This window comes from Oncorhynchus mykiss, chromosome 18 (genome assembly GCF_057628025.1).
Source record: "Oncorhynchus mykiss isolate SJ-2025 chromosome 18, ASM5762802v1, whole genome shotgun sequence".
NCBI lineage: Eukaryota > Metazoa > Chordata > Actinopteri > Salmoniformes > Salmonidae > Oncorhynchus > Oncorhynchus mykiss.
Genome location: NC_143039.1, coordinates 27,190,988 through 27,475,883, shown reverse-complemented (window position 1 = coordinate 27,475,883; position 284,896 = coordinate 27,190,988). Strand labels below are relative to the sequence as shown.

The following is a 284,896-nucleotide window of genomic DNA, read 5'->3' as shown; positions in this document are numbered from 1 at the left end:
TTTCTCTGCTTTAGTTTATTGTGAATTAATAATCTTCTGAAGGCAGAAAACATCTCTAATCTTAAAGGTGTTCATAATGCAAGTAAATCATATAGCATCGAAATTATGTAAGGTGCCCACTGACTTGCACAAAATTCTCCATTCGTTTTCACCTCGTCACTGTTAATAATATTGGCCAAAGAGATCCCCCCGCTCACCTCAACGAATTATTCTCGTACAAATCGTCTAGGGTTTGTCGACATACATATTTAATGTTCATATCACAGATATTTATTTACTTTTGTATATTCCTTTATTCGTTTGTTTAGTACTTATTATCCGATTTAAGCGCAAAAACACCACGTGCAAATGTTGCGCCTGACCTAACCTAAATAATGTAATTGCGCTAGCTTAAGCTAATGCATTGGCCTACATTATTAGACCACAATCCTTAGCAGAATTGATGGCAATACATCAGAAATAAATGCAAAGATTTGGATCCTTGCTAATATTTGGCAATATTACATGAATGTGCTTGCTCGCTCATAAATTTCCATTTCTCCTCCATCCCCTCTCCCTCTCTCTTTCCCACGGGAGGTGCCAGACGGCCAGTAATTTGGTTGTCTTGGCTCGTCTGGAGTAACACCTGCCCCCTCTCTGGGGAGAGCGCCTTTCAGCCAGGAGCTAGCGAGGAGCAGCACAAAATACATGCACAGGAGAGAAAAAAAAATCACATATAGGCTATGCTCTCTTTGCTTGCTTGACCACTACCTACATCGTGTGTGTGTAAACAGTTTCAAAACAGCGGGATATAGGCTCACACCGACGTCATTTAATAATACTGTATATGCCTATCATTCGAATTTGGGGGGGGGGGGGGGGTGAAAGATATAGAGGCCTGTCAATCAAGATAATTTCGGAAGTGTAATAGGCTAGGCTACCATCGTGCTTTTCCTCCAGGATGACAGCTGCTGTTTAAATATTGAAATCATTTTTTTTTTATCAAGGCCACTGCACTGTCCATTTCATTCATATTACTCCAATCATTATGCAAGGGATTTTCCCCCCTGAGCAACTGGCCGACTAATTTCAACATTGTGTGACTATTTTTGGAAAGGAGATTCCCAAGTAATTATTCTCAGTTTTAGTCTCAATAAAATGTCAATTAAAACAGAAAAGTCTCAATACCATGTATTTCTTTCCCTTTTTTAATCAAAAAACACCACCGGAAAATATAAAAAATGCGTTCCTTAAAAACCAGCTGTCACAATAACTCTACTACAAAATATCTGCATAAAGCAACAAGTACACAACCCTGAAGAGACAAAAAATCTTTGGATAGAAGATATGTTTTTCTTCGCTATAAAATTACTTATTATGTTTTTTGAGATACAAAGCAGAGACAGATATATAAATAAACACCTCTAGCTTTTAAGGAAATAAAAACATTTAATAGAAATCAGAATATTTTGAAATGATTTTTTGGTCACAGCAAAAGAGGTTTGCCTCTGAATTGTAAAGTGATATCAACACAAACGATGTCATTCAATTAGATTTTTGCTTTTTATATCCGGTTAGTCGAATTCAAATTGTGTGGATGTTTTTCTTTAGTAGGCTAATTCGTTTTCGGTGTATTGTTCAGTTTTGATTAACTTCCTTCCCCTTTACACTTAAGGGAACTAAACGAAGTTTGACGTTTTATGAGTTTACTTAACCCAACATGATTAAGTGCTTATCGTTGCCTGATAGACAATAGACATGACATGAATAAAAGTATATTACACTTAACGTACTAATTCAATAAAATAAAAACCGTATAATACAAAAACAGAAAGTGCCATTTGAAGAGCAACAACATCATTTTCGAAGTTCATCATCACAGCCTAAAATATACATGTATACAATGATACAAACAATGGACATGTATATAAAATACGTTTGTCTATTATAAACATAAATAAATAAGAGAACCTTCAATATTAACACATTTAAATAAATAATTCCATAAACTTAAATAACAATGATGAAGGTCACAATTGTACGCGTCATAAGTGGCACTAATGCATTAATGCATTTGAACTTGTTCTCCTTTATGGAAACATCAACTATGCTATGTCTATAAAGCAGCTATATCATTCCGTTTACATCCATCCTTTCGTTCATCTGGGTTACCCAGCCTCACCAAAACGCAATATCAAACAGGCATTTTCTTCAAAATCATGGATAAGTAGGCTGTAGGCTGCAGACTCCTCCCCCCCCCCCCCCCCCCCCCCTTCCTCCCCTCTCTTTTTTTGTACTTTCTGGCAACTTTCATGTATCCCCGATTTCATAAGTGACATGTCACCCATATTTCTTTCTGGTCCCTCCATTCTCCTTGTCCAATTCTCCCATTTGAAAATGTAACTCACTAATTTCAACTAGACATCCAGAACGTGATTGAGATAGGAGATATAGCATATTGCAAGTCTGAGGATCTCGATCTTGGAGAGTTTCTTGTCAGGGGGAAGGGTTGGCAGCAACTTTCTCAGTTCAGCGAAGGCCACATTGAACGCTTCCACGCGGATCCTCTCGCGCGTGGCGTGGGCCGAGCGGTACTTGGCCGTCGCACGTCTCCTCCGTCTCTTCTCCTCCCTGCTGAGGGTCGGTTGGGCCAGCGACCTCGTCTTCCCCTCCCCCTCCATCGGTTCGTCGGACAGGCACCCGACCTTGAGGTCGTTGAGCACCGACTCTGCGTCGGATTGTCCCCATCCGAGGTCGGAATCAGCTTGGTCTGGACTCAGCATCATTTTCAGTCTTTTCATATGTTTTTCAGTTCGTATCCAAAAAGAGCTGGAGAGAGAGATATTATTGATTAATTTAGTATAATGTTGTGAACGCAATAATACTTTTTCCTTCAATATTATGATTGGGAGTCGTTTTTGCATAGATGTCTTGTTATGACCTGTCACAGGGGGTAGATGATAGGCAGACCATAATCATAAAATAGATCATTTGAGATCAAGAGTTAGAAATGTGATAGTCTTAATGGAAATTGCAAAAGCAACAGACAGTGATGGGAATACTGTAAATTGTAATAGGTTTTTGTACTTCTATTTTAACCAATGCATAATTTATTATACAATGATTTTTGTTATAGAGCATTAAATATTAAATATAGGCCATTTTCTTTTCACTTATGTGTCAGTTCTTATGATTTGTTTTGCAGCAAACATAGCATTTTTCAGAATATTAAAGCAAATTGTGGTAAATATTGAGAGAAACCGTGCTATTCAAATGAACATATTCCATATTCAAAGTCGTCCATCTGTCACAGGGAGATGAACACATCTGCTTGGCTCGAGCAGTATGACTTGACAGGATGGAACAACATTGAAAGAAGGATACAATTGTTGACATCTGCTGGACATTGGATTGGGCCACACAAAATGTTGTTGTATCAACAATGCAATGGATAAATACGAGCTGTGTACTTTGTTGTAAATATGTAATACAGGCCTAATAAAGAAACGGTCAGTACCTCATATAAAAATAAAATAAAAATTCTTAGGCCTACTCGTTAATTGGACACTTACCTTGACAAACAGTTGAGAGACACAACTGTCTGATGATTCTTGATAGCTGTTGGAGTAAACTCCAACTCCAAATTAACTCTGTGCTTCCCTTTGTTTTTTTTCACAAACCATCTTATTTAGTCCAATTCATTACAGGAATTATAGCCTACTGTTGACAGCCTTATGCAATTAATTGCTTTTTACTTTTTGAGATTTTGAACAGTCGAATCAAACATAAAATGTTGTTTATCTCAGAACCATCTAATTTCAAGTTGTGGTATATCACTTCGTTGGGAAGATGATGGTATAGTTGATAGTATAGTTAACGATTATGTGGTAAATATTTCTGAAGATAAAAATCTTGTGCCTTGTGAACACCCAGCTGGAAACAATAGATTGTTGTGTCGATAAGATCTCGCTGAAAGTGCAGATATTGGTCCGTTCTTCTTGATGGAGATGACCGTGATAAGAAAGGCCCTTGTGCACCGTGTGCCAACAGTCAGTGCATTGAAAAGCCGAAAGATAATCCCTTCCTTTCCACTTCTGTGTTTTCCGAACGTTCTCGGGTCCAGCACGCGGCTTATATGAGAGATAAGATCCAAACGATCCCAACTAATAAAGGCTTACTTGAGAAACGGAGGGATGGAATATATTTGAGGAATGGTATTGTCTAACACCGCCCACTCCATCTCACCTCCCTCTCTCTACTCACGCCCCTCAGCCCTCCAGTAGTCCCTCTGGGGATAGTGGGCAAAGAGGAACCAGAGATGAGTACGATAATGGATAATAAGGACTTTAAACATTTAGATTTTTTTTCTCCAGATTAATTCAAATTCTGAACTATACAATACAAAATAAAAATCTGCCTATTTTTTATTAAATGAATATATAAGCAAATCAACGAAAAAAAAACGATTTTATTGAAACAACCAGTAAGGTTGGTTCACATTATAAAAGGTGATTTATTAGGCCAGTTATTTCACTTCGAGACTCAAACTACTTATTAGGCTATTAGGCCTTAAATAATTATAATACATTGAGGTTGAAACATGCTAAGAAAACGTGACGTTCAGAGCAAGAGGTTCTTCATTAGAAGTCTAACATGAATTCATAAAATCAATTTGTTGCTATTTGGTCCATATTTCCAACTCGGTTTTTATTTCGACAACTCAAGTCCGATTTCTGACCATTAGACTGTTATACTATGAAAGACAGGGCCACCTCTATTCCAATCATAGACATAGAACCCAGATTGTAACACCGCCCCTCTGGTGTCGGCAGATGGAACGGTCTACAGTTTCCCTTCAACATCAGACGGAGGCATATAGACGAACTAGATCTACAGCTTATCCTGCTCTTTTTCTTTTCTTTTTTGGTTTTGGTTAAATGTATTTTGACATGATTATTATAGAAAAGAAAACTATCAATAGTCAAACACAGTTGTCAAACAATCAATGTTATAAGACGATGACTGCCTGCCAGAATAAAACCCACTGATGACCACCTACAAAATCAACACAAGTGAAGTCCTACTATAGAAGGGATCAATACATTGTCACAGTGAAGATGACCTCACATCATCTCTTGTGTCAACAGGATCAGAAGGATGGAAGAGCTGATACAACAGATAACAGTTATCAGTGAGTGGACATCGTACAGGATGGAGGGGCTAATACAACAGATAACAGTTATCAGTGAGTGGACATCGTACAGGATGGAGGGGCTAATACAACAGATAACAGTTATCAGTGAGTGGACATCGTACAGGATGGAGGGGCTGATACAACAGATAACAGTTATCAGTGAGTGGACATCGTACAGGATGGAGGGGCTGATACAACAGATAACAGTTATCAGTGAGTGGACATCGTACAGGATGGAGGGGCTGATACAACAGATAACAGTTATCAGTGAGTGGACATCGTACAGGATGGAGGGGCTGATACAACAGATAACAGTTATCAGTGAGTGGACATCGTACAGGATGGAGGGGCTGATACAACAGATAACAGTTATCAGTGAGTGGACATCATACAGGATGGAGGGGCTGATACAACAGATAACAGTTATCAGGGAGTGGACATCGTACAGAACAGTCATGCCTAGAGCTGCAGGGCCAGGGAGGGTCCCAGTTATTGGTTTAAGGGGGCCTGTGGGCATTACCAGGCAGTGCCAGTCTGACCAGACTCTCTCTGTGTTGCTGGTTGAAGATCCTGTCTCACACTCCTCCTCATCTTCTCTTTTCTTCTCTTCTCCTCCTCCCCTCTCCTCCTCTCCTCCTCTATCCTCCTCTCCCCTCCTCTGCTCCTCTCATCTCCTACTCTCCTCCCCTCTCCTCTCCTCTCCTCTCCTCTCCTCTCCTCTCCTCTCCTCTCCTCTGCTCCTCTCATCTCCTCCTCCCCTCTCCTACTCTCCTCCTCTCCTCTCCTCTGCTCCTCTCATCTCCTCCTCTCCTCCAGTGGTACCACCAGGACTGAGTCAGGAGGCCAGGGGTCCTGAAGAGAGCCGGTGACCAGAGAGTGTTGTGACTGACTGCGCCTAACGAGGTGATTAAAAGGATGAGGGGACCACGGCTGACTCGCTGTGGCCCGGAGCCACACACACACACACACACACACACACACACACGCACGCAATCATGCACGCACGCACGCACACACACACACACACGCACGCACGCACGCACGCACGCACACACACACACACACACACACACACACACACACACGCACGCACGCACGCACGCACGCACACACACACACACACACACACACACACACACACACACACACACACACACAGGCATTGGCTACAGTGCCAGGAGGAACAGATCTATGTTAACAGGGCCGGTATAGTGTGTGTGTCTGCACATTTGTGTGTGTGACTGTGTGTGTGTGTGTGTGTGTGTGTGTGTGTGTGTGTGTGTGTGTGTGTGTGTGTGTGTGTGCGTGTGTGTGTGTGTGTGTGTGGAGGGGATGATAGACAGGAGATGTGACACAGAGAGAGTGGCAGCGGGGTGTATGTATGGCGAGGGGTCGTGGGGCTATAGGAGACATGTCAGGGGGCAGAGGACAGAGGCAGTCTGACAGCGGCAGTGCAGTGAGCCGCTGTAATTGCTCCAAAGACCAGCGTGGCGGTCTGTGGTCCCCGGACCCCTTGGACCCCCTAGGCCCCTGTCCAAGTCACAGATACAGGCTGCCCCAAGGATGTGGCAATTAATGCACAGAGAATGTACTGACTTAGGAAGATGACTGGTTTATCCTCAAAATAATCTTCAGTGATGTATTCTTCATCTACTAGAACATTACAGAAAGAAAGGTAATATACTGTAATGTAGAAAGGTAATATACTGTAATGTAGAAAGGTAATATACTGTCATGTAGAAAGGTGATGTCTGTTGTACACAATACTGTACATTACCATCGGAACGTCCTGTGACGATAGAAATTTACCCTCTTGAATAAGCCCCATTCTCAGCCCTCTCTCAATCTCTTCTGACACCCATTCTCCTGTCCAAACCTGTCGGAGGACACACAAACCTCTTACAGTATTGCTTTGAAGCAGTAGTTTTACGCACACACACACACACACACACACACACACACACACACACACGCGCGCACAGACCCTTCCCGGCGATGTTCCTGGGCCCAGTGAGACGGAGCAAGCGGTGAAATGGGAGGGATTAGTCACTTTGTCAGGAGGTTTATGGGGTTGTGTTGTCTCAGGAGATGTGGTGCCACAGGGGGTTGTTTGGGAGGACACTCTCTGCAGATAGAGACAGAGGACATTGTGACCAACCCTCAGCTCAGTCCAGTCTGTCTGGGCCAGTTGGCCATCAGTCAGTGTGTCACTCAACTTCAAGACCTGTCTAGACAGAAGCTGTTTTGTGTTTAGATTGATGTCAACTTTCTGTTATTTTGTTGATTGTCACATGTCAAAGGTCAAATCTTATGTTTTTTTTTCTTCAGTAGTCCACTGTTGATACAGTCCCAGTCAAGTTATCAAGATATTGGACTTTCAAGAATCAAAGTGTCGCCGGCCACAAGGCCACGGTGATGCAGAATGCAAAACAATACCAAAATATCATTTTTGCGTGGATTTTCCCTTTAATGCAAGTCGCCAAAACTATCCTCTAATCACAAAATATTTGTGTTGCTCCCAACAAGGACCTCCAAGGTGGATTGAAAAGAAAAGACGCCATCATTTCCAGGGGAATAACTCAACGGCACTACGTTTGCATCTACCCACACAAACACCAAAGCACACATGTCAGATGGGAACGGAGGGAACCGTTGGCACAGTGATCCCATTAAGGAGCTGTCCTTGTGTTGCTGTGTGTCATGCTCTTGGTGCTGTGTAGCGTAGCTGTGTAGCGTCGGCAGGGTGGACTCTGGCTGTGGGGAAGTCTGTTGGGGGGGGGGGGGGGGGGACGGACTGTGTTGAACAGGAGGTGTGGGAGCCGGAGCCAGGGCTCCCATGTGAGAATGTGGCCATCGCCATGGCAGACCTCTGCACCATCTGGTGTTCCCAGCAGGACGCCGGCGCGCCGTACAGAGGCATGGAGACACATATGGACACAAAGGTCTTCTCATGGATACACACACACATATACACACATATACACACATATACACACATATACACACATATACACACATATACACACATATACACACATACAGTGTCTTCAGAAAGTATTCACACCCCTTTACATTTTCCACATTTTGTTGTGTTACAGCCTGAATTTAAAATAGGATGAGATTTTGTGCCACTGATCTACACACAATACCCCATAATATCAAAGTGGTATTTTTGTGGAACATTTTTGAAATTAATAAAACATTTAAAGCTGAAATGTTTTGAGTCAATAAGCATTCAACTCCTTTGTTATGGCAAGCTTATTTATGTTCAGGAGTTAATCATTTGCTTTACAAATCGCATAATTTATTTTTATTTATTTTATTTTACCTTTATTTAACCAGGTAGGCAAGTTGAGAACAAGTTCTCATTTACAATTGCGACCTGGCCAAGATAAAGCAAAGCAGTTCGACAGATACAGCAACACAGAGTTACACATGGAGTAAAACAAACATACAGTCAATAATAAAGTATAAACAAGTCTATATACAATGTGAGCAAATGAGGTGAGAAGGGAGGTAAAGGCAAAAAAAGGCCTTGGTGGCAAGGTAAATACAATATAGCAAGTAAAACACTGGAATGGTAGTTTTGCAATGGAAGAATGTGCAAAGTAGAAATAAAAATAATGGGGTGCAAAGGACCAAAATAAATAAATAAATTAAATACAGTTGGGAAAGAGGTAGTTGATAGGGCTAAATTATATGTGGGCTATGTACAGGTGCAGTAATCTGTGAGCTGCTCTGACAGTTGGTGCTTAAAGCTAGTGAGGGAGATAAGTGTTTCCAGTTTCAGAGATTTTTGTAGTTCGTTCCAGTCATTGGCAGCAGAGAACTGGAAAGAGAGGCGGCCAAAGAAAGAATTGGTTTTGGGGGTGACTAGAGAGATATACCTGCTGGAGCGTGTGCTACAGGTGGGAGATGCTATGGTGACCAGCGAGCTGAGATAAGGGGGGACTTTACCTAGCAGGGTCTTGTAGATGACATGGAGCCAGTGGGTTTGGCGACGAGTATGAAGCGAGGGCCAGCCAACGAGAGCGTACAGGTCGCAATGGTGGGTAGTGTATGGGGCTTTGGTGACAAAACGGATTGCACTGTGATAGACTGCATCCAGTTTGTTGAGTAGGGTATTGGAGGCTATTTTGTAAATTACATCGCCAAAGTCGAGGATTGGTAGGATGGTCAGTTTTACAAGGGTATGTTTGGCAGCATGAGTGAAGGATGCTTTGTTGCGAAATAGGAAGCCAATTCTAGATTTAACTTTGGATTGGAGATGTTTGATATGGGTCTGGAAGGAGAGTTTACAGTCTAACCAGACACCTAAGTATTTGTAGTTGTCCACGTATTCTAAGTCAGAGCCGTCCAGAGTAGTGATGTTGGACAGGCGGGTAGGTGCAGGTAGTGATCGGTTGAAGAGCATGCATTTAGTTTTACTTGTATTTAAGAGCAGTTGGAGGCCACGGAAGGAGAGTTGTATGGCATTGAAGCTTGCCTGGAGGGTTGTTAACACAGTGTCCAAAGAAGGGCCGGAAGTATACAGAATGGTGTCGTCTGCGTAGAGGTGGATCAGAGACTCACCAGCAGCAAGAGCGACCTCATTGATGTATACAGAGAAGAGAGTCGGTCCAAGAATTGAACCCTGTGGCACCCCCATAGAGACTGCCAGAGGTCCGGACAACAGACCCTCAGATTTGACACACTGAACTCTATCAGAGAAGTAGTTGGTGAACCAGGCGAGGCAATCATTTGAGAAACCAAGGCTGTTGAGTCTGCCGATGAGGATGTGGTGATTGACAGAGTCGAAAGCCTTGGCCAGATCAATGAATACGGCTGCACAGTAATGTTTCTTATCGATGGCGGTTAAGATATCGTTTAGGACCTTGAGCGTGGCTGAGGTGCACCCATGACCAGCTCTGAAACCAGATTGCATAGCAGAGAAGGTATGGTGAGATTCAAAATGGTCGGTAATCTGTTTGTTGACTTGGCTTTCGAAGACCTTAGAAAGGCATGGTAGGATAGATATAGGTCTGTAGCAGTTTGGGTCAAGAGTGTCCCCCCCTTTGAAGAGGGGGATGACCGCAGCTGCTTTCCAATCTTTGGGAATCTCAGACGACACGAAAGAGAGGTTGAACAGGCTAGTAATAGGGGTGGCAACAATTTCGGCAGATAATTTTAGAAAGAAAGGGTCCAGATTGTCTAGCCCGGCTGATTTGTAGGGGTCCAGATTTTGCAGCTCTTTCAGAACATCAGCTGAATGGATTTGGGAGAAGGAGAAATGGGGAAGGCTTGGGCGAGTTGCTGTTGGGGGTGCAGTGCTGTTGACAGGGGTAGGAGTAGCCAGGTGGAAAGCATGGCCAGCAGTAGAAAAATGCTTATTGAAATTTTCAATTATGGTGGATTTATCAGTGGTGACAGTGTTTCCTATCTTCAGTGCAGTGGGCAGCTGGGAGGAGGTGTTCTTATTCTCCATGGACTTTACAGTGTCCCAGAACTTTTTTGAGTTAGTGTTGCAAGAAGCAAATTTCTGCTTGAAAAAGCTAGCCTTGGCTTTTCTAACTGCCTGTGTATAATGGTTTCTAGCTTCCCTGAACAGCTGCATATCACGGGGGCTGTTCGATGCTAATGCAGAACGCCATAGGACGTTTTTGTGTTGATTAAGGGCAGTCAGGTCTGGGGAGAACCAAGGGCTATATCTGTTCCTGGTTCTAAATTTCTTGAATGGGGCATGTTTATTTAAGATGGTTAGGAAGGCATTTTTAAAAAATATCCAGGCATCCTCTACTGACGGGATGAGGTCAATATCCTTCCAGGATACCCTGGCCAGGTCGATTAGAAAGGCCTGCTCGCTGAAGTGTTTCAGGGAGCGTTTTACAGTGATGAGAGGAGGTCGTTTGACCGCTGACCCATTACGGATGCAGGCAATGAGGCAGTGATCGCTGAGATCTTGGTTGAAGACAGCAGAGGTGTATTTAGAGGGGAAGTTGGTTAGGATGATATCTATGAGGGTGCCCGTGTTTAAGGCTTTGGGGAGGTACCTGGTAGGTTCATTGATAATTTGTGTGAGATTGAGGGCATCAAGTTTAGATTGTAGGATGGCTGGGGTGTTAAGCATGTTCCAGTTTAGGTCGCCTAGCAGCACGAGCTCTGAAGATAGATGGGGGGCAATCAGTTCACATATGGTGTCCAGAGCACAGCTGGGGGCAGAGGGTGGTCTATAGCAGGCGGCAACGGTGAGAGACTTGTTTTTAGAAAGGTGGATTTTTAAAAGTAGAAGTTCAAATTGTTTGGGTACAGACCTGGATAGTAGGACAGAACTCTGCAGGCTATCTTTGCAGTAAATTGCAACACCGCCCCCTTTGGCAGTTCTATCTTGTCTGAAAATGTTGTAGTTTGGAATTAAAATGTCTGAATTTTTGGTGGTCTTCCTAAGCCAGGATTCAGACACAGCTAGAACATCCGGGTTGGCAGAGTGTGCTAAAGCAGTGAATAGAACAAACTTAGGGAGGAGGCTTCTAATGTTAACATGCATGAAACCAAGGCTATTACGGTTACAGAAGTCGTCAAAAGAGAGCGCCTGGGGAATAGGAGTGGAGCTAGGCACTGCAGGGCCTGGATTCACCTCTACATCGCCAGAGGAACATAGGAGGAGTAGAATAAGGGTGCGACTAAAAGCAATAAGAATTGGTCGTCTGGAACAGAGAGTAAAAGGAGGTTTCTGGGGGCGATAAAATAGCATCAAGGTATAATGTACAGACAAAGGTAAGGTAGGATGTGAATACAGTGGAGGTAAACCTAGGTATTGAGTGATGAAGAGAGAGATATTGTCTCTAGAAACATCATTGAAACCAGGAGATGTCATTGCATGTGTGGGTGGTGGAACTAATAGGTTGGATAAGGTATAGTGAGCAGGACTAGAGGCTCTACAGTGAAATAAGCCAATAAACACTAACCAGAACAGCAATGGACAAGACATATTGACATTAAGGAGAGGCATGCTTAGTCGAGTGATCAAAAGGGTCCAGTGAGTGGAGAGGTTGGTTTAGGGTCACGGCGATTTAGACAGCTAGCCAAGCCAACCGGTAGCAAGCTAGCATAGGATGGAGTCTGTTGTTAGCCACCTCTTGCGTTCGGTCAGTAGATTAGTGGGGTTCCGTGTGGTAGAGGGGATTAATCCAAATCACACAACAACAAAAATAAGAACAATAGATATAGTTATAGAGGCCCGAGAAGAAAACATAATAATTCAAATAAATAAATTGTCCGATTGTCTATTCAGATAGCAGCCGGAAAGACAGCTAACGGTTAGCGGGCCGCAGATGGGCGTTCCGGTAACGTCGCGACAGAGGAGCCAGCCGGATCTCCTTCAGGTAGATAACGTCGGCAGTCCGGTTGTGAAGGCCCGGTGGGGCTCCGCGTAGGCAGTGAAACGGGTCCGGATAGGTGACTGCAGCCCAGGAGTGAATGATGGAACTCAGGCGTGATTGACGGAGCTGGCTAGCACCGGAACAATCGATGTTTGCTCCGGAATCGACGAAAGCCGACTGTCACACGGATAGCAGCTAGCTAGCTGTGAGATCCGGGTATGAATGTCCAGAGAGCAGTTGAAATCCAGGGACATGGAGAGAAAAATTGGTCCGGTATGTTCCGTTCCGAGCCGCGCAGCGCCGTACAAAACTGGCGATAGATTTTCGATAGATTTTCGAACTAAAGGACAGCCGATGACCACAAACCGTGGTTAGCTTCTGATTAGCTTCTGGGCTAGCTCCTGGCTAGCTTCTGGCTAGTTTCTGGCCAGCCTCCTGGAGTTTCTGGCTAGCTTCCTGAAGGATTGCAGATCTGAGGTAAATAATACTTTTTTATAAATATAAATTGGTGAGGCTGGTTGCAGGAGAGTGTTTAGAAGATGAGTTGATGGAAAATAATAAGTTGCATGGACTTATTCCATGTTCAATGATAGTGTTTAACATGATTTTTGAATGACTACCTCACCTCTTTATCCCACACATACAATTATCTGTAAGGTCCCTCAATCGAGTAGTGAACTTCTAGCACATATTCAACCTCAAAGACCAGGGAGGTTTTTTCAATGCCTTGCAAAGAAGAGCACTGATTGGTAGATGTGTAAAAAAAAAAAGCAGACACTGAATAGCTCTTTGAGCATGGTGAAGTTATTAATTAGGCTATGGATGGTGTATCAATACACCCAGTCACTGCAAAGATACAGGCGTCCTTACTAACTCAGTTGCCGAAGAGGAAGGAAACTGCTCAGGGATTTCACCATCAGGCCAATGGGGATTTTAAAATAGTTACAGAGTTAGATGGTTGTGACATGGGAGAACTGAGGATGGATCAACAACATTGTAGTTACTCCACAATACTAATCTAAATGACAGAGTGAAAAGAAGGAAACCTGTACAGAATAAAAAATATTCCAAGGCATGCATCCTTTACAACAAGGCACCTAAGTAATACTGCAAAAATAATTGGTAAAGCAATTCACTTCTTGCAAAAACTCTTCATATTTTCAAGCATGGTGGTGGCTGCATCATGTTACGGGTATGCTTGTCATTGGCAGGGACTAGGTCGTTTAAAAAAATGAAAATAAACGGAATACAGCTGTAAGCACAGGCTAAATCCTAGAGGAAATCCTTTTTCAGTCTGTTTTCCAACAGACACTGGGAGACGAAATAACCTTTCAGCAGGACAATAACCTAAAACACAAGGCCAAATATACACTGGAGTTGCTTATCAGGATTATATTGAATGTTCATGAGTGGTTTAGTTACAGTTTAGACTTAAATCGTATTGAAAATCTATGGCAAGACCTAAAAATGGCTGTCTAGCAATGACCAACAATCAAATTGTCATAGTTTGATTTTTTTTATCATGAGCTAATACTGTACATCCAGGTGTACAAAGCTCTTAGATACTTACCCAGAAAGACACCCAGCTGTAATAGCCGCCAAAGGTGCTTCTACAAGGTGTTGACTCAGGGGTGTGAATACTTTGGTAAATGAGATATTTCTGTATTTCATTATCTATACAAGATTTCTTAAAACATTTTTTCACTTTGTCATTATGGCGTATTGTGTGTAGATGGGTGAGAAAAATATAGATTGAATCCATTTTGAATTCAGGCTGTAACACAACAAAATGTAAAATACTTCAAGGGGTATGAATACTTTCTGAAGGCCCTGTATACACAGATACGTACACAGGGGAAATATGGAGATTGAAGTTTCTCAGAAAGCCGTAGCCCGTGTTAACATCTTCTTCTCCTCTCTTCCTCTTATCTAGTCTCCTCATTCTCCATTTTGCCCTCTCTCTCTCTCTCTCTCTCTCTCTCTCTCTCTCTCGATCTCGCTCTTTAACTCTTTCTCTGGTTCTCTTTGTATAATTCCTCTCTCCTTTTTCCACCTCACTCCTCTACATCTGCAGTAGACACTTATGTACTCCCTCCATCTCCGTCCATCCTTTCCTCCCATCTTCCCAACTTTCACTTCTCCAATGTGCCGTCTTCTTTTCCATTCCATCCTTCCATCTCCATCCCTCGTTCTTGGCCTGTCATCTCTTGTGGTTGTGGCACACAGCACCCAGGCCTTCCCATGTGCTCCTCTCTAAACCTTCCCCTTCCAAGTCCCTCCTGTGCTCCTCTCTAAACCTTCCCCTTCCAAGTCCCTCCTGTGCTCCTCTCTAAACCTTCCCCTTCCAAGTCCCTCCTGTGCTCCTCTCTAAACCTTCCCCTTCTAAGTCCCTCCTGTGCTCCTCTCTAAACATTCCCCTTCTAAGTCCCTCCTGTGCTCCTCTCTAAACCTTCCCCTTCCAAGTCCCTCCTGTGCTTTTCTCTAAACCTTCCCCTTCCAAGTCCCTCCTGTGCTCCTTTCTAAACCTTCCCCTTCCAAGTCCCTCTTGTGCTACTCTCTAAACCGTCCCCTTCCAAGTCCCTCCTCTGCTCCTCTCTAAACCTTCCCCCTCCAAGCCCCTCCAAGCTCATCCAAGCCCCTCCAGCTGGCTGATGAGTTCATTAGGCTCTGAGTCCTGCCAAGGTGCACAGTGCTTTTGGCACAACCAGGAATATTGCAGGGCCCCAAGTGACCCCTGGGCATCCATGATGGTCATTGGAGACCAGACAGAATGTACCACATGGTGATATTCGGGGTGTGTAGATGAAGTTCATTTTTGGAAGAAGACCATGATTCTCTACATTAGCAATCAGTTTTCTCTGTTTTTGCTAAAACTTCTTGAGTGTCACAGTCAAAGATGTGTCCAGATCTGAGCGTTCCTTGAACTGGTCCACATAAATGATCTGGGAAACAGATTTCTAATAATCCCCACAGGTCACAGTGACATCTGGCCCAACACTTGAGTGCCAGCTCAATTAATTCAAAAATACAAAACAAAAAGTGCCTTGGGCAAAATCCGGGGGCATACAGGCCGCTGTGTGTGTGTGTGTGTTGAATGGCGAGCCCAATAATAAGCGACACTGAGCTAATCAACCGCCAAGCGGGAATGACCATAAATATAACAACGTAGTGTGAAAACCATTAGCCATTACAGTGTCATGATTACAATGGCCTCACTCCCTCTATCCTGCTCTCTCTCTCCCTCTCTCCCCCTCTCCCTCTCCTCTTTCTCTTTCCTTTCTCTCTTCCTTTCTCTTGCACTCTGCCTCTCCTTCCCTCTCCTCTCTCTCTTTCTCCTCTCTCTCCTTTTCCAGTTCTCACCTTTCTTCGTTCCTCCTCTCAAAGCCAGGTCAGTCAGGGTCGGAGCCCTTTGTGGCTGAGCTCAGGTGCAGACCCAGCTGGGCTGGAAGATGGGGGGGGGGTGGGGGTGGTGGAGTGCAGAGGCAGAGCGAGGTGGAGGACAGAACATAGCAGAGGAGAGGGCTGTGGTGGTCGTTGCAGTGGTGTGTACGCCTGAGCATGGAGCCAGGGACAAATGCCTGGGTGCACTGTCCCATACACTAACCCAGAGAACAGAGAGAAGCACAGAGAGAGGAAAATAAATAGATGTGTGCATTAAAGAGAGAGAGAGCAGCTTTGTCCCTCACCCCTCTTCACATAACCCCCCACCCACCCACCCACCTCTCCTCCCCATATCCTCCCTTCTCTCCTGGGTACACCCTTGGGAGAGGCCTGGCCGGGCTCGGCCTGGACGCCATCTGCTGCATAATGTAACGGGATTGAACTCCAAATCCTTCATTTCCACTCGCTGCCTGTCATCTGTGTGTGTGTGTGTGTGTGTGTGTGTGTGTGTGTGGGTGGGTGTGCGACCTGTGTGTGTGTGTGTGTGTGCGTGTTCATATGGCTGCACATGCACACATTATCTGTGTGTGAAAGTGTGATGTGTCTGAGTGTATCTTGAAAGCTAATTTTATAGCTGTTACTCCCTTAGCACAACCAGCCATGATGTCATGATGTCAAAGGCAGCATTTTTTCACACGTGTGAGTTTTTGTTAAGAGACATTGAACTACACTATTTAATTATATTATACGTTGAATAACGTCAAATGACAAACCTCTGTGAGTATATGACAACCATAGTAGATCTTACAAACCCCTTACAGTATTGCTTTGAAGCAGTAGTCTTACACACACACACACACACACACACACACACACACACACACACACACACACACACACACACACACACACACACACACACAGATGACAGGCAGCAAGTGGAAATGAAGGATTTGGAGTTCAATCCCGTTACACACACACACATACACACACACACATACACATACACACATACACACATACACACACACGCATACACACATACATACACACATACAGACACACACACACACACACACACATATGTTTAAGTACCCCACCCAGCTCGTAAGCCTGAGGTGTGGAGAGTTGTTCCTCTATGTCCCTAAGGACCACTGTGATTGGGAGCCATCTGTTTTCCTCTAATAATCTTTCTCTCCATTCATCCTTTCTTTCTCTCCTTCCTCTTTCTGTCCACTCCTTTTCCACTTTACGTCTTCTGTGGTGTGTGTTTGTGTGTCGTCAAGTCCCGCACAAACATATACACAAACCGTGTTATTGAAACTCATTGCAAATAACAAGAGAACCAAACATTCTTAGTTGAAATACAGAAACATGGTAAAATGTCACAGCCTGAATCTTGAACACAGACTAGGAAGAGATATGCAAGTTCTTGTCTGCTTGACTAAAGTAGAAGTGACATATCCCCTCTCTCAGGCCCAATCCCCACAGGCCCTGTGACTGAGAATCTGTGTGTGTGTGTGTGTGTGTGTGTGTATGTGTGTGTGTGTGTGTGTGTGTGTGTGTGTGTGTGTGTGTGTGTGTGTGTGTGTGTGTGTGTATGAAGGAGCCAGAGTGAGTCTCTCTCCAATAACATGTTTCACAGGCATGCTGTTGGTTATTTTCTCCAGTTCATGTTATCCATGCCATGTTTGTCTCCTGGTTATTTTCTCCATTGTCAACAATGGAAATCAAGTCACTCCCAGTGACTAAATGAACCAAATTCTACTCAACTAACAGCACTTCTTTCAGCTACCACTATCTCCTATTTATATTTATAGGGAGACATTGCACATCAGTCACCAACATCTACAATTATTTATCTTTTAAATTTGAAAGGTTTGGCATCAAATGGCGTTGAATCGATCGTTATAGTTGCCATGGCTACGAGGGTTATGGGGGGGAGAGAGAGGGAATGTGCAAGGAGCCCACACAAACACTCCAAGACACACACACACACACACACACATAAATGTGCACACACACACACACACACACACACACACACTGAGGCAGGGACAATGTGGGCAGTCAAAGTCATCGCTGACTGAGGGGGTTCTTGAATGAGAACAGGCAGGGTGCTGTCCAAGGTCCTGGTTCTGAAGAACAGGGAACATTGCTGTATGGTAAAGAACAGAATGAGTGATCACGTAATGAGAATGTGCGTGTGTCAGTGTAACACATAACATATTGAGAACAATGACTACTGACCATTCCTTCTATTCCACATCACCAGCGTAAATGTGCCAAAAAGGACATAAAGCCTTTATGTATTGAATATCCGCGGGCTGTGGACAGCGTCAATACAACATGATATGAAAACAGTCACACAATAAAGACAATCATGAGGTTAGCATCAGATTTATACCATGATACAGAGATCAGCTATTGAGCAGAGAAGCAGGACATTAGATCATGATTATGGCTGGTCTGGCTCAGCCGGGAGGATGCTGTCTGCATCTCGTTCTCCTGCAATGAAGAGGATCAATAAACCAGAGGGGTGTATCAGATGGGCCGTGCTGAGCTGGGAAGACCGTGCATATGTCAGGCACTGGCTATACTGGCGATGGCCGTAGGAGACTTGTGTGCGTACACCACTGCTTGGGGGTGTACACACACACACACACACACACACACACACACACACACACACACACACACCCCAACACACACACAAAGCCGAATATATAACTAATGTGCATCCCACCTATTCATAACTCCACACCATCTGGATGTGCAGACAAAATAATAACGTAGTATATCACAAACATCTCGTTCCGTCCCCATCGCCTCCTGCCTCTCTCCCCCTTCCATCAACTAACTTCACGAGCTTGTCTCTTCTCCAGCGACACGTCAGTCCCAAGTCGGCACCACTATATTGCACTCATTTGGGACAGGATATTTACAAGCTGTTCAGGATACAATATCAGCACACTTTGTTCAGATCTGCTTTCTTCATTTGCCCCAAAAGGAAAGATGCAATCTACTGTATCCTACTGTGCCACCAAAAAAATCTTCCTGCGCCGCGATCCAATTTCTATTACATCTAATCCTATTGCCATGCTGGTGAATGGTGGGTTGTAGCTGCTGTGTGTTGATGTTCAGAAACAGCAACCGCTATATGATGTAGGGGGTAACTATGGAGCACTGTGTGTTTATTTTTGAAAAACTAAATAATAATTCTGGTGATTCTGGATGAGAGACCCATACACACATTCACAAGTGAGCACACACACACGCACACACAGACACACACACGCACGCACACACGCACACACGCACGCACACACACACACACACACGCACACACAGACACACACACGCACACACAGACACACACACACGCACACACACATGCACACACACGCACATAGACACACACAGTTACATTACACTAATTTAATGCCCCATTCCCTCTTATTAATCTTGAGTTCTGTCCACATTTCCACTTTTAACATTAGGGGGCCGCCACATGCTGCACCCCAAACAAAAGGGTTCAGTTTATTCTTCATTGGGGGTTCACACATGGACATTACCCCTAAAGGAAGGCCTCACTGCCAGCTGCCACCCATAATTAACTGGCCTTGCCTTGCCTATCAGTGATTATGTCTGACCTGGCTAATAAGGCGAGGGTGGGCCCCGTACGTGTGGCATGAGCCAGTGGTTTCTGTTGGATCCACTTGTCACATCCACTGTTATCTGTGCTGAGACGAGGCAATTCCATGTGCTACTGGTGACTATCGGGACCCTCTCAAATGAATCTTGATAAGTTCATGATTGATCTAGAATATGATTTATCTAGAATGTAATTGATCTATACTGATGAGTATGTGTATGATGTGATTGTTTATGATGGATAAGAATCACAAGAAATGATAATTTGATGAATGGATATGAACTGTTTACCAGTGCTTGGCTTGGACTGAAACAGGTGCCAATACTGCTTTTGAGTGAAGGTACTGTTTATATTTAGGTGCAGGAGCTCCACAATACTTTTGAGCTAATATTCTATAAGAGGAACAGGAGCTCAAGCAGTAGTTTCAGGTGCCGGTGCTAATCTCCGGTGAGCTCCTGTCCAAGTCAAACACTGCTGTTAACAGTAAATGATCATACTCTAGAAACGTGCCAGTCCCCAACTCCGTAATCTATGAGCAAATATAATTTCACTGCCATGTAAGTCAACATTGTAAATCTGAATGAATTAATAATAAGTCAATCAAAGTGGTGAAATGAATGGCTGTCATGAAAGATTAATGCTTGACATTCTCCAGGTTGTATTTATTTTGCTCCTTTGCACCCCATTATTTTTATTTCTACTTTGCACATTCTTCCATTGCAAAACTACCATTCCAGTGTTTTACTTGCTATATTGTATTTACCTTGCCACCAAGGCCTTTTTTTGCCTTTACCTCCCTTCTCACCTCATTTGCTCACATTGTATATAGACTTGTTTATACTTTATTATTGACTGTATGTTTGTTTTACTCCATGTGTAACTCTGTGTTGTTGTATCTGTCGAACTGCTTTGCTTTATCTTGGCCAGGTCGCAATTGTAAATGAGAACTTGTTCTCAACTTGCCTACCTGGTTAAATAAAGGTAAAATAAATAAATAAATAAAGGTTGCTGTGCCTGTGCTGTAGCTGAATGACTCCAGGTTCAAGTCGAACCAGACAGAGATTACATGGTTTATGCCATTGAGTAAGTTGTTCCATTTCATAGTTTGCATTGAGCATGGCAGTGTGTGGGTCTTTTTAAACCAGGGCATATTCAGTGGGTGTGACCACTCTATTTCTGTTTTCTCTCTCTCTCTCTCTCTCTCTCTCTCTCTCTCTCTCTCTCTCTCTCTCTCTACCCCTCTTTCCCTCTCTCTCTCTCTCTCTCTCTTTCTCTCTCTCTCTCTCTACCTTTCTCTCTCTCTCTCTCTCTCTCTCTCTCTCTCTCTCTCTCTCTGTCTGTCTACTTCGTCTTGTTCTAGAGGCGAGAGATCAGTTCGCAGCAGTGGGGAGCTGGTGTTTGGCCTGGGGGGGCCTCGGACACAGATTCTGTCATTGTTCCACAGCTGCCACTCTGCCCACCTCCCCCTTCCTCATCCCTCCCTGTCCTTCCTCCATCCCATCCACCCCTTGGCCCTTCTCCATCGCTACGGTCCATCCTTACCCAAGGGCGTCACTCTCCTCCGCCTCTCTAATGAAGAGTGACACGTGTCCAGAGGACTGATTCTAACTCTGAAACAAGGCCCTGCCCCTGCCTCCCCCATTTTGGCCCATTGACTACGGTGGTGGGGCTCGGTGGTGGTGGCCCCTGCCACAGTGATGAGAGGATATACCCAAGAGGCATCAGCGGTTACAAAACGGGGCTAGCAAAGGGCGATTGCAATTCTATGAATTATGAAGAGCTAATTGTTTTTATTCATGAGCTGTGTGATTGATATTAGGGGAAAATGAAAGTCTCTAATTGTCCCCTGATGTGAGGAATGTCCTATAGAACTGGACGGTCTGCCGTTGGGCGAGGTTTCAAATAGACAATTCCCATAGGGCGTCTTTGTGATGGTCCGCTGACGACACATCACTCAAAATAATTCACATTGCATTGTTGTTCTCTGACGGTCTGTGACTTTTTGGTTCGGAGTTGTCTGCCATGCAACCATTGTTGTTACATCCCGAATTCAGAATCAATACGGATATGCAGCTACAGTCTACGGATGGAAAATGAATGTGACTTTAAAAAAAATATCCTGTGTATTTTCCACATTTTTCAGAGCGCATGAGATCACCTGACAAGCAGACTTGCTCCACTCTACCCCTCCTCCTCCCCCCTGTTAGGCACCACGTGACCCATAATTAAAACCCAGGAGGGGGAACACCTTAACTGACTCAGGTAAGCGTAAATGAAAAGGTGGGAGGAAAAAGCTGTAATGCGATGAGTGCCAGTAGCAGCAAAGCAGCACATACCTGATGCCATTAAATGCATTTCCCCTGTGTGTCAGCCCCATCCATTTGTCAGCTGCTAACACTGCACGCTTTATTAAAAAAACTCATCCGCTTCAATTAACTGGCCCTGCAAAGCAGTTGAACTCCGCTTTAATCCTGTCAAGATGTTTAAACAGGCAGAGTGTTACATACAGTACATACATCAGTTACATACATCATTTCAAAGCCCTGTCAGATTTCTTTCTCTCTTAGGTGGAGCAGTGGCACTGTATTGGCCCATGTGAGTTTGCAGGTTTTACCTCGTAGACATGTGCTGCGAGCCTCAGTTCTAGCTCCACTGACGTGACACAAGCTTCACAAGACCCAGTGTGTTTCTGCAGCTTCCTGTGGAGCCTCAACCCCCTCCCACCTCGCCCCTTCTGAGGGGAGGTGGCTGTTGGCACGGTGCTGTCGCCAGGGGAACCTGGGTGGGTGGCGCCGACAGGGTAGGGAGAGAGGTGTAAATTGGGTGAGTGCTGGATGCAAAGCCGTTAGTGGAAGCTGGGGAAGTTTCTCTCGCGGCTTTGTGCCACACACTTACACCCCTGGAGGGGATAGGATGATGAGATGGAGAGAGAAAGAGAGAGCGAGCGAGAGAGAGAGGTGTGGCGGGGGAGGGTCATGGGGTCATGCGATCATGATAGTGATTGTGATTGTGGGTAAACAGGTATTCCCCCCATCAGCTCCCATTTATCAATTTGACGTTAATGAAATATGAAAATGTAATCAGGGAAACAGAATTTGAAAGGCAAGCAGGTGTGACTCTGCCTTTGATCGTAAGCGCTCCCCGCCGTAATTACGCCCGGAACCGTTCTCCACCATCAGGGGGCCAGTTCCAGATTATGTATTTTTAATCAGAGTTGTTAGCATCCTTGATGGATGCCCATTTACTCAACTCTAACCTTGGATGACGTCTGTCATGTTCACTAGCTGTGCATTAACATGGCTGTCCTGGACATTACTGCGAGGTGAGCCTCCTTCGACAAACCCCCACTAGAGCCACATTTATATGAATATATGCTCCTCTGGCCCCCATGCCTTACCTACAAACTACCCTGATCTACTGTACTGTAGGCTACTGCAGATTCAGCCAATTACCAATGTGGCCTTTGAGGCAAGATACTAAACCCTGGCCATTGTATAAGGGTTGTTTCATGTATGATGAAACCCACATGTATTACGACCTTTCATATGTTCAACCCTCTGCCTAATGATTACATGATACACACTGCGGCTGCATACTCTCAGTAGAACACACAACATGCCACCTAAACATATATCCACACAGTTCATTTAGAGACAAAACGATGTGTGTTTGTCTTTCCAGTGAGTGTGGGCCTAACTGGACCGTGTGCTAACCTTACACAGCTGCATAGCCCCCTTGAGGGCGACTGTTGAGAAAACACTGACTGCACACTGAGCCTTTAGTTTCCGTACAACAGTGTTCTGGCATACGCAGGCCTAGCGCTACTGCTCAATCTCTGACTCCGTCAGATAGAGTTACCATCAGCTGTATACTGTAGCCGACACTGTCAGGTTGATGTCATTGCATTCCATCGAGTTCTGCTGCTAAGATTTGTTTGTGAAAATCCTAATTTATTCATACCTCAGCTGAAATATACTCTAGTCCACGCGACATGCAGGTTTCATATGCTGGCGGTTTGAAGAACACATGGAATGGAAAACCAGAGCTCCAGTGTCTCTAAATATCCCTGTCAATCAAAACCCGTTTCCTCTGAGTGCGTTTTCTATCTGTCAAGGGTCATAGAGAGTGAGGATGAGGCCTCCTTTCCATCCATCTCTCCACCGCTCCCTCCCTCCCCCCCGGATCCTCGGAGGTGTATCTCCACCTTGTGCATTTCGTCTGGGCATGACCTGTTGCTAGGTAACCCTGGGTCACAGCTGCACACTAAAGCGGACCCTTTTTTATTTATCAGTGAGTTATGTGGGAGACAGGCTGTAATTTATTAGTTTGATATCGCAAGGCAGAGCAGAGTTTGGGATTATAAAGGAGAGGGCCTATTGCTCATCAGAAAGCTCATTCTGAGTCCATGCTGGGTCCCACTTGACAGCATTCCACTCAGACCATCATAAAATTGTAGATTCACAAGCTTTTTTACCAAGTAAATGATCCAAGTATTAACGGATACAAAACACATGGCAATTGCCTTTTTATAGATTTGGTCATAGAGCAAATGTTGTCTGACCTTCTGACCTTGAAAAGGTAGCTAACTAGTTTCGGTGTAAACTTGTTTCAATGTTTCTATAATTTCATATTTGCTTTGTGAGAGGAATGTTGCCAATATGTATTGGTAATGAGGCAGTTATTGTGGAAACAAGTGGCCCTTTTCAGTTTCATACATTTTCTACAATTACATTGACAAGAAGCAAAAAATGAACTGTGTTATATTTCCATGATTTAATCTTGACGTTCCAACACTTTGGTGCTGCATTAATTCCTGCTGCATCTGTTGTAGTTGAATGTGCCAAGCAGGCAGGCATGGGCTCCCTTTCCCTGTGTTTACCTCGGTTGGCCTAATGAAAGCACACGGTCGCATCCTGGTCTCACCAATGACGCGCTTTGTTAAATTCTCCCTCTAATGTGCGTGTGATGAATATTTCTCAGATGGTTCCTCTTGGCCATATCTGATCAAAACAAACGCACCTGCACTTTTTGCAACTGCAAGTCCCCTGAGACCAGTAAAAATTGACTCCCTGGCTTCCTCCACGAGGCAATTATGTGCCATCTGTTCCCTTCTTGGTGGTTCCAGCTCGTTTTGTTTCTGCGATTGTTCCCCTAATATCATACCCCTGAAAGTGTTAAAAGAGGGGGGGGGGGTACACAAAATGAGGAGTGGCATCGGAGGAATTAATCAAATCTAGTGACAGAACCAGATCCGCACCTTTGAAAGACGATAGTCCCACTGGAGAGAACAGACTATTACCATATTCATGAACTGATATCCAGAGATGCAAAATAATAAGATATAATGTGGAATATGACTTTTTTTTGTCCATCTCTGGTACTCAACGAATAATGTTATTTTCTTAATTATTTAGCTACGCTTCAGTCGCCCTGTATGCGGGGGAAACCTGACATGACTAGAATTAAATAGATCACATTTGGTAATAACCCCTATGTGGCGTTGTCGTGTATGTTTGTAATATAAGGCATGATGCATCACATGATTTTTTGTTACAGTAACTATTGGTCCCATTACTCTCTGTCACACAAACAGAAGCGAGAGGCATGTAGATTTAATTGCACCCTGGTTGGAGGCGGGCGGGCAGCTGGGCTGTGGAGTTTAACAGTCGTATCAATAACATGCGAGGTCTGATACGACTGTGGGCCAATATCATTTCCCATTGATGCGATAGTAATAATCAGTCAGACGGGCCCAGACGGGCCCTGACGGTGCCAGGCAGGGAGCCTCCAGGACTCGGTGTGACACTCAAAAACACGGACGTCTGAGGACCCATCTGTGTCTAGGGAAAAGTTTCACCACGTGTGTGTCGCTCCGTGAAGGAGTGTCGGACAGAGAATGCTGGATCTGAGAGAGGAAATAGCTGTTAGCATCTGAGGCTAAAGAGGAAGCAGAGGAATGAATGGTCTTATCAGTGGTTTGGCGTGGAGGGCGCTCATCTAGCAGAGGACACAAAGATCAACTGGTACTGTAGCAGATGGACAGAGATAGTTAGTTACAGTACATAGTGTTAAGATGTGATGGTAGGCCTACCTATTTAATCTGAGTTTATAATATAACATGGGTGTCATATCTTCCTGACAGCCTTTATGTCAGAGAGCATAAGAAAACTTATCATATCCAAGTTGATAGGTAATATGTTTACTCCCAGACGCATCGGTGCAAAAACTACACCTCAGTGTTTCACAGTTCAAACAAGTGCTGGTTCCTTCTTCATGATGAGTCATATTCTTGGGTCCCCCAGGAGGGAGCCTAGCAACAGAACAAACACAAGACAGGATTAAACGCTGATCATAATAAAGAGGACGAGAAGGATAGATACTGTGATGCATGACTGGGAGACCTACCTCAGCACCAGGCCAGCTAGAACAGCAGCGGACCATGGGCCCAAACCAGTAGACCCAGTGTTAGGAACAGTAGTTAGCCACCACAGCCGGCCCAGTGTTAGAGTAGTTAGCCACCACAGTAGACCCAGTGTTAGGAACAGTAGTTAGCCACCACAGCCGGCCCAGTGTTAGAGTAGTTAGCCTCCACAGCAGGCCCAGTGTTAGAGTAGTTAGCCACCACAGCAGGCCAAGTGTTAGAGTAGTTAGCCACCACAGCAGGCTCAGTGTTAGGAACCGTAGGTAGCCACCACAGCCGGCCCAGTGTTAGAGTAGTTAGCCACCACAGCAGGCCCAGTGTTAGAGTAGTTCTCCACCACAGCCGGCCCAGGGTTAGGACCAGTAGTTAGCCACCACAGCAGGCCCAGTGTTAGGAACAGTAAGTAGCCACCACAGCAGGCCCAGTGTTAGGAACAGTAGGTAGCCACCACAGCAGGCCCAGTGTTAGAGTAGGTAGCCACCACAGCAGGCCCAGTGTTAGAGTAGTTAGCCACCACAGCAGGCCCAGTGTTAGAGTAGTTAGCCACCACAGCAGGCCCAGTGTTAGAGTAGTTAGCCACCACAGCAGGCCCAGTGTTAGAGTAGTTAGCCACCACTGCAGGCACAGTGTTACAGTAGTTAGCCACCACAGCAGGCCCAGTGTTAGGAACAGTAAGTAGCCACCACAGCAGGCCCAGTGTTAGAGTAGGTAGCCACCACAGCAGGCCCAGTGTTAGAGTAGTTAGCCACCACAGCAGGCCCAGTGTTAGAGTAGTTAGCCACCACAGCCGGCCCAGTGTTAGGAACCATAGGTAGCCACCACAGCAGGCCCAGTGTTAGGAACAGTAGTTAGCCACCACAGCAAGCCCAGTGTTAGGAACTGTAGGTAGCCACCACAGCAGGCCCAGTGTTAGAGTAGTTAGCCACCACAGCAGGCCAAGTGTTAGAGTAGTTAGCCACCACAGCAGGCTCAGTGTTAGGAACCGTAGGTAGCCACCACAGCCGGCCCAGTGTTAGAGTAGTTAGCCACCACAGCAGGCCCAGTGTTAGAGTAGTTCTCCACCACAGCCGGCCCAGGGTTAGGACCAGTAGTTAGCCACCACAGCAGGCCCAGTGTTAGGAACAGTAAGTAGCCACCACAGCAGGCCCAGTGTTAGGAACAGTAGGTAGCCACCACAGCAGGCCCAGTGTTAGAGTAGGTAGCCACCACAGCAGGCCCAGTGTTAGAGTAGTTAGCCACCACAGCAGGCCCAGTGTTAGAGTAGTTAGCCACCACAGCAGGCCCAGTGTTAGAGTAGTTAGCCACCACAGCAGGCCCAGTGTTAGAGTAGTTAGCCACCACTGCAGGCACAGTGTTACAGTAGTTAGCCACCACAGCAGGCCCAGTGTTAGGAACAGTAAGTAGCCACCACAGCAGACCCAGTGTTAGAGTAGGTAGCCACCACAGCAGGCCCAGTGTTAGAGTAGTTAGCCACCACAGCAGGCCCAGTGTTAGAGTAGTTAGCCACCACAGCAGGCCCAGTGTTAGGAACCGTAGGTAGCCACCACAGCAGGCCCAGTGTTAGGAACAGTAGTTAGCCACCACAGCAAGCCCAGTGTTAGGAACTGTAGGTAGCCACCACAGCAGGCCCAGTGTTAGAGTAGTTAGCCACCACAGCAGGCCAAGTGTTAGAGTAGTTAGCCACCACAGCAGGCTCAGTGTTAGGAACCGTAGGTAGCCACCACAGCCGGCCCAGTGTTAGAGTAGTTAGCCACCACAGCAGGCCCAGTGTTAGAGTAGTTCTCCACCACAGCAAGCCCAGGGTTAGGACCAGTAGTTAGCCACCACAGCAGGCCCAGTGTTAGGAACAGTAAGTAGCCACCACAGCAGGCCCAGTGTTAGGAACAGTAGGTAGCCACCACAGCAGGCCCAGTGTTAGAGTAGGTAGCCACCACAGCAGGCCCAGTGTTAGAGTAGTTAGCCACCACAGCAGGCCCAGTGTTAGAGTAGTTAGCCACCACAGCAGGCCCAGTGTTAGAGTAGTTAGCCACCACAGCAGGCCCAGTGTTAGAGTAGTTAGCCACCACTGCAGGCACAGTGTTACAGTAGTTAGCCACCACAGCAGGCCCAGTGTTAGGAACAGTAAGTAGCCACCACAGCAGGCCCAGTGTTAGAGTAGGTAGCCACCACAGCAGGCCCAGTGTTAGAGTAGTTAGCCACCACAGCAGGCCCAGTGTTAGAGTAGTTAGCCACCACAGCAGGCCCAGTGTTAGGAACCGTAGGTAGCCACCACAGCAGGCCCAGTGTTAGGAACAGTAGTTAGCCACCACAGCAAGCCCAGTGTTAGGAACTGTAGGTAGCCACCACAGCAGGCCCAGTGTTAGAGTAGTTAGCCACCACAGCAGGCCCAGTGTTAGAGTAGTTAGCCACCACAGCAGGCCCAGTGTTATAGTAGTTAGCCACCACAGCCGGCCCAGTGTTAGAGTAGTTAGCCACCACAGCAGGCCCAGTGTTAGAGTAGTTCTCCACCACAGCCGGCCCAGGGTTAGGACCAGTAGTTAGCCACCACAGCAGGCCCAGTGTTAGGAACAGTAGTTAGCCACCACAGCAAGCCCAGTGTTAGGAACTGTAGGTAGCCACCACAGCAGGCCCAGTGTTAGAGTAGTTAGCCACCACAGCAGGCCAAGTGTTAGAGTAGTTAGCCACCACAGCAGGCTCAGTGTTAGGAACCGTAGGTAGCCACCACAGCCGGCCCAGTGTTAGAGTAGTTAGCCACCACAGCAGGCCCAGTGTTAGAGTAGTTCTCCACCACAGCCGGCCCAGGGTTAGGACCAGTAGTTAGCCACCACAGCAGGCCCAGTGTTAGGAACAGTAAGTAGCCACCACAGCAGGCCCAGTGTTAGGAACAGTAGGTAGCCACCACAGCAGGCCCAGTGTTAGAGTAGGTAGCCACCACAGCAGGCCCAGTGTTAGAGTAGTTAGCCACCACAGCAGGCCCAGTGTTAGAGTAGTTAGCCACCACAGCAGGCCCAGTGTTAGAGTAGTTAGCCACCACAGCAGGCCCAGTGTTAGAGTAGTTAGCCACCACTGCAGGCACAGTGTTACAGTAGTTAGCCACCACAGCAGGCCCAGTGTTAGGAACAGTAAGTAGCCACCACAGCAGGCCCAGTGTTAGAGTAGGTAGCCACCACAGCAGGCCCAGTGTTAGAGTAGTTAGCCACCACAGCAGGCCCAGTGTTAGAGTAGTTAGCCACCACAGCAGGCCCAGTGTTAGGAACCGTAGGTAGCCACCACAGCAGGCCCAGTGTTAGGAACAGTAGTTAGCCACCACAGCAAGCCCAGTGTTAGGAACTGTAGGTAGCCACCACAGCAGGCCCAGTGTTAGAGTAGTTAGCCACCACAGCAGGCCCAGTGTTAGAGTAGTTAGCCACCACAGCAGGCCCAGTGTTATAGTAGTTAGCCACCACAGCTGGCCCAGTGTTAGAGTAGTTAGCCACCACAGCCGGCCCAGGGTTAGGACCAGTAGTTAGCCACCACAACCGACCCAGTGTTAGAGTAGTTAGCCACCACAGCAGGCCCAGTGTTAGAGTAGTTAGCCACCACAGCCGGCCCAGTGTTAGGAACAGTAGTCAGCCACCACAGCAGGCTCAGTGTTAGAGTAGTTAGCCACCACAGCAGGCCCAGTGTTAGGAACCATAGGTAGCCACCACAGCAGGCCCAGTGTTAGAGTAGTTAGCCACCACAGCAGGCACAGTGTTAGGAACAGTAGTTAGCCACCACAGCAGGCCCAGTGTTAGGAACCATAGGTAGCCACCACAGCAGGCCCAGTGTTAGAGTTGTTAGCCACCACAGCAGGCCTAGTGTTAGGAACCATAGGTAGCCACCACAGCAGGCCCAGTGTTAGAGTAGTTAGACACCACAGCAGGTCCAGTGTTAGGAACAGTAGTTAGCCACCACAGCAGGCCCAGTGTTAGGAACAGTAGTTAGCCACCATAACAGGCCCAGTGTTAGAGTAGTTAGCCACCACAGCAGGCCCAGTGTTAGGACCAGTAGTTAGCCACCACAGCCGGCCCAGTGTTAGAGTAGTTAGCCACCACAGCCGGCCCAGTGTTAGAGTAGTTAGCCACCACAGCAGTCCCAGTGTTAGAGTAGTTAGCCACCACAGCTGACCCAGTGTTAGGACCAGTAGTTAGCCACCACAGCAGTCCCAGTGTTAGGAACAGCAGTTAGCCACCACAGCAGGCCCAGTGTTAGGAACAGCAGTTAGCCACCACAGCAGGCCCAGTGTTAGGACCAGCAGTTAGCCACCACAGCAGGCCCAGTGTTAGGAACAGCAGTTAGCCACCACAGCAGGCCCAGTGTTAGGACCAGCAGTTAGCCACCACAGCAGACCCAGTGTTAGGAACAGCAGTTAGCCACCACAGCAGACCCAGTGTTAGGACCAGTGTTAGCCACCACAGCAGGCCCAGTGTTAGGAACAGAAGTTAGCCACCACAGCAGACCCAGTGTTAGGACCAGTGTTAGCCACCACAGCCGACCCAGTGTTAGGACCAGTGTTAGCCACCACAGCCGACCCAATGTTAGGACCAGTGTTAGCCACCACAGCCGACCCAGTTTTAGGACCAGTGTTAGCCACCACAGCCGACCCAATGTTAGGACCAGTGTTAGCCACCACAGCAGGCCCAGAGACTGGCTGGATTCATGCAGCACCCTGAAACACCTCCACTGAACCACATACACTGAACAAAAATATAAATGTAACATGCAACAATTTCCAAGAGGGAAATCTGTGGATCGACGCTGTTGTACACGTTAATCCAGAGCATCCCCAAGCATGCTCAATGGGTGACATGTCTGGTGAGTATGCAGGCCATGGAAGAACTGGGACATTTTCAGCTTCCAGGAATTGTGTACAGATTCTTACAACATGCGGCCATGCCTTGTTATGCTGAAACATGAGGTGATGGCGGTGGATGAATGGCCTGGCAATGGGCCACCGAATTTCGTCACGATATCTCTGTTTATTCAAATTGCCGTCAATAAAATGCAATTGTGTTCGTTGTCCGTAGCCTATACCTGCCCATACCCTAACCCCACCACCACTACTCTGTTTACAACGTTGACATCAGCAAACCGCTCGCCCATACGACACCATACACGCTGTCTGCCATCTGCCCGGTTGAAACCAGTATTCATCCGTAAAGAGCACAATTATCCAGCGAGCCAGTGGCCATCGAAGGTGAGCATGTGCCCACTGAAGTCAGTTAAGACATCGAACTGCAGTCAGGTCAAGACCCTGATGAGGATGACGAGTACGCAGATGAGCTGACAGTTTGTGCAGAAATTCTTCAGATGTGCAAACCCACAGTTTCATCAGCTGTCCGGGTGGCTGGTCTCAGACGATCCCGCAGGTGAAGAAACGAGATGTGGAGGTCCTGGGCTGGCGTGGTTACATGTGGTCTGTGGTTGTGAGGCCGGTTGGACGTACTGCCAAATTCTCTAAAATGACATTGGGGGCGGCTTATGGAAGAGAAATCAACATTCAATTCTCTGGCAACAACTCTGGTGGACATTCTTGCAGTCAGCATGCCAATTTCACGCTCCCTCAATACTTGAGACATCTGTGGCATTGTGTTGTGTTAGAGAACTGCACATTTTAGAATGGTCTTGAATTGTCCCCAGCACAAGGTGCACCTGTGTAGTGATCATGCTGTTTAAACAGCTTCTTGATATGCCACACCTGTCAGGGGGATGGATTATCTTGGCAAAGGAGAAATATTCACTAACAGGGTTGTAAACACATTTTTTCACAACATTTGAGAGAAATATGCTTTTTTGTGTGTATGAACATTCCTGGGACGTTTTATTTCAGCTCATAAAACACGGGACCAACACTTTGCATGTTCCGTTTATATTTTTTTTCAGTGTAAGATTGAAAGAACAATGATGTTAAAAAGTTTAGTGAACATCTACATTTATACACTTTGTTGTGGTACAGTAATAACATTCCACCATCCTGCAGGTGGACTGCTGTTTATGTAGCACTCAGGATGTTGACAGTGACGCACTCCCAGAATACCGACGGTGACAGTCAGTCGGATGCAGAAAGGTGCTATGAGGGTCTTGCTCTGCCTGTTGACGGCACTCATGCAGACCGTTAGTAAGTGGCCTCCACTAGAAAACAAGAGTGAACAAGTAAAATAAATGATTCCTCTATACTATTGTAGGCCTACTCCATACCAGAAGTAACTACCAACTCATAGAGATGAAACTACAATTTCATAATTTTTTTCCCCTTCTTTTTTTAACAATCACTACCAATCTCACTGCTGTTGTGATGGCTATGCAGATGGACAGAGCAACGCCATATGCCACAGCTGGCTGCAGTCTACCGGTGTCCGTTGGGTTTTTGATCACTGAAACCAATTGGTGAAGATGAAGAGGGCTGTCCCAAGAAACTCTGCAATGCACGGGAGAACAAATGGTTCATTTGATATTCTTCTTTTCAGGTGGTTTCTCACATTCACCTTTGCATGTATGCACGGGCTGTATTGGTGTACCGAACACGGCTAATTTTGGTTGTTTGACAAAGTTAGTGGCACAATTACCCTAGCTAGCTACAGCAGCTATCATGAAAACACACTCTCATTCCTTAGCAGCGGAGTTAGCAAACATTTTTCTCAAAACATTCCAATTCGGAGCGCAATAGAAGGAAGGAGTCCCCTTGCTTCTGTCAGTTTTTGAATTAGCTTGATTGTTTTAAAATCAATATAAACAATGTAGCTAAGTTGTTCAAGTCAAGGGGAGTTATGCAAATTGCTCAATTACACCCACAGTGCGAAAGCAAACCAACCCAAACAGATCTATATGGGCTCACAGATATCATCAATATCAGAACAGCAGTAGCAAGTCATTCAAATTATCCTGCCTTTGCTATCTGCCGACATCTAGTGGTTAGAACGTGCAAGGGAAATTGTGTTCCACCTGTGCTCTCTAAATCTATTTGACTAAGATTGTGCAGCGCCTCCAACATAACGCATCATCATGATGCAACCTATTTACCTTTTGACAAGTTATGACCTTGCAAGGACATGGGATGATTGACTGTGGCAATCTGCTTTATAGCGAAACCCACAGTACAGAGATTTTAAATGGGATGGGGCTATCTTACATCTTGTCATGTGATCTGTATTAGGCTAGGGAACTTGAATTTGACAAAGATACGGGTTTGAAATGGGTTTGATATGGGTTTGACAGAGAGTTTGTGTGCATGAGAGAAATTGACAGTGTAAGGGAATGTAGAACTATTTTGAAGAGTGAAGAATGGGGTGAAAGAAAGAAAGAAAGAAAGAAAGAAAGACAGACAGAAAGAAAGAAAGAAAGAAAGAAAGAAAGAAAGAAAGAAAGAAAGAAAGAAAGAAAGAAAGAAAGAAAGAAAGAAAGAAAGAAAGAGGAATAGCGGGAAAGGGGCTGAAGGGGGTGTGACGGAGAGGTGTGGACGGGACAGAGGAAGGATGTGACACTGTAGGACGCTGCACAGAGAGCAGTGGAGGAAAAGGAGTGCACCTGGCCCAGGTAAGATCCTTTCTGCTCTATTTAATGAAGGCTAATCGAACTAATAACAAAATACAGGAAGTACTATAACTTTGCATGAATAGGTTTGCTCAAGTACTGTGCCCGATACGTCAATGAACTCTTGACAGATTTCTTTGTGCTATAAATTGAAATTGATTTTACTGTAAGTTAACTGTAATGTTTTGGTATTGTAATGTCGACCTTTTCCTTGATGAGCATTTTAAGTAAACCTATAAGGATCTTTTGGGGGATCTTTTAAAGAGGTATTTCTGACATACAGCATTTTGTCAGTTATCATACTTATACAGTAGTGGATGTTGATCACTTGATACTGGTGAAGGTGTCCTCAATAGGAATGTTATCGTTACATTTTTCCACTCAACACCTCAGCTAGTGCCATGCAGGTCCCTGGGTAACTTAGCAACCAGGGTCCCTCATTCAACATTTAACTGGGTAATGTGAGAGGGGACCGGTAGCTGCACTCTAACAAAGTGACTGTTATTTTTTTCACACGGACACAAAGGCCTATTTTCCCACATTCCATCAAACAAGTACGCGTCTGTACACCTGTCAGTTCTTCTTTGGACTCGTTATATTCAGCAAAATGTGAATTGGGAGGGAAGTTTCTCTTTTCAAATGTGTTTATTCTGTTTTTACACGGGTTATCTGTTTTTACACAGGTTATCTGTTTTTACACGGGTTATCTGTTTTTACACGGGTTATCTGTTTTTACACAGGTTATCTGTTTTAACACGGGTTATCTGTTTTTACACAGGTTATCTGTTTTTACACAGGTTATCTGTTTTAACACGGGTTATCTGTTTTTACACAGGTTATCTGTTTTTACACAGGTTATCTGTTTTTACACGGGTTATCTGTTTTTACACGGGTTATCTGTTTTTACACAGGTTATCTGTTTTTACACAGGTTATCTGTTTTAACACGGGTTATCTGTTTTTACACGGGTTATCTGTTTTTACACAGGTTATCTGTTTTTACACAGGTTATCTGTTTTTACACAGGTTATCTGTTTTTACACAGGTTATCTGTTTTTACACGGGTTATCTGTTTTTACACAGGTTATCTGTTTTTACACAGGTTATCTGTTTTTACACTGGTTATCTGTTTTTACACAGGTTATCTGTTTTTACACAGGTTATCTGTTTTTACACAGGTTATCTGTTTTTACACAGGTTATCTGTTTTTACACAGGTTATCTGTTTTTACACGGGTTATCTGTTTTTACACGGGTTATCTGTTTTTACACAGGTTATCTGTTTTTACACGGGTTATCTGTTTTTACACAGGTTATCTGTTTTTACACGGGTTATCTGTTTTTACACAGGTTATCTGTTTTTACACAGGTTATCTGTTTTTACAAAGGTTATCTGTTTTTACACAGGTTGTCTTTTTTTACACGGGTTATCTGTGTTTACAAAGGTTATCTGTTTTTACACAGGTTATCTTTTTTTACACAGGTTATCTGTTTTTACACGGGTTATCTGTTTTTACACAGGTTATCTGTTTTTACACCGGTTATCTGTTTTTACACAGGTTGTCTTTTTTTACACGGGTTATCTGTGTTTACAAAGGTTATCTGTTTTTACACAGGTTATCTTTTTTTACACAGGTTATCTATACTAGATAAATACAAAAGAGAATGAAGATGCATCATGGGATTCTCTATTCAATACACGAGAAACTGTGTTTTTACCCATTCACACTCTGAGGTCACATGTTTCCAGGGGGACCTTATTGTGCAGGGCACTGAGGTAAACTGATACCCCACTCTTTCATCCTAGAAAAAAGCCCTGTTGTTTTGCTTCTGGGACTGAAGGTTTTCTCTAACTAGGGCTTCATACTTAGCCTACAGTGCTGTGAAAAAGTATTTGCCCACTTTCTGATTTTCTCTATTTTTGCATATTTTCTATAATGAATGTTATCAGATCTTCAACCAAAACCTAATATTAGATTAAGGGAACCTGAGTTTACAAATAGCACAAAAAAATGATAGTTATTTTATTTATTTAATTAACAAAGTTATGTAACACCAAATACCAGTGTGAAAAAGTGGGACCCATGTTGTCCAAAAAGTATACTTTTGAATCATCTGTCCATAGAACATTCTTCCAAGCGTCTTGATGATCATCCAGGTGCTTCCAGGCGCTTTTTTTGGCAAACTTCAGTCAACGTTTTGGACTACTGGCGAAAACCAAAAGTCAAGCATGGCGGTGGTAGTGTGATGGTTTGGGGATGCTTTGCTGCCTCAGGACCTGGATGACTTGGCTTAATAGAAGGAACCATGGAATCTGCTCTGTATCAGAGAATTCTACAGGAGAATGTCAGGCCATCCGTCTGTGAGCTGAAACTGAAGTGCAGCTGGGTCGTGCAGCAAGACAAAAATAGAGAAAATCAGAAAGGGGGCAAATACTTTTTCACGGCACTGTATATCCACACACGCCATGCAGATTTTCAAAACGAGTTTCCTCGGACAGTGATATATAATGTACATAACATCATTCTGGTAGCCTACGTCACACATTAGGCATCTGACATGATCTGCTGTCCCTTATAGGCACTTGATGTTTGTACTGAAAGACAGAGCTCAGTTTCAGTGCCTTGAGCAGATAAGCAGTGCTGTCCACATGTGGCGACAATAGTGGTCTGTGTTCCGATTGAAAACAACCATTTTGAGTCATTTAGTAATAAGTGAAACTAAGAGACAATGCTGGTCGCAAGGTGACCGGTGAAGCGTTGAGAGTTACAGCGGCCGAGAAGAAGACCGTGTCAATTGAAAAAAATAACATACAGAGGGATCTTAGGATCTTAGGATATGTTGTATTCAGAGGTATCTGCTGGCACTGCTGCAGAACATAGTGTCTAACCTAAAGGTCTAAGAACATGGTGATGACATGGGAGTACACACTAGAATACTGAGAAACGGAGTACAGTTACAATGCCTTGTCTCAATTATCATAGGACCACCGGAATGTAACTGAAATAATGAAACCTAAGCACTTTCTAAGCCTGTCTTTCTTCTGCAGGTGAGTCCTAGACATTTGTTTTCTGTTCATTGTCAGAGCAGAAACATACAGCTCTTTTTTGAGTCTGTTGTTCTTTGATTACCAAAGTGTCTGTCACTGTTTGAGTAAAGATGTGGTACAAATCACAGGAGGTTGGTGGCACCTTCATTGGGGAGAATGGGCTCGTGGTAATGGCTGGAGCAGAATTGGTGGAATGGTAGAACGGTTTCAATGTGTTTGAAACCATTCCATTTGCTCCGTTCCAGACTTTATTATGAGCCTCAGTATCCTCCACGGGTACAAATGTAGTCTTTCCTTGTCACTCAAATGTGAGGGAGTCACCCTTTTTCTTGCTGATCATTTTACAGAAATTCAACTATTTCACGCTCTTTCCCCAGGATTCAACAGCAAGCTGAAGATTAAAACATACCAGACCAACAAAAAGATTCTCCAACTTTTCCTCCATGATGATAATGAGTTCTCACTCCGAGAGAAAAGCCTCCTTCCCTGGTCTCTCAGTCCTGATGTCACCCACCGCCCTGTCACCCACCTCCCCCATACAGCGAGACCTAAACTCCCCCAGGGGGTCCATCTTCGCACCCCTATCCCTTACCGATCCACCCAGCTGGGTGATGCTGGCCCTCTGCAATGTAGAGCAGGGCGAGAAAGAGCTGCAGAGCCTTAGAAAACGACAGACGAGTGAGGTGGAGGAAATGAACCGAGAGCTTGACAACGCCATCATTGAGGCTCAGAGACAAGAGCGCCGACTGCTGGAAAAAGTTGAGCAGGACCACCGAGAAGCCCAGCGGCACCTGGAGCAGGTGAAGAGGGAGAACGCTGCGGCAGTGCGGGTTGGACAGTCCCTGGTGGACCGGCAGCTCCGCAAACTGGGCCAACTGAAGGAGCAGGTCCAGAGATGGGGTGGAAGCAGTGGGGGACCCAATAAGAACCAGCTTCAGAGGGGTGTGGCAGAAGTTACACAGCCTTGGGAAATCTCCCTCTCCTTAAAGAGGGTCACTTTTCAGCCCGGTACGCAGCTGAAGGACGTTAGGTTAGGGGAGGTACAAGTCCAGGATCAAAATCTGAACTACCCTATTGGTGTCTGCGGTGAAACAGGGAAGAAATGTGCTCTTCACTCAGGGGAGATGAAGTTTGGAGACCGTGGATCATTTGAAGTTCGGAAGGACCTTTCATCCACATCAAATAGTGGGAGCATGCGTGTAGTCAGGAAGCTCCGCCTGTCCACCACAGACAAGGATGAGCCAAAGTCACCAGTCTCAAAGCCACCGCTCAGTCCCCGGCATCGAGGAGCATCTGAGTCATCCATGGATGAGGAGCTAGACACACATGGCCAGGACCTTTTCCTGGCTATCCCTCCAATCTCCAGCCAAGGGGAGTCGGAGGTAGACGAACCAGAATGTGGACAAACTGGAATCAAGAAAAGCTCCATCCTCAAGTGTCAGAGAAAGCAAAGGACCCTGGTTCTCATCCCCAGCGAGGAACCCTCCTGCCCTCCAGAAGGCGTCAGATCTGAACATAGTGACCAACCACAGACCTCTCCCAAGACCAGCCGTGGAGAACCCCATCCCAGGTACAGCCTCCTGGACCTATCTTCAAGATGCGCACGCTCACGTCAAAGCCTGTCACCCAGCAAATCCCCCCGTGGAACATCCACTAATGGGGGGAGTCCCCCATCCCCGGCTGGCAGTGAGGACTGCTACAACTACATCACCATCCCCTCTCCTAGTAACAATGTCTCCCTGAACCAGGAACACCGACGCGCCATGTCGATGGCGGACCTCTCCAGGAAGACCCGTCCTTTGATCAATGGGGGAAAGGGTGCTCACCTGGGATTTAAGAGAGACAACCACTCCTGTCTATCATCTGCCTCCTCAACCCTGGAGCAAGGGAATGGATCTGAGTCTGGCGGCAGAAGCCCCACAAGCTCGGATGAAAGAGAATCAAGATACCAGGGAAGGAGTGTAGGTTCTAACTGTGTGAGTCGATCTCTGTCCATGTCGGCTATTGACAACGAAAGCCACCCTACAGCCAAGGAGAAACAATCAGACAATAGAAGGAGAGACAAACCAGAGCCAATCCTGAGAGACCTGGAGGAGGAAGCAGGTTCAAGTGCCTTTGAGTCAGCAAATCTGATCAAGCAGTTTGGAAAGCAGGGCTCAGGGCGCTCCGACTTCAACCTGCCCAGCGGGCTCCACGCCACTGTCAAAGGGCAGCTTTTTGTGGTGGACTGTGGAAACGCCCGAATTCAGGTGACCGACCTTCAGAAGTATGTTGTGCAGCAGGTGTCCCCTACTGGAACTGAGAGATCTGCCCGCATCTGCAACTACTTTGATGTGGCTGTGAACAACAAGGGCCTCATTGCGCTGACCTGTGCTGCAGAGCGTGCCGTGTTGGTGTTCAGCCGTCATGGACGCCTCCTCCAGACCTTCGGGGGTAACATGATAGGATCCACCCATGAAGAGCTAGATGCACCAAGGGGAGTGACCGTCACCCGTCTGGATGAGTTCCTGGTGGCCGACATCAAGCGTGGAACTCTAACTGCCCTGATGCTGGACCCCAAGACAGGCGCCAGGCTGGAGCGCACCATAATCACAGGATTCCACAGGCCCTACCTGGTGGCTGCCTGCCTGACCTCTGGGCTGATGGCTGTGTCTGAGCGGGGCAATGAGACTGGCTGTGCGCCTTGCATCCGAGTGCTGGAACCTGGCTGGAACACCATCCGTGTCCTGGGGTTGTGCTCCGGCATGGGGCCTGTCCTGGCCTGCCCCTGGGGCCTCAGCATCGATAGTGATGGGGATGTCTTGGTGGCAGACTGGGGCAGGTTGCACCGCGTCCTGCTGTACCCTGCCAAGGGCCTAGGCTGGCCCCTTGTTACCCAGGGTCTGAGCAGCCCCCGAGGCCTGGCCCTGCTGCCAGAGGGCCAGTTAGTGGTGTCAGACAGCATGAACCACTGTATTAAGATCTACCAATACAAGTGAGACACTGGCGGGGTGAAGCTGTCAAGATGAGGGTGGAAAGATGAAGATGGTGAAGAAGTAGGCATTCTCTAGTCAACACCGATGCAGATTTCAGTAAATAACAACTACTTTGGCATAATCCTAGAGGATCCTGTTGAGAAGTTCATGTTCTTCTAGAAAAAAAGTGAATCATAAGTCACAATGTAGGGTACAAATTGCAAAAGAAGACAGACTGTATAGAGTTGTGGAGAACAGTAGAGAAGATTACATCTTTATTACCGCAGAGGACAATTTCATTTGCAGCAAACGTTTTAGCTTGTTTTTAATTTGCCCATTGTCTTAAATGTGATAATCATAGTTTGATAATGAACCAAATGAAAATGGTGAAGAATAGCTGTATATAGCAAAAATATATTTAGCAGAAGCATAGTTGTATTTTAATAGCTACTACAGTGTAGAGCAGCAGTGAATTATTTACACCATATAACACAAAATTAAGGGTCCGTGCTGTCCGGAACCCTTGGGACATCCCTACCCCATAAATGTTTAAGGTAACGATTAAGGTCAGGGTTAGGTAAGGGTTATGGTTAAGGTTAAGGTTAGGTCTAGGGTAAGGGTAGAGGTTAAGGATAAGCTTAGGGTTAGGGTTTAGAGTAGGGATGTCCCAAGAATCCCGGATAGCACTGATCCAAAACTAAGGGTGGAACTTTGTATCTGTTATTAGACTTCTAGGTATTTCAATGAAAATTCAAGAGACATTTTAAATGGCTTGCTGTTGTTATGAGTAGTTGATTACTCACAAAATAAACTAACTGTTCGCAAAATTGGCCATTTTATATAATGTGTAACAACAGGGTATGTGATGTTGCTGTAATTTCACCTCTGCCCTTACAAAAAAAGATTGCCGTTTTGAAACTGCAGTAAAGTGCAGTAACTGCCGTCGGTTGTGATATTTTGGACGCAGTAATTGCAAGATTACTGCAGTAAAAAGAAAATTGTATTTTGGACACAGTATTTGCAGCATACTGGGGTTATACTGCACTCTAACGACATTTATACTACAGTGTACTGCAGTTACTGTACACTGCAGTCTGACTGCACATTTGTTTCATAAGGTTGAAGTCTGAAAGCTTTTGAAATGCTGTCTATCCCCAGTAGTTATGTTGTGAAACACAGTAATGTGTAATAGCCTACGCTATGGTAATGACTTGGAATTGAATACATTTATCATGAGACTGCCACCTCAAATATACTGTGGATTTAATCACATTTTATGTGTATTGATTGTCAATTACATTGTAAATATTTAATTAAACTTTGGATTGGGTTTAAATCTTTATTGCAATGCACTCGTTCTTTATTTTGACTTGTTTCTTAGAAATCCAGTGTCTAAAGTTTCAAATGATAGAACAAAGATAAGCAAGGGTCCTTCTCTCACAGACTGTTGTTTATCTCCCTGTCTGACTCTGATCTCTGCTCCTACTGTGTGAACTCACTTGTCCAAAGTCCTGGCTAAAAAGTGTGCCACTTGGAACCGAGAAATGATATTTCATCTGACCCAATGATGTTGGCCAAACCAGATTAATGTGTAACATCCCAACAGGTTCAATATTTTACTTTTATCATAATATAATTTGCCATATAAACATACAGTTGGATTTATACTCATTTTTTATGTGCTCATATTGATTGCATTGTATTAGATGCATATATAAAACAGTTTCCGCTAAATAATTGTTTTGCAACAGCAAGAAGTCCTACACTCCCCCTGCTCTTTCAGTAAACAGAGCACAGAACTACCCACACTCCTACACACAGAACTACCCACACTCCTACACACAGAACTACCCACACTCCTACACACAGAACTACCCACACTCCTACACACAGAACTACCCACACTCCTACACACACAACTACCCACACTCCTACACACAGAACTACCCACACTCCTACACACAGAACTACCCACACACAAAAGACACATAGGGAAATCCACCCCCTCACAGGCAGATCCAGTGTAAACGGTCTGGTCAACTCCTGCTCAGGCACCTTTCTCAGCTCAGCTCTCTTCGGTACCTGAACCCAGAGGAGGACCGCTCAACGTGATGCTTCTCTCCCAAACACTCTGCCTGTGCTTGGCACTAGCACTCAGCTATGCTGCTTGAGTACTGCTGATCAACTGCTAAGCCTTTACATGTTAGTCATTTAGCAGACACTCTTTTCCAGAGCCACTTACAGGAGCAATTAGGGTTAAGTGCTTTGCTCAACAGCACAAGATGCAGGACATTGACCGGTCTGCCACCCCTAGGATAGTAGCCAGAGAGGCCCCACTACCCATCTCCGGCATCGAGGCAGGCATGTGTGGCCCTGATGGCATCAAAATGTTTGTGGGCTCTGAGTACTACCACTACGACACCCCCAGGCTCCTGGCTTTCAGCAAGTTCCGCCCAGACCCTAAAAAAAAAATCACCCCAGACATGATAGGCTGTGTGGAATAGGAGGCCGTTTTTGTTAGATACCTTTTCGAAGAATGTCAATTGTGATGATCTGTACTCAATGGACAACACGTTGTTTTAATAGAAAATTTGCCAAATTTGCTGTCAAAACATATGAAACATTAACATTAACATTAACATTTAACATACATGTTCAAGTAACTGTCCAGTGAGTCAATAAAATGATTGACTCATCCTATACTATTTTCTGTGGCCAAAGCATACATTTGAGAAAAAACACTTCAGAAATGCCACCTTCAATTTTTATCTCAAACAGACCGTTTCAAAAATGCTTGCTGTTTCCTCATAGAGGACGATATCATCAGCGTTCTACTCACATTAATATTTGTAATGATCGGTATATGTCAAAACCATTCTGTTGTGTTGGGGTAACTAACACAGAAAATGTGCATATAAACATACTTAATTTCAAAAAATGTGGAAGGAAAAGTATTTATCTCATATTGGAATTTATTGAAGGTCATATTTCATATAAATCTGGAAACAGGCAGTTACTTTAACTTGACACCACAACTCACAAGTCACCCAAACAATGTTTTTTTAAGGTTCAAATAATATTTTATCACATTATTGTTTAACATTTTTGTATGACAGAGATGAGTTAAATTAAAAAAGATGCAAAGAAACTGAAATAGTATGATTATATTGCATTCATTCATGAGATAATTAAGATACAGGAAAAATCAAGTAATACATTCAGATGAGTAACTCTACAGTATGACCAGCAAAGATAAGTCTTACAAGTACATGTGATCATGAACTGGATAATTAGGTGTCGTGTCTTTGGCTATGCCGGATTAAGTGACATGACATGCTATTCTATAAAATAATTTCTCCGTAATTAATATTACCTGATTGAGCTAATGATGTAAATGTAATTAACTAGAGAGTCAGGCACCACAAAATAATATTTATAGAGCTGTTATTATTAAAGAAAGAAAGAAATAAGAAAAGTACTATAGAGTTTATAACTAAATATGAAATCTATACAAAACCTCAAGGTAAAGAAGGAAATAAGAAAAGTACTATAGAGTTTATAACTAAATAGGAAATCTTATACAAAACCTCAAGGTAAAGAAGGAAATAAGAAAAGTACTATAGAGTTTATAACTAAATAGGAAATCTTATACAAAACCTCAAGGTAAAGAAGGAAAAAATATGAAGGTAGAAAAATAGTGATTTTATAAGCATTACCATTAATTATGAAAATAAATATGTTGCAGTTCATAGGGATGGTAAATTACTGTAGATAATGGATCCCATACTATGCAACATATATACAATTATTGATGAGACTGATTCAAGATTAACCCAGGTTATTGTTAGATAAAACACAGTGGACTCCCGAAGGAGAGATTTCATTAGTACAGAAAACATATGCTATGTTTAGCAGTGTTTTGGCTTTATCTAATCATTTGATGGTTTGTCTTTAAATAGTAGAAAGATGACAAGGGTATATGGCATCTGTTGTGAACCAGGATCATTGAGAGTATCGGGTTAATTAAGTTCAACTATATAATTATCTTATAGATTACTAAATAGAAATGTTGAGTTCTATAAAATTCATTAGTGCAAACAGGGAGACAGTGAGACAGTCAGTCAATATTTGGAAACAGAAACCATATCTGGTACTGACAGTATTAGATGCGGCATCAGGAAGCAGATGCGGATGCGAAAAAGGCCGGTTTTAAACCATTGAAGCAGCAGTTGTTAAAAGAGGAAGTTAAACATAGACATAACTATATTGAAGGATTGTCAGTCTAAGAGCACCAGTGAAAGAGTGGGGGCTCGTCCGGGATCCATGTGCAAATTTATTAGGTCAGTTAGACACCGACACAGGAGTAGGGGGATGGGACTTTACATGGAAGCATATAATGCAAAGAGAGGCTAACCTAGAAAAGACTAGGCAAAGAAAAAGGACAGCCGCAGTGCGAAGAGTGGACACCTCAGGTGGGTTGTCCTGGTTGTGGACCATCATTGTGGTCCCCATCTGGTGGTCGACCCGGATAGGGTTTCTGCGTATGAAGTCCGCTCCATGGCTGGACAGCAGTTGTCCAGTTGGTGGTCGCTGTTGCAGTCCCCCCCTCTGGTGTTTGACCCGGGTAGGGTGTCTGCAAATGAAGATGTCCGCTCCATGGCTTGGCAGCGGATGTCCAGATTGGGATCGCCGTTCTGGACCAGTCGTCTGGTTGTCCAGACTGGAAGATCTGGGCAGTAACTTAGGCAGATGTTAACAACGCACACACACTCATGAAATATATCATTACATTTCCTCCCAACTGAGCGGCGTTGTGGTTGTATGGGGAAGTTGTTTATGGCTCTATCACCGAAGAAAATGAAACAAAATGAATGAAAGCATAAACAAAACAAAATATAGTTATGCCCCCTTAATCATCTAATTGGACTGTATTCTATCTACGTCCAAGGTCTTGGCAAAATGACCCTATCATGGCATTGTCTAATGTCATATCTAGGGCTTTCCTAATTTGCGGGGTGTTGCTTAGGGTACTATCCTAAGTTGATAACTATATGATAAGTCTACAGCTGTAAGGCACTAGTTTTGGACAGTCAACAGGGATGACCTATTCGACTTCTGAGAAGAAAACTGGTGATTGCTGTAGCTGTAGAGTTAAAGGCCTCAAAATAAATGTTCATCTTTACTAAGGCTGGTATTTTGCTCGGACCCTTAAGTGATCCTAGCATAAATCCTAATTGGATGTTCCGTTGTGCATGTGAGTTCATGCTTACGCAAGCGCACATGTCAAGGGAAGGAGACCAAGTATCCTGGCAGATTACAACTTGTTCAGAATGAGTCTGACGTACTCAGGTAATTTTCAGGTCAATGCCTGGGGGTCAGTCAGAATTGGTGTCGAGTAAGTCTGTAGTGGTTTTACAACCAGTCACTGTCTTCCACTATTGTAGTGGCAGTAGGTATGAAGAAGGATACTTCACAGCTATGTTATCCACGGAGGAGCTAACCTCATGATGGAAGTACTCTAAGTATTAGACCAGTCGTACGTGGTGTGATCGTGGTTCATGACTTCTAATAACTTTTCTCCTGAACGGAGGGTTCTATTTATTAGTGGCGTGTGTTAACCATTGGAAGAGTGCAATGGAGATTCCCTTCCCCATGTTGCACTCCGAGTGACTCCTATGTCGTTACTATCAACAGCAGTTTAACTTGTGAGGTTACTAATCCTCTTACTGAGTGTTGCTGGACTGACTGTAGTATTGGTACTGGTACTCAAGGGGTCCAGTTGTCCTACCGATTTATTCTGAAATGTTATCCGACAGGAATACATGATTAGAGCATTTTACTAGTTGTCTTGTAGTGACTACTACACATCAAATCAAATCAAATGTATTTATATAGCCCTTCGTACATCAGCTGATATCTCAAAGTGCTGTACAGAAACCCAGCCTAAAACCCCAGACAGCAAGCAATGCAGGTGTAGAAGCACGGCAAGGAATGATTATTGTTGCCATTTGTTTTGGAGGTGGACAAGTCCACTGGACTTCCTTTACGACCAGTGTGGTACACCTCAGTACTATCTGAGATGTGTTCTAAGATAATCCCTGTCTAGGGGCCTGTCTGCTCCTCACTGTTCTCAAAGGGGAGTTTACAACTAGATTTGATTTATGCTCTGGTTGCCTCGTAAGGTGTTGTCCGTAGTTTCGACCCCCCTCCACAGGCCTCGATAAGGCTCATCATGGGTCTGGGCTACTATTCCCCCCCGTTGTATCTCGGGATCCCCCCACCAGCGGGTGGTGTTGGTATCTGAGGCTCAAACGAAAAGTTCGGACCCCATGTACGAGTTGTCAGTGGCCGCGTTATTATGAGAGTGGCTGTAACCTTTCAACAAAATCTCCTGGTGTTTGTGCTTCAACACCCTCAGTGGCTGTCGAGGTCTGTCAGTCACTACCGCGTCTGCGTGTGGCAACCTCTTCAGTACCTGCAAACTGAGATGAGGATGTCGGTCTGTGATATCGCAAAGTGTTTAACCAGTGGGAGTCATCGGGTCAGTTGCTGGACTGACGCCATTAGTGTCATTGTAAGGGTTGACAGTCCCCCACAAAGCGGAAGGTGTGTCATTGGATAATTCATCTCAACTACCGTATTGCAGGACTGCAAGGAGGAGGGAAGTTGCTCATTCACAGAGACAACTGGCTCGAAATCATGAAAATAATTTTCAATCAGATTGGCTGATGGAATGTGTCGAGATATCATAATATCTCCTTGGATCGGATTCTGCACCAAGTGTTTTCTAAACGTCTTTTTCCTAAGGGGTGCTTTCGACAGATACCCCTCGTGAATGACTGCGATGCAGCTAGCGTTAGGGGGAGACAGTGTGGTCGGTGGAGAAGGCACTGTAGATTGTGACCATACCTGGTTGGTTTTCCAATCCATCAATGGGAGTAACCGATCCATCAAGTCTGCTCCAAGTAGCAGGTGCACAGTTTCGAGGCTGGTAACATACAGAGGGTGAACGAGCGATACGTCCTTGAAGTGTAGTTTCAGCATGACTCTCAATGTAAGAGGCGAGGTAGTCTGAGTGACCCCTCGAAGTGTAGTGTCGCATCGTTCCACTTTTAACCAACGTTTAGTTGGCTTCAAAGCCGTTTTTAGATCATCAAACAATATTTGAGAGATGAGTGATATTGTCGCACCCGAATCAATTAGCGCATGACAAGTTAAGCAGTTCGCCAGGACTGTTTCCAGGTATGGTCGTTTCGATTCGTGTTTAGTGGACATATTCCCTACAAAGTGGAGTGGTCGTTCGCAACGACGTGATGTGTCAATTCTGTTCAAGGTGGAAGCAAATCGACTTTTCAGATTTTGATTGGGCTTGGCAACAATAATCATTCCTTGCCGTGCTTCTACACCTGCATTGCTTGCTGTCTGGGGTTTTAGGCTGGGTTTCTGTACAGCACTTTGAGATATCAGCTGACGAAGCGTTTCACCTTTTTCTTCGCAACCTTTGTATCAGAGTCTATAGACAAAGCCCGTGGGCATGTTTCTTGATCAAGCGGGCCCTGTATAGGGTCTCGAGTGAGAGCGGGAGAAATTTGAATTTTAACGTCCTGGTGTCCGGTAATTCCTCGTCTAGTCCTTGTGACTTATCTTTTACCCTTTTCTCAAAAGTTTCTCGCTTTAGTTCTTCACGTAGTGGAACTTCTGGAGAATATTGGTCTACGTTTTGATCATCCTTCAACCCTTTGTTACCCTTGTGTTGGGTGCAGGAACGTAGTGAACAGGTCGATTGTAGCGGTAGTCGTTTTGATGGCGACGTACTTCACAGTTATTTCGACCGCAGAGGTCATTGGAATCATGGTTTCGTGGTAACGCTCCAATACCTGATAATGCACCCTCTGACTGGAGTGAGTGCTCCTGGTCAAACTTCAAAACCGAGTGGTCCGGGCTCTTAGCATTGCGAGCTTTTGATGCCTCAAAAGCTGTGCTTGCAAGCTCTCTGAGTTGTAAGATAGGCAAGCCAACGTGGGCGGCAGGGCCCAAGTAGGTAATGATGGTAGGATACATGTTCGACAGGAACATTTGTTTAAATGGTAACAGGTCTTCTTCCATGCCTGTTTCAGTGAGTAGGCCAAAGTAAGCTGAACGAAGCATATGATAGTAAGCTTGTGGGTTTTCATTCAGAGCTTGTTTGACCGTGTTAGCCAGTGAGCTATCATGTTTGCGAGTTGCAGAACCACTGAACTCTAATTTCAGAGCTGTGGCAAGTTTAGCATAGTCATTTAGCACGTGTTGCTGTTGTAGGCGAATTAACCTTGTCACGTGTCTATTCGACATTCGCTTCAACAGGTAAACCCTGTCAGAACCCGTAGCGTTTGGGTAGCCATCCAACGCATCCTCTATGTCAGCTGGGAACGTCCCAGTATCGTTTGGCTGACCTGGAACGGGGTCAAAGGTGGGGAAATTCTAGACGAGTTTGTCAAGGTAATTCGCGTCAAGCAGGCGGAGAGGGTTGGCTTCATCCTGTGGGGAAAGTGGGGCCGAAAGGCCAAGAGGAGAAGCCAAGCTTTGGCTTTGTTGGCCAAGAGGCAACATATTACTCAGTGCCAAATGGCCAAGAGGAGAAGACTGAGGGACACATGATGGAGGCAATGTCTGAAACCTATCGTCTTCACTCCTTTGAGTACCGGGCTCCGGTTGCTTGGATGGATAGTCACGATGTAAAGCGTGACCATTCTGGACTTCCTCCAGATGGTACCTAGGGGTGGTATTCTGCTGCATTGCAGAGTCCACTTGAGTGCTTAGAGCACTGATTTTGGACACGTGAGTGTCGCACTTGCTCCTTTTGGTCTCAAACTTATCTGTCATGGTTTGCAGATAGAGGTCTTGAGTACGGAGCGAGAGATTCAGTGATGAGATTTCTTCCTCTTGCTTGGAAATCTTGATTTCCATCTTCATCACCCGAGTTCTCTCATCATTCATTTGGTCAGTGACTTCAATGAGTTATGCTGATTTGTCATCCAACTTAGTCATTGTGTTGATACAATTGATTGTCTTTGGTCTGCAGAATTTTGAGTAGAACCGTGTTACTCTGAGTAACGTTCAACAAAACTGCCTGCATGTTATCAAATTGCGCGCTCCTGTTTGTAGATAACTCAACAGATTTATCTAGTTTGGAGTGGACTGCATCGTATTTAGTTTTGGCTAAATCGAGTTGTTCCTGGAGACCACGATTTTGTTGAAGAGTTAGTGCTCGTTCATTGTCATAAGTATTTGCAATTACTTTTAATTGTTCCGATTTCAAACGCAGTTCCTCGACTAGCAGAATGTTTTCATTTCCTGCTTTTGTCAATAGTTGCTCAGTTCTCTCCACCTGTCCCCTGACGCAAGAGCACAAAAAAAGAGCTTTGAGGACACCTCACCCTGGGTGAACTTGATGGAAGATTTGGGTTTAGATGATGCATAGACACAGACACCAGAAGCACTACAACTAGCAACTAGCACTGAAGTGCAACTCGCACTTCAGTGCGAGGAAACGAGGATACGCCGCTTTAAAAATATAATTCAGAGCATGGGTTGACTTGGTCCTGAAGAAAGAGTATATAAGAAGCATGCTTTCAATGGAAAGGCATGATAGTGCTACTTGACTTATCACTGACAGACAGCTCGTGATACTTCAACTATCATCAACCTAAAAGGTAAATATCTGACTGTCATACTCTAGAACAATTGTATCTCTTGACTTCTGATTTCTGGATGAGACATACTGAGACTGCTACCCAGTACACTCCTTGTGCTGAATACATCCAGTTCCTAACAGGAGTGGATAAATAGCAACAGTGGTGTTACAAAGGGTCTTGATCTCAAACCGTTCTCTTCACTAATCAGTAAATCATAGTACAAACTTCTAGTAGGAGAAACAGATACTGAGTGATTGGATAAGCCTCTAGAACAATTGTGAGTGGAAGAACATACTCTTTGGGGACCAACCAGGTCAACCTACGCTAAGGTAATTAACCGCTTGTTGTAATACATATATAAGGCATTAATAGTAGTAAGTGTTTTGATGATGTTTGATGTTATAGATTAAGAACCAAAAATAAACTGTATTAACGTGTACAACTGTGTGAACTGCAAACATTGAATAAAAGGTAGAAACTAGACCCAAAACCCTAGGGGAGAGAACACCTCTGACACTCCCAATCTAGGGAAACAAGTCTAGGTTCTACACTAAAGACAATATAATGGTTTGGACAGAATACATTTTTTATTGTAATAGTAATACTCTATATTAATACTCAAGCAGTATTAGTCGACGGACATAGACTGTAAATCGTAACCAAGTTACAGCTTGCGTGAGTCCAGATATAAGAGCATACATACCAAGGGAAAGTGAAAGTAAAGATTGATATTATCTAGGATCCCGAAACAAGCCTAACGGCATCACACAAGGCTAATCTCCGAATAAAAGGGCAGGATACATAACCAGGTCAGTCTGGACCGGACCTGTGAGTCACCTGTTAGCAGGGTGACATAAGAACTTGAGTGAGACGACTTGTATCACTCTTGACGGGGGTACCTTAACGGTCCTATAGCAAAATCCCCTACCGCGACACCCCTCATGTTAGCCATGTCTGGCACGTGCTTCAGCTGTGCACTGTGGCATTGGAACGATGCCACATTTTTATGGCGATACATTAGTGCAAAAGTGAGGAGTACCGTCACAAAGCCTGTGTTTGATGGTTGATTTTGGAGAGCGTTCGCAATTTTGGCAGGTTTTTTTCGCTAATGACATAATTAGGGTTGGTATCGCTGCTGAGGTCAGAGATCAATCCTTTTATGGGTGGAGGTTCACTAATTAGCGGAGGAGTCACCACCTCCTTTGATAGCTTGCACATTATTAGAAAAATTTAGAGGAAATATTTTCCTATTTTGTTCAAAGTTTGGGTTTGGAATTCATTGGAAGCTGCAAAGACAAGTTTAATCTATTTATAGATGTTGATGAACTATCAGTACTGTACCAGTAATGTGGAAGTTGGACGTGAATGTATTTGCAAAAGCAAATTTAATTAATTAATCAATGCCAATGATTAATCCTACCTGGGTAGGCTATCTGGGTATTAAACTTTAATTACCCTGAGAAGTTGCTTCATCTAGGTTAATATGAGAAGTTTAAAAGTGTCTCATTTGATTGGAAGAACATTAAGGTATGTTCAACAATTTTATTTATTGAATTGAATGAGACGATAATCCGTACAATCTCCATTGATTGGATATCATAAGTGTAAACAGTAGATCAAATGTTGGGAACATTCAACACTGTGGTACACTTCTCCCTAAGGCCGAAGCCACATGGGATTCCAGCTGGGGCGGGACTTCTGTCAGTACTGGATTACTGAATGGTTTTGCAAAAACCAAATGTTCCTGATTGATCAATTTAATGATAAATCAGACCTGTATAGGCTAATTGGAAATTAAAATTGAATTAACCTGAGAAGTTGCTTCATCTAGGTTAGTTTGGAAAAAGTTTACAATGTTTTATTTAGAAAACTCATCAATTTGGACATTATTTCAAATATCTATTTCAGAATGTAAATTGCCAGATTTACACTTATTAGTTCAATTGGATAAGACGTTGATATCCATCTGGATATCATAAGTAATGACTTGAGTGTGACCTGAATAATTCTTCATGAAAGAATATACTAGGGCACATCAGCGGTCAATGATTTCACACACTGAAATCAAACTGAACTACCCAGGGCGGGACTTCCGTTCCGCAAGGCGGAGGAATTTCAATGTAGCACAAGAAAACAAAATGGCTATTTCCCTTGTTAGCTTTAGCATGCAAGCTAAATCCTCCCTTGTGCCTGAAAATGCAGCACACAGGATTCCCTTGGCAAGGGAAAGGTTTTACTTATAACGTATTGTGTTCAAACCCTTTTCTGCGTTTTTTGACAATGTTTTAACCGGAACACGCGGCAACAACTAAATGCGCCTTGGTCTACTCACGAGAGAGACAGAGATATATATCGCTGGTCAAGCTTACATCTCCTGAATTTCAATCGGCTGGTTCTTTGTCCTTGCTCGACAAATTAATAATGACAGAGCCTACCCGCGTCTGAAACGCACCAGGCAGAAATAGCCCTGCGTTTGGCCAAACACTCTTTTTCTCAGATTTCTATAATTAGCTTTATCAACCCTCAGAAATGTATTCGCTTACGTTATCCACTGACTACGTCAGAGAACAACACAGAGGCGGGGAATCCTCAGCACACACACACCCAATAATGCTTGTCTCTAATCACTCCAAAAATGTGTACGATAAACTTGGTATATTATGTAATCTGCTTTTCTATTTTATACAGGCTGAATCAAAATGAAAGCATCATTCTATTTTAGATTCCTATCAGGGGGCTCCAATAATGTCGTGCCTTTGGCTATGCCGGATTGAGTAACATGACATGCTATTCTATAAAATAATTTCTCCGTAATTACTATTACCTGATTGAGCTAATCATGTAAATGTAATTAACTAGAGAGTCGGGCACCACAAAATAATATTTATAGAGCTGTTATCTTCCGAATAAACTCTTAAAGACATAGTAATATTTTACATCAATAGCAGTCAATATTAATCGTTACCTTAATTCAGTCTCATCTGAAAGTTGTAAATTCTTGGTTATCTGCACGAACCCTGGCTAACAAGTTGAATCAGCAATACAAAATTGGGTTTAATTATTTATTTACTAAATACCTAACTAATCACACATAATTATACATACACATAATTAAATCATAACTTGATTACAAATTACATCATAAAGGAAAACGTCCCTAGCGGGCGGAACAGATATGACAGCTTGTTACACAAAGAAAAGGGCTGGGTTAGAGTGAAAGAGCGGGAAGAGTGAGGAACAAAGGGGCGAAGCTGTGCTATCGTAAATACAGTATCTTATGCATTCTAAATGACCGCCCATTTGGAAAAGGAAAATGCAATAAATATTTACTCTGAGTTTCGGTAGGTTGGTGGTAGATGGAAGGCCGTGTTGCCCAACCGAGTCCTTTGTCCTTTGAAGAATATCTCTGCTGGTAAATTGAATATGTTGTATAACGTCGTTGTGTGGTAGACGGGATAGTCTGTCTGTTCCTTCCTAACCCTCGTTTGCAGCGGCTGTTGCTAACTCAACGGCTAGGAGGTATCACTTCTGTAGTGAATAAGAGTTCAAAGTCCATACCAATCGCAACCAAAGCTCATGCTGATGTTGGCTTCGTTCTGTAGTTATTATCTGGACCATTCTGACATCGGACCGTCGTCCTCGGAACAGGAGGTTACATTGTCGTCAAGGATTTATATAGGAAGGGAGAGAAGGGCGTGTTTGAAAAGATTTATAGACCATGTCCCTTCACAGGGGCGGGCCACTGATTGAGCAGAGCCCTAACCTTATGAAAACCCAAATCTCACATTTTAGAAGCTAAAATCACATTTCATCCCATCACAAATAATTTAATATTCAAACATTTAAATTGAACAACAATTCCATGTGAATCCGATAACTCTGATGTGTAGACTTTCCACTGTAGAGTTTATGCCATCTTATCATTGATGAGGATGTCTCAGATGACAACCGAACTGACATCATATTCATTAAGTACCACTGCATATGTTCAGTTGGTCGGAATACCAGAATATAGTTCATTTCCCCCCACCTTCTGATGTTCGCAGAATCTCTATGTTAACCAAGGGTTTTGCAAATGTAACATCAGTAGGGTAGAGAGAGGAAAAAGGGGGGAAGAGGTATTTATGACTGTCATAAATCTATCTGCACCCCAGAGAGGATGGGATTTTCTTCAGCAGGGCCATCCTTGGTCTCTAAAGCCAGCCGTAGTTGCTGCCAGAAGACCGCGGTGTGCTCCCCAACTCTGGGCCAGCTCAGGTATGTGCGTTTCTTCACTAGCTTCCTCATCCGGTGGTAGGGTGACAGCTGGTGGGTAGGGATCTCCTCCAGGAACACCAGAATCAGGACGTCCTTCTGCTCATCAAAGAGCCGGAAGCTGGCCACCTGGATCTCCCGGGAGCACCACTCACTCTCCAGGTAGCGGTGGCTGATGACACAGATGGTCTTGCGGCTTCCGTAGATGCCGTCCATAATGTTGTCTATGATTGGTTTGCCTGGCTGGAAGTCCCGGTGGTGGAGACACAGCTTCCAACCCTGTTCTCCCTCCAGCTCTGGCAGAAGCTCCCTCAGGACCCAGGGCTCATCGTGGGCGTTGTAGGAAATGAAGGCATCGTACTGACAGCCATGAGGCTTGTGCTTATTCCTTTGCTTGGTGTCATAGAGGAAAGCCAGGAAGAGGTAATAGCCGTAAATTACCTCCCATTTCAGGAAGTGGTAGGCAAAGGATGCTATCAGGGTGAGGAGGACCAGACAAGTGGTAGAGATGTAGTAGTAAAGTCCTAAGTCCACTGTACAGAACTGAAGCTCAACATCCAACAACTTAGTGTCCTTTAGATCGACAGGATAGTTGCAGGTAAATTCTCCTGCACCAACAACTTGTGTTTGGTTGTTGCTCTCCATCCACTGGACAAACCAAGCATCGCTGCAGCCACAGGTGAAAGGATTATCTTGCATGTCCAGGTATGTCAAGGCAGGGAGAGATTGCAACACTGTCTCATTGACTGCTGTTATGTCATTCTTTCTCACCTGCAAGAAAGTGACTCTACTGAGGTTTGCTCCTTTTAGGAAATCTAAGGACTGAAGTCGGGCTTTGGGCAGATAAAGTCTGTTGAGACTTGGGGTTGGGTGAAACAGCTTTGGAGTGAGGGCTGTGAACTCATTCTTACTCATATCAAGGAACCACAACTGGGGTGTGTGAATGAATGTGTCTGGGTGCAGGTCCTTAATGTTAAGACTCCCTGCCTGGAATGACAATAAAGATGTCAGACCTTCAAGAAAGTTGATTGGTAGATGACACAGTCCCTTGTGACGCTGACTAAATATCAAAAGGTTCTCCAGAGATGTCAGATGAGAGAGGGGTGGAGGGTCTAATTTATCATCATTTACATATGTGATGTAATTACAGGATATATCAAGAGTTCTTAAGTGTGGAAGTCCCATGAGCACAGTATTTCTTATGTCTATTTGAGTGATCTTATTTGACTGGAGTCTAAGTTCTGTAAGATTCACCAATCCCTCAAAGGCTCCATCTTCAAGACTAGCAATCTGATTGTCAAATAAAAGCAGGGTCTTGAGTGATGCTAAGCCTTTAAAGTCTCCTTTAGAGATTGAGCTCAGCTTACTGTATGACATCGACAAAAATTCTAGTTTGTGCAAACCACTCATGAAGTCATCATTCAAGGTCAGGATTTTGTTTGATCCCAGTTTAAGGATCCTTAAGTCTTTCAAATCCTGGAATACACATCCTGGTAGGTTGGAGATTTGATTGTGGAAAAGAAAGAGTTGTGTGAGTCCTGTAAGATTGGAGAAATCTGAGCAGCCCAGTTTATGGATGATATTGAAGCTGAGATCCAGGAGCATTAGTGTGGATATATTTCTTGTGGCATCTGGTACGGAAGAAAGCCTGTTGTGGCCCAGTCTCAAGGTACTTAGTTGCTCCATTGATCTGAATGATACCTCTGACAGCTGAATAATATTATTATTTTCTAAGTCCACTTCGGTGACTTGTTTACATGACTGCAGAAATTCCTCAGACAAAGCACTTATGTTGTTATGATGCAGTCGGAGCAAGCTAAGTGTGGGTATATTGCAGGCAAAATCAATGAGAGCCTTGACCCTCTCTTCACTAATGTCATACAGTCTCAGATGGACTAATGAGGAGTTGACTGTCTGCAGCACCATACCCATCCTCTCCAAAGACATCTCAATCCCGCTCAGGTTGAGACTTTTGACGTTTCTCAGAAAAGACCTGTCCAGGACATCCCATTCCATGTGTCCAAGTTGGCCACAGTAGGCGATGTCTAACACCTCAAGGTAAGGAAGAACATCTGTCGTGATCCTGAAGACTCCCAATGGATTCCGGGATAAATCCAACAGCCTCAGCTCTATAGACATGTTTGATATTTCTTGTGATTGGAAAGAGGTGAACCTGTTGCTCCCAATGTACAACTCCTGTAAGTGTGGTAATTGTACGATGGGCTGAACTTCCTTCATATTATGAAGGTTGTTCTTGGTTAAATTCACTGTCTTCAAACTGGAGAGAGGCTGAAATGATGAGGAGCTGATGGTTGCAATGAGGTTGTTGTCCAGATGTAGCAGGGAGAGGTTGTCTAGGCCCTGAAACAAATGGTCTGACAGGGTTGTGAGTCTGTTATGAGCCAGATTCAACTCTCGAAGCGCCTTTAGGGGTAAAAGAGCGTCATTGTCCACTTGAGAGATCTGGTTTCTGGACATGTTTAGAATTTTGAGGTTTGACAGTCCTTTAAAATCCAACCTTCTGATTTTGGAAATATTATTCATGGCCACATCTAAAACACTTACTTTACAAGGAATATTTATAGGCATGACTTCAATATTCCTGTTATAACAGAGTACTTTCATGTTAAAGTTGTCACTGAGATTACCCCGGATTGTGCAGTTTTTCAGGAAGTACCCACATACTGGATCAGCAAGAACCCAGCAATACATCAGGAAACAAAGACAGAGTCTCAGCTGAGAGAATGTAGACCCACTTCGTTCTCCTGGCATGGTTATCTTGAGTGTCATTGTGAGGAGCTTGACATCTACTTCAGATCTAAAGAGAAAAACAAAGACAAATACAGTGACTAGCTGTTACATCATTTGGGGGATGGAAATGTAACATAATTAAACAATTTAATGAAGTTGCAATAACACTGGTAGCTGTTGGTATTGTGGTCCTCAAAATAACTGACAGATTATTATTTATAGGTCATCCAAATTATCAACATAACTCACAAAAAGTTTGCTTTACTTATAAAGACAAACTAGAGTAGAAAGGAAAAAAGGTAAAGACCACTATCAAATTAGAAATGAGTAGATAAGGGTAATAACATTGTCTGAATAAGAATAGAACACACATTTGTATGATATTTTTGAAGAGATAGACCAACAAAAGACAACTAAAAACAGCCAGACTACATAGTAATCATTTTTACTCACAATTGTCAGAGGAAGACAGTCACAGTGAGCACTAGTGCAGCATAGGACTGTAATCACCTGAGTCCCGGTTCTACCACCCTGCTCCAAAGAGCACTTCCCTGGCATTTTACTTCACTAAACTTTGTTCAAAATGTATCTTGGTATTTGTCTAGATTGATTTCTCACAAACAGCTACAACACAAGTGAAAACGAAACAGACTGGGTTGACCTGACACACAGTTGACTAAGGGGCTGAAAAGAAGAAGTGACAGAGAGAGAGTCGGGGGGGAAGTCAGGCTTGTTTGCTCTCTCTTGGACCGTATAAAATACTGATGCTGACCATATACGGGAACTTTCCGAGACCTGAGATATTTATTTCCTAGAACTAAGAACATTCTGATCCAAACATCAAACGGGTACTAACACTGACACTTTTTACATTCCAGAGAATGTAATGTTAATTTCTTTATCAGAAGTCGCATCCACTGTTTTCTAGAATTTGGCAGGACATCCAACCGGCCTCACAACCGTTGACCACACCAGCCCAGGACCTCCCCATCCGGCTTCTTCACCTACGGGATTGTCTGAGACCAGCCACCCGGATAGCTGATGTGTTCCACAAACTGTCAGAAAGCATCTCATCTGCGTCCTCCTCACCAGGGTCTTAAACTGCGTCATAACCGTCTTTATTGGGCAAATGCTCACCTTCGATAGTCACTGGCATGCTGGAGTGTGCTCTTCACAGGCATTTTAGAGGAGTGGGACAACTTTATGCGAAGTGTGTCGCTCTGCATGAGGCAAATGGTGGTCACACCAGATACTGACTGGTTTTCTGATCCATGTCCTACTTTCTGTGACCAGCAGATACATAGCTTTTTTACCAGTCATGTGAAATCGATAGGTTAGGGACTAATTCATTTATTTAATTTTATTTATTTCCTTATATATTTTTTTTATTTGACCTTTATTTAACTAGGCAAGTCAGTTAAGAACAAATTCTTATTTTCAATGACGGCCTAGGAACAGTGGGTTAACTGCCTGTTCAGGGGCAGAACGACAGATTTGCACCATGTCAGCTCGGGGATTTGAACTTGCAACCTTCCGGTTACTAGTCCAACGCTCTAACCACTAGGCTACCCTGCCACCCCATATGAACTGTAACCCAGTCAAATCTTTGAAATTGTTGCATGTTGCATTTATATTGATGTTCAGTGTAACATAAGGTAAAAGTTATTGAGCAAACATCCCAGAAATGGAGAAAAAGAATAGTAGATCTACCTTGCTTGTATGTACTTTATGATGTAATAGAACTAACATGGATACTGTTTCCCTTTGTGCACTGACTTTCCCCTTGTTATTGTTCTATTTCTCATTCATACTTCATAGACTAAATTTCATCCACAGGTGAGAGGAAAGAAAATGGAATGAAAGGGAGAATGACGTCGCTCTCATATCAAGGTGTGTGTGTGTGTGTGTGAGTGCATGTGTGCGTGCGTGTGTGCATGTGTGTGTGTGTGTGTGTGTGTGTGTGTGTGTGTGTGGCAAGAGTGGGAGTAAAGGTGTCATTCTCAGAAAGAATGAAGGAATATTAATATGAAGAGGGATGGCCAGGGGGATGAGTGAGTTAACATAAGTGAGAAGAAGGTTATAGAGAAAACAAACTGAAATTGGACTTGTCTGATCCATCTCACAATTGGACCAAATAAAATACTGACGCTGAACATATAAGGGCACTTATAAGAACTGAGACATTTGCTGGCTGAGCTAGCTAGATATTTCTACCCAGAGACCACCAAAGAAAATCCTGATTGGATATTTTTTTCTCTTCAGTATTAACCTTTCTCTTTCCAACACAAACTGAAGAGATTCATTCAGAAGGGCATACAAATTATTGTAAATATTACATAGAAATTTAAACAGAATTTTGTTTCAAATATATCAATACAATTGTAAATCCTTAGGCTTTTTCTGAAGGCATAGAAAGTCCTCGCGGTTCCCCACTGCTGAATGTCTCTCTCAATTCCTTGGTCAAGGAAGATGACTGAACCACAGTTCTCAGAGACACTTCTGTCTACTTTGTGTAATAACAGTTTGTGTCCAGTAGATGACAAAGTATACAAAGGAATGTGTTCGTAAAGAAATCTCAGAATGCAATTCTAATGCAGCATATAACTTTCAAGATGATAGGTGTTTAGGCTCCCAAATGAATAGCTAAACAAAACCAACTGATGAAATTGAAACCCAGTCCCATAGAGATGACAATTATAAGACTGTCCATAATGTGTAAGTGTTTGGTTAGAATTCAGTGCATTTTCATTGAAGATTATTGAGTCAGGGAGAGAGTCATTTCATTCAGATTCAGATCAGATTGTTTAATAGTCACATGAACAGGGTTGCAGGTGTGATTGCAGGGTAGAGTGAAAATCTTCGGCTTCGACCTCCAACATGCAGAGCTAGTAAAATAAAATAATGGAAAGGGTGATAAAAACAATAGAAATAGCACTATGTACATAATGACAACAATGGCATGCATGGTTAGATCATCTGTGAAGACAAGACCTTCATGGGAAAGTGTTCAGTGATTTACAAAGCAGGTATGAATGAAGTTTTCACAGACATCATAGCAGACATAGTCCTTATTTGTGAGCCGGAACTGATACCACATTGTGATACAACAGTAGATCTACCTTGCTTGTATGTTCTTTATGATGTAATATAACTAATATAGATACTGTTTCCCTTTGTGCACTGACTTTCCCCTTGTTATTGTTCTATTTCTCATTCATACTTCATAGACTATATTTCATCCACAGGTGAGAGGAAATAAAATGCAATGAAAGGGAGAATGACGTCTCTCTCATATCAAGGTGTGTGTGTGTGTGTGTGTGTGTGTGTGTGTGTGTGTGTGTGTGTGTGTGTGTAAGGTTAAAGTTAGAATTAGTGTTAGTGTTAGAATTAGGTTTACGGTTATGGTTAGGAGCTAGGTTTAGTTTTAGGGTTAGTAGCTTGGGTTAGGTTCAGGGTTATGGTTAAGGTTAAGTTTTCGTTTTGGGGTTAAGGTTAGAGTTAGGGTACTCCATCTGTAAATAGCTCACCCAATCTACTTACCTCATCCCCATATTGTTTTTATTTTTTTTCTGCTCTTTATCACACCAGTATCACTACTTTCCCATCATCATCTGCTCATCTATCACTCCAGTGTTAATCTTCTAAATTGTAATTACTTCGCTACTATGGCCTATTTATTGCCTTACCTCCTCACTCCATTTGCACACACTGTATATAGACTTTCTTTTTTTCTATTGTGTTAGTGACTGTACGCTTGTTTATTCCATGTGTAACTCTGTGCTGTTGTTTGTGTCGCACTGCTTTGCTTTATCTTGGCCAGGTCACAGTTGTAAATGAGAACTTATTCTCAACTAACTAGCTTACCCGGTTAAATAAAGGTCAAATAAAAAAATAAAAAGGGTAAGGGTTAGATTTAGGGTTAGGGGTTAGGGAAACTAGGATTTTGAATGAGACTGAATTGTGTGTCCCACATGGTTAGTTCTACAATACTGTGTGTGTGTGTGTGTGTGTGTGTGTGTGTGTGTGTAGAAGAAGCGAAACAGGGAGTGGGAGTAAAGGTATCATTCTCAGAAAAAAACACGAATAGAAACACAAAAAAGGGTGTCCTGGGGGATGTTTTAACGAAAGTGAATGAGGAAGTGAGACAGACCAAAATTGGACTTTGTTTGACCTTTATGGTGAAACTAAACTGATATGGATACTTTGTGTGACTTTCCCCTTGTATTTATCGTTCTTTCTCATTCATACTTCATGGATTTTATTTCATCCACAGGTGAGAGGAAAGAATATTGAATAAGTGGAGAGAGAAGGACATAAGCACTACAGGAGGCTGGTGAGAGGAGGACGACTCATAATAATGGCTAGAATGGAGTGAATAGAATTGTATCAAACACATGGAAACAACGTGTTTATGTGTTTGATACACTCTTAGTAAAAAGGTACTATCTAGAACCTAAAAGGGTTCTTCAGCTGTCCCCATAGTAGGAGCCTTTGAAGAACTCCGGGTAAAACCATTTTGGTTCCAGAGCCCTTTCCACAGAGGGTTCTACATGGAACCAAAAGGGTTCTACCTGAAACCAAAAAGGGTTCTACCTGAAGAACCTGAAGCTGCTGAAGAACCCTTTTGAAACCATTTATCTAAGAGTGTACCATTCCATTTATTCTGTTCCAGCCATTACATTGAGCCCATCCTCCTCAATCAAGTTGTTACAAGCCTCCTGTGATAAGGACCTGTCTGCCACCTCTAGGGCAGTAGCCAGAGAGGCCCCACTGCCCATCTCCGGCATCAAGGAAGGCATGATGACATCAAAGTGTATGTGGGCTCTGAGTACTACCACTAGGAGACACCCAGGCTACTGGCTTTCAGCAGGATCCGCCCAGAGCCTAACAAAATCCCCCCAGACATGATGGGCTGTGTGGAATAGTCAGTGTGTGTGCGATCACTGTTCGATGAATAACAACTGTGAACATCTGTACAACATGGTGTCTTATTAGAAAATTATCCAAAACTGCTGTCAATACATATGCTGTCAATACATAACTTCTATAAGTGCCTTACATACGTGTTAACTCAAACAACACAATACACAAGTCACTCGAACAATGTTCTTTGAACGCTTCAATTGATACTTTATTATCACATTTTATGCTGAACATTTTGTATGACAGATATCAAAATGTACAAATAAACTGTAAAAGTGTGATTATATTGCATTAATTGAGTAACAAAATCAATAATATCTATGACAAGGAAAAAATAAGCTAATATGATCATGAATTGGCTTACTCAATTTACAAATATAAGCATTTCCTACCCTCTAAAAATGTTTTTTGATAAAATATTGAATTTGCCCTTGACTACTAAAGCCCATAGAAACGCATTGAATAACATACTCATAAATGTAAAAAATAAAATAAAAAGACTTTCCAAAAAGAAATCATACGGAATAAGGTTTTTGATGTGTCTGTCCCAGTGCTTAATTTAGCCTTTAGTTAATTCTCCGGCCTCCAGAAAGAAAAGTAACGTGAAAAAGTAAATTTTTAAGGTGGGACTAATATTCTAAGAGTTGATTTTGGTTGGTTCGGCCCGGGTTATTGGTTTGCGTAACATTGTAAGCAATGTTTGAGACCAACGCGTGGCCTTGGCTGTGTGAGAAGCTGTCAGTATGTCTCACATAACTAGAATAAGTTTCACTTTCTATGACCTCTCTCCCTCTCTCTACTCTGATAGACATGAGCCTGCAACTCACATCTCTCATTTATTTCCTCATAGAATCATAGCCATGCGAAGGATTCTGAATGAACTGCAGCACCCTTGATACATTTAAATACATTTGCCAAAGTTATATTAATACTGCTGTCTGTTCAGAAATTGATTAAATCATTCAGAATAGCCCACTACACCATAACAATAATTTATAATTTAGTGACAGAGGATCAGTAGCTGTGGATTGTAACCTAATAAACAAGGAATAGCCTACATCCGGGAACGAGTGGCAAATCTGTCAGTGAAAAAACACCATGCAGAAAAAAACAGGCCTTTCGCAATATTTGAATATTTTAAGTTCAAATCAAGCGAAAACACAGGTTGTAAGGCAAATGACTCCTGCTGAAAAGAGAAGACTCTGCTGTAGGCTACCAAAATATTTGATCAACTTCGAAGTATTATTTCCACAAAAGAGAGAGCGAGAGGGAGAGGCTTTTGGCACGAGCATCGGCCATCACCAGCGAGTTAGCTGAGTGAGTCAGTCAAACTGGAAGCATTTTTAGGACTATAATTTGCCCCGCATATTGTAGCCTACAATATGTGTCTTCACACAACTAGGCCTAGACTATTGATGGATTCAAGACAAGGTCGTTTTTAATTGATCTCAGATTTCTCAGTTTGTCAGTGTCAAAGTAGCCTGTCATTTCGATCATTTTTGCGGTACTAAAAAAGATTCTGGCAAAGTCTCCATTCAGGTAAAATTACATAAAATTGCTGAAATTAATTTATAAAAGACTAACATTTTCCCGGACCCCAGGCTACTAAAAATGTTCTCCATGTGTGCAACTTCTATAAGTGCCTTAATTCTACTGCTCTATGCCACTACGCAAATGTGATGATATGCATGCAAAGATATATTATGAGGGTAATTAATTTTTTTCATTCGTTCCGGTACCTTAGAACTCCCCAGGTCACCTGACTCTCGAGCTCACTTTTTATTGTTCCGGTACTTCCCGATTTACAAATTAAGCACTGGTCTCTCCGATATCTAGGAGATACAAGAAAGCTGACTTTTAAAAATATATATTTTTAAATTTAACCCCTTATTTTTGTTAGAAGAAAACTACCTTCATACTTCAATTAGTTTGTATGGGTTACCTTCAGCTGAGACCTGTGACAAAACGGAGAACATCACCTTGTTCGTAAGAGTCTCCCCTTTCCATAGAGTGGAATCAGTGCTGGTTTACCTTCAGATCAGGCCTGTGTCTTTCCATAGAGGGGTCATAATAGTTTGTAGGCCAAACCGTTTCGGATGTTTCATGGTCTGACAAACATCGCTGTAGCTCAGCCACCTTCCACTGCAGATGCGGAAAGCCAACATAAACGGTTGCAAACCTAGTCTCAGAGCATTTCGTATTATTCTGTACGTACAGTGCATTCGGAAAGAATTCAGACACCTTGACTTTTTCCACGTTTTGTTACGTTACAGCCTAATTTTAAAATGGATTAAATAGCCCCCCCCCCCCCCTCCCCCCCATCAATCTACACACAATGCCCCATAATGACAAAGCAAAAACAGATTTTTGGGAGTTTCTCCCATTCTTCTCTGCAGATCCTCTCATGCTCTGTCAGGTTGGATGGGGAGTGTCGCTGCACAGCTATTTTCAGGTCTCTCCAGAGATATTCGATCGGGTTCAAGTCCGGGCTCTGGCTGGGCCACACAAGGACATTCAGAGACTTGTCCCGAAGTCACTCCTGCATTGTCTTGGCTGTGTAATTAGGGTTGTTGTCCTGTTGGAAGGTGAACCTTCGCCACAGTCTAAGGTCCTGAGAGCTCTGAAGCAGGTTTTCATCAAGGATCTCTCTGTATTTTGATCCGTTCATCTTTGCCTCCATCCTGACTAGTTTCCCAGTCCCTTCTTCTGAAAAACATCCTCACAGCATGATGCTGCCACCACCATGCTTCACCGTAGGGATGGTGCCAGTTTTCCTCCAGACGTGACGCTTGGCATTCAGGCCAAAGAGTCAATCTTGGTTTCATCAGACCAGATAATCTTGTTTCTCATGGTCTGAGAGTCATTTATGTGCCCGCTGAGGAGATGGTTGTCCTTCTGGAAGGTTCTCCCATCTCCACACAGGAATTCTAGAGCTCTGTCAGAGTGACCAACGGGTTCTTTGTCACCTCCCTGAGAAAGTCACTTTTCCACTGATTGCTCAGTTCGACTGGGCGGCCAGCTCTAGGTAGTTTTGGTGGTTCCAAACTTCTTCCATTTAAGAATGACACTGTGTTCTTGGGGACGTTCAATGCTGCAGAAATGTTTTGGTACCCTTCCCCAGATCTGTGCCTCAAAACAATCATGTCTCGGAACTCTAGGGACAATTCCTTCGACCTCATGGCTTGGTTTTTGCGCTGACATGCACTGTCAACTGTCGGACCTTATGTAGACAGGTGTGTGCTTTTTTAATCATGTCCAATCAATTCAGTTTACCACATATAGACTCCAGTTAAGTTGTAGAAACATCTCAAGAATCAATTGAAACAGGATGCACCTGAGCTCAATTTCGAGTCTCATAGCAAAGGGTCTGAATACTTATGTAAAAGGTATTTCTGTTGAAACATTTTATTAAACTTGCTACAATGTCAAAAAAAAAACATTTTGCTTTGTCATCATGGAGTATAGTGTGTAGATGTATGATGATTTTTTATTAATTTAATACATTTTAGAATAAGGCTGTAACGTAACGAAATGTGGGAAAAGTCAAGTGGTCTGATTACTTTCTAAATGCACTGAAAATCCGAAACAGTCCATTTAGTATGGTATGTTAGTTTTGGCATAGTTGCATATGACAGATGGGTGGGCATATGGTTGCGAGATCAAATCTCATCACGGACAACTTTAGCATTTTGGCTAGTGAGGAACTGTTCAACTACTTACTAACTTTTTGCTGCTTTGTAACTACTACTATTAGCTAAGTTTTGCATTAATACCATAAAAAATACCATAAAAAACATAACATATCAAACTACATTTGGCCTTGAAGATAAATGTACAGAATAATATAAATTGCTCTGAGACCCATGCAAAGAAACTGATATCTCTAGCTTAAACTAACTTTGATGGGGATTTTTTTCATATGTTACTTAGATTGACCCATGGGCACATCAATACTCTTAGGAACTTCTTAAAGATGCACTCCATGATGATAAGCACAATAAAATCATAACATACTGTATAGTATGAAATTAATTCATGACATATAATACTAATAGGCAAAAAACACTTTAGGTGACGTGATACACAGAAAACTGGGACCACTTCTGGCTCGTGAGCACCACTTTCAAAACTACTGGCTGAAATTAGACAAAAGTGTGAGAGTGCATCTTCAATATTCTCATGTAAATATACAGAAAAGGTTCAGAGTGAGGTGTCACTATCAACGTGTCACTATCACAGAGCCTGCACACCAGAGAGGATGGGATTTTCCTCAGCAGGGCCGTCCTTGGTCTCTAAAGCCAGCCGTAGTTGCTGCCAGAAGAGCACAATGTGCTCCCCATTCCTGGGCCAGCTCAAGTACGTGCGTCTCTTCACTAGCTTCCTCATCCGGTGGTAGGGTGACAGCTGGTGGGTAGGGATCTCCTCCAGGAACACCAGAATCAGGACGTCCTTCTGCTCATCAAAGAGCCGGAAGCTGGCCACCTGGATCTCCCGGGAGCACCACTCACTCTCCAGGTAGCGGTGGCTGATGACACAGATGGTCTTGCGGCTTCCGTAGATGCCGTCCATAATGTTGTCTATGATGGGTTTGCCTGGCTGGAAGTCCCGGTGGTGGAGACACAGCTTCCAGCCCTGCTGTCCCTCCAGCTCTGGCAGAAGCTCCCTCAGGACCCAGGGCTCATCGTGGGCATTGTAGGAAATGAAGGCATCGTACTGACAGCCATGAGGCGTGTGCTTTTTCCTTTGCTTAGTGTCATAGAGGAAAGCCAGGAAGAGGTAATAGCCGTAAATGACCTGCCATTTCAGGAAGTGGTAGGCAAAGGATGCTACCAGGGTGAGGAGGACCAGACAAGTGGTAGAGATGTAGCAGTAAAGTCCTAAGTCCACTGTACAGAACTGAAGCTCAACATCCAACAGCTTGGTGTCCTTTAGATCGGCAGGATAGTTGCAGGTAAATTCTCCTGCACCAACAACTTGTGTTTGGTTGTCGCTCTCCATCCACTGGACAAACCAAGCATCACTGCAGCCACAGGTGAAAGCATTATCTTGCATGTCCAGGTATGTCAAGGCAGGGAGAGACTGCAACACTGTCTCATTGACTACTGTTATGTCATTCTTGCTCACCTGCAAGAAAGTGACTCTACTGAGGTTTGCTCCTATGAGGAAATCTAAGGACTGAAGTCGGGCTTTGGACAGGTACAGGCTGTTGAGCCTTGGGGTTGGGTGAAACAGCTTTGGAGTGAGGGCTGTGAACTCATTCTTACTGACATCAAGGAACCACAACCGGGGTGTGTGAATAAATGTATTTGGGTGCAGGTCCTTAATATTGAGACTCCCTGCCTGGAATGACAATAAAGATTTCAGTCCTTCAAGAAAGTTGATAGGTAGATGAGACAGTCCCTTGTGACGCTGACTAAATATCCTGAGGTTCTCCAGAGATATCAGATGAGAGAAGGGTGGAGGGTCTAATTTATCATCATTTACATATGTGATGTAATTACAGGATATATCAAGAGTTCTTAAGAGTGGAAGTCCCGTGAGCACAGTATTTCTTATGTCTGTTTGAGTGATCTTATTTGAGTCCAGTTGAAGTTCTGTAAGGTTGACCAATCCCTCAAAGGCTCCATCTTCCATACTGGCAATCTGATTGTCAAATAAAAACAAATTCTTGAGTGATACTAAGCTTTTAAACTCTCCTTTTCTTATAGAGCTCAGTTTATTGCCTGCCATCAACAAAGTCTCAAGTTTGTGCAAACCATTCATGAAGGCTTCATTCAAGGTCAGGATTTTGTTTGATCCCAGTTTAAGGATCCTTAATTCTTTCAAATCCTGGAAAACACATCCTGGAAGGTTGGAGATTTGATTGTGGAAAATAATGAGTTGTGTGAGTCCTGTAAGATTGGAGAAATCTGAGCAGCCCAGTTTATTGATGATATTGAAGCTGAGATCCAAGACCTTCAGTGTAGGTACATTTCTTGTGGCCTTTGGCACGGAAGAAAGCCTGTTGTGGCCCATTTTCAAAGTCCTTATCTGCTCTAACGGTCTGAATGAAAAGTCAGACAGCTGAAAAAGATTAGTATTTGATATGTCCACTTCTATCATGTGCTTACATGACTGCACAAATTCCTCAGAGAGATTACCTATGTTGTTATATTCTAGTCTTAGCACATTGAGTGTAGGTATATGGCAGGCAATATCAGTGAGAGCCTTGACCTTTAGCCTTGAGCCGTTTACAAGGTCTTGCAATCTCAGATGGACTAATGAGGAGTTGACAGTCTGCAGTACCATACCCATCCTCTCGAAAGACATCTCAATGCCACTCAAGTTGAGACGTTTGACGTTGCTCAGAAAAGACCTGTTCAGCACATCCCATTCCATGTGTCCAAGTTGGCCACAGTAGGCGATGTCTAACACCTCAAGGTAAGGAAAAACATCTGCCGTGACTCTGAAGATTTCCAATGGATTCCAGGATAAATCCAACACTCTCAGCTTTAAAGAAGTGTTTGATATTTCCTGTGACTGGAAAGATGTGAATATGTTGCTCCCAATGTACAACTCCTGTAAGTGTGGTAATTGTACAATGGCCTGAACTTCCTTCATATTATAAAGGTTGTTCTTGGTTAAATTCACTGTCTTCAAACTGGAGAGAGGCTGAAATGATGAGGAGCTGATGGTTGCAATGAGGTTGTTGTCCAGATGTAGCAGGGAGAGGTTGGCCAGGCCCTGAAACAAATGGTCTGACAGGGTTGTGAGTCTGTTATGAGACAGACCCAGCTCCTGAAGAGCATCTAGGTGTCCAAGAGCCTCATCATCCACTTGAGAGATCTGGTTTTTGGACATGTTTAGAATTTTGAGGTTTGATAGGTCTGTAAAATCCAACTTTTCGATCTTGGAAATCTTATTCATGGCCAAGTCTAAATTGCTTACTTTCCGCGGAATATCTAAAGGTATGACTTCAAGATTCCTGTTATAACAGAGTACTTTCATGTTAGAGGGGTCACTGAGATTACCCCGGATTGTGCAGTTTTTCAGGAAGTACCCACATACTGGATCAGCAAGAACCCAGCAATACATCAGGAAACAAAGATTGAGTCTCAGCTGAGAGAATGTAAGCCCACTTCGTATTCCAGGCATGGTCACCTTGAGTGTCATTGTGTCAGAGGCTTCCCACTGAGCCCACACTGGTTGAATCAACGTTATTTCCACCTAATTTCAATGAAATGATGTTGAACCAACGTGGAATAGACGTTGAATTGACGTCTGTGCCCAGTGGATTGCCGTCTTCTTCAGTTCTACAGTAAATAACAAATAATAATATAGTGACTAACTGTTACATTTGGGGTCCTGATATATAGCATAATTAGACAATCGAATGAAATTGCAATAACATTGATAGCTGTTGGTATTGTGGTCCTCAAAATTTCTGACAGATTATTAATGATAGGTAATCCACATTTTCAATATAGCTCACAAAAAGTTTGCTTCACTGATAAAGACAAACTACAGAACCAGTCAAAAGTTTGGACACACCTACTCATTCAAGTGTTTTTCTTTATTTTTTTTACTATTTTCTGCATTGTAGAATAATAGTGAATACATCAAAACTATGAAATAACACACATGGAATCATGTAGTAACCAAAAACGCGTTTAACAAATCAAAATATATTTTATATTTGAGATTCTTCAAAGTAGCCAACTTTTGCCTTAATGACATCTTTGCACACTCTTTGCATTCTCTCAACCAGATTCACCTGAAATGCTTGTTCAACAGTCTTGAAGGAGTTCCCACATATGCTGAGCGCTTGTTGGCTGCTTTTCCTGCAGTCATCTCATCCTGCGGTCCAACTCATCCCAAACCATCTCAATTGGATTGAGATTGGGTGATTGTGGAGGCCAGGTCATCTGATCAGACCACAGGACAAATTTTAATGTCTATTGCTCGTGTTTCTTGGCCCAAGCAAGTCTCCTCTTGTTATTGGTGTCCTTTAGTAGTGGTTTCTTTGCAGCAATTCGACCATGAAGGCCTGATTCACGCTGTCTCCTCTGAACACATGATGTTGAGATGTGTCTGTTACTTGAACTCTGTGAAGCATTTATTTGGACTGCAATCTGAGGTGCAGTTAATTGCCTATTTTTGAGGCTGGTAACTCTAATGAACTTATCCTCTGCAGCAGAGGTAACTCTGGGTTTTCCTTTGGCAGTCCTCATGAGAGCCAGTTTCGTCATAGCGCTTGATGGTTTTTGTGACTGCACTTGAAGAAACTTTCAAAGTACTTGACATTTTCCGGATTGATGGATGTGGATGATGAACTGTTGTTTCTCTTTGCTTATTTGAGCTGTTTTTGACATAATATGGACTTGGTCTTTTACCAAATCTTCTGTATTCCACCCCTATCTTGTCACAACACGACTGAATAGCTCAAACACATTAAGATGGAAAGAAATTCCACAAATTAACTTTTAACAAGGCACACCTGTTAATTGAAATGTATTCCAGGTGACTACCTCATGAAGCTGGTTGAGAGAATGCCAAGTGTGCAATGCTGTCATCAAGGCAAAGGGTGGCTACTTTGAAGAATCTCAAATCTCAAATATATTTTGATTTGTTTAACACTTTTTTGGTTACCACATGATTCCATATGTGTTATTTCATAGTTTTGATGTCTTCACTATTATTCTACAATGTAGAAAATAGTACAAATAGAGAAAAACCCTTGAATGAGTAGGTGTGTCCAAGATTTTTACTCGTACTGTTCATCAGAGAGGATAAAAGGAGACCACTATCAAATTAGAAATGAGTAGAAAAGGGTAAAAACATTGTCTGAATAAGAGAAAACACAAAACATATTGTATCATATTTTTTTAGGAGATAGACTTGCAGAAGAAAATGAAAAATATAGGCAAAATACATAGTAATTATTTTTACTCACAATTGTCAGATGACAGTCACAGTGAACGCTAGTGCAGCATAGGACTGTGATCACCTGAGTCCTGGTTCTACCACCCTGCTCCAAAGAGCACTTCCCTGCCTTTAAACTTCACTATATTAACCCTTTGTTTAAAAAATAGTTTTGTCTTGGTCTAGGATAGATTTTGACTTGTAAGCAGAGATCCAGCACAAAGTGACTGGGTAGACTAGACACACAGTTGATTAAGTTAAAGGGACAGAGGAGGGGAAGTGAGAGAGAGAGAGAGAGAGAGAGAGACAGAGAGAGAGACTCAGTGAGCATATGTAGCCTTGCTATTGAGAATGGCCGCCTTAGGCAGACCTGGCTCTCAAGAGAAGACAGGCTATGTGCACACTGCCCACAAAATGAAGTGGAAACTGAGCTGCTCTTCCTAACCTGCTGTCCAATGTATGACCATATTAGAGACACATATTTCCCTCAGATTACACAGACCCACAAAGAATTTGAAATCAAATTTGAGTTTGATAAACTCCCATATCCATTGGGTGAAATACCACCGTGTGCAATCACAGCAGCAAGATTTGTGACCCGTTGCCACAAGAAAAGGGCAACCAGCGAAAAACAAGCACCGTTGTAAATACAACCTATATTTTCTCTTTTGTACTTTAATTATTTGCACATCATAACAACACTGTATGTAGACATAATATCACATTTGAAATGTCTTTATTCTTTTCAAACTTTTGTGAGTGTAATGTTTATTACTGTTACGTTTTAATTGTTGGTTTCAGTGTAGCATATTATCTGCTTCACTTGCTTTGGCAATGTTAACATATGTTTCCCATGCCAATAAAGCCCCTTAAATTGACATTGACATTGAAATAGAGAGAGAGCGTGAGAGAGAGAGAGGGAGAGAGAGAGAGAGAGAGAGAGAGAGAGAGAGAGAGGTGTCATTTTCAGAATTTTTTGGGGGGACAGTCGATTTACCATAAGTGAGGAGGAAGTGAGAAGAAAGTTAATGAGCAAACATCCCAAAATTGGACATCAGAAGAAAATGCTGTTGCTGACCCCAATAATAAAGTGAATTTAGAATTCAGAAATCATTTCTGAGAACTAAGATATAAAGCTCATTCTGATCCAAAATTCTAACTGGTACTAGCACTTACTAATCACCAGCTGTTGATGAAATACAAAATGCTTTGATTGCTGCTCACCCAAACCAGTAAATCTCTGAAACATCAAGTTATGTCTTATTGCTTGGTCAAGGAAATGTCTAAACCAGTGTTTTTGAAGACACACTTCTTCGTGTCTCCTTAGTGTAATAACAGTTTATGTCCACTAGATGATGGAATATGCAAAGGAATGGGTTAGTAATGAAGGATCGGGATGGCAGGGAAAGCAACATGGATAGTAACTTTTTCAAGAGGATACGCATTTTGGCTCACGACAAATATAACCAAACAAAGTCAACTAATGAAATGTAAACAAAGAGTTCCACAAAGCTGAACATTATAAGTATTAGACATTGGTCCTGAATGTGTAACTCTCATGTTTGAATTCATTGCATTGCCTTGGAAGATTATTGAGTGAGGGAGAGTTATGTGTGTGATACTCTGCGAAGACAAGACCGTCATGGAAAAGGGTTCCGTGTTTTACAAAGCAGGTATGAGAGAAGTATTCACAGACATCATAGCAGACATAGTCTTTATTTGTGAGACAAAACTGATGTTCTTTATGATGTTCTATATGGTATTGTGGTCCTCAAAATAACTGACAGATTATTATTTATAGGTCATCCAAATTATCAACATAACTCACAAAAAGTCTGCTTTACTGATAAAGACAAACTACAGTAGAAAGGAAAAAAAGTAAAGACCACTATCAAATTAGAAATGAGTAGATAAGGGTAATAACATTGTCTGGATAAGAATAAAACACACATTTGTATGATATTTTTGAAGAGATACACTAGCAAAAGACAACTAAAAACAGCCAGACTACATAGTAATAATTTTTACTCACAATTGTCAGAGGAAGACAGTCACAGTGAGCACTAGTGCAGCATAGGACTGTAATCACCTGAGTCCCGGTTCTACCACCCTGCCCCAAAGAGCACTTCCCTGGCATTTTACTTCACTAAACTTTATTCAAAATATATATTGGTATTTGTCTAGATTGATTTCTCACAAATAGCTACAAAACAATGTGAAAACTTAAAAGACTGGGTTGACCTGACACACAGTTGACTAAGGGGCAGAAAAGAAGGGGCAGAAAAGAAGAAGCGAGAGAGAGTCGGGGGGGAAGTCAGGCTTGTTTGCTCTCTCTCACAGTTGGACCGAATAAAATACTGATGCTGACCATATACGGGAACTTTCCGAGACCTGAGATATTTATTTCCTAGAACTAAGAACATTCTAATCCAAACATCAAACGGGTACTAACACTGACACTTTTTACATTCCAGATAATTTAATGTTCATTTCTTTACCAGAAGACACCTCCAACACTGTTTTCTAGAATTTGGCAGGACATCCAACCGGCCTCACAACCGTTGACCACATGTAACCACACCAGCCCAGGACCTCCCCATCCGGCTTCTTCACCTACGGGATTGTCTGAGACCAGCCACCCGGATAGCTGATGAAGCTGTGGGTTCCACAAACTGTCAGAAAGCATCTCATCTGCGTCCTCGTCATATTCACCAGGGTCTTAAACTGAATGCAGTTTGGCGTCGTAACCGACTTCAGTGGGCAAATGCTCACCTTCGATAGTCACTGGCATGCTGGAGAAGTGTACTCTTCACAGACATATTAGAGGAGTGGGACAACATTCCACAGGCCACAATCAACAGCCTGGCCAGCTTTATGTGTCGCGCTGCATGAGGCAAATGGTGGTCAAACAAGATACTGACTGGTTTTCTGATCCATGTCCTACTTTCTGTGACCAGCAGATACAGTGCCTTGCGAAAGTATTCAGCCCCCTTGAACTTTGCGACCTTTTGCCACATTTCAGGCTTCAAACATAAAGATATAAAACTGTATTTTTTTGTGAAGAATCAACAACAAGTGGGACACAATCATGAAGTGGAACGACATTTATTGGATATTTCTAACTTTTTTAACAAATCAAAAACTGAAAAATTGGGCGTGCAAAATTATTCAGCCCCCTTAAGTTAATACTTTGTAGCGCCACCTTTTGCTGCGATTACAGCTGTAAGTCGCTTGGGGTATGTCTCTATCAGTTTTGCACATCGAGAGACCGAATTTTTTTCCCATTCCTCCTTGCAAAACAGCTCGAGCTCAGTGAGGTTGGATGGAGAGCATTTGTGAACAGCAGTTTTCAGTTCTTTCCACAGATTCTCGATTGGATTCAGGTCTGGACTTTGACTTGGCCATTCTAACACCTGGATATGTTTATTTTTGAACCATTCCATTGTAGATTTTGCTTTATGTTTTGGATCATTGTCTTGTTGGAAGACAAATCTCCGTCCCAGTCTCAGGTCTTTTGCAGACTCCATCAGGTTTTCTTCCAGAATGGTCCTGTATTTGGCTCCATCCATCTTCCCATCGATTTTAACCATCTTCCCTGTCCCTGCTGAAGAAAAGCAGGCCCAAACCATGATGCTGCCACCACCATGTTTGACAGTGGGGATGTTGTGTTCAGGGTGATGAGCTGTGTTGCTTTTACGCCAAACATAACGTTTTGCATTGTTGCCAAAAAGTTCAATTTTGGTTTCATCTGACCAGAGCACCTTCTTCCACATGTTTGGTGTGTCTCCCAGGTGGCTTGTGGCAAACTTTAAACGACACTTTTTATGGATATCTTTAAGAAATGGCTTTCTTCTTGCCACTCTTCCATAAAGGCCAGATTTGTGCAATATACGACTGATTGTTGTCCTATGGACAGAGTCTCCCACCTCAGCTCTAGATCTCTGCAGTTCATCCAGAGTGATCATGGGCCTCTTGGCTGCATCTCTGATCAGTCTTCTCCTTGTATGAGCTGAAAGTTTGGAGGGACGGCCAGGTCTTGGTAGATTTGCAGTGGTCTGATACTCCTTCCATTTCAATATTATCGCTTGCACAGTGCTCCTTGGGATGTTTAAAGCTTGGGAAATCTTTTTGTATCCAAATCCGGCTTTAAACTTCTTCACAACAGTATCTCGGACCTGCCTGGTGTGTTCCTTGTTCTTCATGATGCTCTCTGCGCTTTTGACGGACCTCTGAGACTATCACAGTGCAGGTGCATTTATACGGAGACTTGATTACACACAGGTGGATTGTATTTATCATCATTAGTCATTTAGGTCAACATTGGATCATTCAGAGATCCTCACTGAACTTCTGGAGAGAGTTTGCTGCACTGAAAGTAAAGGGGCTGAATAATTTTGCACGCCCAATTTTTCAGTTTTTGATTTGTTAAAAAAGTTTGAAATATCCAATAAATGTCGTTCCACTTCATGATTGTGTCCCACTTGTTGTTGATTCTTCACAAAAAAAATACAGTTTTATATCTTTATGTTTGAAGCCTGAAATGTGGCAAAGGGTCGCAAAGTTCAAGGGGGCCGAATACTTTCGCAAGGCACTGTACATAGCTGTATTCCCAGTCATGTGAAATCCATAGGTTAGGGCCTAATTAATTTATTTCAATTGATTTATTTCCTTATTTGAACTGTAACTCAGTCAAATCTTTGAAATTGTTGCATGTTGCATTTATATTGATGTTCAGTGTAACATAAGGTAAAAGTTATTCAGCAAACATCCCAGAATTGGAAAAGAATAGTAGATCTACCTTGCTTGTATGTACTTTATGATGTAATAGAACTAACATGGATACTGTTTCCCTTTGTGCACTGACTTTCCCCTTGTTATTGTTCTATTTATCATTCATACTTCATAGACTAAATTTCATCCACAGGTGAGATGAGGTGAGGTGTGTGTGTGTGTGTGTGTGTGTGTGTGTGTGTGTGTGTGTGTGTGTGTGTGTGTGTGTGTGTGTGTGTGTGTGTGTGTGTGTGTGTGTGTGTGTGTGTGGCAAGATGGTAGTAAAGGTGTCATTCTCAGAAAGAATGATCAGTGAGTTAACATAAGTGAGAAGAAGGTTATAGAGAAAACAAACCGAAATTGGACTTGTCTGATCCATCTCACAATTGGACCGAATAAAATACTGACGCTGGACATCTAAGGGCACTTCCTGAGAACTGAGACATTTGCTGGCTGAGCTAGCTAGATATTTCTACCCAGAGACCACCAAAGAAAATCCTGATTGGATATTTTTTTCTCTTCAAAATTAACCTTTCTCTTTCCTACACAAACTGAAGAGATGAATTCAGAAGGTCATACAAATTATTGTAAATATTAAATAGAAATGTAAACAGAATGGAGGTGAGGGCCCTCGGAGTGTGGTGTCAGGAAAATAACCTCACACTCAACGTCAACAAAACAAAGGAGATGATTGTGGACTTCAGGAAGCAACAGAGGGAGCACCCTGCTATCCACATCGATGGGACAGTAGTGGAGAGGGTAGTAAGTTTTAAGTTCCTCAGCGCAGACATCACGGACAAACTGAATTGGTCCACCCACACAGACAGCGTCATGAAGAAGGCAGAGCAACGCCTCTTCAACCTCAGGAGGCTGAAGAAATTTGGCTTGTCACCAAAAGCACTCACAAACTTCTACAGATGCACATTCGAGAGCATCCTGGCGGGCTGTATCACCGCCTGGTTTGACAACTGCTCCGCCCACAACCGTAAGGCTCTCCAGAGGGTAGTGAGGTCTGCACAACGCATCACCGGGGGCAAACTACCTGCCCTCCAGGACACTTACACCACCCGATGTCACAGGAAGGCCATAAAGATCATCAAGGACAACAACCACCTGAGCCACTGCCTGTTCACCCCGCTATCATCCAGAAGGCGAGGTCAGTACAGGTGCATCAAAGCAGGGACCGAGAGACTGAAAAACAGCTTCTATCTCAAGGCCATCAGACTGTTAAACAGCCACCACTAACATTGAGTGGCTGCTGCCAACACACTGACTCAACTCCAGCCACTTATAATAATGGGAATAGATGGAAATTGATGTAAAATATATCACTAGCCACTTTAAACAATGCTACTTAATATAATGTTTACATACCCTACATTTCTCATCTCAAATGTATATGTATATACTGTACTCTATATCATCTACTGCATTTTTATGTAATACATGTATCACTAGCCACTTTAAACTATGCCACTTTGTCTACATACCCTACATTACTCATCTCATATGTATATACTGTACTCGATACCATCTACTGCATCTTGCCTATGCCGTTCTGTACCATCACTCATTCATATATCTTTATATACATATTCTTTATCTCTTTACACTTGTGTATAAGGTAGTAGTTTTGGAATTGATAGGTTAGATTACTCGTTGGTTATTGCTGCATTGTTGGAACTAGAAGCACAAGCATTTCGCTACACTCGCATTAACATCTGCTAACCATGTGTATATGACAAATACATTTGATTTGATTTTGATTTGATTTGCTGACCCCGTGCTTACATCTTTATCACAAATAAGACACCTTGCTTCCCCTGGTGCCAATTCCATGTAATAGTCCCACACTGGTGCTCTGCCATCTGTAAAATGTATATAATTGTACACACACACACACACACACACACACACACACACACACACACACACACACACACACACACACACACACACACACACAGTGACAAGGATACTGAAGAGTCTGCTTAGGAGACACAAATACTCTCAACTGTTTGAATAATGAAAATAGAGTTGAAGTTACCTGTGATGAATGTTGAGAACAAAAACTGTCATTTCTTTATGCAGGAAATCCTATTTTAATAATGGCCATGGTACAAATTGACTACCAAAGTGTGAGTCATAATCCCCATGACACCTTCCAGCAAAATCTGAAAAGCGGTTCCTTCATTCATTTATTCCATCTGATATTTTTATATTGACTTCAAATAAGGTCTGTGTTTCGTGTCGGCTTACACCACCTTGACAATTTGATAACTGTGTAGATATCCATAGGACAAAGTAACTCTGATCAATATTGACTAAATATAAGCGAAGATTTAAAAACAATTGTAGAGTGGCTTTATGAAAATATTTTGACAAACGTTACCTTATCCTAGTGAGATTTACACGAGTATCAAAACGCTGAGGCGGTTTAAGCACGAAACAGACCTTATTTGAAGTAGATCAAGACATTCTCTATGGAAGACATGAACGGTAAAATAACGAAGGAACCCCTTTCAAGTTCAGCCGCAAGTTATTATAGACATCATGACCGACGACTATTTCTCTCTATACCACTTGTATTTCATATACCTTTGACTATTGGATGTTCTTATAGGCACTATAGTATTGCCAGCCTAATCTCAGGAGTTGATAGGCTTGAAGTCATTAACAGCGCTGTGCTTCAAGCATTGCGAAGAGCTGCTGGCAAACGCAGGAAAGTGCAGTTTGAATGAATGCTTACGAGGCTGCTACTGCCTACCACCGCTCAGTCAGACTGCTCTATCAAATATCAAATCGTAGACTTAATTATAATATAATAAACACACAGAAATACGAGCCTTCAGTCATTAATATGGTCAAATCCAGAAACTATCATTTCAAAAACAAAACTTTTATTCTTTCAGTGAAATACGGAACAGTTCCTTCAAATGTATGTCATAATTATGTACAATTCTGGCAAATTAGTTTGCATCGAGCCAGGCAGCCCAAATTGTTGCATATACCCTGACTCTTCGTGCAATGAAAGCAAGAGAAGTGAAACAATTTCACTAGTTAATATTGCCTACTAACATTAATTTATTTTAACTAAATATGCAGATTAATCGATCGACCTCTACACTACATGACCAAAAATATGTGGACACCTGCTTCAAGAACATCTCATTCCAAAATCATGGGCATTAATATGGAGTTGGTGCCCCGTTTGCTGCTATAACAGCCTCCATTCTTCTGGGAAGACTTTCCACTAGATGTTGGAACATTGCTGCGGGGACTTGCTTCCATTCAGCCACGAGCATTAGTGAGGTCGGGCACTGATGTTGGGCGATTAGGCCTGGCTCGCAGTCAGCGTTCCAATTTCTCCCAAAGGAGTTTGATGGGGTTGAGGTCAGGGCTCTGGGCAGGCCGGTCAAGTTCTTCCACACCAATATCAACAAACCATTTCTGTATGGACCTCACTTTGTGCACAGGGGCATTGTCATGCTGAAACAGGACAAGGCCTTGACCAAACTTTTACCACATAGTTGGTAGTACAGCATTGTCTAGAATGTCATTGTATGCTGTAGCATGAAGGTTTCCCTTCACTGGAACTGAGGGGCTTAGCCAAAAGCATGAAAAGCAGCCCCGGACCATTCATTCGGGCAGGTAGCATTCTCCTGACATCCGCCAAACCCAGAATCATCTGTCGGACTGCCAGATGGCGATGCTTAATTTATCACTCCAGGGAACGCGTTTCCACTGCGCCGGAGTCCAATGGCGGCAAGCTTTACACCACTCCAGTCAACGCTTGGCATTGCGCATGGTGATCTCAGGCTTGTGTGCAGCTGCTCGCCCATGGAAACCCATTTTATGAAGCTTCTGATGAACAGTTATTGTGCTGACGTTGCTTCCAGAGGCAGTTTGGAACTCAGTAGTGAATGTTGCAACCGAGGACAGACCATTTTAACGCGCTACGTGCTTCAGCACTCACCGGTCCCGTTTTGTGAGCTTGAGCGGCCTATCATTTCCCCGCTGAGCCTTTGTTGCTCCTATATATTTCATCTTCACAATAACAGCACTTGCAGTTGACCGGGGCAGCTCTAGCAGGGCAGAAATTTGTCACACTTCCTTGTTGGAAAGGTGGCATCCTATGCCACATTGAAAGTCACTGATATATTCAGTAAGGCCATTCCACTGCCAGTCTTTGTCTGTGGAGATTGCATAGATTGCATAGCTGTGTGCTCAATTTTATACACCTGTCAGTCACGGGTGTGGCTGAAATAGCAGAATCCACTCATTTGAAGGGGTGTCCACATACTTTGCATATATAGTGTATTTTATTATCATATTTTATGCTGAACATTTTGTATGACATATTATAATTAAAATATGCCAATAAACTGAAATAGTTTGATTATAGTTTGCATTAATTTATGAGATAAATGAGATCAAATATAAACATCAAGAAAATCTATGACAATGAAACAAAAGTATCACTTATTCAATTTACCATGAGACATTTAAGCACATATTACAAATATAAGCATTTCTTAACTAAGCTAACATAAGGAATTGTTTTAAATGGTTATAACATAGATCTTTTGGGTATTACATTTGGAATTTTATGACCCCTTTAAGTTTCAAAAAAATATGTTAAAAAATGATTTGATAAAATATTGAATTTGCCCTTTACTATTGTAGCATATAGAAACGCATTGAATAACATACTCATAAATGACTAAAAAGACAATCCAACAAAAATCATTAGGAATACGGTTTTGAAGTGTCTGTCATATATGTAGAAGATCTAAGGAAGCTCAGGAAATGTTTCTGTTTTTTTGGACACATATTTAACCCCTTATTTTTGTTGGGGTTAAAGTGTTCTCCGTACTTCCATTCGTTTCTATGGGTTACCTTCAGACGAGTCCCATGAAACTTGTGGGGATCGTAGAGTAAAACAGAGAACACCATCATGTTAGGGAAAGTCTGCCCTTTCCATAGAGTGGAACCGGTAGATGAGATGAGTCCGAGTGTCTTTCCAAAGAGGGGTCATAATAGTTTGTAGGCCAAACCGTTCGGACTCTACGGACGTTTTCGTGAGAAGATTTTCAGGATATCTCATGGTATGACAAGCTTGGTAGCTTGGTCACCTTCCACTGCAGATGCGCAAGGCCGACATAACAGTTTGTAAACCTGGTCTTAGAGCGTTTCGTATTATTCTGTACTTAAATCCGAGACACTCCATCTAATATGGTATGTTAGGTTTCTCATGATTACATAAGACAGATGGGTGGGAGTATGACACAAATGTCTAGCAACCCAAAGGTTGCAAGTTGAAATCTCATTATGGACAATGTTAGCTAGTTAGCAACTTTTCAACTGCTTACTACCTTTTAGCTACTTTGTAACTACTTAGAATGTTAGCTAACCCTTCCCCTAACCCTTACCTTAACCCTTTAAACTAACTCCTAAACTTAACCTTAACCCCTAGCTTAGCTAATGGTATCCACCTAGCCACCTAGCTAGATTTCATAACATATATTATGTTTTGCAAATTTGTAACATATTGTACATATTGTGACTAGGGGGCAGTATTTTCATTTTTGGAGAAAAAAAACGTTCCCGTAGTAAACGGGATATTTTGTCAGGACAAGATGCTAGAATATGCATATAATTGACAGCTTAGGATAGAAAGCCTGAGAAAAATCCAATCCGGAAGTGCCTCATGTTTTGAAAGCGCTGCGTTCCTATCTGTCCCTAATGAGCAGTGAATGGGCTATCAACCAGATTACTCTTTCTCCATATTCCCGAAGGTGTCTACAGCATTGTGACGTAGTTTTACGCATTTATGTTGAAGAATACCCGTAAGCGGCTACATTGCGCAAGTGGTCACCTGATGCTCCCAGAGAAATTCTCTCGTAAAATACAGAGGTAGCCATTACTCCAATTGGTCCTACTGAAAAACGATAGATATTTGAAAAACACTTTGAGGATTGATTATAAACAACGTTTGCCATGTTTCTGTCGATATTATGGAGCTAATTTGGAATGTTTTTCGCCGTTTTCGTGACTGCAATTTCCGGGCGATTTCTCAGCCAAATGTGAAGAACAAACGGAGCTATTTCACCTACAAAAATAATATTTTTGGAAAAAAGGAACATTTGCTATCTAACTGGGAGTCTCCTGAGTGAAAACATCTGAAGCTCATCAAAGGTAAACGATTTAATTTGATTGCTTTTCTGATTTCCGTGACCAAGTTACCTGCTGCTAGCTGGACAAAATGCTATGCTAGGCTATCGATAAACTTACAAAAATAATTGCCTAGCTTTGGCTGTAAAGCATATTTTGAAAATCTGAGATGACAGGGTGATTAACAAAAGGCTAAGCTGTATCTCAATATATTTCATTTGTGATTATCATGAATAGGAATATTTTCTAGGAATATTTATGTCCGTTGCGTTATGCTAATTAGTGTCAGGCGATGATTACGCTCCCTCATGCGGGATGGGGAGTCATTAGAGGTACCTTAATATATACCATACAAAACATAACATGTCATACTTAATGTGGTCTTTCAGATAAATGTACAGAATAATACGAAATGCTCTGAGACCAGGATTTTTTTATTATATTACTTAGATTGATGCATTGGTGCGTCAGTACTATTAACGATTTCTTGAAGATGCACTCCAGGATGCAGGGCACAGCAAAATCATAACATACTATTATGATTCATTAGATTCGTAACATGTCATATCATACAAATTAGTTTAAAACACTATAGATGACGTGTTACACAGAAAACGAGGACCACTTCTGGCTCGTGAGCACCACTTTCAAAACTACTGGCTGAAATTAGACAAAAGTTTGAGAGTGCATCTTCAATATTCTCATGTAAATATACAGAAAAGGTTCAGAGCGTGATGGTTGTTTCAAATCAAGGTTTCACTATCACAGAGCCTCCACCCCAGAGAGGATGGGATTTTCCTCAGCAGAGCCATCCTTGCTCTCTAAAGCCAACCGTAGTTGCTGCCAGAAGACCCCGGTTTGCTCCCCAGCTCTGGGCCAGCTCAGGTATGAGCGTCTCTTCACTAGCTTCCTCATCCGGTGGTAGGGTGACAGCTGGTGGGTAGGGATCTCCTCCAGGAACACCAGAATCAGGACGTCCTTCTGCTCATCAAAGAGCCGGAAGCTGGCAACCTGGATCTCCCGGGAGCACCACTCACTCTCCAGGTAGCGGTGGCTGATGACACAGATGGTCTTGCGGCTTCCGTAGATGCCGTCCATAATGTTGTCTATGATGGGTTTGCCTGGCTGGAAGTCCCGGTGGTGGAGACACAGCTTCCAGCCCTGCTCTCCCTCCAGCTCTGGCAGAAGCTCCCTCAGGACCCAGGGCTCATCGTGGGCGTTGTAGGAAATGAAGGCATCGTACTGACAGCCATGAGGCAAGCGTTTATTCCTTTGCTTGGTGTCATAGAGGAAAGCCAGGAAGAGGTAATAGCCGTAAATGACCTGCCATTTCAGGAAGTGGTAGGCAAAAGATGCTACCAGGGTGAGGAGGACCACACAAGTGGTAGAGATGTAGCAGTAAAGTCCTAAGTCCACTGTACAGAACTGAAGCTCAACATCCAACAGCTTGGTGTCCTTTAGATCGGCAGGATAGTTGCAGGTAAATTCTCCTGCACCAACAACTTGTGTTTGGTTGTCGCTCTCCATCCACTGGACAAACCAAGCATCACTGCAGCCACAGGTGAAAGGATTATCTTGCATGTCCAGGTATGTCAAGGCAGGGAGAGATTGCAACACTGTCTCATTGACTACTGTTATGTCGTTCTTGCTCACCTGCAAGAAAGTGACTCTACTGAGGTTTGCTCCTATGAGGAAATCTAAGGACTGAAGTTGGGCTTTGGACAGGTACATTCTGTTGAGCCTTGGGGTTGGGTGAAACAGCTTTGGCATGAGGGCTGTGAACTCATTCTTACTGACATCAAGGTACCACAACCGTGGTGTGTGAATAAATGTGTTTGGGTGCAGGTCCTTAATATTGAGATTCCCTGCCTTGAATGCCAATAAAGATTTCAGACCTTCAAGGAAGTTGATAGGTAGATGACACAGTCCCTTGTGACGCTGACTATGGATCTGCAGGTTCTCCAGAGATGTCAGATGAGAGAAGGGTGGAGGGTCTAATTTACCATCATTTACATATGTGATGTAATTACAGGATATATCAAGAGATCTTAAGCTTGGAAGCCCCATGAGCACAGTGTTTCTTATGTCTATTTGAGTGATCTTATTTGAGCCCAGGTTAAGTTCTGTAAGGTTGACCAATCCCTCAAAGGCTCCATCTTCCATACTGGCAATCTGATTGTCATATAAAAGTAAAGTCTTGAGTGATGTTAAGCTTTTAAACTCTCCTTTTCTTATAGAGCTCAGTTTATTGCCTGCCAAATTCAAAGTCTCAAGTTTGTGCAAACCATTCATGAAGGCTTCATTCAAGGTCAGGATTTTGTTTGATCCCAGTTTAAGGATCCTTAATTCTTTCATATCCTGGAAAACACATCCTGGAAGGTTGGGGATTTGATTATGGAAAATAAAGAGTTGTGTGAGTCCTGTAAGATTGGAGAAATCTGAGCAGCCTAGTTTATTGATGATATTGAAGCTGAGATCCAGGATCTTCAGTGTAGGTAGATTTCTTGTGGCCTTTGGTACGGAAGAAAGCCTGTTGTGGCCCAGTTTCAAAGCACTTATTTGCTCTATTGATCTGAATGAAAATTCAGACAGCTGAGTAAGACCAGTATTTGATATGTCCACTTCTGTCATGTGTTTACATGACTGGAGAAATTCCTCAGAGAGATTACCTATGTTGTTATATTCGAGTCGGAGCACGCTGAGTTTAGGTATATGGCAGGCAATATCAGTGAGAGCCTTGACCTTGAGCCTTGAGCCTTTGACAAGGTCATTCAATCTCAGATGGACTAATGAGGAGTTGACAGTCTGCAGTACCATACCCATCCTCTCGAAAGACATCTCAATGCCACTCAAGTTGAGACGTTTGACGTTGCTCAGAAAAGACCTGTTCAGCACATCCCATTCCATGCGTCCAAGTTGGCCACAGTAGGCGATGTCTAACACCTCAAGGTAAGGAAGAACATCTGCCGTGATCCTGACGATTCCCAATGGATTCCGGGATAAATCCAACAGCCTCAGCTCTATAGAAGTGTTTGATATTTCCTGTGACTGGAAAGAGGTGAATCTGTTGCTCCCAATGTACAACTCCTGTAAGTGTGGTAATTGTACGATGGGCTGAACTTCCTTCATATTATAAAGGATGTTCTTGGTTAAATTCACTGTCTTCAAACTGGAGAGAGGCTGAAATGATGAGGAGCTGATGGTTGCAATGAGGTTGTTGTCCAGATGTAGCAGGGAGAGGTTGGCTAGGCCCTGAAACAAATGGTCTGACAAGGTGGTGAGTCTGTTATGAGCCAGACCCAGCTCCTGAAGAGCCTCTAGGTGTCTGAGAGACCCATTGTCCAATTGAGAGATCTGGTTTCTTGACATGTTTAGAATTTTGAGGTTTGATAGGCCTTTAAAATCCAACTTTCCAATTTTGGAAATGTTATTCATGGCCACATCTAAAACGCTTACTTTCCGTGGAATGTCTTTTGGTATGACTTCTAGGTTCCTTTTTTCACAGAGTACTTTCATGTTAGAGGGGTCACTGAGATTACCCCGGATTGTGCAGTTTTTCAGGAAGTACCCACATACTGGATCAGCAAGAACCCAACAATACATCAGGAAACAAAGAAAGAGTCTCAGCTGAGAGAATGGAGAACCACTTTGTTCTCCAGGCATGATTATCTTGAGTGTCATTGTGAGGAGCTTGACATCTACTTCAGATCTAGAGAGAAAAACAAAGACGAATCCATTAACTAACTTACATCCTTTGGGGGCTGGAAATGTAACATAATTGAACAATTCAATGAAGTTGCAATAACACTGGTAGCTGTTGGTATTGTGGTCCTCAAAATAACTGACAGATTATTATTTATAGGTCATCCAATATATCAACATAACTCACAAAAGGTTTTCTTTACTGAAAAAGACAAACTAGAGTAGAAAGGAAAAAAGGTAAAGACCACTATCAAATTAGAAATGAGTAGATAAGGGTAATAAGATTGTCTGAATAAGAATAAAACACACATTTGTATTATATTTTTGAAGAGATACACTAGCAAAAGACAATTAAAAACAGCCAGACTACATAGTAATCATTTTTACTCACAATTGTCAGAGGAAGACAGTCACAGTGAGCACCAGTGCAGCATAGGACTGTAATCACCTGAGTCCCGGTTCTACCACCCTGCTCCAAAGAGCACTTCCCTGGCATTTTACTTCACTAAACTTTATTCAAAATATATATTGGTATTTGTCTAGATTGATCTCTCACAAACAGCTACAACACAAGTGAAAACTAAACAGACTGGGTTGACCTGACACACAGTTGATTAAGGGGCAGAAAACAAGGGGCAGAAAAGAAGAAGCGAGAGAGAGAGAGTCGGGGGGGGAAGTCAGGCTGTTTGCTCTCTCTCACAGTTGGACCGAATAAAATACTGATGCTGACCATATACGGGAACTTTCCGAGACCAGAGATATTTATTTCCTAGAACTAAGAACATTCTGATCCAAACATCAAACGGGTACTAACACTGACACTTTTTACATTCCAGAGAATTTCATGTTCATTTCTTTACCAGAAGCCACCTCTAACCTCAATTTCTCATTCTTACTTCATAAACTATAAAATGTATAATCTGTCTCATATGAAGGTGTGTGTGTGTGTGTGTGTGTGTGTGTGTGTGTGTGTGTGTGTGTGTGTGTGTGTGTGTGTGTGTGTGTGTGTGTGTGTGTGTGTGTGTGTGTGTGTGTGTGTGTGGAGGGTTAAGGTTAGAATTAGTGTTAAGTTTAGAATTAGGTTTAGGGTTATGGTTAGGAGCCAGGGTAAGAGGTTAAGTTTTGGTTTTGGGGTTAGGGTTAGAGGAAATTACGATTTTGAATGGGACTAAAGGAATAAAAATGAAGGAATAGAAACATAAAGAAGGGTGTCCTGGGGGATGATTTAACAAAAGAAATGAGGAAGTGAGAAAAAGTTCATGAGCAAACAGACCAAAATTGGACTTCTGAATAATTGTATGACGGTGAAACTTTATAGTGAAACTGAACTGATATGGATACTTTGTGTGACTTTCCCCTTTTATTTATTGTTCTATTTCTCATTCATATTTCATAGACTTTATTTCATCCACAGAGGGGAAATACCATTGAATAAGTGGAGAGAGAAGGACATAAGGACCACAGGAGGCTGGTTAGAGGAGGACAGCTCATAATAAAGGCTAGAATGGAGAGAATGGAATGCTATCAAACACATGGAAACAACGTGTTTATGTGTTTGATACACTCTTAGAAAAAAGGTGCATTCTAGAACCTAAAAGGGTTCTTCGGCTGTCCCCATAGTAGAAGCCTTTGAAGAACTAGTTTTAGTTCCAGGTAAAAACCCTTTTGGTTCCAGGTAGAGCCCTTTCCACAGAGGGTTCTACATGGAACCAAAAGGGTTCTACCTGAAACCAAAAAGGTTTCTACCTGGAACCAAAAAGGTTTCTCCTATGGGGACAGCTGAAGAACCCTTTTGGAACCATTTTTTTCTAAGAGTGTACCATTCCATTTATTCTGTTCCAGCCATTACATTGAGCCCATCCTCCTCAATCAAGGTGTTACAAGCCGCCTGTGATAAGGACCTGTCTGCCACCCCTGGGGCAGTAGCCAGAGAGGCCCCACTGCCCATCTCCGGCATCAAGGAAGGCGTGTGCAGCCTACATCAAAGTGTATGTGGACTCTGAGTACTACCACTAGGAGACACCAAGCCTCCTGGCTTTCAGCAGGATCCGCCCAGAGCCTAACAAAATCCCCCAGAGATGATGGGCTGTGTGGAATAGGAGTCAGTGTGTGTGCGATCTCTGTTCAATGAATAACAACTGTGAACATCTGTACTCAATGGACAACATGGTGTCTTATTAGAACATTTGCCAAATCTGCTGTCAAAACATAAAATCACATCACCACAATACACAAGTCACTCAAACAATGTTTTTTTAAAGGTTCAAATAATACAATCTAGCTCCATCAAAGATACTGGTAACTAATCCAAGATTTATCATCGGAGTTGTTTCCAATGAGAGCAGAACAAGCAAGGAGGTGGCCAGAGCCCAGCACATGCTTGTGAGATCCTATTGGCTTGTTATAGCATGTATTTGCATATATCCTTTAGGGAAAGTCTACTCTGAAGTGCGAATGTTAAATAACTCAATTCACCCTTGCACTCCTAAACAGCTCGATTTAAAAAAAAACTTTGGCAAAGGATCAAGTCTACAGAACTTAGATCATTCTGTCCGTAACAGACTATACACTACATTAGAAGTCGACCGATTATGATTTTTCAACGCGGATACCGATACCGATTAATCGGCCGATATATATATACAGTCTTGGCCAAATGTGTCACGTTCTGACTTTAGTTCCTTTGTTTTGTCTTTGTTTTAGTATGGTCAGGGCGTGAGTTGGGGTGGGCAGTCTATGTTTGTTTTTCTATGTTGGTTTTTGAGTTTGGCCTGGTATGGTTCTCAATCAGAGGCAGGTGTCGTTAGTTGTCTCTGATTGAGAATCATACTTAGGTAGCCTTTTTCCACCTGTGTTTCGTGGGTGTTTATTTTCTGTTTTGTGTGTCATCAGTAGACAGGACTGTTTCGTTTGTTCGTTCTTCCTAGTCGTTCTTTTGTTTAGTGTTCCGTTTGATTATATTAATAATCATGAACACTTACCACGCTGCACCTTGGTCCTCACCTTCTTCCACCGATGACGGCCGTTACAAAATATTTTGAGAATGACACAAATATTAATTTTCACAAAGTCTGCTGCCTCAGTTTGTATGATGGCAATTTGCATATACTCCAGAATGTTATGAAGAGTGATCAGATGATTGCAAAGTCCCTCTTTGCCATGCAAATGAACTAAATCCCCCAAAAACAATTCCATTGCATTTCAACCCTGCCACAAAAGGACCAGCTGACATCTTGTCAGTGAGTCTCTCGTTAACACAGGTGTGAGTGTTGACGAGGACAAGGCTGGAGATCACTCTGTCATGCTGATTGAGTTCGAATAACAGACTGGAAGCTTCAAAAGGAGGGTGGTGCTTGGAATCATTGTTCTTCCTCTGTCAACCATGGTTACATGCAAGGAAACACGTGCCGTCATCATTGCTTTGCACAAAAAGGGCTTCACAGACAAGGATATTGCTGCCAGTAAGATTGCACCTAAATCAACCATTTATCGGATCATCAAGAACATCAAGGAGAGCGGTTCAATTGTTGTGAAGAAGGCTTCAGGGCGCCCAAGAAAGTCCATTAAGTGCAGGACCGTCTTCTAAAGTTGATTCAGTTGCGGGATCGGGGCACCACCAGTACAGAGCCTGCTCAGGAATGGCAGCAGGCAGGTGTGAATCCATAGCTCTTGTAATATAGATCCAGGACGGTTGCCAGCACCAGGCACTTTGTCTCCTCAGCCTTGGAGAACCTCCTTGTCAGACTGTCCAACAGGGTCTCCGTAAAGTTTTGATGCCTTGAGTAGAAGAACCCTCCTGCTGCAGCATCAGCTTCAGCACCGACACACTGGGGATGATGCATGCGGCTGTAGAGTTGGAGTGGCTCATCTCCAGTGTCACCTCCTCCATAGGTGAAACTATAAGGTTAGAGACAATAAGGTTAGAGACAATGTCCCACTGTGCAGCAGACTAACTGCTGATGTGTCCGTATTCACCTGCATACACTTTCAGTGCACGCCTCTGTTCAAACATCCTCTGCAACATGTGTAGTGTTGAGATCCAGAGAGTTTGAACTGCTTACATGATGCTGTGTTTGGGAAGGACAAGCTCTTCCTGAATGGCCCTTAGCCTCTGTTTGGCCAGTACAGAGTAGTCAAAATGAGTTGCACAGCTCTTCAACATGGCAATAATGTCTAGCACAGCTCTCTGACTGGATAGGCCATCATTGATTACAAGCTGTAGGGTGTGTGCACTGCAGCTGAAGTCTGGAAGCTCTGCCAGCCTCATACCTTTCACCATGTTTGCCCCCTGTCCCTGAGGACCAGAACTACACGTTCTGTGTGGATTTCCCAGTATTCCAACATAGTCAAAAACATCTCTCTAATGTGTGATCCAATCATAGTCTTGACATTCAGCACAACCTGCTTTCTTGTCCAGATATTGTCAATGAAATGTCCAGTAAGGCTTATTAAGGACTCTGTAGTGCCTGACCAGCAGTCAGTTGTGAATGCCATGTGTGGAGTGTTGACTGGTGCCACAAGATTCTTCACTTTCATCACAACTCTTTCATGTGTAGCATTTCTATCATTTCTGATCAAAATCATTTTTCATCTTTGATCCTGGGTTCAGCAAGAGTAATCAGCCGCTGAAAACCAACATCAGCCATTTTGCTTGTTTATTAAAAAGTTGTATGATTGTAGCCTGCGATGTCTGTGAACTGTCTGTATCACATTTTCCTTGTGAAGAATTTGCGTTTGCTTTTTTCATCATTGCTTCCTTATGGGCTTTTGGATGGGTGTTCTAATCGTGATTCCACAGGTTAGTGGTATTTTTTTATTTAGCCGTTGCTGACCCCATGCTTACATCTATATCACAAATAAGACACCTTGATTTCCCTGGTGCCAAATCCATGTAATAGTCCCACACTGGTGCTCTGCCATCTGTACAATGTATATAATTGTGCACACATGCACACACATACACACACACACATACACATACACAGTGACAAGGATACTGAAGAGTCTGCTTAGGAGACACAAATACTCTCAACTGTTTGAATAATGAAAATAGAGTTGAAGTTACCTGTGATGAATGTTGAGAACAAAAACTGTTATTTCTATATGCAGGAAATCCTATTTTAATAATGGCCATGGTACAAATTGACTACCAAAGTGTGAGTCATAATTCCCATGACACCTTCCAGCAAAATCTGAAAAGCGGTTCCTTCATTCATTTATTCCATCGGATATTTTTATATTGATATATTTTATATTTTATATTATCCTAGTGAGATTTACACGAGTATCAAAACGCTGAGGCGGTTTAAGCACGAAACACAGACCTTATTTGAAGTAGATCAAGACATTCTCTATGGAAGACATGAACGGTAAAATAACGAAGGAACCCCTTTCAAGTTCAGCCGCAAGTTATTATAGACATCATGACCGACGACTATTTCTCTCTATACCACTTGTATTTCTTATACCTTTGACTATTGGATGTTCTAATAGGCACTATAGTATTGCCAGCCTAATCTCAGGAGTTGATAGGCTTGAAGTCATTAACAGCGCTGTGCTTCAAGCATTGCGAAGAGCTGCTGGCAAACGCAGGAAAGTGCAGTTTGAATGAATGCTTACGAGGCTGCTATTGCCTACCACCGCTCAGTCAGACTGCTCTATCAAATATCAAATCGTAGACTTAATTATAATATAATAAACACACAGAAATACGAGCCTTCAGTCATTAATATGGTCAAATCCAGAAACTAACATTTCAAAAACAAAACTTTTATTCTTTCAGTGAAATACGGAACAGTTCCTTCAAATGTATGTCATAATTATGTACAATTCTGGCAAATTAGTTTGCATCGAGCCAGGCACCCCAAATTGTTGCATATACCCTGACTCTTCGTGCAATGAAAGCAAGAGAAGTGAAACAATTTCACTAGTTAATATTGCCTACTAACATTAATTTATTTTAACTAAATATGCAGATTAATCGATCGACCTCTACACTACATGACCAAAAATATGTGGACACCTGCTTCAAGAACATCTCATTCCAAAATCATGGGCATTAATATGGAGTTGGTGCCCCGTTTGCTGCTATAACAGCCTCCATTCTTCTGGGAAGACTTTCCACTAGATGTTGGAACATTGCTGCGGGGACTTGCTTCCATTCAGCCACGAGCATTAGTGAGGTCGGGCACTGATGTTGGCCTGGCTCGCAGTCGGCGTTCCAATTCCTCCCAAAGGAGTTTGATGGGGTTGAGGTCAGGGCTCTGGGCAGGCAGGTCAAGTTCTTCCACACCGATATCAACAAACCATTTCTGTATGGACCTCACTTTGTGCAGAGGGGCATTGTCATGCTGAAACAGGACAGGGCCTTGACCAAACTTTTACCATATAGTTGGTAGTACAGCATCGTCTAGAATGTCATTGTATGCTGTAGCATGAAGGTTTCCCTTCACTGGAACTGAGGGGCTTAGCCAAAAGCATGAAAAGCAGCCCCGGACCATTCATTCGGGCAGGTAGCATTCTCCTGACATCCGCCAAACCCAGAATCATCTGTCGGACTGCCAGATGGTGATGCTTAATTTATCACTCCAGGGAACGCGTTTCCACTGCGCCAGAGTCCAATGGCGGCAAGCTTTACACCACTCCAGTCAACACTTGGCATTGCGCATGGGGATCTCAGGCTTGTGTGCGGCTGCTCGGCCATGGAAACCAATTTCATGAAGCTTCTGACGAACAGTTATTGTGCTGACGCTGCTTCCAGAGGCAGTTTGGAACTCAATAGTGATTGTTGCAACCGATGACAGACCATTTTAACGCGCTACGTGCTTCCGGTCCCGTTTTGTGAGCTTGAGCGGCCTATCATTTCGCCGCTGAGCCTTTGTTGCTCCTATATATTTCATCTTCACAATAACAGCACTTGCAGTTGACCGGGGCAGCTCTAGCAGGGCAGAAATTTGTCAAACTTCCTTGTTGGAAAAGTGGCATCCTATGACGGTGCCACATTGATCTATTCAGTAAGGCCATTCCACTGCCAGTCTTTGTCTGTGGAGATTGCATAGATTGCATAGCTGTGTGCCTGATTTTATACACCTGTCAGTCACGGGTGTGGCTGAAATAGCAGAATCCACTCATTTGAAGCGGTGTCCACATACTTTGCATATATAGTGTACTTTATTATCATATTTTATGCTGAACATTTTGTATGACATATTATATTTGAAATATGCCAATAAACCTAAATAGTTTGATTATATTGCATTAATGTATGAGATAAATGAGATCAAGTATAACAATCAAGAAAATCTATGACAATGAAAATTCAATTTCCCATTACACATTTAAGCACATGTTACAAATATAAGCATTTCTTAACTAACCTAACATGAGGAATTGTTTTAAATGGTTATAACATAGATCTTTTGGGTATTACATTTGGAATTTTATGACCCCTTTAAGTTAAAAAAAAATATATTAAAAAATTATTTGATAAAATATTGAATTTGCCCTTTACTACTGTAGCCCATAGAAACGCATTGAATAACATACTCATAAATGACAAAAAAGACAATCCAACAAAAATCATAAGGAATAAGGTTTTGAAGTGTCTGTCATATATGTAGAAGATCTAAGAAAGCTCAGGAAATGTTTCTGTTTTTTGGGACACATATTTAACCCCTTATTTTTGTTGGCAAAAACGAACTCCGTACTTCCATTCGTTTCTATGGGTTACCTTCAGACGAGTCCCATGACACTTGTGGGGATCGTAGAGTAAAACGGAGAACACCATCATGTTAGGAAAAGTTTCCCCTTTCCATAGAGTGGAACCGGTAGATGAGATGAGTCCGAGTGTCTTTCCAAAGAGGGGTCATAATAGTATGTAGGCCAAACCGTTACGTGAGAAGATTTTCAGGATATCTCATGGTATGACAAACACTGCTGTAGCTTGGTCACCTTCCACTGCAGATGCGCAAGGCCGACATAACAGGTTGTAAACCTGGTCTTAGAGCGTTTCGTATTATTCTGTACTTAAATCCGAGACACTCCATCTAATATGGTATGTTACGTTTCTCATGATTACATAAGACAGATGGGTGGGTGTATAACACAAATGTCTAGCAACCAAAAGGTTGCAAGTTGAAATCTCATCATGGACAATGTTAGCTAGTTAGCAACTTTTCAACTGCTTACTACCTTTTAGCTACTTTGTAACTACTTAGAATGTTAGCCAACCCTTCCCCTAACCCTTACCTTAACCCTTTAAACTAACTCCTAAACGTAACCTTAACCCCTAGCCTAGCTAATGGTAACCACCTAGCCACCTAGCTAGATTTCATAACGTATATTATGTTTTGCAAATTTGTAACATATTGTACGTTTTACATTAATACATTAATATACACCATACAAAACATAACATATCATACTAAATGTGGTCTTTCAGATAAATGTACAGAATAATACGAAATGCTCTGAGACCAGGATTTTTTTATTATGTTACTTAGATTGATGCATTGGTGCGTCAGCACTATTAACGATTTCTTGAAGATGCACTCCAGGATGCAGGACACAGCAAAATCATAACATTCTATTATGATTAATTAGATTCGTAACATGTCATATCATACAAATGAGTTTAAAACACTATAGATGACGTGTTACACAGGAAACAAGGACCACTTCTGGCTGGTGAGCACCACTTTCAAAACTACTGGCTGAAATTAGACAAAAGTTTGAGAGTGCATCTTCAATATTCTCATGTAAATATACAGAAAAGGTTCAGAGTGTAATGGTTGTTTCAAATCAAGGTTTCACTATCACAGAGCCTGCACCCCAGAGAGGATAGGATTTTCCTCAGCAGAGCCATCCTTGGTCTCTAAAGCCAGCCGTAGTTGCTGCCAGAAGACCCCGGTTTGCTCCCCAGCTCTGGGCCAGCTCAGGTACGTGCGTCTCTTCACTAGCTTCCTCATCCGGTGGTAGGGTGACAGCTGGTGGGTAGGGATCTCCTCCAGGAACACCAGAATCAGGACATCCTTCTGCTCATCAAAGAGCCGGAAGCTGGCAACCTGGATCTCCCGGGAGCACCACTCACTCTCCAGGTAGCGGTGGCTGATGACACAGATGGTCTTGCGGCTTCCGTAGATGCCGTCCATAATGTTGTCTATGATGGGTTTGCCTGGCTGGAAGTCCCGGTGGTGGAGACACAGCTTCCAGCCCTGCTCTCCCTCCAGCTCTGGCAGAAGCTCCCTCAGGACCCAGGGCTCATCGTGGGCGTTGTAGGAGATGAAGGCATCGTACTGACAGCCATGAGGCGTGAGCTTATTCCTTTGCTTGGTGTCATAGAGGAAAGCCAGGAAGAGGTAATAGCCGTAAATTACCTGCCATTTCAGGAAGTGGTAGGCAAAGGATGCTATCAGGGTGAGGAGGACCAGACAAGTGGTAGAAATGTAGTAGTAAAGTCCTAAGTGTACTATACAGAACTGAAGCTCAACATCCAACAGCTTGGTGTCCTTTAGATCGGCAGGATAGTTGCAGGTAAATTCTCCTGCACCAACAATTTGTGTTTGGTTGTCGCTCTCCATCCACTGGACAAACCAAGCATCACTGCAGCCACAGGTGAAAGGATTATCTTGCATGTCCAGGTATGTCAAGGCAGGGAGAGAACGGAACACTGTCTCATTGACTACTGTTATGTCGTTCTTGCTCACCTGCAAGAAAGTGACTCTACTGAGGTTTGCTCCTACGAGGAAATCTAAGGACTGAAGTCGTGCTTTGGACAGGTACATTCTGTTGAGCCTTGGGGTTGGGTGAAACAGCTTTGGCGTGAGGGCTGTGAACTCATTCTTACTGACATCAAGGTACCACAACCGTGGTGTGTGAATAAATGTGTTTGGGTGCAGGTCCTTAATATTGAGATTCCCTGCCTTGAATGCCAATAAAGATTTCAAACCTTCAAGGAAGTTGATAGGTAGATGACACAGTCCCTTGTGACGCTGACTATGGATCTGCAGGTTCTCCAGAGATGTCAGATGAGAGAAGGGTGGAGGGTCTAATTTATCATCATTTACATATGTGATGTAATTACAGGATATATCAAGAGTTCTTAAGAGTGGAAGTCCCGTGAGCACAGTATTTCTTATGTCTGTTTGAGTGATCTTATTTGACTGGAGTCTAAGTTCTGTAAGATTCACCAATCCCTCAAAGGCTCCATCTTCAAGACTAGCAATCTGATTGTCAAATAAAAGCAGGGTCTTGAGTGATGCTAAGCCTTTAAAGTCTCCTTTAGAGATTGAGCTCAGCTTATTGTATGACATCGACAAATATTCTAGTTTGGGCAAACCACTCATGAATGCATCATTCAAGGTCAGGATTTTGTTTGATCCCAGTTTAAGGATCCTTAATTCTTTCAAATCCTGGAAAACACATTCTGGAAGGTTGGAGATTTGATTGTGGAAAAGAAAGAGTTGTGTGAGTCCTGTAAGATTGGCAAAGTCAGGGCAGCCCAGTTCATGGATGATATTGAAGCTCAGATCCAGGATCTTCAGTGTAGGTAGATTTCTTGTGGCCTTTGGCATGGAAGAAAGCCTGTTGTGGCCCAGTTTCAAAGTACTTAATTGCTCCATTGATCTGAATAAAAGCTCAGAAAGCTGATTGATATTATTATCACATACGTCCATTTCGGTCAACTGTTTACATGACTGCAGAAATTCCTTAGAGAGAACACTTATGTTGTTATGATGCAGTCGGAGCAAGCTAAGTGTGGGTATATGGCAGGCAATATCAGTGAGAGCCTTGACCCTCTCTTCACTAATGTCATACAGTCTCAGATGGACTAATGAGGAGTTGACAGTCTGCAGCACCATACCCATCCTCTCCAAAGACATCTCTATCCCGCTCAGGTTCAGACGTTTGACGTTGCTCAGAAAAGACCTGTCCAGCACATCCCATTCCATGTGTCCAAGTTGTCCACAGTAGGCGATGTCTAACACCTCAAGGTAAGGAAGAACATCTGCCGTGATCCTGAAGATTCCCAATGGATTCCGGGATAAATCCAACAGTCTCAGCTCTATAGAAGTGTTTGATATTTCCTGTGACTGGAAAGAGGTGAATCTGTTGCTCCCAATGTACAACTCCTGTAAGTGTGGTAATTGTACGATGGGCTGAACTTCCTTCATATTATGAAGGTTGTTCTTGGTTAAATTCACTGTCTTCAAACTGGAGAGAGGCTGAAATGATGAGGAGCTGATGGTTGTGATGAGGTTGTTGTCCAGATGTAGCAGGGAGAGGTTGGCTAGGCCCTGAAACAAATGGTCTGACAAGATTGTGAGTCTGTTATGAGCCAGACCCAGCTCCTGAAGAGCCTCTAGGTGACTGAGAGACCCATCATCCACTGAAGAGATCTGGTTTCTTGACATGTTTAGAATTTTGAGATTTGATAGACCTTTAAAATCCAACTTTCCAATTTTGGAAATGTTATTCATGGCCACATTTAAAACGCTTACTTTCCGTGGAATGTCTTTTGGTACGACTTCTAGGTTCCTCTTTTCACAGAGTACTTTCATGTTAGAGGGGTCACTGAGATTACCCCGGATTGTGCAGTTTTTCAGGAAGTACCCACATACTGGATCAGCAAGAACCCAACAATACATCAGGAAACAAAGAAAGAGTCTCAGCTGAGAGAATGTAGAACCACTTTGTTCTCCTGGCATGGTTATCTTGAGTGTCATTGTGAGGAGCTTGACATCTACTTCAGATCTAGAGAGAAAAACAAAGACAAATACAGTGACTAGCATCACTTACATCATTTGGGGATGGAAATGTAACATAATTGAACAATTCAATGAAGTTGCAATAACACTGATACAGTAGCTGTTGGTATTGTGGTCCTCAAACTAACTGACAGATTATTATTTATAGGTCATCCAATATATCAACATAACTCACAAGAAGTTTGCTTTACTGATAAAGACAAACTGGAGTTGAAAGGAATAAAGGTAAAGACCACTATCAAATTAGAAATGAGTAGATAAGGGTAATAACATTGTCTGAATAAGAATAAAACATACATTTGTATGATATTTTTGAAGAGATACACCAGCAAAAGACAACTAAAAACAGCCAGACTACATAGTAATCATTTTTACTCACAATTGTCGGAAGAATACAGTCACAGTGAGCACCAGTGCAGCATAGGACTGTGATCACCTGAGTCGCGGTTCTACCACCCTGCCCCAAAGAGCACTTCCCTGGCATTTTACTTCACTAAACTTTGTTCAAAATATATATTGGTATTTGTCTAGATTGATTTCTCACAAACAGCTACAAAACAATGTGAAAACTAAACAGACTGGGTTGACCTGACACACAGTTGATTAAGGGGCAGAAAAGAAGGGGCAGAAAAGAAGAAGCGAGAGAGAGAGAGTCGGGGGGGAAGTCAGGCTTGTTTGCTCTCTCTCACAGTTGGACCGAATAAAATACTGATGCTGACCATATACGGGAACTTCCCGAGACCTGAGATATTTCCTAGAACTAAGAACATTCTGATCCAAACATCAAACGGGTACTAACACTGACACTTTTTACATTCCAGAGAATTTAATGTTCATTTCTTTACCATAAGCCGCCTCCAACCTCTATTTCTCATTCTTACTTCATAAACTTTATTTCATCCACAGGTGACAGGAAAGACAATGCAATTAAAGGGAGATTCTCTCATATGAAGGTGTGTGTGTGTGTGTGTGTGTGTGTGTGTGTGTGTGTGTGTGTGTGTGTGTGTGTGTGTGTGTGTGTGTGTGTGTGTGTGTGTGTGTGTTTGTGTGTGTGTGTGCGTGCGTGTGCGTGTGTGTGTGTGTGTGTGTGTGGCAAGAGTGGGAGTAAAGGTGTCATTCTCAGAAAGAATGAAGGAATATTAATATGAAGAGGGATGACCAGGGGGATGAGTGAGTTAACATAAGTGAGAAGAAGGTTATAGAGAAAACAAACCGAAATTGGACTTGTCTGATCCATCTCACAATTGGACCGAATAAAATACTGACGCTGAACATATAAGGGCACTTCCCCTAGAACTGAGACATTTGCTGGCTGAGCTGCTAGATAATTCTACCCAAAATGCTCATTGGATATTTTTCTTTCTTTTTTTCTCTTCAGTATTAACCTTTCTCTTTCCAACACAAACTGAAGAGATGAATTCTGAAGGTCATACAAATTATTGTAAATATTACATAGAAATTTAAACAGAATTTTGTTTCAAATATATCAATACAATTATAAATCCTTAGGCGTTTTCTGAAGGCATAGAAAGCCCTCGCGGTTCCCCACTGCTGAATGTCTCTGTCAATTCCTTGGTCAAGGAAGATGACTAAACGAGAGTTCTCAGAGACACTTCTGTCTACTTTGTGTAATAACAGTTTGTGTCCAGTAGATGATAAAGTATACAAAGGAATGTGTTCGTAAAGAAATCTCAGAATGCAATTCTAATGCAGCATAGAACTTTCAAGATGATAGGTGTTTAGGCTCCCAATGAATCACTTAACAAAACCAACTGATGAAATTGAAACCCAGTCCCATAGAGATGACAGTTATAAGACTGTGCATAATGTGTAAGTCTCAGGTTAGAATTCAGTGCATTTTCATGGAAGATTATTGAGTCAGGGAGAGAGTCATTTCATTCAGATTCAGATCAGATTGTTTAATAGTCACATGAACAGGGTTGCAGGTGTGATTGCAGGGTAGAGTGAAAATCTTCAGCTTTGAAATCCAACATGCAGAACTAGTGAAATAATATAATGAAAAGGGTGATAAAACAATAGAAATAGCACTATGTACATAATAACAACAATGGCATGCATGGTTAGATCATCTGTGAAGACAAGAGCTTCATGGGAAAGTGTTCAGTGATTTACAAAGCAGGTATGAATGAAGTTTTCACAGACATCATAGCAGACATAGTCCTTACTTGTGAGCCAGAACTGATACCACATTGTGATACAACAGTATATCTATCTACCTTGCCTGTATGTTCTTTATGGTGTAATATAACTAACATGGATACTGTTTCCCCTTGTGCACTGACTTTCCCCTTGTTATTATTCTATTTCTCATTCATACTTCATAGACTTTATTTCATCCACAGGTGACAGGAAATAAAATGCAATGAAGTGGAGAATGACGTCGCTCTCATATCAAGGTGTGTGTGTGTGTGTGTGTGTGTGTGCGCGCGTGCGGAGGGTTAAGGTTAGAATTAGTGTTAGAATTAGGTTTAGGGTTATGGTTAGGAGCTAGGGTTAGTTTTAAGGTTAGGGTTAGGAACCAGGGTTAGGTTTATGGTTAGAGTTTAGGTTAAGTTTTGGTTTTGGGGTTAGGGTTAGGGCAAGGGTTAGAGGAAATTAGGATTTTGAATGGGACTGAATCGTGTGTCCCACGTGCGTATGTGTGTGTGTGTGTGTGTAGCAGAAGCAAAACAGGGAGTGGGAGTAAAGGTGGAAACAACGTGTTTGATACACTCTTAGAATAAAGGTGCTATCTAGAACCTAAAAGGGTTCTTAGGCTGTCCCCATAGTAGGAGCCTTTGAGGAACTAGTTTTAGTTCCAGGTAAAACCCTTTTGGTTCCAGGTAAAACCATTTCCACAGAGGGTTCTACATGGAACCAAAAGAGTTCTACCTGGAACCAAAAAGGTTTTTCCTATGGGGACAGCTGAAGAACCCTTTTGAAAAAAAAAATCTAAGAGTGTACCATTCCATTTTTCCGTTCCAGCCATTACAATGAGCCCATCCTCCTCAATCAAGGTGTCACAAGCCGCCTGTGATAAGGACCTGTCTGCCACCTCTAGGGCAGTAGCCAGAGAGGCCCCACTACCCATCTCCAGCATCAAGGAATGCAGGGCAGAGTAGCCTAGTAGTTAGAGTGTTGGGCTAGTAACCGAAAGGTTGCAAATCTGTCGTTCTGCCCCTGTTCCTAGGCTGTCATTGAAAATAAGAATGTATTCCTAACTGACCTGCCTAGTTAAAAAAGAAGGTGGGGCTTATTCTTACAAAAGAGAGAGACCATCACCAGTGAGTCAGCTGCGCATCATTGGGTGAGTCAGTCAAACTGGAAAGCATTTTTAGGACTATATTTTCTTCTGCATATTGTAGCCTACAATATGTGTCTTCACACAACTAGGCCTAGACTATTGATGGATTCTAGACAAGGTCGTTTTTAATTGATCTCAGATTCTCCGTTTGTCAGTGTCAAAGTAGCCTGTTATTTCGATAATTTGTGTGGTGATAAAAATGATTCTGGCAAAGTCTCCAGTCAGGTAAATGAAATGCATTTATAAAATGCAAAAATTTTCCTGGACCCCAGGCTACTAAAAATGTTCCCTTCCATAAGTGACTCAATTCTACTGCTCTATGCCACTATGCAAATGTGATGATATGCATTGCAATGCTTTATTTTTAAGGTAATTCGTTTTTTTCATTCGTTCCAGTACCTTAGAACTCCCCAGGTCACCTGACTCTCATTCTCACATTTTGTTCCGGCACCTCCCGATTTACAAATTAAGCACTGGTCTCTCCGATATCTAGGAGAAATAAGAACGCTGAATAAATATTTTTGTTTTTTGGACACATATTGAACCCCTTATTTTTGTTGGCACAAAACTACCTCCATACTTCAATTCGTTTGTATGGGTTACCTTTGGATGAGACGTGTGACAAAACAGACAACATCATCGTGTTTGGGGGAGTTTCCCCTCTCCATAGAGTGGAATCGGTGCTGGTTTACCTTCAGATGAGGCCCATGTCTTTCCATAGAGGGGTCATAATATTTTTTAGGACAAACCATTTCCGGATATTTCATGGTCTGACTAACACCGCTGTAGCTCAGCCACCTTCCACTGCAGATGCGGAAGGCCGACATAGGCGGTTGCAAACCTGGTCTCAGAGCAATTCGTATTATTCTGTACATACAGTGCATTTGGAAAGTATTCAGACACCTTGACTTTTTCCACATTTTGTTACGTTACTGCCTAATTTTAAAATGGATTAAACAGCTTTTTTCGCCCTCATCAATCTACACACAATGCCCCATAATGACAAAGCAAAAACAGCTTTTTTGAAATGTTTGGAAATATATTACAAGAAATTTAAACTGAAATATCACGTTTACATAAGTATTGAGACCCATTACTCAATACTTTGTTGAGGCAACTTTGTCAGCGATTAAAGCCTCAAGTCTTCTTCTTGGCACATCTGTATTTGGGGAGTTTCTCCCATTCTTCTCTGCAGATCCTCTCTGTCAGGTTGGATGGGGAGTGTCACTGCACAGCTATTTTCAGGTCTCTCCAGAGATATTCGATCGGGTTCAAGTCCGGGCTCTGGCTGGGCCACTCAGAGACTTGTCCCGAAGCCACTCCTTCGTTGTCTTGGCTGTGTGCTCAGGGTCGTTGTCTTGTTGGAAGGTGAACCTTAGCCCCAGTCTGAGATCCTGAGCGCTCTGAAGCAGGTTTTCATTGAGGATCTCTCTATACTTTGATCCGTTCATCTTTGCCTCAATCCTAGCTAGTCTCCCAGTCCTTGCTGCTGAAAAACATCCCCACAGCATGATGCTGCCACCACCATGCTTTACCGTAGGGATGGTGCAGGTTTTCCTCCAAACGTGACGCTTGGCATTCAGGCCAAAGAGTCAATCTTGGTTTCATCAGAACAGATAATCTTGTTTCTCATGGTCTGAGAGTCCTTTATGTGCCCGCTGAGGAGATGGTTGTCCTTCTGGAAGGTTCTCCCATCTCCACAGGAATTCTAGAGCTCTGTCAGAGTGACCAATGGGTTTTCGGTCACCTCCCTGAGCAAGACCCTTTTCCCCTGATTGCTCAGTTCGACTGGGCAGCCAGCTCTAGGAAGTCTTGGTGATTCCAAACTTCTTCCATTTAAGAATGATGGAGGCCACTGTGTTCTTGGGGACATTCAATGCTGCAGAAATGTTTTGGTACCCTTCCCCAGATCTGTGCCTCAAAACAATCCTGTCTCGGAGCTCTACGGACAATTCCTTTCACCTCTAGGCTTGGTTTTTGCACTGTCAACTGTGGGACCCATATAGACAGGTGTGTGCCTTTCCAAATCATGTCCAATCAATTGAATTTACCACATGTGGACTCCAGTCAAGTTGTAGAAACATCTCAAGAATGGTCAATTGAAACAGGATGCACCTGAGCTCAGTTTCGAGTCTCATAGCAAAGGGTCTGAGTCTTTATGTAAAAGTTATTTCTGTTTTTAAAAATTATTATATTAGCGCAACCCTTCAAAAAACCTAATGTTGCTTTGTCATTATGGAGTATTGGGTGTAGATTGATGAGGATTAAAAAAATAAAAAATTCTACTAAGGCTGTAACGTAACAAATTGTTGGAAAAGTAAAGGGATCTGAATACTTTCTGAATGCACTGTGAATCCGAAACACTCCATTTAGTATGGTTTGTTAGGTTTGTCATGGCTGCATATGACAGATGGGTGGGCAAATAACTTAAACATCTAACAACCCAAAGGTTGAAAGATCAAATCTCATCACAGACAACTTTAGCATTTTAGCTAGTGAAGAACTGTTCAACTACTTACTACATTTTTGCTAATTAGTAACTACTTAGCTTATTAGCTAACCCTTCCCCTAACCCAAAACCCTTTAACCTAACTACTAAACTTAACCTTAACCCCTAACCCTAGCCTAGCTAACGTTAGTGAGTTAGCTAACATTAACCACCTAGCCAACTAGCTAGATTTCATAACATATATTATGTTTTGCAAATTTGTTACATATTGTAAGTTTTGTATTAATACATACCATACTAAACATATCATACTAAATTTGGCCTTGAAGATATATGTACAGAATAATATGAATTGCTCTGAGACCAGTTTGTCGGAAGCAGTGGATTGAGAACCAGCCCATGCAAAGAACCTGATAGCTTAAACTGACTTTGATGGGGATTTTTTAAATTATGTTACTTAGATGGACGCATGGGCGCAGCAATACTCTTAGGAACTTCTTAAAAATGCACTCCATGATGATAAGCACAGCAAAATCATAACATACTGTATAGTATGAAATACATTTGTAACATATCATAAGAATAGGGAAAAAACACTTTAGATGACGTGATACACAGAAAACTGGGACCACTTCTGGCTTTCAAAACAACTGGCTGAAATTAGACAAAAGTTTGAGAGTGCATCTTCAATATTCTCATGTAAATATACAGAAAAGGTTCAGAGTGAGATGGTTGTTTCAAATCAAGGTTTCACTATCACAGAGCCTGCACCCCAGAGAGGATGGGATTTTCCTCAGCAGAGCCGTCCTTGGTCTCTAAAGCCAGCCGTAGTTGCTGCCAGAAGACCCTGGTTTGCTCCCCAGCTCTGGGCCAGCTCAGGTATGTGCGTCTCTTCACTAGCTTCCTCATCCGGTATTAGGGTGACAGCTGGTGGGTAGGGATCTCCTCCAGGAACACCAGAATCAGGACGTCCTTCTGCTCATCAAAGAGCCAGAAGCTGGCCACCTAGATCTCCCGGGAGCACTACTCACTCTCCAGGTAGCGGTGGCTGATGACACAGATGGTCTTGCGGCTTCCGTAGATGCCGTCCATAATGTTGTCTATGATGCGTTTGCCTGGCTGGAAGTCCCGGTGGTGGAGACACAGCTTCCAGACCTGCTTTCCCTCCAGCTCTGGCAGAAGCTCCCTCAGGACCCAGGGCTTATCGTGGGCGTTGTAGGAGATGAAGGCATCGTACTGACAGCCATGAGGTGTGAGCTTATTTCTTTGCTTGGTGTCATAGAGGAAAGCCAGGAAGAGGTAATAGCCGAAAATGACATGCCATTTCAGGAAGTGGTAGGCAAAGGATGCTACCAGGGTGAGGAGGACCAGACAAGTGGTAGAGATGTAGCAGTAAAGTCCTAAGTCCACTGTACAGAACTGAAGCTCAACATCCAACAGCTTGGTGTCCTTTAGATCGGCAGGATAGTTGCAGGTAAATTCTCCTGCACCAACAACTTGTGTTTGGTTGTCGCTCTCCATCCACTGGACAAACCAAGCATCACTGCAGCCACAGGTGAAAGGATTATCTTGCATGTCCAGGTATGTCAAGGCAGGGAGAGATTGCAACACTGTCTCATTGACTACTGTTATGTCATTCTTGCTCACCTGCAAGAAAGTGACTCTACTGAGGTTTGCTGCTATGAGGAAATCTAAGGACTGAATTCGGGCTTTGGACAGGTACAGGCTGTTGAGCCTTGGGATTGGGCGAAACAGCTTTGGAGTGAGGGCTGTGAACTCATTCTTACTGATATCAAGGAACCACAACCGTGGTGTGTGAATAAATGTGTTTGGGTGCAGGTCCTTAATATTAAGACTCCCTGCCTGGAATGACAATAAAGATTTCAGTCCTTCAAGAAAGTTGATAGGTAAATGAGACAGTCCCTTGTGACGCTGACTAAATATCCTGAGGTTCTCCAGAGATGTCAGATGAGAGAAGGGTGGAGGGTCTAATTTACCATCATTTACATATGTGATGTAATTACAGGATATATCAAGAGTTCTTAAAAAGTGGAAGTCCCGTGAGCACAGTATTTCTTATGTCTGTTTGAGTGATCTTATTTGAGCCCAGGTTAAGTTCTGTAAGGTTGACCAATCCCTCAAAGGCTCCATCTTCCATACTGGCAATCTGATTGTCATATAAAAGTAAAGTCTTGAGTGATGTTAAGCTTTTAAACTCTCCTTTTCTGATAGAGCTCAGTTTATTGCCTGCCAAATTCAAAGTCTCAAGTTTGTGCAAACCATTCATGAAGGCATCATTCAAGGTCAGGATTTTGTTTGATCCCAGTTTAAGGATCCATAATTCTTTCAAATCCTGGAAAACACATGTTGGGGATTTGATTGTGGAAAAGAAAGAGTTGTGTGAATCCTGTAAGATTGGAGAAATCTGAACAGCCTAGTTTATTGATGATATTGAAGCTGAGATCCAGGATCTTCAGTGTAGGTAGATTTCTTGTGGCCTTTGGTACGGAAGAAAGCCTGTTGTGGCCGAGTTTAAAAGCACTTAATTGCTCTATTGATCTGAATGAGTAAGACCAGTATTTGATATGTCCACTTCTGTCATGTGTTTACATGACTGCAGAAATTCCTCAGAGAGATTACCTATGTTGTTATATTCGAGTCGGAGTACGCTGAGTGTAGGTATATGTCAGGCAATATCAGTGAGAGCCTTGACCTTTAGCCTTGAGCCGTTTAAAAGGTCTTGCATTCTCAGATGGACTAATGAGGAGTTGACAGTCTGCAGTACCATACCCATCCTCTTGAAAGACATCTCAATGCCACTCAAGTTGAGACGATTGACGTTGCTCAGAAAAGACCTGTTCAGCACATCCCATTCCATGCGTCCAAGTTGGCCACAGTAGGCGATGTCTAACACCTCAAGGTAAGGAAGAACATCTGCCGTGATCCTGAAGACTCCCAATGGATTCCGGGATAAATCCAACAGTCTCAGCTCTATAGAAGTGTTTGATATTTCCTGTGACTGGAAAGAGGTGAACCTGTTGCTCCCAATGTACAACTCCTGTAAGTGTGGTACTTGTACGATGGGCTGAACTTCCTTCATATTATAAAGGTTGTTCTTGGTTAAATTCACTGTCTTCAAACTGGAGAGAGTCTGAAAGGATGAGGAGCTGATGGTTGCAATGAGGTTGTTGTCCAGATGTAGCAGGGAGAGGTTGGCCAGGCCCTGAAACAAATAGTCTGACAGCGTTGTGAGTCTGTTATGAGCCAAACCCAGTACCTGAAGAGCCTCTAGATATCCAAGAGCCCCATTTTCCACTTGAGAGATCTGGGTTCTGGGCATATTTAGAATTTTGAGGTTTGATAAGCCTTTAAAATCCAACTTTTCGATCTTGGAAACCTTATTCATGGCCAAGTCTAAATTGCTTACTTTCCGCGGAATAGCTATAGGTATGACTTCAAGATTCCTGTTATAACAGAGTACTTTCATGTTAGAGGGGTCACTGAGATTACCCCGGATTGTGCAGTTTTTCAGGAAGTACCCACATACTGGATCAGCTAGACCCCAGCAATACATCAGGAAACAAAGAAAGAGTCTCAGCTGAGAGAATGTAGACCCACTTTGTTTTCCTGGCATGGTCACCTTGAGTGTCATTGTGTCAGAGGCTTCCCACTGGGTACACACTGGTTGAATCAACGTTATTTCCACCTAATTTCAATGAAATGATGTTGAACCAACGTGGAATAGACGTTGAATTGACGTCTGTGCCCAGTGGATTGACGTCTTCTTCAGTTCTACAGTAAATAACAAAGAAAAATATAGTGACTAACTGTTACACGATTTTGGTGCTGGAAATATTACATAATTAGACAATCTAATTAAATTGAAATAACATTGACAGCTGTTGGTATTGTGGTCCTCAAAATAACTGACAGATTATTATTGATAGGTATTCCTATATATATCAACATAGCTCACAAAAGTGTGCTTTACTGATAAAGACAAAGTATAATAGAGGGAAAAAAGGAGAAGACCACTATCAAATTAGAAATGAGTAGAAAAGGGTAAAAACATTGTCTGAATAAGAGAAATCACAAAATATGTTGCATCATATTTTTTAGTAGCTAGACAAGCAAAAGACAATGAAAAACATAGCCAAAATACGTGGTAATCAGTTTTACTCACATTTGTCAGAGGACAGTCACAGTGAACGCTAGTGCAGCAGGACTGTGATCACCTGAGTCCTGGTTCTACCACCCTGCTCCAAATAGCACTTCCCTGCTTTTAAACTTCACTATATTAACCCTTTGTTTAAAAAATAGTCTTAGTCTTCGATAACTTTTTGACTTGTAAGCACAGATACAGCACAAAGTGACTGGGTAGACGAGACACACCGCGTTGATTAAGTTAAAGGGACTTAAACAACCACCTGAGCCACTGCCTGTTCACCCCGCTATCATCCAGAAGGCGAGGTCAGTACAGGTGCATCAAAGCTGGGACCGAGAGACTGAAAAACAGCTTCGATCTCAAAGGCCATCAGACTGTTAAACAGCCACCACTAACATTGAGTGGCTGCTGCCAACACACTCAACTCCATACACTTTAATAATGGGAATTGATGGAAATTGATGTAAAATATATCACTAGCCACTTTAAACAATGCTACTCAATATAATGTTTACATACCCTACATTACTCATCTCATATGTATATGTATATACTGTACCCTATATCATCTACTGCATCTTTATGTAATACATGAATCACTAGCCACTTTAAACTATGCCACTTTGTCTACATACCCTACATTACTCATCTCATATGTATATACTGTACTCGATACCATCTACTGCATCTTGCCTATGCCGTTCTGTACCATCACTCATTCATATATCTTTATGTACATATTATTTATCCCTTTACACTTGTGTGTATAAGGTAGTAGTTTTGGAATTGTTAGGTTAGATTACTCGTTGGTTATTACTGCATTGTCGGAACTAGAAGCACAAGCATTTCGCTACACTCGCATTAACATCTGCTAACCATGTGTATGTGACAAATACATTTGATTTGATTTGATTTGGAGAGAGAGAGAGGAAATGTGTCATTCTCCTTTTTGGTTGAGGAACAGACGATTTACCATAAGTGAGGAGGAAGTGAGAAGAAAGTCAATGAGCAAACATCCCAAAATTGGACGTCAGAAGAAAATGCTGTTGCTGACTCCAATAATGAAGTAAACTTAGAATTAAGAAATCATTTCTGAGAACTAAGATATAAAGCTCATTCTGATCCAAAATTTGAACTGGTTCTAGAACTTACTAATCTTCCGCTGTTGATGAAATACAAAATGCTTTGATTGCTGCTCACCCAAACCAGTAAATCTCTGAAACATCAAGTTATGTCTTATTGCTTGGTCAAGGAAATGTCTAAACCAGTGTTTTTGAAGACACACTTCTTCGTGTCTCCTTGGTGTAATAACAGTTTATGTCCACTAGATGACGTACTATGCAAAGTTATGTGTTAGTTTAAGAAGGCTCAGGATGGCAGGGAATGCAACATGGAATTAGTAACTTTTCAAGAGGCTGGCCATTTAGGCTCACAACAAATATAGCTTAACAAAACCAACTGATGAAATTTAAACAAAGAGCTTCACAGAGCTGAACATTATAAGTATTATAAATTGGTACATATTTTGTAACTCTCCTGTTTGAATTCATTGCATGGCCTTGGACGATTATTGAGTGAGGGAGAATTATTTGTGTGCAGTGGTGTAAAGTACTTAAGTTACAAAATACTTTAAAGTACTACTTAAGTAGATTTTTGTGGTATCTGTACTTTACTATTTATATCTTTGACTACATTTACTTCACTACATTCCTTAAGAAAATATTGTACTTTTTACTCCATACATTTTCCTTGACACCCAAAAGTACTCGTTACATTTTGAATGCTAAGCAGGACAGGAAAATGGTCCAATTCACGCACGTATACACCAATAAATCCCTGGTCATCCATACTGCCTCTGATCTGGCGGACTCACTCAACACACATGCTTCGTTTGTAAATTATGTCTGAACGTTGGGGTGTGCCTCTGGCTTTCCGATTTTTTTTTTAATGGTGCCATCTGGTTTGCTTAATATAAGGAATTTAAAATTAGTATATTTTAAACCAAATAGCTTTAGACTTTTACTCAAGTAGAATTTTTCTGGGTGACTTTTACTTTTACTTGAGTAATTTTCTCAAGTATGATGATTGGGTACTTTTCCCCACCAATATTAGTGTGATACTCTGCGAAAACAAGAACTTCATGTTAAATGGTTCCATGTTTTACAAAGCAGATACGAGCGAAATATTCACAGACAATCATAGCAGACATAGTCTTTATTTGTGAGACAAAATTGATGTTCTTTATGATGTAATATAACTAATATAGATACTGTTTCCCTTTGTGCACTGACTTTCCCCTTGTTATTATTCTATTTATCATTCCTACTTCATAGACTATATTTGATCCACAGGTGAAAGGAAAGAAAATGGAATAAAGGGAGATAGAAGTACATGTCTTACTCATATTAATGTGTGTGTGTTCAACCTGGCTTCAGAACAATTCGTAGGATTTGGTATGTTGATTTTCTCCCTCCATTTAGTATGATATATTGTGTGTACACACCAATGAGTGTATACACAACTATGGCTGTATAGTGTACACCCACTGACACTGTTAGAATACTCTATTTTAAAGTTGGGGGAGTTCTCATCGCTGCTGCTGAGCAGAGCAGAGCGCGTACCCCCACATATTAAATCAACCACGCCTGGCCTCGACTAGTCCGACGGCCATATTGAATGTCTTCACAAATCGCCTTACGGTGGATCTCAATTGCACGGTTTTCTCACTCATGTCCGTTCTAACAGGCTTCACGAGCAAATTGGAGGTGACAAGAGTACATTAAATATATTCGTATAGTTTACAGCGTGGATAACCTGAAAGCATTGAATTATCCGAATTGTGTCGGTCTTTGAAGCTGTAGTTCTTCACCAGAGGTGAGTTTGTCTCCTTTGAAGAGCTTCTGCAAGATGATGGAAAAGGGACGATTTTTGTGTACTCCGCGTGTTGTAAAAGTTGGCTAAGGCAGGCCTTCATTTCAAACTTAATACTGATACATGTGTGAGAGAAATAAAATGTATTTATATCTGAAAACCGTTTTTTGGAAGATAAGCTACTTGTATTATTTGCGCAGTAAGAGTTTGCACTTAGATGAAAGCACAACATTAGGCTATGGGACACGCGGTCACATCTGTCTCGCGAAGATTTCAAAACCTGACTTATCTTGCTTGCAAAAACGTTTTTGTTAGTGTGACATGCACTGCCTCGTGTTTTTAGAACTGAAACGTAGCCTATAATATCATTCCAGTTTTCCCTAGCCATAGTGCATCATTATTAGCAAGTATAATTTCATTCGTTGGGTTAACCTGTTACAATGTAGCATTGGCGCGTTTCGACGGTTGTCATCTATTGCAATGGGAGGCTAGTGACTAGTGTAACCAGTGTTGCAATGATTGTAACAATTTTGCTCGACGCGATCACGGTCTATAAATTACAGTCTAGAACAAATAATTCCGTTACTTTCTACAGGCGCCAATACTTTAGTAACGTTACCCCAGTGCCATAAACACCGGTCCTACCCAACGTTTTTATGCATGACCATATTTTTGTACTGTACATAAGTGCTTGAACCCTCTATCTTACTAAACTTAACTCAATTTACCATCTACTTGAAATATGTTGAGGGTCATTAATGGTAATGAATATGCACTTGAAATGAACCAAATATTGGGAGTGTTTGCCCATGACTCAATGCATTGCATCAGAGGTGCAAACAATGTTACAACTTATCACTGACAGTCTGATAGGGCTGGGACGATACCAGTATCGTGATATTCGTTATTGTTAGTGTCATTGGCAAGCAAACCAAACATAAAGCAGATTTAACTTCTCTCCATTTTATCCCTCCATTACCCAAAAGGCTCAGGCTTTTCTGTTTACATCTACACGGCCAGCGCCCCTGTCTCAGTGAGCCATAGCTCCAGCTGACCTGCTCTCACATGGGGCCAAAGCTGTCACTTACATCACAATGGCTAACTGTGAACTTTAACACATTTCCACAAAGCAACTGTATAGATTATGCAGAGGTTGTTGATTCTGCTCTTCACAAGTCCCCATTGTCAGCCCTAGCTATGAGAACTCAATTTCCCAGTTGAATAACATCAGTATACACTAAGTGTAAAGGCGTTATCACTTCATGCTTCAGTTTGACTGGCGCCTAGCTGGTTGAACCGAACGAGTGTGCTGGCATAGTCCCTTACAAGACCTTTTTTAGAAAAACTAGAAAAAAGCGTCAATAGTACTGTTTGTGCACCTTGAGATGCTGTAGCCAATATACGCTTCCTCAAACTAGTTAGAATTAATCTAAAATTACTCAATTAATCTGTAATTCGTTTTGACTTTTTTTCCCAAGGATGTTTGGTGCAGTATTTCTCAAGTGAAAACATTTGCATGAAAACAAGTCGCGTCTTGTTGAACGGCAATACACTTAATTGAATAATCCCTACTGTTGACCAATCACCTACGAAGGGGCCCTGACTTCGGCTGCCTACTTCGGCTTGTTTCAAAAAACTGTTTTGGATGGAATGCATGCAGAAGCCATAACACTGGTGTTAGTCGAAAAGCAGCACTGGGCAAAAAGGGTCAATATCAGGGGGTGTCTTTATCAGTATTGTCGTGTCTTTACTATCATTAAATGAAGACTTTTAGTTTTTATCAAAGATTCTCTGTAATTAGTATTACTCAATTAAACTGATTAATCATGTAACTGTAATTAATTAGGAAGTCAGGGCACCAAGGAAAATAATTCAGATTAGTTATAATTTTCCTAATACAACTTTTCAGATATTTTCATATCTGATCAATAGTCTTCTGAATTAATTATTTATTTATTTTTACGTCCCGTTAGTCTCATTCCAAACATTGTAAATGGTTGGTTATCTGCACAAACCCAGTCTTCACTATGAGTCATCCATACATCAATTGTCTTAAATCCACATATTTATTAACTAACTAAACAGTCCAAAATCACATTACACAATTTTACAAACAGTATCATCCTCACTCATTCATCTTATACAACAATTAGATGTAAACCTCATATCTGAGGCTATTATATAAACAGCGTTATGGTAATGTGTCCGTATTGTCTCCCATGAGTTCCACACAATTGTACCAATTGGACCAGTTCGTAGCTTGATTCTTCACTGATCTTTTATACCTTCTCTATAACATACATGTTGTTCGGACCTCAAGTTCTGTGAGGTGGAAGAAATTCCTTTGTTCTCTATGAGAATTCACTCTGTCTCTATACTGTGGCCATGAGGAGATAATCTCCTCCAGGAATTTACGATCGCTCTTTGACCACAGCAGCCTGTGTGTAGGAGACAGGGAGAGGGGGGTGGAGCTTGTTGTACCCAAAGAGGGCAACGTCATGACAGTATATATCTGGATATCTGACATTTCATTAGATATAAGGATACATGCTCCAGAAACGTATGTCCTTCATTTAATATATTAAGATAGGATATTCTCCCTAATGGGACAGTTTCTACAGGCATCCAATCCGGACCTCAGAAATCTCCCTACTACTGTATGAGTCCAGGGAGATATCTGGGGTGAGATCCCTTCAAGACATGCCCCTGATGAGCGTGCACCCGCTTACATATTTGTAGAACATTTTAACTCAGGAAATGGTATGTGTCAACATGCTGACATATCTTAGCCTTTATGCTTAGTCATGAACTAATCCACATACTTTCAGAAATGTATCCTATCTGTAGTCACTACCTGATCATTTATGGATCCGTACTTATCCCCAAATAATTCATTTCAATAGATATCCTTACATGATATGTAATATTCATCCTCATATGTCTGATCGAAAATGGACTAAATCAGACTCATGATCAATGTCCAGCATCCAAATGATTTGACCTGTTCAGGCACCAAAAAACATTGTGCTTCTTCACATGAAAGGGACATATCTGAGCATACAGCACCATATTCAGTAGTAGGCTACAAGGCACGGAAAAGCAAATGTTGTCAGATTTAATCCAAATCCAAAGAAATATGTTACTTCTGTTTACAAAAATGCAGCATAGCAAATCCAGAGCTCCAATCAGAACACCTGTTTTCTGTAAAGATACAAACGTAGGCCAATCTTTGCTAAAAATGTATTTGATTTATTTAACAGAAAATAAGTTGCACGCCCTCAATCCCCCTGCCAGCCCTGTTTGTTAAGGGCGATGGGTGCAGATTGGGTCGTCAGCGGCGATCCCTGGCAGTCCAGACCCTACGGTGGTAGTGTTGGTCTGTGATCCACTCCAAACTGTCAATGCATAAGTCATTCATCAAAATTGTCGATATTGCAAGAAAATATTGTCATTTCGCATAATCATCCAACAAGGTAGCTATGTACCTGCTTCATTCATGATGAGAAAACGAACTGGTACAAACTAGCTAGCCAAGTTGCTGGTTAGCTATCTTATATTAACCAGTAATACAAAACAGACCCAAATATATTCTCTGAAGAGAAAGAAATGTTATTTGTTAGCTAGCTAGGCTACCAGTTAGCTTTTACGCTCCCCCTAATTAGCTAACCTTCTTGTTGCTAGGCTACCAGTTACAGTGCTTTTAGCTTGCGGTTTTGCGTGTGCCTTTAAGTAGATGGAATACAAAAAGTTCACCAAGTGTCAAAGAATTATATGGATTTAATATTTGTAAAATTATTGAACATGTCCTCAAAATTCAAATAAGCATCAGAAATTGTCCTTATTTAGCATATCAAAAAGCATATCAGGATACTGATTATGAACCAGCATATGCATTGCTGGTGCTGAGAAAATATACTATGCAGGCCTACTGTCAGTATTTGTCATCATATAGAGAAAATAAGATGTCCACATAGGCCTATCTCGGGATATCTAATGACTCAATATCCGGCCATATCATGTATGATATCCGGAGGGAATCCCAAAATGATTTGTGCATGAAATAAAAATATGGATTTCATATTTGACAAATTATTGAGCATGTGCAGAAAACTCAGAAATGCATCAGAAATGGTCATTTATGTATTTCTGTCCTTTGGTGACCCTGACACCACAGTGACAATATCATCGTCACCCTCTCTACCCACTGTCCTAAACTCCCTTTCCTCTCTTTCATCCGTTCCCATTTGCCCTGGTTTCTCTGTCTCATCCATGCGTCAGCTGTTCTACCTGCATTAGATCTGCTACAATGTCCCCATAACTGAACTGATCTTCTCTGTCTCCCAGGTCCTGTGAAACAGGGAAGCTATCCGTCCTGTGAGTTGTCTTCTCAGCTGCCGGGTGAAGGGAGGAGAGGAGACAAACATGCCGAAACCGGTAAGACCTCAGAAACTGAACTATGAACTGAATTATAATGCAGTGGAAAGGACGAGATAACCAATTCTAAACCATCTGTGGTCTTCATTGGTCAGACTGCTTCCTGTCCAGTCGATGGGAGCTTAGTTTGTACTGCTGGCAACACAAGGGATGTGGTTTGACTTCCTACTTGGGCCACATGCACTGACCTGACTATTGACTGTGTAAGATGCTCTGGGTAAGACTAGTGTCTTGAGTGTACGGGAAGTGTGTATGCGCTTGTACCTCCCACCCTTGCCCTTGATGGTTCCCTTCCAAGACCCATGGTGTGATGTATTGTAGGCCTGTGTGTATGTCTGCCTCCCAGGCTCTCAGCCCATCTCAGGCACAGACACAGGGCCAGAGGCTCTGCAACACTGCTGCTATTGTTTCCAGCTAATTGGACAGCAAGAATACCAGGGCCCTCTGCTGTACAAGAAACGCCAAAACAAACCGTTCAATGCAGTGCATGGTGTCAGATGTCCACTGAACATTCTCACTGTTTCTCCTAGTTACTCTGTTCATGTCTTAAGAGGCAGGTCGGGACATGGAGTTAGAGGATGAGTCATGTGGTTCTGTTGCACAACTCCTGCTTTGATTTAATTCTTAGTTATAAGGGGTTTGGTTTACGGTCCCTGGAGGAAAACTCTGTAGGGGAGAGAGCGTTTTGGAAGCCCTGGTAGGGGAACTGTTCTTGCCTGAGACTGAAGTTAAGGAGGGCTGGTTTAGGCTCTTGTCAAATGATTAAGATGGCAGTTGGCTATACACGCTCCTCTCTCCTTGTGGATATATTGGGAATCTGGGGTGGTGGGGGAATGGCAGTGGAGAGAGGCGCAGACATGTACTGATGATGTCGTCATCCTCTGACTCTGTCTCCTGAGTCATCAGTGCACCGTCCCAGCACAGCGCATAACAGGAACAGGCCAGGCATCCTTTTCTATAAGGACAATGTCACTGTCAAAAGCACTAGAAAATAGTATGTCTCCCAGAGTTTGTCAGCCACCCAGGGGCTACTCAAAGGCTCTTAAAAACTACCATTAATCCTTAGCCTACAATTCCCATGCCCCCACGGCAATCTAATTAACATACAGTGCATTTGGAAAGTATTCAGCCTCCTTGACCTTTTTGACATTTTCTTACATTATAGCATTATTCTAAAAAACATTCTCATCATTCTACACATAATACCCCACAATGACAGTGAAAACAGGTTTCTCAATGTTATCAAATGTATTAAAATAAAAACAAAAGTAATTTACATAAGTATTCAGATTCTTTGCTATGACTTGAAATTGAAGTAGTTCATCCTGTTTCAATTGATCCTTCAGATGTTTCTACAACTTGATTGGAGTCCACCTGTGGAAAATTCAATTGATTGGACATGATTTGGAAAGGCACACACCTGTCTATATAAGGTCCCACATTTGGAGGTGCATGTCAGCAAAAACCAAGCCGTGGAGTCGAAGGAATTGTTCGTAAATCTCCGAGACAGGATTGTGTCGAGGCACAGATCTGGGGACGGGTACCAAAACATTTCTGCAGCATTGCAGGTCCCCAAGGCCTCATTGTTAAATGGAAGAAGTTTGGAACCACCAAGTCTTTCTAGAGCTGGCCCCCCTGCCAAACTGAGCAATTGGGGGAGAAGGGCCTTGGTCAGGGAGGTGACCAAGAACCAGATGGTCACTCTGACAGAGCTCCAGAGATCCTCTGTGGAGATGGGAGAACCTTCCAGAAGGTCAACCAGCTCTGCAGCACTCCGCCAATCAGGCCTTTTATGGTAGTGGCCAGACAGAAGCCACTCCTCAGTAAAAGGCACATGACAGCCCACTTGGAGTTTGCCAAAAGGCACCTAAAGGACCCTGATCATGAGAAACAATATTCTCTGGTCTGATGAAACCAAGATTGAAATCTTTGGCCTGAATGCCAAGTGTCACATCTGGAGGAAACCTGGCACCATTCCTATGCTGAAACGGGGTGGCAGAGGCATGCTGTGGGGATGTTTTTCAGAGGCAGGGACTGGGAGACCAGTCAGGATCGCGGGGAAGATGAATGGAGCAAAGTACAGAGATCCTTGATGAAAACCTTCTCCAGAGCAGGGGTGGGGTGAAGGTGGGGGTTCACCTTCCAACAGTACAACAACCCTAAGCACACAGCCAAGACAACGCAGGAGTTTTTTCCGTTCAAGTCTATGAATGTCCTTGAGTGGCCCAGGCAGAGCCCAGACTTGAAAATAGCTGTGCAGCTACGCTCCCCATCCAACCTGACAGAGCTTGTATTTTTTTGGATACCTTAAGGGGTCTTAAAATGCCAAATCAAATATCTAAATAATTATTGGTTTGACCATCTTAAAACAATTCCATATGTTAGCTTAGAACCCTTCCCCCAGCTTAGAAGGGTCTTAGACTCTGGGTTAACCCAGCTACAATTCATGATGGGGTCAGTTAACCTGTTTTTAAAATTGCTCTGAGGATGGAACATTTTAATATGTTCAAAATGGCTTTGGGAAGTCAAATGGCTCATAACTCATAATGGCAGACTGCTAGGTAGAGCTGAGAGGCCACGTGCTTGTTTTGTACCCCAGGCCAGGCCTGTGTTTTGCTGTGCTGGTAGCCTACCTCTGGGGTAGTGGTAACAGTGTGAGGTCAGGGGGGTTGGGGTAGCCTATACTGAATAACCTGCATTATTCATTGGACATAAGAACTGCCACACTCTGACCCCCCCCCCCCCCCCCCCCTTCCCGTGAGCTCGGCGGGGGTGTGTTTGACCCAAAAGACCCCACAGGAAGGGGCCCCTGCAGGGACGTGCCTGTTTAAAAAAAATAAAAAAAACTTGTTTGCTGCAGAAGGGGTTGAGTGTGAATTGGGCCCATATAAATGGGCTGTGTCAACATCCTGTGGAAGAAGGGTAAGGGTCGAAGTAGGGTGAGGGGCTGTAAGTGGGGGATGGCTAGCTTTGTTTTCCTGCTCTATTTCTGTCTGCTAGTGAAAGCTCTGCAAGGCCATAGTGAGCTCTGAGGGCCTTGGTGAGCTCTGCCATATCACATAGATAAACCAACAACACCAAGTTGGAGAAGCATCCATTATCCTCACTCCTGCCTGTCGAAGTCCAAACAAACTGACTGGACCCTAGTTAACGTTCTAGCCTGCCCAGCACTGCACAGTCCAGGGCTGTGTTCAGTACAAAAATGTCATGTTTAATTTAACTGAAACAGTGCTGTACCGAACAACCAGTTGAAAAACCGGGAGGGGTTGGATTGTGCGTTCAAAATCCACCGCTGCCCTTTTTAAATATCACTCATTGCTTCAAGCCACACCCACCGAACGGTGCAAACGTATCTGTCCAAGTACATACCAGAACGTTTTGGAAAAATGTGTTGTTCATTACAAACCGTTCCACAACGTAGCAAACGTTCAAGCGAACTGAACACACCCCTGTTCTATGAGTCTGAGTGGAGTGCCTCCTGATCCTGAGTACATGTGTAGGTGGGGGTCCTCCCCTCTCTCCCCAGTAGGGGGGTTAATCAGCCGGACAGACAGCTGCTCAGTGCCCAGCGGGCCAGATTAGCAACTCCTCTCTGACTAAAGGAGAGCAGTCCTGTGTGTGTGTGTGTGTACGCTTGTGCGAGGCCTCTCGGCAAAGCCTTTGTAAACAGCTTATGGACAAACAGCTGCACATTTACTGAGGGGGTTGTCTGAGAGAAGACTCATCCTCTAAACAACATGGAGAGATACCATGACGAGCAACAGGATAAAGATTCTGACTGAAAAGTGGCTCAACTAACTTCTCTAGAACTCTCTCTCATACACACACACAAACTGTGTGGTCCAATAGGCCTTCCCTTTATCACCACTCTATTCATGCATGGCCTCTGTGGCATTCGGCTGTCCACATTTAGCTCTGCCCTACTGGCTCAGTCACATGGATGGTGGGAAACATGACCGCTAGAGGCAAAAGACGGATCCCTTTGACCATGTCCCTCACACCCACACACACCTGATCACACTCCCAATTGACATATATGAGTCCTCCTTAGATTCTTGTGCCGTTTTCTTCTAGGCCAGAATCAGAACCGGTGCTATCGCCAAGAGAAAGTGCTGCTGTACTTTTTTTATTTTTATAGGTTGAAATCCACCAGTTGTATCACATTGATGCTTTATGTACTGTATTTGGGGTGTCATGAGTAACTGGGGCTTGGTTCAGTGGTGTTTTCAGAGGACATGATTAGCTGTGTGGGTGCTGTAGCACGTCTCTCCTCCCCCTTCCTTCTGTCCACACACGGGACAGCCAGGGATTATGGAGAGCCGTCTGTCTGCCTGGCTATAGCTAGACTACTCTCTTGTCCTTCACACTCCGTGGGCTAGTTGTGTTTTTGGCTCAGATACATATATGCAGGCATACACACACGCAAGCGCTCGCCACACACACACATACAGAGATACAGACAGGCACACAGACAGGCAGACGCGCACACACACCGGGTGAAGTCTAACAAAGGTCAGCACTTTCACAGCTGATTGCTGTTGGCAGGCAGCCCCCACACAAACACCAGGAAAGGGACATGCAAGACTTCTGTCGGAAACACAAGTTAAGCACTTGACTCCCCATAACAGCTTTGTCACTCTGATACCCAACAAGGCGTCCGTTTGTCCTGCCGACACTGCATGTTGCTACTTCATTATGTAACGAGACAAAGGCATGGTCTGTCTGAGTCAGTTTATCACTGTTGATTAGTTCTTTAGGAAAGACTTGTTACTTTTAACCCTTTAACGAGTACGATCATGTATTTGTGATCATTGTTGAGTGGTGCCTGCAGCGTATGATCACAAATGTGTTTGAAACAGTAGCAACAAATTTCACCTTTTTATTGTAAAAGATAAATGCGAACTTCCATCATCCAAACAGCACGGAACACATCCACAGCTAACCTCATTCCATAAACCATGACAAAAAAACGAAACAAAAGTTAGGTCGCTAACAGCTAGACATTTTTACAATGTACCACAAGGGATAAATGTAATATTGTTTAGAGAAGAGACGCGTGTCAGCTAAACCAAGTTCATATTTTTCAGGTAATAAGCGCAGCCATCTTTGACTTTGTTTATTTGCGTCTTATAGTGAACGGCATTCTGGGATTGGGGAGTTTCCGGCGCATCAAAGAAACAAAAACATGGCCGCCATCAAAGAATTTAGCTTCTGTTAGTTTAGCTACTTTTCAGCATATTACAAATTATTGATGTACTTGTTAGTGTATACAAGAACCAGAGCACATGACTTGACAAGTCGTTTACCGTTTTTGACAAATCACAAAGCAAGTAAAATGTTTTCACCTCACAGATCATCACACCAAATACAAGCCTAGTGCCAAGACTAACCGTAGCACGAAAGCTAAACAGGGATTAAACCATTTTAGGGGGGTTTCAAGTCCATGGGGGGTAGAAATGGGTAAAGGTATCATGGGGGGATATGATGCAGGAAATATTACTATGATGGGGGAGTTATCAATAAATGGGGGGCAAACACAGAAGTTTATACACAAAATAAAACCCCTGGAAAAGTGGGTCTGAGCTGGCAACCCTGAGGTACCAAAGTTACAATCGGAGTGTTCAAAACAACTGGGAAATCTGACTTCAGTACGTTCAAGACAAGTGGGAACTCTGGGGGGGAGCTCTGACTGAGGGAAATTGTTTTTGCACTGTCATCCAACTTGGAATTTCAACTTGGGAACTCGTTCCTCTTTCTAGAGCTCTGACTTTCTGACCTGAAGATCATTGACGTCATGATTTTATCTAGTATTTGTCAGAGTTCACAGTTGTCTTGAAAGCCCCATAAATCAGTCGAGTGAACTATCCCTTGTTATAACGTCTTTGGTCTGACAGATGCTTACATGACAACCAGAATGCATTGTATGACGTCAAGAAACATGGCGCCACAGATAGCCGGCAAATAGCTTAGCATTAGCTCATCATAATCAGTGCAGCATTCAAAGTAATTTACACACATGTCCATTACAATCTCTGCAATAATTCAGAAAGCAAGATTTGCCACCAGTACTTGAAAACCTGAATAAAACAGTAAATACATTAGGATCCATACATGCATATGGTGTGCTACAGCAGAAAGGACAACACGATATACAGAAAATAGAAACTTACTTTGATAGGAACGCACACATCTCTAAAGTCCAATTTGTAAGGAAAACAAACATGAAAGCAATGCGGGTGCTGTGGGAAAACGTTGTGTAAGACCTGTTCGGACTAGATGTGCAATGTCTTCATACTTGATCTGGGGAAGTGCTTGGGCTCTCGTTGAAGAGTTTGTTCGACTCAGTGAAGCCTCAAACATAAATTGTCTGCAACAGCGAAATGGGCTGCTACTTATGTGAATTAACGAGGAGGTGGAAAAACTTGTTAGAATATCATTTGAAATTAAGCTGAAACATTAAGCTGAAACATCTTAAAAGTAATTAGCAGGCAGCTTGCCTTGGTTTGAGGGCAGCGTATGTAACTGTCCTGTTGTGTAACAATCACAACAATCAATTTTGTAACAGTGAGAGCATTCTGACATCACGCACGTGAATAAACTCACGCAGGGGCGACGGTTTGAGATTTTCCTCCACCTCTAAATTTTGCTCGCCTGAAGTAGAGTATATTGTGATAAATTGCAGGCCACACTACTTGCCTAGAGTTTTAAGCTATACTTTTCGTGGCTGTTTATTTACCACCACAGACAGAAGCTGGCACAATGACCGCACTCAGTCAGCTGTATAATGAAATAAGCAAACAGGAAACCACACACTGAGGCGGCGCTCCTAGTGGCCAATGCAGGGAAACTTTTTAAATCAGTTCTACCAAATTTCTATCAACATGTTAAATGTGCAACATGCTAAAAAAATTCTAGATCACCTGTACTCCACACACAAAGCTCTCCCTCGCCCTCCATTTGGTACATCCGAAAACAACTCTATCCTCCTGATTCCAGCTTACAAGCAAAAATTAAAGCAGGAAGCACCAGTGACTTGGTCTATAACAAAGTGGTCAGATGAAGCAGATGCTAAACTACAGGACTGTTTTGCTATCACAGACTGGAAAATGTTCCGGGATTCTTCCGATGGCAATAAGGAATACACCACATCAGTCACTGGCTTTATCAGTAAGTGCATTGAGGACGTCGTCTCCAGTGACTGTACTTACATACCCCAACCAGAAGCCATGGATTACAGGCATTCGCACTGAGCTAAAGGGTAGAGCTTCCGCTTTCAAGGTGCTGGACTTTAACCCGGAAGCTTACAAGAAATCCTGCTATGCCCTGCGATGAACCATCAAACAGGCAAAGCGTCAATACAGGGCTAAGATTGAATTGTACTATACAGGCTTGCAAACTATTACAGACTATAAAGGGAAGCACAGCCGCGAGCTGCCCAATGACAAGAGCCTACCAGACGAGCTAAATCACTTCTATGCTCGCTTCGAGGCAAGCAACACTGAGGCATGCATGAGAGCATCAGATGTTCTGATGACTGTGTAATCACGCTCTCCGTAGCCGACGTGAGTAAGACCTTTAAACAGGTCAACATACACAAAGCTGCGGGGCCGGACAGATTACCAGGACATGTGCTCCGGACGTGCTGACCAACTGGCAGGTGTCTTCACTGACATTTTAAACATGTCCGAGTCTGTAATACCAACATGTTTCAAGCAGACCACCATAGTCCCTGTGCCCAAGAACACAAAGGCAACCTGCCTAAATGACTACAGACCCGTAGCACTCACATCCGTAGCCATGAAGTGCTTTGAAGGCTGGTAATGGCTCAAATCAACACCATTATCCCAGAAGCCTAGAAAACACCTCCCTCTGCAACTGAATCCTGGACTTCCTGACGGGCCGCCCCCAGGTGGTGGGATGGGTAGCAACACATCTGCCACGCTGATCCTCATCACTGGAGCTCCCCAGGGGTGCATGCTCAGTCCCCTCCTGTACTCCCTGTTCACACACGACTGCATGGCCAGGCACGACTCCAACACCATCATTAAGTTGCAGACGACACAACAGTGTCAACAGCCTGATCACCGACAACGACGAGACAGCCTATAGGGAGGAGGGCAGAGACCTGGCCGGGTGGTACCAGAATAACAACCTATCCCTCAACGTAACCAAGACCAAGGAGATGATTGTGGACTACAGGAAAAGGAGGGCCGAGCATGCCCCTATTCTTAACGATGGGGCTGTAGTGGAGCAGGTTGAGAGCTTCAAGTTCCTTGGTGTCCACATCAACAACAAACTAGAATGGTACAAACACACCAAGACAGTTGTGAAGAGGGCACGGCAAAGCCTATTCCCCTTCAGGAAGCTAAAAAGATTTGGCATGGGTCCTGAGATCCTCAAAAGGTTCTACAGCTGCAACATCGAGAGCATGGTTGCATCATTGCCTGGTACGGAAATTGCTTGGCCCCCGACCTCGAGGCACGACAGAGGCACGACATTGGGCGTACTGCCCAATACATCACTGGGGCTAAGCTGCCTGCCATCCAGGACCTCTACACCAGGTGGTGTCAGAGGAAGGCCCTAAAAATTGTCAAAGACCCCAGCCACCCCAGTCATAGACTGTTCTCTCTACTACCGCATGGCAAGCGGTAGCGGAGTGCCAAGTCTAGGACAAAAAGGCTTCTCAACAGTTTTTACCCCCATGCCATAAGACTCCTGAACAGGTAATCAAATGGCTACCTGGACTATTTGCGTTGTCCCCCCCCCCCCCCAACCCCTCTTACGATGCTGCCACTCTCTGTTTATCATATATGCATAGTCACTTTAACTATACATTCATGTACATACTACCTCAATTGGCCCGACCAACCAGTGCTCCCACACATTGGCTAACCGGGCTATCTGCATTGTGTCCCGCCACCCACCAACCCCTCTTTTACGCTACTGCTACTCTCTGTTCATCATATATGCATAGTCACGTTAACCATATTTACATGTACATACTACCTCAATCAGCATGACTAACCGGTGTCTGTATGTAGCCTCGCTACTTTTATAGCCTCACTACTGTTATTTTTCACTGTTTTATTTCTTTACTTACCTATTGTTCACCTAATACCTTTTTTGCACTATTGGTTAGAGCCTGTAAGTAAGCGTTTCACTGGAAGGTCTGCTCCTGTTCTGTTCGGCGCACGTGAGAAATAAACCTTGAATTGATATTTTGAAAAGGTTAGGAAAGACTTGTTACTTAACGGGGGCCTTGTGGTGGTTGTTTGGTTTATTGGTGTACATAATCTCTTCTAATCACATCCTCTGACTGACAGCTAATTGAGGGAGGGGACCTGACTGGAGTTCCTTAGAGGAAACACCTCAAGTAACCTTAACCCAGGAGGTCACCCACCATGAGAGGAAGTTGAACTTGCTAGTACTTTTATAGTTTGCTTAGGACAGGCATTAAAGCAGGGATTTGGATATCTAAATGTATTTTATGCTCGCTTCGATGAATATAACACTGTCTTGCATGAATGCCCCTGTTTTTCCGGATGACTGTGTGATCTCACTCTGAGGCCGATGTGAGCAAATCGTTTCAACAGGTTAACAATCAGACTGAATACCAGGGCGTGTTCTCAAAGCATGCGCAGACCAGCTGGCAAGTGTTTTCGTGGACATTTTCAATCTCTCCTTGTCCCAACATGTTTTAAGCTGATCACCATTGTCCCTGTTCCCAAGATCTCCAAGGTAACCTGCCTAAATGATTATTGCACTTAGAGCAACTATGTGAGAATGCTGTTTTATAGACTACATCTCAGCGTTCAACACCATAGTCCCCTCCAAGCTCAACACCAAGCTAGGGACACGGGAACTGAACACCTCCCTCTGCAACTGGATCCTGGACTTCCTGGCAGGTTGGCCCCAGGTGGTGAGGGTAGGTAACAACACCAACGCTGTGCTGACCCTCAACACGGGATAGGCTAACGACACCGGTGGTAGGACTGATCACCGACGGTGATGAGACAGCCTATAGGGAGGAGGTCAGAGACTTAGCACTGTGGTGCCAGGACAACAACCTCTCCCTCAATGTCATTGAGACTAAGGAGCTGATCGTGGACTAAGTGGAAGCGTTTGTTGCTGAACTGGTATTAAAGGCCCTAACGTGTGTCAAGAAAACATTACTAGGCTACCTGCCGGCCCTGATATCAGCATGACACAACAGGAACTGGGATTCGTCGGACCAGTCAAAGGTTTACAAGTCCTCAATTTTCCAGTGTTGGTGAGCGCATGCCCACTTGAGCTACTTTTTTTTCTTAGCTGATGGTAGTGGAACCTGGTGTAGTCATCTGCTGCAATAGCTCATCTGTGAGAAGGATCAACGAGTTGTGCGTTCCGAGATGCCGTTCTGCACACCATTGTTGTACTGCACCGTTATTTGCCTGGTTGTGGCCTGCCTGTTAGCGTGCACAATTCTTGCCATTCTCCTTCAACCTCATCAATAAGATGTTTTCGCCCACAGGAATGCCACTTACTGGATACAATTGTTTTTGTTGCGCCATTCTCGGTAAACCCTAGACACTGTTGTGCATGAAAAGCCCAGGAGGGCAGCCGTTTCTGAGATACTGTATCTGGAGCGCCTGGTGCTGATCATGCCACGCTCAAAGTCACTTAGGTCACATTTTGCCCATTCTAATGTTCAATCAAACAGTAACTGGATGCATGTCTGCCTGCTTTATATAGCAAGCCACAGCAAAGTGACTCGATCCATTTTTGTGAACGAGGGGTATACTTAATAAACTGAGTGTACACCGCACACACATACCGACACGACCACATAGTGAAGTATGTTGCTATGAAAATCAAGCATGTACAGTGACTTCGGAAAGTATTAATTTTCCCACATTTTGTTACAGCCTTATTCTAAAATAAAATGTAAAACAATCTTTAGCAATCTACACACAATACCCCATAATGACAGTGAAAACAGGTTTTTAGAAATTTTTGCAAATGTATAAAAAACACATACTTTATTTACATAAGTATTCAGACCCTTTGCTATAAGACTCAAAATTGAGCTCAGGTGCATCCTGTTTCCAATGATTACCCTTGATGATTCTACAACTTGATTGGAGTCCACCTGTGGTAAATTAAATTGATTTACATGACTTGGAAAGGCACACGCCTGTCTATATAAGGTCCCACAATTGACAGGGCATATCAGAGCAAGAACCAAGTCATGAGGTCGAAGGAATTGTCCGTAGAGCTCCGAGCCAGGATTGTGTCTAGGCACAGATCTGCAGCATTGAAGGTCCCCAATAACACAGTGGCCTCCATCATTCTTAAATGGAAGAAGTTTGGAGCCACCAACACTCTTCCTAGAGCTGACTGCCTGGCCAAACTGAGCAATCGGGGTAGAAGGGCCTTGGTCAGGGTAGTGACCAAGAACCTGATGGTCACTCTGACAGCGCTCTAGTGTTCCTATGTGGAGATGGGAGAACCTTCCAGAAGGATAACCATCCCTGCAGCACTTCACCAATCAGGCCTTTGGCCACTCTACCATAGACGGAAGCCACTCCTCAGTAAAAGGCACATGACAGCCCGCTTTGAGTTTGCTAAAAGGCACCTAAAGACTCTAAGACCATGAGAAACAAGATTCTCTGGTCTGATGATTCAGGCCAAAGATTGAACTCTTCGGCCTGAATGCCAAACGTCACGCCTGGAGGAAACCTGGCACCATCCCTTCGGTGAAGCATGGTGGTGGCAGCATCATGCTGTGGGGAAGTTTTTCAGCGGCATGGACTGGGAGACTAGTCAGGATCGATGGCAAAGATGAATCGAAGAAAGTACAGAGAGATCCTTGATGAAAACCTGCTCCAGAACACTCAGGACCTCAGACTGGGGTGAAGGTTCACCTTCCAACAGGACAACGACACTAAGCACACAGCCAAGACAACGCAGGAGTGACTTCGGGACAAGTCTCTGAATGTCCTTGTGTGTCTCAACAGAGTCTGGACTTGAACCTGATCTAACGTCTGGAGACACCTGAAAATAGCTCTGCAGCAGCGCTTCCCGTCCAACCCGATAGAGCTTAAGAGAATCTGCAGATTAGAATGGGAGAGAGTCCCCAAATACAGGTGTGGCAAGCTTGTAGAGTCATACCCAAGGAGATGCTGTAATCGGTGCTTCTACAAAGTACTGCGTAAAGGGTCTGAATACTTATGTAAATGGGATTTTTCAGTTTCTTTTTAATTACGTTATCAAACATTTCCTAACATTTTTGCTTTGTCGTTTTAGGGTATTTTGTGTAGATTGATGGCGGGGGACACAATTGAATCAATTTTAGAATAAGGCTGTAACGTAACGAAATGTGTAAAAAGTCCAGAGTTCTAAATACTTTCTGAAGGCACTGTACATACACTTTTACACTCATCATTTGCCTTTCTTCATTTTACTTGTATTATTATCAATCCTCATACGTAGTCACTTTACTGTATCTACCTCAAATACTGTTATCTGCCTCATATCTCGTACTTCTGCACATTGAGCTGGTACTGGTACTCTCTGTATATAGCTCCACATTGATCTGGTACTCTCTGTATATACAGTGGGGCAAAAAAGTATTTAGTCAGACACCAATTGTGCAAGTTCTCCCACTTAAAAAGATGAGGCCTGTAATTTTCATCATAGGTACACTTCAACCATGACAGACAAAATGAGGGGAAAAAAATCCAGAAAATCACATTGTAGGATTTCTTTATGAATTTATTTGCAAATTATGGTGGAAAATAAGTATTTGGTCAATAACAAAAGTTTATCTCAATACTTTGTTATATACCCTTTGTTGGTAATGACGGAGGTCAAATGTTTTCTGTAAGTCTTCACAAGGTTTTCACACACTGTTGCTGGTATTTTGGCCCATTCCTCCATGTAGATCTCCTCTAGAGCAGTGATGTTTTGGGGCTGTTGCTAGGCAACACAGACTTTCAACTCCCTCCAAAGATTTTCTATGAGGTTGAGATCTGGAGACTGGCTAGGCCACTCCAAGACCTTGAAATGCTTCTTACGAAGCCACTCCTTCGTTGCCCGGGCGGTGTGTTTGGGATCATTGTCATACTGAAAGACCCAGCTCTCTGCAGGTCATTCACTAGGTCCCCCCGTGTGGTTCTGGGATTTTTGCTCACCGTTCTTGTGATCATTTTGACCCCACTGGGTGAGATCTTGCGTGGAGCCCCAGATCAAGGGAGATTATCAGTGGTCTTGAATGTCTTCCATTTCCTAATAATTGCTCCCACTGTTGATTTCTTCAAACCAAGCTGCTTACATATTGCAGATTCAGTCTTCCCAGCCTGGTGCAGGTCTACAATTTTGTTTCTGGTGTCCTTTGACAGCTCTTTGGTCTTGGCCATAGTGGACTGTTTGAGGTTGTGGACAGGTGTCTTTTATACTGATAAGTTCAAACAGGTGCCATTAATACAGGTAATGAGTGGAGGACAGAGGAGCCTCTTAAAGAAGTTGTTACAGGTCTGTGAGAGCCAGAAATATTGCTTGTTTGTAGGTGACCAAATACTTATTTTCCACCATAATTTGCAAATAAATTCCTTAGAAATCCTACAATGTGATTTTCTGGAGAATTTCTTTTTCTCATTTTGTCTGTCATAGTTGAAGTGTACCTATGATGAAAATTACAGGCCTCTAATATTTTTAAGTGGGAGAACTTGCACAATTGGTGGATGACTAAATACTTATTTGCCCCACTGTATATACAGAGAGTACCAGATCAGAGATGGTTCTCTCTGGATATATAGCTCCATATTGAGCTGGTTCTCTCTGGATATATAGCTCCACATTGAGCTGGTTCTCTCTGGATATATAGCTCCACATTGAGCTGGTCCTCTCTGGATATATACAGTGCATTGCGAAAGTATACAAACTAACTTGTTGGAAAGGTGGCATCCTATGATGGTGCCATGTTGAAAGTCACCTGAGCTCTTCAATAAGGGCAGTAGAATAACAGTTTTTATCTATGGAGATTTGCACGGATCTGTGCTTGATTATATATACCTGTCAGCAACTGGTGTGGCTGAAATGGACAAATCCACTAATTTGAAAGTTTGTCCAGATACTTTGTGTGTGTGTGTGTGTGTGATATATATATATATGCAGTGCCTTGCGAAAGTATTCGGCCCCCTTGAACTTTGCGACCTTTTGCCACATTTCAGGCTTCAAACATAAAGATATAAAACTGTATTTTTTTGTGAAGAATCAACAAGTGGGACACAATCATGAAGTGGAACGACATTTATTGGATATTTCAAACTTTTTTAACAAATCAAAAACTGAAAAATTGGGCGTGCAAAATTATTCAGCCCCCTTAAGTTAATACTTTGTAGCGCCACCTTTTGCTGCGATTACAGCTGTAAGTCGCTTGGGGTATGTCTATCAGTTTTGCACATCGAGAGACTGAAACTTTTTCCCATTCCTCCTTGCAAAACAGCTCGAGCTCAGTGAGGTTGGATGGAGAGCATTTGTGAACAACAGTTTTCAGTTCTTTCCACAGATTCTCGATTGGATTCAGGTCTGGACTTTGACTTGGCCATTCTAACACCTGGATATGTTTATTTTTGAACCATTCCATTGTAGATTTTGCTTTATGTTTTGGATCATTGTCTTGTTGGAAGACAAATCTCCGTCCCAGTCTCAGGTCTTTTGCAGACTCCATCAGGTTTTCTTCCAGAATGGTCCTGTATTTGGCTCCATCCATCTTCCCATCAATTTTAACCATCTTCCCTGTCCCTGCTGAAGAAAAGCAGGCCCAAACCATGATGCTGCCACCACCATGTTTGACAGTGGGGATGGTGTGTTCAGGGTGATGAGCTGTGTTGCTTTTACGCCAAACATAACGTTTTGCATTGTTGCCAAAAAGTTGAATTTCGGTTTCATCTGACCAGAGCACCTTCTTCCACATGTTTGGTGTGTCTCCCAGGTGGCTTGTGGCAAACTTTAAACAACACTTTTTATGGATATCTTTAAGAAATGGCTTTCTTCTTGCCACTCTTCCATAAAGGCCAGATTTGTGCAATATACGACTGATTGTTGTCCTATGGACAGAGTCTCCCACCTCAGCTGTAGATCTCTGCAGTTCATCCAGAGTGATCATGGGCCTCTTGGCTGCATCTCTGATCAGTCTTCTCCTTGTATGAGCTGAATGTTTAGAGGGACGGCCAGGTCTTGGTAGATTTGCAGTGGTCTGATACTCCTTCCATTTCAATATTATTGCTTGCACAGTGCTCCTTGGGATGTTTAAAGCTTGGGAAATCTTTTTGTATCCAAATCCGGCTTTAAACTTCTTCACAACAGTATCTCGGACCTGCCTGGTGTGTTCCTTGTTCTTCATGATGCTCTCTGCGCTTTTAACGGACCTCTGAGACTATCGCAGTGCAGGTGCATTTATACGGAGACTTGATTAGACACAGGTGGATTGTATTTATCATCATTAGTCATTTAGGTCAACATTGGATCATTCAGAGATCCTCACTGAACTTCTGGAGAGAGTTTGCTGCACTGAAAGTAAAGGGTCTGAATAATTTTGCACGCCCAATTTGTCAGTTTGTGATTTGTTAAAAAAGTTTGAAATATCCAATAAATGTCGTTCCACTTCATGATTGTGTCCCACTTGTTGTTGATTCTTCACAAAAAAATACAGTTTTATATCTTTATGTTTGAAGCCTGAAATGTGGCAAAAGGTCGCAAAGTTCAAGGGGGCCAAATACTTTCGCAATGCACTGTAGCTCCACATTGAGCTGGTTCTCTCTGGATATATAGCTCCACATTGAGCTGGTTCTCTCTGGATATATAGCTCCACATTGAGCTGGTTCTCTCTGGATATATAGCTCCACATTGAGCTGGTTCTCTCTGGATACATAGCTCCACATTGAGCTGGTTCTCTCTGGACGTATAGCTAGCTCCACATTGAGCTGGTTCTCTCTGGATACATAGCTCCACATTGAGCTGGTTCTCTCTGGACGTATAGCTAGCTCCACATTGAGATGGTTCTCTCTGGAATATATAGCTCCATTCTTGTGTATTTTATTCTTGTTACTTTTTTAGTGGTATTCTTTTTAAACTCTGCAGCATTGAAGGGCTTGTAAGCAACCATTTCAAGGTAAAACATACACCAGTTGTATTTGCCGCATGTAACAAATACAATTTGACTTGATTTGTCTGCCCAATATACATCTGTTAGCATGTTTGGTAGATAGGAAGACGTTTATCATAGTTCTAGCTCTAGTCTACTTGCCTTTTCCCGTGCTTTACTAGGATGCAGGTGGAGAGGGGCCGCGTGTGCTTTCATAGGAGAATGCTGAATAGTTAGTGGGGCAGAGCGAGCGTACAGGAGGTTTCATGGCTAATTAATGCTAGCGAGACAGAGGCAGATGCACAATCTCTACAGTGTGATTAATGTGAGAGTCACAGTACTGTGCTGGATATTGAAAAGTTTTCTGGATAATTAATGACGTGTGTGTGTGTGTTTGTGTGCACAGCACTGTGTGTTAGGGTAAATGGGGATAGAGAATGTGCGTGTAGTATTCCTGTCCTGAGGTTTCATGGGTAAGAAGAATGGAGAGAGAGCAAGGGAAGCTGCTTTTCTCAGTGGGCGACTAAGGTACTGTAACTACACAGTAATGTAGTAACGCTATATGGATTGGAGTGCATCTGGCCACCACTCTGCATCATCTTTCTCTCTTGCCAGGGTGCTGCATCTCTCTTTCTCTCTCTGTATCTCACTGTGTATCTAATTTATTTTCCCCTGTCTCTCCAGTGAGGTGTGTGTCAGTCACTGAGGATGCCCTCGCGGTCAGGCCTGTTCTGTCAGCTGTGTGTCAGGTCTGGTGCCAGGCCAGACTAGTGCAGCTCAAACAGCAACAGCCAATGGCTGGCCTCGCTCCTCTGCGCCGCCTCACAGGGAGGAGGAGGCGGCCGTAGGAAGGGGAGCAGTCACTCAGTGCTGAGAGGGCAAAAAGACACACACACACTTTTGCATACACAGGCACTGCTATAGCCCATGCACACACACACAGACAACGCTCCTTCAGTTCTCTGTCTTGCTGGAAGGCCTTTTGTTGCTCCCTTGAAGAGGATTCAGTCTAATGCACTAAAACTGAAATGTAGTTTGTTCATTTCCACCAAAATGGCTGACTCACTGCCATTTTAAATGTGTTAAAGCTGCGTCTGACACTTCCTGAAACGCTGACCATGGCACACAGTGGTGATGGTTTCGCGTGAAAAGTTGACAGCCTGCAGTACAGCAACACAGTGAATGGAAATGTACATGCAAACTGGCAAATAACATGCAAACTTGTTTTGTAGATTAATGTGCGGGTGACCACCATGGATGCAGAGCTGGAGTTTGCCATTCAGCCCAACACCACTGGCAAACAGCTCTTTGACCAGGTAAGCAAGGACCAGGACTCGATACAAACTGAGAATTCACATAACTTAACCTAATAGAACTATAGTATGAAACATCATCTCATGTAAGATCAAGTGGGTGCTTTACCTTGTTCCTGGATGAGGTTCATTTCTCCCTTTTGTTGCTATTATCATGGAAGATCAGTCTTTTGATATACACTGTCCTGATTGACCTGTAGTCAGTTACTGTTGTCATAGTACCAGTACTGTTCTCCTGTCATGATGGAGCAGCATTACTGACAGCATTGCTGTAGTTTCACAGCTTTGAGGGTGCATTGGAGGTCATTGAAAGACAGACTGTTTTCGGGATCTTTATTGTTGGCTAGATCTTTTCTGCAACTTCTCAGCCTGACACTGGAGGAGGATGATGTAATGTCCAATCCTCATTTCTATCCCTGTTGAGGTTCCTATGTGCCTGTACAGCTACTCTGTAACACATGTTAGCGATATCGCCTTGACCACAAACAGTACCAGAGCATTTTCTCACAAACAGAAGCTGGAGAGTACGTAGGAGGGCTGAAGAACTGTAATGAATGAGGCCATTGACATGTGCAGGCAGGTGGCGACTGTCCTGGACTGTGTGTCCAGCTGTCTTCTCACACTTCACAGTGTGTGTTTGTATTCCCAGTACACACACAGTCCATTTCCAGGGATTCATCAGGAGTTATGGACGTCCGCCTCATTGCCCTCCTCTGCAGTAACAGGCGGAGTGAATCTAAGTAGCTTGTTGCTTCGTGTCAACTGGCTGACCTATTAGTCACCCTCCCAGAGTTTTTAACGGTGAGCCCGAGGCCCATTATGGAGAAGCTATGCCACAGTGGGCTCATCGCTGCCGAGGAGCCTCCAGTCAAGCGGAGGCTAAAACACCCCTCTCAATCTCTATTAAACCCGCATTGCAGTATTTATTTACACAGTAGCATGCGAGTCTAACTTCCATGCTAGTCGCACACAATCTGATAACTTTTGTCATGAAACAAATGGTTGCTAGCATGTTGCGTTCTATGACTTTTCACATGAGAAATGTATGACTTTCTCAGTAATCCCACCCTCCCAACTGTTTAATGGTGGAGTATTGTCTGATGTTGTTAACAGGTGGTGAAGACGGTGGGGCTTCGAGAGGTCTGGTTCTTCGGACTGCAGTACGTGGACAGCAAGGGTTACAGCACGTGGCTGAAGCTTAATAAAAAAGTGAGTTCTCTCTCTCTCTCTGTTTCCAGAGCGGCTGCCAGCAGTCAGTTTGAGCTGGTTATTAGGCTGTCGTCAGGGGGCGTCAGATGTGTACTTTCACAGGCTTCCTGTGAAGACCCTCCGACCCCCAAAAAACTGCTCTGAAGTGCTGTAAAAGACAGCGCGAGAGAGAGTGTGTCAGTGTGTGTGTTGTTGGAACTTGTTCAGTAGTCGTAGAGCAGTGTGGTTCTGTCAGGGTGATCTACAGCAGGATTTATTTTAACAGCTGTCTCCAGTGGAAAGTGTTCTGATTCTAGGCCCCGGAGTCTGGGACGTAAGCGGCTGTAAAGAGGGTCCAATCCTATCACTAAATTAGGACAAGATTAGATAACAGAAGTTTGTTCATACCTTTATGGCTTCATAACCAACGTCTATGATTTACCTTCATAGCCCAGATTATAAAGATTAGATTGTAAAGCTTCTGGATCAAAGATGGATGCTTACTTATTAGCCAGCCACGTTTTTGTTTGTCAGTGCAGATAAAGGAGAGGAAACAAGGCGATAGAAGGCACTTCAGACTACTGAGACTTGTCTACCTCCTTGTGGTCTTGTTGTCTGTACAGGGCTTTAAAGGTGTTGTCCTCTCTAGGTGACAGCCCAGGATGTAAAGAAGGAGAACCCTCTGCAGTTTAAGTTCCGGGCCAAGTTCTTCCCCGAGGACGTGTCTGAGGAGCTGATCCAGGAGATCACACAGAGACTCTTCTTCCTGCAGGTAACTGACACCAGTTGTGTTCTAATACTCATATTAACCACACTATTTGTGAGGTAAATTGAGAATGTAGTATGCTTATTGGTCATAGTATGGATATATTTAGTATGCCCAAAGTTCCCAGGATGTTGTAGTACATTAGCCAAAATACGAAGTATACAAACAGTGGACACTATTTCTGCGCTTTTAGGGCCCATAATGCAATTCTTCAGAAAATGGGCGCGGCTTCACAGCATTTTCAAAATTGGCGTGAAATATGCCGAAGTCCGGCGAGAGCAGATACAAATTCATTGCTTTAACTAATTATGACAAATGTAATGAAGTAATTCATTTTTCAAATAAGTTACTGACAATTTGTTAGGTACGCTAGCCTTATAGCATATCATTAAAGCAGTTGCTTGTATGTACTGGTATGTTAGGTAGATAGCTAACGTTAATTGGCTACTAATACATCGAACTTGCCAGGATTTTAACTAACTACCCAATGTTTATTGACTTGATTATTCACGGTATGCTAAGTGTATAGTCGTTGTGCATTTTCAATGGACATTGTTAATTAAGTCTAGCTAGTAATTAATAACAATCAAGCAAGAAGTTGCAAAGCCACAGCATCAACTTCCGGTGGACCGGCGAAGCACTAGTACACTCAACTGAATAGGATACCGTTTGTTTACAGTGTGCTAAAATGAACGAATAGTATGGGTATTCGAACACAGCTTCTGTCAAAACACACTGATGAGTTCTAAGTCATCAGGATTCTAAGTCTTGACGGTCAAGAACAGACATACTCGCACTATGTTTACTCGTAGTGTCTTAATGCCAAATCCTTCCTAAATTCAATGCTCAGTGGGTGAGGTGAGGTCACATGACCTCTACTTTATTTTTCTCTTTCTGTTTTCCACTCTCCTTTTGGCTTCTCTGACCAGGTGAAGGAGGCCATTTTGAACGATGAGAACTACTGTCCCCCAGAGACTGCCGTGCTGCTGGCATCCTACTCTGTCCAGGCCAAGTACGCCGACTACAACAAAGACAGCCACAAGCCTGGCTACCTCACCAATGACAGACTGCTGCCACAGAGGTGAGTGGCCACTGGCCAGAAGCAGGGATGTCCCGGAGTCATGCACCATCCACATACTGACAAAGAATCCTGGAATGTTTTTTTAAATTGTTATTAAAATTTCCTCTGGAATGTTCTATGTTGTGTAGAGTCCTGGAGCAGCACAAGCTCACCAAGGAGCAGTGGGAGGACCGGATTCAGACCTGGCATGAGGAGCACCGAGGCATGCTCAGGTCTGTGTGGATTTCCTTCTCTTTCTCTCTGTTAGTTTATGAGGGTTATTGGGAGAAGTGTTTTTGTCTCGTAGAGGATGCATTTTTCTGAATGGTTCCCCCACAACGAAGACAGTTCAATGTCAGAAACGTAACGCTGACGTGTGTTTCCCCCAGAGAGGACACAATGATGGAGTACCTGAAGATAGCTCAGGACCTGGAGATGTACGGAGTCAACTACTTTGAGATCAAGAACAAGAAGGGGACAGAGCTGTGGCTGGGAGTGGACGCCCTGGGACTCAACATCTACGAACACGAAGACAAGTCAGTCTCACTACTACAGCTGTATCAACTATGTCTGGCCTATTGGAAATCTACTGTTAAACTACGTACTGTAATGATAAGCAGATGTTTAATCAGATTTCGCCTAGTTGTTCTACTTTACAAACTGGTTTGAGAGTGTTGGGGTGACTGAAAGATGTCCAAGAAGGAAAGAAAGGGAAGGATGAGTAAATGTTATTTTTAGCAGTAGAGGAGAGGGGGGTTTGGGGAAGAGAGTAAGTGGGGTCTGTTACTCTTCCCGTCTTCCTCCCATTCGTGGGTGGGACACGACTGACACAGCTTTGAAATGGTTTCCTGTCCTGCCACTCAGACCCATTCCCTTTCTTTCCCAACACTGACCGCAGATCAGCTGGTAGACAATAATTCAGTGCCCATCTCTTGAGTAGAGACTTGCATTGGCAGGACTGGAATTTGATCACAGATCAGTATAATATACAGCAATCGACATGGATTTGGACGTCTCTAGCATATCATCGCCATCTGCTGGCATCTTTTATAGCACAATATTTTACACCCCAAAATAAAACTTAATTTTGAGTATTGAAAACTGTCTGTGTGCATCAATGACCAAATATCAACACCCCCCCCCCCCCCCCCCCCCCCCCCCCCCTCCAGACTGACACCAAAGATCGGCTTCCCTTGGAGCGAGATCCGAAACATCTCCTTCAACGACAAGAAGTTTGTCATCAAACCCATCGACAAGAAAGCTCCAGTAAGTCTCCCTTTTGTCTGATTTTTTTTTCTTTCCTATACGATCCCAAAACAACAAGATGTGGAGGCACAGATCCCTTTTCCAGAACACTTTAATAAGTAGTAGTGAATTATACTCTAAAGAGTTAATCATATTCTCTGTTGTCAAACATAGTAATCTCATGGTCTACCTAGCCATCCTAACGGTTTCCCCTGAACCCGGTCTCCTGTGTCCCTGTAGGACTTTGTGTTCTACGCGCCGCGGTTGCGGATCAACAAGCGGATCCTGGCTCTGTGTATGGGGAACCACGAGCTGTACATGAGGAGGAGGAAGCCTGACACCATCGAGGTGCAACAGATGAAGGCCCAGGCCAGAGAGGAGAAACACCACAAACAGCAGGAGAGGTACAGGAGGAGCACACACACACACACACACACACACACAATCTTACGCAAGAACACGCACTTTACTTTCATAGTCATGGCTATATGTTGACAGAGATGAAAGCCTATGTAAAGATAGATTTGTGTTGTATAGTTGTACCTTTCTAACAAACAACCATATCACCTTTTCAGAATATTTTATAAAGTCAATATGAATCATCCAGAATGTTGATATTACATGCAGACGTTGGCAATGTATCGTACATGATGTCCTGCTATGTCAGTTTGATACTTTGGATATTACAGTACACTTTAATAAGATACAAAATCACCATTGATGTGACGATGAAAAACACACCCATATAGTGCTTCGTTGCAAGGGTTCATTTCCTAGCAGTTAGATGATATATCCCTTCATCAATTCCTGTCAGAGCCCAGCTGGAGAACGAGAAGAAGAAACGAGAGCACGCAGAGAAAGAGAAGGAGAGAATAGAGCGAGAGAAGGATGAACTGATGGAGAGACTGAGACTGATCGAGGACCAGACGATGAGGGCCCAGAAAGGTATCAGTCTGCCTCTTCCCACAGCGCCCCTGACCTTCAACCCACTAAAGTTCCTCCTATCTCTGTACTAGTGAAGACACGTTATAAGGCCAGATTAATTCAGCCTTCATGCAAATAAGAGCCTTCTGCTCCTCTTATTTGCCATAGGGAATTAGATATTTACTTTGTGTTTAAAATCTTTATTGACCCAGGGCAATATCAGGTGCAAATGTTGCACTGTTGCAAATGCTACGTAAACCTGTCTTCACCTGGAGTGTTTTCGTGGTGTTGATATGATGTGGGCTCAACATGGGACTGTTGGTTGGTCAATGTCAGTCCGTATGCCACTGGGACCTGACCCTAACCTTCTAGACTGGTCCTCACTGCACCACGGTACTAAACTCTCATCTCTTACTTCTTATAGGACTGTTCTCAGCACCAGGTAAACATTAAGTCCACTCAGAAACACTTCTTTAAACCCTCTCCCTCCTGACCCTTCCACATGACCTTATAGACTTGGGTGGTGTGTTGAAAGAGACATCCATGTTGTGCTCTTTTTGTTCCGTACTGTTTTTACTGTTGTGTGGGTCCTCTCTCACTTTTTATAGCCATTTCCTGTCTTATTATATAATTTTTCCTTTGTTCTTAAAGTTGATCACATTTGTGAGATCATGGCTGACTGAGCCTCTCATTGGTCACATTGTAAAAATTGTGGGTGCTGCTGGACATGGTTTGAGGAAGAAGAAAATATATATTTTTTTGATGTCTAACGGACTTTGTGTATTTTGTTCATGGTCACAGAGTTGGAGGAGCAGACACGTAGGGCCCTGGAGCTGGAGCAGGAGAGGAAGAGAGCCAGGGAGGAGGCGGAGAGGCTGGAGAGGGAGAGACAGGCAGCGGAGGAGGCCAAGGCGGAGCTGGCCAGGCAGGCCGCTGACCAGATGAAGAACCAGGAACAACTGGCCGCTGAGCTGGGCGAGTTCACTGCCAAAATAGCCCTGCTGGAGGAAGCCAAGAGAAAAAAGGATGAGGAGGCCACTGAATGGCAGCAGAAGGTAACTACCTCTCTACATTCTGTGTCCTGGTTACAATATAGACTCTATAGAATCAGTCTGTTGTATACAGTAGGTTGTACTGAAATTGTTCCTGAATAAGTCCCATAACTCCCCTCTTCTCCTCCCTGTCTCACCTTCTCCCCAGGCCATCTCAGCCCAGGACGACCTGGAGAAGACCAAGGAGGAGCTGAAGACGGTGATGACGATCTCGTCGACGCCAGCGGGCGGCTCCACTGAGAGCGAGCACGAGGAGCAGGACGAGAACCACGCAGAGGACGCCGCCGAGCTCTCCCTGGAGGGCGTGAGCGCCCTGGACCTGCGCAGCGAGGAGGAGCGCGTCACTGAGGCCCAGAAGAACGAGCGCCTCAAGAAACAGCTGCAGGTCAGCCCCCTCTGACCTCTAACCTTTAACACCACAAGACCTGATGACCTCCCCTTAAAGGGCTTTGTTTAGTTGCTGGATGGCGTTAACTGGCATTGAGAGGTTTCGATCATCTCTCTCTACTCTCTCTTCCCCCAGGTGTTGAGCTCAGAGCTGGCTGAAGCCATAGACGATACCATGAAGACCCAGAATGACATGCTTCACGCGGAGAACGTGAAGGCCGGGAGAGACAAGTACAAGACCCTACGTCAGATCCGCCTGGGCAACACCAAGCAGCGCATCGACGAGTTTGAGTCCATGTGATCTGGTCTGGGTTCCCCCATCCGTCCATTGGCGACTCGCTTTTCGTCAAAGCAACAGGCGCTGTCCCTCCTACACTCCCCCCTTTTCCCCGTACCCATAACCGCAAAGGTTCCAGAGGGCACGGCCGCCACCGCCTCAAACTTTGCCAAAGCTCTGCCCGCATCTCCATCAGGAATCGCCCAATCGGGCGCAAGCAACGCTTTGCACCGTTCTGAACATGCTATTCTCCTTATATTGCAAAGAATACGCCTGTGCTTTGCTTTCAAATATCTAATACGGAGACACAACAAAAACCAAAATGGCGAAGATTGGATTTTTAAGCGAACAAGGCCATCGGAAGCTTTTTTTGTTGTTTTTGCCGGTAAGTTAGTATGCAATGCTTTAGTGTTACTGACTGTCTTCAGTTGAACGTATTGATGTTGTCTGGTACTTTCAAAACCGTTTTTGTTCTGATCTATGATTCTGACACGTTTTATTGAAACCCTGTTTCTTAAGTTCTCTGTGCTCATTGGTCCGAGGCTGGTAGAGAGGCTTGTGTTAGTTATGGGATCGATCCATTCAGTTATGTTGTGAACAATTTCAAAACATCAATTGTTTTAACAAATGAGCCTATGGGTAACAGGGTTGACGTGTTATGCCCGACCCACTCTGTCTCCTACCACAAAATGGCCAAAAAGAGTAGAACCAGCTCACCTGCTTTTACACTATCATTTGACTATTAGATGTTCAATTTTTCTTTTGGAGAAAAATATATTTAGAAAGGAATCTTTTCAACATATTAAAGTGAGAGTTCAGTTGTCGTAACAGGGTTGACCTTTAAAATGAGAGACCAGGTTTTTTTTTTTTTGTAAACTTAAAATGAATCACTAATCACATGAAATAAAGTCTTCAGAAATGTCTTCGTCAAAGCAACAAAATAACTATTGCTGAACAATGATGGTGAAAGCCTGGGGAAATGTTGATGTTAAGTGGGTTAAAGTCTTCCTGGAAGTCGGAGGCACGGAGAGGAATGCTGACTTTTGCCACTTTAGTAAGTCTTTATTCATATAACAATCTGATTTATTGAATTTACCTATTAAAGGGCACTTCATTGAAAAGAACAGTCTTTTTAAAATTCTATATTGATGCACCATTTCGTCTTAAAATATCAAAGGGATGCGAAAAGGAAGTGGCTTTGGAACGGCCCTACTATCTAGACTGAGCATCAGTGCAAAGCCACTACACCAGTCTTGAGGAGAGGTGCGAGTCTTGATGAATAAGTTGTAGAATATAGCGAGATTTGATTTGGTGCTCAAGGATACATAATGTAGTAAAGCACATTTGGTCGGAGATAAGCTGATCGTATGATGAAGATAAGCTAATTGGTTAGGCGTGTGCCCGTAGGTAGGAAGACAGTGAAAGCTGTTAGTTTAGCTCCTGTGAGCTGACTCCTAGTGTTTCATGTCCAGTCACCATAGATGGTTTTTACTGTCTACCAGCTCACAAAGGCCCAGGAAAGATGGACAGAGATGCTTAAGTGCCGTGAGAGTGCCAGTATGTCTGTCTCTGCATCGTAGTAACTTTTGAAGAGGTATACCATGGTCTTTCTGGCTGGAGAGCACATGAAAACGTCAGTCCTTGTCGGAGAAGAGATCTCTACCTCAATACTGTAACCACAGTGACTGACCCAATCAAACACTCAGTCTCAATCCCCTCCCACAGATTCTGAGTTATGACTGTGGCTTGGCTAGTTCAGACTAGGAGGCGATGTTGCTTTATTGGTTAACATTTCAACCAAAATAAGAATGCTATTTTTATGCCAGATGTACTTTCAAGCGGTGACTCATTCAAGTGTCACTAGTGGAGACAATTGATCAAAAAATGTTTTACACGGTGGCCTCTTTGATACATCTACCTTTTTGTTTTGTGTTACTAAAGTTTCTCTGAACTACACCTAAATTATCCAGAAGATCAAAGGTCAAGCAATCCAGCACCGAGGACACGGCTGTGAGTCTGTATTTTCTGTAGTGGACAGTTCTGATACTGTGCAGTAGTGAGGTTGAGGACATCAGTGACCCAGGCTGTGTAGACATGGTGTCTGTGTCCTGTGGTAGTGGAGCTGGTTTGACTGGTTATTGTTAAGAGCTGTTTGGACACGGGACCTGCATCTGTCTGCTGACAGCCAACTGGGGCCAGAATAGGACAGTCATGTTTCTTCTCAGCTGCTGGACAGATCTGCTCACCGTTCTCTCTGCCACAGCTGTCAGCAGGATGGATGGAAACCCAATGGCAGAGTGCCACCAATTTAGGACTGTGAAGAGACAGACGGGTGCAGATGTCAGAGGTGAATGTGCCCCCCTATCTATTTGCTGTCATTAGAGGGACCCAACCTCTTGCCCCCTTTTTTTCAGACCTTGATCTTTTCTCACACAACCTTTTTACTCGATCCAACTCAAATGAACTCCAGTTTTTTGGATAAATGTTACTGATGCGTTTTGAATGAACCAGAGTGTTCAGTTTTTATTTGCAATCAGATGATGTGATTATTTGTTATGCTACACTAGATAGCTGGTTTAAGTTGAGATCTTTAAAGCCAGAATTTTAATAAAATAAAGCACTTGTTTGGATCCGGAGGACACTGAAGGGGCTTGACCCACACCTGCCTTTAAGTTAACCCAGTGAGTGTCCAAATATAGGGGTTGTATTTGCCATAGCAGGTGAAAAAAAAACTGTGCTTCCAACTGTTATTTTTTGTAATGTGTTCCATGATCAAACTATCTACCAGCATGCATCAGTAGCTCACTGGAGGTGAAAAGAGAACTACTCTACATGCCACCATCCCCCATATTGTTGAGTTGTGCTTTTCCCATTGGCTGAGCCTGTTAGCCTGCTTGTTTGACCTCCAATGAGAACCGTGTCAGTGATGCCTCTTTTGGAAACAGCGGTCATGTTTGCTGTTCAGTTTTTCCTTACGTTTATTAAACTAGTGTTTCTGTAAGATGGACACAGATGGACCTCAGTCCATTGGTTTCACAATAAAAGTTAAAAATGACTTTTGTTTTTGTTTACCAATCATTTAAACAAACTATATTTTATCTCTGACACCAGTAAAAGATATGTTTAAGTGATTTTGAATGTGTCAGTCCTTCTTTAGACATTAACCTCAAACAACACTGTTCATTCATGGTTTAATTAATGCAGGGCAGACAATTCCATCTTGATGCTTAGTGATAAGAACATGCAATGAGCAGTTAATGTACATTTTCAGATCTAAAGATTTTCTCACAAAAAGCAGTGTCATATCTGGTTAACTGCCACAAACATCTGATTACAACAGGAAAGGTCAAGCCAAATGAACCATTTAGTTAACTACAGTAATTGACTGATTTGTCGCACATCAAATATTTTGCTCATTGCCGTTTTTCAAACTTGTTCTGACAGCTCAACCTCGATGGAAGAATTAATTGTTGGATTAAACCATAGAATCTGTCCCATTATGGAGTCTGAGATCACGGGTAGCGCCATTGCGGCCGTCTCCATTTTCTTTTGAGTTGGCAAACATGGAAAGGGTGCATACAGTCACCTAGAGTGTGTTTGAACAGGCATAAAGTCAAGGTTGGTGATTTACTGCCACCTGCAGTTATGGAGTGTTTCCTCACACGTATAATTCATTGGTTGACCCCTCCCGATGACCTGGATGGAATTATGTGATCCTTAACCCATAGGAAGTCCCACCCAGCTGACTACTTCAAAATGGTGAAAGGTCTCCATGGCGCTGCCCATGCTAAAACAGGCTTTTGCGCACTACAGTCCATCTCTGGATGAAACCATGTCAGTCCGTGTACAGGGGAGTCAAATAAAGGCTTTGGCACACAGGGTTGCCAGTTCAATTCCAAATTAGACTTATTTTCCAACATACTTGAAATGTGATTAGTTATAACAGTGCAAATATGTAAGTGGTGCAGTGCACTGGGACGGATCAGGTTCTAATCTTGATGAGGCCGGAGGTTTGAAGCCTGGTCTGTGTTGGATTAAGGTTGATTTTTTTTTAACCCAACCCTAATCACATTTGTCTCTGCCCTCAGAATTAGATGACAGGAAAACTCCAATCTGTAGTAGAGTAAATGTTATTCTAGTACATCATGAAATTCTTGGTCTGGTGTTCTGGAAATTACAGAGTTACAATGACTGACTATTTGCGTCACAGTGTAGGACAACTCATCACATCTGACTGCAAGACTGCATTTCCAACAAAACAAGGACACAATGACAACCAATTGTTAATGAAGAATACAAACCAAAACTATATTTAATAGGCATGGAGTTGTCAAGCTAATAGAATAAAACAAATCTGATACAATAAGATTAGAAAGACACGAACACTTGAATAAAACATGGGTAACACTAAGGGTCCGTAATAAACAAAGTTAATTATAAACCATTCATAAGGCATTTACAAACAGTACACACCATTTATTAATCATATATATATCATCTATATATTTCCTTAAATATCCTGTTGTCAGTTTATTTTACCAAGTACTGCTGAAATGTCTACCAATGTCAAGCCCCTCTTTTTGGGAGAAATGACACGTCACTCAATATGTATAAATAGCGCTCACTTTAGATTAGGGGCTGCAAAAAGACAACTAATGTTTAATTACAGACTATTAAAAGAAAGTGTTACCAAAACATGCATAAGTTTGCTGAACATGGTTCAGAGTATTACATGTGTCGTAAAGGCATGACTTTTTGCCCTCACTGACAGTGCCAGAGAGAAGGTTCTTCGTTACAAAATAAAAAGGTTGTATTGTTTTTTAACCAACCCACTGCATATTTCAGGCAGAGGGACCTAGAAGGTCATCAGGAGACATGAACCTGGGAGGGGAGAGAGAGGAGAGGAGTTTGGAGAGGGAGAGAGATTAACATACTTAATCCTATACAGCCAAGCATTAGCATAATGAACATCATACCACTTCTAGGCTAAAGCAGATGGACGCTAAGCCGGAGTCGTATCACTCCTTCCTTACTTGTCGTTGACAAACTGATTACATGAGCAGCCGCTCGTCAATTAACTTCTTCCACTCTGGCTTCTCACTGGCCAGGTCGCGGTAGTTGTCGTTGGAGACGATGATGCCGTCGGACTTGTAGGCCAGCTTGACGATGAAACGGTCGTCACCCGGCGACCCTGGACCCGACGGAGTGAACACCAAGATCTTGTCCTTCTCCAGACGACGCAAGGTATCCTGGTCTAGACACACAGACAGAGAGACACAGACAGACAGAAAATTGGAGAACTGTGTAATCCAGTGAGCACTGAGGCCCATCTGAGAGTTCAACTACGTGCGTGTGTGTGTGTTTACCTGTGATGAGGGCATCAGGGTGGGACTGCTCTTTCTTCCAGGACGGCACAAACACAGTGATGTCACGGTGACCTCGCTCCAGGAACCAATCAACAGCCAGCTGGATGCTGTAGCAGGAGAACACCTTATTGCCGTGGCTACCAGAGACAGACGTTAACTACCTTACAGGCTCTAGCATCATATCAACAATATGTAGGTGACTTTGACAAGTTACACAACTACCTTAACATAGACCAAGCAACGGGCTACAATGGAGGAAATAGGCATTGTGTGTTTTCTGTAATCATGGTTCATAGACCCTCACCTCATTGCCACGTTGCTACCGTCCAGGACGACGGGCCGCAGGTTGTCCTTGTCCCCAAGGAGGAGGTCTGTCTAATAGGGGGAGTCTGACCTACCCTGCTGCGCCTCCACATACCCACAGGTAGAAGAGGAGGAGCAGGAGGATGAGGGGGCGGGCTGTGAAGCTGTGGACCCAGTCAGCTGTTGGTTTGTCTCTGCCTTTACGGCCCAGTTTGACCAGCTCTCCCAGTATGTTGTTGATGAGTGTGTACGGTCCCAGCTTGGCCAGCACCAGCTCCTCTGCGTAGCCCAGCTTCAGGGCAAACTCCAGCTTGGACTGGTGCTCCCTCAGGGCTTCCCCGGATGAAGGCTCCCCCGACAGAGGGTCAGGAGGCCCCTCGGACCCCAGGTTCACACAGGGAGTCCTGTGTTGGTGGATGTTTGGATCAGGCACACCTCCATCTAGCTCAGATACGGACACTCCTCCAGCCGGGTTAGAACCAGTGCTGTTTCAGGCTGAATCTGGGTCACTGTCAAAGCCACGCTCTCCTCCCTCTCCTTCCCCCCAGGCGTGGGCAAGCTGCAATTTCCACTGCCCTCGCAGGCTGAGGCCTGACCCGGAGGACCACTCCCACCACTTCTACCCCCGTCTTACCGTGTCCACGTCATTAGTGAGTGAGTGAAAGAGAGGTTCAAAACGATTGGAAGAGTATTTCAGTGAGTAAAGCCAAAAGACCAGTTGAGTTCCATTACACAAGGCTTGACTTCAGTTCAAAAACAATAGGAGGGAATCCATGCTCATAAAATGTCTCGTTAAAGTTTGAATCTCACGAGACACACACCTCTGGGGTCAGTAAACTGATGAGAAACTTCAACAGGCTTGACTCTATCGACACCTGGGAGATTCATTTCTTGGCTTTAGTGAGAACAGGTAGACGGATCTGTGAGCTTCACCCGAGAGAGCAGAGAGAGAGAGCAGAGAGAGACAGAATAATTGAATATACTAAACTAATGATCCTCCATAAACCAATATTTTACATTTTGGACAAATTGTACTGCAATAAATACAGATCTTGACATATGCTCTGCGACAGACTGCTGTCTTACAATACTTCCCATATGTTTTCATAGTAAATAAGGCTATGTCTAGGCTACTCAAACGCTGAACCATATTTGGTTGTTGGATGTGACTAGCTGACCTGAGCCGAGCTCCCCAGCAGGGCACAGATTGGCTGAGACAAAGAGGGGTGCGATCCTGGGGGTGCCCTGTCCTAATTAAGAGGGGCCAGCCACAGCGTGCCACCTCCCGCCCAGCCCACGTCACAACACATCAATCTCAGGGGAAACAGAGGCTGCTCTGTTTAAACACAAATAGCCGTTATGTGTTGGGCTAAGGCCCGACTCCGCCCGTGCTTCAGGAGCATATGGTTGCTCCCCTAAGTCACTGGTTTGAACAGTAAAGGAACAGGAAGTAAATCAATAGAAACACTCAATGGTAACAATGGTAAATAAACTGCCATTTTCAAACAGGGGTTTCAATAGATCTCTTGTATTGTGAAATGGATTTGAAGAACCCCAACCTGGATGGGCACTATAAACAACTGCATATTATAATATCACGAGAAATAACAGTCAGTGTATAGCCCACGGCATCATCATTTAGTCATAACTGTGCAACAATGTGGCTACAGGGCATCATCACGTTGGCAGATACATCTGTTGAGTCTGCAGCCTCTAGCCTTTTAAAGGTTACCTAAAACCTCATCTAAATGTTTTCATGTCTGCTAAAATGTAACATCCCTTTAAAGGTGTCATGGTGGGGTGGGAGGATGGAAGTGTGCGCATTATATGAAAGAGGGCTGCTTAGCAACATGGCCCAGGGTTGCTAGGCTGCAGCGGTTGAAAGAATGTCCCCTAAAAAATATTCCAAGACAGATCCAGAGCTGGAATAATTTAGTATTCTGTGCACAAAAGGAAGACCTGGGGAAGAGGGGCCGCTCAAGTGTGTCTGACTGACGTTCCCCAACAATACAACTGCCAGTTGCACTCTGGGTCACCTCCGGTGCAGCCATTGTCGGGTTGGTGCTCTGAGCGCCCGCCGCCTGTCCACAGCCACAGAAGGGGGACTGGGTTGTGTTCTGTAGGCGACGAGCCTCTCGAAGCAACAGTCCTCCTGATGGGATGCAGAACATGCAGTGGAGGGTGTCCGGCCTGCTCTGAGGCCTTAGCTTAGCATCTTTCAACGCGTGTTCTCCAGATGACCTAGTTACCTGTTAATAAGGGGAGAGATGGACGGCAGAGATTTGAAAAAGACTTTGGTCACAAAGAGAGCAGGGAGAAAGTGTTTCAGTGTCTCTCTCATCATCATCACCCCAGAGGCTCCCAGGAGCTGCTTCAAACACGCAGATAATCCAATGTCGACAAGAAAAACCAAAACGCTGTTACAGAAATCGTATGTTGTGTAGCCTACAACCTTTTCCTTGGAATAACGTAGCTCATTATCAGTGATCGCATAACTATCAAGCTGTGTGGACTATGATGTCATGCCTTGTTGGACAGCCGCCAGGCTCAACTGCCGTTTAATTCGATAGCATCTTTCAAACATCAGCCCAGAGTCCCTCCTCCTAGTATTGGCGGTCCATTCATTGATTAAAGCACCGAAGCAGTAGGCTAATGAATATGTAACACAGGGCTTTGGGCTGGGAAGACAGCGGTGTGTGGGATGAGGGGGGGGGGGGGGGGGGTCTGGGTGTTCCCTCCTTGGTTCTGGTGTTGGTGGGGAAGGGGGCTGTCTGCAGAGCAGGGGCGAAAATGAAAATCTGATATCAACTTTGGAGGGGACAATTACATTAAATTCTCTCAAGAGCAATTCCCGAGGGGGACACCAAAAGTAGTGCTGTAACACAGTAATATGTTAAATGTATATTGAGGAACCATAATCACTACTACTGGATAATTGATAGGTACAGTAGTTAACTGAAGGGTTGTCCCAACTTGTTAAAATGTTTAAATCATTATAATACTACTAATAATAATAGTTATAGCAGTGTTCCTTATCAGGCCTTATCAGTATCATGTATGCATGTATTTGCAACCAGCAATACCAAGAAAGGCCAGTAGGTGGCAATGGTACTGTACACTGAATGGGTGCAGTTTTCATAAATACAATAAACATGATGTGATCTCATCTAAGACTCTCCATTGAGAACCATCACAAAGTTGGTCTCCGTATTGAATTGATCTTTTTATTTGACTTTCTCTGATGCATTAATATAGTCATTAAATATGTGCCACTGGCCTGAGCCTACTACAACAGCTTTACAAGAACAAAAACCTCAATAAGTACAGTTCTAAAAGTGAATGAGCTACTTCAATGAATAACCCAAATAAATCAACCAAAATATCCTTCAAAAATACTTATTTATTGTTCAGTCAGTGTCTCAAACTCTTCAAACAGCAGCTATGGACAAGTATGTCACACAAAGTATGCAATTTTAAATAAAATAACATCAAATAAATAATTAGTAAGTGTACTGTCATGTACTAAAAACTGAAAACTACCATACAAAAGAACAAATATCATACTATAAACAAGGTGTGTGTCCCCTAGTGTTCCCCCTGGTGTAATTGCAAGGGGTCAGTGAAATAAAAAAGTGTAATGAAAGTATTCAGCACAAGGATTCAAAAAAGGTTGAGAACCACTGCTATACACACTACTGAACAAAAGAACTGAACATATGTTTGCAGGTTTCAATGGATCCAACAAATTGCTGGCAGATATTTTCCCTCAAGACTATCCAGCCTGTCATGATTTACTTTACAGATAACTACGGCGTTCAGTCTCTCTTGGCCCATGCTAGCCCGTAGCCAAGTCTTTAACATGCGGAGTGCATTGAAACTCCTCTCAGCCTCACATGAAGACATTGGCTCCACAAACAAAATTCTGATCAGCACCTCCATTTGGTCAAACAACCCCTTGCACCTCCACTGGAAGCCTTCTGAGGACCTCTGCTGCTACAGGTGTATTTGTTGCAAAAGAGAGGGATCTGCACTGAAAGAGAATCTATGTTCAGCTCAGAGTACTGATCTAAAGACTCATCCAACTCCCCTGTGAGAAGCGCTCTTTCCAACTTTTGCAGGACGTTTAGACTTTCCTGGTAAAAACGGTCACCAAACAACCTCCACACCATCCAACAATTCTGCCATATAGTGATCCACTGCTTTGCCAGCAAAACGTCTTGAGTGTGATTCAATCCATGTTGTTGCTTTCTCATACAGTGCAAGGTAGCTTTCGTCATTTCTGCTGTTTACCCCATGTGCTGGATAACTGGGAACTGATTGGATTTAGCTGGTGTGCTGCGACAGTTACACAGTGGCGGTGGGTTTGGCAGTTTTGATGTGCTGTGAATTTTTCAATAGCTTTTCTCCAGTTCCTAAATCCTGCACTAATGAAGGCAGCATCTGCTCTTTGGCCAAAAGATGGCTGTCTTGAAAACCCTTGGCTACACTGAAAACACAAAACTCCTTTTACTGATGGATTATAATGTAGCCAGGGGAAATCGTGAAAGCATCTCTCTTGAAACGTCAACACTCTGTTGGCAAGAGTTTGTGGTTCTACAAATTGTTTGTGTGGCTGATATGGTTTTGTCCCATCACGGAGGTAACTGTATAGTGCTGCTGGCAACAAGGGTGACACCTGGTCCTGCCGTGGCTGTGACACTGTCCTCTGAAGTCTCTTTCCCTTTCACCACCCTCACCGACTCAGTCTCCTAGAAAATAAATAATGTGTTTGCCATACCTACCAGTACCCAAAACTACACAATCACAACAGCAATACCATTGCCTTAAACAAATCTTAGTTCAGTCACCAGTTTAAGTTGAGAGTATCCATGGCATTTTCAAATTATGTCCCTATTTAAGTCTAAAAATGAGAGAACCTTTCATAATGTTGCCAAACAAACTTACCTGAGACTCCCTGTCCCTGCCCATCTGTCCCCAGCTCTGCTGTCTGTGTGCTCTCTGTCCCCAGCTCTGCTGTCTGTGTGCCATCTGTCCCCAGCTCTGCTGTCTGTATGCCATCTGTCCCCAGCTCTGCTGTCTGTATGCCATCTGTCCCCAGCTCTGCTGTCTGTATGCCATCTGTCCCCAGCTCTGCTGTCTGTATGCCATCTGTCCCCAGCTCTGCTGTCTGTATGCCATCTGTCCCCAGCTCTGCTGTCTGTTGCCTGCTCTGCCTAATGACAGCATTGTGAAACATTTCCATTAGCATTTCACTTCTTTCTAATGAACATTTTATCAACTTATCTTTGAGATATTAGGCTACTAGGGTTCTTACTTTGCGTTTTGGTGTACTGAGAAATACTCGGATGTCCGTCTTTTTTCTGCCATTTTTCTACCTGGCTGGCTACACACACAGTGTGCAGGTTATTTACAGTAGGAGATGGGCATCTATCATTCTAGATGGACTTCGATCTTAAAGGTTGCTAGCTAGTCAGCTAGCAAATGTGATACGGATTGCAGTGACAAGGGTTGACAGTTGGATTAGTTCACAATTTACACAACGTATGCTGCAACCTTCTGTAAGTTTAATATAGTTTGTTTCATATTGGCTGGCTTCCAACAGTAGCTGCATTTGCAGAGCTAGCGAGCACCAATTCCGTTTCTGTGGTGTTTGCTATAATCTTTGATATCTTCAGTTTATTCCAAGATCGGCACACAGGTACTTCAAAGTGCCCTAGCGACAATGTAGCTTTTGCAACAAGACCATTAAAGATATTTAGAAGAGAGTGTAGTTCTGTTCAGTTTATCGCTAACCTTATCACAGGGACTTCGAAGCACTTCAGCTGCATGCTGATCTTGGAATTTATTTTACCAGGTAGGTTGACTGAGAACACGTTCTCATTTGCAGCAACGACCTGGGGAATAGTTACAGGGGAGATGAAAGAGACAATTGTAAACTGGGGATTATTAGGTGACCGTGATGGTTTGAGGGCCAGATTGGGAATTTAGTTAGGACACCAGGGTTAACACCCCTACTCTTACGATAAGTGCCATGGACTCTTTAATGACCTCAGAGAGTCAGGACACCCGTTTAACATCCCATCTGAAAGACGGCACCCTACACAGGGCAGTGTCTGTGGGGTATTGGGATATATATATATTTTTTTTAGACCCGAGTAAAGAGTGCCTTCTACTGGCCCTCCAACACCACTTCCAGCAGCATCTGGTCTTCCTTCCAGGACCAACCCTGCTTAGCTTCAGAAGCAAGCCAGCAGTGGGATGCAGGGTGGTATGCTGCTGAATTAACTGACGATAGCAAAGATTCCATCTTTGACGACGCCACATAGCTCTGCAAATTCAGCTATTGTGTGTGAACCCTGCCAACATAAAACATCGCTATGGTGCGATTGACTGGAGTAACCTCACGTTAGTTACGTGCATTGAGTGCCTTTCAGACGGTAGACACGTACTCTGTTACCTTGCCAGCTAAGGAACACTACATTGCATTGCTAGTTTCTCTCATTGACTCAAATAGCTGCTAACACTGGTTTATGTTACTGTAGCTAGCTAGCAAACATCAGCTAACCACTAGCTAACATAGAGAGTGACCTGTAATTTAATGCAGCGAAATGAAGACTGGTGACGGTTAAAAATGTGTCTTCTTGTATTGAGTGGTAGAAGTAAAGAAATATCTAACATATCCTTTGTTTGAACTACTTACTGGAGGTCAGGCACCAACGACAGAGTCTCAGATTCCCCACACACGCAGAGTACCTGCATCATGTGTCAGTACTGAGCGCTGGGAGGCAGTGGATCAAACCATTGTGAGGTAAAGGGCGGGGGGTCTCAATCTTTTGAAACTTAAAAACGCCCTATTAAGTGTCTATAATCAGCACAAGTGCTTTCACTGCATATTATTAATGTTATTGGAATTACATAGTTATGTTTACAGTGATATATTGGGGGGGGACAAATCATATTTTTCCAGGATGGGGGGGACGCTCAACCGTCCCCCCGCTGCGTCTGCCCAGCCAGACAGAGTCAAGTGACACTAGGATGAGAACCTTCACTTCTTCATCCTAAAAAAAAAAATCACAACATTGTCCCTTCCCCATCTCATCACTCATACTCCACCACCCAGCCAGTGAGAATGTTTCTAGTACCTTCATCTCAGTGGACCAGTTTTTCCAGTCATGCTCATCCAAAAGTATTTTGAAGCAGAGCAATAAACAAATGATTAACCTTAATTTTAAAACCAAACTGGCCAGGTCTTCAATAGCGTCTTAGAATTTAGAACGAGGCCTAAACCACAGACATGAAGCTGAGTTTGATTCTCATTCACTTTCAGAGAGATTATTCCATCAGAGAAAGTAAGAGGAAACAACTGTACTCCACAATAACCTAATGGACAGAGTGAAGAGAAGAAAGCCTGTTCAGACTAATAACCTAAAACACAAGGCCAAATCTACACTGGAGTAGTTTACCAAGAAGACAGTGAATGTTCTTGAGTGGCCAAGCTACAGTTTCGACTTAAATCTATTTGAAAATCTATGGCAAGACCTGAAAATGGTTGTCTAGCAATGATTACAGAATGAATGGGAAAATGTTGCACAATCCAGGTGTGGAATGCTGTAAGAGAAAGACTCACAGCTGTCATCGCTGCCAAAGGTGCTTCTCCAAAGTATTGACTCGGGTGTGAACATTTAGGAAAATTGTATTTCATTTTCAATAAACATGCAAACATTTCTAAAAACTGGTTTTCACTTTGTCATTATGGGATATTGTGTGTAGATGGATGAGAATTTGTTTATATTTAATCCATTTTGAATTCAGGCTGTAACAAAATGTGGAATAAGTCAAGGGGAACACTTACTGAAGGCTCAGTATATCTAGGTCAAATTCAGACTTTCCTAATAGATGATTCTTTTCAGTATGAAGTGAAGCATAACTTGCTACAATCTCCTCACGATGTGTTATTTTTCACTAAACTGTAAAACCAGAATAAACTAAATGTTGAAACAAAAATGTGCACAGTCAGCGTCTCAAAACATACACCCTCTCGTGCTAAAAGTCCCTTAAAGAGGCTGTGAAAAGACATTTGCCCCAAAGCCCTGTGAGAGCCCATAAGAAAGAGAAACCTGTCACCAGGTGTGGTGAGACAACGTGTTCAAAAGGTGACCACTCCACTGGTGAAGAGACATGCCCTTGGTCAAACATAAATCACTACACATTCCAAGGAAAAATAACACATGAAGGCCTAATTGGGTACAGCGAAATACTTGTTTTCTTAAAACTCTTATAATTCTGTCAGAAGACATTTGACATAAGCCTATTGAAATGCTGCATTGAAACAGACATGGTTTAATGGGAAAGATTGCCTAAAATAGTTAAGGCCTAATATCTCCACTTACCCTGACCTCAGCAGAACATCCAACAGCCAAACAAAGCAAACCTCTTTAGTAAAATGTCCTTAGGGAGATAACTTGGTTCATTCCAGCATTAGAGAAAGCTTTTGGTTTTAAGTTCATAGATCCCTGCTCAACAGATGTGAGCAAAAATTAAGTATTTCACATTCCAAACACTTCCTACTCTTCAAAGCCAAAATCCAAGGATAGTGTGTTGATCATAAGGCACAGTTTTTTTCCAAGCCAGTCAGGCAGGTTGAACAATGAGTGGCTCAACAGATGGAGCTACAATGTCGACCATTCCTCGGATAGACACTTGTTGCCTGGCTTCACCAATGGGAGTGCAGTGACCTCACAATGAGACACACAAACGCAGACAGGCAGACGCATATGAACCCATTCTCCTATAGGCATGCGCAGACAGACAGACACACAAACGCAGACAGGCAGACGCATATGAACCCATTCTCCTATAGGCAAGCACAGACAGACAGACAGACAGACACACAAACAGACAGGCAGACGCATATGAACCAATTCTCCTATAGGCATGCACAGACAGACAGACAGACAGACAGACAGACAGACAGACAGACAGACAGAGACAGACACACAAACAGACAGGCAGATGCATATGAACCCATTCTCCTATAGGCATGCACAGACAGACAAACAGACAGGCAGACGCATATGAACCCATTCTCCTATAGACAGACAGACAGACAGACAGACAGACAGACAGACAGACAGACAGACAGAGTCACTCTGAAAGGCTCTTCCCTTGTGTGACCAATGAATCAACGGGGAGGTGTATGGCCAATAATAGAAGCAGACAAAGGGAGCCATGCAGGCAGCTGCAACATGAGGCCAGCGCTGCTAGAACACAGGCCTGGGGTGAGGAACACCTGGCTAGCTGGGGAACTGCAGCAGCTCTAACCCCTTTGTTTTTGGCTTGGTTGGGGTGAGGGTCAGGGTTACACACTTCTACTGGGGTAAATCATGTTAAAAGCATTGCATGTCCTTACAGAGAATAAAAGAGGGGAGGGGGGAGTCGCAGTGGGGTGAAAGGGGACAGGATGGGCATGTAGGGTGGGCTGGAATGAGGATGAAAAGGGGGACCTTTTTATTGTTGCGAGAGGCACACTAAGGGAAATTACTTAGAAGCACAAAAAAATAGTTTAGTTCCTGAACTTTAAGTTGGGATAAACACTGCACGTATTTAGGCTAGAGAAAACAAAGGCACGTTTAAACAGAGTTGGTGGTACTGGACAGAACTTTTTTTTATAAACAAAAGTAAAAATGCTCCCAACTGTGACTTGTTTATCTGACACTCACATAAGTCACTGTTGGGACTGTGAGCGTGTCATAGTTGTGTTTTAGCACTCAGTATTACCTTGGCTGTGTAATAGAACCACAGCAGCTGAGGAGAGCAGAGTAGCCCGGGCAGAGGGCTGGAGGCAAGAGTAAAGCTGACCCATGGTACTATAGAACAGTCTAACACAGCAGACCAGGAATCTTCAACTAGATTCAGCTACGGGCCAATTTCTTCTTAAGCAGATGGTCGGGGGCCTGGAACATAATTACAAATCATTTGTAGACTGCAAATGGCCCACAAGAAGTCCAAACAAATATATGTTTGACTTTAACAATAATTTCAAACTTTGCTTACAACCAATTTCGGCCACGGGCCACTAGTTGGGGAACGCTGCAGTAGTCCATTGACCGTAAGCTGCCAGCCTCTCTCTGTTACAGCGGCTTAGAGACCATCTGCCCCCTCGGCTTAAAGTAAACAGGTGTCTTTACAACAACTGCTGGAGGTCCACCAACATACTGTATAACAGTCTAATAACACAGTAGCCCATTGACCATCAGCCACTCTGTTACAGTGGCTAGAGACCATCTGCCCCCTCGGCTTAAAGTAAACAGGTGTCTTTACAACAACTGCTGGAAGTCCACCTATACCCCGATTTGCATTCTCAGCCACAAATTAATGGCATTCCTCAAAATGGCAGCAGGTCTTCAACACAGCACTCCAAACAGTTTCAAAGGTTAGACGAAGATTTGGTTTCAAATGTTTTTTCAAATCAGGAATAGGCCTCGGGCAATAGGCCCGAACTACACAAATTAGGATTAAAAAGACAAGTAGTGAAGTAGAGTGTCGGGGACACTTTTACGAGAAGACCCTGCGCTACCGGTGTCAAAGGGAGCTGACCTCTCTGACCTTTTATTTGACCCCGCTGGCCTTTCAATTACAAGGGCCACATCACCACTGACCTCCAGCCATCTCAGTCAACATACACTGTCATGTTCAGTAGGCATAAAACAGGAAGAAAGTTCAGGAAATGTTTAGAAAATTATTTATGCCCTAATCAAAAACTGGTTTAATAATTTTGTCAGTTTAATTACTTTTGACCACCGACCAGTAATGACTACTATTGACAGGCTGCCTCCAGCCTTGGCAGAGAGGGCCAGGTCGGTGAAGAACAGTATCAGGAGTGTTGTGGTCCATTGGGCCAGGGTGAGGACCTGGAGACAGGCAGGAGAAAAGGAAGAGACCCCCGTGGGACTTGGCCAGCTATTGGGCCAAGCCAACTCATTGCCCAGGCCAGACAACTCCCCAGTCAGTCAGCACGCCCAATTGTGAATGGTGGCTTCTGTTAAAAAGCATCAAATCTTTCATGAGGCCTCCATGCTCATGTCTGGGGTGCAGGTGCCCCTCTCTATTTCAGCTGAATGGACAAGAGGAGACAGTGGGACACGTGCAGGCTGGCCTGGGTAACACATACAGAGCCTGTTATGATCTAGATCTCTAAATGTCTTACTTAAAATGCAGAAGAAATTCACTCACCAGAGGTAGGTAGCCAAGATAGCAGCACTTATTTGGTGGTCCTGACATGTTCTAGTCTACAGTGACAACAGCTACTGGGCGTGGTATTCGACACAAAGTTGGCTGGCTAAAATGAAGTCGACAAATGCAAAATGGTACCGTTTGTAGGTTACCTAACTAGTTAACGTTAGCTAGCGTTGACAGGTTTACAGACTGCCTGCGGCATCGCTGCTTCCTTTTTGAAGTTCGACGTGCAATTCATACCAAAATCATGATAGTCAGAACCACCAGTAACATCGTCGAAGCTAGCTACATACAAACGGCGAGTCAAATTTATGCCAAACTTGAACATTTCTTATCATGAAACAAACCTTTGTCATGATGCAGTTCGCATGCTGATGCTTGACATAAACATCCGTCTCGAGTTGTCTGGCAGACAGGCGACAGCACAGACAGGCTGACAGCACAGACAGGCGACAGCACAGACAGGCTAGAGATAGGAGCAGTGCGCGGTACAGGGTCATCTTGTGGTGAACTGACATAAGTACAAGGAGTCTTTAATTAAAGGTGTTACAATTTGGAAATGTCATGCAACATTTACTTGAGGTTCTTTTACATGGTTTGTATAAATGTTATCATATTTGAAACACTTAAAATACAATATCTCCATAATGTTTCTTAGGCTCAGATTAAAAATGACATTCAATTTGTTTACAGCCCCACATTTATTTCACACAATAGAGAAGACTGAATGCTTTATGTTAAAGGGTTACAAAACTACCACACACAATTTAGTAAATTACTTAGGATTTTATTCAATGGAAAAAAGACCTTGAGGAAAATACAATAATTCCCATAATACACAGAGGGCATAAATTAGAGTAGCATGGTAGAAACACTTGTCACCTGGCACCTGGGCAGCAGAGAACCATGTCACAACGTTGCCACAGCCAAGGGCACACTGCTGTGTTATCCAGGAAAATCAGTGATTTAAACTCAGAATCTTGTCATTTTTGAAAAGTGAATGAACAGAGGTTGAGGGTCATTCCTGTACATGAACCTCCAAATGATACAAAAGCAAAAAAAAAAAAAAAAAAGTGAGAATTGCCCTAAAACAAAAACATAAATATTATATTGATGCACATTGGTTTAACAAAACATTGCCTCTGTAAACACTTTCAACATAAATGCGTGCATTAATCTAAAAACCACTGCAGTCGCATAATTATAAGGGTAATAAAAATGACAGAAACAAACTAAATCTAGGAGTTAAAAATGTTAGATACTTTCTGTAGTGGTTTGTAACACTGTTAAAATGTGACTTGTGCCGTCTTGGCATGGCACCGCGTTTCACAGATTTGCAGAGGAAAAAAGCATCTCATTTCTATATTCTTACAGGCCTCTTTAGAGGATGTGACAGTCCACTACAGTGGGTCAAGCTTTGGAGGGACATGTAACCCTAGAGACATTAGGATTTCCATTCTTTAAAAAAAAACGTGTGTCCATATAAACAATCTAACTGTGGTGCCAGTCTATGTCAGAAGACCAGGACAGTGGAGCTCCTTGCTGTTGCTTCAGACTGGTACCCAGGCTAACCAGGAAACATTAGGACAAACAAGTGGCGTCCGATTTTTCACTAGTTGGATCAAGAGGCGAGAGGAAAACAAAATAAATAACACCAGGAGCTGCAGGGGTTTGGAAAAGCTTCCAGGTTGTTGTCGTGTTGCTTTAATCCACAGCGTACTACTGCCTGGACTGGGACAGACTGTACAAAACAAAAAATGTCCCCTTCTGCCCTCAGAGTCAAGATACTAAAATAATGCAGACAAGCTGAGGGGGTGAAGCTACCCGACTATGTTAGTCTGTTGGTATTAAAATAGGCCAACATCGATTTACAACGATTTCACAAACGTATCAAAATGGGGACCATGCTGCTTTATAATAGTTTTTACATTTAATAATTCAATCGCACTCAAAATGTCAGATTTTGATACATTTCCTGTAGGACTTCTGAGCAAAACCTAATGCATTTGTCACAACAGATTGTACAAGTAGCCACAAACGTAAACCTGAATTCAGTGGAGGGGCCCATTAAAATGAAAAACAAACAAATCGAAAGCTGTGGTTGCTGATACATTTGGATATGTTGTGGATTTTAATGCTTCATCTACAAATCCTTAAGGTATATTTAATCTTGACACTTCTTCCATTGAATATCCTGGTCATCATGCTACCAAATGGTGGGTCAAAGTCACAACTCATGACCAAGACCGTTCACTAGAGTCTACTGTACATATCAACCCATTCACAGTTTGCCCAACACGACCAAGGAGAGGCAATGTGGCATGTTAAAGTTGAGGGAGGCTGGAAAAGACCCTCAGGAGTATATGGGACTGGAAAGGCCCCTATAAGGTTGCAGTGTCCTATTAAGGGTTAAGTCGACATCTTTGATGAAACTTCTCTCCACACTTTAACCCTGTTTGAACCTTTATCAAGAGGAAGGCCGGAGTGAAAAAGAGACAAAAGTTACATTTTCAATGTCAAGCACGACCCATTTGAAAATGGACCCATGTGGTGGCAACGGCATGTCAGTCAGAGGAACTGATCTAAGAAACACTCAACACAGAGGTTGACCTGAACATGACCTGGACTAAACACAATAACAAACTACTGTATGACCTTTCACCTGTCTGGTGCTATAAGGTCCCCTTTGTTATTTTCCTCCCTTTCCATCCTCTGTCACACACACATAAGCCCCTCACTCTTCTTCCAATAGAGAGACATTAACATCTACCAGTGTTTTGAATAAGTCGGGCTCAGATCCCTACTCCCACTGGTGTAGGAGATAAGGGGAGGCTCTAGTAGGGTTTGGGGGCGAGAACCCAGAAAAGCTGATGACGTCTGTTGTCAGAGCAGAGTGGCCAATGGGCATGATGACAGCACTACCAACTGACAAACAAACACAGTCCCATCAGCCTATAGGGACCCCGTGGCCTCCCCTTCATGATTTCAGTTTGTTTATCGTGCAATTGTCTTTTCTTATTTGAAACCGGTGATATTTAGGTATCGCGCCGCCTCCGAGCTCAGTGAAGCTCGCTACTCCAGTTGTACGTCAAGCTCAAGATAAATCATTGTCATGAATCATCATTATGGTGGTAATAAACCGAGGGGTGCTGTCTTCATGCTGCTGGGTGTGTGTGTACACTACCAGCTAAGCAGGGAGGTACGGCCCAGGGTCATGAAGTAGACCTGGCTGGAACCTCCAGAGCGCACCGACGCAAAGAACACCTGCAGGACAAAGACAGTGTGAGAGAGAGTGTGTGAGAGTAGCGTCATTATCAACATCTCTAAGCAAGTAAGCAAAGTGTGTGTTGTACGCAGAACTCACCTTGTCGTTCCTCTCACACAGGAACTTGAGTCGCTGGGCTCTCTTGTGCATGAAGACCCCGTCCAGGTGTCCTGTCTCCACAGACCTGATCTCTATGGCCTTCTCCCCCCAGCCCATGATCTGGTTAGACCTAATGTAGGCTACACACACAGACGGACAATCAAGTTAGTAAGAACATGTGTGTGTGTGTGTACAGTGCATTCAGAAAGTATTCAGACCCCTTCACTTTTTCCACATTGTTACATTACAGCCTTATTCTAAAATGGATCTACACACAATAACCCATAATGACAAAGCGAAAAACAGGTTTTTACATAATTATTTAGACTCTTTGCTATGAGACTTTAACTTGAGCTCCGGTGCAGCCTGTTTCCATTGATCATCCTTGAGATGTTTCTTCAACTTGACTGTTGTCCACCTGTGGTAAATTACATTGAATGGACATGATTTGGAAAGGCACACACCTGTCTATATAAGGTTCCACAGTTGACAGGGCATTTCAGAGCAAAAACCAAGCCATGAAGTCGAAGGAATTGTCCGTAAAGCTCAGAGACAGGATTGTGTCGAGGCAGAGATCTGGGGAAGGGTACAGAAAATGTCTGCAGAACTGAAGGTCCCCAAGAACACAGTGACCTCCATCATTCTTAAATGCAAGAAGTTTGGAACTACCAAGACTCTTCCTGGAGCTGGCCGCCCAGACAAACTGAGCAATCGGGGGAGAAAGGTCTTGGTCAGGGAGGCGACCAAGAACTTGATGGTCACTGACAGAGTTCCTCTGTTGAGATGAGAGAACCTTCCAGAAGGACAACCATCTCTGCAGCGCTCCACCAAATCAGGCCTTTATGGTAGAATGGTCAGACAGAAGCCAATCCTCAGTAAAAGGCACGACAGCCTGCTTGGAGTTTGCCAAAAGGCACCTAAAGGACTCTCAGACCATAAGAAACAAGATTCTCTGGTCTGATGAAAGCAAGATTGAACTCATTGGCTTTAATGGAGGAAACCTGGCACCATACCTACAGTGAAGCATGGTGCTGGCAGCATCATGCTGTGGGGATGTTTTTCAGCAGCAGGGACTGGGAGACTAGTCAGGATCGAGGGACAGATGAACTGGGCATAGTACAGAGAGATCCTTGATGAGAACCTGCTCCAGAGCGCTCAGGACCTCTGACTGGGGCAAAGGTTTACCTTGTAACAGGACAACAACCCTACGTACACAGCCAAGACAACACAGGAATGGCTTGGTCTCTGAATGTCATTGAGTAGCCCAGCCAGAGCCCCAAATTGAACCCAATCTAACATCTCTGGAGAGACCTGAAAATAGCTGTGCAGTGACGCTCCCCATCCAACCTGACAGAGCTTGAGAGGATCTGCAGAGAAGAATGTGAGGAATTCCCCAAATAAAGGTGTGCCAAGCTTGTAGCGTCATATCCAATAAGACTCAAGGCTGTAATCGTTGCCAAAGGTGCTTCAACAAAGTACTGACTAAAGGGTCTGAATACTTATGTAAATGTGATATCAGTTTAGTATTTTTTTATAAATCTGTTCATTTCTAAAAACATGTTTTTCGCTTTTTCATTATGGGGTATTGTGTGTAGATTGATGAGGGAAAAAATCTATTAAATCCATTTTAGAATAAGGCTGTAACGTAACAAAATGTGGAAAGAGTGAAGGGTCTGAACACTTTCTGAATGCACTGTGAGTCCCAGTGTGAGTGTTACGTACCCACTGAGGTGGGCATCTCGCCCCACTGCAGCACCACGTCTTTGGTGATGCGTCCGTAGGTGTTAACGTAGACACCCTCGTCCTCGTAACACACCAGCAGCTCAATACCATCCGTGTTGGGCAGGATGATGATGGCATGGGACTGGATATTGGTCTGGATCTAAAGGAGGGAGGGGGGGGGGGGGAGAGGCGGAGCAAACAGAGAAACAAAAAGGTTAGTCTTGGGTCATATTTATTAGGAATTTTGCTGAAGAAAGAAAAACTGAAACAAGTAGGGACCATCTGTACTTGCCCAAAAATAAACACTAGTTTTCACTTTCATCTTTTTTCTACGGTGTGATCTAATGAATATGCCCCCAGATACATGGGTTGAATCTCAAACCGAAAACTTGGCCCTTAAGTCCTTTTTCGAGTGGCTACTAGCTGTTGTGTTCGACAGTAATCTCTCCAGTCTGCCAGTGTTTTGGCCAAAATGAACATTGAGACGATACACACGCCATGTCCCAACTGAAACTTTTCTATGTCTATTTGCGAGCGTCGTCTTCTGCGACCTGTTCCTGTAACACGGCTCATTTGCTATGAAACACGGACACCGGGTTCCTTGGGCAGACAGACTCATACTCCGATAGACAGTGAGAAAGTTATAAAAACAAAACATCTCCATATTCCTGCACAAAATATGTGCAAGTAAATTGGTCGCCAGTGATTTCATCAGCTGGTTTTTTAGCTTGTTGTAGCCTGCCGCTAGCTAGCTTCACTGACAAACATAGGGAATTTCAGTTAGCACTAGCTAAGGATGTTGGGCACTGCACTGATAAACAGCATGTAGCTTGTCACTTATTTACGATAGTTTGACAGCTTGTTGTAGACATGTCCCCAGTAGTCAGTCCGCACTTCAACATATTTCCAAAGCACCAATCACTATGTTGGGTCAGATAAACACACAGCATTCACTAAACTCCTTAGCTAGTTGTACAATCCTGTCACTATGACCTCAGAATTAAACTTCAAAATGTATTAAATGTTTTGATTTATCTTGACCTATTCTGAAAAATGTTTGAGGGAGAGGAAGTAGTGACTGTTGTTGCAAGTTAACATGCTAAAATTAAGAAGTTGCTGCCAAGGGCATTGAGTCGGAATGGGATAAAGAGGCTTCCGAAGGGATGACTCGACAATTAGCGTTTGAGATTGGCTCGATTGACTCGTGAACGTGCATACCGAGTGGTGAAAGTGTTTGGTTTGAGATTCGGCCATGGATTGGTGGACCAAAGAAAAACAGGAAGCAGAGGAACGAGACGGATAATAGATGGTCACTTACGTGTGTGGGCAGGTAGATGTCGTACACCGCCCCAGAGTCCACGTCCACGGCATGGAAGCCGTTGCTGGAGCCGTAGATTACCTTTAACCTCTGACCCTCCTCCACCGTCAGGTCAACCAGCAGGGGTTTGTGCACCAGGTCACCAAACGACTGCAGGAGGAAGACAGTTACAGAATACACCTTTAAGTTCATATTTGTAGTGGGAATGTGAATGTAAACCAATGCCATGGTGGTCTGACTGCAGCCTTTGCCAGTTTACAGTACCTTGAAGGCCATGAACTTGTGGTACGGCTTGGGGGCCCACGCATAGACCTCCACGGAGTTCTTCAAGGCAAGGACCAAGAACTTGATCCTCTCATATTTCACTGAAATCAAGAGAAAACACGTTTTTATTTCTGACCGCTCGTCAAGATTGGACTTGGACATGCTACATACAGCCTTGTAACAAGAGAAGGGTCATTCCTGATGGTAAATGGGGAGTGGAACGTACCGACTTTGTAGTGTACGCAGCCCTCCAGCTCTCCTACAGTGACCCAGCCCTGCTTCTTCTCCACCTCGGGGTCGTTGTGGAGTATCTTGTTCCTCAGCCAGGACAGGTAGTACACACGCAACTTATTCTTCTTCCCTGTGTGTGTGTGTGTGTGTGTGTGTGTGTGTGTGTGTGTGGGGGGGGGGAGGGATGGTGAGATAGAAAAACAAGAGAAAGAGAGAATGAGTTGGGAGCACAGGATAAGTCAGGAGAGTATATTCGTGTGTCCGTGCACCTCCGTGGTCCGTACCTGATATAGTGACCAGGACGTTGAGTCCCTCCAGGACGTCCATCTGCTGGATGCGCCGTCGGCTGATGAGGGGGTAGACCTTCCCCTGACCGCTACGGTCCAGCAGCATCAGACCACTCTCTGTCCCCACCAGCAGGTTGACACCTGGGAGAGGACAGGGACACACACACCAGTCAGAACCCAGGGGGAGGACAGGGACACACACACCAGTCAGAACCGAGGGAGAGGCAGGTCTATACATATACATACATATACATACATATACATACACATACATACATACATATATATATACATACATATACACACATCCATCCTATCACATCCATCTATCTATATATTCATCTATCTATCTATTCATCCATCTATCAACGCTATCCTTCTACTCAGCCACCTCTTCCTCAGGTACATACCCCATAGTGCAGCACACAGGATCTCAGAGTTGAACCTCTTCTTGTACTTGCGGATCTCGGGCGTGTCGCTCTGGGGGCGTGTGTTGACCGGGTTCACATTGACCACAGAGCCCTTACGGGACGGGTCAGCCCTCAGGGCGTCCACCAGCCGCCCGTCGTTCCCGAAGGCCGCTGTGGACACCAAAGGTCAGAGGTCAAAGGGAGAAGGGGCAGGGCTTTGCTATCCCTTGTTGATCATGCTCTGTATTACACTTCCTGTGCCAAGCGTGTTCTATGTATAGGTCAGTGTATACTAACTCCTAGTTACTGACCCAGAGATGATTCTATTGTTAATGGATAAGAGGAGGACTGGAGAAAAGAGCTGATCCTAAATCAGCATTAAAAGGGTAGAGAAGGAAGAGGTGGTGACTCACCCATGTTGTTGAGGGAGCTGCCGCTGGAGGGAGAGACCTGCAGGAGGCGCGGGTCGATGAAGGGGGTGAAGGAGGAGGAAGACTTGTGTTTCTGCATGGTGTTGCTGGCCGAGTGGGTCTAGCGACACAGGCACGGGAGTGAGAGCAGAATACACACACAACAGTGGGTAGATATAGTAAGAATGTTGGGTGCTTATATTTGTCCTGTTTCAAGTGTGAAATGGAAATGCGTTTTTTGCATATCCCAACTCCCCCCGAGACACCCTCAGAGAGTGGGGTCACGGCCAGGGATCAGACATTATTCGTTGTGACACTGGAGCAATTAGGGTTAAGTGCCTTGCTCAAGGGCACATCAACTGAATCTTTACCATGTCGCTTCTGGGATTCGAACTAGAGACCTTTCGGTTACAGGCTAAGCTACCTGCCGCCCTAAAAGATCCCCATCTACCTGTAACTCAACCTGGTCTGCTACACTATCAGTATTGCCTAAGCCTATTTCTCCTTGGCTTCATACTGTCAAATATTACAATTTTGTTTATTGTATAATCTGTTTGTATTAAAGAATACTTTTTACCCCAGCAGGGGGAGCTATGGCAGCTGCAGTGAGTCTGGTTCGATCTCAGCAACGGATTCCTTTTACTGCGCTCATGACGTTCTATGATAGACATGTTCAAGGCTGAATAGGATTTGTAGTAGCCAATTAACAGTAGGAAGGGCCTGCAGGCTTGGCCAATCTAAAACTGAGAATCACTCAGATCTGCTTTAGAAACCATAGGGCTTCATAAAACACTATCTACACACTGAGTTCTGTTACAATACGCTGTACATCAGGACATTGCTCATCATCTGGTAATGAAACAGGACATCTACTTTACGGACGGCAAAAACAAAACAATAAAAACACACAAAACGCATGGGAAGATTTGACATGCAGTTGTTGTTGGAAGTAGACATGAAAAACAAGGTTAGTGACTTAAAAGGAAAGCAGAACCAACATGGAAGACGAAACAAAGATGGCGTGTTCAGGATAGAAACAGAAATTCGGAGAGAAATGGGATGAGAGGTGATGAAATATGGAAAGTCAAATTGCCAGTGTAAAGCACACACATTTGATCAAACACCACCATCAAAACGCAGCAGTTTATCATTAGGCTAAAAGGTAGCCGCGCTGTTCAGTGTCTTCCATGATAGTAGCGTTATCATGCTAACACACACCTTTAGTTGGCCAGTAAAATCCATACAAGCTGGGGTTGACCAAAAGCACCGCACACCAAGCATGCTAGCTACCACCCAGGCGCAGCCTACTACTAAACTGCTAGAGTGAAATGACATCAAAGCACTAGGGCCATGGAGAGATGGGAGATGAAGTCCAATGAGGTGTTCCACAACCTCGTTACCCCTGACAAGATGGACTACATAGACTTCACCTCCCAGCTTGCACCTTGGCAAAATGTTTTACAAACGCTCTCTAGACTAGTAAAGCCGCTTGCTCATTGCTAAGGTCCCACACTAGGCGCTAGTGTTAGAGGCAGTGCCATGACTAATATTCAGAAGGTGCAGCAGCCCAGAGATCATTAGTCAGTTCAGTCAGCCAGCCAGCAGGGGACAGAGTAGACAATAACCAGAGTAGCCAGCCAACAGGGGACAGAGTAGACTGAACAACCAGAGTAGCCAGCTTAAGGGACAGGGGACATACCTCGATGGCAGTGAGCTTGTCCAGGGGGGTCTGGGGGGACATGGCTGGGCTGACATGGCTGGAGGAGGAGGAGGGGGAGTTGGAGATGGAAGAGGAGGAAGAGGTGGGGGAGTGGTGGCTCTGCTGAATAAGGTCTGGCAGCAGGTGAATGCGGCCGGCAAAGCCGTTTTTCTCCTGGTGACCGTTACCAGGACGGGGAGGAGGAGTATGCGCTTGAACGGCTTGACCGTGAGCAACACTGGGACCGGAGGAGGATGAAGAGACATTGGCCGCCAGGCGCTTTACGTCGCCCGCGCTCTGTAACCAAGAACAACCTCAACGTCTATCTCCTTGTTTTCCACTAGTAACTGTACATGACAGTGTGCTTTACCAGCAAACCAAGACTCAACATAGGAAATCAAACAAGATGATAACTGAAACCAGGGGTGGAAGTGGGTGGGGGAATATATGGCTTACATTTAGTACTACAGACAAATGAGAGAAGACTGGTTGTTATGAGGGTCTTCTGCAGTCCTACCTGTCTGATGACCAAGGTGCCATCCTTGGAGGGTGTGGTGAGGTCGTTCTCGGAGTCGTCGTGGGCCAGTAAGGTCTTCAGGGATGCAGTCTCTCCGTTACTCAGACCTCTCCTGGTGGAAACAGTATGTCTCATATTCAAACCAATTATTAATAATACATGGGACTTTTCAATGACCCAAATGACTCCCCTCTTACAAGTTTTTCTATGCTATATAGTATATATTATATGATCGACTTTTCATGTTGATATAATATAACATCAAAGTGTGCCGACCGCGCCATCTGAAAGCCTCTCTTTAGGGCAGTATCACTAAGGCCTTGAGTTCATAAAGTGTCAGTGTGCTGATCTATGATCAGTTTTGCCTTTCAGATCATAATGAATGAAATTACACGGACGAGAGGAAACCTGATTGCAGACTAAGACGCTTTGTGAATACGGGCCCAGGTCAGAGTTGAGAGGTCAGAGTTGTTACGTACCCGGCCCTGGTATCCTCTGCTCCCGAGGTGGACTCGTCTGCGGCGTCCTGGTCCACTTCTTCATCGTCGTCTTCGTCAGTGGTGCCCGACTCCTCGCTGGAGGAGGAGTAGTCTGTCACCTTGTGGGGGGGCCGCACATCCTCCACTGCCCGCAGCTCTTTGGCCAGGGCCGTCAGGTCCTAGAGGTCAGAGGTCAAGGAGGGGTCAAATAAGGCTCGGAATATTTTCAATACTCCCTTTCCTAATGTCATCACTGATTTAAACCATGTCAGATTATTGAATACTAGTCTTACAGGGAGAGGATGCATTGTCAAAGGATTGAATCATTCCCCCCATACATTAAGGCCATAACATTAACCTCAGTTAAGAGCTAGCCAACATAGGCTACTGAAAACAGTGTGATGTGCCAGGTGAAGACTGGACTGGTGAGTAAGAGAAACTGGATTGGGACGGAGCAGGCAGGAGGCAAGAAGACAGCAGGGAGAACGGCGGGTCAGAGGTGCATAGTCAGCCAATCACGTGGCAGCCAAGGGCAGCCAAGGAGAGGAGGACCAATGAGGCAAATGGAAAAGCGATGGAATTGGGCACCGAGCTTCTCACAGAACAACCCTCTTCTGAAACGGATTAGCATACATGGTGGCTCATGCAGTGTGGAAATAAGCATAGCAACAGCGCATGACATTCTTATGCACACTTGCTTACCACGTCACCCTATACAATTCCCCCCATAATCACATCGTTGGAGTAATGGGATGCCACAGGTTGTCGTGTCATGGCCCATAGGGAACACCAAAAGATAAGACAACGGGAAAATCAGTCATAGAAACACCACCACACTGTTACTGTAGCAGGCTGCAGTGCTGGCCTGGTTTACAGCCAGATGCAGGGACCACTACTACAGCAGTATGTGGATACAGTCATAAGAGAGAGGTTCTTACGGCTGGCCGGTTGGGTCGGGCAAAGTCCTTCTTGTCGTCAGGCTTCTTGGCAGCGTTGTCGGGGCGTTGCAGTGGGGAGCCCTCAGACTTAGACGATGCTGGAGGAGAGGATGGTAAACCAACATCAGTGGAAGACCTACAAGATACTAAATGCAGTATTGTACATCCAGTATTCTCTGTGTGTGTGTGCGTGTGTCTATTCGTGTGTGTGTGTGTGTGTCTATTCGTGTGTGTGTGTGTGTGTGTCTATTCGTGTGTGTGTGTGTGTGTGTCTATTCGTGTGTGTGTGTGTGTGTGTCTATTCGTGTGTGTGTGTGTGTCTATTCGTGTGTGTGTGTGTCTATTTTTGTGTGTGTCTATTTTTGTGTGTGTGTGTCTATTCGTGTGTGTGTGTGTGTGTGTGTCTATTCGTGTGTGTGTGTGTGTCTATTCGTGTGTGTGTGTGTGTGTGTGTGTGTGTGTGTGTGTGTGTGTGTGTGTCTATTCGTGTGTGTGTGTCTATTCGTGTGTGTGTGTCTATTCGTGTGTGTGTGTCTATTTGTGTGTGTGTGTGTCTATTTGTGTGTGTGTGTGTGTCTATTTGTGTGTGTGTTTGTGTGTCTATTCGTGTGTGTGTTTGTGTGTCTATTCGTGTGTGTGTTTGTGTGTCTATTCGTGTGTGTGTTTGTGTGTCTATTCGTGTGTGTGTTTGTGTGTCTATTCGTGTGTGTGTTTGTGTGTCTATTCGTGTGTGTGTTTGTGTGTCTATTCGTGTGTGTGTTTGTGTCTATTCGTGTGTGTGTTTGTGTCTATTCGTGTGTGTGTTTGTGTCTATTCGTGTGTGTGTTTGTGTCTATTCGTGTGTGTCTATTCGTGTTTATTCGTGTGTGTCTATTCGTGTGTGTGTGTGTTTGTGTCTATTCGTGTGTGTGTGTGTTTGTGTCTATTCGTGTGTGTGTGTGTTTGTGTCTATTCGTGTGTGTGTGTGTTTGTGTCTATTCGTGTGTGTGTGTGTTTGTGTCTATTCGTGTGTGTGTGTGTTTGTGTCTATTCGTGTGTGTGTGTGTTTGTGTCTATTCGTGTGTGTGTGTGTTTGTGTCTATTCGTGTGTGTGTTTGTGTCTATTCGTGTGTGTGTTTGTGTCTATTCGTGTGTGTGTTTGTGTCTATTCGTGTGTGTGTTTGTGTCTATTCGTGTGTGTGTTTGTGTCTATTCGTGTGTGTGTTTGTGTCTATTCGTGTGTGTGTTTGTGTCTATTCGTGTGTGTGTTTGTGTCTATTCGTGTGTGTGTTTGTGTCTATTCGTGTGTGTGTTTGTGTCTATTCGTGTGTGTGTTTGTGTCTATTCGTGTGTGTGTTTGTGTCTATTCGTGTGTGTGTTTGTGTCTATTCGTGTGTGTGTTTGTGTCTATTCGTGTGTGTGTTTGTGTCTATTCGTGTGTGTGTTTGTGTCTATTCGTGTGTGTGTTTGTGTCTATTCGTGTGTTTGTGTCTATTCGTGTGTTTGTGTCTATTCGTGTGTGTGTGTTTGTGTCTATTCGTGTGTGTGTTTGTGTCTATTCGTGTGTGTGTTTGTGTCTATTCGTGTGTGTGTTTGTGTCTATTCGTGTGTGTGTTTGTGTCTATTCGTGTGTGTACACGTGTCTATTCGTGTGTGTACACTCACAGCGTGCTCTGAACCTCTCCCCAGAGCCGGCCTGGGAGCTGGAGTTGGAGGAGCCAGAGGAGCTGCCACTGCCGGGCCTGGGAACCAGCTTCTCCACTCGGTCCCACAGCAGACGTGGCTCCGCATTACTGGAAGACACAGGAGAGATTGAAAACACACACTTCCCCATACCCACCCCACGAACAATTAAACTTTTTCAAACACCACACAGAGTTTGACCGCCTACCTGCCGGCGCTCCTCTGTACTGCCTGGTTGCTAGGCGGGGCAGAGGCCTGGAGAGGAGAGTCTCTGCGTGACAACACAGGGGACCTGGACGTTGTCCTCACTGGAACCTGTGGTAGACAAGACAGACGCCCTCACACACCTGGCTACAGGAGCATAAACTACCACCACCACACAGCAGGGCCTGGCACCGCTGCATAGCCCCAATCCCTCTTCTACCCCTACAAATAGATCGCTGGATCATTTTATTCATCTACAAAGACATGGATATTGGTAATGGACCCAAATCATTATTCAATAGCTATGATCTATTATCCCCACCAAGCAGTGGTCTGTTCAGGGTTTTCCAAACTCAGGAAACCCTGGTCTATGTATTGGTTTCGGTCGGCCCTCCGTTACATTAGTGAACAGTGAATATGATGGGCATGCAGGATGTACACGGTGAAGTACTAGAAGAGGAACAACTCATGAAGCCATGCAGGACCATATGGTGTGTAGTTAGCCAGTGGAAGCACAGCACTGAGTAAAGATAGTTACTATAGGGACTACAGTACAGTACACTGGGACAATTGCAGCTACAACCAGGAGTTACAATCAGTCACTGATTATGCTACTTATTGTAGCTCTACACTATGCTGTGGGACATAGCCTTATAATGGCGAAGGCAAAAGCCCACAGTGCAATCCCACTGGTGTTGAATGGGACACCCAGAGAGGCTGTAGCCATGGCTAGCTTGCCCTTGAGAGGGGACCACAGATGGGGGCTGAAAAAGGAGGTCCCCTGGGGTGTCCTTTCTTACCCTGGGGGGCACCTCGTCGCTGGGGCCCGAGGCGGGGGGCTGGGGGTCAGTGCGTGCAGCTGATGGTGCGGCAGCAGAGGGGTGAAGGTGGTGGTTGTGGGGCTCCTGGGAGCGCAGATGGAGATGTGCAAAACTAGGAACCGCGGGTTCACTGAAGGAATGGGAGCGAGACACGACGGGGGGCGGGGCGGCGCTGCTGCTCTTAAGAGCGGCCAGGTGGGACCACTGGACCTTCCAGACAGACAGACACACAGAGGGGAGAAAACAGGGGGGAGGTAGGGGGGAGAAGGTCAAACCACAGAGTGAAGGCACAGAGATGATGGACATGGCTGAAAACATATGCATATAACAGACATGCATTGCACATACAGAGGTCATGCAGTCTGAGACGTACACATACAAAAGCGACAACAGAAACCGTCAAACAGGTTCACGCACAAAAACATGTAGAGTGGTGACAAATAACAGGACAACAGATAGTTAAATGGCACAGTAAGAGGGGCACGGAGATGAGTGAAGGGGAGATGAGCAGCCAATCACATGCAGCCTCCTCTGGCATCCTGGGTAATTTTTATCACGGCACTGAAGGGACAACCTTTTGCTCAGGTCAATTAGTGGAAGGTTCCAGAAATCCCATTATGACACAAATGAGTAGATCTACTGACATCACAGAGTATGTCATTGTATTGGGACCTCTACTAGCTCACCCACAGAGATACATCATTCCATATCTGTGTGGGTGCTAGAATGGACAACTCGTGGCGTCAATGCCTTGCTGTCAGATAACCTACTGTATGGAGAGAGAGAAGGGAGGGAAGGATGAGGGGTTTACCTGTGGTTCCATGGGTCGGTGCATGGCAGGCGGGACAGACTCGGAGGAGGAGCTGCCGTTAGAGAAGGGTTCGGAGCGGGGGGGCACGGGGGGCTGCTTGGTGGGTGGGGCAGTCTGGGGGGAGCCCTGAATGTTCTTTCGGAAGCGCTCGTCGGCCTGGGAATGCAGGACACAGACAGACAGACAGACAGGGTCAGTGAGGATCAGCGAGGTCAAGGTTGAGGCATTAACGAGACGACAACATACACAAGGAGAACGAGGAAGAGTCAACACTGAAGCCGACGCCTTGTTATCGACAGGGAGGGAAAGTCCGCTGACATGCACACGAACCCACCTCAGACAGTCTGTTAATGACATCTTACACCTCTAGGGGAGTCATCCCAGAGAACACAGTCTCTCTCTAGGACCCAGCAGCACACATACGTTAGTGTGGGCCTGAGCTGACCACATGCATGACAACCTCTCCAGTCACTTACCTGAAGAGTACAAGGCACAGCCGCATAACAAACCATCACGCTTATTTAGTAGGTATGGGAGTGGAAGACAAGAGCAGGAACCCCGACTACTCCGTGTGCTTTTCAACACTGCGGTAGAGACAGCAATACAACTGGTAATTCACAAGAATGTGTGAAGCACAGACAGCGTCGACTTAACATCACCTACTGCTTAAGGCTATATCAACTCAAGCCCGTTGATTTAAATATTTGCGTTACATTCAGGTATGGCAACTCAACTGTGAATGAAAGAAATATGAAAGAAAAAAAGCTATAATTCATTTAGTGAAAAATGCACCTGACTAATGGCAAGAGAAAATGTACCGTGTTCTGCGTAAGCAAACCATTTGGTCCTGAATGCAAAATGATGTTGACAGAGATCCAGCTTGGAGCGCTTCAGTCTATACTTAGTCTTTTTCTTGCTCAGTCTTCTCAAGACTCAGACACGTCCTCCTCAAGACGTTTTAGTAGAGAAGCATCAGATAGTCAAGCAAAGACTAGAGCCAAAAGTGAAGCAACACAGCTGTGCATTAGTTCAGTTTTAGAGAGGCGGTGGTTGTGAGCGACTGGCTTTCTTTTCTCTGACTGTCCTCGCTCCTCTTAGCCGGAAGGTCAAACAAAATGGATGGCTGAGAAGTCTATTCACTAATCATTTTGAGTCGCGCCACCGAATCAGAAACAGACAACATTGTTATCCTTGTAAGGTAAAGTTGGGCTATTTTGTGTCGCATACATTAAACGCAGTTGTGTGAAGAATTAAACACTATTTTAAGACGATAACTGAAAGAAAAAAGAAAACCATAGCTCCAGCTCACACCATCAGGACTAACATAACACGCTGTGTGGAAGGGGGGGAGCAGCTAGAATAGAAGTAGCAGCAGGCAGCAGGAGAAGGAAGTGACGTTGTGTTGGGGTTCACCTCTCTGATTGGCTGAGGATCACCGAGAGCGTCGCTAGGCTCCGAGCGGTCGTTCTGTGGGGACTTGGGGCCGTCAAAGCCCCTGGTCTGTGAGGGTTTAGTAACGTCTGTGGACTGGGTGGCTAGGGCATCGATATTGTCAGAGGGGGTCTTTTCTGAGTCTTCATCAACACTGTTTGGGGACAGTTTCTGAGGGGCCTTGGTAGTGTTATCGCAGGACATGGTTTGTGGGGACTTTGTGGTATCCGAGGACATTCTCCGTGGGGCGTTAGCAGTGACGTTGTCCAGGAAGTGGGTTTGTGGGGACCTAGTGTTATCGCAGGACGTTCTCCGTGAAGCAATTGCATTAACATTGTTGAGGAAGTGGGGTTGTGGAGCTGGGGCTCTATCGCCCACGGGGCCTGGGGACGTTGTCGGAGGGGCTTTGTTAGTACTGTCAGGGGACATTCTCTTGGGGTCGTCAGTCTTTTCGCAGGGCTGCAGTGGTTTATTGTCGTGCTGGAGGGACAGCAGATAGGCCTGCTCCTGCTGCAGACGCTTGTGGAGACGCTCTGCCTTCCGCTGCTCCTCCAGCTCCCGCCACTTGAACTCCTGATGCAGAGTGCGCGGCTGAGTTGAAGCACATTAGACATGGGGGAAAGAGGCTAATGGCATGTGTAAGCTAATGCTACCGCGGGGGGTATTTCTATTAAATGAAGCACTTGAAGACTATAGAACTAAGCTGAATCAAAGATGAAGTAAACTTGAAAAATTAAAGCCTACAAACATGTTATATAAAGTCTACATTAAGATGCAGATTCTTTCATTTCATTACCCACAAATAAATGAATGTTACAACTTTCTTTGGCGAGTAATAGAAACAAAGTTGAGGATTGGGTGAATAGTGTGGAATGGTTAAATTTATGGGAAGCAAGACAGAATGAGCAATAAAGAATATATATATATGTATATATATATATATATATATACACAGTGCCTTGCGAAAGTATTCGGCCCCCTTGAACTTTGCGACCTTTTGCCACATTTCAGGCTTCAAACATAAAGATATAAAACTGTATTTTTTTGTGAAGAATCAACAACAAGTGGGACACAATCATGAAGTGGAACGACATTTATTGGATATTTCAAACCTTTTTAACAAATCAAAAAGTGAAAAATTGGGCGTGCAAAATTATTAAGCCCCTTTACTTTCAGTGCAGCAAACTCTCTCCAGAAGTTCAGTGAGGATCTCTGAATGATCCAATGTTGACCTAAATGACTAATGATGATAAATACAATCCACCTGTGTGTAATCAAGTCTCCGTATAAATGCACCTGCACTGTGATAGTCTCAGAGGTCCGTTAAAAGCGCAGAGAGCATCATGAAGAACAAGGAACACACCAGGAAGATCCGAGATACTGTTGTGAAGAAGTTTAAAGCCGGATTTGGATACAAAAAGATTTCCCAAGCTTTAAACATCCCAAGGAGCACTGTGCAAGCGATAATATTGAAATGGAAGGAGTATCAGACCACTGCAAATCTACCAAGACCTGGCCGTCCCTCTAAACTTTCAGCTCATACAAGGAGAAGACTGATCAGAGATGCAGCCAAGAGGCCCATGATCACTCTGGATGAACTGCAGAGATCTACAGCTGAGGTGGGAGACTCTGTCCATAGGACAACAATCAGTCGTATATTGCACAAGTGGCAAGAAGAAAGCCATTTCTTAAAGATATCCATAAAAAGTGTTGTTTAAAGTTTGCCACAAGCCACCTGGGAGACACACCAAACATGTGGAAGAAGGTGCTCTGGTCAGATGAAACCAAAATTCAACTTTTTGGCAACAATGCAAAACGTTATGTTTGGCGTAAAAGCAACACAGCTCATCACCCTGAACACACCATCCCCACTGTCAAACATGGTGGTGGCAGCATCATGGTTTGGGCCTGCTTTTCTTCAGCAGGGACAGGGAAGAAGGTTAAAATTGATGGGAAGATGGATGGAGCCAAATACAGGACCATTCTGGAAGAAAACCTGATGGAGTCTGCAAAAGACCTGAGACTGGGACGGAGATTTGTCTTCCAACAAGACAATGATCCAAAACATAAAGCAAAATCTACAATGGAATGGTTCAAAAATAAACATATCCAGGTGTTAGAATGGCCAAGTCAAAGTCCAGACCTGAATCCAATCGAGAATCTGTGGAAAGAACTGAAAACTGCTGTTCACAAATGCTCTCCATCCAACCTCACTGAGCTCGAGCTGTTTTGCAAGGAGGAATGGGAAAAAATGTCAGTCTCTCGATGTGCAAAACTGATAGAGACATACCCCAAGCGACTTACAGCTGTAATCGCAGCAAAAGGTGGCGCTACAAAGTATTAACTTAAGGGGGCTGAATAATTTTGCACGCCCAATTTTTCAGTTTTTGATTTGTTAAAAAAGTTTGAAATATCCAATAAATGTCGTTCCACTTCATGATTGTGTCCCACTTGTTGTTGATTCTTCACAAAAAAAATACAGTTTTATATCTTTATGTTTGAAGCCTGAAATGTGGCGAAAGGTCGCAAAGTTCAAGGGGGCAGAATACTTTTGCAAGGCACTGTATATACACACACTGCTCAAAAAATAAAGGGAACACTAAAATAACACATCCTAGATCTGAATGAATGAACTATTCTTATTAAATACTTTTCTCTTTACATAGTTGAATGTGCTGACAACAAAATCACACAAATATTATCAATGGAAATCAAATGTATCAACCCATGGAGGTCTGGATTTGGAGTCACACTCAAAATTAAAGTGGAAAACCACACTACAGGCTGATCCAACTTTGATGCAATGTCCTTAAAACAAGTCAAAATGAGGCTCAGTAGTGCATGTGGCCTCCACGTGCCTGTATGACCTCCCTACAATGCCTGGGCATGCTCCTGATGATGGTCTCCTGATGATGGTCTCCTGAGGGATCTCCTCCCAGACCTGGACTAAAGCATCCGCCAAATCCTGGACAGTCCGTGGTGCAACGTGACGTTGTTGGATGGAGCGAGACATGATGTCCCAGATGTGCTCAATTCGATTCAGGTCTTGGGAACGGGCAGGCCAGTCCATAGCATCAATGCCTTCCTCTTGCAGGAACTGCTGACACACTCCAGCCACATGAGGTCTAGCATTGTCTTGCATTAGGAGGAACCCAGGGCCAATAGCACCAGCATATGGTCTCACAAGGGGTCTGAGGATCTCATCTCGGTACCTAATGGCAGTCAGGCTACCTCTGGCGGCCCCCCAAAGAAATGCCACCCCACACCATGACTGACCCACCGCCAAACCGGTCATGCTGGAGGATGTTGCAGGCAGCAGAACATTCTCCACGCCATCTCCAGACTCTGTCACATGTGCTCAGTGTGAACCTGCTTTCATCTGTGAAGAGCACAAGGCGCCAGTGGCGAATTTGCCAATCTTGGTGTTCTCTGGCAAATGCCTAAACTTCCTGCACAGTGTTGGGCTGTAAGCACAACCCCCACCTGTGGACGTCGGGCCCTCATACCACCCTCATTGAGTCTGTTTCTGACCGTTTGAGCAGACACATGCACATTTGTGGCCTGCTGGAGGTCATTTTGCAGGGCTCTGGCAGTGCTCCTCCTGCTCCTTCTTGTACAAAGGCGGAGGTAGCGGTCCTGCTGCTGGGTTGTTGCCCTCCTACGGCCTCCTCCACATCTCCTGATGTACTGGCCTGTCTCCTGGTAGCGCCTCATTGATGTGCCATCCTGGATGAGCTGCACTACCTGAGCCACTTGTGTGGGTTGTAGACTCTGTCTCATGCTACCACTAGAGTGAAAGCGCCGCCAGCATTCAAAAGTGACCAAAACATCAGCCAGGAAGCATAGGAACTGAGAAGTGGTCTGTGTCACCACCTGCAGAACCACTCCTTTATTGGGGGTGTCTTGCTAATTGCCTATAATTTCCACCTGTTGTCTATTCCATTTGCACAACAGCATGTGAAATTTAGTCAATCAGTGTTGCTTCCTAAGTGGACAGTTTGATTTCACAGAAGTGTGATTGACTTGGAGTTATATTGTGTTGTTTAAGTGTTCCCTTTATTTTTTTGAGCAGTGTATATACACATCTCTCTCTCTACTAATTTCCTCAGGATGTGAATGTAACCAGAGACACCGACCGAGAAACATAGGAACTCCATCTTCCAGTAGGGTATTTGACAAATCTATACAACAGCTAACATAAACCATATATCATACAATATGGCCATAACACCTTGCCTTGATTACTATCCATGTTCTAGAAAAGAGCTTGCTCCTAAATGTGCGATCCAGTCGTGAATACAGGGTCTTTCTCAGTGGGGTGCAACATTTACAACGTTGTCAATGCAAATGTAATAGAATACAGCTCCAGACACCATTCCCTGTTCTACTTTAAAGACTCATGGGTGTTCTATGTAACCAATTTCTGAACGTTCTGTAACGTTGCGCCCTCCTGAATGCGCCCCTGGAGAGTAAGAGTGGTAGGATGCAAGTTTCTTACCAGGAGCATGGCCTGTTCATGGAGCAGCTGCTGCTGCAGGATCTCCAGGTGCCTCTGCTCCTCTTCCAGCTGCCAACGAATGTACTCCTGTCAATCAAACACAGCCTCCATGATTGGATGAAATACAGGAAGTGACAAAACTGCCCAGCATGTAGGCCAATTAGAGTGATTCTTGTCACTTAAAGACCTACCTGCTCACGGTCGCTCCTCCTCTTCTCCTCCTCCGCCCTCCGGCGCTCGTCGTCCTCTTTCCGCCGTCGTTCCATCTCCTCCATGCGCCTCTTCTCCTCCTGCTCGCGGCGGCGCTGCTCACGCTCCTGCTGCCTCCTCATCTCCCGCTCGCGCCGCTGTTGCTGTGAGGCACCAGGAGGGGGCGACAGAGAGAGAACCTCAGGGATACGACACACAGGGAGAGCTGAAATTCTAGTTGGGATTCCCTGTTCAAAGATATTATGAGATATCACTGCTACTATGGCAATGATTGTCCACAGTAGCAGTGATCTGAATGATTTGAGGGAAACAAGAGAGGATGGGAAGTCAAATACAGGCTTTGGTGAAATGATCAAGCGAGGAGCAGCGGTCTATAGATCTAGAAATATAGGACACCTTTCATCCTTGTAATGGCAGTCTGAGACAGCATGGGCTGCGTCATCGTGGGCTATCCAAGTTTGACCCTCTATGGGGTGATCACAGTTTCTCTGTCCAATCGTGGCTGCAGGATCAACCTACACCCTGCCCATTTCTTGAGACAGCAGAACTAGCCAATCGAGTTGTACAGAGCATGCAACACCTCGCACTGTACTCGCACCTTCAATTATACATACAAGTTTTATTTAAACACTTTTCACTTTTTTTAATCTATGAATCAATGTTTATTAACTCTACCTCCTCCAGCCTCCGCCTCTGCTCCTTCTGTTGCTCAATGCGTTTCTGCCTCTCGGCCAGTAGTTGGCGCTTGTACTCCTCCTGCTCACGGAGCTGCTGCTCCTGCAGGAGCTGCTGTCGGCGCAGCGCCTCCGAGCGCTCCTTGTTCTCCTGCTGCAGCCGGATGAAGTCCTTACGCAGCGTCGACTCACCCGGCATGTTCACTATGGAGCTGCAGGGAGGACGAGCGGAAACGAGGGAACAGTGAGTTAGTTCAAGGGAACAGTGAGTTAGTTCATGAGTTAATTCAATGGAAATGGCGAGTTAGTTCATGACTTAGTTCAAGGGAATAGTTAGTCAGTTTCTGTGTCAGATGGGTGGAGTTGTTTAGAAATTCCAGGTAGGCGTGAGGAGTGCTATCCCGCTATATTGTGAATTGCAAAATTAATTGTGTACATCAACGTGTAACACTAAACCATTACCTAGGCTCTCCCTCTTGCTCTCCAGCATCCTCCTCTTCCTCCTCACTCCCGCTGTACTCATATTCAGTCTCATCTGAAAAACAATACATGGATAGTGTGACAAGATGTAGAAACATGGGCTATTCAGTGTAAAGCACGTTAAAAAGCCCAAAGCAGATGTCATCTCAACATCAATCATTACTGGGTAACAATTAAGTACCTTAATGTGATTGTTTTCAATTCAAATGGTTGAAAACAAATACAAATAGCTTCTTAGCAAAGAGCAATTTATACAACCAAAGTATCTGGGATTGGTCTGAGTGGGGAAAATGGTTTGGAACTCTCTTTCATTGGTCTATTAACTAATTTACCACCTGGTGATTTCACCAGGTAGGAAAAACTCCATCCCACCAAAACAGGCAGCAGTCTTTTCAACAACAGTCTTTTCAAACTGACTCACCTTTCTCCCCCCTCTTCTTCTTGGTGCGATCGATGTGGTCTTTGAGCTGGATGCGGACCTGCCTCTCGTTGGGCTGGTCCCTGATGAAGGGGTGCTTGAGCAGCTGCTCGGTGGGGGGGCGCTGGTTGTAGTTCTTCACCAGGGAGCCCTCGATGAAGCTGCAAAACTTCTTAGACCTGAAAGAGGAAGGGGGGGGTCAAGACAGATGAGGCCGCTAACGAGATAGATTACATGATTACTGGTGGTAATACGACTAAGGGGCTTATCTGACATAAAATAAATCTATCTCCTACAACCCACTGACAAGACAACAAATGACAAACTAAACTGGCAAAAGAGCCTGAGAAACCCCACGTCTGAAATAGGAAAAACCTGTTTTATCCATTTAGACAGAAATCCAGTGAGCCTTTCATAACTTAAATACAATGAATATTCTGGGAAAACCCTGTCTCAGAAGAAAAGCGGTCATAATCGTAAATGCACCGGTGCCAGAGGAAAGTCTGAGGGTTGAGTTTCCCCCCGGAACGCGGGCTGAGGAGCCTCGCCGTGAGCCAACAGGACTTCCTCCCATGTGCCACAGCTGTTCAGAGAGGAGGAGGAGGGAGGAGAGCGAGAGAGGAGACGTCTAAACCCAGCAGACAGAATCTTGGTAACTTACCACTTCTTAGACTTGAGTCGCGGGGGAGGGTTCCTTGGGATGAGGAAGAGTGCTCGCATCGGATGCATGTCGCACAGCGCTGAAAGTGAACACACACACCAGAAGGGATTAAGGAGGGAATCAGTATAAACATGACAGCGAGAAAAGCAAAAGACATGGGCAGAAGAAACCAATAGAGAGTTGCCATCTAAAAGAGCCGATAGAGGTGGGACCTGGGGAAGGAAGGTACTTACGAGGAGCTCCTTCGGCCATTTCAATGGCAGTGATTCCAGTGGACCATAAGTCACTCTGAGAGACACACAGTGAGAGAGGCATCAGACATAGCAACACACACACTACATCAGTACTGAAGAGCAACATCGTCGACCCCACATCGTACCAGTAGCTAAAGATGTCAAGGAGGACATAGGGGGCCAGGTTCATATATGGGCTAAAACATCTGAGTACTGTGTGGAAAAGGGCGAGGGTCATACTCTGTAGTCGTAGGTGGCCTCAGGGTTCTCGTCACAGGCGATGACCTCGGGCGCCATCCAATAGGGTGTCCCGATGAATGTGTTCCTCCTCCCCACCGTCCGGTCCAACTGGGCACTCACGCCAAAGTCCACTGACAAGACAACCAATCAGAAGAGACAAGTTGAAACTAGTTATATACAACTGCATTGCAGTAAACACCGAGACTAGGTGACTGGCTAAAATAGCTGTGATTTTGGAGCTGAGATTGGCAGCTGCAGGGTTTAGACCAATCGGGGTTGTTGTCTGTAACGTACAAAACATAATGTCACTCACCAAGCTTGACCTCGGCGTTCTCTGTGAGCAGGACGTTCTGTCCCTTGATGTCACGGTGGATGACGTGGTGGGCGTGCAGGTGGGCCAGTCCCTGAAGAGGAGGAGAGGGAGGTGTGTAGAGGTGAGACCACATGTCTAAGACCAGAGCATTGATGTAGTGGAGGGTAAAGACTTCACCGTTCTATTGACATGTGTATTACGCAACGAACAAGGAGACTGAAGACAGGAGAAGGTTAAAGGAAAGAGGAGGGGATGGAGGGGGCCGGAGGGCAGGATGGAGGGGGCCGGAGGAGAGGATGGAGGGGGCCGGAGGAGAGGATGGAGGAGGGGATGGAGGGAGCCGGAGGAGGGGATGGAGGGGGCCGGAGGAGAGGATGGAGGGAGCCAGAGGAGAGGATGGAGGAGGGGACGGAGGAGAGGATGGTGGGGGCCGGAGGAGAGGATGGAGGGGGCCGGAGAAGAGGATGGAGGAGAGGATGGAGGGGGCCGGAGGAGAGGATGGAGGAGAGGATGGAGGGGGCCGGAGGGGAGGATGAAGGAGAGGATGGAGGGGGCCGGAGGAGAGGATGGAGGGGGCCGGAGGAGAGGATGGAGGAGAGGATGGAGGGGGCCGGAGGGGAGGATGGAGGAGAGGATGGAGGGGGCCGGAGGGGAGGATGGAGGGGGCCGGAGGAGAGGATGGAGGGGGCCGGAGGGGAGGATGGAGGGGGCCGGAGGGGAGGATGGAGGGGGCCGGAGGAGAGGATGGAGGGGGCCGGAGGAGAGGATGGAGGAGAGGATGGAGGGGGCAGGAGGAGAGGATGGAGGGGGCCGGAGGAGAGGATGGAGGGGGCCGGAGGAGAGGATGGAGGGGGCCGGAGGAGAGGATGGAGGGGGCCGGAGGAGAGGATGGAGGGGGCCGGAGGAGAGGATGGAGGAGAGTATGGAGGGGGCCGGAAGAGAGGATGGAGGAGAGGATGGAGGGGGCCGGAGGAGGGGATGTATGGAGGGGGCTGGAGGGGCTCACCCGGAGGATTTCTCTGGAGATGTAGGCGATCCAGTCCTCCTTGAGCTGGTTGCCTTTAGTGTTCTTCACCAGGTCTGTGATGGAGCCTGCCCCACAGAACTCCATCACCAGCTACAAACAAGAAACACACACACACACAGAGATGAATACATAAGCACTTCTAAGGCTAAATGAGTGTCAAAACAGTAAAAGACTTTGGGATATTGCTCTGACTTATGCTGCTGTAGATATAGCAGTTCTGAGTATTCAGCCAATGGGAAACACTCCTGCTAGACACTCACCCACAGTTGGTCATCATGCCCCGGGGGACTCTTCTTGATAAAAGCACCATAGTATGTGGCAATGTTCCTGTGATGGGAGTACTTCTTGAGCATATTGATCTCCAGTTTGATTTCCTCCTCCTCGTCCTACAAACACACCATTAGTCATTAGATAAAGAGAGAAGGCCGGGGGAGGACGACGTCTTAGGAAAACAACTATCGTGTGTGCGGACGGTTACAGATGGATAATAGTCAATCATTTCCCACATTCCACAAAGGCCAAGTCTCGCGGGGGTTGGTAAGTGCCTTTGTAGGGGGGAATTAAACCCTCATTCATCCACGGCCCCTAAGCAATGTGACATGTCGGCTACGCAGTACCCACACTGCCCTAACGACTTCTTTGTTTGGGAATTAATGATGTGTGTATCTCATTGTGTGTGTGTGGTCCATGGCAGACAGAATCCATTATCCTATCTGTAAACCATCTCTCCACACGACTCAGGGGTGTGAACATTTCAACTAAATTGAGATCCTTAACATTACAAAAAATCCCAAACAGAAACGGTTTTCTTTCCACAAAATTAATATCACAGTGCAGTTACATATCATTTTCTGTGTTGCAGAGTAACCAGGCTGTCAAAGGCCTGGGGAAAGTTGTGTCATTTAAATAAAAAACAGAGATGAAGAGGCGAACTTTGGGCTACTTTGGTGAATGTGTGAATCCAGGAAGACGAGACATCGCGAGAGACAGATGACCAAGACATATGAGCACGGTTCTGCCTGCCCTCGCCTGCTCTTTCCCTTCGCTAATGACGCGAGCGCGTACGGCATTCCATTGTGAGACACAGCTTTAGATTGCCGAGAGATCGGCCCAGTGCACGGTTCTGACCGTCTGCCTGGTGGCCGACCTGCCTATACTGTGCACCGCTCTTCTCTCGCCATCCCTCACTGAAAGATGCGAGTGTTTTGTCTTCACAGAATTACGGCAACTTAACAGTCTCCTCCGTTCTAAAAAAGACTTAATCTTAGGAGTCACATGGGAGTCGACTCTCCAACATTATGCCATCGTAGTTAACGGATGGGAAAAGACAGAAAGGCAAGCGACAGCAGCTACGCTCTGTATGGCAATACTTTGAGAAGTTAAATGAGAAGGAAATGCAAACTTTGTGAGGTGGAATTGGGGTACAGGTGCAATGCTTAACCACCTGGAAAGGGACGCACCGTGAGACCCAAACTGTTGCTGGCAATAGCGCAGCAGCATTGTGAATTGACGTGGAATTTTATTTAAAAACATTTTTTTTTACATTTATAAAGACTTTTCATTTGTCACATCTCTAATACGACTGTACATGTATACATAAAATCCCCTCAGTTGGAACTCCATTAGAGCCCTGCCTACACATTTATTTCCAATTACAGGAGAGAGATTTTTTTTTAATTTTTTTTAAATCAGGCTTTTCAGCAGTAGAATATAATGTCAATGTGCTATCCCCATTCCCCACATCCATAACCGACACACACACACAAATCAAAAATGGGGTTTTACACATCCAAGACCTAAACAGCCACACAAAAACAGCCTCCCTCCCCCACCTCACATGAAAACGGCGAGGAAGACAGCAAAAGGTCACCCCGCCAGTAGCTTAATCTCTTCTGTTGCAACAACTTAAACAATGATTAACAGTGACACCAATTGACACACAGCGAGTGTTAAACCCCTTGCCTTACAGAAAGCCCTGGTGGAAAGGAGGAGTCTGGACGATGGGGACATTGGTGCATAGCGATGCACAGTTACTGTGACGGCGGTGGTGCGTTTAAAGATGCACGTAGGTACACGTGGGAGAGCAGAGAACGGAGCTGGCTAACAGTGCTGCCCAGGACTGCCATGCCCACCTCTCCCTCTCCCAGCAACAGTAACAGTTTGCTAGGACAACAGTGAGCTGCTGTTGAGATAACAAGTGCTCTTCTACCTGGCCGGGTGAAGCTACAGAGTCATTCATACTCATATGACTGTACTTCTGTGTGTGTGTGTACGTAACCTGCCTATAGAGGTGAATTACTACATCTATCCAACATATCTTAGACTAGAGGCTATTTCAGGGCAGGTGTATGACCACGTAACAGCTGGGTGGAGTCGGTCGTCACTCGTTACCACAGACAAAGTAATAAACCCCACCTATTTCTACAATTTATCTTCTTAATTTTTATTTTATATTAAGGCTAACCTTATCAACAATGCTAACTTTATGCCTAACCTTAAATTAAGACAAAAAAAAACTCATTTTTGTTTTGGTCAATTTTAACGATAAACCTTTTTGGCTTTGTGGCTGGGGTAACTAGTGGAAACCAGGTGAGACATGCCCTATGACACCCATGGCAGGAAACAGTTAGGCAACACATCAGAGCCTTACTCATGACAGTCAGCAGGGAGTGGCAGACAGGGGGCAAGTCAGGGCATAAGAACAGAGAAACTGGTCTAGAACCAGAATGACCACATTGGCATGCAACGGAATTGAGAATTTTACTTAGGCAATGTTTAAGAGTAAAGGCTATGTTAAACAACATGGGCCACATGGAAGGGCTATACTGCAACGGCTATATCATAAAACTAACCACAGGTCCCTTGGGATGGGGTGGGGGTTCTCATTAGTGTGTGTGTGTGTGTGTGTGTGTGTGTGTGTGTGTGTGGCCCAGCTAGTTCCATATTCACTGGGAGGTCCTATTTCAGTAGATAAAAGCAGAATGCCACAGAGAGAGCAAAGGGCTGCCCTCCTGCCTGCCTGCCTCAAAATGATGTAATTTAGCCATAAAACATCCCGCTGGCTTTAGCTGTAATGAGCTCTGCTTATTATACTGAGATTTACGAGCGGCTGATTACGGAGAAGTCAAAGTTCTTCCTGAAATGTAGACAGGACCTCAAAGAATTTCCATGTAGACTAGCACATTCTAAATGAGGAGTTGGCTAACTACACTACAAGACCACTACACTACATGCACGTTGAACACCTCATTCCAAAATCATGGGCATTAATATGGAGTTGGTCCCCCCTTTGCTGCTATAACAGACTCCACTCTTCTGGGAAGGCTTTCTACTAGATGTTGGAACATTGCTGCAGGGACTTGGCTTCAATTCAGCCACAAGAGCATTAATGAGGTCGAGCACAGATTTTGGGCGATTAGGCTTGACTCAGTGGCCGTTCCAATTCATCCCAAAGGTGTTTGATGGGGTTGAGGTCAGGGCTCTGTGCAGGCCAGTCAAGTTCTTCCACACCGATCTCGTCAAACAATATCTGTATGGACCTCGCTTTGTGCACGGGGGGCATTGTCATGCTGAAACAGGAAAGGGCCTTCCCCCAAACTGTTGCCACAAAGTGAGAAACACAGAATCGTCAAGAATGTCATTGAATGCTGTAGCATTAAGATTTCCCTTCACTGGCACTAAAAGGGCCAGTTCAAACCATGAAAAATCAGCCCCAGTCCATTATTCCTCATCCACCAAACTTTACAGTTAGCACTATACATTGAAGCAGGTAGCATTCTCCTGGCATCCACCAAACCCAGATTCATCTGTTGGACTGCCAGATGGTGAAGCGTGATTAAATCACCCCAGAGAACGCATTTCCACTGCTCCAGAGTCCAATGGATGCAAGCTTTACACCACTCCAGCCAACGCTTGGCATTGTGCATGGTGATCTTAGGCTTGTGTGTGGCTGATCGGGCATGGAAACCCATTTCATGAAGCACCCAACGAACAGCTCGTGATGACGTTGCTTCCAGAGGCAGTTTGGAACTCAGTTGTTGCAACCGAAGACAGGCAACCGAAGACAGGCGATTTGTACCTGCTTCGGCACTCCCATTCCATCAGCTTGTGTGCCCTACTGCTTTGCGGCTGAGCCGTTGTTGCTCCTAGACGTTTCCACTTCACAATAACAGCACTAACAGTTGACCGGGACAGCTCTAGCAGGGCAGACGTTTGACAAACTAACTTGTTGGAAAGATGGCATCCTATGACGGTTGAATGTCACTGAGCACTTCAATAAGGCCATTCTACTGCCAGTCTTTGTCTATGGAGATTGAATGGCTGTGTGCTCAATTTTAAACACTGAAATAGCCGAATCCACATACTTTTGTATATATTGTGTGTGTGTGTGTGTGTGTACATATATGTATACATACGTACGTGTATATATACACACACACACACATACATACATAGAGAGAGAGAGAGAAGGCTAAAATACATCAAGAGCTTGTACTTCCCCAATTGAAGTTAGCATTTTCAAAGTATTTACTTCCTCACAGAAACAAACATTTATATTAATTACATTTTTGAATAGGCTAAGACACTTTCAACAACCCTGGTTAAAGCTCTGTGTCTCAGTCTCAATGTAATAACCCTGCAAAACCACCTGACATGAGGCCAATTATCCTTTAATCTGAGGCCCAAATAAGACAATGGTCAGCTGATCTGAGAGACCTGGTTGACAAATAAAACAGGCAGAGCGGGCAGTTTGTTTTGTTTTGAAATGTGAAAGGTCATCTCAGCTCAGGACTACATTGTTTCACCAATAGACCCGGCCATGTAACATCCTCCTTGAACAATACACACACACACACACGGTGGGGGGAGGGGTTACAGTTCGTCTGAACTTCTTTACCTCTGTGACGTCCATGACCTTGATGGCGGCCAGCTGTCCAGTTTTGACATGTCTCCCCTGTAGAGACGAAGAGAAAAGGAGAAGATAGCAGGTCAGTCATCACGAGGTCGACCGAGGGTAACAGTAATACACTGATCAGCTGGGTTAAGGTTAATAAGTGTGTGTGTGTGTGTGTGTGTGTGTGTGTGTGTGTGTGTGTGTGTGTGTGTGTGCGCGCCACTTGAACTTGCTAAACATGCCTTCTTACAATAAACCCCATCTTAGCCATGTACATAGTGACCTATAATCTACAGGTGACCAACCGTCAGAGTTCTTTCCATAGACAACCATCACTTCGATTCAGTCCACTGTGTACCGTCATGTGGCTGGTTAAGCCTAACATAGATACAGAACAATCACTAGCATCCAAACAGACAGACATGGACTGGGGCTACGATCTCTGTGCTGAACAAACATTCCCACAGTCCTCTCTCAGCACCAGTCACTACTTACATAAACAGAGACAGAAATAGTCTCTTACCCTCCCCTCAGTCGCAAACCCCTCAAAACAGATAAAAGCTGCTAATAATCATCCGGATAAAACCAAAATGGGGATTTCCACTGCTGTGGGGCTGCAGTGTGTATGATAATGGCCACAGCAGTGTTGTTTTTGATGATAGAAGCAGCTGTGTATCTGAACAAGAAACACACACTTGACGACCATCTCTGGACCGTCGCCTATTATGATCCACAGTCAATTGAAAAAAAACGCATGGTTAATTACAAAAGCAGAGCAACTTATTCTCTCCAGCTACGGATGAGACAAAAACCAAGCAGCTTATTCTCTCCAGCTACGTATGAGACAAAAACCAAGCAACTTATTCTCTCCAGCTACGGATGAGACAAAAACCAAGCAGCTTATTCTCTCCAGCTACGGATGAGACAAAAACCAAGCAGCTTATTCTCTCCAGCTACGTATGAGACAAAAACCAAGCAGCTTATTCTCTCCAGCTACGGATGAGACAAAAACCAAGCAGCTTATTCTCTCCAGCTACGGATGAGACAAAAACCAAGCAGCTTATTCTCTCCAGCTACGTATGAGACAAAAACCAAGCAACTTATTCTCTCCAGCTACGGATGAGACAAAAACCAAGAAACTTATTCTCTCCAGCTACGGATGAGACAAGAACCAAGCAACTTATTCTCTCCAGCTACGGATGAGACAAAAACCAAGCAACTTATTCTCTCCAGCTACGGATGAGACAAAAACCAAGCAACTTATTCTCTCCAGCTACGGATGAGACAAAAACCAAGCAACTTATTCTCTCCAGCTACGGATGAGAAGAAAGCCTCCATGCCTTTACTCTCTGGACTTATAATCCTCTCAACTTTGATCCCGGGGCCACTGTCTATAAAAACATCAGTGACATTACTTATCACTCGAGTCCCCGTCGAGACAGGCAAGCCTTTGGTCGAGGTGAAAGGTCACAGGTGCATTGGAGAGGTTCAGTTTTCACCCTCTGCGGGCCCCCCCCCCCGCCCCCACTCCGTGAGCCCAGAGAACGCAGTCCTTAAGCATGATGCTTGGGTGACAATCTTTGGAAGAAAATGTGGGTTTTATCCAGAAAATGAAGAGGAATCACCGTAACATTGTTGGATATGTAGGCCAATTCACTACTCGTGACGTGAATGTATTTTTGTGACCACTGATTTCTCATGTCTGAGATTCAGGTCATGGGGAGGGGTGGACTAGAAAATAAAGCAGGAAGGAATGTAGGCTATAGACAGGAAGAGGAGGATGATGATCGATCAACCAATCGGTGTGAGATAAGGCTTCAGGAGGACCCACATTGCTCCAGCCAGTCCCCTCTCCCATATCAGTCCTAAACTCCCCTCCACTATCACACAACACAAACAGTCACCTCAACTCAAGCCCCATCCTCCAATCCCAACCTGCTGGAGCTGAGCTACAGGGGCCTTGTCTGGACACAGCAGCCAGGGAAGGAGCTGACTGACTCCGGGGTCTTTAGTGGGCCCCTGGTCTGATACGGTGGCCCTGGAGAGGTAACCTGAAGCAGGGGGTTATCACTGAGCAGGCAGCTCCAGACACTTCATAAAGCCCCTAACCACGGCCAGATGTGCTGGCCTCTCTCCAACTCTAAAGACTGGAGCTCAGCAGGCAGACAGACAACCTCCCCGCTCCTTAGACTACAACCAGATCAAGATCACACTGACACACTATTTAGCTAGTAGGCCATTCAACACAGTCTCTCTACAGACCACTGAAACCCTCTCCTCTGTTCTTCTACATTCATCCAGTAAAACCAGAAGAAAATCCCACGCGGTCCCATTCCTTCCTTGTAATCCTTCTCAAGTCAACTATCCTCTGGCAACACGTAGGCCATCTCCCACTAGAGGCGGAGCTGCCCAGAGAAATGACAGGACGCTGAAGTCACTTTACGTCATCCTACACGGTAGTAAAATAGAGCAAACCAGTTTGTTGTGAGCTAATGGACGGTCATCCATCCATGTTGTTACTGCCATCCATCCATGCCACACACTGCTAAAGCATATAGCCTAGCTGCCATAAAGGTTGGCCAAGCACATCAGAGGCAGTGAAAGGGGAGGTGAGCTGGCTGGTAATGGGGGCTAATAGCACCAGGGGGAGGGGTCAGATGAAGATGTAAGGTGACATTTGAGCAGGGAGAGAGGGGGTGGGTAGAGGGGGAGAGTATGAGGGGGGTACAGGCATTGGGTGACGAGCTAATCCACCTTAGGGCAGGCAATGTATAGGCTAGGCTACACCTCACACACACACACACAGAAAGTATAAAACACACAGAGTAGGAACGTATATTGTTGCCTCTCAACACAAACCAGACGAGCAGTGGCAAGAGAGAGATGGTCTAGTGAGCAGCAGCACGAGACGGCCCAGACAGTCTGTACTATACTGTATCTACTACACATACCAGCCAACTGACCCACTGCTGACCCTACCACACTAACAGACCCTGTCTGTACTGTATCTACTACACATACCAGCCAACTGACCCACTGCTGACCCTACCTCACTAACAGACCCTGTCTGTACTGTATCTACTACACATACCAGCCAACTGACCCACTGCTGACCCTACCTCACTAACAAACCCTGTCTGTACGGTATCTACTACACATACCAGCCAACTGACCCACTGCTGACCCTACCTCACTAACAGACCCTGTCTGTACTGTATCTACTACACATACCAGCCAACTGACCCACTGCTGACCCTACCTCACTAACAGACCCTGTCTGTACTGTATCTACTACACATACCAGCCAACTGACCCACTGCTGACCCTACCTCACTAACAGACCCTGTCTGTACTGTATCTACTACACATACCAGCCAACTGACCCACTGCTGACCCTACCTCACTAACAGACCCTGTCTGTACTGTATCTACTACACATACCAGCCAACTGACCCACTGCTGACCCTACCTCACTAACAGACCCTGTCTGTACTGTATCTACTACACATACCAGCCAACTGACCCACTGCTGACCCTACCTCTTACAACCACCAGAACACACTATGGATGGGGGGGGGGGGACAGAACAGACAAAGGCGGAAAGAGATGGGGGGAGAGGTCGTGGTTTACTCCATGGTACAGCATGTAGATAGATGTCTGTGCATTCTCCGATCGGATATAGACCCACACGTGACAGAGTCAGCGAGAGACTGAAGGAGTTAAGCCAGCCACTTCAGGCCAGTAGAGAAGCCAGCCGAAGCTGAGCGGGCTGTGAGAGGAGAGACCAGTCAATAATGCAGCTGCTATTGATCACAGTGCAGCTGCTACAGCCTCTGAAGAAACACGCCAACAGAGAACACGTTTTCCTTCAGCACTTGGAGAGAAGGGGCTGTGGTCTCAATCGAAGAGGCGACTCTAAATTCCTAATAGAGTATCAGCCATAAAAACTGAGTTGCGTTCAATAAACTCAAAGTGTGGTCTCCTTCACCTGCTTGTCTGCGGATTGAACCGACGAGGTGCTACGTGAGAAACATGACACCGAAAGGAAAGTCTGTTGAAGCTCAGACTGGGCTACAGCCCCGGGTGGGAAGGCCGTCTCGTTCGCGAGGGGCTTTTCTGTCTCGCCCCTGTATGATAATGAGGTGGCCCAGCGGGTCGCTCCTCACGCACACTTACACACAGACAAAGCAGAGTTGTGTTCAGGCAGTGGTGTGGACGGCCCAGGGGCTGTGTGGGTCTTGTGACAGCCATTAGAGCAAGGGCCAGAGCAGGGGGGAGAAGAGACAAAGAGCTGCAGCGGACTGTGTGTGTAGGGAAGACACACACACACAAAGTGTGAGCACATGGACAGATCAGGCTAACTGTATCCAAACAACAACAAAAATAGTTTTTCGAAATATTAGCTAGGTGGCTTGCTTTTCTGAGGCCAGGAAACTGGTCCTCACATGCTAGGAATGCATTTCCTCCACCATTATAATGAAAAGGTGCCTCAGTCCCAAAACACTACATTTTTGCGAGGAGTACTGATGACGTCACCCACTGTATGCACTTTCTGTAGCCTGAATGCGTCCTCACTGAGGTAGCCGAGACAGATCGGAACACAATCAGACCACAAAGCAACTTTTGTGCGTCTAGACCATCTTTTCAATGCCTTCCTTGTATTCTGATAGCAGAAGTCGCATGTAAGTGTAGACATGACCAGACGCACCTAGTAGTCACATGACCAGACGGACAGTAGTCTGTCCCTACAGATACGCTAATCCGTTTGCAATACCTTTAGTGTTGCTCGTTAGCTAAAACAGGTTATCTGGCTAGTTAGCTACAGTAGTTAGCTACTGCCATCAGTTGTTGTGTTATCATATTTTGCTTATCCCACAGTTTATAAAAATACATTCTGACATTTGAATATAGGGAATCTGGACACGGTAGACATTTAAAAATGTAGGTGTAGATTCATGACGCATTCAGAATTCCATAATCAGAACACTAAAGCTGCATGAACTGTCAAGTCTAGACAGGGCCTCTGAAGAAACGGGGTGAGACGTGGCCCTGTCACAGAGTGGATGACACGTTCAACACCAGATCAGCTGATTGATCCCAGAGGGATTGGCTTCAATGGCTGTCCATCACTGGTCTGTGCACTCAAATGGAATTGAAGCTAAGGTTTCCAGCATTAGTACCAAATACCAATTCTACCTTGCTAGATCAGAGATTAAAGGGGCGATCTGTGATCATTTTTGTACCCGAGAAGGTAATAGGAGCTAGACTACAGTCTGTGCAGACACCATGGGGTTAACCCACTGAGACATGCCTACTGCCTATGGCCCTCCACTCCCATTCCCAGCATACTAACCTACAATTGTGCCTCCACCAACTGTGGAAGGCTAGGCTATAAATAGCGGTTAAACCACAGCTAGCACCATTTAACTGAGCAGGCCCGGTTAGCTTCCTGCTGCATAGCGCACATTAACAGGCCTGTGTACTGGAGCTCAACACCGCTGCTTGGAGCCCCTCAGAGACATGTTTCCAAAGCTACACACACACCTACGGGTGTTACCTAAACATAGATCTGTTTATAGGAGAATGAATGTTCAAGAGGATCTCTAACTTGTCTTCATACTGGTTCCATTTTGGTCCCTCGCCCGTACCACTTTGGGGTTAAGCAGATCTGACCGAAAAACTATTAGCGGACTGGGAGGATCTGGGTACACCAAAGGGCCTAGTGGATGTAACAAGGAGAGGAAAAAAAAAAATGGACCCCAGGCCAGCATCATCCTTGCCGCTTCACTCCGATGCTCCCTCAACTCCTCCTCCTGGGTTGGCCAGCCAGCCTTTAATGTGCGGAGTCCTCCCAGCAATACACAGTTTGTCCTGGGAGGTTAGTGCAGAGCGAATAACCAAAATTACAATGATTTTTTTCCCGCTTTTTAAACAATTAATTGACCGACGTCAGTTTAATTATTTCAGTTCCATTCATTCATTTTTTTGAGCTCAATACAGTTTCTCTGGAGATAAATCAGATCTAGCCTGAATGTGTGATGTAGTAGGGGACAAATGTTCTACATACAGTACCAGTCAAAAGTTTGGGCACACCTACTATTATTTCAAGGGGTTTTCTTTATTTGTACTATGTTCTACATTGTAGAATAATAGTGAAGACATCAACAATATGAAATAACACATATGGAATCATGTAGTAACCAAAAAAAAGTGTTAAACAAATCAAAATATATTTTACATTTTTCAAAGTAGCCACCCTTTGCCTTGACAGCGTTGCACTCTCTTGGCATTCTCTTAACCAGCTTCATAGGTAGTCAGCTGGAATACATTTCAATTAACAGGTTTGCCTTGTTCAAAGTTCATTTCTGGAATTTCTTTCCTTCTTAAATGCATTTGAGCCAATCAGTTGTGTTGTGACAAGGTAGGGTTGGTATGCAGAAGACAGCCCTATTTGGTAAAAGATCAAGTCCGTATGTGACTGACCGCCTTGATTCCGTGTTATGGAGCAACATTCGAAATTGTGGTTTATTTTTACATTGGACAAAAGCAGAGGCACAGAGATACACAGCGGAATATCATACACTGCATTTGAGGAACAATGGGAAAGAAATTCTGCTTTGAAACTTGTAACTTCACTTTTGAGAAAATTACCTTTGAATGTTTTGGTACCTGCTGGAGAGCTTTGTCTACACCCATTCAGCATTGTTCACACCCTCTTAAGCTTTAGCCCCACCCATCTCTCCATGGATTGATCTGAGCGTTCTGTCCTAACAACTTTCAAGCACTCAAGCTAACTGGCTAACATGAGAGAACCGTTCACTGACCATTTTACTCACCCTAACAGAGCTAGTTAGGCTGTTTTTTTGTCATCCAGAGCGTTGGTGACTGCAATGCTTTATCTTGGCCAGGTCGCAGTTGCAAATGAGAACTTGTCCTCAACTAGCCTACCTGGTTAAATAAAGGTGAAATAAAAATTAAAAATTAAATTAAAAAAATACAAAAAAAACTGTGCTGCTGGCAACAATTTACGCTTTTTTGCCAAAGTTTACTGACACCGGCAAAATGAAAACAGGCGTTAGGCGTTCTTAAATTCATCAGTTATTCTGCGCTCTCACACAGAGGAGTGCTCTGAAATCAGAGTAGATAGCCAGAGCAAATTTTTGATTAAAAATAATAATATAAAGTTTTCATTCAAATGGTCCTGTGAAGTAGTGACACACGACATAAGCCTAGTTTCCTGAAACGAGTCGCATATTATGGCAAGAACAACTCAAATAAGCAAACGACAGCTCATCATTACCGTAAGACATGAAGGTGAGTGGAACTGAAAAAATGTGAACTTTCACAATTTCTACAACCGCAGTCTCAAAAATCATCACGCTCGATGATGAAACTGGCTCATGAGGACCGGCACAGGAAAGGAAGACTCAGTGTTACCTCTGCTGCAGAGGATAAGTTTGTTACAGTTACCAGCCTCAGAAATAAGCAATTATCTGCACCTCAGATTGCAGCCCAAATAAATGCTTCACAGAGTTCAAGTAACAGACAGATCAACCTCAATTGTTCAGAGGAGACTGTGTGAATCAGGCCTTCATGGTTGAATTGCTGGAAAGAAACCACTACTAAAAGGACACCAATAAGAAGTAGAGACTTGCTTGGGCCAAGAAACATGAGCAGTGGACATTCGACCGGAGGATATCTGTCCTTCTGTCCTCTGTGTCTATGTGAGACACAGAGTAGGTGAACGGATGATCTCCGCATGCGTGTTTCCCACCATGAAGAGTGGTGGTGGTGGTGTGGTGGTGCTTTGCTGGTGACTCAGTCAGCAATTTATTTAGAATTCAAGGCACACTTAACCAGCATGGCTACCACAGCATTCTGCAGTGATCTGCCATCCCATTTGGTCTGCGCTTAGTGGGACTCTCATTTGTTTTTCCAACAGAATAATGACCCAACACACCTCCAAGCTGTGTAAGGGCTATTTGACCAAGAAGGAGTGTGACGGAGTGCTGCATCAGATGACCTGGCCTCCACAATCACCCGACCTCAACCAATTGAGATGGTTTGGGATGAGTTGACAGCAGAGTGAAGGAAAAGCAGCCAACAAGTGCTCAGCATGTGGAAACTCCTTCAAGACTGTTGTAAAAGCCTTCCAGGTGACTACCTCATGAAATTGGTTGAGAGAATGCAAGGTAGTGCAAAGCAGTCATCAAGGCAAAGGGTGACTACTTTAAAGAATCTCAAATATACTTTGATTTGTTTAACACTTTTTTGGTTACTACATGATTCCAGGTGTTATTTCATAGTTTTGATGTATTTATTATTCTACAATGTAGGAAATAGTACAATAAAGAAAAATCCTTAAATGAGTAGGCTTGCCAAAACTTTTGACTCTAGTTTAAGGGAGAAAATGTATTAACTACAATAACCATAATCCATTGCGCTCTTACTAGTCCGGTCTTTATAGGAACTGAGATGGAGAGAAGAATCTCGATCTGAAAATACATGATCTAAAAGATAGCTGATATTCAGCAGTCATAAAAGAATGCCTTCTTTGCTTTGATGAACTAGTAAAATAGTGATTTTGTCAGACAGCGTAGGCTGCAGCTCTACAGAGATGAGATGACTTGGAATTAAATAGTAGTCATCAAATAAAACGTCATGAAATTGTATTAATTGTTTTATTCTGTGTTACATCATTCAACCCACATAATGCAAAGTGCATTTAATGTCCACCCCAAAAATATACCGAAAACAGTGATTATTTGTAAAGAATCGAACCAAAAACTCTCAAAAAGGACTAAAATCACTCAGCATTAGTTGGAGGATACCCACCTCCATACGGACAGACTGCACCACCACACCCTGCCTGGTCTACCCCCTCCACTACCCACATGGCAGCCTGGGTAGATGGCTAAGTGGTACAGAGAGGAGAGATGGGGAAGAGGAGGAGGAAAAGACAGGGAGGGGCAGAGACTTGGGGATGTCTAGACGATTAGGAGGCAGACAGGTGTGCTTGCGTCTGTGTTGCATCATCCGTCACTGGCAGTTCTCCTTTGTTTAGCTCAGGACTGAGTTTAGAAACCTTGCTCTACAGTGATGTCATGGGTTTAGATCCTGGGAAGTTTGCCTTTCATTCAAGGAAAAATGAAGCACCGTTAAATTATCTTCATCCTTATGTCTCCAATATTAAAGACAGCTTAAAGTGAGGAAATTGAAATCCCAACTACAAGTTTCTGATGCCATTTTAGGACTGATGAAATGTGAAAGCAAAGCCAATATAAAGGCAATAGCCCAAATACAATATGGAAGCTAGCCCAGTATGGTTCCTTTTCAGCGTTACTGCCACAGAGGGTTCGATGTTGCTCATGACCTATGACCTTTCCTCTGTACCTGCAAGGGGGGGGTTACATGTGGCCTCTATCACAGAGACATGGCACCGTGTCAAACAGAGTGTTGGAACCAGTGACCCTCAGTGTGCACCTTACAAATCACAGAACTGGGCCAAGCTATTTAAAGCTGCAGCAGACCTCTCACCCTGGGTCCACACAAACCTGCCAAGTCCTTCCCCTGGCAAAGCGGACATGGGCGAGAGAGCGAAAGAGTTGGGGAGAGAGGGTAGGGGGATGATTTGAGGTTATGAGCAAGCAGGAGAAGTAAAAATGGTTTACACACAGGTAAAATGAGGGAAGGGGGCAAGAGAAGGGAGAGAGGGGGAAGGAAAGCAATGGAGTGCAAAAGAGTGAGGTCACAGGAGCTGCCAGCACCACGGGACTGTGGGTATATTCCCCCAGCATCCCTGTAGATTCGGCTGACATGGACTGCAGAGTAGAAGCCGGTGGGTGGTGAGGGAAGAGAAAGAGGCATGATGTTTAAGAGAGGTTGGCACATCATAGGGATTAAGAGCGCTAGGGCACCACCAGCCCTGCAGGCCTGACTGACAGTGGCTGGCTAACTAGGTCTATATATGGCCATTCTGTACAGCCCAGTAGAGGGAATCCTCCCCCACATACCAGGCACCAAAGGAAGAACTTAATGAATTCTTCAGGTTTTGTTTTTATCGCTATCATTTTCTCTTCTCAGACACACCGGAGGGCTCTCCATCCCATCTCTCAGTGCCAGCTGGTCTGGGGCCAAAGAAGAGATCAGACTGATCTGAGAATCCCATTGTGGAGTCAGTCAGTGCAGGAAGAGGCTTTTCAGGGGTATAGAAATAACATACAACTTCAGCCTACCACCACAATGGGACTAGGAGGTCATGGCCTGGCAACAAAAAATAATGTAAATGATGGTGGTAATATGAAGACACTGCAAATTCAACAACTAACTGTATTGAGATGTAGGACCACTACATACAGTCCAGATCAACCATACAAAGCTGTGCACATCGGAGACCAGCATGGATATTGATGACTTTCTCCTTAATGAGACAACGGCCAATAGTTCAGTGGCTAGGGGAGCACCATGAAGACACCGGCTGCTGAAGATGGGGTTGGCTGGGGAGGAAGAACCACTGCCACTTTGTGGGTATTGAGAAGAGGACTGAGTTCCCACAAACACTATGTCAATGCCGTTCAGGGAGATTGTAGTGCTGCAGCAAGCCATAACCCCCAAGCATGTATTTCACCTCCCTCCTATTTCAATGCTTTTAGTGCAATTGGGACTAGTACCAGGGTTTATCATAAGCAATTAATTAAGAAATATTGAGAGGCAGAAGGAGGGGGGGCGCTGGCAGTACGATTTGGTATAAAACAATGTGATTGGGGGAAATAGCCTAAGCTATTGCATCCACAACTAAAGGATCCGCCATTTTGAAATGTTTAGTGTAACATTACAGCAGCACCACCACATTGACAATTTTGAGAAGGGTCCTCCAGTAAAAATGTAAGTGAGAAACGGTATCTACTAGCTTTCATTCCAGTGCAAGGTGAGAATTAGGGATGTTACTGGGTAACCTCTGTCGAAACGACATTTGGACTGGTCTTGCTTATCATTCTATTGGTTTAATTTGCATAATTTAGTGGAAATAAATTGGCATGTATGTATTTTCGTTAGACGCATCTTTTTATCACATGCGCACAGCATACAGATCCTAGTTCGAGGAGCGGAATAGCCCATCACCTGTCAGACAGCGCGAGAGCACCTCAAAAAGCTGGTACTGGACTGTAACGTGTGGTTTTAGAATGTTTTTGAGATGGCCACTATAAAAAAAAAGAGCTACTATTTTTATTTCTCAATCTCAACTCGTAATTCAAGCTCGCTTGCCATTCGGAAGGCATAGGCTATAGTCAGGCTAACAATGCGTCGCCAATCACTTTGCAACGTGAGCGTCAGGCAGTATAATTGTTTGAAACCTAAACGTTTTACTTAACTTCAAATAATGAGGCATATGTTACCTTACTTCAAAGTAATCCAACCGAAAGTGCACAACAAAACCACTTCTCCATGCAAGTCATACGTTTATAGGACAAATATGCTCACGTTAAATCCATTTATGAGTATCCTGACGCATCACTTGTGTCCAAATCTTCATGTTAATTTTTATTTGGTATTCCAACAACATGCGGGAGAATAGCCACTAACTGCTACCTGAATAGTCTATATTCAGTAGTCGAGATCCCCGGTATAGCCCTCGTCTCCCCTAACCTGCAGTGTTCATAAATGCGCTGCTACTCACATAAATGTTTCAGAGATGTCAAGTTACGATGTCAAAAAAACAATGATGCGTGACTCTGGTTCTTTTTCTGCGTTTGGTCCGGACTGCGCTCTCACCTGCAGCGAACCGCACCAACGTACAAATTGAATCAGACCAAAATCACCCTTTTAGAGAGAACCATGCTGCATTGTTTAGTACGGATAAAGTTCACACCAGTCCAAACGAACCGAACTAAATAAGTAAACGGACTAAGGGGTTATACCCCCCAGATTGGGGGGAAAAAAAGCACACCAAACCAACTTGGTGTGAAAGCCCCCTTACAGGCTGACTACACCATTCACGTCATGTGCGTGAGCATTGCAAAATAAATTTAGAAATCTGTTATTCAATTATTGACCCACACTACTCGCACCAACGAACGTCTGCGTTGCCACAGGCTAAAATACAAGTCAGTTCTATTTCTGACACATATCGCGCTGCAAGTCCTGCCTCTCCCATCTCCTCATTGGTTTATAGAAGCAGGTACCCACGTGCCATCTCCTCATTAGTTATACCCACATGGGTGACTGAAAGACAAAATAGGTCAGTGGCGGTAATGCACCTAATTTATGAAAGTTGCCAATCGCAATATAAAGTCAAGAGAAGAAAAAGCCTGGAAGGAGTGGAGATTACTAGAAACGATTCGGTTGACCGTTTTGTGTGTGGATTAATTGGTGGAGTAGAGGACCTTGTGCATTTCAGGTAAAGTAACAACTCAATGTTTATATCCCAGGACAAATTAGCTAGCAACAGCAAGCTAGCTAAATAGTACAAATTAGCTAGCCATTGCAAGCTAGCTAGCTAAATTGCCATAAATGTTTAATGCTTTTCGACCTTTCCCCAAATTAATATAATTAGTTCAGTCAGGTTAAATATCAAAACAATCTATGGTATCCTGGCCAACATCCAGTGAGATTGCAGAGCGCCAAATTCAAATAAAGAAATACTCATTATAAAAATTCAGAAAAGATAAACCTATGTAAAATAGTTGTAAAGATTCATTTCTTGTGAATCCAACCACGGGGTCAGATTTCAAAAATGCTTTACAGCGAAAGCATACCTTACGATTATTTGAGAACATAGCCCCGCAGACAAATCATTACAAACAGTAACCAGCCAAGTAGAAGAGTTACAAGTCAGAAATAATGATAAAATGAATCACTTACCTTTGATGATCTTCATATGGTTGCACTCAGAAGACATTAATTTATTCAATAAATGTTCATTTTGTTCGATAAAGTCTGTCTTTATATCCAAAAACCTCTGTTTTGTTTGCGCGTTTTCTTCAGTAATCCACAGGCTCAAACGCAGTCACAACAGGCAGAAAAAAAATCAAAATTGTATCCGTAAAGTTCATAGAAACATGTCAAACGATGCTTATATTCAATCGTCAGGTTGTTTTTAGCCTAAATAAATCGATAATATTTCAACCGGACAATAACGTCATCAATATAAAAGGTAAACAAGAAAGGCACTCTCGGTCGCGCGCATGAAAAAGCCCTGTGACACGGCAGGAGGGTCCACTCATTCAGACTGCTCTTACTCCCTCATTTTTCAGAATACAAGGCTGAAACAATTTCTAAAGACTGTTGACATCTAGTGGAAGGCATAGGAACTGCAATTTGAGTCCTAAGTCAATTGATACTGTAATGGCATTGAATAGAAAACTACAAAAACAAAAAAAATCTTACTTCCTGAATGGATTTCTCTCGTGTTTTCGCCTGCCAAATCAGTTCTGTTATACTCAGACACCATGATAACAGTTTTGGAAACTTTAGAGTGTTTTCTATCCAAATCTATCAATTATATACATATCCTATCTTCTGGGCCTGTGTAGAAGGCTGTTTAATTTGGGCATGCTTTTCATACAAAATTCCAAATGCTGCCCCCTACCCTAGAGAAGTTAACCTGTGTGTCGTTACCACATTTGGTGTGGGGGACAAAATAAATGTATGCACGATGGCACACGCGCGCAGCCTGTTTTGGTTCCGTATTAGTTTCTAACTGAGATTTTCCATCTCTGTCACATATGGAAGCGGTCGCATTAGGCGAGCTGTTTACAACTGTTCACCCGCAAATTGCATTTTGGCAAAAGTTTCAAAATGACATTTTAATTAATTGCTGCTTTATTACAGGAACTGCATGTTCAATAATAGGCTACAGCCTTTTGACTGTAAGACGATAGGCTTGCTATTGTTGCATCTTTCCATTAAGCTCTTAAATGAAAAATGTCCTTCCTTGTATGCATACATAGCAGGCTAGTTTCTGTTGAAAAAAAATGTAATGTTTGTTGACCGGTTAATGAGGGTGGGTTAGTCGACAGCAATATTTACCCAAATTTGCATCCCTAGTAAGCATATAAAATGATGTCACCCTTCCCTGGACTGTCACACCCACATATTGACAGTTAGATAAGACTTCAAAAAGGTCATTCAACTGGTTGGCCAAGTCAATCTAAACCCCCGAGCTACCACTGAGCTTAACAGTAAGATCTAAACCTGGCACGAGCCCCAGACAACAATCACTGCCACCATGCCTCTGCTGCTGCGATTGGCTGCAGGCATTTGAATCCAGAAGAGCCACATCGTGCAGCACGGGGCTGTGATATGGCATTTCAGCTCTTAGAGTGCCTGCAACCCGCGTCTGTCAAAAGCTCCAAATGAAAAGGTCAGTCATTCAGTGAGGTACTGTATGTTATCTGGGCTAGCTGCATCAAACAGGCTGTGGCGTCTGGTTCTGAGATGAACAGTGTCAAAAACATACCCACAAGGCAAACGGTTTGAAAACAAAAAAAACAAACAGAAGGGGACAGAGATGAGGTAGTTCCCCCAAAAAACGTCAGCGTTTCAAAACTGTAATTCAATGCAAGAAATTAGCTTGGGCCTTCAGAAAAGACGAAATAGACTGTGCTTGATTGTCTTATTGTGAGAGGTTTGAATGGGTGAAAAACTACTTTGCAAAGAAGAAGAAAAGCCTCACAGAAAGAGATAGAAAGTTGTATTTCCGGAACAGGGCTAGTTGATTATTCAGCATTTGAGACCCGACTGATGAACACATCCTTTCAGTGGGTCTGGTGGTGGTTCCCAAAGAGAGCCAGAGACAAAACCAGCTTTGTAATGAAGCTGCCTGGCCATGCAGGCTCTGTCTGGGGCCCAGGACAGCTGCTCCTCCTCCTCCAGTTCCAGCTAGCACCCCCCAGTCAGGCCACACGCTCACTCATCTGTCTGATAGTTAACTAACAGTGTTACTGCACTGACCTGGCATTGGTGTCAGGCAGCTGATGGAGGTAGGGGAAAAAAACACACAAACACATTATCTACACTGCTCAAAAAAAGTAAAGGGAACACTAAAATAACACATCCTAGATCTGAATGAATGAATTATTCTTATTAAATACTTTTCTCTTTACATAGTTGAATGTGCTGACAACAAAATCACACAAATATTATCAATGGAAATGGAGGTCTGGATGGAGGTCTGGAAATGGAAGTCTGGATTTGGAGTAACACTCAAAATTAAAAGTGGAAAACCACACTACAAGCTGATCCAACTTTGATGCAATGTCCTTAAAACAAGTCAAAATGAGGCTCAGTAGTGCATGTGGCCTCCACGTGCCTGTATGATCTCCCTACAATGCCTGGGCATGCTCCTGATGATGGTCTCCTGATGATGGTCTCCTGAGGGATCTCCTCCCAGACCTGGACTAAAGCATCCGCCAACTCCTGGACAGTCCGTGGTGCAACGTGGCGTTGTTGGATGGAGCGAGACATGATGTCCCAGATGTGCTCCTTTATTGGGGGTGTCTTGCTAATTGCCTATAATTTCCACCTGTTATCTATTCCATTTGCACAACAGCATGTGACATTTATTGTCAATCAGTGTTGCTTCCTAAGTGGACAGTTTGATTTCACAGAAGTGTGATTGACTTGGAGTTATATTGTGTTGTTTAAGTGTTCCCTTTATTTTTTTTGGAGTTCATATATATACACATACATATACATACACACACACACATATATACAGTGCCTTGCGAAAGTATTCGGCCCCCTTGAACTTTGCGACCTTTCGCCACATTTCAGGCTTCAAACATAAAGATATAAAACTGTATTTTTTTTGTGAAGAATCAACAACAAGTGGGACACAATCATGAAGTGGAACGACATTTATTGGATATTTCAAACTTTTTTAACAAATCAAAAACTGAAAAATTGGGCGTGCAAAATTATTCAGCCCCCTTAAGTTAATACTTTGTAGCGCCACCTTTTGCTGCGATTACAGCTGTAAGTCGCTTGGGGTATGTCTCTATCAGTTTTGCACATCGAGAGACTGACATTTTTTCCCATTCCTCCTTACAAAACAGCTCGAGCTCAGTGAGGTTGGATGGAGAGCATTTGTGAACAGCAGTTTTCAGTTCTTTCCACAGATTCTCGATTGGATTCAGGTCTGGACTTTGACTTGGCCATTCTAACACCTGGATATGTTTATTTTTGAACCATTCCATTGTAGATTTTGCTTTATGTTTTGGATCATTGTCTTGTTGGAAGACAAATCTCCGTCCCAGTCTCAGGTCTTTTGCAGACTCCATCAGGTTTTCTTCCAGAATGGTCCTGTATTTGGCTCCATCCATCTTCCCATCAATTTTAACCATCTTCCCTGTCCCTGCTGAAGAAAAGCAGGCCCAAACCATGATGCTGCCACCACCATGTTTGACAGTGGGGATGGTGTGTTCAGCTGTGTTGCTTTTACGCCAAACATAACGTTTTGCATTGTTGCCAAAAAGTTCCATTTTGGTTTCATCTGACCAGAGCACCTTCTTCTACATGTTTGGTGTGTCTCCCAGGTGGCTTGTGGCAAACTTTAAACAACACTTTTTATGGATATCTTTAAGAAATGGCTTTCTTCTTGCCACTCTTCCATAAAGGCCAGATTTGTGCAATATACGACTGATTGTTGTCCTATGGACAGAGTCTCCCACCTCAGCTGTAGATCTCTGCAGTTCATCCAGAGTGATCATAAGCCTCTTGGCTGCATCTCTGATCAGCCTTCTCCTTGTATGAGCTGAAAGTTTAGAGGGACGGCCAGGTCTTGGTAGATTTGCAGTGGTCTGATACTCCTTCCATTTCAATATTATCGCTTGCACAGTGCTCCTTGGGATGTTTAAAGCTTGGGAAATCTTTTTGTATCCAAATCCGGCTTTAAACTTCTTCACAACAGTATCTCGGACCTGCCTGGTGTGTTCCTTGTTCTTCATGATGCTCTCTGCGCTTTTAACGGACCTCTGAGACTATCACAGTGCAGGTGCATTCATACGAAGACTTGATTACACACAGGTGGATTGTATTTATCATCATTAGTCATTTAGGTCAACATTGGATCATTCAGAGATCCTCACTGAACGTCTGGAGTTTGCTGCACTGAAAGTAAAGGGGCTGAATAATTTTGCACGCCCAATTTTTCCGTTTTTGATTTGTTAAAAAAGTTTGAAATATCCAATAAATGTCGTTCCACTTCATGATTGTGTCCCACTTGTTGTTGATTCTTCACAAAAAAATACAGTTTTATATCTTTATGTTTGAAGCCTGAAATGTGGCAAAAGGTCGCAAAGTTCAAGGGGGCCGAATACTTTCGCCTAGCACTGTGTGTGTGTATATATATATATATATATATATATATATATATATATACACACACACACAAAAGTATCTGGACAAACTTTCAAATTAGTGGATTTGTCCATTTCAGCCACACCAGTTGCTGACAGGTATATATAAAATCAAGCACACATCCATGCAATCTCCATAGATAAAAACTGTTATTCTACTGCCCTTATTGAAGAGCTCAGGTGACTTTCAACATGGCACCATCATAGGATGCCACCTTTCCAACAAGTTAGTTTGTAAAATTTCTGCCCTGCTAGAGCTCCCCCGGTCAAGTGTAAATGCTGTTATTGTGAAGTGGAAATGTCAAGGCAAAACAGCTCAAGCCGCAAAGTGGTAGACCACACAATCTCACAGAACGGGACCGCCGAGTGCGGAAGTGCATAAAAATTGTCGGCCCTCAGTTGCGAAACTCACTACCGTGTTCCAAACTGCCCCTGGGGGCAACGTCAGCACAAGAACTGTTCGCCTGGAGCGTCATGAAATGGAATTCCATGGCCGAGCAGCCACACACAAGCCTAAGATCACCATGCACAATGCCAAGCGTTGGCTGGAGCGGTGTAAAGCTTGCCTCCATTGGACTCAGGACCTGTGGAAACGCGTTCTCTGAAGTGATTAATCACGCTTCACCATCTGGCAGTCCGATGGACAAATCTGGGTTTGGCGGATGCCAGAAGAACGCTTCCTACCCCAATGCAGTGACAACTGTAAAGTTTGGTGGAAGAGAAAAACGGTCTGGGGGTGTTTTTCATGGTTTGGGCTAAGCCCCTTAGTTCTAGCGAAGGGAAATATTAACGCTAGAGCATACAATGACATTTTAGACAATTCTGTGCTTCCAATTCTGTGGCAACAGTTTGGGGGAGGCTCTTTTTCTGTTTCAGCATGACAATGTCCCTGTGCACAAAGCGAGGTCCATACAGAAATGGTTGGCCGGGATCGGTGTGGAAGAACTTGACTGGCCCGCACAGAGCCCTGACCTCAACCTCATCGAACACCTTTGGGAACGCCGACTGCGAGCCAAACTTAATCGCCCATCATCAGTGCCCGACATCACTACTGCTCGTGGCTGAATGGAAGCAAGTCCCCGCTGCAATGTTCCAACATCTAGTGAAAAGCCTTCCCAGTGGAGGCTGTTATAGCAGAAAACAGGGTAAAGTTCCATTTTAATGGCCATTATTTTGCAACGAGATGTTCAACAAGCAGGTGTCCACATACACCTGTAGTGTATGTGTAGTGTATATAACTGGGCTACATATTAGCCTAGTTTATAACCTGCAGTTCACAGTACAGTCTCACTAGAGGAAGGGGAATAATTGATTGAAACAAACTGCCTTTATTTGGCATGACAATTATGTAGGTTAGAAGTTGGCATACAGTAAACATCTGACATCCAATGGCTTTGGGACTGTCTGTTGTGAAAATGTACAGCAAACCAGAGCATGTCGACCTAACTGTCTGCAGAACAGAAAATGATGAATTTCAGGATAAAAATATTATCCCCTGGTTCTCCATCTTTCAAATCAGCTGCCACAGGCAAGTTGGCTTTACTTGGAATCATTAGAACAAGGATGTCCTCCATTTTGCGGAACTAAACAGGCACATACACAGCCAGCCCGGGGCCCTTTTGCAGGACGTCCATTCTATTCCGTGCAGTGTGGAAGAATGGCTAAGGCTCTGCCTGACTATAAATAGCGAAAGATAGCATAAGGCCCATATGAGCCTTTGATGTAAACGTTTTAACGCACCAATTCCAATAAACTCTAGTCAATCATTTGGTGAAATTTAGAAAGAGACGTAAAGAGATTGAGAGTAAGTGACAAAAACCTAAAAGTAAATAATTCTCTCCACATAGACCCACGAAGCCATCTGTTCATGGAAGAAATGTGTTTGCAAGCAAGTTTTCCATTACCAATGGGGTCACATGACCAAAAGAAAACAGCATTGGTCTTTAAAGCCCTCTGTTCCACAGGGTTGGATCAGATGAATGGTCCTGCTTTTCCGTTTGAACATCCAGACTACCACTGTTGATTCTCCTCAGTCAGGAGTCCAGACTACCACTGTTGATTCTCCTCAGTCAGGAGTCCAGACTACCACTGTTGATTCTCCTCAGTCAGGAGTCCAGACTACCACTGTTGATTCTCCTCAGTCAGGAGTCCAGACTACCACTGTTGATTCTCCTCAGTCAGGAGTCCAGACTACCACTGTTGATTCTCCTCAGTCAGGAGTCCAGACTAACACTGTTGATTCTCCTCAGTCAGGAGTCCAGACTACCACTGTTGATTCTCCTCAGTCAGGAGCCCAGACTACCACTGTTGATTCTCCTCAGTCAGGAGTCCAGACTACCACTGTTGATTCTCCTCAGTCAGGAGTCCAGACTACCCTGCTCCTGAGAGTTAAGAGAATAGCCCCAGGACACAGCACTGCTGCAGCCCCTGTGAACTACCCTGCTTAACAGACTTTCCAGTTGTTTTCAAGCTCTGCACAGTGTTGCTAGCCTGACTGTTTGAAAGGAGGGGTTAAATACAGACCAGACCTTCCAATGGAAATGAGGGTACCGGGAAGAGAGGTAGGTCACCAATAGGTGGGTCAGACTCATCCTCATAATCCAAGAGACGGAACCCACCAAATTCTCCAAAAAGGTACATTTCAACAATCACTTTAAACAGTCACTATGATAGTTCTCACAGAGAAACATGACACCAAGAAACAGATGGTTGAGAGAGGGGAGAAAGCCTGCTGTGTAACACATGATATTTTACTTAACCAAATTGTCTATGAGTCAAGTCCTAGTCTGGATCATCAGGCAGCAGTAGTCAATTCCCTTTCCCCCTCTCTCCGCAGCAGGATGTGATGTAGGACCATGTGCTGCACTTTAAAAACACTCACAGCAACACCTGTCTGCAAACCCAGTTGCCATTTACTTCTAAACCAATCTAGAATATTCATGGAAATTAACAGAAAAAAAGTCAACTTCAGAAACAAAACAACTGAGCGTTAAGGCCTAACCTGGGTAGAAGATGAGAAACAGAGGAGCTTGGATTAATGGAGTGGTGCATGGATTGATTGCAAGCTACCTTCCATATTTCACCAAATATGTTTTTACAAGCAATCCTACACAGAGGGACATCACCTTTACCAATCCAACCAGGGATTATTGGGATGCAATGGCAAACATCCTGACGAGACATCTGGACATGAATCTTATTCCATCACACAAGCATGACATCTGGATGTGTTTGATGCCGTTTTGGCATTGATCATCGATGTAACGTTAGCTATTTAGTGTCAGAAATCAGAATCGAAAATTAGGCCACAGACGAAGAAAATAATATATATTGGAACAAACCTTGTATACTTGTCCATAGGTGCCATTTCCGACCACTTCCACCAATTCAAAAATCCCTGCTGGATCCTGAAACGAGTCAAAGATATATATTTTTTACACAACCATAAAAAAAAAATGAAAATGCTTTTGAATAATTGTTGCAAAAAATGTGACCTAGATTAACGCAGCTGTTGCGCCCTGATCTCCACAACATGCCAAATGCATTTCGAACAAAGGAAAGTCAGGCAGCACGACAGCTTTCTCTCGATCCGAATAATAAATACGCCTCCCAGAAATGGTAACCCCGAAAATGTCTCCATATTTTATTGGGTAAAACTGTTCGCATTGTTTTATAAAACGTTAACTCGCTGTAGTTGAATAGATTAAATCTGGGGGTAGCCTCATCTTTAAATAAAAGACACTGCCCTTGTCCACCACTCACCCGCAATGAAGCCAGGTCTATTTCGACCAGACTTTTAGCCGGAGAGTCGTTCGCCATCTTTTAAATATAAACCGATCCTTCCTTCGCGTTGTGGAATCTTTGATGTGGTATCATTTGCGGCGCATCTTTGTAGAAAAATAACCCCTCGAGTATTCCTCTTTGTGGTCCGCTACTGTTGTCGAGGACACTAGGCTACTCCATGTAGAGGTGGCAGCTCGGCCCTTCGCTCGCTCAACTCCCAGTTCTGCTCCTCCTCGCTCCCTGGCTAGTGAGAACCGCACAAACACAGGAAGCCGGTCGGGAATCAGAGGGGCAGGGCCTTGATGCAAGAACCGGGGAGTGGGTGATTAATCAGTAAAGAAATAGAGATACAAAGCTATTTCTATTCTTCTCTGCCTCATCTAGGCCCTAAAAAAACAAAACGAATTTTTCATGTAAAGAACGAAGGATGTCTGTACAGAATAGGTGCGAGAGAAAAGGCGAGGCAGGCCTCTATCGCACAGAATCATGGACATGCGCACGTGAGCCATCGGTGTCAATATTCGTAATCATGGGTGTGGCAAGGGAACGATCGAACGAGCCTGAGCCGAGCGTGAACTGAAAAGTCATTATTTGCTATGTATGTGCTACCGCATTAGGCTACCCTCATTGAGAGGCGTTCATACATTGTCGTTTGAGCTCCATGTGCTGTCCCCCATGATAAATAATTGTCTATATTTAGTTATTAGGAAAGGTACACACTGCTCACTGTGTACTATTAGGGGAGTCTCGACCCCTCATCCTAAAGCAGTAACCCAGGGTGATATTTCCCCTACCTGCTTCCTTTTCTCACTTCCCTTTTCGTTATTACTGATATGTATACAGCTGATCCTGTCTCAGTCAATGGACATCTGGTCAAAGACCCCCTGATATTAGCCTCATATTCAGACACCTTTCTATGGTTGCCCCGTGCTTCATAACATCAGTGTGGTGGTAACTCACACATGGAACCTGTTCTTTCCTACTATAGATCATGTACAAAATGGCAAGCAACAGCGTTTCTTGTGACGGAGCCGTCCTTATCCCATGCACATCAAGGGGTTAAAAAAAAAAGAATAACTGGACAGATAAAAATGGTCAGAATTCAATAAATATTTATTAGGCTATAAAACAGATGGTTCAAAGAGACCATGCCAAAAAGATCTGCAGATCATTATTTTCCCACTGTTCAAATAGACCCCCTTTCAAGACACAAACCGTGGCCTGACTTTTGAGGGTGACATTGATGGTAAACGTATAACTATATCGAATGGTTTGAATAATACACGTTTTGGGCCTAATGAACACACAAGTAGCAAAATCATACATTTATGTATAAGTTAAGATTCATTGAATGCAATTTTCACATTTGTGTTACCAAAAATGTAGTGACGAGCAATTTCTGCAAATGTGTCTGGCACACAGGAGGTTGGTGGCACCTTTACTGGGGAGGACGGGCTGATGGTAATGGATGGAACGGAATCGGTGGAATGGTATCAAATACATCAAACATGGTTTGCAGCCATTCCATTCGCGCCGATCCAGCCATTATTAGGAGCCGTCCTCCTCTCAGCAGCCTCCACTGGTCTGGGAGAATGATGGCGTGTGTGTTTATCAAGAGGGTTTGGAAATGAATCAATTCGGGAGAATCCAGATCCTTCCAACATGGTGATGACGGAGCACGAAGGTGACTCATTGTCTACAAATATGACATGTCGTCTTCGGTTCTGACTTCTAAGTAACCCAAATTACTCACCTGGCTGCTTCTCCAAGATCTGACTGTGTGGGTGAGATATGCCATGTCACAGAAGCTTTTAATGTGGTGACCACACAGTACACCAGTCCTTACAATTTGGAATATGGAATATGTTGTGCCTTTGCCCAGGCCTCTTGACAACCTCTGTTTGTGGGGGGGGGGGGAAAGAGACCCACTGTGTGATTTTGGAATAGACTCATGTAGATAACTATGAAGGCGAGTGTCTATGCATGCCTCACAACAGCACATTGGGAAAAAACACCAATTGGCCTCATTGTTACTGTAAAAAACAAAAATGTTACTGTACAGCACATCAAACTCATTCCGCGGAGTGCCTGAAGCGTTTCGCTCCACCCTTGTACTTGATTGATGAATTAAGGTCACTAATTAGCAAGGAGCTCCCCTCACCTGGTTGGGTAGGTCTTAATTGAAATAAAAAAAATTAAAAAATGCAATCACTTGGCCCTCTGTGGAATGAGTTCGACACCCCTGCTGTACAGCATCCAGTGATGAACATTCCCTTAAGGGACTTCAACCTGGGACCAGTCTGTCTAGATCAGAACACAGCAGTGTTGCTGGGAAAACACACCATGGAGAGGCTGAAAACATTGGTTCCGATGTGCAATTGAGCAAGCTGAAAATCATTGGTTAATTAATCAAGATGGTTGACGAGCTATGAAGCCACTTATAAAGACATGATTTAGGCTTACTATATTTAATCAAGCTTTGATTCATTTAACTAAACTAGGCTGTTGAATGACAGGAGTGTTGTCCTACTGTCCATTGTCTTTGTGACAGAGAGGAAAGGGGTGGATCTGTCCTCCGCAAAAAACACCTGTTCAAATGTAGGGTTGTCTGCACTGATCGTCTTTGCTCACACTTACTGCCACCCTGTGGATGTTTGGTGCTACTACAATGTCTGTGCTGCTATTTTTCACTTGCTTGCATCAAGCGCTCCCTCCTGACATGATTACCAACATACAGTAGAACATATTGTTCCAGTAAGTGATGGTGTGCATTCTATTCATTATGTCCCATAGAAAAACGCTACATTTCTGTACATGAAAATTGGCTTCACATGACAAATAGTAGAAAAAAAACATATTGCAAAAATAAATTAAGGCCTCATTTGTACAAAGGCCAACAATAAAATAAGAACAAAATAAACGAATGTACCACACATGACAAATCTGGACTTAATGAAATTGACCCAAAGATATGTGCGCAAACCTGACACACATTTATGTGTTTTGGTTGGGTAGGGCTAGTCCATCGATCCTTTTTGTAAGACTCAAGTACAACCCATTCCTGAGATCATGAACAACACTGCTGAATCATTCCCACTGTTGAAACTCTTTATCTGAGGCTAGAGCTTCAGAGGAAAATGGAGTATCCTCTCCCTTCTTCTCCAGGGCCCAGTTTTCCAAAGATTACCTATCCGGATGTCATCTATCAGATAGGATTAAATGCATAGAAATATAATGAATAGAACAGAAAAATAACCGACTTCAACGGGGACTCCCGTTCTATTCATTATATTTCTATGCATTTAATCAGAGCCGATAGGTAACTTTTGACAATCTGGATTTCTCCTAACTGGGCCCAGATTATTCTAAACTGATCACCTCTCGGGGGGCCACTACAGTGATGATGATGATGCCGCTGCTGAAGATGGTCGCCGCGGTGGAGGGTGTTTGCGTGTGACGAGGCTGAGCACGCGGCGGGTAGTGCTGAGGCGCTCTCGGAGGGTGGTCATGGCCAGGATGCTTAGCTGGGCTCTCTTCTCCAGGGGCAGTACAGCCAGCAGCCACCAACACCATGCAGGACCACTGGCACCCCCCTGAGAACCCAGAGGCAGAGTGTGGTCGGGTTAGTGAAGACAGGACACAGAGAATTATTCCATATCACAACCAAAAAGTGTCTATGGCCAAGATTGCACAGTTTAATCAGCTTTCATAAAGGTGAATTCTTAGAGGAACCGATATGGGTATTTAGATTTAGCTGGGTGGCTCTATAGGGTCAAAGTTTCTCCTGACCAGGCAACGAAACCAGGGAAACCTCAGAACCCGAGTTCTACTGTCCGTATCGGCTGACTTTATCTTACCTGAATGTCAGGGTCTTTTTCAGGCAGCTGTCCAAAGTGGCTGACGATCTGGTTCTTCATGTTGTCTTTGAGGGAGGTGAACCAGGTGCTGGCCTGCTCGTACACACAGTCATGCAGCTTCTGCAGCTCCGCCAGCTCCTCTCCCTCCACCTTCTGGTCCTCCAGGTGCTCTATCTTGGCTGTGTTGTAGCCGTCGCGGTGGCCGTGGCTCAGCACTCTGAAGCGGGACACTCCGACCGTGTCGACCACCGAGCGCCCGTCTGGTTGGAACTTCACGTCTTTCACCTCCAACATGCAGCCGTAGTCTGCGAAGCTGTGGCCAGGGAAACGCAGGGTATACACATGTAGGATCTTATTGTGAGCCATTTTGCTACAGCAGAACAATTATTCTGCAGCAACTGGAAATGTGAATTATTATGTGGATTGTAATTCATGGACATTTCTGTAGGGGTTGATAAGCTTTTTCATTGGGGCAAATCAAGTCGAATTTAAGCTTTATAAACCTTTTGAAAACTCAAAATGCACTACAAGTTTGCATTTCCTGCTGTGCAGGGAAATTCTCGGCAGCAAAAAAGAGAGTAATCAAATTAAGATCCAACATCTGCATTAGCCATTTGCTCACATGAATCTGTTGGGGTGAAAGTGTGAGGGATAGGCTAGTGTAGTGGAGGTAGTTCACAGAGCTACACCTGTGAGGGTGAGTAACTATGATGAAAACCTGTTAGCACTCAGATAAAATGTCTAGGGTAGGTTTTAGTTCAGTGGGCTAACATGGTCTTGAATTGAGTCGCAAATACAGGTTTTCTACCCTTTTGGTGTCAAAGTGTTTTGATGGCTGTGTGGGCACAGGTTAAACTAGTGTCAAAGTGTTTTGATGGCTGTGTGGGCACAGGTTAAACTAGTGTCAAGGTGTTTTGATGGCTGTGTGGGCACAGGTTAAACTAGTGTCAAGGTGTTTTGATGGCTGTGTGGGCACAGGTTAAACTAGTGTCAAGGTGTTTTGATGGCTGTGTGGGCACAGGTTAAACTAGTGTCAAGGTGTTTTGATGGCTGTGTGGGCACAGGTTAAACTAGTGTCAAAGTGTTTTGATGGCTGTGTGGGCACAGGTTAAACTAGTGTCAAAGTGTTTTGATGGCTGTGTGGGCACAGGTTAAACTAGTGTCAAGGTATTTTGATGGCTGTGTGGGCACAGGTTAAACTAGTGTCAAAGTGTTTTGATGGCTGTGTGGGCACAGGTTAAACTAGTGTCAATGTGTTTTGATGGCCGTGTGGGCACAGGTTAAACTAGTGTCAAAGTGTTTTGATGGCTGTGTGGGCACAGGTTAAACTAGTGTCAAAGTGTTTTGATGGCTGTGTGGGCACAGGTTAAACTAGTGTCAAGGTGTTTTGATGGCTGTGTGGGCACAGGTTAAACTAGTGTCAAGGTGTTTTGATGGCTGTGTGGGCACAGGTTAAACTAGTGTCAAGGTGTTTTGATGGCTGTGTGGGCACAGGTTAAACTAGTGTCAAGGTGTTTTGATGGCTGTGTGGGCACAGGTTAAACTAGTGTCAAGGTGTTTTGATGGCTGTGTGGGCACAGGTTAAACTAGTGTCAAGGTGTTTTGATGGCTGTGTGGGCACAGGTTAAACTAGTGTCAAAGTGTTTTGATGGCTGTGTGGGCACAGGTTAAACTAGTGTCAAGGTGTTTTGATGGCTGTGTGGGCACAGGTTAAACTAGTGTCAAGGTGTTTTGATGGCTGTGTGGGCACAGGTTAAACTAGTGTCAATGTGTTTTGATGGCTGTGTGGGCACAGGTTAAACTAGTGTCAAGGTGTTTTGATGGCTGTGTGGGCACAGGTTAAACTAGTGTCAAGGTGTTTTGATGGCTGTGTGGGCACAGGTTAAACTAGTGTCAAGGTGTTTTGATGGCTGTGTGGGCACAGGTTAAACTAGTGTCAAAGTGTTTTGATGGCTGCATGGGCACAGGTGTAAAACCTCCACTCACCCTTTGATGTCGTCAGCGATGCACATTCCAAACTGCTTGGTTCCCGTCTCCATAGAGCGTCGGATCATCAGCCTATAACACGGCTCGAAGACTTGCAGGGGACAGGGAATTGTGGGAAATGCCATGGTGCAGATGAAGATGGGAACTTCCTGGGCCAAGCTGCAGAGAGAATAAAATGTGGGTTAAACCACTAAATATGATATTCTGCCCAAATAATATTGTATCATAGGATTCTAAAACATTGTCAGACATTATGTTTTGAGAAGGGATTAGGGGCTGAAATGTAATGAGGCCTGACTCACTTTGAGAGCTCTGCCATTTCTTCCTGGTACACCTTGCTCCTCTCAGCCAGCTCCTCAGACAGGTAGCGCTGCAGCACCTCCTCCATCAGCAGGGTCTTATGGTACCCTCTAGTGGCCAGGTACTGCAATTACAACATATTCAATCAGATAACAAGGGGAATTTGGGTCATTTTGTCTTTCAGTAATTGATATTAATTTCCAATAGTAGTGAAGGCAGGTCTGTGTGGTGGCTATTTACCTCTGTAATGTTCTCTTTACACAGGGGGCAGTTGGGGTTGTGGTCCAGACAGCGCTCAAGACACTTCATGCAGAAGGTGTGTCCACAGGGGGTGGTGACTGGCTCGTAGAACAGCCTGGAGAAAACGCATGGGGGGGAAGGTTTTAATAACTACGTAGGGAAAACTGGACCTACAGACAGGGTGTGTGTGTGTGTGTTTGACTTACCTCATACAAACAGAGCAGTCCATGTCAGAGCTATCCAGGAGCTGAGGGGGCACCTCTCTCCTCTCACTGCAACAAGCAGCAGGCACCTGGGATGAGCTTGACTCATCGGAACACAAGACTCAAAACAAATACATTTACATTATATTATTGCTGAGGTTTCTATATGTTTATAATGATTGCATTCACGCAACACTAAGATACTTTGCAATATTTTTGTTCACTAGTATTACTTTGAAAAAAATTGGCTTTTTGGCAAAAATAAATAATTGCCTATTGGAATGGAGGGGTTGGGTACCTTTTCTGGGCAGCTTGTTGGGGGGTGCAGAGCCTATGGGTTCGTCTGAGAACTTCCTCTTTAGGCCAGGGGGGAGAGGTAAGGCAGCCACAACAGAAGCCAGGGTCTTGGAAACCTCAGATGAGGACTTGGTCTCTGCTCCAGTGTCAGACAAACTGTCTCTACGGCCAGTAGGGGTATGGCTCCATCTACGAGGGGTGGAATGGAGGGAGTCGAGGAGATGGGAGGCTGGTTTGAGGTGGGAGGCGGGGCCTGTTGGGTGGAGGCGAAGTGATGACGTGGGGAGACCGTCTGTCTTGAACGTGGAGAACATCTCACTCAGCATCTACAGGGGGGAAAGAGACATAAGACAGTGACTAGCAGTCACCGCAGTCAATCGGGCACACGAGTGGTTGCGTAACTGGTTAGGGGAACTAACTAATTCAATTGAATACAACTTCAATGCTATAGAAACACAGTGGAGTCGCTTAACTTTTGCGTTTCCAGCTTGACTGAGGTCCAGTCTGGCTTCAGAGCCAGACAGTAGAGGTATTCTTGCAGAGCCTCTTCATTATAACCGGCTTTGTTCAGAGCCAGGGCCTTCACGTAGTGAGCCTGAGAACACAAACACACAAAACCCCACGTACCACAGCGTCTTTCAGGTTCATTTACACAAAACAATTTGGGTAAATGTGTTAATGTCAGGAAACAGTTGCGTGTTTTCGTACCTTGGGAGAGAGGGGCGTCAGTCGACACATGGCGTCTCCATCCTGTAGGGCCTGTCTGAAGTTGTTCATCGCCATATGCAGCTCTGCCCGTCGGGCCAGCAGCCCACACATAAAGGGGGCTGTGCAGAGAGAACATGAAACAAACATTAGTTAATAGTCAGATTCAGTTTAAGTTATTCACATATCTCCAGCACCCTCCATTGCTCGTGTTCATTGTGTCAACGTCTTAAAACCAGGACTGTACCAGGCTGTGTGGGTTTGAAGACCGTTAATTGTGAGTTTGTCGTTGATATGTCATTACTTAACAGCTATAACTGTATTCATAACACTTTTACAACCCCCCTGAGAGGGTAATGAGGGTAATGGGGTTAATGTGTTACAAGCTGTATGTCGGGCAGAATATTATTTCAGAAGATCCAGGTCATATGGAACTAGTTCTGGACTAGGTCATGAGTTGAAGCTGTTCCACCATTCCTGCCCTCAGAATGTGGCATACCTCTATCCTATTACCTTGTGGGCTGAGGCCTACGTTACTGTTGGGTAGAGATTAGAGAAAGGAGTGTCACTTCTCAACGCCCTGTCATTAAATGTTTTGTGTGTGTCAAGACAAAAATGTCTGCCTGTGTCTAACACCACAATGCATTTGTCTATGCAACGCCTGACTTATTTGGAAACCATAGCTACCTATGCAGGAAATAAAAAAAGGTAGAAGCTTCCTTTCTGCCTACTCTGATCCCTAGACTAGAGTTCCCTCAAACTCCACAGGCATTTCTCTACAAACCAGGTCAGTCCAAATCATGAATCTTCTGGCTGTGCTATTATGGCAAAAGTGCATGACTTTACTTACACAACTCATGCCTTAGCTGAGCTTGTCATCATGGTGTGATGATGCCAATATATCCCAACCTCTATCTGGTATAGTTTGTGTTATGAACGTGGCACAGGTGTTAACTTAACCAATAACCAACCACTGGTTGATTCCCTCACCCAATCACTACACTGGTGGCAGTGATGGGATAATCCCTGCAGACCAGGGCTGTTCGCCTTCCATCAGTGATGTCAATAACATGGCTTTGACCTTACGGGTTGACATAACCTATTACAAACCTATGCACGTCACAGAAGTGGGTTACGGGCTTTTATTTCAATGTGCACAGAAAGATCATGCAAAAAGAATGATGATGTAATGTTATAGGGACAATCTTCAGTTGCTACATTCATTTTTGGACTTAAAATGTATGTTATGTACCCATTGATTCTTAAAGAATATAACTAAAATGGCTGATGAGCTTAGTTCAATAGCAGAACCCAAAATGCAAGCTTATTTTACTGCAATGTTAGTTATGTCTTATGAATTTGAGTGATTTACATTTCTCCAGCCCCATCCCTCAGCTTTTTATTAAAACAGTGTGGCTGAATACGCGTTTGTCTCAACTGCGGATATCCCCTTTAAAATACGTTTTTAATTTTACCTTTTTCAAGAGCGTAGTTGTATTTTTCAAGTGCGTTGATAAAGCCCTGTTCGTTCCGCATTCTATCCCCTTCAAGCCAGCATCGTCTTGCTTCACTCTCTGCACAAAACCATTTACTCAACAGCCCACTGAGTACTACATTCACTTTAAATCCGATTGGCTTTAATTCTCTATTTGTTTTGTTCAGTTTGTAACGACAGAATTCACATTCTTTGACACCGTCATCCTCAATGCATGGTTTGCAGAATGTATGGCCGCATTCCAAAGTTGTTGGCTCGATTAACAAGCCCTTGCAAAGCCGACATGAGAACAGGTCCAACGAATGCTCATCCTCGGAAACCCCATTGGAGTCTGTGCATTCTTTTAGGCATTCTTTTACGCGCAAAGTGTGCGCAATACAGTCAACGAGAGACCCTAGTTCGTTTGGTCGTAACCTGTCCAAGTTGGCGGCGGTGCAGTATGAATCCAGAGCCTCCGCTATCCGCCCTGCACGGCTGAGAGCATCCGCATTCAGAAGGCAGAGGCTCCGGTCCGGGTGTCGGAGGTCCGCCAGCTGGGAGCCGTATATCTCAGCAAGAAGGTTGAAGTCCCCAGCACGGAAGGCTTCCCGTGCAACTGCCAGCATTTCTGGACTCAAGCCCGCAGCAGCAGTATTGTCGTGGATAAAATAATCCAAGTGGTTTTCCAAACGAACATCCATATCAGTGAAGTCTATAACATCTATGTAAAACAAATGTGTGCATTCAAATAAAATAAATGGATTGGTGAATAGAGACAGACCGAGAATTGACTTCGTCCAAAATCACTGGTTGCTTTTTATGAAACCTGCTACACTGAAAGTTTGTATAACCTCCTGAATTAAATTACGCGCGATTGGAGAGCCATTCTAAATGCATTTTGGGCTTCAAATTAATCAACGCAAAATAAATCAATAAAATAACACCCATAAATTGCAAAGGTAGACGGTCACCGTTAACCTAATTGTACTGTGAACTAGGTGAATGCGCTGCGTTTGGTAATGGCACGTGACTTCAAGGGAGCGACCCCATTGGTGTGTTATGGTTCTTTTTTGTGTTATGTGGTTCGTTTTATAATGGACAGGAGGTTGTGTAAGTGAACATTTCTGATGAATGGAAAAGGTCCGTTTCTTGGAGATTATGACATGGATACATCTAACTAGGATACAGTTCCTTGTTTCTAGAGTCGAGCTGTATAATGCAAAGGGTCTATATTTGTTCGAAGTAGCTTACAAAGCCTTGATCAAGATGATTTAAAAAAATTGTAGGCCATTTTTTTTTTACATAGACGAGAAATAGTGGGTCACTGAAAGTTTATAGACTAAACATATTGTTATTTATTTATCAGACGTCATTATTCATGAAAAAAATACCCTTTGCTATTGATAGGCTAATGACAGTTACTGCGTTTGCCAAAGCTTTAACTCAAATCTAATTGTATTGTTCACATGGACATATTTAGCAAATGCTATTGCGGGTGCAGCGAAATGCTTGTGTTCCTAGCTCCAACAGTGCAGTAGTATCTATCAATTCACAACAATACACACAAATCTAAAATTAAAATAATGTAATTAAGAAATACATCGATTTTAGGACGAGCAATGTTGGAGTGGCATTGACTAAAATACAGTAGAATACAGTATATACATATGAAATAAGTAAAACAGTATGTATACATTATTCAAGTGACTAGTGTTCCATTATTAAAGTGACCAGTGAGTCCATGTTAATATACATAGGGCAGCAGCCTCTAAGGTGCAGAGTTGAGTAACCGGGTGGTAGACGGATAGATAAAGGGGAACACCAATGTCTACATATTGGAGGCTGTTATGTTATTTATTATTTTCATTAAACTTATATTCATACAAGTTATTCTCTAAAAATAGATCTATTTAAGATAAGGATTACTTTATTGGTCCATTAACGATCTGAGCACCTGAGATTTTTGTGTTGCATATACCATTCTCCCCGGAAGTCAAACACATACTTTTTTTGCACTAAATCTTACACTGACTATGCGCACACACACTAGACTCTACCCACACAACACGTGTACGTACACTGACATCCCAACATACACACATCACGCGCAGACATGCATACTGACGCCCCACACACCCATTGACACTCACCACATACGCTGCTGCTACTGTCTATTATCTATCCGGTTGCCTAGTCACTTTACCCCTACCTATATGTACATAGCTATCTCGATTACCTTGTACCCCTACATATCGACTCAGTACTGGTACTCCTTGTATATAACCATGATACTTTTACTTGTTGTTATTCACTGTGTATTTATTCCTCATGTCACTATTTCTATACATAGGTATGTTTTTACCTTTATCTTAACTCTGCATTGCTGGAAAAGGACCCGTAAGTAAGCATTTCACTGTTAGTCTACAGTTGTTTAAGAAGCATGTGACAAATACAATTTTATTTGACATACAGTATGTACATACATACATACATACATACATACATACATACATACATACATACATACATACATACATACATATGTACACACAGGTAACTGCCAAAATAAAGGAAATACTTGAGTAAATGAGGGACACAAAGTATATTTAAAGCAGGTGCTTCCACACAGGTGTGGTTTCTGTGTATACACAGTTACAGTTGAAGTCAGAAGTTTACATACACCTTAGCCAAATACATTTAAACTCAGTTTTTCACAATTCCTGACATTTAATCCTAGATAAAAATTCCCTGTCTTAGGTCAGTTAGGATCACCACTTTATTTTAAGAATGTGAAATGTCAGAATAATAGTAGATCATTATTTATTTCAGCTTTTATTTATTTCATCATGTTCCCAGTGGGTAAGAAATTTACATACACTCAATTAGTATTTGGTAGCATTGCCTTTAAATTGTTTAACTTGGGTCAAATGTTTTGGGTGGCCTTCCACAAGCTTCCCACAATAAGTTGGGTGAATTTTGGCCCATTCCTCCTGACAGAGCTGGTGTAACTGAGTCAGGTTTGTAGGCCACCTTGTTCGCACACATTTTTTTAGTTCTGCCCACACATTTTCTATAGGATTGAGGTCAGGGCTTTGTGATGGCCACTCCAATACCTTCACTTTGTTGTCCTAAAGCCATTTTGCCACAACTTTGGAAGTATGCTTGGGGTCATTGTCCATTTGGAAGACTCATTTGCGAACAAGCTTTCACTTCCTGACTGATGTCTTGAGATGTTGCTACAATATATCCAACATTTTTCCTCCCTTATGATGCAATCTATTTTGTGAAGTGCACCAGTCCCTCCTGCAGCAAAGCACCCCCACAACATGCTGCCACCCCCGTGCTTCACGGTTGGGATGGTGTTCTTCGGCTTGCAAGCCTCCCCCTTTTTCCTCCAAACATAACAATGGTCATTATGGCCAAACAGTTCTATTTTTGTTTCTCCAAAAAGTACAATCTTTGTCCCCATGTGCAGTTGCAAAACCGTAGTCTGGCTTTTTTATGGCGGTTTTGGAGCGGTGGCTTCTTCCTTGTCGAGTGGCCTTTCAGGTTATAGGACTCGTTTTACTGTGGATATAGATACATTTGTACCGGTTTCCTCCAGCATCTTCAAAAGGTCCTTTGCTGTTGTTGTGGGATTGATTTGCACATTTCACACTAAAGTATGTTCATCTCTAGGAGACAAAACACGTCTCCTTCCTGAGCGGTATGACGGCTGCGTGGTCCCATGGTGTTTATACATGCGTACTATTGTTTGTACAGATGAACGTGGTACCGTAAGGCACTTGGAAATTGCTCACAAGGATGAACCAGACTTGTGGAGGGCCACACTTTTTTTCCTGAGGTCTTTGGCTTAAGTCGTTTGATTTTCCCATGATGTTAAGCAAAGAGGCACTGAGTTTGAAGGTAGGCCTTGAAATACATCCACAGGTACACCTCCAATGACTCAAATGATGTAAAGTAGCCTATCAGAAGCTTCTAAAGCCATGACATCATTTTCTGGAATTTTCCAAGCGGTTTAAAGGCACAGTCAACTTAGTGTATGTAAACTTCTGTGTGATACAGTGAATTATAAGTGAAATAATATACCTGGAAACAATTGTTGGAAAAATTACTTGTGTCATGCACAAAGTAGATGTCCTAACTGACTTGCCAAACCTATAGTTTGTTAACAAGAAATTTGTGGAGTGGTTGAAAAACGAGTTTTAATGATTCCAACCTAAGTGTATTTAAACTTCCGACTTCAACTGTATCTGTATACACACACAGAGTAGTTGGGGTCAGACGCAGGGACAACCACAGTACAGTGCCCCTGGAGCAGTTTGGGGTACGGGGTGGGTAAAGTGCCTTGCTCAATGGCACAACGGCGGTAGGCATTTCAATCTATTTCGCAAGAGAGACCTGTTCAAGATGGCATTGGTCTGAAATGTTACAAAAAGAGCCATGTTATAAAAAGTAGCTCCAGTTCAGAGGGCCCACCCTTTCATATTTTGCCTAAACTTGCCCAGTGTCAGCACTTGGGTGCACCTCAATTGTCTAAACAAATTGACGTTCCCCAAATTCTTTGAAGCTGGCACTACCTCTAGATTTCATATGGCCCCTTAGATATGGGAAATATCTATTGTTCGATACGATGCCTGTAATATTCAATATATATTCAGTTCTGTTATATGACCTTTCTTAAACGTGCTAACTGGGTGACCGTCAAATCTACAATGCTTAAAAGACACCATAACGTTGTCATAGAACAGTATTTCATGTCACCTGCCTGCCAAACAGTGTCACATGCTTAGGGCACACCAAAAAAATGGGCAATCTCACTTCATCAGAGCAGAGGCAGGGAGTGGGGGAAGGGAGGAAGTGGTTACAAGAAAGCACTGAATATAACAATGTGTTTATTGGACTATTAATAGCAGTTAGAAGTGAACACTCACACAGTGGTCCATCAGCATTTAATGTTCCCATTCAGTTGAACAGCAGGCTGGGGCAGCTTGTTTTACCATGGCAACGCTGTTGGTCTTCAGTACTACAGTCTTGGGACGAAACGCAACTTAAATCTACAGTAGGTTAGGCTTTGAAATCTGATATCTGAACAATGAGCAACAAGGTGTCTGCTCTTTGTTGCGTCTACTCCCCTTTCATTGCACGATTTAATTGGGCCATATGATATTACTGATCCATAGTTTTACGTTAGAATGCGGGACAATTGCATCTTGACGGACGGGCGCCATGTAGGAATGACGCTACGAGACAAGAAATCCCTGATCTGAAAGAGAACAAAGACAAGTTTTACATTAATCCTTATTACCATTTATTGGTGACTTATCTGTCAAACATAGGATAAAAGGTCAACAGGAGGAGGTCAATCGGAAGCTGTCATTTCTCGTCATGAACAGTGTCTAGTTAGGATGATCAAAATTCATCATCCTCATCCTCATTAGCGTGTATTGAACCACACTCAGCCAAACAAAGAAATACAACACAGAATGCCCACCCAAATCACACCCTGACCAAACCAAATAGAGACATAAAAAGGCTCTCTAAGGTCAGGGCGTGACAACATTGTAGAATAATAGTGAAGACATCAAAACTATGAAATAACACATACGAAATCCTGTAGTAACCAAAAAAAGTGTTAAACAAATCAAAATATATTTTATATTTGAGATTCTTCAAAGTAGTCACCCTTTGCCTTGATGACAGCTTTGCACACTCTTGGCATTCTCTCAACTAGCTTCATGAGGAATGCTTTCCCAACAGCCTTGAAGGAGTTCCCAGAATCTCAAAAATAAAATATATTTTGATTTGTTTAACACTTTTTTGGTTACTACATGATTCCATGCATGCACCCCTGAGGGGCCCCAGTGTTGAGGATCAAGGTGGCAGATGTTTTGTTGCCTACCCTTACCATCTGGGGGCCGCCAGTCAGGAAGTCCAGGATCCAGTTGCAGAGGGAGGTGTTAAGTCCCAGTGTCCTTAGCTTAGTGATGAGCTTTGAGGGCTGAGCTGAGCTTTAGCATAATGTACAGCATTCTCACATACGTAGGTGTTCCTTTTGTCCATGTGGGAAAGGGCAATGTGGAGTGCGATTGAGATTGCATCATCTGTGGATCTGTTGGGGCGGTATGCGAATTGGAGTGGGTCTAGGGTTTCCGGCATGATGGTGATTATGTGAACCTTGACCAGCCTTTCAAAGCACTTCATGGCTAACCGACGTGAGTGCTACGGGGCAGTAATCATTGAGGCAGTTAACCTTCGCTTTCTTGAGCACAGGGACTATGGTGGTCTGCTTGAAACATGTAGGTATTACAGACTCGGTCAGGGACATGTTGAAAATGTCAGCGAAGACACCTGCCAGTTGGTCAGCGCATGCTTTGAGTACACGTCTTGGTAATTCGTCTGGCCCCGCAGCTTTGTGAATGTTGACCTGTTTAAAGGTCTTGCTCACATCGGCTATGGAGAGCGTGATCACACAGTCGTCCGGGAACAGGTGGTGCTCTCATGCATGCTTCAGTGTTGCTTGCCTCGAAGCAAGTATAAAAGGCATTTAGCTCATCTGGTAGGCTCACGTCACTGGGAAGCTCGCGGCTGGGTTTCCCTTTGTAGTCCGTAATATTTGTCAAGCCCTGCCACATTCGACGAGCATCAGAGCCGGTGTAGTAGGATTCAATCTTAGTTCTGTATTGACGCTTTGCCTGTTTGATGGTTCGTCTGAGGGCATTACGGGATTTGTTATAAGCGGCCGGATTAGGGTCCCGCTCCTTGAAAGCGTCAGCTCTAGCCTTTAGCTCGGTGCGGATGTTGCCTGTAATCCATGGCTTCTGGTTGGGAAATGTACGTACGGTCACTGTGGGGATGAGGTTGTTGATGCACTTATTGATGAAGCCAGTGACTGAGATGGTTTACTCCTCAATGCCAATTCTTTAAATTTATTTGACCTTTATTTAACTTGAATCCCTGAACATATTTCAGTCTGTGCTAGCAAAACAGTCCTGTAGCTTAGCATCCGCATCATCTGACCACTTCGGTATTGCACGAGTCACGGGTACTTCCTGCTTTAGTTTTTGCTTATAAGCAGGAATCAGGAGAATAGATTTATGGTCAGATTTGCCAAATGGAGGGCGAGTTTTGTATTAGTCTCTGTGTGTGGAGTAAATGTGTTCTAGAGTTTTTCCCCCTTTGGTTGCACATGACATACTGGTAGAAATTAGGTAAAACAGATTTAAATTTGCCTGCATTAGAGTCCCCGGCCACTAGTAGCGCCACTTATGGCCTTATATAGCTCGTTGAGTGCAGTCTTAGTGCCAGCATAGGTTTGTGGTGGTAAATAGACAGCTAAGAATAATGTAGATAGTAGATAGTGTGGCCTACAGCTTATCATGAGGTATTCTACCGCAGGCGACCAATACTTCGAGACTTCTTCGGGACTTCTTTAATATTAGACACCAGCGGTTATTAACAAATAGACACACACCTCCGCCCCTCGTCTTACAAGCCGTAGCTGCTCTGTCCTGCCACAGTGCACGGTGAAGCCAGCCAGCTCTATATTATCCATGTCATCGTTCTGCCACGTCTAGGTGAAACATAAGATATTACAGTTTTTAATGTCAAGTTGGTAGGATAGTCTTAATCGTATATCGTCCAGTTCGTTTTCCAATGATTGCACGTTGGCCAATAATACGGAGGGTAGTGGTGGTTTACCTACTCGTCAGCGAATTCTTACAAGGCACGCCGCCCTCCTCCCCCCTTTTCGCCATCTTTTCTTCACGCTGATGACGGGGGTTTGGGCCTTGTCTTTACAAAGCAGCATATCCTTCGCGTCAGGCTCATTAAAGAAAAAATCTTCGTCCAGGTCGAGGTGAGTAATCTATGTTCTTATATCCAGAAGGTACTTGACCTATCCACTGATCTACTTGAGAACCACTGATCTACCCTATGGGTTAGTGCTATTCGGGATCCTTGGGACGTCCATACCCTAAACCCTTACCTAACCTTAACCATTTAAAATGGGGTAGGGATGTGCCAAGGCTTCTGGATTGCAAGGACATATTTATTAGGGGGCAAAAATTTACTTCGTCCCTGGGTGGGCTCGAACCACCAACCTTTAGATTAACAGTCTAACGCGCTAGCCGATTGCGCCACAGAGACAGTTCCACCATGTTTATGTGACCATTATTAAGAATGTCACAGTCTCCGTGTCAGACCAACTCATCTGTGTACTCTGTCAGACTCGGGGTGCTTTTCAATGCTAAGTGGCTTCCTTTGCTACACATGCACTGCTCTGAGAAGACCTGCACCAGTAACAATCTTTTCAGAGCCTCTGCTTTTCCCTTTTCAGTGCCTTGCTCCAGCACGGCAGCACCCACAGTAGGCTGAGCTAATGAGTGATTAGTGTCAACATCCTGAGACTACCTGAAATACAAATCACCCCTTACCGTTGCTCTCTAAACTCTAAAAAAGATCCGACAGACACCCAAATTCAGTCATGCAGATTTGTAGGACGTTTTATTTTTAGTAGTTTCACCGTCTCTGTGGCGCAATCGGCTAGCGCGTTAGACTGTTAATCTAAAGGTTGGTGGTTCGAGCCCACCCAGGGACGATATATTTTAATTTTCTCCTTGAACCTCTGTCTGGTTCCTCAAATATTATGAAAAAAGCAGTGACAACATGCTGGAGATTCATCAATGCTTTTGCAAACCTCTTTCCATAAACACATATACCAGTACTTTACTGCCACGACAGAATTAGTGCTGTTGCCTATATCATAACCTCAGCACCCAGAACAGAATGCCAGGAGACTAACATCTGCCATAACTACTGTGAAAAGTACTCTCAATCATACTTTCATTTTAGTAAAATACACAAATTCCAAGTTCACTTCCTCTGCTGCTGTCCTTACAAAAAGACTTGCGCCCAACGTGGGGCTCGAACCCACGACCCTGAGATTAAGAGTCTCATGCTCTACCGACTGAGCTAGCCGGGCACTGAAGACCACTGCATTCCTCAGAGGTTAAAACAATTTCCCACATCAGCAACTCCTACTTCAATAATAAATGAAGAGTATGGGTGGAGTCTGGTCAGAAAGACGAGCGAACTAGGGGCCTGTTGCACAAAACTAGGATAAGGGATTAAGCCAGGATATCTTGGTGATCCTGGCTCAATTGATCCGTAATCCGGTTGCACTAAAGATGGATAGGGGGCAGGAGGATATGTTATGGTATAAATTACCATGGAGATTTATTCTGTGGAGCTAGCCTGCTCCAGACCAGGCTAAATTCCAGGATCTATTTAATCTCATCCCTAATGTCAGTCAGCAGTCACCACAAATGGAAACCAATAGTTATTTCACTGCTCACTATACATTGTTATCACATATAACTAGACCCACTGTTATTTAAACGTTTGTGATCATTAATTTCAATGATTTTGGATAAAAAATGATTTTTAGATGATGTTGCTATCATTAGATAATTTACAGTTTCCCATAGACTATAAGGCTATATATAAAATGCTAGAATATTAGGGCCACAGAGGGGAAAAAAACACAAGTCATAATATTGTAACCAGTTGTTTTAAAGGAGGACAGTTGTTAAAATGACAGATGTGGGGCATTTCGTGAAATTGTACTTCAGTATGGTTTCATAAACAAAGACATGCTGATGTGCCAGAATATTAAGTATCACATTGTCATAAGTATCAAAACTGTAAAAACAATATGTAGCTTTTCTGCAGAAAGAACCAGCCTCATAAATTTATGACTTTATCCTTTTTCTTCAGTGTGGCCCTAGTACTCTGTCATATAAACAAATACACATTCCATATGAATATAAAAACACAATGTGTAACATTATGTTCCTTTATTGAATAAGGACAAAACAAAGCAGGTAAACCATCAGCTCCTTTCAAAACTGAAGTCACAGTGACTCTACAAGATGGAAAGCACAGAATCTAAGCATATTATACAAAATGATACATATACAGACCTTTGAATGTGTATAACACACCCTGCATGTCTGCACACTAAAATAAATGCAGGACAAATCCATACACATCAACTGAACAGACAAATGAATGGATGCAGTAGCCTCCCTGCAGCCTTGTATTACACACAGTATACCGCACAAACATCATAAGAGGCCAAATTCGTCAAAAAACGAACCCAAAAAAACCCAAATTCCTCTGCCACCGCAGGACATATTTAACCAAAATTGAAAGCACACATACTAACTAAAATAATTCAACACATATTGGTCCCTCAGCAGCCGACCACTGTCGTCATCAGGGAAGATTGCCGGATTGTCCCAGTCCATGGCTGGTGGCACTCTGGGGGCCCTCTCCTTCCTCAGGCAGGCCACATTGTGGAGGACAGCACAAGCCACAGTAATATCACATGCCCTAACAGGGCTGACCCTTAATTTGTGAAGGCAGTGAAAGCGTGCCTTCAGGAGGCCAAAGGTCATTTCAACTCTGGCCCTGGTCCTGGCATGGGCATGGTTGTAGGCCTGCTGTGCTTCCTGGGGGTCTGTGAAAGGTGTCAGGAGAAAAGGCTGGCAGCCATACCCCCTGTCTCCCAGCAACACACCAGAGAATTCACCTGTCAACACAAAATCTCATCATTACTACCTCATAAACACAGTGATATTCTTGACACAGCCATGATGGTTATAAATAGGGGTTGTGTGGCTTACCGTGTGATAGGCACTGATAGATTTCAGAGGCCCGAAAGATTCTGGAGTCATGGACTGAGCCAGGCCATTTTGCCACAACATTGCTGATCACACAGTCAGCATTGCAGACCATCTGAAATCATAAGATGAGGAATATTACACCAATCAATGCACATCACTGGCAATGCAGAGTGTTCGTCAATGGACAATATCAAAAAGTTATGTTCACCTGAACATTAATGCTGTGAAAGGATTTCCTATTCACAAAATCGGCCTCATGGGCACCTGAGGGGGCTTTTATCCTTATGTGTGTGCAGTCCACTGCACCAATGACATTGGGGAAACCTGTCACACAAAGTAATGAGTATCCTACTATGTGTTAACAGTTGTCCTGTAATTTGTAGATCCTCTTACCTGCAATCCTATAGAACTCCTCTTTGATGTCACAGAGTCTTCTGTGGCCAGGGAAGGAGATGAAGACATCTGCTAATGCTTTGATAGCCAGACACACACTCCTTATTGTGCGGCAAATTGTGGCCTTGTTCAGCTGTTCTGCATCCCCCACTGAGTACAGGAAGGCTCCACTAGCAAAAAAGCGCAAGGCCACACAAACCATTTGCTCCACACTCAGTGCATGGCTCCGTGCAGTGCGGTGCTTAATCCTGGGACCCAGTAGTCTGCATAGATACCTGATGCCATCTGCAGAAAACCTGTATCTTTCATATAGATGGTCATCAGGGAAGGCCAGTGGGTCCAACCGGTCCCTGAAGACCCTTTCTCACCTGAAGGCTCTCCTCAGCACAAGTGCTTCTTCATCCACCACATCTCGCACGAATGGGCATGCCATTGTCAGAGCAGAAAGGAACACACAATTTTGGGCCTTCATATAGGCTAGTGGCCACACCTGGTGCTGGGGGGGGTGGGCAAAAGAGGGCGATGCCTTATAACGATGACTTGGTTGTACTGATTGCTGGGAAAATAAAAAAAACCTTAGAAAGATGCCACCGTCCTGTGTGCTCACAATAAGAGCTCATATGTCATGGCTCACTTGACTTTACGAGAATATACCTAATTTTTATTTTGAGCTGTGTCATCTTCTTGGAGCTGGGGGAGGAAAGAAAAATAATGATTAATACATTTGTGTTACAGTTAGCATACAGTGTACATTGAAGGCATATCTCACCTCCCTCTCAAGTTTTTTTATTTCAAGGTCCAGTTTCCTAATTGTCCTCTTTTTTATTTCGAACTCCAGTGCAAGATTTTCCATCTTTTTCTTCTTGTACTGAATGTCTATGTCTGCCAGTTCTATTTGGCACCGGAGGTGGTTGCCATACAACTTTCTGATAGCTTGTGAGCTCTGTGAACACAATACAATTAGCGCAGCTGGAATTTGGCAGGATGTGGTGTCCTTTTATTAATACGCACTATGTTGCCAGGCTGGTTTTCCCACTGTATAGCATCTGGGTCCTGTAAAAGAAATTAGATTTTTTGATTTTGATGAGGACTCCTCACCATTGTAGAGTAAATAGTACTTTCACAGTCTTAACATGATACCTCATGCCTTCTGGAATCCAGAGAGATGGTCTCCTCCTCATCATCGTCTCCATCATGTGCTGTTGCTGCTGCACTGGGGCCTTCACCCTATCACATTTAATCGGATTCATATTGAAGCTAGTAGACAAGACATGCCAGGCCTACAGTATGCCTTTGATGGAGTACTCACTGGATCAGCATCGTCTGGTGCTTGTGCTGGTGGCTCTAACAGGAACACAGTGCTGCCAGACACTGCAAGGCAATAGGTAAACCAAAGTCAGACAGTCCAAATTGATTCAATATGAATGTGGTTGTATCCCATGTAGAGATGGAAGGACATACCTTGAATGAAGCGGGTGGCATCTTGGGAGGAACCTATGCTCGTCTCTTTCCCCCCAGGGATCCCCTCTAAGACGGGCCTGCCTTTATTTAGCTCCAAGGCCATGTCCTCTGCTGGGGTAAGGTCAGCCTTTGGTGACCCACCACCCGTGCCTTGTCTGTGGGTATTCTTTTTCACTGCTAAAACAGTACAGACAATGTGTGAGCAGGCACCTTCTGGGTACAATATATGCTTGTGCTTTGTTAAATATTAGTCAGGGACCATACCATTCTGCAGAATGTTCTTGTATTTGATTTTGACTTACGCATTCCGCCACGCTTTTCTCTTTGCTTTATCACTGTGGCGGTGTTGCCTTTCTTCTTAATTATATATTTTACCTCCTCGTATGCCTCCATGAGGATTTGTGCTTCCGACGGGGAAAAGTACGCGGCTCTAGTTGCCATGGTAAATCAGTTAATCTGTGATCTGTGGCGGGGTCTATTTGAGTGAGCCGTGAGCGCGCACCTATCCAGGATTGGTTTCACCTGGTTTAATGAATCCGTGTCTGCTCATCCTGGCTTGGTCTTTGTGCAACCAATTAAGCCTGGACGCACATGTTTTGGCTTCATTGAGCTCAGCTGAGTCATTTATCCCGGATGTCTTAATTCTACTTTTGTGCAACAGGCCCTAGTTCGGAAAAAAGACAGGACAACATAAATAGCAATCGCCACACGGGATCCCAGCACCTTAACTGGGGAGGACGGGCTCGTGGTAATGGCTGGAGCAGAATAGGTGAAATTGTATCAAATACACCAAACACATGATTTCCACGTGTTTGATGCCATCCTATTGTCCTGTTCCAACCATTATTATGAGTAGCCTCTACTGGATCCCAGTTTCAACTGCTCTACCACTGTCAAACACAGAGGCATACACAAAATGATGATTCTGCATAAACATTATTTATATTGTCAAATGTATAAAAACATATCTCAACTGTAAAATTACAAGAAAAGATGTCTGCCCCGTGTGAGGCTCGAACTCACGACCTTCAGATTATGAGACTGACGCGCTGCCTACTGCGCCAACGAGGCCTGAAGACCACATGTAAATAACATGATTTTTAAAGACAAAGACATCTGTTTGAATGATACATTTTAATAAGCTAACAAGGATGTTGCAACACCATAAACATAACACTGTACAGCCCTTCTAAAACAGATGTTCCATTCAAATTCAAGTAAAACTTGCAGTGGCCCCCAATGGCAGCAGAGAAGCACAGCAAGTGTGCACAATACAGGGCAGTGCCGTTTATATCTGGGTTGCATCCAGTTTATACTGACCAACATCGCACTGGATGAATATAAAAAAAAGTTAAAATGTTCGGCTGCGAGTGATGGGACAATTATTTTAATAATTCAATGGATGGTTGGTGTACAAAGGTGATAACTAAAGTGTCCATCCATTATTCTGAATTTTCAAATCTGACTTCTCTATGTGGCCTTCTATGGAATTTGTCTTTCTGGGCCGGACGTCACTTAAACTGCAGTACTGATGCAAAACTATAGGAGCAATGGAAAACTGGCTTTTGGGCACTAGAGTCCTCTATAATTCTCTATGGGATAGACAAAGGAGGGTCAATGCAATGAAAATAAATGGTGCAGTGGTGGGCCACAAAACATATGAACCGCATGGTTTACCATTTATACTGCCTTGAGTGAGAGTCGCTAATCCCGAACAGAGCATATCCTCGCTTTATCTCGCCAAGGCCAATCTGTCAATATGAACAGAGCATAGCCTCGCTTTATCTCGCCAAGGCCAATCTGTCAATATGAACAGAGCATAGCCTCGCCAAGGCCAATCTGTCAATATGAACAGAGCATAGCCTCGCTTTATCTCGCCAAGGCCAATCTGTCAATATGAACAGAGCATAGCCTCGCTTTATCTCGCCAAGGCCAATCTGTCAATATGAACAGAGCATAGCCTCGCCAAGGCCAATCTGTCAATATGAACAGAGCATAGCCTCGCTTTATCTCGCCAAGGCCAATCTGTCAATATGAACAGAGCATAGCCTCGCTTTATCTCGCCAAGGCCAATCTGTCAATATGAACAGAGCATAGCCTCGCCAAGGCCAATCTGTCAATATGAACAGAGCATAGCCTCGCTTTATCTCGCCAAGGCCAATCTGTCAATATGAACAGAGCATAGCCTCGCTTTATCTCGCCAAGGCCAATCTGTCAATATGAACAGAGCATAGCCTCGCCAAGGCCAATCTGTCAATATGAACAGAGCATAGCCTCGCTTTATCTCGCCAAGGCCAATCTGTCAATATGAACAGAGCATAGCCTCGCTTTATCTCGCCAAGGCCAATCTGTCAATATGAACAGAGCATAGCCTCGCTTTATCTCGCCAAGGCCAATCTGTCAATATGAACAGAGCATAGCCTCGCCAAGGCCAATCTGTCAATATGAACAGAGCATAGCCTCGCTTTATCTCGCCAAGGCCAATCTGTCAATATGAACAGAGCATAGCCTCGCTTTATCTTGCCAAGGCCAATCTGTGAACAGAAAAAGAGACATTAAAATACAGTCTGTAATAAACCAAAAACATCTCTGAAAATACAAGATTGTAAGCCTAAATAAATATATGCCTACATGTTTTACATACAATCAATGTCTATTTTCATGAGACTCATAATGAGCAACAGTTGGCCCATGCATGCTTTTTTTGGGCTGCAGGTGGACCCCTGAAACGAATTGGTGCAGAATTGCATTTTTTTTTTCTTGGACATAAATAAAATACTTGCCTACTATATTATTAGTGATGTATCAGTTTATATTCTGTGTGTGATACCAGATAGCTTAATAACAGCTTGTAGCTGAGCATAGGCTCCGATCCATAGGCCCAACACAAGGTTAGCCATTGGCCTACTACTTGCAAATCTGACAACCAACACCTTACATTTTTTTGGTAAAGTACGGCATGCATTTCAAATTTAAAGTATGCAACAAATGCGTGCGTACACTTTAGAGCCGCGGAAGAATTAGATCTTATTTTTGTCTTTCCACAAATATCTTTCGCAAGCTTACCTGTTCAACCGAAGTCACTTCTCTGAAAATTATACGGCAAATCACTTGCGTAATTGAACTACCCATCATGAGAAGACACAAGATTCTAACACTGGAGAGAAAACGCTATCGCCCGAACAGGGACTTGAACCCTGGACCCTCAGATTAAAAGTCTGATGCTCTACCGACTGAGCTATCCGGGCTCTGTTTTACGCAAGGGAAACTGCCATCACAAATGATAAATGTTAGAAATGAAGACCTGTATTTGTCAGAAATTGTAACCAACCCAACCAAACACTGGAATTGACTGCTCCTACCCGACCTCAACCCAGTTGCAACATAATACTAGGAAGGTGTCTTTAATGCACTGTCTATATTTATATTCCGGTCTGACATTGCTCGTTCTTATTTTTTTTTATGAACTACATGTGTATTGTTTTTTTACTAAGTATAGCTGCACTGTAGTCATCTCTCCTCCTTCCAGGCTTTTTTCATCGTTTAATTTATATGGTGATCGCATCTAAACTTTCATTGTATTACCAGACTACCGGCAAAACAGTTCGTCTTTCAGGCATCAGAAATAGGAACTAGTTCTATTTTAGCCTGTGGCGTCGCAGACGCTAGTTGGCGTGAGCAATAATTGAATAACATGGATTTCTAAATTTATTTTGCGACGCTCGCGCACACGACGTGTCCGGTCTGGTCAGCGTGCAAGGTCTCTTGTAAAACCGAAAACTCCTGAAAAAAACTGACTGTGAGCCTAAATATAAATAGGCAAACATGCATGCACAAGCCAGCTGTGCTGTTTTTCCTCTGCATTCAAGACTGAGTCCTAGTCCTGGCCTGCAACTTTGTTAATTAATACATTTATTGGCTACTATATTATTAATAGCAGATCGCTTAATAACAGCTTAGCCGAGCATAGCCGACTGGATGCACTTCAAATTTAAAGTATGCAAAAATATGTAACAACAAATGCATACACTTTATAGCCGAGGACGAATTATATTTTGTTTTGTTCAGTCCACTCTTTTGCAAGCTTACATGTTCAACAGAGGTTCTCTGGAAATTGTACGCACGTGATTTGCGTAACTGAACCACATATTATGTATGAGTGGTTATACGATTCTAACACCCTGGAAAGAAAATGGTGTCGCCCAAACAGGTACTTTTGAAAATTGTACCACATGTGATTTGCGTAATTGAACAACCCATCATGAGGAGTCACAAGATTCTAGCACCCCTGGAGAGAAAACTATCGCCCGAACAGGGACTTGAACCCTGGACCCTCAGATTAAAAGTCTGATGCTCTACCGACTGAGCTATCCGGGCTCTTGTAGGATTAGTCGCCATTATATATAATAAACAACGTTATAAACTCTCAAAAATTATAGAGAACACAAAATAAATGTCCTTTAAAAGCGCTTTGACGAGCGGGACAGGAGTCAACGTTGACACTGATGTGTGGGACAGGACAGGAGTCATTGTTGAGTGGGAGTAGCCTGCTGTGGTATAGTCTTGACTGGTCAGTTGTTTTGTGGGGTACTTGTAATTAAGAGAAAGTTGTAGATTATAGATTAACCGGTAAACACTGTATCAATATCATACTTTTATTATGATTGCTAAATACTGTTCAATTTAAACACTTGCACCCCAAGCCCACCTTCCCCAAAACACTTGTAAATGTTGGACTATAAATGGTGCCTTCCTGTATTAGGGTGGTTTAGGGTTAAGGGTTAAACGCCCCGCTTCTGTAATTCTCAAACAAACCACTTTGTCTCCCTGGATGCCACTAGTCTTGCTCAACAAAAAAATGCCATCTGTCTCATCTCAACTTTCTATGTCACTCCAACAAAACGATTATGAGGTGTGTTTGGGGCAAAATGCCCCCAAGGCAATCGATGCAAGTCAGTGGTACCCAGCATTTACTAAATCATTTCTAAATCATCTATAAATAACTTCTTTGAGTTACACAATCAATTCTGAGATACTTTAGGATTACTTGGACAGGATGGGGGAAATAAAAAGATGGGTCGTACATCAAAACCTCATAAAATAGATATCCATCCAATTAGGGACAGACTTTCATGTGAATATTCTAAAATCCGCATAAAAACAATATGCGCATTTTCCCACCGAGATGTGTTTCCATCAAATTGACTTGTTGCTGATTAAAGGTTCTGCGTGATGATATAGTGCACATAAAATACCTTTGCAGTTAAATTGCCATGTACCAAATAGAAAATACAAGTTAAATGGGTGTCCATCGCATTTTCAACTCTACTAATGGTTTTGCCACCCTCTGGTATTGGCATATGCACTCTAGCCCAGGGTTTCCCTAACTCCGACCGAGGGCCTCTGTTGGTCAATTTCTTCAACAAATGATCAGGTCTATATAATTATCAAACATACATTAGTATGGAAAGGAAACACAGACTTGTTAACTATTAAAATACTCCTTTTAGTAATACTATTGTAGGCAGGCGTTGGTACAGAGTACAGTACAACAGTATATGGTAGCTCTCCCCAAGTTCTGCAAAATGTCTAAGACATCCTGTAACTCATATAGCCTCCCCAATCCCCCTTACGTAACTTTCCCTAGCAACAACATTTTAATAAATCTGACCTCCCCCTGACAGCAGCTATCATCTTATTAGCAAAGAAAAACTCAGCTGTGGGTTTGACCGAAACCTGACCTTTCATCACAAGTATAGTATAGAGTCATAACAATGTGAGTGTAAGCATCTTCTGCCAGGGGGCTGGTTTCATCAGGTCTATGGCAGCCTTGTGTTCTCAGAAAACCAGATAACCAGTGGGATCCAGACAGGAGGAATCTGAATGTAGACGCCTTCTGAAAGTGTCTGAAGGTCACAACACTCAAAAACAGGTTAACACACACACACACACACACACACACACACACACACACACACACACACACACACACACACACACACACACACACACAAACACACACACACGTCTCCTGAAGAGGAGACCTTACAGTTTATCATAACATCATGTATTAACCCTTTAAAAGGTATAAGGCCTTGGTTTAACCTTCTTCATCTCCCCTGGGTGCACTTTTTTTCCCCCTTCTTCCTAGCACTCACTGTACAGCGGATTCAAATAACCAACTCATCATCAAGCTTTGATGATTTGAATCAGCTGTGTAGTGCTAGGGCAAAAACCAAAACCGGCACCCAGGGGGAGCCCCTGGGAGGGGAGGGATCAGATTGGGGAACCCTGCTCTAGTCAACAGTGCTATCAGCGCGCTGTTAGATAGAGCACATATACGGTTTACGTCAGCGATGGGCAACTCCAGTCCTTGGGGCTTGATTGGTGTCACACTTTTGCCAACTAACACACCTGACTCCAATAATCAAGTAATCATGATCTTCAGTTTAGAATGAAATTAGTTAAATCAGCTGTGTTTGCTAGGGATGAGGGAAAGGGTGATAGCACTCCGGCCCCAAGGACTGGAGTGTCCCATCCCTGGCCTACATGATTACATGATGATATTATTATTATGGACAAAAGAACAAGATTATATTTATTTGTCAAACGGCAGCCATGCACCGATTATCATCTCACCAGAATAGGATCCTCGATATTTTGGAAAGGAGCATCAATCTCATCACCTTGCACTTTACAATACCCTTTGAAGTTCATCATAATTTATTCAATATGTAACCTAATAAACTGCATGCTTTCCCGATGAGTCGTAGTGGAAGGACCCCGCGTGACTCCAAGTTTACTTAAATATGATGGCTATTATATCAATATTTGGAATTAAAGGGTTTCCACCGACATTTTTTGCATAATTCATTTTACCAACATAAAAAGATCTCACCTTGTCTAGCCTATTTTATTTTGTCGACATTTGGAAAGTTAACCGAAAAGTGTTTCAATCAGGCCTGTCATGACATTTATGTACTTTACTAGCATAAAAAGGTTGGATGGAAAGCTGGTAATTGTGAGGATATTAATAGTGAGATGTGCAATGTCATTTTGTTTTCCAATATTTTATTTATTCAATTAAAATAAGATACCTAGACATTAGCTTTTAAGAGTCAATTACAAAACAAATGCCACAATAAAACATTTCAAATTGATTTGAACACATTCATCTTCAAGGGGGCATTTTCCCGTAGACAGGGGCGTTTTCCCCCACTTTCTAAAGTTTCTGTTCTTATACCCCCAAAAATAAAAACTGCCCAATTAAGGGGGGCGTTTTTCCCCCAAGTTACCCTATACTTCTGCTAAATGTTTATCCTATTCTACTGCTCCATTTACTTTATGTTCTTATATGTTCTTATTTATTACAAGTAAGCATTTCATTGGACGGTGTATACCATGTGTATCCCGTACATACAAAACTTAAACTTGAATTATAGTTATTAAATACATTTTTATTGATGATTTCCAACTGTACAAAATGGCAATTTACAGGACAATCTATAAAAACAAAAACTGATAGGCTATATATATATGTCAGCTCAGGTATTCTACTACCTCGTTGTTAAACTTGTTCCACTGTGTCCCAGGAGACCTTTTCCATTATTCAGATCCCTTCCTCCACGTCTGCCTTCTATTTTCATCCAGGGTCTGATTCAGATTGGACTCTCTGGCTGGCCACTCAATTACATGAATATATCAATCAATGAAGCGAGCAGCGCTGCAAACCTTTGCCATCTAGAAATGAATACCCAGCTGTAGAGTCTCTGACTGTATCTATTGGAAGCATCTGTCATCTTTAGCCTGGTCCCAGATCTGTTAGTGCTGCATGGTCGACCATATGGGGGCTGGTTATACATCACCTCAACAGATCTGGAACCAGGCTAGTCTACTTGTGAGTCCAGAGTCAGTGTGAACCACAAAAACAAAACAGCTGTAAATCACCATGCATCTCAACCTCAATTCTCTGCCGGTGGCACAAGCCCCGGTTGAAATAAAGTCATGCAAATATGAACTGATCAAAAGCAATATACTGACAATGAAAAGTGACATCCTTTGGATTCAATAAAAGTCAATAAGGTGCATTCTTTCTGCCTCAGACAGTTGGGCAGAAAAACATGCAACTTGTCTGATGCTGACTAATCTATCCAGCTATTAGTGTTGATTGAAGGTTCATTTCTGTATTGTTATGGGATGTTTGTGCTTAAAGGGGCAATCTGCAGTTACTATACCAATTTTTGGACATGTCCATTTTTGGATATAAACCCATTGATTCTTGGAGAGTATTCGTTATAAATGCCCCATGAGCTTAGTTCAACTGTCGTACCCCATCAGAAGCCAAAATATAAACTTGTAAATGTAACAAAAATACTGTATCGTCTCAAAACATGGTTAAAAACGGAATGGATGGTCAGTCCTTGCATCCACAGCTCTGTCAATGAATTTGAGTGTGGTTCCATTTTTCCAGCCCCATCCTTCAACCTTTTACTGAAACAGTGGAACAGTGGTGAGGGGTGCTTTGTATCATTTCAACTGTGGATTGCCGCTTGAAGCGCTTAAATATGGCACCGAAGAGGCTGAAGTTACACGTTCCAACCAGCCCGGTAAGTTTGCCATCTTTCATTTAAAATATTGTTTGTATGACACAAAATCAATAACTATGACGCGTTTCTTGTATATCCCTATTTATTAACCATCTCCACCTCGATGATATACTGAGAACAGTCCAGCGTCCTGATTTGATTCATACCAGTATGTCTATGCACGCGGTGTATATCGGTTTAGTGCCTGCTTCATGTCTAGGAGGTCTTTGTACAACAAGATTGTACAAAGACCTTTTAGCAGACCAATCTACCGCCCAATCCCCTAGGATTCCTAGTGCCAGTGTAGGTATACTTGAAAGTGCAATAAATATAAACAACACAAAGAGGAAAAAACAAAGAATTAAAAAATGACAAACTACTAAATCTTTTTTTTTTTTTTTAAAAGGTACATTACTGGCAGTTTACACCCACACCTGATTTTCAAATGAATGCAAGAAGAAAAAGTAATTTCTGGATAGAAGTTGCCCTTAGGCACAGATCTAGGATCAGCTTACCCTCCCTAAATCCTAACCTTAACCGTTACGGAGAGAAACCATAAAGCTGACCTTATATTAGTGTCTAGGACGCAACTATAAAAGCCGATAAATATGCTACGGGTTCCATGCTGTCAGTTATGATGAAGTCATCAACCACCCGTCACTTGATTGGCTAAAGTGTCATCCAAGGAGGGTGTCAAGAAAAAGTCCTTGTCATCTTCACACGGTTACTCGATTGTTTTTCTCTAGCCTAGAGTGAATAACACGGCATGCTGCTATCCCGCAGGTCTATCCATCTGGGGTCAAAGGTGAAGCCATGGTCGAAAGTTCACAGATGAGCAGGAAGTTCTTCTCTGGTAGGATGAGGATGAGGGTGGGTAGGTAGGTGGGATCTCTCAGGTCAGTTACGTCACCTGAGGAGAGGGGAAAACAATGATATGGAACCCCATACACAAACACAAGATCTGTGTGTGTTTGTGTAAATACCTTGTGAGTGTTGGGAGGCATGTCGTCCTCTGAGCCCTCCTCAGGTACAGTGTCGGGGTGTCGGCCTCCACGTCCGTCCTCTGCCCAACCCCCCATGGGCACACGCACTGACCTCACCACTCTGCCCCCCGGGCCAACAGAGTCTGGAGGAGTGACACACACACAGTGATATCGGTATGATCCATATCAGTCATCTTCAATATCATTACATATTAGGGAATGAGAGTATCATTTTTTTATGGTTGTCATGGTTACCTGTGTTTCCCCCGGAGCGACGCTGGCTGTTGCTCTGGAGTGGTGTCACTTCCTGCCCCGGTGTGGTACCTCGGTCAGGGTTAGGGCCCGAGTTAGAGCTGGGGATAGGGCCAGGGGTGGAGATAGGGGTGGAGATAGGGAAGGTGTGTGAGCGGGGGATGGGGTTTCGGGGGTTAGGGTTCCCTCCTCCTGAACCCCCCTCCTCGGTGACGCTGTCACTACTGTCGTCACTGTCCTGCCTGTGCCAGGTGTGCCGGGACAACTCCCCTCCAGACTGCTGCTTATGGAGCTACATAGAGGGATGGAGAGGGGGAGAGAGGAAGTGGGAACAAGGAGAGAGAGGGGAGAGAGGAAGTGGGAGGGAAGTGGGAACAAGGAGAGAGGAAGTGGGAGGGAAGTGGGAACAAGGAGAGAGAGGGGAGAGAGGAAGTGGGAGGGAAGTGGGAACAAGGAGAGAGGAAGTGGGAGGGAAGTGGGAACAAGGAGAGGGGGGAGAGGAAGTGGGAGGGGAGGGAAGCGGGAGAGAGTAAGTGGGAGAGGAGGGGGAGAGAGGAAGTGGGAGGGGAGGGAAAAAGAGGGGGAGAGGAAGTGGGAGGGGAGGGAAGAGGGAGAGAGGAAGTGGGAGGGGAGGGGGAGAGAGGAAGTGGGAGGGGAGGGAAGGGGGAGAGAGGAAGTGGGAGAGAGAGGAAGTGGGAGCGAGGAGAGAAAGGGAAAAGGGGGGGGAGAGGAAGTGGGAGGGGGGGGAAGGGGGAGAGAGGAAGTGGGAGGGGAGGGAAGGGGGAGAGAGGAAGTGGGAGGGGAGGGAAGGGGGAGAGACATTTACTTGACGCTCTTTATTGCAACATTTTTAAAACCATCCAGACACAGACAGACAGACAGACAGACAGACAGACAGACAGACAGACAGACAGACAGACCTCATGTATATAGAGTGCGTGGATGCTCATCTCCGTGGAGGCGTATTCTGATAGGACGAGACTAGTCAGTTGACCTTCCCACACACTACTGCCTGAACTAGCAGTTCGAGCATCAGTACTGGTGGGGGGGGGGGGGAGAAAGAGAGTTAGTTGACGGTTAGTTGATAGATTGCTTGATTAGTTTTGGGAGGAGTGTGGGCTTTACCTCGATCCCGGCATGGCTCTGCTTGCAGAAGAGGCGTGTCCGGCCGACCTATGGGTGGAGCTACAGCTGCCCCTCGTGCTGCTGACTGAGAGGGAGCGCAAGGCTGATGCCCCGTCACTAACACCCACCGGCCCGTGATCGGTCAAGGAGCCGTCCCGCCCCAGATGAAGAGAGGCCAATGAGGGGGGACCTGCCAGGAAGTTAGCTATCAGACTCCTTGGCTGAGAGAGTGAGCGAGACACACACACACACACACAGAAAGAGACAGAGAATTTGATTTTTACCTTTAACACCAGTGTAAACAAAAAAACTCAGAAATGTATACAATGTTAAACTTGAGATCAAAATTGAAGTGTCAATGTATGTATTGGCATGTCTGTCTGTCTCCCTACCTCTGACCCCGACAGTGAGGTGAGAGTGTGTCTGTCTCCCTACCTCTGACCCAGACAATGAGGTGAGAGTGTGTCTGTCTCCCTACCTCTGACCCCAACAGTGAGGTGAGAGTGTGTCTGTCTCCCTACCTCTGACCCCGACAGTGAGGTGAGAGTGTCTCCCTACCTCTGACAGTGAGGTGGGAGTGTGTCTGTCTCCCTACCTCTGACCCGGACAGTGAGGTGAGAGTGTGTCTGTCTCCCTACCTCTGACCCCGACAGTGAGGTGAGAGTGTGTCTGTTTCCCTACCTCTGACCCGGACAGTGAGGTGAGAGTGTGTCTGTTTCCCTACCTCTGACCCGGACAGTGAGGTGAGAGTGTGTCTGTTTCCCTACCTCTGACCCGGACAGTGAGGTGAGAGTGTGTCTGTTTCCCTACCTCTGACCCGGACAGTGAGGTGAGAGTGTGCCTGTTTCCCTACCTTTGACCCAGACAGTGAGGTGAGAGTGTGTCTGTTTCCCTACCTCTGACCCGGACAGTGAGGTGAGAGTGTGTCTGTTTCCCTACCTCTGACCCGGACAGTGAGGTGAGAGTGTGCCTGTTTCCCTACCTCTGACCCGGACAGTGAGGTGAGAGTGTGTCTGTCTCCCTACCTCTGACCCGGACAGTGAGGTGAGTGTCTGTCTGTCTCCTGTAGTCTCTCTCTGTACTCTCTCCTTCAGCTGGCTGATGAAGTGAGTGGTCTCGGTGGGGGGCTGCCACTGGGGGTTGGTGATGGCAAAATGCATCAGGGACAGCTCAGTCTTCCCATCCTCCGCCTGTTGGTAAATAGATGCCTCTGTCTTCCCCTCAGACATCCACTGGAGGGAGGAAGAAGTAAGAGAAAGGAGAGAAGGAAGGAGTTAGGGACGGGAAAGGGTGAGACAGAGGGAAAGAGAGTCACTATTTATGCATTGCCCATCTGTGTGTGTGTGCGTGTGTGTGTGTGCGTGTGTGCGTGTGTGTGTGTGAGAGAGAGAGAGTCTCACTGCAGGGTGTCCGTGCTGTCTGATGTCCATCTGAGCGAAGGAGCAGGTGTCTCCCACCCCTACCACCTCCACGGTGAAGTTCCTGAAGAAGTCAATGATCTCCAGAGACTTCCTCCTCAGACTGAAGATCAGGATGAAGGGAGTCACCAGGGGGCTGGTCAGCTCCTCTAGGATAAACACCTGGACAGGCAGAGGAAAGGTTAAAACATCGCCCCTGTACATAATCGTCTTCATTACAACCTTAAAAGGGAACACTGATCCTAGACCAGCACTTCTAATCGTAGACGCTTTGTGAATAAAGGCTCTGGTCAGGTAGAGAGGAATATGCTATGTGCTTCAGAAATGACTCATAAGTTCATGCTTTATAAAGGGTGGCTATAGTGCTACTCACAGCCTTGTACTGGAAGAGCTGTGAGAACTGGTCTCGTGTCTCGTAGCGATGGGCGTTGCCCTGCCAGTGGTCTGGCATGTAGTGGATGTGAGCCAGGATCAACCTGAGCAGCTGCTCTGGACAGTAGACCAGGTGTTTGTCTGGGATAAAAGACCTGAGGAGAGAGGGAGAGTGTGAAAGAATGTACCAAACCCTTCAAAATAACCTAGCACACAGACAAACAAACACACACACACACACAGATAGACACACACAGAGACAGACACACACACACCTGCAGACAGTGATACACACTCCCAGCAGGGTGATGGACGACAGGACGTGTTCCACGGCGAGGACGTCTTCGTCGTAGATGGTCAGCGCAATGAGGACAGCCAATAGGGAGCCAGCAAAAAACGCCACGTTCTTAGCCACCACTGTCAGCAACGGGGACAGGAAGCAGTTCATATACCTAGAGGACGCCTGGAGGTGGGACACACGCACGGAAGTGAAGAACATCTGGCATTTAGACACCACTGACAGCAACAGACAAGAATCAGTTTATCAATTTCACAAAAATTACCTTACACACCTTTTATGTGTGTGTGTGTGTGTGTTCATTCCTACTTTGTAGCCCTTGCTGAGCCGTGACATCAGTTCGTGGTCCAGCTCATTGAAGTGACGAAGGTAACATCGACCGTACAGAGACCAACACCTCGCTCCCAAACTACCTGGCTCACGCTTTATCACCTACACGCACGCACAAACACACACACACAATTAAATGAGCTTTACAGCATCTGCTACACCTCCATAACGGAGCACAGCGGTGTGTGCGTGTCCCTACCTCTGTATAGCTGAAGAAGGCATACAGTATTTGCCAGACCAGTACGACAGGACAGAGTAAGAGGTTGGCGATGCCGATCCACAGTATACGTGATGCCAGTTTGTCTGCCAGCTCCAACCTGTTACCACCTCTCTTATACTGCGGCTTCAAACTCCACTCACTCTCAAACAGAGAGCCTGGGAAGAGGGGGTGAGAGAGAGAGAGAGAGAGACACAGAGAGAGAGAGAGAGACACAGAGAGAGAGACAGAGAGAGAGAGAGAGAGAGAGAGAGAGAGAGAGAGAGAGAGAGACACAGAGAGAGAGGGAGGTGAAAAGTAGGGATGCACAATATACAAAATTGGTGAACATATCGGAATCAGCCGATATTAGCTAAAAACGGCGACATCGGTATCGGCCCGATGTCTAGTTCAACGCCAATGTGCAAAACTGATGTCAAAGCTGACGTGCATACCTATTTAAACGTAGGTAGATGAGGTACATACCTATATAAACGTAGGTAGATGAGGTACATACCTATATAAACGTAGGTAGATGAGGTACATACCTATTTAAACGTAGGTAGATGAGGTACATACCTATATAAACATAGGTAGATGAGGTACATACCTATATAAACGTAGGTAGATGAGGTACATACCTATTTAAACGTAGGTAGATGAGGTACATACCTATATAAACGTAGGTAGATGAGGTACATACCTATATAAACGTAGGTAGATGAGGTACATACCTATATAAACGTAGGTAGATGAGGTACATACCTATTTAAACGTAGGTAGATGAGGTACATACCTATATAAACGTAGGTAGATGAGGTACATACCTATTTAAACGTAGGTAGATGAGGTACATACCTATATAAACGTAGGTAGATGAGGTACATACCTATATAAACGTAGGTAGATGAGGTACATACCTATTTAAACGTAGGTAGATGAGGTACATACCTATATAAACGTAGGTAGATGAGGTACATACCTATATAAACGTAGGTAGATGAGGTACATACCTATTTAAACGTAGGTAGATGAGGTACATACCTATATAAACGTAGGTAGATGAGTTACATACCTATTTAACGTAGGTAGATGAGGTACATACCTATATAAACGTAGGTAGATGAGGTACATACCTATATAAACGTAGGTAGATGGCAGTCAACAAGTCCAGCAGACATTTGAAAGAGTAAGAGATTTTCAGCGAGACAACTCAAAAGGCCAAATCCATTAACGCCAAGATAATGGAATTCATTGCCCTTGACAATCAACCGTTCTCTGTCGTGGGTGATGTTGGCTTACGCGACTGGTCGAGCGCCGGTACATACTACCAAGTGCGCTATTTTTCAGCGTCACTGCTATTGGCTTCACGACATACTATGGAACGCCGTTTGGGTCTTTGCGTGTCAAAAAAGATACACGTCAAATAACACTACTTGACAATAACACTATTTGACGCGTTAAATAAGCTTTTAATTTGACACGTCAAATAACACCTGTCTATAAGTCGCACTGTCAAAGCTGTACAAAAAAAGTCTGTAAACAAGCCAACCCCGGCCACGAACGATGTGTTTACAATACTGCATTGGTAATAAAGCATCATTTGTTCAACCGCAACATCTGGGGTAGCTAGCTAGCTTTAGCTTGATACCTAGCTAGCACCAATACTTCCAGCCTGAAAACAATGACCAGTTATTCTTAGCAGTGATTTAGGAATCCTTGTGAGTAAGTATTAGCTAGGTTGCCACTTGTCGTTTGGTTATTGAAATCGAAACTTCAGTTCGTGAAAATAAATAACTAGCTCAGTGGATCTGGATCTGGGCTGATTCAGTGGATCTGGGCTGATTCCGGCTGAGAGACGGGGCACTCGGCTGAGAGTCAGACTCGGCCTGACATCGTGTGGCCCGAGCAGTATTACTTATGGCTAGGATGTGGGGATTGAGCTCGGGCCGATTCCGGTGTGAGTTATCTGACCCAAATGTATAACTTGGGGCTCAGGCCTCTGGCAGAAGATTACATAATTAACATTTCATTATTTATTTTTCCATATTTTCTCATTTCATTCTTTAAGGCAATTGATAAGCATTAAAAACGTTGTGGATCGAGCCTCCCGAGTGGCGCAGCGGTCTAAGACACTGCATCGCAGTGCAAACGGCGTTGCTACAGATGCTGGTTTGAGAACCGTGCCGACCACAACCTCCCCAGAACCATGAGGCGATGCACAATTGACCCAGCGTCATCCGAGCTAGGGGAGGGTTTGACCGGTCAGGATGTCCTGGTCTCATCACGCTGTAGCGACTCCTGTGGCGGGCCAGGGGCATGCACGCTGACACAGTCACCAGGTGATTCCTCCAAGACAAAATATTTTTTTGTGGATGGGTATAATTTGTATGTATAAAATGTATAATATTCATATTTAAAATGACTAAAATGGTGTAATTTTGTATACATTTATTTAAATTTGCATCGTGCCGCTTCTAGGGGGATTCTGGTAAGATGCCGGCGAAGTCGGCTGAATTCTGGTAGACGGAAACGGCCCGATGTACTTGGGCCAATTCTAGGCAGTCATTCATTTTGATTCTGTCCGACACCCGGTTCAATCAGTTCCGGTCCCCCAGAAGAGGGCCGCTTCTAGGCCGATTCCTCATTGCTAGCTAGCCAGCTACTTAACCCTTTTGCCCAAAGATAACGTTATATGCAGCCAGCTAGCTTCACCTGACTAGTGAGGCTCAACTGGGCCTGGGTTAGGTGTTGTGAGTCTAGCCACAATAAGGATTAGGCACAATAGTGGAATTTGCGGTTTGCCTTCAAAATAAAAGTACCTCTTTGAAAGTGATGCAGAAGGTTACAATTGGTGGAATCATGCCACATTTAGACTAGATCATGTTAAACAAGGTTGGAATGTGAAGCAATGAAATGGGGTATCAGTCTACTCGGTGACACCCACAGAACACAACTGAAGAGTTTACGCAAATATTAGCATTGTAGCTATTATCGCGGGACAGTGACTGTGTGAAACCACCTCCCCAGTCAGCCTATTGTGTGTATTGACATTCATATTGCACTGTACAGCTTTACCTAAGGTTTGGGGATCAATGAAATGGGGTATCAGTCTACTCAATACCCAATATATTTTTTCCAGACCCCAAAACATCCACGCAGTATGGTTTTTCCTCGGGAATAGTGTTCAATACACATAGGTTGACAACAAATGTGGCTCAATTCACAGTTGTTTCAGAGTCACGCAATAAGAGCTACAACACTAATGTTCTCTGGGTGTCACCGAGTAGACTGATACCCCATGTCATTAATCCACAGGTAAGGCTGTACAGTGAAATAAGTATGCCCCCAATGCAATTCTAAAGTATAATACATCCAGTGTGATTAACAGATTTTTCAAATTAACAAATTATTGTCTTTTGTTGATTTTATATAACAACATTCCAACCTTGTTTAGCATGATCTATTCAATTATGGCATAATTCTACTATTTGTATCACAGTCAATGACAAACTTTTATTTTGAAGGTTACCCGCAAAGTCCACTATTGTGGCTAGCTTCCCATAGATGGGTCCGACCACCATTAATCAATTAAGAACGGTCTTATAAATTAGGGTTATTTTGGATGGTGACACCTAGCTATATATTCAGAACGCTAACTATAGCTACTGAAACAGATATCGTTTTGCTGTTTTTGGGGAAGAACATTGTTTGCATCCATCAGCTAGCTAGCTTTTTTATGACCAGCACTGTAGGTGCGCGAGACAAGTTTACCAGATTCATAGCACACGTATCGATGAATCGTTGTGACATATGAAATAAGAGTGATAGTGTAATCAATGTGTAATAACTACGTCAAAAAATGTATGAACGCGTTAAATGATTATGTGACCTGCAGTCATATTCAGGTCCTGATTGGTCAACAAGCTTATTTGACACATCAAGTAGTGTTATTTGACGTGTATCTTTTTTGACACGCAAAGACACAAACGGCGTTCCATAGAAATCCTGGTTGAGAATGAAACAACTGAACAAATGAACAACGAAAGAGCACCGCAAGTAAGTGAAATAAATAGGTTTTGATTATGTTTTTACTGCTAATGAGGACATACATAAATGCCAACCATACATTTTTGGTCAGTGTGGGGTGTGTGTGTGTGTGTGTGTGTGTAACCTATATTTAACTACTCAGTTAAGAACAAATTCTGATTTACAATGACACCCTACCCCGGCCAAACCTGGACGACACCGGGCCAATTGTGCGCCGCCCTATAGGACTCCCAATCACGGCCGGATGTGATACAGCCTGGATTCGAACCAGGGACTGTAGTGACGCCTCTTGCACTGAGATGCAGTGCCTTAGACCGATGCGTCCATGTGTGATAACTATTTAACTGTACTAGAATGCTTGCCACTAAAATGTTTAATAATCGATATGGGGTTTTTTTGGGCAAGGAAAATATTGGATATCGGTATCGGCCAAAAATGTCATATCGGTGCATCACTAGTGAAAAGTGTACCAAACAAAGCGTACCAAGCACAAGCACAAACTACAAAACACACACACACACACACACACACACACACCAACCTGGCCCCCAGAAGAAGATGAGTTCAAAGTTGTACTTGAGGCCGCGGGTGTAAAACACACTCTCCCCGAGCAGTGGCGGGCGGAAACGCACAGGAAGGAGGGACTTATTTACCATGGCAACCTGGAGGAAGAAGAAAGGGATTTAGGTGTTGTTGTTTTTGATTGACAGGTGGTTCAGTAGCAGGAGTACAAGCGAGGAATGGTAAAGAAGCTGTACTCTGACAATAACACAAACACACATGAGTGCACACAGACACACCATGTAGTTTTTGAAGCGCAGGATACGGTGGTATATGTCCAGTTCTGTGAGTTCTTTCTTGTGGATACAGATCTGGTGTTCCTTCTGGATCTCAACGATCCGGGCCTGAACCTCCTGCCATGTGAAGTATGGCAGCTCTGCCTAGAGGGGGGAGGGGAGGAGGAGACAAGGAGGAGGAGAGGGGGAGGGGAGAAGGAGAGGCGGGGTGGAGATCAGTAGTTGAACCAGTAGGTTGAAGACACGCAGACAGACACACACACACACACACACTCACCATGCTCATCTTGAGTGCGTTGGTGTAGAAGGAGCGTATCTCCCAGTAGCAGCAGACGTTGTAGATGAACTTGATGAGGCGATGCAGCCAGAACACTCCAGATATCATCAACACAAACATCACTGCCACATTGTCACGGATACTGGCGGGGAAAACAACAATCAGGTTGTCATGGATACTGGCGGGAAAACTACAAGCGGGTTGGCATGGATACTGGCGGGAAAACAAACAGGTTGTCACGGATACCGGTGGGAAAACAACAAGCAGTAAGGACAATTTCCAGCATTCCTTATCAACTTGAGTGCTAAAGATCTGTTAATAAAGTGTTTATACTGAATTTATGAAGTGTTTATAAGCCTTACCTTGCGCTGCAGACGTCCACAGGCAGGAAGGCGTCAGGCAGTGTGACTTTGGAGGAGTCGGTGTGGTTGACAAACTTGTTAGCGAACAGAATGTCATAGTCCACACAGTTAGCCAAGAAGACTGTGAATCCTACCACAAACAGCAACTGGCTACAGAGGGGGAGAAAGGGGGAAAGAGGAGAGAGAGAGAGAAAAAAGTTAAAAATGACCCCTCAGGACACCGACATGGACCACATAGAAGACACACACACACATACACACACACAGTGTACTTACACCAGCTCAAAGACCTCTCCCAGCAGCATACAGGTGAAGCCATTCTTCTGGTGCAGGTTATAGACGTGTCAGGGGTCAAGGATCAGATGATGACATAAAAGTAGCATGTGTCCTCTCATAATGAAAGTCTAGTCGGCTATAGTATTAACTCAGGTCACCAGCTCAACATTCTTCCTCCTGGAGAGCTAGTGGGCATGCAGGCTTTTATTCCAGCCCTGCTCTTACACACCAGATTGTATTTTTCTCCTGGAAGGTGTTGACCCTCCTGGTCTTAAAATAACCCCTGGGGTAGTTGTAGTAGTGAATGATCTGGGAGTACAGAGACACAGAGGGGTAAAAGGATATCCTCTGGAAGAACAGGTCCAGGTTCTCTATGTGGTGCCACGGGGCTGCAGAGAACAGTCAACAACAAAAACAGGTTAGTGTGTGTGTGTGTGTGTGTGTGTGTGTGTGTGTGTGTGTGTGTGTGTGTGCATCTACTTAAGAGCTTTACACTTGTTTCCGTCAGGTACGTGCACCAGTAGGTTCTCCTCTCCGGTTGGAGAGTCACTGTATGAAGCCTCTAGGCGCTGGTACTCTGTGTCAAAGTGTGCCGCCATGGTAACCACAGCTTCAGTTACCCCCAGCAATCAAGCCCCTAGCTACTGATTGGACCAGTGGACCACAGAAAGGGTGGGAGAGAGAGAAAGAGAGATCAGTGCCATAAATCCACAGATGGTTATTGTAATACAGACTGTGTCTTTCTCTTCCCTCATCTGCACTGGATTGAGTAACAGAGGGAGCCTCTTTCAGACATCCACCTATCCGGCTCCTCACATGAAAGTAAATAAAGGAGAGGAGGCGAGGAAAGGAAGCCATACACGTAAATAAGCCATACCACACCTGTGCTCCATCCATCACTGGAACCCGGATGTAGCAATGCTTGAAAGACACGACAGACAGACAACTGACAGGTGTGGATATAGGCACACAAAAGCAATTCTTGCAGCAAATAATAGGCCATAATACCACAAAAGTTCCATGACCGTTTGCCTAGTATACAACAGCCTACGTTAATCATGTTGGCCAATGTAGACATGTCACTGGCAGAACGCTGACACAATGGACAGTGTTGCGAAACGTGCTCTGCGACTCGAGCGGAATCACAACCACAGACATTGAGACAGACAGCGTTTTAAACCACATTATAGCCTACGGCTCTAATTTTACTCCCCTGACAAATTGCGAGCGTCAAAAACCAAGTGTATTAATGATTTTCGACCAACGTGCGCAGCGTGGCTTTAATTGATATACAATGGGAATTCCTGATCCAGCTTGTCTTTTGAAAGGCGACAATGACACGCAGCCTCCTCCTATGCTATAATCTACATGTAAGTGTAAACATTGTTGCATCTTCGAGTCCTCAGCAAATAGCTTACCTGGAAAATGATTCGGCTACACGTATTTAGGCCTACATACAAGAAAATGGCCCACCTTTGTTGACCAAGCATAGATTAGCTCCATTCCAGGATTATTACACGTTAGGGGATTGCCGCTTACATTTCACCCTACAGAAAGAGAACATGGAACATTTACATTTCTAATATTATGAAATTGCAACGATAAACCTATCCCACTGCTTGCAATATAGCAATGATTTTATAAAGCACACACACACTGTGTAACGTTAGCTAGGCATCCCGGGAAAGCGCAGGCAGATGTGCTATCCTAGAAAGAACCGAAACCGTGAAGATTATTTGGTTCTCAGGATACTGGCAAAATGCTATTGTTGAAAAAAATGTACTTGTTTAAGGCAGATCGACAGAAACATCACAATGATTTAGCTCTATATTTTCATACTACACTCGACTATTAGTCTGTCGCAGCCTACCTTTGACACGTCAAGGAGAATTGCCGAGCCCTTTTTTGGAAGACGTCTAGGTTTTGTTTTCGTGTTTCTTTTTGAGTCTGAGGCGACATTTGGTTTCATTTCTGAAAACACATCATGTACACCAATGCCTATCACGGCTGATGGATACCTGGTTTAGCCAATCAGAATAGTGTTTTTCACAAACGGGAAGAAAACAGCCAGTCATAGACAGTAAGAGGCGGGCTCTCAAAGCTCCTGGTTCGGCTTTTATGACACGCCCTTTGAACCTCACACAGGGTTTATGCCATGCAGGTTTTGGTTAATGGTCAATTATTATATTCCTCCATATTTTGAATTAAATGTAAAGCAATCTCATCTATCGTCATCTAAAGCGCAAAAGTATCTAGACTACATGTAGTTCCTGACGACGAGAAAACTTCAATTATGAATTGAATGTACAGTCATTTTTAATAAAGCCTATATGATATTTATGGGCGCGCCTCTAAATTTAATGAATGGTATTTTACCGCCACTTGGTGAATATGTATGGTATTACAATAACATTGACACAGTCGGAGGTGCTGCTATACTAAAACTAACCTCAGGGTTGCGCTATAAACCCAACCTACTGCTAAAGTTTGAAATTGCATTGGCTGTTCCGTACAGTCTAATGATGAAATCGATTAGACTCCCAATTACATGTATCTGCTATTAACCAAGTTGTTTGTTCTAAAACAAGCCATATAGACATTGTGGAGTGTGTGGTTGAGAATATTCATAATGTGACTGTGGGCCGCTGGAGTGACAGCTGGCCTTTTGTTCAGTGTGTCTGTTAACACTGATGGACACGTGTGTGTTGCATATATAAGCAAACTATTTGGCCATCTGTTTCATCCTTTCATTCTCCCCACATCGCTCTCCATCTCACCCTCTACCCCTTTTCTCTCGCTGTCTGTCTTTGTGTGCGTGTGTGCAGGCGTGTGTACATGTGTGTGTGTGTGCAGGCGTGTGTACATGTGTGCTTGTGTAATCTGCTCATTATAGTGAGTAGGGCTATTAAATCTGGTGCGATTAGGATTCATTTGGGATAATCTGATAAAGTCTGTCCAAGACAGAAACACTACACTCTTAGGAAATAAAAGTGGTATCTAGAACCCTTTACATGGAACCCAAAAGAGTTCTACCTGGAACCAAAAAGGGTTGTCTTATAGGGACAGCCGAAGAACCCTTTTTTCTAGGAGTGTACAGTTTATAAACACACACATCTATTCTGACAACAACCCCTAGTTGGTACTGAGATGCTAATATGATGACATGGCAATAGTCCTATGGGCAACACCTTCTGTCCATAACACAGGTCTCAGTGTGTAAAACAACCTTAAATGCAGTGTACTGACGAATGAACAGTATGTTTCTGAAAAATAGGCCAACAAACCCAAGATAGTTAAGTGGCTGGATCAAATCACATTTTATTTGACACATGCTTCGTTAACAACAGCTGTTAGCTAACAGTGAGATGCTTCGTTGCAGGCTCTTCCCAACAATGCAGACAAAACAATATAAAAAAAAGAACACACACAATAAGTAACGATAACTTGGCTATATACACGGGGTACCAGTGCCGAGTCGATGTGCAGGGGTATGAGGTAATTGAGGTAAATATGTACGTATAGGTAGGGGTAAAGTGACTAGACAAGTGACTTGACTAATAAATGAGTCAAAAGAGTTAGTGCAAAAAGAGTCTATGAAGATAGTTTGTTTAATAGTTTCCCAGAATATTTAGCAGTATTATGGCTTGGGGGTAGAAGCTGTTCAGAGTTCTGTTGGTTGCAGACTTGGTGTATCGGTACCGCTTGCCGTGAGGTAGCAGAGAGAATAGTCTATGACTTGGGTGGCTGGAGTCTTTGACAATTTTTAGGGCCTTCCTCTGACACCGCCTGGTATAGAGGTCCTGGATGGCAGGGAGCTCGTCCCCAGTGATGTACTGGGCTGTACGCACATCCCTCTGTAGTGCCTTGCGGTCGGATGCCAAGCAGTTGCCATACCAAGCGGTGATGCAGCCAGTCAAGATGCAATCAATGGTACAGCTGCCCATGCCAAATATTTTCAGCCTCCTGAGGGTACTTGTTGTGCCCTCTTCAAGACTGTGTTGGTGTGTGTGCACCATGATAATTCCTTCGTGATATGGACACCGAGGAACTCAAAGTGCTCAGCGATCAGCTCGTTTGTCTTACTGACGTTGAGAGAGAGGTTGTTGTCCTGGCACCACACTGCCAGATCTCTGACCTCCCTGTCGGCCGTCTCATCGTTGTCGGTGATCAGGCTTATCACCGTCGTGTCGTCAGAAAACTTGATTGTGTTGGAGTTGTGTGCGGCCACGCAGTCATGGGTGAACAGGGGGTACGGGAGGGGACTAAGCATGCACCCCTGAGGGGCCCCAGTGTTGAGGGTCAGCGTTGCGGATGTGTTGCCTACCCGCAACACCTGGGGGTGTCCCGTCAGGAAGACGCACACACACCAACACAGTCTTGAAGAGGGCACAACAACACCAACACAGTCTTGAAGAGGGCACAACAAGTCCAGGATCCAGTTGCAGAAGGAGGTGTTTCATCTCAGGGTCCTTAGTTTAGTGATGAGCTTTGAGGGCACTATGGTGTTGATGGCTGAGCTGTAGTCAGTGAACAGCATTCTCACGTCGGTGTTCCTTTTGTCCAGATGGGAGAGGGCAGTGTGGAGTGCAATAGAGATTGCGTCATCTGTGGGTCTGTTGGGGCGATATGCAAATTGGAGTGGGATAGATGTCACCAGGGGTACTCTTCTCCAGTCGGAGAGCAAACAGACGGCAGAGACATTGCCAAAGTTCACATATTTAAGACTGGTAGTTGGACATGGTAAAGGTTGGTGTGTGTGTGGTTCTGTAACTAAATGAGATGTCATAAGCAGGTTACATAACATGAAAAGATAAACAACGTGCTCCAATCCACCTCATAGAAACTTAAATTAGGTTCTGGATCCTCGGAAATAATCCAAAGAACAGAAATAGGACAGCACTCCGGTAAATAAACGTACATTTTTACACGACATAAAAGGTGATAAGGATAAACCTATTAAACCAATACAGCTCAAATAAAGAAAATAGAAAATGCAAAACAAAAATTACTCTTTTAACTTGGACAAACATGTTACGACTTCTATGAATGGTGAGTGGAGGAGTCGAGCGCAGAGAGCAGGTAATTCCGTACGTGGATATTTTATTCCAAAGACAGTGGAGACACGGACATGCGAAACACAAGGGCGCATGAAACAACCCGTCCAAAAATACAAAGGACTAAAACTGTCCGGAAAAATATAGATCACACTAATACACCAAATAACAGAGAACAAGCCCGCACAAATACCCAGCGGGCCTAGTGCCCTTAAATAGCCTACAAACAAACACTAACTCAAAACAGGTGTACCTACTAAACAGAAACAAACGGAAAGGGAATTGATGGCAGCTAATAGGCCGGCGATGACAAAACACAACTGGAAAGAAACTGAGAAATGGCTTGACAGGCTCGTTCACACGTCTAGTTTGTATTTAAAGCCTATCAGGCCAGTCCTGATAATTAGTGACAGGTGTGTGATTGCATGAGAGTGAAATCAACTTGCCTGATCAAGTCCATCTCAGCAAATTGTTGCTCCACTCTGAGGGCTTTTTTACAGTTTCACTGTCATTGTTGTTTACAGATGTATGAATGGGCTGACTTGCCTAACTAAGCTGTGTTAGTGTGCGTGCGCACGTGTGCATGCGCGGCTGAAGGGGATATAGCTGATTAAATTATCTCACTGTCTGTAGGGCGCCAGGAGGTCGCCACGCCAGATAATTTAGTAAGAAGACATGCTGTCATTGGTGTGTGTGTGTGTGTGTGTGTGTGTGTGTGTGTGTGTTGTGGGGGAGTCCCCTGTGGTGATAGGGGGTATCCAGGATGAAGTAATCTCTCATGGGATTCTTAATTAAATCGCACCCCCCTTCTACTGCATTTCCCTAAATACCCTCACCCCTCTCCCCCCTCCCTCCCCCTCTGCCTCCCTGAAAGACCAGAGCAGACGTTAAAGAACCAGTCAGAGGAGACTGACACACATACTCATGCAGATGCATACTGTACATGCACACACTAAAACATGCATAACAGTATACACACAAATGTGTCCACTATACAGCATTCAAGTAGCTTTGTGTCAGTGGGTTTTGAGTAATGTGTTTGTGATAGTAGGGGGGATGGGTTAGTGAGATACATTTTCTGTCCTCTATGTTTGAGTCAGTGGGTTTTGAGTAATGTGTTTGTGATAGTAGGGGGGATGGGTTAGTGAGATACATTTTCTGTCCTCTATGTTTGAGTCAGGGGGTAATGAAATAATGAATGGTGGGCAGAGGCAGGATGGAGGTCAGTGTTGTGTGTGGGGGGCAGATCAATTTACTGTTCACACACACACACACACACACACACACACACACACACACACACACACACACACACACACACACACACACACACACACACACACAGAGAACAAGTACACTAGAGTGTCTAGTTTTAGAAACAGACGCCTCACAAGTCCTCAACTGGCAGCTTCATTAAATAGTACTTGCAAAACACCAGTCTCAACGTCAACAGTGAAGAGGCGACACCGGGATGCTGGCCTTCTAGGTAGAGTTCCTCTATCCAGTGTCTGTGTTCTTTTGCCCATCTGAATCTTTTATTTTTATTGGCCAGTCTGAGATAGGGCTTTTTCTTTGCAACTCTGCCTACAAGGCCAGCATCCCGGAGTCACCTCTTCACTGTTGACGTTGAGACTGGTGTTTTGCGGGTACTATTTAATGAAGCTGCTAGTTGAAGACTTGTGAAGCGTCTGTTTCTCAAACTAGACACGCTAATGTCCTTGTTCTCTTGAGTTGTGCGCCGGGGCCTCCCACTCCTCTTTCTATTCTGGTTAGAGACCGTTTGCGCTGTTCTGTGAAGGGAGTAGTACACAGCGTTGTACGAGATATTCAGTTTAATTTGATTTGATGTGTTGTGGCGAACCAGTCGCCTTATATCTGCTTTTGGTCAGTTATCTTATGCCTCAATGTTGCAATACTGGCGACCCCGTGATGCTGAGCCCAATATCTCCTCATCTTTTCCACAGAATCGTGGAGGGCCTGACATGTCAGAGCAGAGTGCAGTGGTGAGATCTCTGATTGGTCAAAACATCTCAGATTGAACATGCCGATGGTGACAGAACCTTCATGAACCCTGGCTGCGTCATAAGCTTGCCTCTTGCTTCTTCTTAACTGTCAACGGAAGGTTTCCACTTCTTGAAAATATGTGACCATGTAAGGTTCAAATCTGAAGATGCTGTTTCTTATAACTGATCTGATACAAGCTTCTCTCCCCACTGGCTAATTCGCACCAGTCACAGACATTTGAGTCATTTTGCAGATGCTCTTATCCAGAGCGACTCACAATAAATAAGCTTTTGTTCTTGCGCATCACAAACACACCTGATTCAAATATTAAACTAATCAAGGTTTTCTCTCTGTCTGGGCCATAATTAGCTGAACCAGGTGTGTTACTGCAGGGCTGGAATGAAACCCTGCACACCGGGTAACTTTCCAGAACCAGAGTTGGATAGTTTTCCCTCTATCTCTCGCTCGCTCTCTCTCTCTCTGTCTCTGTGCTCACTCTCTCAGATGAATAGCCTGTCGGTGTCCTCTCTCTTTTTGTCTCTTATTTCAGACGGTTATAAATGTGTATCTAGACAGAAAAGATAAAGAACGTAGTAGAGAGAGAAAGAGAGAGGTTGATAAAAAAATATATTTACAGCCATTTCCCCTAAAACTGATTGGCTTTGACATTGTGAGGGATGGGATTTCCCACAGACAACATGTGACATGCCTAAAGGGCATACACATGCAGAGAGACTGAGAGAGACAGATAGAGAGAGATGGAAGGGAGAGGGCATCTTATCTCTTCTGGCCCTGAGGGTGGTTTCTGTCCCAGGTAGTCAGTCCACAAATGGTGGCTTTTTGGGAAAGTTCACATAATGAAAGGGAAAGGGGGGATACCTAGTCAGTTGTACAACTGAATGCCTTCAACTGAAATGTGTCTTCCACATTTAACCCAACCACTCTGAATCAGAGAGTTGCGGGGGGCTGCCATAATCAACATCCACGTCTTCGATGCCCAGGAAACAGTGGGTTAACTGCCTTGCTCAGGCGGCAGAGTTACAGATGTTTACCTTGTCAGCTCGGGGATTCGATCCAGCAACTTTTCGGTTACTGGCCCAATGTGTGTGACTCTCAGCTCTGTTTACATCCTGTTATTTTCCTCCTCTTCAGAAACAAACAGAATTCCTGAGACGAGGATAACATGTCATCTGTTGTGGTGGCGTCAAAGAGTTTGGATAAATATGTGCAAGCGATGATAACGTTGCTACCTCACTCTGTCTCTCATAATCATTATCCTTACCATTATTCGTTTTCACACAAACATACACTCGGTTGCGTCTCGGTGGAGTCCGTCAGTTCAGGGCCAGGACTGAAGAGGGAACCGTTGGATTCCCTGTTCGGGATTTATTAGACTTTTTTTTATAACGGTACACACGGAGAAGAGGTGTGTGTGTGTGTCCTCTCTCTCTCTCTCTCTCTCTCTCTCGCTCTCTTACTCTCTCTGTGTTCACGTTGGGTGGGAACACACATCAGGGATTGTAGCCGTCCGGATTTAAATCGGGACGTTTACAAATGACTGGAAATCACCACCGAACAGGACCACCACCCACCCCGAGCTCGCCCGATGCCCGCTGTAATTTAGCTCCCTGTTAACACCGGCACGCGTCTGCCCACCGATTGACTTCACGAGCGCCGGGCAGCAACATAAAGAAGAATGGAGGCGTTTTTCGCAGAGGTAAACTGGGATGAGAGAATCGCTTTTCCCCGGTTTAACATTATATTTCCCCGGTACTGTTTGGCCTAGGGATAGAAATATGAAATGACATGGTAGCCTGTCATAAGACCCGTTGTGTGAATATCGTTTTGACATTTTATTTGGTGTAGGGTATGATGGTGGTTCAACAAGAATCCATATATGGCCGACCCTCGACAGACACAAGCATAATAAAACTATTCGGGTAGGCTACGGGAGAAAATATAGTAGGTGTAGGTTATGTGTCACAATATCGAAAAAAAATTGCTTTCTCGCTCGCTCTCTCTCTCTCTCTCTCAATGTAGGCCAATGTCATCAACACAAGTGAACCTATCATATTAGACAAAAGTCTACTGTCAGGATGTGCTAAAATGGCACCACACCACTCATAGTGTAGCCTGCACTGCTATCCTCATCTGTCCATTCTCTCAGAGGAGGAGAGGAGTAGCCTAATTGGCTTAATGCAGGCTGACCAGAAAATAGGCTAGTCTTTCCATAATGCTGCATTTCGGATTAAGACCAATCTGTTAAGGGAGAAAAGCGTGGTATCGTTACTAGTCAAGCTACTAACCTACTGGGGTATTAGTGTCTATATGAGTATGCTCAGGGTGGGGTGGGGGGGTCTTTCTACCTTCTCTGGGGTGGCTGTGTGGGGCTGTGTCTCGGGGAAGGAGGATGGGAGGTGTGACTATTGCGGGATTTGAGGAGGGGGGTGGAGAGAGGAGGAAGATGAGAGGGTGGGTGCTTCTGTACGATGAAGGCGAAATGGAAGGATACGAACTGACTGTAGGTGAGACAGCGAGTTGCGATGGCTATGGTTGTTATTACGGATTATTAACTCCATGTCCGAAGTCAATTCAATTCAAAGGGGTTTTATAGGCATGTGAAACATACGTTTACCTTGTCAAAGCAAGTGAAATTAACAAAAGTGAAAAAAAAAGATTTACAGTAAACATTGCACTCATAAAGGTTTCAAAGGCGTTTCAAATGTTATATTATAAACCATGTACAGTGTTTTTAACAATATGGAAATCTCTCTCTCTCTGTCTATCCTGACATCTGCTATTAGATGATTGATGAAACATCCCCCGTCCCTCTTTTACGTAGCACTGGATTCCGTCACTGCAGAGAGAGAGAATCTCTCATGTCTTGGTGTTTAAATTGCGTTGTTACCGATTCTCCCAGATCAATAAACAAATTTACGACTTTTCGCTCCATCTCTTTGCCGGCGGCCTAACAGAGCTCTCGTCTGGTCACCAGTTTGCTAGCCCACTGAGTTTGGCCCAGTAGAAAACCTTATTCCATAAACTACATGTGTTTTCTGCAGGATAATCTATTATACGTTAATATATTGACAGGTTGTTGTGACAATCTAAGCCTAATAGGTTTAGACATGTGTAACCGATGTGAAATGGCTAGCTAGTTAGCGGTGGTGCGGCTAATAGCGTTTCAATCGGTGTCATCACTTGCTCTGAGACCTTGAAGTAGTTGTTTCCCGTGGTTTGCAAGGGCCCTGACTTTTGTGGCACGATGGGTAACGATGCTTCCTGGGTGTCAGTTGTCGATGTGTGCAGAGGGTCTCTGGTTCGAGCCCAGGTAGGGGTGAGGAGAGGGACAGAAGCTACACATGGTTGGTGTGTTCTTTGTTTCTAACACATAAAGGCAGCATTCTTCCCCAATTCACCCCATTCAGGCCTGGGGATGAATGGTGCCAACCTTCCCACCTCCTCCTCAGTCCTTCTTTCTACTTTCTTCCCTCCTCTTTTCTCCTCACCTCTATCTCCTCCCTCTTTCTAAGTCATTCCGTCATGGTGTTGTGGTTTTCATTTCTAGCACAAACAAACACCTCACACACACACACACACACACACACACACACACACACGGCTTGTCTCGTCTGTGCATTAATGTGTTATCCTCTAACTGTAGGCTACTTACCTCCATCCTTGTTTATCTCGATCTGATATAGCTTTAACAACCGCCCCTTCTCACTGTGACGTCATTCATTCTGTGTGCGTGTACACTACCAGTCAAAAGTTTTAGAACACCCCCATTTTCCCAGTTTTTATTGACATTTTATTGAAAGTCCAGTGAATAACCTGAAATGAGGTAAACTGCCAGAGGTTAAAAAAAAAACATTTTAAAAAAGTTTGGGTTACCAAAAACTTATAAACAAGGTACATTTCAGAGTTATAAAAAAAAGGCTTTTTTCAGGGAATAAGTAAAGGGTTAACAACTTACAGCTGTTCTGCAGCAATTGACCTAAATTAAGCCTTGAAAGTTGACGCTAACAATTCCTACAGGTGTCCCAAGTTTTGTTGATTACTTACAAACCCTCTGTCTGTATAAAAGCAGTGTTGGGACAGACTGTTACTACACCCTCTGTCTGTATAAAAGCAGTGTTGGGACAGACTGTTACTACACCCTCTGTCTGTATAAAAGCAGTGTTGGGACAGACTGTTACTACACCCTCTGTCTGTATAAAAGCAGTGTTGGGACAGACTGTTACTACACCCTCTGTCTGTATAAAAGCAGTGTTGGGACAGACTGTTACTACACCCTCTGTCTGTATAAAAGCAGTGTTGGGACAGACTGTTACTACACCCTCTTAAGCATTATTTGCACTGTATTGTTACTGCAGGAAGTAGTATACTGCTATCATAATGGATAGAAAAGGGCAATTAACAAAGGAAGACCGACAGACCATTATAACCCTTAAGTGTAGCCAAGGTGTCAGTGAGTACAGTTTCCTACACCATCAAAAGGCACTTGGAGACTCTGACAGGAGGAGGTCTGGCAGACCCAAAGCCACAACAGAATCAGAAGACAAGTTTCTGAGAGTCAACAGCTTGCGTGATAGGCGACTCACTGAACAACAGCTTCAAGCACCTCTTAACACTGGTCGAAGTCAGCAAGTCTCCGTTTCAACTGTGAAGAGGAGACTTCGAGCTGCAGGTTTGACAGGTCGAGTAACAGTATGAAGGCCATTGCTAAGATGGCAAAATAAGAAAAAGAGACTTGCCTGGGCCACGAAGCACCGCCAGTGGACTACTGAAGACTGGAAGACGGTCTTATGGACCGATGAAATCTTCGGTTCATCACGCAGGGTTTTTGTCCGCCGTCGAGTAGGTGAAAGGATGGTTCCTCAGTGTGTGACACCACCTGTCAAACATGGAGGAGGAAGTGTGATGGTCTGGGGCTCTTTTGCTGGAACCAGAGTCGGCGACTTGCGCAGAGTGAGTGGCACCCTGACGCATAATGGCTACCACAGCATTTCGCAGTGCCATGCAATTCCATCTGGTGTGCACCAAGATGGCCAAGGGTTCATCCTACCTGAAGATAATGACCCATAACATACCTCCAGGCTATAGGGTTCATCCTACAGCAAGATAATGACCCAGAACACACCTCCAGGCTATAGGGTTAATCCTACAGCAAGATAATGACCCAGAACATACCTCCAGGCTATAGGGTTCATCCTACAGCAAGATAATGACCCAGAACATGCCTCCAGGCTATAGGGTTCATCCTACAGCAAGATAATGACCCAGACATACCTCCAGGCTATAGGGTTCATCCTACAGCAAGATAATGACCCAGAACATACCTCCAGGCTATAGGGTTCATCCTACAGCAAGATAATGACCCAGAACATGCCTCCAGTCTATAGGGTTCATCCTACAGCAAGATAATGACCCAGAACACACCTCCAGGCTATAGGGTTCATCCTACAGCAAGATAATGACCCAGAACATACCTCCAGGCTATAGGGTTCATCCTACAGCAAGATAATGACCCAGAACATGCCTCCAGGCTACGTCAGAACTACCTTAGAGGAAAAGAACAAGACGGTAGTCTTCAAATCGTGGAATGGCCAGCACAGTCTCCATACTTAAACCCCGTCGAGCTGGTTTGTGATGAACTGGGAAGAAGGGGGAAAGCAAAGCAACCTACAAGTGCAACACATTTGTGGGAGCTTCTGCAACAGTGTTGGGAAGAACTTTCTGAACGATATTTTATTTCCATTGTAGAAAAAATGTGTGTTCGGCTGTTATGTCTGCAAAAGGTGGCTACTTTTATCAAAAGTCAAAAATGTAGATACAATTTTGTTCAACAAAACTATTTCATGATTTCTTTTTTGTCTCCAATTGTCTATCTGTTCTTTGCTTTAGTTTCAGAGTACATTAAGAGATTCAACTGTGAATTTCAATAAAAACTAGGTTCTAAAACTTTGGACCGGTAGTGTGTGTGTGTGTGTGTGCGTGTGCGTGTGCATGTGTCTGTCTGTCTCCATGGGTGTTGTTACAGATGTAGTAAATTCTCTACACTGTGACTCAACACATCACACCTCCGTATCCCTCGGCAACAGTGGAAGGGGAGGCCTGGCCGATAGGGGTCCTAGTGTCCCTTTGTAAAGATGACACTGTGTGACGTGTTGGACATTCATTCCAGTCTTCTTTCTCTCTCTTGCTCCCCATCTCCTTTACCTCTCTCTCTCTCTCTCGCTCTCTCTCAATTCAATGTCAATTTAAGGGGCTTTATTGGCATGGGAAACAAATGTTAACATTGCTAAAGCAAGTGAAGTAGATCATGAACAAAACTGAAATCAACAGTACAAATTTACAGTAAACATTACACTCACAGAAGTTCCAAAAGAATAAAGACATTTCAAATGTCATATTATGTGCAAATAGTTAAAGTACAAAATAGAAAATAAATAAACATAAATATGGGTTGTATTTACAATGGTGTTTGTTCTTCACTGGTTGCAAAAGGTCATAAATCTTGCCGCTGTGATGGCACACAGTGGTATTTCACCCAATAGATAAGGGAGTTTATCAAAATTGTGTTTGTTATTAAATTCTTTGTTGGATCTGTGTAATCTGAGGTAAATATGGGTCTTTAATATGGTCATACATTTGGCAAGAGGTTAGGAAGTGCAGCTCGGTTTCCACCTCATTTTGTGGGCAGTGTGTCTTCTCTTGAGAGCAAGGCTATGCTCACTGAGTCTGTACATAATCAAAGCCTTCCTTAAGTTTTGGTCAGTTACCGTGGTCAGGCATTCTGCCATTGTGTACTCTCTGTTTAGGGCCAAATAGCATCATAGTTTGCACTGTTTATTGTTAATTCTTTGCAATCTGTCAAGTAATTATCTTTTAGTTCTCTCATGATTTGGTTGTGTTGCTGTCCTGGGGCTCTGTGGCGTCTGTTTGTGTTTATGAACAGAGCCCCAGGACCAGCTTGCTTAGGGGACTCTTCTCCAGGTTCATCTCTCTGTAGGTGATGGCTTTGTTATGGAAGGTTTGGGAATCGCTTCCTTTTAGGTGATTGTAGAATTTAACGGCTCTTTTCTGCATTTTGATAATTAGCGGGTATCGACCTAATTCTGCTCTGCATGCATTATTTGGTGTTTTACATTGTACACTGAGGATATTTTTGCAGAATTCTGCATGCAGTCTCTCAATTTGGTGTTTGTCACATTTTGTGAATTATTGGTTGGTGAGCAGACCCCAGACCTCACAACCATAATGGGCAATGGGCTCTATGACTGATTCAAGTATTTTTTAGCCAGATTCTAATTGGTATGTCGAATTGTATGTTCCTTTTGATGGCATAGAATGCCCTTCTTGCCTTGTCTCTCAGCTTGTTCACAGCTTTGTGGAAGTTATCTGTGGCGCTGATGTCTAGGCCGAGGTATGTATAGTTTTCGTGTGCTCTAGGGGCAATGCTGTCTAGAGGGAATTTGTATTTATGGTCCTGGCAACTGGACCTTTCTTGGAACACCATTATTTTTGTCTTACTGAGATTTACTGTCAGGGCCCAAGTCTGACAGAATCTGTGCAGAATATCTAGGCGCTGCTGTAGGCCCTCATTGGTTGGGGACAGAAGCACTAGATCATCAGCAATCAGTAGACATTTGACTTCAGATTCTAGAAGGGTAGACTGTTCTTGTGCCCTCGCCAATTCGTTGATATATATGTTGAAGAGGGTGGGGCTTAAGCTGCATCCCTGTCTCACCCCACAGCGCTGTGGAAAGAAATGTGTGTGTTTTTGCCAATTTTAACCGCACACTTGTTGTTTGGTTAAAATTTGCAAAAAACACACACTTCTTTCCACAGCGCTGTGGGGTGAGACAGGGATGCAACTCTCTCTCTCTCTCTGTCTGTCAAACCCAGTGGCTGGGGTAAACTCTATACTGTGCAATGTTGATTCACTGTAAGCACGAGAGTGGCACATATTGTGTGTGTGTGTGTGTTTATGTGCATGTGTCCATGCCTGCAGCGTGTGTGTGTGTGTACACTATGAACTAATATATTCACTCTTATTAAAAGGTCTGTTCTGAATGAGTTATGGCTGCCAGACCCCCACTCTTTACATCATGATGAATTAGACAGAGGACACACACACACACACACACACACACACACACACACACACACACACACAAACACACACACACGACTTATTTAGCCGGCAGAGACCAACCCTTTGGGGGTCCTTTTCATCATCATTTCATTTATTTTCATTCCTTCATGATCCCTCAATCTCTCCCTCAGAGCAGGCAGCTGTCCCTCCCTCATAGAGTTCCACTCTCTCTCTCTCTCTCTATCATCCCCCTTCCTTCCTTCCTTCCTTGCTATCTTCCTTCCTTCCTTCCTTCCTTCCTTCCTTCCTTCCTTCCTTCCTTCCTTCCTTCCTTCCTTCCTTCCTTCCTTCCTTCCTTCCTTCCTCTCTCTCTGTCTGTCTGTCATCCCCCTGTACAGTATCTCTCCCTCTATTCCTTCCCCCTTTCTCTCTGGACAGAGAGAGAGATGGCGATGGGGTCCAGATCTCAACCGAGGGCGGGATTCCAGCTTTAGTCTCTAAACCTGGCAACCCAGGCAGAAAACCTGACGCCACACTGGCAACCCGAGCGTGAAATGTCAGGTGACATTCTCCTTCTGTGGCCTGCACAACCCCCCCTCATATTTTGATCAGTGGTGCGAAAGTCTGTGTCCTTGTGTGTGTGTGTCTCTCACTCTCTTTCTCTGTCTGTTGACTTCTGTGCAATGTGTGGCAGTGCTTCCCCTACAGATGTATAGGCGGTGCCTCTCTCTGTTGGCCCCTGCCTATAAGGATGAGTTGGGCTTCTATTGGTGCAATTGGTCATTTTCATGCCAGAGGATTTAGATGTTGCGTAAGGGGCCTGGGCACCCTGCCTGGATATTAAACTCAGGGAAAGACTGCTGTGTAGTTTAGTGTTTAGTGTTTAGTGTAAAGCGGGAAGGGTATGTTATAGTCATGCATAGAGTGTATGCTGATTCATTGGAGAGGAGAGAGAGAGAGCAGTCGCTTGAGATGTGTGACCTATTTTCAGTAGAACCAACCACATTCGTTCTGCATCAGCTCTGCCTCTCTCCGTCGCTCCGTCTCCCGTCTCGCTTGTCTCTCTTTTTCCTCCCCCACAATCTCCGATCTCTTCATCCCTGGTACATGCCCCCGGCCAGCCTCTCTCGCTCTCTTTCTCTCTCTCTCCCCTCTCTTTCGCTTTCCCCCTCTCTCTGTTTGAGAGTATGGGAGTAGTTCTCCATCTTTACAGCTGTCTTTCAAACTCACTACGAACACCAACTCCCAGTCTCCTCAGTTGTTTTCTCAACAAAAACACCATCTCCCAGCAACCTCAAGGTGCTAAAATCTAAAGGGTTAGGTATGGGGTTCCCGAGCGGCGCAGCGGTCTAAGGCACTGCATTTCAGTGCTAGAGGTGTCACTACAGACCCTGGTTCGATTCCAGACTGTATCACAATCGTCCGTGATTGGGAGTCCCACAGGGCAGCACACAATAGGCCCAGCGTCATCCGGGTTAGGGTTTGGCCGGGGTAGACCGTCATTGTACATAAGAATTTGTTCTTAGCTGACTTGCCTCGTTATATAAAGGATAAATAAAGAAACATTTTTTGTTGTTATCCCATTTAGTAGGCTATTTTACACCTCCTTTCCTGTGCTGCTTATTTAGTCTGCTGTTTCCATGGCGCTCTGTCTCCATGGCGTTGCCATGGAGCCTGGTTGCCATGGCGTTTCTGGGGTTTGACTGTAGTTTAATCCAAGATCAGAGAGAATGTGATAATTAGCCAACTGCTCGAAATTAGGCTTGAATACACACACTCATGCACGCACACACACACGCACGCACGCATACTCTCATGTACACAATACACACCCAGGTTCATCCGCCAGGCTGCTGCCTCTCTGTGTGTGATGGGGTCTAAGTTGCCATGGTGTGTTTTAGCTGGTTCAGAACAGTCTCAGATGAATCATTAATGTGTTCTGAGACACAAGGGACCGAAAGGAGCTCCAGCTTTAAATAACCTGAACTGCACTGAATACGCAAATGGAAGTCATTATACTAATCATAACTAATCTACTACAATAGCTCAATAGACTCCCTAATGTGTGTGTGTGTGTGTGTGTGTGTGTGTGTGTGTGTGTGTGTGTGTGTGTGTGTGTGTGTGTGTGTGTGTGTGTGTGTGTGTTCACGGCCAGGTGTTTGGTACCAGTGGAACTAACCCTACTGGCCTTTCTGACAGATCTGACTTATACACTGACTGTACAAAACATGAAGCTGCTCTTTCTGTGACGTAGACTGACCAGGTGAATCCAGGTGACAGCTATGATCCATTATTGATGTCACATGTTAAATCCACTTCAATCGGTGTAGATGAAGGGGAGGAGACAGGTTAAAGAAGGATTTTTTATTAAGCCTTGAAACAATTGAGACATGGATTGTGTATGTGTGCCATTCAGAGAGTGAAGGGGCATGGCAAAATATTGAAGTGCCTTTGAACAGGGTACGGTAGTAGGTGGAAGGCGCACCGGTTTGTGTCAAGAACTGCAACGCTGCTGTTTTTCACAAAACTCAACAGTTTTCCATGTGTATCAAGAATGGTCCACCACCCAAAGGACATCCAGCCAACTTGACACCACTGTGGGAAGCATTAGAGTCAACATGGGCCAGCATCCCTGTGGAACACTTTTGACACCTTGTAGAGTTCATGCCCCGACGAATTGAGGCTGTTCTGAGAGCAACTCAATATTAGGAAGGTGTTCATAATGTTTGGTTGGACATTGAGACTTCTCTTTCAAAATACCCCTTACAGGATCTTATATTTTTCAGAAGTTTCAAGTCTGTAGAAGATCACTGCAATAATCCCGTTACACTTAACACACTCAAAGTATGGAGGTCAGTTCAACGCTTCCTGGGAAGGTCCAAACTAACCTCTGCTCTTACCCCAATTCTTAACAACCCAGATTTTAGTCCAGGATTGCTGGATGCTGGCTTTAACTTTTGGCTTAATAAGGGCATACGCAGGCTAAATGACTTATTTGCTGATAAGATTTGATTGTCATTTGAGCAGATGGTGGAGAAATATCGACTCCCAAAGCAGGACTTTTTCCGCTTCCTACAAGTAAGACATTATATTCTGAAGAGCACCACCTTAATTGGCAACCCTGATGTGTCTGTCATTGAACGAACGCTTTTTTTTCCCACAAGTCTGTTTTATGATGCTTTAAGGTCCTTTTCTGCTGTCAACACACAGAGGGTGAAACAAGTGTGGGAGAAAGAATTGTCTGTTACTATTGATGAAGAGATGTGGGAGGACATTTGGAGATATGCAAAAACAATATCCATATGTAATCGTACTAGAGCAATCCAATTAAGAATAATACACAGATTGCATATATCCCCAAATCGCAGACATGCTTTTAGCCCCACTTCCTCTTCCCCTCAGTGTCTTAAATGCAAAACTGATACAGGCACCCTAACACATTGTTTATGGTCATGTACCAAAATACAAAGATACTGGTCTGGTGTTCTGCAAGTAATTGAAAAGATCCTAGGGGTTGATCTAGAATAGGACCCAGTTTCTTTACTGTTGGGTCTCCCTAGTAGGCAGGTTACTTCTGTGGGTAAAAGGAGGCTTTACAACATCCTCACCTTCGCAGCGAGGAAAAACATCCTTTTACAGTGGATTAGTGATAAGGTTCCTTCTATTAAAGATTGGCATAAGATACTATTTGAATGGGTGCCTCTGGAATATCTGACATGTACATTGCATTCGAAAACAGACCAGTTCTACAAAGTATGGGAACCTTATCTAAATTACCTAGAACCTGAGGTACAGTGCCTTGCGAAAGTTTTCGACCCCCTTGAACTTTGCGACCTTTTGCCACATTTCAGGCTTCAAACATAAAGATATAAAACTGTATTTTTTTGTGAAGAATCAACAACAAGTGGGACACAATCATGAAGTGGAACGACATTTATTGGATATTTCAAACTTTTTTAACAAATCAAAAACTGAAAAATTGGGCGTGCAAAATTATTCAGCCCCTTTACTTTCAGTGCAGCAAACTCGCTCCAGAAGTTCAGTGAGGATCTCTGAATGATCCAATGTTGACCTAAATGACTAATGATGATAAATACAATCCACCTGTGTGTAATCAAGTCTCCGTATAAATGCACCTGCACTGTGATAGTCTCAGAGGTCCGTTAAAAGCGCAGAGAGCATCATGAAGAACAAGGAACACACCAGGCAGATCCGAGATACTGTTGTGAAGAAGTTTAAAGCCGGATTTGGATACAAAAAGCTTTCCCAAGCTTTAAACTTCCCAAGGAGCACTGTGCAAGCGATAATATTGAAATGGAAGGAGTATCAGACCACTGCAAATCTACCAAGACCTGGCCGTCCCTCTAAACTTTCAGCTCATACAAGGAGAAGACTGATCAGAGATGCAGCCAAGAGGCCCATGATCACTCTGGATGAACTGCAGAGATCTACAGCTGAGGTGGGAGACTCTGTCCATAGGACAACAATCAGTTGTATATTGCACAAATCTGGCCTTTATGGAAGAGTGGCAAGAAGAAAGCCATTTCTTAAAGATATCCATAAAAAGTGTTGTTTAAAGTTTGCCACAAGCCACCTGGGAGACACACCAAACATGTGGAAGAAGGTGCTCTGGTCAGATGAAACCAAAATGGAACTTTTTGGCAACAATGCAAAACGTTATGTTTGGCGTAAAAGCAACACAGCTCATCACCCTGAACACACCATCCCCACTGTCAAATATGGTGGTGGCAGCATCATGGTTTGGGCCTGCTTTTCTTCAGCAGGGACAGGGAAGATGGTTACAATTTATGGGAAGATGGATGGAGCCAAATACAGGACCATTCTGGAAGAAAACCTGATGGAGTCTGCAAAAGACCTGAGACTGGGACGGAGATTTGTCTTCCAACAAGACAATGATCCAAAACATAAAGCAAAATCTACAATGGAATGGTTCAAAAATAAACATATCCAGGTGTTAGAATGGCCAAGTCAAAGTCCAGACCTGAATCCAATCGAGAATCTGTGGAAAGAACTGAAAACTGCTGTTCACAAATGCTCTCCATCCAACCTCACTGAGCTCGAGCTGTTTTGCAAGGAGGAATAGGAAAAATTTTCAGTCTCTCGATGTGCAAAACTGATAGAGACATACCCCAAGCGACTTACAGCTGTAATCGCAGCAAAAGGTGGCGCTACAAAGTATTAACTTAAGGGGGCTGAATAATTTTGCACGCCCAATTTTTCAGTTTTTGATATGTTAAAAAAGTTTGAAATATCCAATAAATGTCGTTCCACTTCATGATTGTGTCCCACTTGTTGTTGATTCTTCACAAAAAAATACAGTTTTATATCTTTATGTTTGAAGCCTGAAATGTGGCAAAAGGTCGCAAAGTTCAAGGGGGCCGAATACTTTCGCAAGGCACTGTATCAGCTATTATGCTGCAAGGATTTTCTTAGAATAGTGGGGGATCTATGTATTTCAGAACTACACTGTACGTTCCATGTGTGGAACCTAACTTCTTGGTTTAAACTGAGCTTTTTTGTGTAATTTCTGTTTCTGTTTCTCAGCTCCATGATCACACACAGACACACACACACACACACACACACACACACACACACACACACACACACCACTCCTGCCAAACACCCATAATCTGCTGAGTGCATCACCTTGCTGATTGTATTATCACCTTTAATGGAATGTTACTGCAGAGAGGGAGGGAGGGAGGGTGGGAGAGAGGGAGATAAGGAGAGAGGGGGGGAAGGAGAGAGGGAGGGAGGGAGAGAGGGAGAGAAGGAGAGAGGGAGGGAAAGAGGGAAAGAGGGAAAGAGGGAGAGAAGGAGAGAAGGAGAGAGGGAGAGAAGGAGAGAGGGAGAGAAGGAGAGAGGGAGAGAGGGAGAGAAGGGAGGGTGGGAGAGAGGGAGAGAATGAGAGAGGGAGGGAGGGAGAGAAGGAGGGAGGGAGGGAGTTCAAGGTTATAAGAGGAGACAAGAATCGATCTACAGCTGTCTCTGAGGTTGCTACGGTAAGCACATGTTCCTCCTCCTCACCTGATTAACCCCGTTATCTTCACCCCCCATGACCTATAGAGTCACACCCCCTGTCTTCTCTCCACTTACCAATATATATTTCAGTGAAGAGAGAGGGAAAGAGGGGTGGAGGGAAAGAGAGAGAGAGAGAGAGAGAGAGAGAGACAGAGAGAGACAGAGAGAGAGAGACAGAGAGAGAGAGAGAGAGAGAGACAGAAAGAGACAGAGAGAGAGAGACAGAGAGAGACAGAGAGAGACAGAGAGAGACAGAGAGAGAGAGACAGAGAGAGAGAGAGAGAGAGAGACAGAGAGGCAGAGCAGAGGTCAGGATCAGAGCTCCTGCATTTTTCAGCATTTTCTTTAAAAAAGATAGGTTAGGAGTTAGATAAACTTGGATTTTTTGTCAGGAACACATACTGGATTCTACCCTCTTCAACATAACCCCTACTTCAAATCAAAACTTAAAACCTACAACCTCATTTTGGACGGAATTACGGAATCACCTGGAAAGTTCACAACAACCAAGGATTTTTTACCCTATACAGCAAATTCTCTGGAAAACAACAGAAACCTGAAAACACCATCCAACCTGTAACTGAGTGAGTAATGTTTAGTCTGAAACAATATTTTATTTCCAAAAGCCAAGAAGAAAAATACACAACATTACTTTATAAGGACTGAATTCTAACATAATTCTGCCAAGCTTGATACAGCTTCAACTAGCACTGACGTGTCAAGTGAGAGGTGTCAAAGCCCATTAGCCCAACAATGGCAGGAGAGTCACACAGTCTACCCCAACCAAATGGAGAGGCCTTAGAAGCTCCCTCCCGCTGTTCAGAGGTAATTAAAATACAGTACCCTTTGCATGTAAAGAATGATAAGGCAAGAAAAGACCACAAGAAGAAGCTCCTTATGGAAAATCAAGAGACACTTTTTGCTGACTATTACAAAAATGGGAACATCAGCAACCTCATCTTCCACACAAACCATCCCCTGGCATGGCACAGTGCTATATTAGCACACTACCCCTTTGTTACGAGAGGGGGGATTAACGAGGGGTGGAAACTCAGAATACTTGATAACGAGGACTCTGAGTTAAGTAATATAAATATCTATAAATCCGGATCAGTAATGGTACAGAATAACCACAAACAGTTTCAGCTGGACTTTCACCTAATCAAAGAATTAGCCCAGCAGGAGAAGCTCTGCCTTGATAATGATACCCCCACACAGAGCGGGTCAGACCAGACCTCTTCATTATGTAACCCCACAGATGAGCAACCCCCAGTGGAGAGTCAACCTCCCAGCACAGATTACCACTCCCTCATTGAAATGAAGGACAAATTCACCCAGCTGGAGGTAAGACAGGTGGAGCTGGAACAGCAGGTGATTACACTTCAGTCAGCGCAGACCCAGACAACAGTCCAGCACAACAACAGCCCCTTAACCAGACCCGGAGAGCTGGAGGTGGACAGAGACATATCTGCACTTTGGACAGTGGTGAGACAAATACAACAGGAGAAAGAGGAGCAGAACAGAGCACTAGAGGAGAGTATCAGACTGCTGGTGGAGGAGAGGTTGAGGGGGATGGAGGAGAAGTTGATGGGGACGGCGTGTGACAGAGAACAACCCACTAGAGAGGTGGCCACCCCCACAGAGAAGCCAGCAGAACAGCCCACTTCAGCACCCAACAAAAGTCTCGACACCACAGCAGAACAGTCCACACCAGACCCTGAACATAGAGTCGACACCACAGCAGAACAGTCCACACCAGACCCTGACCATAGAGTCGAAATCACAGCAGAACAGACAAATGAAGAACCCCAAGCCCAGAGGCTCTCACCCCCTCTGAGCACCCCCCCTGTCAGCCACCCTGATAGCCCTTTTGACAACCCCCCCACACCCACTGAGGACAAACACAAGACACAGATTGTACTACTTATGGACTCAAATGGGAAATATATAGAAGAAAAAAAACTTTTTCCCAAACACAGTGTGTCTAAACTCTGGTGTCCAAACACCCAGCGTGCCCTCGACCTTCTGTCTGAGGCCAAACTAGGCTCACCCAGCCACATAATAATACACACAGGCACAAACGACCTGAGAGCACTGCAGGAAAGAGTGGCCACAGCACTGAAGAGAGTGATTGAAAAGGCTTCTTCTACTTTCCCCAACGCACAAGTGGTTATCTCCACCCTGCTACCACGAAAAGACTTCCACCCTGCCACAATACAGCGGGTAAATGCAAGTATTTCCCGTGACTGTGCCTCAAAACCAAACGTTTTCCTGGCCCACCACTCCACCCTGGACTTGAACAGCCTCTATGACCAGGTCCACCTCTACAAGGCAGCAGTGCCCACCTTTGCCCGAACTCTAAAGGACATCGCTCTCAAACGTATCCCCAACACTTCACACAGGAGCAACAGATCAATAGACACCCCATCCAGACCAGCGAGACACCCTCCCAGATCTGCAGGACCCCCCCCTGGACCTACACATAGAGGACCCACGCCAAGAGGAATTACATCCAGACCACAGTACACCCAGACACATCCACACCCCCACCCCAACCAATCAACACCCCCCCACGTCAACCATGCCCACACCCCATTTAGGCCCACCCAGGTCAGACCTATGCCACTCCTGCCCACCCCATGCACCCCACCCCCGCAAAGAGGGCCTCAACATGGAAGCCACACATACGCCCAGGTAGTGAGCGGGCAAACAGTCCCAACCCCCACTCTCACACTCGCCGAAGCCAATGGCATGTACCAGATGCTCAGCAGGCTCTGCTCACACTTACTGGCCTGAGGCCAAACCACGACCAACAACATTGGACACTCTATGGAACAAAAAGCCTTCACTATATTATCATGGAATATCCAAGGCCTGAGGTCATCTGCCTTTGGCCTAAAGAGCAGAAACCCGGACTTCACCAAAGAAATCGGTAATACAGACATTGTCATCCTGCAAGAAACCTGGTATAGAGGAGACGGACCCACTGGTTGCCCTCTAGGTTACAGAGAGCTGGTAGTCCCATCCACCAAACTACCAGGTGTGAAACAGGGAAGGGACTCAGGGGGTATGCTAATTTGGTATAGAGCAGACCTAACTCACTCCATTAAATTAATCAAAACAGGAACATTTTACATTTGGCTAGAAATTCAAAAGGAAATTATCCTAACAGAGAAAAATGTCCTCCTGTGTGCTACCTATATCCCCCCACTAGAATCCCCATATTTTAATGAAGACAGCTTCTCCATCCTGGAGGGGGAAATCAATCATTTCCAGGCCCAGGGACATGTACTAGTCTGTGGCGACCTAAATGCCAGAACCGGACAAGAACCTGACACCCTAAGCACACAGGGGGACAAACACCTGCCTGGAGGTGACAGCATTCCCTCCCACATATGCCCCCCTAGGCACAACTATGACAACATAACCAACAAAAACGGGTCACAACTCCTGCAGCTCTGTCGCACGCTGGGTATGTACATAGTCAACGGTAGGCTTCGAGGGGACTCCTATGGTAGGTACACCTATAGCTCATCTCTTGGCAGTAGTACTGTAGACTACTTTATCACCGACCTCAACCCAGAGTCTCTCAGAGCGTTCACAGTCAGCCCACTGACACCCCTATCAGACCACAGCAAAATCACAGTCTACTTAAACAGAGCAATAATCAATCATGAGGCATCAAAGCCAAAGGAACTGAGTAACATTAAGAAATGCTATAGATGGAAGGAATGCAGTTTGGAAACCTACCAAAAAACAATTAGGCAACAACAAATTCAATCCCTTTTAGACAATTTCCTGGGTAAAACGTTCCGCTGTAATAGTGAAGGTGTAAACTTGGCAGTAGAAAATCTTAACAGTATATTTGACCTCTCAGCTTCCCTATCAAATCTAAAAATCTCAAATAGAAAACCGAAGAAAATTAACAATAATGACAAATGGTTTGATGAAGAATGCAAAAATCTAAGAAAGAAATTGAGAAACCTGTCCAACCAAAAACATAGAGACCCGGAAAACCTGAGTCTACGCCTTCACTATGGTGAATCACTAAAACAATACAGAAATACACTACGGAAAAAGAAGGAACAGCACGTCAGAAATCAGCTCAATGCAATTGAAGAATCCATAGACTCTAACCACTTCTGGGAAAATTGGAAAACACTAAACAAACAACAACAAGAAGAATTATCTATCCAAAATGGAGATGTATGGGTAAACCACTTCTCCAATCTCTTTGGCTCTATAACAAAGAATAAAGAGCAAAAACATATACATGATCAAATACAGATCTTAGAATCATCTATTAAAGACTACCAGAACCCACTGGATTATCCAATTACATTGAATGAGTTACAGGACAAAATAAAAACCCTCCAACCCAAAAAGGCCTGTGGTGTTGATGGTATCCTCAATGAAATGATCAAATATACAGACAACAAATTCCAATTGGCTATACTAAAACTCTTTAACATCATACTTAGCTCTGGCATCTTCCCCAATATTTGGAACCAAGGACTGATCACCCCAATCCACAAAAGTGGAGACAAATTTGACCCCAATAACTACCGTGGAATATGTGTCAACAGTAACCTTGGGAAAATCCTCTGCATTATTATTAACAGCAGACTCGTACATTTCCTCAATGAAAACAATGTACTGAGCAAATGTCAAATTGGCTTTTTACCAAATTACCGTACAACAGACCATGTATTCACCCTGCACACCCTAATTGACAACCAAACAAACCAAAACAAAGGCAAAGTCTTCTCATGCTTTGTTGATTTCAAAAAAGCCTTCGACTCAATCTGGCATGAGGGTCTGCTATACAAACTGATGGAAAGTGGTGTTGGGGGTAAAACATACGACATTATAAAATCCATGTACACAAACAACAAGTGTGCGGTTAAAATTGGCAAAAAACACACACATTTCTTCACACAGGGTCGTGGGGTTAGACAGGGATGCAGTTTAAGCCCCACCCTCTTCAACATATATATCAACGAATTGGCGCGGGCACTAGAAAAGTCTGCAGCACCCGGCCTCCCCCTGCTAGAATCCGAAGTCAAATGTCTGCTGTTTGCCGATGATCTGGTGCTTCTGTCACCAACCAAGGAGGGCCTACAGCAGCACCTAGATCTTATGCACAGATTCTGTCAGACCTGGGCCCTGACAGTAAATCTCAGTAAGACCAAAATAATGGTGTTCCAAAAAAGGTCCAGTCACCAGGACCACAAATACAAATTCAATCTAGACACTGTTGCCCTAGAGCACACAAAAAACTATACATACCTTGGCCTAAACATCAGCGCCACAGGTAACTTCCACAAAGCTGTGAACGATCTGAGAGACAAGGCAAGAAGGGCATTCTATGCCATCAAAAGAAACATAAAATTCAACATACCAATTAGGATTTGGCTAAAAATACTTGAATCAGTCATAGAGCCCATTGCCCTTTATGGTTGTGAGGTCTGGGGTCCGCTCACCAACCAAGACTTCACAAAATGGGACAAACACCAAATTGAGACTCTGCACGCAGAATTCTGCAAAAATATCCTCCGTGTACAACGTAGAACACCAAATAATGCATGCAGAGCAGAATTAGGCCGATACCCACTAATTATCAAAATCCAGAAAAGAGCCGTTAAATTCTACAACCACCTAAAAGGAAGTGATTCACAAACCTTCCATAACAAAGCCATCACCTACAGAGAGATGAACCTGGAGAAGAGTCCCCTAAGCAAGCTGGTCCTGGGGCTCTGTTCACAAACACAAACACACCCTACAGAGCCCCAGGACAACAGCACAATTAGACCCAACCAAATCATGAGAAAACAAAAAGATAATTACTTGACACATTGGAAAGAATTAACAAAAAAACAGAGCAAACTAGAATGCTATTTGGCCCTAAACAGAGAGTACACAGCGGCAGAATACCTGACCACTGTGACTGACCCAAAATTAAGGAAAGCTTTGACTATGTACAGACTCAGTGAGCATAGCCTTGCTATTGAGAAAGGCCGCCGTAGGCAGACATGGCTCTCAAGAGAAGACAGGCTATGTGCTCACTGCCCACAAAATGAGGTGGAAACTGAGCTGCACTTCCTAACCTCCTGCCCAATGTATGACCATATTAGAGAGACATATTTCCCTCAGATTACACAGATCCACAAAGAATTCGAAAACAAATCCAAATTTGAAAAACTCCCATATCTACTGGGTGAAATTCCACAGTGTGCCATCACAGCAGCAAGATTTGTGACCTGTTGCCACGAGAAAAGGGCAACCAGTGAAGAACACACACCATTGTAAATACAACCCATATTTATGCTTATTTATTTTATCTTGTGTCCTTTAACCATTTGTACATTGTTAAAACACTGTATATATATATATAATATGACATTTGTAATGTCTTTACTGTTTTGAAACCTCTGTATGTGTAATGTTTACTGTTAATTTTTGTTGTTTTTCACTTTATATTTTCACTTTGTATGTTGTCTACCTCACTTGCTTTGGCAATGTTAACACATGTTTCCCATGCCAATAAAGCCCTTGAATTGAATTGAATTGAATTGAGAGAGAGAGAGAGGGGCTGCAGGTCTGTGAGTTTATTACATGTCCAGTCCTTATTTATGTGGTTGTAGTTAATTTGTCTGTTGCAGCGTTAAGAGGTCCTAAATCACTCACACACACACGTCCATTACCTGATGTCTGATTTATTTAAATTCCCTCTCTCCCTCCTTCTGTCTTCTCCCTCCTCCACACCTCTCTCTCTCTGTCTCCCTCTTTTTCTCTCACTCCCACACTCCATCCATCCCCTTCTCTTGCTCTCTCCCATTCTCCTCTTTTTCTCCCTCCCTCTTTTCTCTCCTTAATTCCCCCCCCCCCCCCAGAAGCTGAAAGACTGTCAAATGTCAACTGTTCCTGAGATGGTGTGTTTACACCCCCCCTCCCTCCCTTCCCTCTGCTGTCTCTCTGAGTCAGATGTGGCCTCTGATATGTCAACATGTACAACTTTTAAGACAATATTAGTCACTGCAGTTAGTAGATTACTGGCTGAGTGTGTGTTTATGATGAGGTTGATAGTGTGTGTGTGTGTGTGTGTGTGTGTGTGTGTGTGTGTGTGTGTGTGTGTGTGTGTGTGTGTGTGTGTGTGTGTGTGTGTGTGTGTGTGTGTGTGTGTGTGTGTGTGGTCCTGAAAGGGAGGGGTCCTGACCAGAGTCTGTCTTCAGGGTGATGCCTCACTCAAATGGGACAGCTGTCTATGTGATCGCCTGAGCAGAAGCAATGACTTTATCGGCTCGTAGACAGACACACAATCACACACACACACTCAATGAAACACATACAGTAGCACACAATGATCCCCAATCTGTGACAAGTCTGTTTGTCTGTCTGTCTGTGTTCCACAAGATGCCAGAGGAGTAGCCTAATGTAAACATCACCTTACTGAGAGATGAGGAGATGGCAGACCTGACGGTCTATAAATGTGGTTATTTACTCATCCATCAGTCGTTTCCCAGTATGTCACGATGCCTCAACATTAGACACAGCATTAACAACATACATGGCAATCTAAATATTACTATGGGAATACATGGCATACGGTTCAAATACATGGTTGAAGGAATATTCAGTGCCGCCCTGTCAACCACTGGGCAGGGTGTAAGTCACAGGTAGCCAGGGGTGAAAGGTGAGAGGTCGGGTGGGATTGATTGATTGGTTTAATGGAGAGTTATTTGGGGGGGGGTTGGACAACCAGACACCCTGGGGGGATTGTGTGTGTCTGTGGCTATATTGGTAGGTATGTGTTGAAGTGCACAGCCATCCGTGTCTGTCTGGTTAGAGGCAAGTGGAGGAAGGCAGGTCATTTATAAACCTCCTTTCTCCCTCTCCCTATCCCTCCCCTCTGCAGAGTGCATCCCTTAAAAACATCACATCGATCTGCAGCAGAGAGAGCGTGAGAGAGAGAAGGGCATGTAGAAAGATAATGAAGGAGAGTGATGGAGAATGAAGTAGAGGGATAAAGCATAGCCGATAAGGGCACAAGGCGAGACACAGGAGGCAGATGATTAGAGTCCAAGGTGTTTATTAAAAATCCAAAAGGGGTAGACAAGAGAATGGTCCTGGACAGGCAAAAGGTCAAAACCAGTTCAGAGTCCAGGAGGTACAGAATGGTCAGGCAGGCTCGAGGTCAGGGCAGGCAGAATGGTCAGGCAGGCTCGAGGTCAGGGCAGGCAGAATGGTCAGGCAGGCTCGAGGTCAGGGCAGGCAGAATGGTCAGGCAGGCTCGAGGTCAGGGCAGGCAGGATGGTCAGGCAGGCTTGAGGTCAGGGCAGGCAGGATGGTCAGGCAGGCTCGAGGTCAGGGCAGGCTCGAGGTCAGGGCAGGCAGGATGGTCAGGCAGGCTCGAGATCAGGGCAGGCAAGATGGTCAGGCAGGCTCGAGTTCAGGGCAGGCAGGATGGTCAGGCTGGCAGGATAGTCAGGCTGGCAGGAATGGAGTCTAGAAAACAGGCAAAGGTTAAAACCAGGAGGACTATTAGAAGAGAATAGAAAAGTAGGAGCATGGAGAAAAACCACGCAGGTTGACTTGAACATACAAGACGAACTGGCACAGAGAGACAGGAAACACAGAGATAAATACACTGGGGAAAATAAGCGACACCTGGAGGGGGTGGAGACAATCACAAGGACAGGTGGAACAGATCAGGGTGTGACATGGCCATTCCTCAGTGATTATGAGCACCATTGATAGAAAAAGAAAATAAGGCTTCCCGAAAGGGTTCTTCTGCTGTCCCCATAGGGGAACCTTTTTGGGTTCAAGGTAGAACCCTTTTGAGTTCCATGTACGGTAGAACTCTCTGTGGAAAGGGTTCTACATGGGATCCAAAAGGGTTCTACCTGGAACCAAAATGTTTTTTCAAAGGGTTCTCTTATGGGAACAGCTGAATAACTCCTTAAGATGTAGAAAATATAATTCAAACACTGAGCTATAATGTTTGCTCCTAAAAAATGGACAAACTCTATTATTTAACACTAATACAATGTTGTTGAGAAAGAGATTTTGTTTGACAAGCAATAGAAACGATTCTCCAAAAGGTTGGGGTCAAAATGATTGACATCCCTGTTTTCAATACCCCGCCTTGCGAGGATAACGGCACCGAGCCTCTTTCTAAAATGTTTGATGAGTTAGAGAACATTTTGGGAGGGATTTTAGACCATTCCTCCACACAGATTCCCTTCCAGATCCTTGATGTCCTTCGTCTGCGCTTTATGGACTGACCTCTTCAATGGGTTTCAAGTCCTAAGACTGAGTGTGGAATGTTTGATTTCGTGGCCAGTGAACCATTTCTTTGTGGATTTTGATGTGTGCTTTGGGTTATTGTCTTGCTGGAAGATCCACTTTGCCACCAAGTTTCCAGCCTCCTGGCAGAGGCAATCAGGTTTTTATCGAAAATGTTCCTGTACTGGGTTAAGGTCATGATGCTGTTGACCTTAACAAGGGCCCCAAGGACCAGCGGAAGCAAAATAGCCCCATAACATTAAAGATCCACCACCATATTTTACAGTAGGTCTGGGGTTCTGCTCTGCTTATGATTGGCCAAAGACCTCTATGTTCATGTAGTCATATGTAAACACCTGGAGTTTGCTCAGTGAAATTACCACTTGGATTGGAACCAGTGTTTTTGGTAAAATGACATGAAATAGAGCTCTTTGGCCGCGCCCACCAGTGGTGGGTTTGGTGTCGAAATTAGAATGTAGGCTGTCAATCATTTCAGACCCCCACTGTTCATGCAATCAACAGTAACTGTAGCTAGTGATAAAATATATACCTATCACATAGAGACCTCACAAAGTGTGTGTGGATTTGTCACTGGCCCCGGGTGTTCAACTCACAGTACAGGAGCGACACCCTTCAGTACAGCAGCTCCACCCCGAGCTACCCAGCTGGGTGTGTTAACTCCACAGCCTTTGTCGGGAGTGTATGTAAGTGTGTGTGTGTTGTCATGCGGGAGCAGGGGGTTGCAGGGGGGTGTGGGCCATCTGTTGCTAAAACAATAAGTCCCTTCTCCTCCTCTTCCTCCTCTCTCCACCCCTCTTTCTCTCACTCTTCTTTCAGATGTGCACATCTGGGCTGCGTTCAGTATGTTCTTACGTTCTGGATAGTTCAATTGAGCGGAAACGTTGCTGTACTGAACGACCAGTTCAAAACGGGGAGGGGTTGTGGAAATATATACAGCCATGGCCACTGCCCTTAAAATACTTCACACATTTCCTCAAGCCAAACCTCGCCACACCCGTGAAACGGGAGCAAACGTAGCTCAAAGTCTGTTCAAGTGCCTACAAGGACGTTTTGTGGAAACGTGTCGTTCAGTACAAACCATTCCTCAACGTTGCAAATGTTCAAGCGAACGGAACGCACCTCAGGTATCCTTGATTTTTTCAGGGTCCTCCTTCTCTCACCCCCTACCCACCCACCCCTTCTATACCTCTCCCTCACCCCTCCCTCACCCTCACCCTCACCTACATTACATGTAATGCAGTGGTCCCCCTTTAACTTCCCTCTACCCTTCCTCTTCACCCCCTTTGTAATACAGTAGTGTCCCCCCCTCCCCGTGTCAGGGTAGTGTAGGGGTCAGGGGTTAGAGGTCACTGACTGGCTGAAAGGTAGCTTTGTGTTCGAGGGACAGAATAAATATGACACTTCCTCTTTCACCACCTCTATCACCCTGTCTCTCTTTCTCCACCTCTATCACCCTGTCTCTCTTTCTCCACCTCTATCACCCTGTCTGTCTTTCTCCACCACTATCACCCTGTCTCTCTTTCACCACCTCTATCACCCTGTCTCTCTTTCTCCACCTCTATCACCCTGTCTCTCTTTCTCCACCTCTATCACCCTGTCTCTCTTTCACCACCTCTATTGCCCTTGTCTCTCTTTCTCTACCTCTATCACCCTGTGTCTCTTTCTCCACCTCTGTCACCCTGTCTCTCTTTCTCCACCTCTATCACCCTGTCTCTCTTTCTCCACCTCTATCACCCTGTCTCTCTTTCTCCACCTCTATCACCCTGTCTCTCTTTCACCACCTCTCTATCACCCTGTCTCTCTTTCTTTACCCCCACTTCTCTCCTTCTCTCTACTACAGAGGACATGTATCTCTCTCCTTCTCTCTCTCTCCCTACCTCTCTACTACAGAGGACACGTATCTCTCTCCTTCTCTCTCTCTCCCTACCTCTCTACTACAGAGGACACGTATCTCTCTCCTTCTCTCTCTCCCTACCTCTCTACTACAGAGGACACATATCTCTCTCCCTACCTCTCTACTACAGAGGACACGTATCTCTCTCCTTCTCTTCTGTCCCTTTATGTCTTTCTGTCTGACAAACACAGACTCTCTCTCTAGCCGACAGTGTTGTTGCTGTGTTAGAATGGTGGATCGGCATCAGGACCCAGCCGTGTCTCTCTGTGTTCCCCTCCAGCACATCTGAAACGTCTGTCTGAGAACACACACACACACACACACACACACACACACACACACACACAGACTAGAGAATATAGACTCTATATAGACGCTTGAAGAACTAGTGTTTCTTACTGATTGGAACTGTAGCTGTGGCATACAATATGGCTATAACCACAATTCTACCTATGCACATGTAAGTTGGGTTTACGGTGTGTGTGTGTGTGTGTGTTGTTGTGTGTGTGTGTGTGTGTGTGTGTGTGTGTGTGTGTGTGTGTGTGTGTGTGTGTGTGTGTGTGTGTGTTGTCCATGCAGGAGTAGGGGGTTGCCAAGGGGTGTGGGCCATCTGTTGCTAAAACAATGTGTCTCTCCTCCTCCTCTCTACAGCCGTTCTCTGCTGTGGCCTCTCCAACCCTCTGTAGCTATGTGTGTTGGCCACATCAAAGTGATGCATTTTTGGGGGTTTTGTTTGCATCATAATGCATCAAGGTACATTTTTTCTCCACTGAAAGGGCTTTATCTTGAAAACCTGACAGCTGACATCCACAATATGTTTTAGAGATTGTATTATCAGTGTAATAATGGACAAAGCATTGAGTGTGTACGATTCCTTTATCCTGGTGGGTGTTATAGTAACCGTGTGTGTGTGTGTGTGTGTGTGTGTGTGTGTGTGTGTGTGTGTGTGTGTGTGTGTGTTGCAGGGGGCCCGTGTGTGGGTCAAGGAGAAGGAGCAGCTGGTCCCCTCTACTGTCAGCTCCTGTGGTGACAGGAACTCTGGTCCTCACTACCGACTATGGAGAGGTACGACACACACACACACACACACACACACACACACACACACACACACACACACACACATATACGCACATATATAGTCGTCCTTGCCACCACCACTGGCCAAAATAATGGAATTAAATGTTTGTTTTAATCTAATTAAGAATGTGTGAATAATTCCCCCCACCTACACACACATGCACAGCTCTGTGATGGGTTATGATGGTTGTTGTAGAGTGTGTTTGGCTCCAGTTGGAGCGTTTACATGGTGATAATAATAGTACTCTGGTTTTTCCTTCCAGAATATATACTTATTTTCTCTCTATCCACCATTCTCTATATCTCTCTCTCTCTCTCTCCCTCTCTCTCCTCTTCCTCCATCTCTCTCCTCTCTCTCTATCTCTCTCTCCTCTCTCTCTCCCTCTCTCTCTCTCTCCCTCTCTCTCCCTCTCTCTCTCTCCCTCTCCTCCCTCCCTCTCTCCACCCCCCCTCTCTCTCTCTCTCTCTCTCTTCTCTCCTCTCTCTCTCTCTCTCCTCTCTCTCTCTCTCCTCTCTCCTCTCTCCCTCTCTGTCTCTCTATCTCTCTCTCTATCTCTCTCTCTCCTCTCTCTCTCCCTCTCTCCTCTCTCCCTCTCTCTCCCTCTCTCTCTCCTCTCTCTCTCCTCCCTCCCTCTCTCCCTCCCTCTCTCCACCCCCCCTCTCTCTCTCTCTCTCCTCTCTCCTCTCTCTCTCTCTCCTCTCTCCCTCTCTCTCTCTTCTCTCCTCTCTCTCTCTCTCTCTCTGTCTCTCTCTCTCTCTCTCTCTCTCTCTCTCTCTCTCTCTCTCCTTCTCCATTGAGTTTGATTTTAGTCCAGGACAAGGATGGGTCTGTTTGGGAAGGTCCTTAAAGGTTAAGGGAGAGTAAAGGGCATTATGGTTGTCTAGTAAATATCTAAGTGACAACAGTTGGTGAAATGAACGCAGCTGAGTTACATTGTTGCCATCGATCAACGCGTTCTAAAACGTGTGTATTTGTGCCGGACTGTCCGATCCTAGATCTGTGTTGAAGCCACCTAACTATGGGACAGGGACCGTCATTCTAGGTTACCATGGAAACGGCCAGAGAGTGACAGTGGAGGGATTCTCTGTATTGTGTCGTCTGTGATTGGCTGGCGGCGTCATCACATGGGTGCGTGTAGCACACACTGGATTGGCTTCCATCTCGGTGTCTGTGAGACACTGGACACACACACACACACACACACACACACACACACACACACACACACACACACACACAGGCTATGTTAGAGCTGGGTTATACAGAGAGAAAGTAATGTGACCTGGATTTCAGCGGCAAGAGTGAAAGCTGCAGTGAAGAGCTCACATGAGTACAGGATACGCTCCAGGGACCAAGTCCACACACACACACACACACACACACACACACACACACACACACACACACACACACCTGGATAGACAACCACATGCACACACCTGCACCCGTAGAGTCTTCTGTTGTTTCTCCCCATCTCTCTCTCCATCTCTCACTCCATCTCTCTCTCCACATCCCTCCATCCCTCCTTCCATCCCTCCTCCACACACTCATATTATGCTCTCTTAATCCACATCACTCTGCAGTTGACAGTGCAGCGAGACAGAGATGCAGTGTACATCTCTCTCTCCTTCTATCTCTTTATCTTTCTCGCTCTCTCTCTTTCTCTACCTCTGTATCTCTTTCTCTACCTCTCTCTCTCTCTCTCTCTCTCTCTCTCCATATATGTTTCTCCCTCCACTATTTAACCAGAGACATAAAATTAGACTAAGTTAACCATGTCTCACTTCTCCTTCCTCTCTCATTCTCTCTCTTTCTTCACTTGCTCTGTCTTTCATTCTTGGCTCGTTCTCTCACTTCTGTCTTCATCATCCATTTTTAAACTATCCTAGTGTAGAAAATGTGGGGGTTCTGCTGTGTGTGTGTGTGTGTGTGTGTGTGTGTGTGTGTGTGTGTGTGTGTGTGGGGGGGGGGGGTGGGGGGGGGGGGGTGGGTGGATGTGTGTGTGTGTGTGTTATTCAATGATAAACTGAATCAACACACACACTCAGCCCACTCTAAAACACACCAGAGGGCAAAAGAACAGAAGGAGACATTTTACTTGATCCTCTACAGTACTTCTACAGGCTCTTACTCAACAGTCTGAACACACACCAACACACATGCTTGCACGCACGCACACACACACACACACACACACACACACACACACACACACACACACACACACACACACACACTGACCATTCACACAGGAGCGGGGCTCGAGATTCAATCTGAAAGAGAGAAGGAGAAATTGAGTGGAGAAGGAGTGGGGGAAGGGAAAGGAGAGTGGGAGGAGGAGGAGAGGGAGGAGAGGTAGCAGGGCCAGGCGAAGGAGAGAAATGAATGTAGTAGGAAGAGGGGAGGCAGAGAGAGGAAGATATGAAAAGAAAGGAGGGATGGAAAGAAAGGGAGAGGGATAAAAAAGATGGTTGAGAAGGAAATGGACCCAGGGACTAAGAACTGAGGAAGATAGGTGAGTGTATATGCAGAGGAACAGAGAGAGAGGGTGAAGAGGGAGAAGAGAGAGAGGGAGAAAGAGAGAGGAGATGAGAGAGAGGGAGAGAGAGAGAAGGAGAAGAGAGAGAAGGAGAAAGAGAGAGGGAGAAGATAGAGTGGGAGAGAGAGAGAAGAGAGAGAGAGAGGGGGAGAGAGAGAAGGAGAGGAGAGAGAGGGGGGAGAGAGAGAAGGGAGAGTGAAGGAGAAGAGAAAGAAGGGGGAGAGAGAAGGAGAAGAGAGAGAGAGAGGAGAAGAGAGAGAAGGGAGAGATGGGTAAGGAGAAGAGTGAGAAGGAGAAGGGGAGAGAATGAGAAGAGAGGAATAGAGAGGGAGAAGAGAGGAATAGAGAGAGGTGAGAGAGAGGGGGAGAAGAGGGAGGGAGAGAGAGGGAGAAGAGCGAGAAGGAGAAGAGAGAGAAGGGGGAGAGAGTGAAGAGAGAGAGAGGAGAAGAGAGAGAGAAGGAGAAGAGCGAGAGAAGGAGAAAGAGAGAGGGAGGAGAGAGAGAGAGAGAGAGAGAGAGAGATGAGGGAGGGAGGGAGAGAGAGAGAAGGGGAGAGAGAGACGGAGAAAGAGAGAGAAGGAGAGAGAGAGGGAAGGAGAGAGAGAAGAAATGGAGGGAGAGGGAGAGAGAGAGAGAAGGGAGAGAGAGACGGAGAAAGAGAGAAGGAGAAAGAGAGAGGAAGGAGAGAGAGAAGGAGAAAGAGAGAAGGAGGAGAGAGAAGGAGAAAGAGAGAGGGAGGAGAGAGAGAGGAGAGAGAGAGAAGGAGAAGAGAGAGAAGGAGAAGAGAGAGAAGGAAGAAGAAAGAAGGAGAAAGAGAGGAGGAGAGAGAGAGGAGTAAAGAGAGAGGGAGGAGAGAGAGAAGGAGAAGAGAGAGAAGGAAGAGAGAGAAGGAGAAAAGAGAGAGGGAGGAGAGAGAGGGAGGGAGAGAGAAGAGAGGGAGGGAGAGAGAGAGAGGGTGAGAGAGAAGAGAGAGAAGGAGAAGAGAGAGAGAGGGGGAGGGAGAGGAAGAAGAGAGAGAAGGGGGAGTAGAGAAAGAAGAGGGAGAAGAGAGAGAAGGAGAAAAGACAGAGAAGAGAGAGAGCGGGAGAAGAGAGAGAGGGGGAGAGAAGAAGAAGAGAGAGAAAGGGGAGAAAGCTAAGGAGAAGAGCGAGAAGGAGAAGAGAGGAATGGAGAGAGGGAGAAGAGAGAGAAAGAGAAGAGTGAGAAGGAGAAGGGGGGCGAGAGAAGGAGAAGGAGAAGAGAGGAATAGAGAGAGGGAGAAGAGAGAGGGGTAGAAGAGAGAGAAGGAGAAGAGAGAGAAGGAGAAGATAGAGAAGGAGAAGAGCGAGAAGGAGAAGGGGAGAGAGAGAAGGAGAAGAGAGGAATAGAGAGAGGGAGAAGAGAGAGGGGTAGAAGAGAGAGAAGGAGAAGAGAGAGAAGGAGAAGATAGAGAAGGAGAAGAGCGAGAAGGAGAAGGGGAGAGAGAGAAGGAGAAGAGAGGAATAGAGAGAGGAGAAGAGAGAGGGGTGAGAAGAGAGAGAAGGAGAAGAGAGAGAAGGAGAAGATAGAGAAGGAAAAGAGAGAGAAGGGGGAGAGTGGATTTATAGAAGAATATAGTGAGAGAGAGAAGAGGGAAGAGATTTAGCCGAAGCTAATGGACTAGTATAATCTGTGAAAGTGGCCCTCTCTTGTG

At 44.1% G+C, this 284,896-nt stretch overlaps 10 protein-coding genes, 4 non-coding genes and 3 pseudogenes across 45 annotated transcripts in view; 3 read left to right on the top strand and 14 right to left on the bottom strand.

Annotated features, from left to right (window-relative positions):
• Positions 1–1,183: 1,183 nt before the first annotated feature.
• Positions 1,184–4,179, bottom strand: LOC110495771 (helix-loop-helix protein 2-like). Its single transcript, XM_021571189.3, has 2 exons — positions 3,552–4,179; positions 1,184–2,808 (listed from the first exon to the last, which is right to left on the bottom strand). The coding sequence occupies exon 2, from the start codon at positions 2,778–2,780 to the stop codon at positions 2,397–2,399; it is 384 nt and encodes a 127-aa protein (XP_021426864.1). The 5' UTR covers positions 2,781–2,808; positions 3,552–4,179; the 3' UTR covers positions 1,184–2,396.
• Positions 4,180–36,970: 32,791 nt separating this feature from the next.
• Positions 36,971–40,878, top strand: LOC118941046 (uncharacterized). The gene has a single exon (XM_036951384.2). The coding sequence runs from the start codon at positions 37,030–37,032 to the stop codon at positions 39,562–39,564; it is 2,535 nt and encodes an 844-aa protein (XP_036807279.1). The 5' UTR covers positions 36,971–37,029; the 3' UTR covers positions 39,565–40,878.
• Positions 40,879–53,363: 12,485 nt separating this feature from the next.
• Positions 53,364–56,872, bottom strand: tlr22 (toll-like receptor 22; the record flags this gene model as incomplete). The annotated part of the gene is given in 2 exon segments (NM_001124412.1): positions 53,364–56,286; positions 56,673–56,872. A coding segment is annotated over 1 exon segment (2,895 nt), but the record flags the coding sequence as incomplete, so codon positions are not given.
• Positions 56,873–61,328: 4,456 nt separating this feature from the next.
• LOC110495770 (uncharacterized) lies at positions 61,329–70,263 on the bottom strand. The gene has a single exon (XM_090208055.1). The coding sequence runs from the start codon at positions 68,292–68,294 to the stop codon at positions 65,376–65,378; it is 2,919 nt and encodes a 972-aa protein (XP_090064181.1). The 5' UTR covers positions 68,295–70,263; the 3' UTR covers positions 61,329–65,375.
• Positions 70,264–77,691: 7,428 nt separating this feature from the next.
• LOC118941119 (uncharacterized) lies at positions 77,692–85,402 on the bottom strand. The gene is made up of 2 exons (XM_090208056.1): positions 85,081–85,402; positions 77,692–84,696 (listed from the first exon to the last, which is right to left on the bottom strand). The coding sequence occupies exon 2, from the start codon at positions 84,666–84,668 to the stop codon at positions 81,750–81,752; it is 2,919 nt and encodes a 972-aa protein (XP_090064182.1). The 5' UTR covers positions 84,669–84,696; positions 85,081–85,402; the 3' UTR covers positions 77,692–81,749.
• A 7,754-nt stretch (positions 85,403–93,156) lies between these two features.
• Positions 93,157–96,434, bottom strand: LOC118941120 (uncharacterized; annotated as a pseudogene). The gene has a single exon (XR_016488361.1). The product of XR_016488361.1 is annotated as an uncharacterized LOC118941120 (transcript).
• A 6,401-nt stretch (positions 96,435–102,835) lies between these two features.
• Positions 102,836–105,859, bottom strand: LOC110497090 (uncharacterized; annotated as a pseudogene).
• Positions 105,860–108,929: 3,070 nt separating this feature from the next.
• LOC110495768 (radixin) lies at positions 108,930–141,154 on the top strand. Of its 2 annotated transcripts, XM_021571183.3 has the most exons (15): positions 108,930–109,246; positions 113,588–113,677; positions 131,036–131,119; positions 132,230–132,325; positions 132,954–133,076; positions 134,000–134,151; positions 134,280–134,363; positions 134,520–134,666; positions 135,300–135,396; positions 135,616–135,779; positions 136,190–136,320; positions 136,724–136,741; positions 137,101–137,354; positions 137,500–137,736; positions 137,875–141,154. In XM_021571183.3, the coding sequence occupies exons 2-15, from the start codon at positions 113,666–113,668 to the stop codon at positions 138,037–138,039; spliced, it is 1,764 nt and encodes a 587-aa protein (XP_021426858.2). In that variant the 5' UTR covers positions 108,930–109,246; positions 113,588–113,665; the 3' UTR covers positions 138,040–141,154. The 2 variants fall into 2 exon arrangements, with proteins under 2 accessions (XP_021426858.2, XP_021426859.2); XM_021571184.3 differs by lacking the exon at positions 136,724–136,741.
• Positions 141,155–142,298: 1,144 nt separating this feature from the next.
• LOC110495769 (putative ribonuclease ZC3H12C) lies at positions 142,299–155,427 on the bottom strand. Of its 6 annotated transcripts, XM_090208050.1 has the most exons (6): positions 150,385–150,471; positions 148,629–148,897; positions 143,686–144,611; positions 143,382–143,488; positions 143,049–143,269; positions 142,299–142,896 (listed from the first exon to the last, which is right to left on the bottom strand). In XM_090208050.1, the coding sequence occupies exons 3-5, from the start codon at positions 143,688–143,690 to the stop codon at positions 143,067–143,069; spliced, it is 315 nt and encodes a 104-aa protein (XP_090064176.1). In that variant the 5' UTR covers positions 143,691–144,611; positions 148,629–148,897; positions 150,385–150,471; the 3' UTR covers positions 142,299–142,896; positions 143,049–143,066. The 6 variants fall into 6 exon arrangements, with proteins under 6 accessions (XP_090064176.1, XP_090064180.1, XP_090064178.1 ...); XM_090208054.1 differs by lacking the exons at positions 148,629–148,897; positions 150,385–150,471 and adding an exon at positions 155,267–155,427; XM_090208052.1 differs by lacking the exons at positions 148,629–148,897; positions 150,385–150,471 and adding an exon at positions 152,075–152,862.
• A 263-nt stretch (positions 155,428–155,690) lies between these two features.
• LOC110495767 (mitogen-activated protein kinase kinase kinase kinase 4) lies at positions 155,691–206,955 on the bottom strand. Of its 19 annotated transcripts, none has more exons than XM_090208033.1 (32): positions 206,255–206,955; positions 205,834–205,899; positions 185,139–185,195; positions 180,502–180,627; positions 180,221–180,331; positions 179,215–179,305; positions 178,902–179,032; positions 178,662–178,716; positions 178,429–178,507; positions 177,771–177,946; positions 177,332–177,404; positions 176,871–177,081; positions 176,177–176,338; positions 175,986–176,072; positions 171,470–172,078; positions 170,057–170,212; positions 169,225–169,455; positions 168,429–168,535; positions 168,203–168,330; positions 166,559–166,656; positions 165,621–165,799; positions 165,142–165,253; positions 164,625–164,921; positions 162,929–163,046; positions 162,516–162,686; positions 162,103–162,246; positions 161,814–161,948; positions 161,588–161,688; positions 161,324–161,473; positions 160,006–160,165; positions 158,284–158,423; positions 155,691–158,183 (listed from the first exon to the last, which is right to left on the bottom strand). In XM_090208033.1, the coding sequence occupies exons 1-32, from the start codon at positions 206,309–206,311 to the stop codon at positions 158,100–158,102; spliced, it is 4,602 nt and encodes a 1,533-aa protein (XP_090064159.1). In that variant the 5' UTR covers positions 206,312–206,955; the 3' UTR covers positions 155,691–158,099. The 19 variants fall into 19 exon arrangements, with proteins under 19 accessions (XP_090064159.1, XP_090064161.1, XP_090064160.1 ...); XM_090208035.1 differs by having other exon boundaries at positions 162,929–163,019; XM_090208034.1 differs by having other exon boundaries at positions 171,470–172,060.
• Positions 206,956–208,727: 1,772 nt separating this feature from the next.
• Positions 208,728–216,342, bottom strand: LOC110497087 (LON peptidase N-terminal domain and RING finger protein 2-like). Its single transcript, XM_090206789.1, has 10 exons — positions 215,339–216,342; positions 213,867–213,985; positions 213,616–213,753; positions 213,160–213,484; positions 212,865–212,982; positions 212,659–212,773; positions 212,421–212,542; positions 212,119–212,277; positions 210,133–210,445; positions 208,728–209,868 (listed from the first exon to the last, which is right to left on the bottom strand). The coding sequence occupies exons 1-10, from the start codon at positions 216,036–216,038 to the stop codon at positions 209,668–209,670; spliced, it is 2,310 nt and encodes a 769-aa protein (XP_090062915.1). The 5' UTR covers positions 216,039–216,342; the 3' UTR covers positions 208,728–209,667.
• Positions 216,343–224,247: 7,905 nt separating this feature from the next.
• trnak-cuu (transfer RNA lysine (anticodon CUU)) lies at positions 224,248–224,320 on the bottom strand. Its single transcript has one exon. It is a non-coding gene; the product is annotated as a tRNA-Lys (tRNA).
• Positions 224,321–228,877: 4,557 nt separating this feature from the next.
• Positions 228,878–228,950, bottom strand: trnam-cau (transfer RNA methionine (anticodon CAU)). Its single transcript has one exon. It is a non-coding gene; the product is annotated as a tRNA-Met (tRNA).
• A 2,104-nt stretch (positions 228,951–231,054) lies between these two features.
• trnak-uuu (transfer RNA lysine (anticodon UUU)) lies at positions 231,055–231,127 on the bottom strand. The gene has a single exon. It is a non-coding gene; the product is annotated as a tRNA-Lys (tRNA).
• A 1,056-nt stretch (positions 231,128–232,183) lies between these two features.
• Positions 232,184–232,256, bottom strand: trnak-uuu (transfer RNA lysine (anticodon UUU)). Its single transcript has one exon. It is a non-coding gene; the product is annotated as a tRNA-Lys (tRNA).
• Positions 232,257–235,315: 3,059 nt separating this feature from the next.
• On the bottom strand, positions 235,316–249,297 carry LOC110495766 (autophagy-related protein 9A). Of its 6 annotated transcripts, XM_090208031.1 has the most exons (21): positions 249,071–249,258; positions 248,619–248,747; positions 248,083–248,121; positions 247,694–247,841; positions 247,546–247,589; positions 247,201–247,265; positions 246,925–247,074; positions 246,563–246,704; positions 246,289–246,429; positions 246,030–246,150; positions 241,442–241,617; positions 241,222–241,344; positions 240,890–241,077; positions 240,616–240,769; positions 240,225–240,404; positions 239,850–240,056; positions 238,825–239,045; positions 238,620–238,737; positions 237,703–237,991; positions 237,448–237,590; positions 235,316–237,374 (listed from the first exon to the last, which is right to left on the bottom strand). In XM_090208031.1, exons 4-21 carry the CDS (start codon positions 247,797–247,799, stop codon positions 237,366–237,368), a joined length of 2,577 nt encoding a protein of 858 aa, XP_090064157.1. In that variant the 5' UTR covers positions 247,800–247,841; positions 248,083–248,121; positions 248,619–248,747; positions 249,071–249,258; the 3' UTR covers positions 235,316–237,365. The 6 variants fall into 6 exon arrangements, with proteins under 6 accessions (XP_090064157.1, XP_036808104.1, XP_036808108.1 ...); XM_036952209.2 differs by lacking the exon at positions 248,083–248,121 and having other exon boundaries at positions 248,674–248,747; positions 249,071–249,297; XM_036952213.2 differs by lacking the exon at positions 248,083–248,121 and having other exon boundaries at positions 247,694–247,844.
• Positions 249,298–280,449: 31,152 nt separating this feature from the next.
• LOC149975457 (uncharacterized) overlaps positions 280,450–284,896 on the top strand; it is a 24,213-nt pseudogene continuing 19,766 nt past the window's right edge. The window contains exons 1-2 of the transcript XR_016488175.1: positions 280,450–280,488; positions 280,570–280,669. The product of XR_016488175.1 is annotated as an uncharacterized LOC149975457 (transcript). The remainder of the gene's footprint in view (positions 280,489–280,569; positions 280,670–284,896) is intronic.

What these genes read in the sequence shown, in the direction of transcription:
- LOC110495771 (XM_021571189.3), bottom strand. Translation starts at nt 2,780, where the DNA reads ATGAAAAGACTGAAAATGATGCTGAGTCCAGACCAAGCTGATTCCGAC.
- LOC118941046 (XM_036951384.2), top strand. Translation starts at nt 37,030, where the DNA reads ATGATGATAATGAGTTCTCACTCCGAGAGAAAAGCCTCCTTCCCTGGT.
- LOC110495770 (XM_090208055.1), bottom strand. Translation starts at nt 68,294, where the DNA reads ATGACACTCAAGGTGACCATGCCTGGAATACGAAGTGGGCTTACATTC.
- LOC118941119 (XM_090208056.1), bottom strand. Translation starts at nt 84,668, where the DNA reads ATGACACTCAAGATAATCATGCCTGGAGAACAAAGTGGTTCTCCATTC.
- LOC110495768 (XM_021571183.3), top strand. An exon ending in AGAGACTCTTCTTCCTGCAG is followed by an intron (nt 133,077 to 133,999) that starts GTAACTGACACC and finishes TTCTCTGACCAG; the next exon opens with GTGAAGGAGGCCATTTTGAA. An exon ending in GAGCACCGAGGCATGCTCAG is followed by an intron (nt 134,364 to 134,519) that starts GTCTGTGTGGAT and finishes TGTTTCCCCCAG; the next exon opens with AGAGGACACAATGATGGAGT.
- LOC110495769 (XM_090208054.1), bottom strand. An exon ending in CCCTGATGCCCTCATCACAG is followed by an intron (nt 143,270 to 143,381) that starts GTAAACACACAC and finishes CTGTGTGTCTAG; the next exon opens with ACCAGGATACCTTGCGTCGT.
- LOC110495767 (XM_090208033.1), bottom strand. Translation starts at nt 206,311, where the DNA reads ATGGCGAACGACTCTCCGGCTAAAAGTCTGGTCGAAATAGACCTGGCT. An exon ending in CAGCTCCCTCAACAACATGG is followed by an intron (nt 162,687 to 162,928) that starts GTGAGTCACCAC and finishes TGGTGTCCACAG; the next exon opens with CGGCCTTCGGGAACGACGGG. An exon ending in ACATCTACCTGCCCACACAC is followed by an intron (nt 160,166 to 161,323) that starts GTAAGTGACCAT and finishes TCCCTCCTTTAG; the next exon opens with ATCCAGACCAATATCCAGTC.
- LOC110497087 (XM_090206789.1), bottom strand. Translation starts at nt 216,038, where the DNA reads ATGGATGTTCGTTTGGAAAACCACTTGGATTATTTTATCCACGACAAT. An exon ending in CAACAAGCTGCCCAGAAAAG is followed by an intron (nt 212,983 to 213,159) that starts GTACCCAACCCC and finishes ATTTGTTTTGAG; the next exon opens with TCTTGTGTTCCGATGAGTCA. An exon ending in GTAAAGAGAACATTACAGAG is followed by an intron (nt 212,543 to 212,658) that starts GTAAATAGCCAC and finishes TTGTAATTGCAG; the next exon opens with TACCTGGCCACTAGAGGGTA.
- LOC110495766 (XM_036952209.2), bottom strand. Translation starts at nt 247,799, where the DNA reads ATGGCGGCACACTTTGACACAGAGTACCAGCGCCTAGAGGCTTCATAC. An exon ending in GGAGAGGTCTTTGAGCTGGT is followed by an intron (nt 247,075 to 247,200) that starts GTAAGTACACTG and finishes CCCCCTCTGTAG; the next exon opens with CCAGTTGCTGTTTGTGGTAG. An exon ending in TGCGCTTCAAAAACTACATG is followed by an intron (nt 246,151 to 246,288) that starts GTGTGTCTGTGT and finishes TTCTTCCTCCAG; the next exon opens with GTTGCCATGGTAAATAAGTC.